General features: G+C 38.4%; 3 protein-coding genes across 11 annotated transcripts; all 3 read left to right on the top strand.

The window, feature by feature from the left end:
* Positions 1–8,081: 8,081 nt before the first annotated feature.
* LOC309437563 (uncharacterized protein) lies at positions 8,082–28,945 on the top strand (the record flags this gene model as incomplete). The annotated part of the gene is made up of 7 exons (XM_082048106.1): positions 8,082–8,120; positions 8,473–8,679; positions 11,096–11,332; positions 12,873–12,962; positions 13,635–13,712; positions 15,476–15,571; positions 28,793–28,945. The coding sequence occupies 7 exons, from the start codon at positions 8,082–8,084 to the stop codon at positions 28,943–28,945; spliced, it is 900 nt and encodes a 299-aa protein (XP_081904232.1).
* A 7,388-nt stretch (positions 28,946–36,333) lies between these two features.
* Positions 36,334–144,584, top strand: MLIP (muscular LMNA interacting protein). 9 transcript variants are annotated; one of them, XM_082047451.1, is made up of 16 exons: positions 36,393–36,472; positions 70,870–70,926; positions 81,015–81,173; positions 83,154–83,522; positions 88,630–90,255; positions 95,707–95,778; positions 104,735–104,800; positions 104,883–104,966; positions 105,061–105,120; positions 106,387–106,431; positions 109,227–109,271; positions 117,709–117,834; positions 122,786–122,974; positions 135,120–135,173; positions 142,133–142,167; positions 144,244–144,584. In XM_082047451.1, the coding sequence occupies exons 1-15, from the start codon at positions 36,410–36,412 to the stop codon at positions 142,157–142,159; spliced, it is 3,042 nt and encodes a 1,013-aa protein (XP_081903577.1). In that variant the 5' UTR covers positions 36,393–36,409; the 3' UTR covers positions 142,160–142,167; positions 144,244–144,584. The 9 variants fall into 9 exon arrangements, 8 of the variants coding, with proteins under 8 accessions (XP_081903578.1, XP_081903581.1, XP_081903577.1 ...); XM_082047452.1 differs by lacking the exon at positions 70,870–70,926 and having other exon boundaries at positions 36,334–36,472; XM_082047458.1 differs by lacking the exon at positions 88,630–90,255.
* A 7,578-nt stretch (positions 144,585–152,162) lies between these two features.
* TINAG (tubulointerstitial nephritis antigen) lies at positions 152,163–199,626 on the top strand (the record flags this gene model as incomplete). The annotated part of the gene is made up of 11 exons (XM_082048713.1): positions 152,163–152,532; positions 157,091–157,154; positions 158,170–158,259; positions 159,741–159,855; positions 166,358–166,481; positions 168,752–168,902; positions 176,651–176,831; positions 177,301–177,346; positions 182,059–182,164; positions 196,994–197,039; positions 199,455–199,626. The coding sequence occupies 11 exons, from the start codon at positions 152,163–152,165 to the stop codon at positions 199,569–199,571; spliced, it is 1,410 nt and encodes a 469-aa protein (XP_081904839.1). The 3' UTR covers positions 199,572–199,626.
* Between the last annotated feature and the right edge of the window lie 51,202 nt (positions 199,627–250,828).

Genomic DNA, 250,828 nt, shown 5'->3' with positions numbered 1-250,828 from the left:
TAGTAACTGTGATAATTGATAATTTTTGTAAGTTATTATTTTAAATTTTGATCTGGAGCTTTTACAAAAGGCACTGCTTGCTTTTTGGTGTTGAAAAAGTAGGTCTTTTAAACCATCTGCAAATATGCAGATCAAACCTGGCAAAATGCACTAATTCTTATGATTTCTTCTCGTCCCAAAGATTCTTCTTTTAAGCTTCAAGGCATGACCTCTTTGCAGAAGATGCTTCAAGGTTGATAGGTGTTGAGTTAGTTCAGGGGTAGTGCAATTGCCTTCTTCCCAAGGCAGAGTTCTCTACGTTGTTCTTGGTAAGCTACTGTTAAAATAAGACAGTAAAGAAAATGAGGTTTTGGTACAGCTGACTCCGACCTTGGGTAGAAATTTCTTTTTCAAGTAGTTAACTGAAACTGACACAACAAAGTTTAAAAATGTAGGAAACTCTGTACCCAGAGTCAAAGTAAACCTCAGCAAGCCCATTTGACATGAAAATGAGTTCCTAAAAAAGACAGACCAAAGCCAGAGGCAGCAAGACTTTGTGCTCTGTGATGACAGTTTTTCATCTGGAGGCTGCGGTTTGTTTTGTTCTTAGCATCTGTTAAGGAGATCTCCAACAGCAAGATGAAATGAACATGTAAAGCCTGGATTTGGGCCTTTCCTAATGTGTGACCAGATGAAAATAATTAGCTGCCCATGTTCACCTGCTGCCTCCTGCTGAAGTCAAAACACAACGTGAATCTTGTTACAGCTCTGCTATAGGTGCTTTGTCACAGCGTAGTTGCTTTTTGTACTCTAGCAGGCTTGTGGAGATGGTGCTGCAGCCCAAAAACTAGCCAAAGACAGGTACTACTTGCTGCATCGGCTTTAACCTGAATGAACTGGTCAGCAATCGATTTAGGTTTTATTATTTCAACAGTGGAAGAAATATTTGTTTTGGTATGTTTGGCTAGAAAGAAATGGGTGCTTCAGGTTTGTTACCTTCATTTGGGACAGTTTGACGTTCCTACACCCTAGGGTGGTTGGTATCATCTCCTTGTGGTCATCTCAACCAAAGACAGGTGGTATGAATTGCTTATTGAAGGTGTTTGCCTCCATTCATTTGTAAAAGAAAATAAACTGAGCTCAGAATAGAATCCATCAGTTGCTTGAAGAGATCTTGAAGGAGCTGAAGTCCATCATCAGACCATCCAGCTACCATCCCCAAATGAGTATTGGTGTTCCTCACCTTTCACTGCCATCTGTCTTCATTTGGTGAATCTGTGTGATGAAAGTCTGGATTTTTGCTATGTTTTTTCAGCAGGTATCTGGGGAGCTCTGAAAGAGGAGGTGTATTTTTCAGTCTTCTACTTTAACACCACATAGCACAGTATTGGTTAATGTCTTTGTTTATGCTCTTTGGATGAGGCAATTTGAGATTCTGCTCTGCTGCCAGTGGTTCAGTGGAATATACAATTTAGTGTGGGATGTTTGAATCTGGCAGTAAGTACATTTTTCCAGGTTTGTAAAAACTTGAGGTATGACAATAGCTGCTGGTAGTGTGGAATAATAGCAGTTGGGGTGTCACTTGTTTTCCGGGCTGAAAAGATGCTTGGATACCCCTGTGAAAAAAAGTGAGAAGTGGCTACCCCTTCTCTCTCCCCCCCCAAATCCTAAACGTCCAGTTCACAGCACCTTTGTTGTGAAAGACTGACTTGTGTGTCATTCCAGCCGGTCAAACCTCCAGCAGCCTAGACGCCAGTAGTCCCTCTGACCTCTCTAATGGTCTGTATGTGTGGTGTTTTATAGAGTGGTTTAGGTACACTTGTCTTCCCAACAATGTCTTTAGGGGTTCAGGCAATTTTAACTATTTTATAGCTAGGGAAAGCTGATGTTTGTTATGCTGAAGTAGTACATGTTCTCAAAAGCATGAGCCCTCCCATCCCAGTCTTTCTTAGGCTCTTTTTTCTTGCTGATGCTTTGAGGAGCCTGAACGGTGACTATAATTTTGTAAGCATGACTTTTCTTTTTTTGTCTTCCACTTTTTTTCAGTTACTTTGTCAGTCTTTTGGGGGTTGAGTGTAAAGCAAATTGAAAACATTGTCATACTTGCATGCTGCTGTATTAGCTAAACAGGTAATCGGGGAAAACGAATTGACCATAGTAGTGCAGTGGATTTAATATTAACCTGTCAGTTACTGCATGTGAGTTCTCGTTACTGGAAGTCACAATTCCATAGTCTTACAAGAACAGGGAAAACAAGAAAGAGCACTCTCTTGCTACCATTTTTAGAGTAGCAACCATTTTTTCCATCACCTCTGTGTTGCTCCAGGCTTTTTCCACAGCTACCATGTAATTTATGTGTTGAGATTATTCTTCTGGCTTGCATTCCATATTTTTGATAATCAGCATAATGAGGGAAAGCACTGGAAACTTGTATGCCACTGTCCTTTCCAGCGAATGGCTTGTTTGTACCCAGGACAAGCTGATCAGCCTGCTTCTTGTCTGATACTAGTGCTTTCCTAGTGCTGGGTGAACCATTTTTTAGTTGATTAGCTACTTAACAGGTTTCACTACCTGCTGCTCATGAATTCAGCTTCTGAAAGGAGATAATGACAACAGGAATTTAATTTTTTAAAGTTTATTCTTTAGGATGCCAGTTGATCCTGTCCTGGTTCACTGTAAATGTCTACCTCCCACTGAGACTGAAGCATACTATTTATCAGAAATGTCTCAACCTTTTGTTAATGGAGAATTCACTGCTGTTCTTTGCCTTGACTCTGGAAAATAAAATTACTTTAGTTTTTCAATTTGATAGGAGTGTTTCCCACCTTCATTTTCCATCAAACACACAAATGTGTTTCCATGCTCAAGTGTGATATCGAGGAAGATGACAATGACAAAAGCGGACCGGTCTTGGCTGTCAATAAATGTTTTGGGTCTTCCTTCCTCCTGAACCAGTTGTCAGATTTTCAGAGGGACAGGGTCTTCCTCTTTCATTCTGAAGTCAGGAATATAAAGGGTATTCAACCAGCTTAATGAAAAACGTGAGTGGAAAAGCGGGTACCTGGTTTGAGGACAGCTTTGTGAGCTGCTTTGGAGGAGCCATCTTCTTTGCTGGTAGATGTTGGAGACATTATGTGTTCTGTCACCTCTCATGTGCTTCTCGTGGCAGCAGGATGGCCAGTTGTGGGTTCTGCCAGAGCAGAGGGCTTTGAGGAGCTCGGTGCTTGTTGCTGGACTATGCCTTGTACTAACTTCAGGAGCAAGAGTTCATGGCAGTCTGGTTTTGAATTTGTGACTTGCTCAGGGTACATCTCTTAATGCTGTTGTTAGTCTATTAACACTGAGATCTTAAGAAGTAGCTTATTTTTATACAGGAGAAGTCACCTCCTGAAAAGTACAGCATCGGTATCATTCGTGAGAAGAACTCTGTGGCTTCTCAGTGGTGTTTTCGAAGAAGGGATTTAGCAAATCTCCCTTGGTGTTAATACAGGAAAGTGGACACCTGATGTCCAGTAACCTTTGACACTATTTCTCTTCATGCTCATCTGTTGCTGGCAAATGTTGTCTTGACTGAAATCTCTGGATGTGCAGCTGCAGGCACAGTGACAGTCATACCCAGCACGTTCGCTATGCTTACTGCAGTAGACAAGTACTGACTATGGTGACGTTCCTCAGAATCCATGGATGCTCGCACAGCTTGCAAATACCACCAGAGCAGCTTGAATTTCAGTTTGTAAGCATCCCCAGAGTGATACAAAGGCAGGACTTAACTCTTTAAAGTTAGTTTTGTGTCGGACTAAAGCTATGTTCTTTTGGTCCTGAAGCAAACTTGAGCAAATTATGGGACTATGCTACTCATGTAAGCAGTGTGATTTTCTGATCTCTCCCAAGAACTTGATAGCTTTACCCAAACCCAAAATAAATTGGCTTCATTAAACCATTTTGAAGTAGCTCATAAGAGATAGGACTATCCTGTATTTCTGGAAGATTAAACAGGGAACTACGTGATTATAAACATTGAGTGAATTTCTCCGTAGCTGTTCGATGACATCATGGACTCCACTAAGCGACTTAAAACCAAAACAAAACCTAAACTATATAACAAAAAGTGATTGTTTGAATATTGCTGATGATTTTTTATTTTTTTTTTCCCCCATGCAAAACAGGTGAAAACTGCAAGTCTGAAGAGCATTTACATAGTAGATATTTTTAGGATAACCTATAGCTTTTTTTTCTTTTTTTTTTCTTTTTTTTTTTTAAATGGTGTCTTCAGGAAATTAACAAAACCTTAATACTTCAACATCCAAGTCTAAAATTAAGTTATGTATTTACTGCTAGCAAAGTCTCTGTGGAAGGTTTGCTTCAATGATCTGTTCAGGCAGCTTTTATGTTGCCTCTTCTACAGTGAAAGCATATTCAAGGATGCCTTTGTTTCGGCAGCGTTTCGTTTAGCTTTCATTCTTATTTCATGAGAATGACACAAAGCTCTTTTAGAGACAGCCTGTTGTACTTTAAAACAGGAATGATTCTGAAATAGTTTTCAATTAGTAGAATATGTTATGTATAGTTGTACTTAAAAGGAAAAGAGTGTTTAGGAAATACATCTTTAAACACCTTTTTTTTCCCCCCCATATTTACTAATTAAGCTATTTAAGCAAATTTTTCTTTTAAATAGAAAAATAGGTGAGAATGTGTGTTTTGGGGTTACGAGTTGAATTGTAGTTGCAGGTGTATTACCATGGAAATATTCCAGGTGACTGCAAGCACTGGCTTCTAGGTGCTGATGGTGACCAGGTTGTTGCTATAAGCAGGGTGTTGTGTTATCATTGTGTAGTTTCAGTATGATACTTCAGAAATGTGGGTGGTTTTCGTGTCTAGGTTTTTAATGTTAGGGTATTTTGGATTCTTTTCCATTTGCGAGAATGATTTAGGGTGATACATAGCATCTGTGTACCTTTGTTGCCTAGAGGAAATTCATTCTCTAGAGGATTTATTAGTGAGATCTTATCGGAATAGACACCTTGTACTTCAGGAGAACAATTTGTCCTCTTAACATACAGGGGTATGATACAGAGAAGTATTTATGTTCTGAAGAGACTGCCTTTGAAGACATGAAAAACAGGTTGAAAGGAAGTAAAAAGGAAGCCCACCTGACTTGCTGGTGAAATATTGGAGGAAAATGATCTGTTAGCAATCAGATAAGATCATTACTAATGAAGGGAGTTGAAGAATATATTTCCATTGAACATAACAACCGCTGAGGCTGATAAATAGGTTTTCCCTCCAAACACTTAATCTGCATTTACAAAACATCAGTGTTACATAGTCCAAGTACCCACGAAGCCTAAAATCTGAACTGAATTTGCCTTCTACCTTTGTCGATTCCAAATGTTTTTAAGAGAATGTAAATCTGTGTGCTTTACTCTGTATTTGCTACTAATGACTTTGACCTTTTAAATCTTTTTGGGTCTTAGCTTCCACATGTATAAAACATAAGAAGAAATTTCCTACCATACTTGGGTAGTAAGGAGATCAATTGTTTCCTCTCAGATTCTGTAAGGAGAACTGATTTTTTTCTCTCTTAATATTAGTATATTTGCCAGTAGCTTCTTTTGTTTCAAAGCACGATCCTATAAATAAAGACAGCTTTATTTTTGGAGTACAAATCTACTATCTGTTAGCTGAACTGTAGTGATTTCCACCTTAAGGGGTGATGGAAGCTTATTGCCTATCTAATGCAATTTTCATTAATACCTCAGAGTAAGGAACAGGTTTCATTTTGGGAAGGGAAAACAAAGTCCAGGAAAAAAAACCCAAACAACAGATTGAGTAGTTGCTTTGCATGAAAGCATAGCAAACAGAGCTGTACTTTGCATCTTTTCCTTGTAGCAAACTGTGCATGTGACTGGCCTCACCGAAAACTCACAGCGTTGTATGGCACCTTGACTACTCTTGACTCTGTCCAAAAAGATGCCAATAGCCTGGCATGGCAACAGCCTGGTAGTCGGTGGGTCCAGCAACAGCATCCCTGGCATTCTCTTTTCCTCACCTTACGTTGCTACTGAGCTCTGGATTAAAAGTCCACTATCTTCTTATTTCCATCCCCGCCCTCCCCCCGCCCCTTTTCCTTCATGAAAAAGGACTGAGTTGTAAAAAAATGAGAATTAAGATTTGTTTTCAAAGTGGTGTTAGCCTGTACTCACAGCAGCACCATTCATTTGCTTTGTTTCTCCATTTTGTTTCAGAGAAGCATAATCCACAGGGTGTTTTGTTTACAACAGGTCTGTGCAGATGTAGGCTAAAGGGCACTTCCGGCTGTTCCATTCAATCTTTTGCCACCGATACAACCAAAACATATTTTGACATGAGGAAAAGCATCCTGCTGTAGGGGAAAACAAGCAGAGAGCAGGAGTGGGCAGGAGGATGCACAATCTACTGATGGACATCAGCTCGCTCCTTGCATCAACAACAGGCTCCCACAGCAGTTGAATGTATGCCTAGGATAATGAAGTGATTGTCAGCATACCCTTAATTCAAAGTCAGTATCTATTTTCTTGAGAGAATAGCCTTTTACTGATCTTACAAAATTTGACAGGCTGAGTTTGAGAAGCTGTTGTTTAGAATAAGCAATAGGGGTCAAACAAGGATGAGAGGTTCCCTTGGAAGAAATTAAATGCTGCACTGTACCTGTGTGTTTATTTTTAGAGTGAAATTGCTTTATGACTTCCTAATGAGCTTAACAATTGACAAGGATTTAACTGTCTCTGGAAATACCCTGAACACTGAGACATGTCCCATTAGCTTTTCTGAAATAAACCAGACAAAACAGTAGCAAAAAAAATCAGCCAGTGTGCTATTTACCTATCTGATTAGAATTGCTATCCGCCTAGTTAATATTCATAGGGAAGAAAGCTTCTGTTTAAGGGTACCCTATGTGTCCTTATTGAAGGTAAATGTAAAGAAATGCCAGGAGATATCCTGCCTTATGTTTTGAATTGTCAGGAGGAGCGGAGCCGCTACCATGTCATGGTTGGTTGTGCTGCTCTCAGATTCAATTCACTGATGAACAATCAGCTTGAGTGTGCTAGGCAATGTGCTTTAGAATAACCAGAAATATGAGCCATTTATCAGTGAACAGTGGTATTGCTGAGTGTCAGTGCAGTTTAAAATGTGGTTTTAACAGCAAATTTCCTATAGAGGCCAGTCACGCCTTTTATGTACAATGCAAATAATCCTTGTTTGGGGCTATGATATTTTCAACACTGACAGAAATATCTATAAGCTTTTCCAATGAGATGCTGAGATATTGTCCTTACCCATTTCGTAGTCTTTTCAGTCATCCTAAAACCAAAAGCAAATGAAGAATCCCAAGAGAAGCTCCTTCAGCAGATGAAGATTAATCAGTATGTCCAGCATTGACAGCCTTGTCCTTTCTCCTTTTCTTTCTCAACCTTAGATCTAAAAGAGGTGGTGACAACAGGGCTACTGATAACTGCAAGAAATCTATGTTCATGTGAACATCAGCCATTCTTCATTAAAAAGGAAAAATGGGAGTTAAAATAATTCTCAAATCTGAGTCAAATACCGTTTTAAGCATTGTGAAAGTCACTGTGTGCTGCTGATTGCCTCGCCGTAATATTGTTGATAATTTTTTTCATTAATTTGTGTTCTCCATCTATTTGCCTTGTTGGAGCACATGCATTAATATATCTATTGATATGGTGTCAGGCTGCTTTCTGTCGTTAGATTTGTGTCACCATAATGAAATTGAGAGACAATATTAAAATAAAGCTTAAATGAAAGATGAAGGTTACTTTGAAAAATGACTTCTGAAGTTCAGTGAAATTAAGGTATATGGGCAACCTTGACACCACTTGTCATTTTATGAACTGATGTGTCTGAAGAAGAGAGGTGGTGGATTTTGGATGTAAATGACTAACGGACATCTTGGAAAAGCTGGACTATAATCACTTTGAAAATCAGCAAACCTTAAAACATCAGTTTAATGTTGTACTTTCTATTGGGACCATTGAACAAACAGAACATTTTATTTAAAGAATAGTGAAAAAAGGAGGGGGACTTGATAGATTTTGTAACGCAGGATGCGAGATGATACAGTCACTAAAGATTTAAGTACTCTTGTTTGTTTTCTTAATAGTACAGGATCTAAAATAATTGAAGACTGATGTTGATAATTTAATTCTTTCTGATGCTGGAAGTGGGATTGTTTCCATGATCGTGTAAGTCCCTGAAGGCTTCCACTGTTGCAGCATCTGTTGCTTGCTCTTTGTGACATGAGTATTGCCCATTAACTGGCCAAGTGCCTCTCTAGGTTTTTACCTTGAGAGGTAGCTTTAAAGGGGAAATGCAATATTTACAAGGTACTAAAATAACTTGTAGAACTTGCCAGACAATTTCCACAAGTACATACATCTATTACTTGCTCAAAATGCATTCATTGCCTATTTTTTTTTTTTGTCATTTTCCTCTCAGGACTCTATTAAGTGGCTTCCCAAGTCTCCTAAACTGTACAGTGGCCATAACTGGAGCTCCCAGGGCTCTCGCTGGGCCTCATTGAAAGGAAAGGAAAGTTTTCGTGGTGGTAACCTGTACAAATTCAGCTCTGCTAATGGAAAATGGAGGGAAGGAAGAATCAGTCCTGAGCAAGAAGCGGAGGAGCTGGAGGATCCTGATGAGGATGTAGGTAGTCTCCTTGAAGTGAGGAGAGACAATGTTGTGTGTCCGTCAAGAAACAACCATCTGCTCACAGTGCTGTTATCCTGCTGAGCACTTTGGGTAGCGGGAGGCTGCACTACCTGTGCTTTCAGGTCCTCACTTGTGCAGAGGGTACAGAACCGTGTTCAATATTTTATTCCTTTACTTTGTTTGCAATTAAACAGTCCATCCAAGAGTACTTTCTTTGCAATTAAACTGCCCCAAGAGTACAGTACAACTTGCAGGTTGAGTGACCTGCCCAATGAAGAGATACATATGTTTTTTATTTTACTCCTACTTATATCCTTAGTTACCAACATCTCTGCAACTCTTTCAGGGAGGCAGATTGTTAGCAGCGATTGAAGCTCAGTGTCTCCCGAGTACTGGCTGGTAGAAAAGTGAGGTTGCAGTGCTGCTCCACTGTATGTTTAGTTTGAGTTGTACTCTTCCAGGTGCTGACATCCAGGAAACTCTGCACACTGTGGTTTCTCTAGCCTGAACCTACCAGCTGTCTGTCACCTGTGAGGCAGCTTGACTGTTTTCTCAGTCATACCCTGGAAACAGGAGGTTGTGATTGCATCTCACAGCCTGTCCCTTTCAGGGCATTGCTTACTAGTCTTTCCTCCAGATGTTTGCTGGGAGTTGAGGGAGGAACTGGGGTTCCTGCTCCTCTGCCAGGACCTCCTCTTCCTCCTTCTCCCTTGACTGCTGCTGGTGTGGCCCATCCTTCAACCCTTGCTCCTGGCCTTTCTCCCTGGCACCTATGGCACCCCAGCACTGCTGAGGGGTCCAGGTTACTCAACACAGGGCTGTCAAAGAGGAATCTCCCATATGAGAAAAAAAAAAAAAAAAGATAATGGAAGTTTTATGTGAGTTAAAGCTAAACAAATTCCCTTTTAAGTGCAAATAGGAGGCAATCATGTCTTGCTTGCTCTCCCTGGCATTGACAATGCTTCCTTCTATCCCAACCATAAAGAGATTTTGGGAAAGCTCCAATATAGATTGAAAAATAGTGTTGAGTGAGGTTTCTGCACAGCTGTTCATGGTAATGCCACTGTCTTTTATTTTTGGTATTAAACTTGCAACCTTAGGAAGACATTTGTGGGACTTATTTTCAAAGATGTTGGCCATTGTTTGCTGCATCATTTTAGTGCCAATAGAAGACACAAGGATTATGGTAATACGAACATCTGAATAAACCTTAACCGTCAAATTAAGGAGGAAATTTCAGATAAATATGAGTAAAGCATCCATAAAATCTGAACAGAATTTGGAGATCTTTGCTGAATTCCATTTAACCACCTTGCTAAGCAAAACTGATAACTGGAAAATTTAATTGTGTTTTGCCGTCAAACTTGTCTGAAGCTTTAATTGTTTGGTGGATGTGTTTTAATTGTGTATTTCTCTTTTCAAGCTGTTGTGGTTTAGCTAAGCATAGGGTGACATTATCAGTTCCTTGCTACATCTCAGGATAGGTACAGTCTAGCGTCATGTGTCAAGGCATTCCTTGGGGTGCCTCACTTCTGAGTCTCCACTTCCAGTGGACCCCTAAGTCACTGGGTTGTTAGCAAGTTTGCAAGTCCCCACTCACTGCTGTTTGCAACTAAGTAAAGTCAATTCAATTATTTTTTTCAGTAAGACATTTAAACAAAATCTTCTCTTAGAGCCATACATGCAATGTGGGGGCTTGCCTTCCCTCTCACACCTGTGCTCCCAAATATAGAAGGTGAGCAGGAGGCTGCCCAAAATGTCTTGTTCCCATGCCTCATCCTTTTCATAGGCATTGCAGGATTTAGTTGGGTATATATGAGTTATATGTATTTGGGTGGGCCAAGAGATCTGGATAAAGGTTGTATGAATCACAGAATCACAGAATGGTTGGGGTTGGAAGGGACTTCTGGAGATCACCTAGTCCGACCCACCTGCTAAAGCAGGTTCATGCAGAGCAGATTGCACAGGAATGTGTCCAGGTGGGTCTTGAATGTCTCCAGAGAAGGAGACTCCACCACCCCTCTGGGCAGCCTGTTCCAGTGCTCTGGCACTCTCAAAGTAAAAATGTTTTTCCTCATATTCAGATGGAACCTTCTATGCTTCAGTCTGTGCCTGTTGCCCCTCATCTTATCCTTTGGGCCCCCTGAAAGGAGTCTGGCCTGTCCTCTCCCTTTTCCCATAATTTCTACCTCTATGTTTAAGGAAAACCAGCCCAGAGAAATAACAGTGAAAAAAAGATACTTCTGTACATTTGCTTCAAAGTTGCAGTTTTGTCTTCAATGAGACAAATCCTAATGTACAGCAATGTGACAGAGAGGAACAAACCCCATTTACCATGAGTAGTGTCTGGGTATCAGATAGGTATTCGCCTTGCTGTCATCGTGTTTACCTTTTTCTCTTTAACCTCTAGGAACCAATTTCCAAGTTTTCTGGCAGCCTTTTTGATACCAATGATAGCATAAGAGATCAAAGGAATACCAGAACATCTCTTCAAGAAAAGCACAAGTCAGCAATGAAAGGGAAGGCTCTTCCAGGGACTAACACCAAGGCACAGCCCCCTGTCTCGGCAGCAGGCGGCCTCCCTGGTGAAAGCGGCCGGTTCCCGGAGGAATCGCGAGCAGCAGACGTGCCGCAGCCCCCGCTGAAGGTACCAAACTGCTGGGGGGCTGGACTCACTGATGGGAGGTGGTCTGTGTGTCTGTGAGGAAGTCTGTGTATCCATGGGGAAGTCTGCTTCTTGTGCAAGGCAATTTATGAAAGATGCAAAGAAGGGGGAATATTGCATGATAGATGTTGTGAGACCTACTGTTCACAGAGTATAAGCTGAGGTTTGTCCTTACTCCCACTGGCTTATATGGAAGAAGAATTTTCCATTAAAAAAAAAAAAAAAAAAAAATCTTTGTAGCCATTTGATACTGTCTCATTTTGTATATCCAGCTTTGGACTATCTTAAGATTAAGCCAAGGGTGTGTGCAGGTGGGCACTCAGCTAAGCCTTCACTTAGTCTGTGGTTAAGAAGCACTGGTGTGGCCTTACCCTCATGGTGTGAGAAACCCACTGTCCTATGAACAGGGATGGGAATGTTCAGATGGAAATTTATCAGTGAGAACTGCAAGATTTGGGCTGAGTTTTATAGAGAAAGCTGTATTCTGAACTCAGAATGTATCCCATCCTGGCCTGCTTTGGAATCTCAGATGAGAATGTTAAATGAGCAAGAGTAACTGAATAATTTTGTTAAATTTCGTAATGCAGCTGTGTTGAAATATTCTGAATTATAAGATATAATGAGTTATTCAAGCCTGAATTGTCTTAGAGCCTTGAAGCAAATCAATGTAAATAAGAGCATTTTGCTATTGTGATAAGATGAAATGCAATTTGCATTCAGATTCAACTACACTGTGGCAAGGTGTTCCTTAAATTTAATATTTAAGGAACACCTTGCCACAGTGTAGTTGAATCTGAATGGGCTTGTTTTTTTAGCAGTTAGAAAATTGTTATTTATTACCAAGCATATTATATACTAAAGAAAAAACAAAACAAAAACCAAAACATGAACTGTGGGGAATAATTCTTAAATGTAAGCTGTCTTTGGAGCTTGAAACTTTTTTTATTTGGCCTTTGCGAATTATGTAGATTCAAAAAATTATTTAAGATTCTGAGCAGTTGTACTAAATTCTTTCCAATAGTAGCAGGAGGAGAATAAACTAGATAGGTAACAATTTTTGCTACTTTTATGAAGCTTCCTGATACTTCAGCTTTTAAGCCAGTGGTTAGAGTACTGTCAAATCTTTTGATGAAGTAACACATACAGACAGAAAGCCTGTTTAAAGAAAAAAAAATTACTGTAATATTGCTCAGTTCAGTTGTCCTTTCTCAGAAGAGTTGAGAGTAAGCAAATCAAATGATGAAGCTCCAAAGCAAAGATTTTTCATAAGCTCATTAAAAAAGTTTTACTTCTCACTGCTTCTATGTACTGCTGAAATAATGCATTCCTGATGTTTTTGAAGAGGATAGACTAGTCTTGCATGCAGCTGTATTGAAGCATAGCACCACTTTAGTCTGGGCTGAGCTCTATAGGGGCATATCTGCTGGTGTTCAGAGTGGGAAGTAGATTTTCATTGCTCATGTAATTAATAGGGAATGTTTTTGATTAATCAGGCCACTTATCCATTATAATTCTTTTCCAGATAACCATTACTGTGTGCAGTCAAATGGGCAGTCTTGGTATTAGCATTGCTGGTGGAAAGGGCTCATCTCCATGTAAAGACAATGATGAGGTGCATTTCATTACTCAAAATTTATCTAGTAATTGTTAGAGAGACACTAATGAACAGATCTTTGAGGCTATTGTGTTTTGTTGTTTTCTTTCTGAGTTTGTCCTCAATGTTACATCACTGTCTTAGTAGTACATCTAACAAGGGGAAACATGGGTAACATATTTCCCAAAGTAAAAGCCAGCAGTAGATTTTGATGGAGAAGCTCCTGGAGGGGTGATTTTGGACAGATGTAAACTCAAAGTAAACCAATGATTTTCCAAAGACAGGCTCATGGCTGAAACACCATTGTCTAGTTTCTACTTTCGGCTTTAATTTGGGGTCACTCCCCTGGCAATCCACATGCCCCTCCCATACCATTTACTCATTCCCAGGAGCTAACTTGTTTTAAGAAAAGTATTTCTCACACCTTCTCACTTAATTATAATTTAAATAAATCTTCGTTTCCCAGTCTGTCTCCCATGGCACAGTGTAAACAAGGAATTACTTTTGTTCCTTGTATATGTCAGCCATGGATGCTTTCTTTTATTCTTGCTAATGTGCTAAGACACTTAGTTCTTATTTTAATAGAGGCAGCAGAACAAAAAGTCTTGAAAATCAATTACTTCCCTTTTTACATCTAAGAACAATGGAATAAACTGTGTCAGGTGTGAAACTTGTCTTTTGTGTTACCAGGGAATCATGATTACGCGGCTGCCGAAGGATGGTCCAGCAGACTTGGCTGGGGTACAAGCAGGAGACAGAGCAACAGAGGTAGATGAGTTGTTTGTTGATGTAGAAGGTGTTTTCTTGTTGTTATGTTTAAATCAAATCACTCAGAGTTGGGGACTTTGAGATCTAGATCTAGGCTTGCCTTAGCTTTTTAGATACTTCCCAAACTATGTTATAGAGAAATTATAATGATATTAAATTGCTGTATCCCTTTTTATTTTATTCTAGTTTTCAGATCTTTATGTTCAAAGTACTTAATAAAATATTATTCACTTAAATGGCTGATTTGTAAAGGAAAATAATGGTATTACTCAGCAATTTTGTAAGCACAAATGGAGTTGTACTTGGTCCAAGAAGCTTCGTTATGACATTGTGTTAGATTTACTAGATGAGTTTATTGCAGTTGCAAAGAAATACAAACTAGATGAGCTTGTTTCTCCAAGGTATTTTGTGGTTGGCAGAGAACAGCTCTAAGTAATTCCCCTGATGGAGGCTTCCAGTACCAAGTAACAAATGTGCCTCATGGGATGCACCATCCTAAGCCTTGTCTTTCTTAGCAGAAGCCACTCTATTGAACTTTAGAGGTTCCCAAGAGCAGCAGTGATCACATAATTCTGTGATATATATTTTTGACCTGCTGTTTGGTTTCCACCTGCTGCGAAAGGCAGAGTTGGAGGAGAATCTCTACAAAATTACTTTGAGGTGAAACCGGTTCATATTTTTTTTCATTTCCTGTTCTCTGAAGTTGTTGTTTATACTTGCCTAAATTAATGTTTTTTACTTCAGCATGCTCCTTCTGAATTAAGGTAGGATAGAGCAAGCAATATTTTATGTCTGTTAAATTGCCAGGAATAAGGATATAACCTATATTAGCCAAAGACCAATTAATGATAAATTACTCTACTAATTTTGTAAACTTATGCTATAGACAATCCACAATCCACATCTAGAAATTGGTTTAACATTTTAAAAAAGTTAATTACAGATGAAATTTTACTTTTTACTTTTTACATTTTACGTTTTACATTTTATTTTTTATCTTTTATGAAAGGATCATCCTTATCTAATTTTTGTATTTTAATGGAAGTGAGAGAATTTAAATAATTCTTTAGATATTTCACATAATCAGATCATCAGGGGGAAAAAAATCAGGATTTTTAGTTGCTGTACCTTTAACTTTTGACCAGAATTCCTAGTAAAGTCAGTATCTTAAAAATCAACCAGTTTATTCAGGTTCCTCCATGAAGCTACAATTCATTGTTATTTTGGGGGCTATTTGAAATATACTAACTACTAATGTTTGATCATTTAATGAATAGTGAAACAAATAAAGAGAAGAAATTTCTGTTCCATACTGTTCCATCCTGCTGTTATCTTATAGGTAGTTATACTTTTCCTGTCTACCACAAGATGGCAGAATCATTCATCTATTTAAAGAATGTAGGGAAAAAATCTCTGCTTTTTGTATGAGTGGGAAACGAAAAGGAATTAATGTATTCAGATGTGCTATAGGAATCCCGATGTTTTGACCACAGGACTAATCTGTGTGCAAATAAGCGGCCTTTTCTCTTGATATGATGTTACAAATTCCTATTCTTGAGCTGACCATTTCAACAGTTCAGATATACGTGTCCATCAAAAATGGGGAATGGCAAGCATTGCAATTCTATTTGCTTTTGTTGTGCAACCATATGTAACAATAGAGCCAGGCATTTGTATACTAACCTGAGAGGGAGGGAATTGCTCTTCTTAAACAGCATTCAGAATGAAAATAAGTGTTTCTGCTGCTTTTTTTTTTTTTAAAGGCATCCCTCGTTTCAGAACCTGAAGCCCTTGATGCTTGTCCTACTGAAGCTTCATCCAAGGGCAGCCCCTTCCCGACAGTAAACCACATCATAACAGTAAGTTAGATGGCCTCAGTGAGTAACAAGTCATGCCTAACTAAGTACTTTATGTTGTCTGTCATTAATGTTAGTAAAGATACTAAAGACTGGTAGAAAACTTGTGAGTAGCTGAGTAAAAGGAGAACATGTGTCAAAGATGAGTGACCCCACCATGCATTTAATTGAATGTCACTGCAGCCAGGATGTGTCTTCTGGAGGAGGAGCTCATCTTCTGAATAAGCACCCAGGTAGCAGACCAGAGCTTTTGAAGCACTCTGGTTTGGGGGTTTTAAGGACAGTGTCCATTCCCTCCAGCTTAAGTGTTTATTCTGTTATCTGGAATTCCTCTCTAGTTAAAGGAAGGAGCAGCATTTCCATGGTGCCTCTTTTAGGAGGAAGAGCTTGAGCTGCTACCTGGAGGAAACCATTTTTATCTTTTGACTGGGGGGAAACTTGCATGACAGACTAACACTATATGCCTGTATTTTAAGGTGACTGATATCAGATGAGATTAAGCCTTACCACACATGTCATGGAAGAAAGTGGCTGAGCCCACAATGTGGCTTTTAGAAATCTGATTCACTTTTGTGAACTTCTGTAAAAGAATTCAGCTCTCTGGAGACCTAGCCCAGTCATAGTCATCTGCCTGCACACCTGAAATTGTGGCTTTACTAGGAAGATACAATAAGATCAAGATATCTGACTCATTAAGGTCAAAATGTGTTCTACTTGTATTATACCTGAAGTACCAGGAAGCAACAAATGTTTCTCCTACAGCAAATGCAGAGGAATGCTTTGTTTGATTCCTCTCCTTCCAGCCTTTTTTATCCTTTTCCAGGAATATAACTCATAACCCAGCAAATGGCAAAAAATGAAAGTTTATTACATAAAAGACTATAATCAAAGGTTACATTCAATTTTTATTAACCATTTACATTTTTTTAATATTGTGATTTGTTAGTTGACTGAAAAATAAGCAAACAGACCATGCAAATGTGGTTTCCTCTGATTTCCTCTGTGGATTACTGTTTAAGATGGGTTGAGCTTAAGCTGCAGCTTTTGTCTATGAGATGGACTAATAAAGGTTTTCTCTCCTGTGCAGTTGCTTAAAGAAACTTATTTTGAGGCCTCACATTTTCCAGCTGAAAGCACTTTCATAGCTGGTGGTTTGTTTTGTTTAGTTTAGTTTTTTTTCCAGCTCTAATTTATAGTTGTTTCTTACGGTCTCAACCCTCATTGCAGGAAGCACAAGGCTTCCTGTTAGAGGAATCACTGTTGAAAGGCTTGATTCACACATTGCTAGTGGCCTGGATCTGTTGCAGTAGTATCTGCAATAATCAAGAGGCAATAATCATTATTTTATGTTCTACACCTCTCAGAAAATAATGCCTCCCTCTAAAGTTCTTCAGCTGTGAGGAAAGGAGGAGGCAGATTAGACCAGCTACTCAGCTTAGAGCTTGGTGCACGGAAGGATTTGATGGGCTGATGATATTCCCAGTGTCAAGAGTAGCTAATGTGCAAGTTCTTTCATGAAGAAACATTTGTATTTCTCTGTGTGTGTTTTTGTTGTGTGTGTTTGTTTGTTTTTATTTTGTTTGTTTTCAATCAAAATATTTTTGCTGTAGCAAATTAACCTAGAGCAACATTCATCAGTCTTGGGGATCATGGGCTTTTGAGGAATATCCTGCTGACTCAGGAACTGGTCAGTGTTGCATCTGCTCTCACTCTGACTTTACTCTGGTGAAGTTCCTCTTATTCTTCAGTAATTCTTACCTGGAAAATATTTTCAGCCTGGCTTCTTATGGAGGATGCACTTTGCAAGTTAAGATAAGCAGATGGCAGTAGGACCTTAGTGCGGAATCTTCTTTGTTAGGAATCTAGGAATGTTTGTTTCCTTCATATTTCTGACTAGATTTCAAGAGGACATGTGTGCATCTACATCAAGGGAGGGGAAAAAGAGAAGTGTGGTGGCAAAGGAGCCAAAGGCTCCTTTGATTCTTCCTGCAAAAGATGAATTCTGTGCTGGGTGGTGCCCACCTTCCGTCTCGCTCTCTTCCATGTCATCCCTGCTTCCTGCCCTCCAGCAGACACTCTGTCTTAATCTATTTATTTTTATTTAATTTCAATAAACATGCTCTTTGCAGATGCCATGTGTGATACTATTTGTCTTTTACTTGCTAGCCACAGCCCTCTAGCCATCTCTTGCCATTGCCCATCCCATCTCCAAGTATCATGCTCTGACATTACAAAGGGTGATGCTGCTGCCAGATTCAGATTTCCTCTCTGTTCTCATGGTGGCTCTGACTTATTAGAAAAGGCTCATTTGAATTGTTAACTCATCCAGCCAAACTCAATTGCAAAGCCTTTGTGCCAGCTTTAAGATTTCCTGACAGTGTGAATGATCAGTAATTAATTGGACAAACAATGAAAAGGTCTTTCACTCTGAGTCATTTATTTGCAAAGGAAAAATGAGAATTGCCCATGGTTTTAATTATGATTGAGTATTTTTTGAAATGTAGAGGCCCCAGTACTTTAATTACAATTAGATCCTTTTTTTACATACTGTATTTTATAGACGTTCCTCAGTTATGCTAATCACACCTCAAAAATATGGAATCTGTTTATTTTACTTTGTTTAATATGTCTATATCAAAGTGAAAATATTTTAATTGAACTTAAACCAAGTATTTGGATTTTGAAACACTAATCTTAAAATAATAGTATCTATGTAAAGGTGTGTATCAAAATATAATGGATTAGGACCACAACTGATATCGCTATCTACATGCAGACTGTGTGTAAAATATTGTATGTCTAACTACAGGGGAAAAAAAAAAATCAGTGACACAAACATTGCCAATAGTTTCATATTATGACTTTAACAGAAGGAACTTAAATTCTGGAGTCTTTATTTCCAGTTGTTTGTTTTTCTGTCTTCTGCCCTCCTTCCTTATTTCCTACTCATCCTCTCAAACATAGGACCAGCTCTGCACAATCTTTCTCCATCAAAAATATTTTCATTTAAGTTCTGACTTAAATTGCCAGTGGATTTTGTCTGACTGAATGTAGAATGTTGACAGGTTTAAGCATCAGTTCGTGACGTGTATCATCATGTCATCCTCTTTGATCCATTTTTAGGGCCTATCAGCCTCTTAAGGATATTATATACTTTGTAATTAATTTTGAATCCCTTAAATATTTTAATATATTATTTCACTTCAAATCTTATCATATTCTTTACTTGCATGCTTTTGGCCTGGGAATTTCCTCAATTAAATTTTTTAAAATATAATTCACCAGGTATACAAGTGTCGCTTTTATATCAAGGAATATCAATGAAGTCTAAAGGAAGAATTACCAATTAAAAGTGATTGTGTAAAATAAACTTAGAGTACTGAAAAAATCGGAAGAACTTCAAGCTAAAAAAGTTTTGGTTGCTCTGTTAAAAATGTGGAGATGCCAAATGTTCCTAAATATAGTGAGAAAACAGACACCTTCGGTGTACTAGAACCTGTAATGTATGGCAAAGTGAATCGCTTCTGTGCCTGCAGAAAGTGAGTGAGCATATACTGTGCTCCTAGAATGTGTAGGTTGCTGTTTTTCTGCCTTTCTCCCATGTTGTTTAGATGTAAGTGATGAGAAACCTTATGTAGATGAGAAACCTTATGTAGATGAGAACCATAGATCCATCTTCTTAATTTCCAGCTGATGTAGGCTTTTCAGGAAAGTCTTGATGCACTTACACCAGTTACAAATCTTCATAAATCTAAGTATCAAACTCTTTCTTTATTCATCTGAGCAGGTCAGTTCTAGCCATGTCAGAAAATTGTAATAATACAACTTAATAATACATCTTTCTTGTTTCTTTAGTCATTATCATAGTTTCTCAATTTTAAAAGCAAAACCAGTAGAATACTCAGGTCAGAGAAGCACTATAAAGGACGACAACTAAACCAGGATTCAGAACATCCCTATCATCAACATCAAAGAGAGATTTCTTCTGAAACTCATTTCAAACAACAACGACCTTGCTCACAGACAGTGTTTGATTGACCTGTGCCTATGATACCATATGACCTATTATTTCAGTCTTCAGGCTTTTTATGAAGAACTGCTTTATGACTTCTCCAAAACATTTTCATGGCTCTTAGTCTTGTCAGGTAAGGGTATTGTTATTTTTATGTAACTTTTTTATTCTGAAAAAGTAAGTTAGTTTTAGTAGTCAGGAGTCTGACTCCTCATGGCCTTGCATCTTGTGCAGGTTTACACACGCTTGCAAAGAAAGCCACACACAGCTTTGCTGGCTTAGCTAACCCTGCACTGATCGTGTGAGCTTCAGTGGAGTGTAAGAACCCATCTGCCACGTGATCTCCATCTTCATTTCATCTGCTGGTTTGATTCCACTTTTATCTAAGTAACTTGTTATTTCTGAGTCTGGATGAAAGATAAAAGGTGTAGTTGTTAGGCAGCTTATTTTGTGAATTTGGGAGTAAGTTCCTGCTCCAAACAAATGCTTCTGTTTGCACAGTATATCTTTTTTCTTCTCTTCCTTTTAAGTAGTTTACACAGAGGACTCAGTCAGAATTGACTCACTTCAAACTTTACATTCTTGGATTCTGTAGAACTTGTAGTAATGCTAAATGGGAAAAACCTTTTAAAAAAGAAAAGTCATTAATTGATCTTTTCAAGATACCATAGTCAAATACCTCAAAGTTAAAGAAACAAAATATCTACAAAGTAAACCCATATTGTAGTTTAACCCAGCAGGCAGATAAACACTACACAGCTGTTTTCTCACGCCTTCTCTCCCCCACAGTGGGATGGGGGAGAGAATTGGAAAAAAAGTAAAACTCATGACTTGAGATAAAAACAGTTTAATAGGACTGCAAAAGAGACAATGATAAAATATACAGAACAAGAGATACGCCTGCTGACTGATTGCCACCCCCCCTTCCAAGCAGTGGTTACCTCCCACCCCAGCCAGCTCCCCAAGTTTATATACTGAAAATGACATCATATGGTATGGAATATCCCCTTGGCCATTTTGGGTCAGCTGACCTGACTGTGCCCCCTCCCAGTTTCTTATGCGTCTCCAGCCTCCTCATTGAAAAGACCTTGACTTGGTATAAATATTGATTAGCAACAACCAAAACATCAGTGTATTATCAACAAAATACAGCACCCTACTATCTACTAGGAAGCAAATTACCTCTAGCCGAGCCAAAAACAGGACAACCCGTCATATGGTAGACAATACAAGCACTGCAGACAATATAAGCAAAAAATACATACAAGAGACAAACTCAAGCAAGGCACCTGGAACCATGCTGTAGGACATAGAATACTATTTGGGAATAAAAGAGGATAAATATTTGAACAACCATACAAATGATCGGCAACATCTGCCCTTGTGAACAGTGTCCTCATGGACACTGTAGGAATTCAGCAGGGGAGGAGGCTGTACTGAATTCCTACAGGCGTTTCAGTACGACCGCTGCCTTTCAAGGGCGTGATGAACTTTCTCCAAAATCAAAAGATTGGTAACTTGGGCTGTGGTAGCACTGCTTATGGAGGCAGTACCTTTGAAGTCTCCTGATGTGATCAAAGCAATGCATTTTCTTCAATGTTTTTATAGCATCAGGCCATAAATGATTACACTGAAAGCACTTAAATGAAAATCTGTGTATCCGGTTCCAGTGTCAGGGAAGTCACTATCCAGTGATACATTAGAAGATGACAGAATGGAGCAAGGAGAATTTTCATAAGCATTTTGAATCATATAAAAGCCTCTTGTGTCTGAGGGCACTGAAGATATGACACGATGGACACTGACCTTTCATTTTTGTCTGCTACAAAATATGGTTTGACTGAACTCCACCTTCCTTGCCTTGTGCATTACTCTTGGGAGGCACTGAACTGCCAGATAAGAACAGAAAGGAGTTTCTCTCTAAATGTGACAAGCCCAGATGTGATATATACTACACACTGGGAGACAGACAAAACATTCAAGGCATTCTTTTGCTATCCCAATAACAAGTGGAGAAAATAGCCAGCTTTAAACATGGCCTCTAAAAGATATCGATGTCTAGAGAATTCCCACAGAGGAAATTTTAGGGGAAAGTACCTGGAGTGGCACTTGTCTGGTGCGTAGAACCTCCAGTAAATCATGCTGAGCTGAATTAGATTTTGGAGCAGATGACCAGGCACAATGTGGGAAGAACAATGAGCTTGGGGAAGAGGGACAGGCTAGTAGGGTAGCTCCCACCACCCTTGTGGTCACCAGGCTGCTGCACACAAAACTGATGTAGCACATTCACAAACACAATGCCAAAGCTTGGGTGCATGTTTGGCAGTGCTGGAGAGCAGTGTGGCTGCTCCAAGCGTAAGGATGAACTGAATTACGTGCTCCTCTCTCCCAGCCCTGAGCAGCAACAGGGGCTGGCAAAAGCTGGCTGCTCCCGGAGTGCAGAAGCCAGGGCCACTCCGCTTTCCTTGTGCAGAGGTCTTCTGCTGCCCAGCATAACAAGGTGCTGCATCCATGCCTGACCATAGATTTAGCTTCCCAAGCATGCAGGAGAGGTCTATACCTCTCTCTCCACCTGACCTCACAAACTCTAGAGTCTGGCTGCAGGTCTTGAAGGTGGTGAAATAGCACTGTAACACATGGGGGAAAGTGATGCAGCCAGGGATTTGTGGGGTGGGTGCCCCATAAAACACGTGCAAGTGAAAATCTTCCTGATAACACCTGATATATAGGGAAGCTGTGTTGAATGCTCAAATGGAGTTGGCAAATTTGTCCAGTTATGTACATGTGGCTGTGTGTTAGGTGATTGCCCCCTGCCCTAGCTGCCTCCCCCTCCCCTGGCTGCCTTGTCCACTTCTGCTTGGTGGTGAGATTTCTTGTGGGTAGTAAATTTGTAAGAAATTAATTAGATCTCTTTCTCCCATTTTAACTTGTATTTCCTGTATGTTTTATTTTGAGGAGAAGGTTGCTTTTATCTGTTGTCTCTGTCTTCAGGAGCAAAGCATCACATCACTTCAATTAAAAAAGCCAACAGATGCCAGCTTTGTCTGATCAGCCTGTTCTCTGCTGTTCTTCTTGGGTACATTTTGGCATTTCTTTTTAAAACTACTATTTAAAAATCCAGCTGTGTAATGTTTTTTTAGACGTGACTAAATGCCCTTCTTCACTCCAAATTTGATGTATAGAATCATAGTCATAGAACCGTTTGTGTTGGAAAGCACCTTTAAAGGTCATCTAGTCCAATCACCTGCAATGAGCAGAGACATCTTCAACTAGATCAGGTTAGACAAATTTAGACAGTTTCTTTTATGAACAGAGTCATTATCAAATGCAGCCTTTTGCATGTAGCAAAAACGTGTTTTCATTGTTTAGTAAGAAGCCTGGATTTCCCATTAAGTCTAAAATAATATTGCCATCACTAGTGATGACAAAAAAGGTACAATTAAGTATAAAATCAGAAAATTATTCATGAGGTTTACACAAACCCCTACAAATGCTCTCAGATGGGTAGGATTTTTTCCTCTCTTTCCACCAGCTGTAAGGTACCAGCCTTAGGTATCAGTGAAGATCAGCTTTGAAGTCAAATTTCAAAAATATGTACTATTTATGGATATGGAGTTGAAATAGCCACACTTCCCTATTACAGGTATTTTCTAGCTGGGGAATGTTTTCTTTAGAAGGTGATCCGTTTGAACTATGGTTAAAAGTATGTCTGTTTTTCTTTCAAAAGGCCCATCCAAATCCTTTTCCTCTGCCCCTGTTCTTTCAGACTTGGGCCTTTCATGTGTCTTATTGCTGTCTGATGTGTAGCCTCTTGCCCCAGCTCCTGGCCTTGCTCTCAGCCGTGCTGTCACTGCTGGTTACACCTTTCATGTGAAGCTCATGCTGTAGGCTTGACTCTCACCTTGGGAGCTTCCTCCTTCTGCTGAGATTGGAGTACAGACCTGGGCGGGGGGGGGGGAAGGAAGGAAAAAAGATGATGGGGTTTGTTTTGTTTGGTTTTGGTTTTGAAAAGGTTATAAAAAGACATAATGAACTGTTCTTTGTGTACTGTTCTGTAACCTTTTGAACAACCATTTTTATTAGAAGAATAAAATGAAAGCACACATGTACAGCTGGAAGTTAAAAATTATTGGATGTTAACCTGTTGGCAGGACATCTCATTTATCATGCTTTCAGAAGATGCTTTCAACTGGAGCATCATAGCTGGTTGTGGGTTTGTTCCTATCCTGTTGCAATATGAAAGAATTTTTGCAGCCAACACCACAGCTGAATTTCCCCAGGTTATTCAGGCTGGTTTGTTTTACTACTTCTTGCAGGGAACTAGGGAGTCTTATGTCTGTGCTTCAGCTGAAGGACTCCAACTTTCAATGAAGGGTGGTAATGCCATTAAATGATAGTGTCTGAAATAATTTGATTTTCAGATGATTTAAAGGAAAATGAAATTTTTTAGTGAGTCTTTTTAGTGTCTGCAGCGTTAGGTGTTTATGTTGAAAAAGTATAAGGAAGACACAAACAGAGTGGTGAAAGAAATTCCCATAGTGAACGCACTGGTTTCGATACTGAACATATCCTTTGTTTTGCTTTGTTTGCTTTTTAGGCGCTCAAAATATAATTTCAGGGAAAAAAAGGAAAATAGTAACATGTTTCAAAGGATTAATCATACATTTTTCAGAAAAAAATATTCTACATATTTTGATGGTTTGGGGTTGACTGGTACTTCAGGTATTATTTTAATAATGAGTGCATGATGATGGAAAGTGAGTAGGAGGACTTTGTGATTTCAACAGAAATATTTTAAACAAGTTCAGACGCTATTCATTAAAAAGTAGTGGAGTAAAACAATGGAACAGGGCAGGATCCTGGATAGTCTGTCCTCCTACACCAGTATCAACTTCTTCTTTTGAATTACTAGCAGAAGATGGAAATTCCACACCTTCCCACATGCTTTAGGCAAGTGACTCTTGAGCTCAGCTACCTGTACTGGAAAGGTTTATTTTGTTTCCATCCTAAATGGCTCTCTCTTGCCCTGTCTGTAATGGCAAGTGGAAATAATTTGCTTCCTATTTTCTGTGACTTTTTTTTTGAACCTGAAATCCATTCTCCTGTCTTCCTTTGGTTGTCATGTACCAAGAAATGTACATTCAAATATGAACATTAAAGAAAAGCTCCAAGAGCAAAGCTTCCCTATTTAACAGAGTGAAGCTGCAGTCAATGAATATAAGCATGGAAATCTGAAAGCAAGAGTAGAAACCCCTGAGATTCTGGGAAGAGAAGCATGGGATTTGAGTAACGGGTTGAACACAAGATAATGCAAGTTTAGAGTTGTTGAGTTTTATTACCTTTGTTGTTATTGTTTTGTTTGTTTGTTTGTTTGTTAAAAAAAACAAACCTGGAAGAGGAAAGGAAGCTGATAAAGCTTAGTTTGTGATTTTCCTGGGAGCAGAGTGAATGTGAAGGCAGTGATGGAGAGTGCTGGGTTTCTCGGGGATAGTTCAGTGAGAATGGAAAGGCCACTGCGGTTAGAACTATGATGTGTGTTTCTTACATACTTTATTTTTTTTTCTTTTTTAGGAGATTAATTGGTAACTGTTGGTGCTAGGAGAGAGAAAGCAGAGGCCTGACTCTCTTTTCACTGAGTTAGATCTTGTACAAATGCGTATTCTACTACTTAATTTGGTTTGCTCTCAATCTACAGTTGTGTAGGTGGCATAATTCACAACCAAGACTCATTTTGTCATTGTTAGCTATGATTGAGCTGTGAAGAAATTAGGGTTCCTCCACATCCCGTTGGGGTGGCAGGCGCGGGGCAGGACAATAGGCCACAGAGGAAGGAGCAGCAGTGGGTTTGTGGGCAGCAGCAGTGGGAGTTCACATGGGGTTTCAGAGGTAGAGTGGGCAGCAAGATGGGCTGAAAGCAGAGGGACAGTGGACATGGCTGTGCTTGGACCAGAATATTTTGTTTGTTAGAGAAACTCAGCTGCAGATCTCCAAAACAGCCTGAGTGGGTGTATGTGCAAGCTTTCATCCTCCTGGAGAGAATGCAGAGGGACCAGAGCTGCAGATCCGAGCTGATGCTCCACTCCCTGACTAAGGAAGTGGAGCACCTCCCTTATGAGGAAAGGCTGAAGGAGCTGGGTCTCTTTAGCTTGGAAAAGAGGAGACTGAGGGGTGATCTCATTAATGTTTATAAATATATAAAGGGTGAGTGTCACGAGGATAGAACCAGGCCCTTCTCAGTGGCAACCAATGATAAGACAAGGGGCAATGGGTATAAACTGGAACACAGGAGGTTCCATTTAAATTTGAGAAGAAACTTCTTCACATTGAGGTTGATGGAGCACTGGAACAGACTGCCCAGGGGGGTTGTGGAGTCTCCTACTCTGGAGACATTCGAAACCCGCCTGGACACCTTCCTGTGTAACCTCATCTAGGTGTTCCTGCTCCGGCAGGGGGATTGGACTAGATGATCTTTTGAGGTCCCTTCCAATCCCTGACATTCTGTGATTCTGTGAGCCCGACCTCCTCCCAGGTTTCCAGCCTTCACAGCGGTGAGACACTGTTCAGCCTTCGCTGTAGAAAGTTGGTTGGTCATTTGGTGCTGGTTCCTTTTTATCTGCAGTAGCATGAAAGGTTAGATGAAAGGCTTCCCCCAGCACTATTTATTTAATGGAAGTGGTTGATAAAATTACTGTAGAAATGTTGGACAAACAAGAACCAGTGAGCAGACAGTCGTCCAACAGGGAGCCTCAGCAGGGGTGTTGGTAGGAGCATCGTGCTGCCGGCAGGGACGGGGTGTCCTCTGCAGACTCTGCCATGGCTCAGGTGCCGGAGGTGTGCAAGCTGTCAGAGCATGGGCGTAGGAAAGAGTGTGTCATCAAGGATATGAGATGAGATTTTGGAAAAGTTGTGAAAGCCTAATTACAGCTTGCAGTGTATTGCACATAGGGAGAAACACAAAAGAATATTTGTATCAGAACTGAACGTCCTGTGGGATTCGTTCCTCTAGCAATATTGTTACAATCTCAGATGTATATTTCTTTAAGATGTAGAGAATTAATTAAAAAAGAAAAAAAAAAAAAGGAGGACTTTTTTTTGAAGCTAATTAAAATGAATAATGGTCTCTAAAACAAGTATTTCAAGGCGCCTAAAAAAAATGTTTCCAAAGGACCTTTGTGCCTTTATTAGTTTCAATTTTTAGGGTCATGCCTCACCAACAGCTTGATTTTTATTTATTTTTTTTTTTTCTATTTTCCATTTCATCACTTAAATTCAATTTGTGATTGTAAGACTTAGTCCCATCATTATATTTGAAAGATAGTATGCAAGAAAGACAGTATGCAAGAATCCAGCTCGAGAAGTAATGAAATGTTCGAAGAAAAGCTTTTTTAGATAGTTGAATTTGACTCTTTCCAAGTGGGGTCACTGGGAAGTAGAAACCATGATGATAAAGAGTGTTTCAGTAAGTGACATTTAAAATTGCTAAGAGCTATTCTTCAAAAGATAAAAAAAAAAACCCACCGGTGACTCTTTCTGCATACTCGCTAGTGCAATGGATGCCTGGTCTTGGAGAAATGTGTACATGTCAGGTTTTGAGTGACACAGAATGCAAGGAACGGTCTTCCCTGAGCTTTGAACAAACAGCTCAGTGTAACGCAAAGCCTGGTCATGGATATTTCTACAGGTAACTTCAGAGAGGGCACAGACCTCCGCACTAGTCTTTGAGGTGGCAGAATTTCAATATATGACCCAGTGCACCACCTGGATTTATAGGATGTGCATTTGCTGTAGTACAAAGCATCTGACTGCTGGTTGTTGTTAAGAAAGAAACCCCTTTTAACAAAGCACAGAGCCAAGAGAAACATCCAGTGCGTGAAAATTTATAAATGCTGGCAGGTGTGCATGGCAGAAGCAAAGTTTCCCAGGAGCTGTGAGCTTGGCCAGAGATTAGGATCTATATAGATTGTTTAAGGCTTCCAGAAATGAGTCCTTCTTAGTCTAAGCAAGAGCTTATCATGGGTGAGATTCGTCTCTAGATTGACACCTGCAGTTTGGTATCTGCGGGTAGTGTGCCTGCTCGTGAGCTGGGGGGGTGTCAGGCCCCCCAATAGTCAGAGGAGTCAGAGCTACTGCAGTTTGTGGAACCTGGGGAATAATTAATTTTAATTCACTGCAGGAACCTGCTGGCTGTCTAGCTGAACAGCCACGAAGCATCTATGTGTTTGTATAATTTCCTAAATCAAATCATGTACAGCAAGGAAATAATATATACATGATTGAATTGTGTGGTGTCAACATTAAACACTCTTATAAAGTGCGAAGAAATGCAACAAAGTAGCTGATAAATAAGAAATACTACCTTTCTTGAAAATTTTCAGACTACTGGTAGGATAGATATTTTATTCATTGCACGTTATTATATTACCTGCTTGTTAGATATACTGACTTATATCTGTTTTCATTAAATGTTAATCTTTATTGAAAATTAGTAAAAAGCAGGATGACTTTGTGCATGAGAGTTATATTTGTAATAATCCACTCATTGAAACAAACCATTACTGATTTACTACTTGCCTAGACATAAAGAACGTGACATTCTTCTCTTTTCTTGGTTACAGCATTTAAATTAATTTTAAAACATTACAACATAGTTCTAAAAGAACACAAAGTTTTGGGCCAAAAAATTGTTATGAATCAACTCCATATATGCATATTTATTAACTAATGAATTTACACATTGACATTTTGTCTTAATGTTTCCCTTAAATACATTTTGTCAGTAAAAAAAGCCCAAATACGCAATCTTTCAAAGATCAATAATTTATATGCTTTATGGTCCTTAATTAATCATTGCTCTTGTGTGCATGAATTTAATGAATAATGAAGTTAAAAGTAGATGTATATTTTTCATATTTATTTGTCATTACTTTTAAAAGATCTTATATATATATACATATATTTTTTTTTTCTCCTACAGATTTTTTTTTTAATTATTAGCTAATGAGACAATTAAGCAATTTATCTCAATTTTACTTTAATTATCAATGCAATTTTCAGCATAGAACAGTTCACCTGTCAGGAAGTCCAGCAGTGTTACATCTCTCCCACGTTTTTCTTATCACCTGCTACCCCCATACCTTTAAAGAATCCCCTTTAGACACTTCCCTGCTCCTGATCTGACTCTTTTCTCTGCAATCTTTTGCACCTTGCTGAAGATACCTCGGATAATCCTCACACGCCCATCCACTTCTGATGAAGATACCGACCAGTTGCCCCCAGACCCAGATGACTTTGAGCCCGAGGAGCCCAACAGCGCAGAAGGTCATGGCTATTCGGACTGTTTGAACAGTGCTTTTTATCCTCCCTAATAAAGTACTTTTCAGGAAAGAGTTCACTGTGGTTTTCTTTCCCCTTGTCGATTACATTTAATGCAGTACTGGAACCGCTATGCCTTCATTGTAGGGAAAACCGTGACATGGAGGATGGATTTGAGCTGGGAGAGCAGAACCCGTGTTTGTATTTCTTTGCCTTGAACTTTCCTTTGGCCAGAACTTGTGCACTTGAAACAAAATGCGCTGGGTGAGGTTACGTGAATGTCACCATGTGTTTCAATAGCCACTTGTAAGGGTGTCCTACAGCACTTAAATGCAATGATGAAAAGAGCAGGTAATTTTTTTTCAGAAGGTACTTCACCCATTTGGAAACACACTGAAAACAATGGTATAGTTTGGTGTTTGTTTGTTTGTTTGTTTTTAAATCTTATGTCTGTGTTTTGTCTGTATAGCTCACCCTTTTGTCTACCCCCAGGTTCCTTTGAACTGTCCCTCTTAATGTTGTTTTCTATGAGAATAAAAAATCCTTTTCTGTCTTTTAAACAGTGCTGGTTTTTTTTCCCCTGCAAAGAAACCTTATTTCCATTGGAATTCTGTAAATCATTCTAGCATAATAAAGAATTGTTTCTCCAGGTATATCGGTAATGCAAACATATATCAAATTTGAAAAGGACCTGTAATTTACATTTTATTAGATCTAAATGTAGGAGGCGTCTTATGTGACTATGCACCTGAAAGTGAACTGAGAAGCAATTTCTTACACTTGAAGAACTGTCTGAGAATCTTTTATTTCTTCTCCTAGTTTGCATATAATCAAAATGCCTTAAATTTACCTTACTGCAATATGCCAGTGTTTAGTGTGTATATATATCTGTGTCTATCTTTCTATATATATGAGGTAAGCATTTAGGAGTAAATGTTCTTGTATAACAGTGTTCAATCCTTTAATTCTCTTCACTGCTCTTCAGGTTTCTAATGCATTTTGAGATGCTTAAGAAGAAAGAACCTTTTGGGATTGGTCTTTATTTGGGGTTTCACAGTGTTCCCTTAACTGGGAGGTGGGGTCTGGCCCTGCTAGACTGGGATGTCATGACTTTTTTTTTTTCATGTGCATAAAGCAGGTATTGATCCTTTTTTTTTAATTATTATGTGTATACTGTTTATTTTCCTGTAAATGTAATATAGCACAACTCAGTGACCTGGTAAACCCTCGTCTTTTATTCACATTCTGAAAGATTTCTCAGGTGATCATTCGTATATGACTTGAATGAATGCCAGTAACTGGCTTTTCAGGAAGTAGAAAGTTCCCAGGAGAGTATGGCTGTCACAGAATTAGAACAATATCTCCTACCATTAAAAGGGATATTTTATTTTGAAAAAATAGGTTTGCAAGAACACTATGATATTGAGATTTCTCTTGACTCTCAACTGCATCCACTATGGCTTTTTCATTATCTTGTACATCAGCATTTTAATTGAAGGTAATTTATCAGCAATAGGAATATTTAATTAATTTTCATTCGTTTGCAAAATGAACATTACTTTAGAATCTGCTATGGCTTTAGTAATAAAGACTGTATTATGTGCATAAACATTCCAATTTGAATTAGCTTAAATGATGTCAATAAATGAAGTTATGTTTAAACATATTTGCTTCCCATCCCTTCCTCCAAAATAAACAGGGTTCTTCCACCATGACTTAATGTTTGATCAATGCATATTGCAAAAATATCATCAAGCCCAGAACCCATAAACTCTTTATCAATCCAACTAGTAATGTATGTTTATTATTGCTTTACTATGTCTTACTAGACTGCAGAAAAAGTAAACTCATTCTGCTGTTCTAAACCAGCCCTGGGATGCAGAACAAGTAGTAGTTGAGAGTTAATGAAATAAAGTAGGATAGGACAAGGGGTAATGGGTACAAACTGGAACACAAAAAGTTCCACTTAAATTTTAGAAGAAACTTCTTCTCAGTGAGGGTGACAGAGCACTGGAACAGGCTGCCCAGGGAGGTTGTGGAGTCTCCTACTCTGGAGACATTCAAGACCTGCCATGGACACATTCCTGTGTAACCTCATCTAGGTGTTCCTGCTCCAGCAGGGGGATTGGACTAGATGATCTTCCGAGGTCCCTTCCAATCCTTTACATTCTGTGATTCTGCTGAGAACTCTCTATTTCATTCTTTTTCCTTCTCATGCACAGGAGTGTGTTTTTGATCTTTCATTAGATCCTGGAAGTCAAAATGTTTGCTATCAAAATTACATGCTTTTAACCAAATACTGTCAGCATTCAGATAAATTTTAAACACTTGGATCTTTTTCTGTCCTTTTCAAATGAATTTGTTTTCAAGGCAATTGCAATGTAGAGAATTTTGCGGTGGGTAAAAACTTATGGTGGTAACAGTCTCTATGGAAACAACTGAACACACGTGAACCCAAATAGTTTTATAGATGGACATGTAACTTTACAAAATACATGAATAAAAGCTTCCGCTACACATTTATTCAGGATTCACTTAAGCAAAAATATGCTGGGGCAGGCAATGACTTTTCAATTTTTGATCTGCAAAAGAGGGGCAGAGGTGGAGGTCAGATGCTGGAGTCCTTATCATCACTGAGTAATGTCTCTTCTGAGGTTTGGTGTTTGATAAGAGTGGGCAGAGGCAGAAGGTGGAGGCGGCACAATGGGTGTTGGTCTATTGCTGACAGCTCATATCCTGCTGGCCTGGGAGGTGCCTGGAAGGAGCTCGCTGTGAAGTTGTCGCTTGTTTCCCATGGGGAACTGGCTCCTCCTGGTTCCCAGCTGCCATATCAGTTAAAAGATAGCTTAGGAAGTATTTAACACTATCCTAATGTATTTTGTTAGCCACGACCCATTGTTGCCACGTCCATTGTGGATGAGGGCAAGGCAAAGAGTACCTCTGAATGTAGGAGGGAAGATTATTTTTTTGTGATGCATCTATTGAAATACATTTTACAGCCTGGGATAATTTGTTTTGCTGGGACACAGCAGTAATATTCAGGGAGATCATGTGTATGTAGCTGAAAAAATGAATATCCAACAAAAGAGAACTCAGTTGTTCCACTGTGGTCCCTGTTCCTGGAGGACAGCACATGTAGGACCTTGCCAGCACAAGGATAGTCCCCTTTAACACAACTGGCCTAAAAGACCCATGAAGAGAAGAAAGAACTTGTAGAATGAATTTATTGTAATGTTGAAATAATCTTCATAGTTTTTATCCTCAAATGTATTTGAACTTTGGAGAAAAATGGTCAAGGAGCCTCCTGCCCGCTGTACATGGCATGTAGGGCTCTGCTTCCTCGCATGCAAAGCAGAGAGTTGCGGTGCCTGTGATGTTTTCTTCTTTTTCCACGCCCTCACCTCCTGCTCCGGAGTGTTTGCAGAGCCGGTGGGGTGGACCGGGGAGCGACAGCAGCAGCTGCTGCCGCAGGAATGTGGACCCACCTCTCCTAAGGATCAGCTTCCCGCCCGCGGCTCCCTCGGTGTGGAAGGTAAGCCTGGTACGTGTGCAGCCCCAGTGGCTCTGGCGTGCTTTTAGTTTCTGCGAGGAACATGCCATGAAATACCAGCTAGAAATGCTGCCGAGGCCCTGACGTGAGCAGGCATGTGCATGTGACTTTGGGTGGACACGCTGGAGTAGTGCAGGGACACTTGCTGGTGTGGCTGCTGGGGCTGAGAGAGGGATGGGCTCCAGAAATAATCCAGAGAGCTTAACTTGTGGCTACAACTAGTGAGGGAGCCCACTGAGTTTTGTGTTTTGTTTTCTTTTAACTTTTTGACTTAAGTGTGTGACAGAAACTCTCTCAAAATCAGATGTGATTTCTGTATTAGCCTTAGTTATTTTTACCGGTATATGTGACTTCAATAGGTGGCTTTTAGCTGAGTATAGTATGATTGAGTGCATCAGGGTCAGAATTAAGCACTCAACAGTTGGAAGTATTATGATTTGATGCTGCACAAATAAAAGCTACTGGCTTAATAAAGTAGTGGTGTGGATCTGTTATGTGTGATACAGGCAGCCCTTGGCTACAGCTGTGTCAGGCTGAAAATGAAAATGTGCAAAGTAAAAGAATTGCAGTAGCCATATGAGTGAAAACACAGCTGAGTGTGACAGACGAGATTTATGATACTCACTTCCTTTCTTCTCCAAGAACAGCAGATCAAGTGAGCACAGAAAATATATCTGCTTGAATAATTTGTTTATATAATACTACTATTTTGGATATTCAACGCTAGCTTCTTACAAAAAAAAAATAATATACAACCCCCTCAACATCTTCATTTCTTGGCATCTTGTTACCTTCTGCTCTGAGAAGAAAAACAGGTGTCAAGAGACCAGTGACTGTAATACAAAGAAGTAATTGAAAATAGCACAGTAATTTAGGCAATGTCTGTAACATGCTTGTTACTTAGCACCTGTCTACTATGTCTTCCCTTGCAAAGTAGACCAGGAAATATACAGTTATTAGCAGTGTTTTAGAAAGTCCTCACAGTAAAATATCCATTATTTCTATGTCAGAGTCAGAAATGTACTCCCATAATTATACAAAACCAAACTCTTATATGGTTAGGATCATGGTCATTTGTCAGGTCTAGTGTTAAAATATGATGTAAGCGAGGTGTGGTAGATAACAAGGTGATGTCAGCCTTTCTACACTGTCTCCACAGTCTTTATTTGTTAGCATTCAGGCTACGGAAGAGCCCTGCATCTGATGTTTCTTGTGCTCCCTGTTTTCAACACAATGGCATGAAGTTTGGTGTCATATTAAGTTTCAAGTTTCATTCTTACCTTTTTGCTGCCATTCCCATCTTCAATGCAGTCTGTTCCAACTCCCTAGTACTTGGACAGTCAGGAGTATGACACATCCAGAATATGAGTTTCAGTTCACAAGAAATGTAGCAATTAGGCCTTCCCCTATGCTAGTATTTTAATTTTCACCATTTTTTTTTTTTTTCCTTCTTATGGAATCCCGTGTTCAGTCTTTAGCAGCTACACAGTGAATGGAAAAGGTGTTAACATTTTTTCTTGTGAGTGCTATTAGACACCTTTACAAGAATAATGGTGGAAAACCTGCTTGTAAACAGGATCTTATATTGGAGTTATTATGATTAAAGTCAATTCATAGTCACTTCTTTGTGTCTTTTTGTGGTGATCACCTTTGACATTCACATAGGTGAGCTAATGCTTGAAAACAGTATCTGGAAGTAGGGAGTACGAACATGATTGAAGGTTTAAGTTTTAGGGTAGTTAGTAAGAGTGCTAAGTTACACATAGGGTAAACTCCAGTCTACCAATGCTGCTGTAGTCTGTATGGACTTACATGTGTCGTGGGTGCTGTGTTGCTGGTTCATTTCACCAGTGACAGCTGCTTTGTTTCTGCCACAGGTGCCCATTCTCCAGCTTGAGGAGGGAGCAACTCCCCTGAGAGCTGCCATTTGGGACCCTGCTGGGAGCCGGGGTGTCCCTGTCACTGATGGGACAGGGCTGGGGAGCGCACCCAGCACATGCATCTGAACATGCCCACCTGAGATGCTCTAGTCCTTGTTAGTGATTTAAAACCATTGCAAATTGACAGGTTAATGGGTGCAGAGGCGTTTCAGGTTTTTCACTTGTGCCACAGGAATGGTCGGTAATGTAAGCAGCAGCGTAATGTAAGCTGCTGTTTGAATCCCACTGAAGTTGTCTTTTGAGGACATTAAATGATACAAAGGCATTATGCAAGTCCCTTGCCACAGGAATAAGTTTCAGCCTCACAAAAAAGGTTTTGAAGATATGAACTCTTTAATACTGTTTCCATTCCTGCTGAACAGCAGAGAACTACAGCTTTCCTCTGGGTATTATTAATATGTTGCTTATTCTTGTTCCTTTCATCCCAGCATTTCCAGGAGATGCAGCAAGGTGTATTTTTACTCTTATGACATCAAGCTCATATTTATTCCCTGTACTACGGCAGCTCTTGTAGATTTGACTGGTTCTTAGTGTTTGCCTTGCCACACTCACTTGTTTACTGGCTGCCTTACACTTCTGAAAAGGACGGTAAAAGAGAGACTAAAGAAAAATAATTGTCCCTGGAGTCACTTTTTCTTTTCTGAAGAATGTTTCAGAACAGGAACACTCTAAAGCTTTTTTTCATCAGCTATTCGTATCTAGACTGTATAGACTGTTATGTGACTTCTTCGACTGACTTTTCTTCCTACCTGGGGCTCTAAATGTCATGTAGGTATAGCATCTGTCAAGAAACAAGCAGAGTAGAAAGGAGTATGCCTAGTTTTGGCTGTCATTTCCACAAAGAGAATTGAAAAATGATAGATGAAGAAGGCTTTTATAGTTATTTATTTCTCTATCTATTTATTTATTTTAAACGAGTCTTCTTTCACCAGTGTATTGAGAGGAAGAGAAGGAAAAGATGTTTTTGTTTTCTTTACTAGGGATTTAGTGAGATGCTTAAGCTGCCATCTTTACAAAGGGCTACGCTTTTCTTAATGAACCACACGTTGACCAGAGAGCGTATTCTCGTAGCAAACATTTCATGTGTCATTCTATGTTGTTGTGCTTCCCCTTCCCTTGCTGATATATGCAGAACCAGACTTGTGTGTGAATCGCCCGAGACAACATGAGCCCAGTTGGCGTGGCAACCGGAGGGTGTGTTATAAACCTTGGCATCCACAGCAGAGCCGCCGAGAGGTTCCCCCCGCACTGCAGTTTCTAATCTTGGCCTCCTGACTTTATCACTGTGAATCAGAGCCAAGTTATTATTCTACAGTCAACTCAAACAGACTTCACAACCACCGTCTGTATGGGTATTAGCTCCATTTTAGCTGCTCACTGGTAATTTCTTGTATCTAGGGGTGCTCATAGTGCCTGCTGAACATTTTGCAGTTCTTTCTGCATTTTGAAAATCCAAGATATCATGTCCTGATATTAAAAAAGGAGAGTACACTCTGCATGAGCGTATTTTAGGATAGCTCTGTTCCAAACACTCAATGGGGAAAGGTCAATAGTCATACTAAAGCAGCATTTTAAAATACTGTTCTGTACGCCTTTTGTCTCTACATAGCAACATATGGTGCCAGCTAATCATATTTGTCATTTCACTTGCTTAATTATCTCTGTGAATGCAAGTTAGTGCTACTGAGACATAACTATTAATTTTCGTGGACTTTTTCACTACGAGCTTTTGGCGTAGAGGGGGCAAGGCAGGAGTGAATGGGGCTGGTAACCAAAATCCCTCATAAACAATTTGCTGTGATGCCAAACCAAAATTTATTGTTATCGGAGGCAGCTGCTTGCCCTCTCTCCACACTTCTATTTGTGGATTTTCAACGGCTATAAATGGAAACATGCGCTGACCAGAAATCACCACAGTGCTGCCTGATACTTCTCTATCCTGACTCCAAAAGTACGGGAGTATTGAACATGTAGCCAGGTTAAATCACTTCTGCTCAGGATATTAGGGTGGTTTTTTCCCCTGAGAAATGGAGTTAGGAAAACATGAGAGACAAGTCACAGGAAAAGAAGATTTAGAGGAAAAGCAAACGGTAAGATATGTTGAGAAATGTTCATATTCTTTTTTTTTTTTTGATTTAGTGATAAGAAGAAAAGTCAAATAATCTGTTGAACTTCAGAGGAGTGTTTCCTGTCTTCCTTTAAACACTGACCTTGAAGATTAGAACTTCATTCATGTATGTTAAATTAATTATGATGGTACATTTCTGTTGAAATCACGGAAGTCTGTGAATGCATTTTGTGTGCATGTGAATTGCAAAAACTGAAATCTAGTTCAACATTGATTTGTTATCATAACCCAGACTGATAGCTATTAGTTGGTGGTTTTCTTGGGTTTTTCCTGAAGGAGTATTTCACATCTTTGCACATTATTTTCCATAACTTTAGATCAGTAAATGGCAGAAGAAATTGTTTTCCTGTGTCTAGAGCTTACTGAAGAGAGGTGTGACCAAAACAAAATATTAACAGAAATTGAAAACAGTCAAAACACAGCTTATTCCTAATTAACGCAGGCTTGAAATGCAGTTTGTAATTTGCCTTGCATTAACAAGGTTATTTTCTTGAAATCACAAAAAAGGAAGTTTATTTTTGGCTTTGCAAATCTGTGAAGAAATGTGGTCATCACTTTTGTTAAACAAACTAGCACTGAATGTTTTATCACTTATCTTAAATAGTGGTGGTGTTCCATTGGTTTGGTTTCATGGTGGGCCAGCATTTACTCTTATTTAATTATGTTTGCTCCTGCTAGCCTCAGTGAAGTGAGACTTAACAAGCTTGAATGTTACTTACTAGTTTTAAACACAACACAACTTCACTGAGGCAAGGTGCATTGGCTGGGAAACATGGGAAGTGCTGAAACAAAGTAGTGACCTGGTCTTAAAGTATCTTTTTTTTTTTTTTTTTTAAATGAAAAGGAGTATTTGTCTAAAGAGTAATAGGCAAAAGAACATTGCTAAGCCTTCATTGTGAAGTTATAATATCAATATTATCTAATGTTTTACTTGTTTATTTTCTTATTAGTGAATTAATACTTTAGACAGTTACCTAATTTTGAATTTGTGGTTGAAAAATAAAATATACAGAAAACTCTTCAAAATCAAAAGCAATTATAAAATCAACAAATGCTTTAGGAAAGCTTTCAAAGGAAACCTTTGAAATTTTGTTCTAGCTCATGTGTGGAGAAAATATGTAATCAGACAGTATGATTATCTAATTGCAGACTGCATCTTGATGCACAAAGAATTGAACAGACATCCTCAAGTGAGCCTTTTCCAAAATGCAGACAGCTTCATGTTGAACCCTAATGATTTTCTGATGTCTTTCTCTGTGTGTGCCATTTATTAATTTTAAGAATAGCAAACTGGTGCAAACAGGGACCCCACGATGGCAGCCACATTAACGCCCACACCAGGTCAGCCGCTGTTTGGTGGATTCAAAACCAAACCCTCTGAATGTGTTGAGCTGTGAGAGCCCCCTCAGCAGCAGCAGGTCACATACCTGCGGGTGCCCAGCGAAGGGGCCGGGACAGTTTCAGGGAGCTGTGCTGACAGGAGGAATGCCCTGGCCCCCACCTGCCCTCCAGCCCCGTGCCTGGCCCCGGCCCCTCCAGCCGAGCCTGAGCCTCCTCTCTATCCACCACTCCCTCTCTTTGCCTGTTTAGTCTCAATGCCTTTCTTTCCCATTGCTAGATGGATTTCCCTTTGCCTCCACATTTTTTTCCTGGTTTTCTGTCTCCTGGGCTTTTATTGACTCTGCCCTTTTCTCTTTGTTGCATGCAGGTCAGGTCAATATTCAAACACTGCATGGGGGCAGTGTCAATCCGTGGTACAGATACCTTTTGTACATGTTATTGTGGATGCCTGTTCACATATTTAACTTCAGTATAGCAAATACACAAACTATTTAATATTATAGGCACCATGAGGCATCCATTTTCAAAATTATAGCCTATAAAATGGATTATAATTTATATAACTGGATGATACTTTATTTTTTTAATGTATATTTCATAGGGGCGTAGGATAACTCAGGTGCAAAGGCAGCTCAAGAGGTCTCTATCCCAACCTCCTGCTGAAAACAACTATGGAGTCAGACCAGGCTTCTTGGGGCTTTATCCAGTCGGGTATTGAAAACCCCCAAGGACAGAAACTGCACAACCTCCTCCACTGCTGGGCTGTCCTCAAGGGGAAAAACTTTCTCCTCTGATTAAGTCAAAATCTCTCATGTTTCAGTTTTGTCTGTTTCTTTTTCCTCTGCCATGCATTGCTGTAAAAAGCCTTGGCTCCAGCTCCTCAATAACCTCCCACAGGGACAAGGGCTGCTATTAGGTCCCCCAGGAGCCATCTCTTCTCCAGGCTGAACCAGCCCAGCTCCCTCAGTCTCTGGTCATAGAGCAAGTGCTCCAGACCTGACCATCTTAGTGTTCTCCACTGAACTTGCTTCAATCTTTCAAAATCTTCTATCAGATGGCCCAAAACTGGATCTAGTGAGTGCTAAGCAGAGGAGGAGAATTCCTTCATTTACTCCACTGTTTGTGCTCCTGTTAGCACAGCACAGGGTGCAGTTGGCCATCCCTGCTCCAAGGCTCTCTACTGGCTCAGGCTCACCTCGCTGCACACCAGGACCCCCAGCGTCTCCTCAGCAGAGCTGCCCCCAGGCAGTCAGGCCTGGATCACTGACAGGAGCCCTCCCTTCCCAGGCCCATAGTGCTCCTGTTAGCACATTCCTTCAGCCTGCCATCACCCCTCTGAATGGCAGCCCTGCCCTCGGGAAGGACTCTTCCCTGCAGTTCATTATCTGCAAACCTGGTGAGTGTCCTGCATCACCTCCTATCCATCACTGATGAAGCTGTTCTACAGGACAGGTCTCAGGACACAGACCTGCAGCTCTCCACTTGTTACTGTCCTCCACGAAGAGTACAAAGCATTAACCATGAATGTCTGAGTCCAATTGTACAACCTGCTTTTTAGCTATCTACTTGTCCACCATCCAGGCTGTCACATCCTAGCATGGATATGAAAATATTGTGGGAGACAATGTTGGAGGCAAGTCAGGGTAAATGACATCCCCTCATTCACAAATCCAGTCACTTTATCATAGAAGGCAATCAGCTTGGTCAGGTATGATTTCCCCTTGGTAAATCCAAGTGCTGTTCCCAACCACCTTCTTCCCACAGGCAGGTATGGGTTAACTCTTGCCATCCCTGCCTTGATCCTCATTCACTGCTGGTTGCTTTCCTTCTTCCTTACCCCTACTGCTAAGTGCAGAGCTCTGGGAGACTGTGTTGATGAAGGCTGAGGCAAATATATCAGTGAGTCACCCCAGTCTTATCCATACCTGCTTCCACCTCCTGTGCTGCCTTTTTGCACCACAGCTCAGTCACAAAGTCCCTGCTTGGACATGCTGGTGTCCTCATAAGTTGGCTTGCCTTCCTGAGTATCAGCATGGACAGTCTTGCATATGCAAGAGGTTGTTTTTATAGACATGATGGTTTTCCCACACTCTTCTGTTTCCAAGTTGCCTTCCTACTTAACAGGTCCTGAATAAGCTGAAGTCATCTCTCCTAAAGCCCCGGGTCTGTGCTCTGGTACTTGCCTTCCTCAGTCCCCAACAAGATCTTCATCTTCACTGTTTCACAGTTGCTACAGCCAAGCCTGCCACTGAGTACCACGTCCCCAGCCAACTTCTTCCTTGATTCTGAATAACAGATCCAGCTGTGCATGACACCAGTTGGGCTGTCCCTTGCCTGTATTCTCTGAATTGCTTGTCCTGCCATTTTGTTCTCCAGCAAGTGTCAGGGAAGCTAAAGTCATCTGTAGAAAACAGGGTTCCTGATCCAGATACTTTCTTGGGTTGTTTAAAGTTGTTGTGAGGGGGGTTGCCCACTTCTTAACCCCAGTTATGCTGTCTGCAGCCCAGTCCCACCACGATGTCACCCTCCCTGACCTCTCCTCTCATCCTGACCCACAAGTGCTCATCCAGCCGTATCGTTCAACCTGTAGAAGAACTCCCTACATCCAAGTTGCCACTTCACACAGAAATCCTCTCCTCCTTATCTTCCCTGTCTTTCTGAAGAGCCTGTGTCCATCCATTGCAGCACTATAGCCACATGAGCTATCATCTCATCACATCTCAGTTATTTCTACAATGTCATAGTTCTATGACATATATATATTCATGTGTTTAAGATAAATCTTGGTCTTGTATATTTTTTTACAAATATTTCTACATATTTTCAAAAGAACAAAGTTTATATCATTCTGAAAATATTCTGATCACAGTGTGTTAATTAAATAGAGACCAGTTCATGCTCAACGTATGACCTCTGCAGATGACAACCTCACAGACAATTTTATTAAGTGGTGTTGTACCTTTAAATTTGCTGCTTACTGTGGATAAGATAAATAACAGAAAAATCTCTACCACTTCAGGCTATTTCACTTAATATTTGTGAAAGTATCCTTGTCCTCACTTCCTGGAGGAAGACTCCTCGGCAGCCTCATCCTGAAGAGAGTCTTTGTGTGGAGGTGGTTGTGGAAATGGAAGATAATGGAGGGCCCACTTTGTGATGGGAAAATAGAATGACTCACTATAAAATAGATTGGACTAAGCAGATGGACTCAATTTTCCTTTTCATAGTTTTGATTTTTAGCATAGCTCAGAATGACAGAGTAATTCTAGAGTTTCCCTTTCGAAACGACGTCTCAGCTCAAAATAGTCTGTTTACATTCTGAAATCCTCCTCCATTAACGTGGATTGCCTCTGTTATTTGAAATTATTTTAATTATATTTCATACTTTTCTGTTTCTTATTTGATTTCTTCTCTCCCCATGAAAATATAGCACATGAAGTAGTGCATTTAAAATAATGTTTATGTTGTTATGTTTAACAGGGAACACTCAATCTTCATTCTTTAGTTTGCATTATAAGGGTGTTTTTTTTCACTTTCTTGTTACATTAAGTAGTGATAGAGAAAAGAACAGTCATACAGAGAAAATAAATTAAACTAAATGAATATATGGATCAGAAAGAATGCCATGCACTGCTTGAAATGGCATTAATTTTCAGATGAGAGGATGTACTCTGTAAGAAATGGCCGCAGGACTTCATTCAGAGAATCAGCATTTACTTTTCCCAAACAATATGTTGAGCTCATGCAGAGCTCATGCAGAGTGCAACAGTTTGGATCAAGCCTATCCAAGTGAAACAACGATTAATCTTTGTACACTGGTAACAACAGAAAGAGTCCTGTCAAGATCACGTCCTCTCTGCAGGAAGCATGGGAAGTCTCCTCGGAGAAGACAGCCCATTTCCTGAAGTTTGCCACCTAAAGGAGCCCAAACAAGATGGAAGGTGGTAGTAAATATGGTCATGAGAGGAACCTGCTTGCAGGTTTAGTTGTTGATTTAACTGCGTGTTAAACTTGGCAAGAACCGAGTATGGGACAGGAAGGGTTGTTTGAAGAGCAGAAGGGGAGGAGAGACTGGTGGAGGCTGGTGGGAGTGGGCATGACAGCAGGAGCAGTGTGCAGTCACCCACACATGGGGATCTCTTCTACCAGGTCATCTTCGCTCTTGTGCTGGTAAGGGTCAGGGGCAGAGACAGTGGCATTGCCCCTGGGCTCAGGCTGCCCGCTCTTTGCTGGGAACAGAACCCCATCCATGGCCGGTGCTCTCTCGTGCTACCTCCAGATAGGTACCAGGCTCTCAGAGCAGGTGCTGCCAGCTGCCCAACATGGCTGCAGTGCTCGGAGCGGCCAGCTGAGCAAGCAGGGGTGGCTGCAGTACCGGCTGGAGAGGCACGGTAAAAGCTCTTAGCATCAAGCAGCTGGGAAAGAAGAGGAGCAGCAGAGGAAAGAGCAAGTGTTTCTTTGTGCAGATGCAGGGAGTTAAATGCCTGGACAGCAGGATCATCTTCGGCAACAGCAGAAATCTCTACAGTTGACTAACTTCAGAATAGCTGCTCCTGCCTACAGCATGAGAGAGGAGCTGTGCTTACACCTGTATGACACACCAACCTGTGAGCCTCTTCTGGTGTCCACAAGCAAAGGCCCTTCCAGATTCATGGGTGGGTGGGGGAAGTGAGCCTGAAAAGGTTGAGATGGGAAGGATGTGCTTGCTGGTCAAATCAGGCAACTAGTTTTGGTGTCTGTGAGAGGGCAGATCGATAGATTACTTGTGCATCTGGTATCTCATGTTCATGTACGATTCAGGGTCTGCATGTATGCATCTAGCCAGGACAGCAGTGTAAGATCACAGAACTGCACCACTGAGGTCAGCCGAGCATCTTCTCTTTCTTTGGAGAGAGAAAGCGATAATTACTGTGGGTGAGGAAGACAGAGATTCAGATGTGAAATACAGCAATACAGCCCAGGGCACAGAACATACAGGTGCTTCAGCAGGTTATGCTCTGTGAGGAAGCCAGTGGCAAGTATAGAGAGGACTGCCAGATACAAAACCCTCCTCCTCTTTTGTCTGTTCTCTCCCCTAAAAGAGGACAGGCTGGTGGCTGTTGATTTATGTGGTTTAGACAAGAGGGTAAAGGTGAGAGGAAAAATGAGAAATTTTGTTTAAATCCTCTTTCTCAGCCAGTTCACAGTAACTTTTCTACTTCTGTCTCCTTTAAAAACTCACCTACCCAGAAAAGAAACTCCTAAAAATATATTGCTTGCCTGAGTCCATTCCTCACTTTGATAATTCAGTACTGAAATATGAGCATCATACTCATTTCCAGCATAACATATGAAACTAAATAAACACACATTACTATATAGCCAGAGAAGGTTTTGTGTGTATATGCATTTAAATGATTCCTGTTCATCTAAGAAGAGTGCTTTATTTCTTGCTTTAGAGGTTGTTTGTGACCTCTGAGAGCTTCTGTCACTGAGCTGAACTCAGCTGGGTGAGTTGTCTACCCTGTCCCAAATTATAGCAACCTCAACTAAAAGGGCTGGTCATGGGACACACTTTCAAATATCCCTGAGCTTTGAAGATCAGGACTGAGGCTTCACAGTGGCTCCAGGATGAGGATGATAAGACCCTAGCATGGAGGCAATCGCGTCTCACTGTGCAGGTGTCAGATGGCCAAGACAGCATCCCAGCTAGAGGATCAGTATTTCCTCTTGCATACCAAGAGATGAGGTATTCCTGCCGAGCTCTGTGGAGGCATGGATTACTCCAGCAAGTGATCACAGAGGAGGAAGGAGTAAACTTGGAGGCTGCAAGTAGCAGCATATATTTACCACTGTTGATGTGACATTCAACAGGACCAAAGCAAGTGGGAAGCACTGAATCCTGGTCTGCCCTACTTTCTAATTCTGTCACGTAGCCCTGGCCTTACTTGTGTTTCTGCTACCTTTTCTTTTACCTCATGCCAGTCCCACAGAGGCACTGCTGGAACACTTGAGGTAGGCTTTGTTTGCATCAGTGGAAAAGAGTTATCTTGGAGAGATGTCATCAGCACATTTTTGGCTGGGGGGTTATATGAAACATTACCATGCAATCTCATGCACGGATTCAGAAGGGGAGGGCAGCAGATTCCTGCAAAGACTTTTTTGTGTTGATAAGAGAGGCTTTTTAGGAACAAGTAACAATTGCATATTTTAAGAGAGGCTTTTTAAGAACAAGTAACAATTGCATATTTTAACTTTTTGGAGTGAGGAAAGATGAGAGTCTCTGTAACAGCTGGATCAACTGCTGCAATGAAGTCATGCAGGGCAATTCAAATTATTGCATTCTGGGGGCAATAGGCAGCAAAGATAGGAGTATTAGCATGGAGAGACAGCCCCTGCTGATGAATTAAAACAGTTTTGGGGAATGTTTCTAGACATTGGAACTCTCTTGAATTCAGTTAAATCAAAAGATTTGTTTGTGGTATGGTATTAGTTTAGTATTTGCCTGAATGGTATCCACATGTAGCTTGAGAGTTAGAATGGGCCAGAGATAATTTCCACAAATAAGTCTGGATATAGAGACCATTATTAAGAAAAATCATGACTTTTTTCAAAAGATATCCGTCAGGAATGTGGGAATGAGTTATGGACGATACTTGGGCAGATGTTCACTCTCCATTGCTTCTGCTAACACTGAAATTCAGGATGGACATGAGGAAAAGTTCCTTCATTAGAAGAGCAGTGGGCAGTGGTACAACCAGGGTATTTGTGGAGTATCTACCCCAGAAAGTTTTGAAGACTCAACTGTGCAAAGCCATGGCTGACTTGACTTCGCTTTGGCAGTAGTCTTTATTTGAGCTGGATGCTGGAGTGGTTGACCTCTGGGGGTCTCTTCCAAACAACATTTCTTTCATTCTTTGATTTTGAAGCTGCGTGACTACATTTGTCAGGAAACGTGCCAACAACTTCTTCCATCTGCAAGAGACCTTTAGCACATTTAACATGGATATGCAATGAGACTGTGTTCATTGTTAAAACCTCCTCGTTCATGCATTTTAAACCCACTGCTTTCAATTCACTGTCCTTTGAATTCTGAAAGCACTCAATAATACGGCAGTGACATTAAATCTGTTACTTTGATATGAATTCTTGGGAACAGAGCTACTTGACAATGAACAGAATAAAAGGAAATGAGTGATTAATGAAATGCAGAAAGAAGGTGGACCTTAACTGAGCTAGACTTTCAGGGCAACAGGTAGACAAGTAATTACATGCTTCCATGTTTGCTTTGTATCAACTATGAAATGCATAACATTTCAGTATGTTTTGCCCATGTTGCCCTCCCTTGGATACACCAATATAATCTCTTTAAAGGCTGGTAATTAGTGATTGCTTCTCAAAATAATTTTCCTAAATGTGTTTTAGACACTGAGTCTAAACACCTTAAACACTAACTTACCCAGAAAGAACAAAGTCTTCCAAAGTAAAATGATTGAAATATAAGAGCATCTGGTTCTGTGCTTCTTTGAAATAATACCAGTTTTCAGAAGAACAGTGTTTTCTCTGTGCATATTTGAAGGACACCCATTTTTCAGCTTGGTTTACATTGGCACAAAGGTCTTTGAGACAGAAGACTGTCTAGGGCAGGCAGACAGAAGTGTCCTAGCTTCTCAACTTGCTGGATTGCATACTAAATGCTGTAGTAACCACCCTGCAGCTTTCCCTGGCTTTTGAAGGGTCACATGCCATGCCAGTCCAGTCCAAGTGGAGAGAGACCAGGGAGCATATTCTGGTGTGCCAAGTCAGGGGAGTTACCAAAGTGCAGCCTTCAAATGCCATCACAGCACATGCAGTACTGCACAACTGGATCTGCAGGCCAATGTCTGTTCAGAGGAAGGCGGCTTTCCACAATGGTTCTGTATTTTCACAATAAATATTTGTTCCCATCTGATTTTTTAATGTTTATCATGAAATAGAGAACTGAACTATCATCACATGTCTAGTCCAGCACCAAAAACTGCATCTTATGTTTTGGCAGCGGTCATCCTGTTCATCAGCTCTATTTGATGATGTTGTTTTAAGACAAGATTGAATGTGATGGTCATACAGAAAACCTTTCTGCATTAAATACTTCATTGTTGAAAGTTAACTGGTGGCTTTTTCCAAAGGACTGATGATGACATGTAGTACATACTGTAAAATACTTTCTGATGGCATTTTTACTATATTCATCCCTACCTGGTCAGCTTAAAAGGATTAATTCAATATAGATTGAACTAATGAAGATTCATTCTTGTGAAAAAAGGACAAAAGCAGATTTGCTGAATTTAGGTGAAAAATTAATTTTGCTCAACAGGTTTTAGTTTGTTCAGGGTTCTGAAAAGTGGAAAGCAGCAGGCTGAAGATTTGCATCTCCTGAATTGTACACAAATGAATGTATTCATACTCCAGAGCTGACGTATTTACAGAAACAAACAAACCAACCCCACAATTTCACATTTGTCTCTATGAGATGGAATCCTTAGCATTCTGTCTTTGCTCTTTCATTATTCTTATCTTGATCATGAAGAAAGCTTAGAAATCAAGCATGGAAAAATTATATGGATTTTTAACTGCTATGTTTTAAATTATGTGAAATAAATCAATTGGATTCACCTGAACTACTTAAAATTGAAGAATGTGGAAACAGCCATCAAAACTGTTTTCCCTGTTGAATAGATTTAAAATTGTTTTCACGGTGGTTCCATACATCTCATAAAAAGTTTTTGACAGCACATTTATCACCATTTTACTATTTCTTACAAATGTAGCTATTGGTGATTATTTTATATAACAAACATGCTAGAAAAATCATTAGGTTTTCAGCCTCAAGCAAGAACTGTCTCAATATCCTTAATCAGTAAACGCACCTTGAAATACATCCAGATCAAAAGCCAGACATCAGCTGAACTAAGTGATAATCAAACAAAGAGATGGTAATTCTTAGCAAAGTTCCTGAGCCAAAACCGTGCTCTCTTTTTCGATCTGAGACAACAATAGCAGAATGCAAAGTATTCATATTTGAAATCCCAGCAGAGAAAAGGACATGATTTTTCTCTCTCTCTGTTTTCTTTAGCAGATAATATTTTCACTCATGTCATGAAACTGATCTCAGTTGAAAATACAGCAGCTTTAATTATTTTATTTACAATCTATTAGTGAACCGACACTGATATTTGTACATACAAAAAAAAGAAATCCCAAGAAACTGTCAGTGGTTTATTTCTCAGGAGAGGAGTAGCTAAACCTAACAAGAAAGCTGTGTGTGTTTTTGGTTGTCATTTTTGTTTTAGTAAGAAGGTATCCTACTAAATATAGGCTGAGGTGCTTCAAGGTTGCTGACCTTGCCAATGACTTGTGGTGACACAAGGCTGCATCATGTGATGGGTTGCCTGGGGTTTTCAGGAGCTCCAGTATCTATGGCTTCTAAGAATCTTCATCTGAAGAAATGTACTTTAAATTTCACAAATTAGGATTATCTGAGCAAATTTAATTTTCCCTTTGTTTTACTCGTGTTATGACATAAATGTCAATAACAGGTTTATGGGCTACTTCTTCCTTCTCAAATAGTGATCATGCTTAGGAATCACCACCACCAACTATGTTGAGATGTGATGTGATCAGAACAAAAGAGCAGTTGCCCTCAGTGATCTTATAAGTAAAACACAGTGAAATAGAACCTAATATTTCATCCTTCTGTTTCCAATTGAGCATTTTTGCATTTTTCAGAATGTGCTTCCTGACATACGCAGAAAATATAAGTCAAATGGTTGAGATGTCCAAAGAAAAGGAAACTTGACATTTTTCACCCTCCCACACAATGGCAGTTGGAGGGACGAGTTCAGAAAATGGTTCTTCACACTGCAAAGTGCTCTCAGAAATTACCCACTGGCAGGAAGGGGTGTGGGCAGCACTCTCAAGACTACTAGGGACAAATTCAAGCTGTTTCTTAAAAACAGCCAATTCAAAACTTGTGGATATTGGTTGTTTTTTAGGAGTAGAAATGATCAGACCATTGGACTTCCTGGGAACACTGTATAACTGTGAAGCGCTTAAGCAGTGCAGATGAAAAAGTCTGAAAATAAATTTCATTACACTCTCTGCAGTGTAAGGTTTGTGAGGAGTGTGAGGCCAGGCATTAGAATATCAGGATGTTCTTTGACACATGTTGATGTTGATTTTCAGAATATACGATGCCGTAACAATTAATGTTACATACTTCTCAAAATTCAGAATTTATTCTAATTTGAAATGTTGACCTTTGTGTTCTGAAAACATATATTTTCTGATTTTATGCATAACTTTCTTGATAGGAAATGCTTTTAAAGAGTGTGTTACTTATATAGTCTTATTTTTGTTGTATATTGTAGATGACTTCTAAAACATTATTTGTCTATGAAATGGTATATTATAATGTTAAAATTAATGTTCCTGAGTTATGTTTTTATTACTGTTTCTCATACAAAATCTTAAAAATTTAGATGAACCCTCATTAGTGGTACAGGAGAAGGTTTAAATATTTCAGTTGTCTTCCTTCAGACTTCTTAAACAATAACGACTTGTTCCAATAGTTGAAACTATTGAATGGTGAGTCAGATACTACTTAGGATTCAAAATGGTTGTTTTGGAAACCAATGGAGACTCTTTATTTTAGCATAAATATTGACAATCTTTGTGTCATCATTAGCATTACTAATATTGTAATTTTACATTATTTATGTTGCAGTTTTATTCATGCACATTCTTGTCTCCAGAACACTCTGCACATGCTTATTGTACACCAAATTATTTATGTGAATTCTTTGTAAATGTCTTTCAAGTCAAGTTCAGATATTTATTTTAAGCTGCTATTGAGTACATGGAAAAGCACTATTTCATGTGATCTTGAAATGATCTTCAAAATACTGTAAACAGCTCATTTTTTCCCCCCTCTAATTCATGATCAAACTTCCCAACATTTATTATATTATTGAATTCAGTAAATAGTTCTGTAATTAAATGTGCATAATTTTAGATGTGTAGATTTTATAAGCAGAAAGTTATTGCCATAAATTACAATTTATGTATGGTTTTGTGCCGGAAAAGTAGGTACATTTAAAAGTAATTTTGATTAATTTTTAAGGGTGTAATTATGTCATAAGTTTAACTTTTTTTAAAATTTGCTTTTATTTCAAAGGAATTAATATATTTGACTTAGAGAAAAATAATCAGAAAGTGCATTTATGCCTGTAAGCTGTGTGTTGAGATCAGTTATTTAGAAAATGACTAGCTTGGTGTTACATGGCACAGCGAGTACCCAGGGTATTTGGAGCTATTCACCCAGAAAGAAATTGAAAGCTACTTTTCAACATTTAAAAATAGACACAGAATAACCATTTATTTCTCAGTGAACGTTATTCGCAACAGCCTGTTACTTTTTGAATTTGTTTCATTATATTCTCACCCATTTAGTTTATGTTTTTGTCCATTAACCTGATGTCTCATCCCGCTCCGCCCTCCTCCAGCTGAGCAGCGATGCTGCACCGTCCGAAACGTCTCTGCTGCCTGGGTGTGCTCCACAGGGCCAGGTTTCGTAATGAGGTGTCCCTGCTTCTCCTGGGAGTTTCATGCTGCCTGGCAGGAGATGTGGGTCTGTGATACCCGAAGAATAAATCATGGGCTGGCTTTGGGCATGAGACGAGCACCTCAATGTGGAACTGAGCCAAGGCAGCAGCACCTTTGGACAAGCAGCAGTGGTTGCATATGTTCCTAAGGGCATTTTAGTCCCCAAATTTAGGCGCATGTGGGTTTGCAGGTGCTGAACAGGGCTGGACAATGAAAGAAGGAGGAATAGTAGTTGAAAGGTTGAACCTGGGAGCACTTTTGGGGCGTAACTGCTGTTTTGAATTGCTAAATTGGTTTTGATGGGAGCTACAGAACTTAGTTGTTTCCTGAAGTAACGGGACTTAGCTAAATTGTTTTATTCCTTCCCTGCGTGGGCCAGTGAAATCAGTGTTGCAAGGAAAAGTACTGGTGAAGTAAAAAGTGAGGTGAGTCTCGGGGTGGGGGGTCTTTGCAGTCAGCAATGCTGCACAAAATGTGAAAATCAGAGTGTTAGTGGCTGAATTATTCTGGTTGAAGTTCCACGCTGTGGGATGTATACACCACAAAGGTTTTAGTACTGCACTGCAGGTTACAGACAGAGCTGTAATGCACACATTAGACAAGGCTTCACAAGAAAGCTGGTGGTAAGAAAGGAGAGGCAGGGAGTCCTAAAGACCACTGTGAGAAGGTGGAGAAAAGAGTGATAGGAAACAAAAATGAAAGAAAAGAAAAAAAGAGAATTAATACTGGAAAATTAAGTAAAAACACTAAAAGAGAAAAAAGATGGTAGGAGTGAGAAACAAAGAACCGTGAAGAAAAAAAGTTCAAGAAACATAGGAATAGAGGAAGAGAACAAAAAATAGGGGATGTGATAGGCTGAATATTCTCCAGGCTTATTCTTTGTGGTAGCTGGCATGTGTAAAGTAATGGCTGCATTTTATTGATTAATCTAATACTTCATCATTTGCACCTAATATTAAGTTTCTTCACACTTTTGCTGAATAATTTCATATGATTCACAGATTAATTGCCAGAACACCTGTAAGTAGTTTGTAAGTGTGACTTAAAAGGAGAAACTCCTTCTGTCAATGTGCTTATAACAACCTTTCACATTGATGAAGTGATTCTCCCAACACCTGTTAATTCCCCACTAGACACTTACAAGCCTCTTCCAAGAAAAAGTTTAATTGTGCTTTTTCACATACTGCAGGATAAGGAATTTCAACAAAGAGACCAGACTTTCCTGCTGTTGGATTTGTTTGCTGGCTTCATTAGCTCAGCTTTCCACGTGGGCTGATACTGATACTAGGGACAACTTTTTCTATCTGTGCAAACAAGTTTTGCCATTGACTCCCATACCGGCGCCTAACTGAACTGTAAACAAGATTTCCTTCCTTTCCCTCTGGCATTTCTATATAAAACACTTGACTGCTCTTGTAACTCAGTCTTAACCAAATGATGTTGATCTATATGAATAGATGTAGGTAGGTATAAAGAATACTTTTATATCCCAGGATGGCTGTATAGCTAGGAGATATATTGTTACTCAGGAAACCAGGAGTGATACTTCCCATCATATCTTCAAGTGAGAATGCTTCAGCTCTTTGCTTGATTTATTTTGCTATTATTATTTCCATGGTTAAGATCTCTGCAGCATCCACAGACAATCCTCCTTTGCTGCTGTTCTTTCAGTGCTGAGCTTGGCCTCTCACTCATCAGCACTAGGCAATATGTCATGTTTTTCTGTAACCTCTTGTTCTCCTGTGCCTTCTGAAGTGTTTACAGGATTTGTGTCACTCTGGCTCACTGCACGCCAGGCGTGAGGAGCCACTGTGCCCCAGCCTGACGGGAGCTTTGGGCATAATAACTATTGTCCTTTCACAGCTTGGCAGTGCTTTTCAGTCCCATGGTTGGGTCTTTGTTGAGTCTAGAGATAACCTCACTTTTTCCAGCATTAAGAAGCCTGGAGTACTATCAGAAAACATAAATGAGATTGTGTGGTTGTCCTGGTTGTTTCTGGGGTTATGCTTTGGTTCCTTTATTTTCCTTTCGGTTGTTTTCTGTCACTCACAGCACACTGACTGGCACACTCACAACAAACTGACTGGCATTAGTCTTTCATTTCTGACATGTTATTTATTTTTTCGGCATCTGGTTACCAGCCCCAATTCCTGTCTGATAAATATTCGGGGCTAAGACTTTGTGCAGATCTATGTATGCACTTCATTAGAAACACTCCACTGATTTTGTTTGGATTGCTTCTGTGATTTAAGCTCCACAGGGATCAGAATTTGCAGTTGAAAAATTTAATAACTCCATGGCAATGACTGTTGTAAGCACTGTGTGACTGGCTGCTGATACAGAGATGAATGTAAGCCCTTACTGTATTTGCTATTAGAAAAAGCACTCACACTGTTATTTGCTAGTGCTCAGCTCCATTTGGCTCCTTTTCTATACATGCAGCCAGTTTTGGTTATATACCATTGTATTTTTATTAAAGAAAAACAACAACAAAACCCAAGACACTGAAACTTCAAATGTTTTTCTAAAGGTTACCAACACTACACATAGGTTTACCCCATCCATCTGGCTTGCATGCTGAAAGGCTCTGCCCCTGGTGCTCTCTGTTGTTCTGGGCTTGCTATACAGGTTTGCCTGCAGTGAACACAGGCAAAAATTGGGGAAAAAAATGAAAAAGGAAACTTTTTTTTTTTAATGGATTTTCTTCTAAATTGTTGTGACTCTTTCCTGGTTTTAGCAGCATTTGAACATTCCTGTTTGGGGGAGTACCTAGTTTTGAAATAATTAATTTACAGTGATTGTACTGGAAGATAAAAGTAATTAATTTCTCTCTGGATTTGTGTGGGTTGACTGGAATGGTAGTTACTCAGTGCAAAATAAGATTCTTGTGCTTACTTGTTGTTGTTTTGTTTGTTTGTTTGTTTGTTTGTTTTCCTGTAGAGTTTATTTAAAAGGGCTCAAAAGATATTGTCTTAGCTTAATATGGCAATTTTTCTTCCTTAACATACTTTTCTCAGTCATCTAGAGGAGTATTTTATGTGAACATTATGTGTCCATTTCAGTTTCAGAGTTCAGATTTGGTTAGGCATAGCAACAGTCATTGCAGAAATACAGTAGTTAAGTTGATGGCTAATTTAAAAGAAAAGGACATTAGGGGCATGGGACATGAAAAAAAAAAAAAAAAGCAGAAAAGAATATGCCATACATGAGATATTTCTTATCACAAACAGGTCAGAGCTTATGTGCTGTTTTGTGTTGCAATGACAGCTCACCACTGAGCTCCAGATTATTATTGGGAAATCCCCATGTGTCTGATTCTTCAGAAAAATAATTGCAGGGGTTTTAAGAGAAGGTTTTATGTAATGGTTCGGTATTTCACTGCCCTGAAATGAAGAGACGGGGACAACGCTGTAGAAAGAAGCATTATAAAAAGCAGCCTTATCTCTTACTGTTTGTGTTCTCCTTTAACAAGATGGAGGTAAAAATTCAATTAACAGCATTAGTCTGAGTCTAAGATTTGAGTTCCCCAGAAAAACACTTCCCAGTCAAGGTCTGCTGCTATTCTTAGCCGTTTTTCAACCTTGCCCAAAAGGATGGAAGATGAGACTACTGCTGATGAGTCATACTGATGACAAACAGAATGGATAATGTCAAGTAGGTGTTTGGCTCCTACACTAACTGTCCTCATCAGTAAATATCTGTACTGAAATAACGTATCAGGAATAGAGAATTGGACCAAGCACAAACATTTCAAAGTAGGCTTGTAGAAAGAGGTTGGGTGAGGGTTTGTATTTTGTGTTTGTGCTTTGAGTGTGTTTCTGGGTGTAAAACTGAGGCTTCACCTGCATTCCGCAATCCTATGAAAAAGGCAGGGTTATAATATTCCTTGCTTGGCTCACTGCCATAAGAGAAGTGTTGGCAATATTAGGTCAGAAAATAAGAATGGACATACTAACTTAATTGGACATCCACCTAGGCCAGTATCCTGTCCATGACTGTTGCTTATACTTAAGGAAAAAAAGCATGGGGAAAAGGATAGATATTCCTGTGCCTTCCTATTCCTTCTGGCCTTAGTTTAAATGGATGGATCTGTTCACTGTGGATATATTTTTTTTTTTTGTTTTTCAACTGATTTTATTTTTGGCATCTGGAAGTTCCTGAGGCAGGGAGTTTAATAGTGTAAATACGTTATATGAAACCCTCCCCGTTTTGACTGTAGAATAAATTCATGTGGCATACCATGGCCATTTCTGTCTTATACCAAGAATCCAAGGCATTCTAGTGAAAACTGACCTTTATATGTATCTGATTTTTTACACAGTTTTGCAGTAGGCATAGCCTCACTCCTGGTACCACTGGCTCATGTTTACAGAGAATCTTGTGCACAAATGGTTCAATGAAAATTGCTTAGAGAGAATTCATATTCCGCCTTTAAGATATCTGTATTATATATCTGAGTGAGAAACTCATCTGAGTTTCTTTTACAGTCAGTTTAAAAAACCCTAACACAGGAATTGCAGTACATGATGAATCTTATCCGTATTAGACATTTTACTTGCTGTTGTCCCTCGGACACCCTTTGGGCAGGTGGCAACTAGATGCCTTGCGTACTAGCTAAAATGCTTCTGCAGCAGCGAAAGAAATGGCAAGGAAATTTCATCCAATTAAATACTCTTAAAACTAGATTTTTTTTTTCTTAATACCTGACATCGTGGTCTTGTTTTTTTTCATGGGTTGATGTGTTTCTTTAGGACTGTAAAGAGGGTTCACAGCACAGTGTCTCTTAGAAGGTCACCCAGAACTTTCTGATTAATGCTATCTTGTTTATGTCTGGCAACTAGCAAAAGGGAGGAAAATAGAGCAGGAAAAAAGCAAGGCAAGGTGAAAAACACACTTTGCTCCTCTAACTAAAGCAAGGTGTCAGGTAAATGTTATCTTCACATGCACATGATCATGTGCAGTGGGTTGGAGAATAAGGGATGATCCCAGCAGGGTGAGACAGAGAGGAATGTTCATCTCTGGACGTGGGAGATAGTGAGGCTCAGCTTGCAAACACTGTGGTGTCGTGCCTTTGGCTGAGAGCTTGCCATCCCAAATCCATTCCAAAAATCTGATCTCCCTGATGGCTGCAGAATCTGTCGATGTCGTACTGCACATTGGCACAAACATACTGCCTTGCGATTGATGTTGCCCTTTTGATGTCAAATCTTTCCTGATCCTGATGCCAAATCCATAGTGTTTGATTCCACTAGGTAATTGGAAATTATATTTTGATTTTAATTATTTTCCAGTGAACAGATAGGAGAGGGAAATTGATCCAAGGACATAAACCATCCTAGATTGAGCCAATAAGTAAGCATTCAAGAACCTCTGGCATTTGACTTACCCTGGTTTTGCAATTTATGTAACTAACAGCAAATGACATTTAGTTTCTGGTAGTGCTTTCTGGCATTCCTGTGCTATGCTTTCTTCAAAACAAACAAAAAAGACATTCATGCTCATTTCTTGGTTGTTCTGCCATTTAAGCATTCCTTCCCACAGAAATTTCAGGTTGCCAGAGTGAGATTTCAATGCAGAAATTGTGAAGAAACTATCAGAGTGCTATTTTAAGTTTATTTAAGACCTGCTCTATGAACTTTGGATGCAGAAAACAAGCTCTAAGTGTTTGAGACCCACGGGAGATTTCAATATTCTACTTGCTAGCCTTTAGGAATAGCCAAAGAGATGAGAGTGGGTAGGCCCTAAGTTACAATCCTTTTTCTTCTACTAATTTAGAGTCTCATCTTACTTTAATCACCCAATCTTCATTCCCTAAAATCTGAAATTTAGAAATTATTATTTTAGTTAACATGGCCAATTGACAGGTTGTGATTCATCTCTCCCGAGTTTAGACAGCTGCATTTACATCTGAACAGGTTGTCATCTGAACAGACTCCTGTTGTGGTCAGTGGATGGAAATAAGGACTTCTTGGGCATTTTTTTCTGATGTAGTTCAGAAATGAATAGTTCACTAAGAAGTGCCTGTTCTCTCTTCTTTTACCATAATGGTACCTTGAACAAGCTCAAATGTATATGTGGTAAGTACTTACATTTCCTTAACTATCTGTACAGGAAACTGCAATTTAAGTCTGGAGAAATTTTGGCTTTTCAGATTATAGCAATGCCATTTTATTGCCTTTCAAATTTTTTCATGCGTCACTCAGAGTTATCTTTGGTGTAGAATAAAGGTATCAGCTGACACACCAAAATTTTAGATGGGAAGTTCAAGATATAGACAAGTGAAAATGCAGAGAAAAGGTAGACTGAAATCTGGGCAAAGTCCCAAGAAATAGCTAGTGACATTCCTACTCCTGTGAAAAGTGTTAGACTATTTTAAGAGCCACCCTTTTCGATTGATAGCACAGGGAAGTTCCGTCTGAAATAGGACTTTCAGCATGTTAATATGTCAGTGGCATTTATTTTCTTACACGCTTTTCCTTCTTGTTTTCCAAAGTCATTCTTTCACACAACCTGGTTAAATATTCAACTACATTCTGAATATTCTTTCCGGTATATTTGGCAAGCTAACAAGGCTCTGCTCGTGTTTCTCACTTGCACAATAAAGGATAAAATGGTTAGGAAAGCATTCAATTTGTAGTGTTAATTATGTTATTTTAAGTACTGCAGTTTCTGGGCTGTAATAACCATAACCCCTTCCTGGTAAGGAACATCACCATCTGGACAAAACTACTGCAGTGGGATTGACCCACACAGTTTGTGTTATATTCTCCTTTATTTTCTTATTAAAGAGAGCAGTCCTGGAAGGTTACTCTCTTTGCTACATTTGTGAATTCAAGTAGGTCTCTATGATTTAGTAATTAAAAGTCAGGAAAGAAAAAAAGTGGAGGGATATGACATGTCTTGAGAGAGGGCAATCACACCTTCAGAACAGAAAATGAATGCATGATAAAAGGAATATAGAAATATGGAGAAAAGGTCTTTATACTAATGGGGTGAATTACATATACTTTTAATAGATGCGTTTCTTCTGGTAGTAATTAGTTAGAAGGAGATTCAAAGTACTTAAATAGTATGTACTCACAGATAAGACCAGTCAGTCCATCTTCCTTCAAAGAATCAATGAAAGCTTCACTTGGGTTGCGGAGAACTTTTCTACTCTTTTTTCATGAAAGTGAGGGACAGAAATATTTGGAAATGTCCCATTCTCATTGCTTGAATTTTGCTTAACTCTATAGTGTGTATACTCCAATGGTTATGAATTGAAGGAGTAGAATCGTGCAGGACCTCTGTATAATTTATTGTAAGAATTTAATGGAATTACAGCAACAGAATATCCAGTTGATTGTTCTAATGCAGTTTTCAATTTCTGTTAGAAAATCAAAATGGAGAAAAAATCAGTTCTAGAAAAAAGTGCCTTGCAACATAGAATCTTTACGGAAAGAGTAGCTTTTATCCTTTAAACAAGAATAACTTCACAGAGGACACTGTCTATATAAACGAAGAAGGGCATTCCTTTGTAGGAAGGGAGAGAAACTGGATTACACTTCACCTGATAGACCTTATTAATGCACATAGCCACGCTGTGCTGCATCACCAAGTGATGTACTCTACAAACCTGAAGCCTCCCCTGCAAGAAAAAATCAAGCATATTATATGCTGAAATGTGACTTGCCTAAGGCCACATAGTGACAGAGACAGGAATGAAATCCATGAGATTTGTCAAAGATATCAACCATGGTACCTCTAGCAGGGGAATGCATTTAGTAGCCACATAACTTAACCAGACTCCCTGCCTTATTGCACCTGGACTAGGATTAATCTGATTTCCTTAATGATTTATACTTATTGGGATAAAAGCAGGTGTCATTGGCAGTACTTTTTTTTTTTTTTTGGTACTGTTTCACACAGAAGGAACTTAATTCTTCAGGGGAAAAAAGTCTATATTACTTGAGGAAAGGCAAAAAGCTGGACAGTTGCACTAATGAGAAAAGCACATCCCCTGGATCCGAGGAGTCAGGCTGGGGGGAGCTGTGCCTGCAGGCACCAGGGGGTCGGGAGGGGATCTGCTGCTTCTCCCAGCCACTTTGCTTGCTGGATTGCAGGCTCTGCAAATCAAGCTTGCTCAACTGAGCGACTGCCCGAAATTAAGTAGTATGAAGTGGAAATATATATGGATATATAAAACTATTAGCCTTGGTTTGCCTTGGTCAGAACTTATTAAAAAAAAAAAAATCAGTTTTACTGGAAGCTCATGGGGAGTTTTTCCAGGCTCTCTAGAAAATTCTATACGTCCACTTGACCCCAAATGTGCATGAGATGATAAATCTGTCTGCCTTCTCCTTTCCATGCACCCCCTACCCTGCCTTTGTAAAAACAAATTCGTATTCATTTAATTCACAGACCCAAAGGGAAGTCTTGGAAAGACATCTTCATTTTTGTCTGCCTTCCCAATATGATCCTTCTGAACACAATGGCTTAGCATGATGCATGCTGCTGGCAAACAGTAGGGACAGATGGGACAAAAGTTCCAAAGCTTTCCTAGTGTCAGTGGAAAGCAGCTATGTGCCCTGCAGGGCTGGTGGAGGTGTTAATGGGGTATGTGACTTCCCAGAGTGCTGAAGGGCTTCCCAGCATGGTCTTTCCCAAGCAGAGCCTGTGCAATCAAATCCTTGTCTTTGGTGATTAATTCAATTTAACATTACAAGAGTGGAGACCATAGCCATGTAAGGAGAAAGAAAAAAAAAAAAAAAAAGGAGAGGACACAAAGCACAGCAGTGAGTCCATAGCTATATCAGTTTTGACATTAAAGCCAAGCTGCAAGTGAATAACAGTCCCATGGCAGCTGCCCATACAGTCCTTGATGGCTGTGTTTGAGAACTACTTCTTTAGACAGGCACATATACTAATGAACTTGGCCATTGTCTTTTGACAGGAGATTCGTAGGCATGCAAAATCTCCTGGCAGTGCTTTCAGAGACAGATAGCTAAAAATGACGCCGAGTGCTGTTGAACAGCCTGCGCTGGCTGAGCAGCCTTTCTGCTGCTTGCTATGACAGCTCTGTCCACAGCACAATTCACAGCAAATAGCTGGGTTTCGGTAGGCACATACAGGCGCTTATCTCAAGTTTTCTACCTGACAAGGGGCACTGAGCATCTCTAGAGCCCATCGCATACCAGTGGACAGGAGTGCTTGGTACTGTCATTTCAGAGCACCCGATGTCCACTGACTGCCTTGCTGTCAGGGTTGGGCTGCTCTTCTCCCCAACTCTGAAACTCTGTTCTGAAGATCCCATAAACCTTAGGATAATGTATCAGCAATGTCCTGGTAATACTATGGCATGTAGATTGGTTTTAGTCTGTTTAGTCTAAACCAAATGTGGTCTCTTCCTATTCATTTTCCAGATCTATACCATATTTTTTTATTTAGAGATGGCAAAAGTCAAAAAAGTAAATGGTTTTTACTAGCCATACTTGCAAGCTGACTTACTGCAGTGCAGGGAGTGCTCTCCTACTCTGGGACCTGAGCTGAAAAGCCTTTTACATCCAGAATAATATTCAGACAGAATATTAATGTCTCAGTCAAAATTCTGAAAGAGTCCATTTTCAGTTTCCTTCAAGTCATGGGCAGCTTATCAACATAAAAGCATTCAGGGTGTTTTCATACTAAAATTTCCCAAGCACATCAATTTCAGCTTCAATGACTTTGTTTTACAGGATACTCTGAGTATTTTGCTGCCTGTGTCAAACTGTAGCCCCATCACGAATATGGAAAGTAGGAGTTATTTTGACAAGTTATCTGATATGTTTGATCAGATCTTACAGGTTTTTATCAAACCTCACAGAACAGAGATTCACAGCTGGCCATTTCTGTTTAGTGCAAAGGGAAAGGAAAAGTAATTTGTTCCTTTTAGAAGACATCCTGCTGGGGTGGGTTTGGTGGGTGGGGGGCCTCCAGCATCCTGGAAACCCAGTCATAGAATAATTTGTTTAAATCAACCTTAAGATGCACCCCAAATCTCAAATTTCACCCTTAGTTAAGGATGTGTCCTAACCATCGGCAGACAAAAAGGAATCATAAGTGCTGAATATTTTCTGAATGGAAAGCAGCTGCAGTAGAAAAGGGAAGGAGCATGACCTGTTGCTTGAATGACCCCTAGCCTAGTGGTTGGGGAATATGTGGGTTTATATTTCTTCAGGTGGACTTTATTCAGAAAGCTTGTTTTAAAAGGAAAAACAATTGCCTTTATTACACCCCTGCCTTAATTTTTAGTACTGTGACCGTCTCTATATTGCCAGCCTTGTACCTGGTGGAACAGAAGGAATATTTGAGCATTGCAAATGCTCACTGAATCAAACAAGTTATAAATAACTTATGAAGGATATTAATTAGATGCTGAACGAGATTTAAGAAGGTATTTAGAAATGCAGCATAAGCTAAAGGAAAATATTGTAAAAAAGAAATAATAGTCCTTACAACAGAGTCATGAACATTTGAGATAGGAAATACCTTTCTGAACCCTACCTACTTTCTTGTGTTACTAAAAACTTGATCTCTCAAGTTTGGGCCTGAATCAATTTAACACTGAACTTGCATTACTGTCCTGGAGGATTAGTTCATAGAGTGATAAATGCCACTGGGAAATGTTTCCCGATACTCAGCTGAAATATTTTCCTGCTCTGTTTTTTTTCCCCACTGCCCATGTGACGTGGACCAGTGAAGCCACAGCGAGATACAGGGAATAGTGCCAGTTCGCATTGGCTGAAGAAGCAGCCAGCCCACAGTCCCTTTATATGCCCTCAGATGAGTTTTACCTCTTTCACTAATTTCTTCTCAGACACTTCAGATTTTTATGCCTTCCTGAAGTCATAGGAATCACTCTGTCCAGCTGCACATTTTTAGCTCTTTATAAACTTTGCTCCATCATTATTCTACTGTTTTCTCCTCAGAAAAGTTGTGTCAGGTTTATTTTTTTCTTACTACTGTCAAGATTTCTAGACAGCTTTAAAAAAAAAAGGGGACTTGTGATATTTTATAAGGTTCTAAATTGCTGCTCTGCAGCAGAAAATTCTACAGGAATGGTGCAATATTGTATATAGTGTTTTATATGAGAGTATATATCAACACATAGCATTGAAGACAAAAAGGCTGAAGTTGCCTACTAGCTGATCACTAACTTAGCTTAAAGGTGATCACTAGTTTAACACGGACCTGTTTTTCTTTTGCAATTATTCATCCCAGAGGAGTTTATATGGTGATTTTGAGGTTTGAAAGTAATTTGCTGCTTTCTTTCGGTATCGTGTTTGATGTATATTTCAGAATTTGCCTACAAATCATGGGGACTGGATCAAAGGCACAGTATCATTAGCATTTCCTTTCTCAGTGTCATGTCATTTGTCAGTTTTGAGGTTATTTGGTTTAATTTCAAGTTTTATTGCATTACAGTACTTATTACATGGATCAAGTATGTTTTCTGGAAATGCTTTTAGAGACTTAAGGTTCAACAAGGTTCAGTAATATTTATACGTATTTACATATGTAGAAACATGAAATTGATTCTGTTTGGAGATAAAGGATAGACAGATCCCTGAGGCTGTTGCCTTTATACCCTTAGTATATCACTAGGAATGAACTCGGCTTGCTGTCATCAAGAAACTTCACTTCCATGACAGGCAGAGAAATGTAATTGCTTTTGCAGTATTGCATACAGTAAGCTCCAGGACTCTTAGCATATTTTATTACAGTTGCAATTGACTGATGGGGATTAACTCTTTTGCTAATAACTGTAAATGTAAAACCTGGTCTTAGATGGCACTTAGTACAAAGACTACTGATGTAATTTATTCATACAAATGTAGTTATTTTTTTAGTGGTTAAGCAGCCATTTTAAAATCTGACAAATTAGCACATTACTTCTAGCCATTCATAATACTTATGGTGCACTTCCAGCCACCGCAAGACATGCTGCACCCGATTTTGGATGGCATAGGGAAAATGTCATGCAAGTTGACTGCATTTAAACTCTTCAAAACATTAACTTCTTGAGGTAATAATATTGTAAATACCTTTATCAGTGATTCTTCAAATTTTTTAACATCTATCACATGTTTTACTTAAGGAAATGGATATTCATGCCAAAAAAAAAAAAAGGTTGTTGTTCTGGAGTCTCATGTAAAGGATAAACTATAGTGTATATTGTACATCTAGTTCTGAGTGTTGCACAGTAATAATGTCTATAATCTCTAGCCTTATTTACAGTGTAGTCTTTTGTGTGATGATTTGGGAGGATCTTGCCCAGGATTTGACTAGGTTTCCATTAGAAGATCCTGCTGCAGTAATTTTGTAGCTAAAGGAATATTAGCATGTAAAGAGAGAGAAATCATATGACAGAACACAATCCAAGTCCACCGTACACTTTGTTTTCTCATTAGAAAAAACAAGAACAACAGATCTCTGATTGACCTTTCATAAACATTTTTCTTAAAGTATTTTTGATAATATTTGAGGACATGTTCTTTCTTCATTGAAATGCATAGTGAAAATCCCAGAGGCACCTCTAGTCCTAGCATTTCTATTCCACCTTTCCCTGGCTCTGGGCTCATGCACTGATTTAAGCAGATACATCACTATGTGTCACCCTTCCATCTGGGTGACACACAAACATGACATGAGTATCCACTACCACCACTGTAGGCAATGTTCACCAGAGCTTGTTTAAGTAGAGATGAGATACCAAGGAGTACTTCCAAGTTGTTGTTAGAGATTCAGAGGCTAGTCTTTCTGGTACTTGAACACAGAAAAGTTACTGTTATTCATATTATGAAGGCTGCCACAGCTGGAAAACAGTAGTTAGGCTAGAATGATGGTACCAAAGGCTTTTTTTGTCTCCTTTATTGACAGTGAAAAATGCAATGTGTCTCTTGCATACTTGTGTCTCTTGCTGGAGTTCTTTAACTCTTATAAAAACTTCACTGGGAGCAAATCTGTAAAATGATTTCAAGGTCTTGTGTAGCCTCAGTATCTCAGCTTTCTACAGCAGAGCATGTTGATTAGTGTTTTCTAGAAAGATTTGACATAAGTTATGTTGATGTTGGCAGAGAGAGGTGGGTAGCATATGTACTGCATTATCACTATATGTTGTAGCTGTTGACAGTGTCAGAAGCAAGCTGATGTTAACACATCTTGATAAGTGATACTGCTATTACCAGTGTCACTTTAATCATCATCTACTCAAAACATTGACCTAGGACTCTGATTTGATATTATAATGTATTTGGCATGTATTAACATACATATCACATTGACTTCTGCATTACATATTCTTTGACAGGAGTATGATTATTGTATATTTATTCAGTTCACTTGCCTTTAACTGCCTTTAACATCTCCTTCAGAAGAAAATAAGCTTTTTTTTTTTTTTTTTTTTTAATGATAGAGGTAGCATATATTGGTTTGGCTATAAAATGCCTTGTACGTAACATTTTCTTATGAAAGGCTGTCACACAATTCATTTCATTGCCAGCAATTCAAGATGTTGTTAACAGATTCAATGTCATTCAAGGATATTTTCTCTTTCAAAGAGTACAAACCCATTTTGGATGTTTCCATCAAGACTAAATGTCTCCGAAACATATATTTTCTGTTGAAAATGGAATTACAGTATTGTTTATGTAATTACTGATTCATCTTTAAAATCTGCTAATTGATTGCTAAATTGCAATTAATTAGAGGATGGTAACTTCTGAACATGAATGTCCAGTGTTAAAATAGTAGGCTGATTTAACAGGGACATTCTGGAAAAAACCACACTGCAAACTGCATGACTCCCCAAAAGACAGGAATTTGTGGAGAACGTAACTGGCACAGACTCTGAATGGATGGTGGGAACCTGAGCTGTGTTTGGTTTGCATAAGGCCGTGATGACTTACAACTCTAGATCTCACTGGAATTCATTTGGCCATAGATTTTTATCTTATTTTCACCATGTGGCTACTATGGAAGGTTAAAGTAAGTGTGGGGTTTTCCCTAGAGCATAAATTACCTGGGAGCACAAGAAATTTGAACAGGAAAGTTCTGTGAGAAGTAAGAGGTGCTTGCTGGGACTTGTGAGTCATTCAGAGTGGAACTGCAATGGCTCTTAGTGCAACATTTTCATCCCCAGGTGCTTTGGGGTCTCTTGCATGATCCCTCTACGCCTTTTGGGACCCTGTTTAAAGGAAAGGATGCAAGCACCTCCCATCATGCTTTGCACCAGCTAGATGGGAGCCAATTTGGTGGGGAGAATGAGTCATTTGGTCAGCACAGAGCTGTGCTGTGCTTATAAAATCAAGTGAAATTATGCAAATAGCTTGAGCTTTGTGTGGCTGCTGACCCAGACTGGCTCAGGTCTCCTGAGCTCAAGACCCTAAGCAAGGGTCATTTGGGTCTGTTGGCAGTAGTCACCCAAGAAAATTATCACTCCAGTATCATGATCGGGAGCTGCCTTGTTGAGCCATCAGGAAAAGCCAGCTGTAGAGAAGAGCCTAAACCGTGGCCCTGTAAGTACCTAATGCTGGGCCATGGGGAAGCAGGTCGCCTTGTTCAACATTCTCAGCTGTGACACTTTCCAAATTTAGGCCTCTAAACTAGATATCAGTTTCTTATGAGAACGAGACTATAAAAACCACCATACTGGATGAAGCAGAATCCTGTCTTCTCCGGTGTCCTGTCTCAGGCCATGGCTGATAGCTGACAGCTAGAGAAAAGCAACAAGGGGGCAAGCATTGTGAAGTGAAGTCAGATCTCTGAATTTGCTGCAGAATTACAATACCTTATCATTAGGCACAGAGTATGTCAGTGAATTTCTCCTAATGAAAGTATGTCATGTTCTTTAAATAGATGAATACTCACTGGGGCAGAGTGAGGGACCTAAATTGTCTTTTTCACTCCCGTGATCAGCTGGTCCTTAGCTGCTTCTGCATTGCCCTAATATTAATTATTTACCTGCATATTTTTGTGGAATTTCTTTGTATTTTTAAAAGAAACCACCTGTGCTACTGCATACTAAATTTGTTTTCATTAGTATTGTGACATTCTTTTTTCCTAAATGTTCTCATTATGAGCTTTTTTTTCCTTAAATGATTCATTTTTCCTCAGAAAATTTTAAGAACCTTTTAATGGCTCTTAAAATATTTTTCACTCTGAACAGGATTTAGTTGACTGCTGGAAAATATTTTACATTTGATGGTAAGAAAAAACAGCAAACTAACATTTGGTGGCTTTTTTTTTGCACCCTCTTTTGCTGCCACATGAGTAAACTGCATCCTCCTCAGAAATGTGCCTTTATTTTATTTTAGATTTCATTTTTCAATAATCTTATTGTTATTTTATAATGAAAAAAATGGATGCCTGTGCGTTGAACCAGCACTCATTAGGCTCCCAGAAAGTGTGCGTTTGACAACTTGGTTAGCACACATTGTGTGGGTGCTGCAAAAGTGTGAACTCCATTTGAATAGAGAAGAAACATGAAGCCTATCCAGGGGGCTTATCTTGCCAATCAATTGCTATGAGAAACACAGTGTACAAAACTTCTTACCCAGACTATACTTTCTAGGCATGTATTTCTATACTAGTGTTTTAAAGTGGTGACAAGCAGAAAAAAAAAAAAAAAATTACAAAAACCCAAACCTAAATATATTTAAAGTGAAGCAGAATTCAATGATGCTGACTAAGAAATCTTGCAAAGAGTTTTTTGTCATGTTTCAGGCTTGTTTTACCAGATATGAGATGTCACATGATTGCAAGTGTTTTACCAACACATTCAAACAAGTTATCCCTTCTTAGCAGAGACACCTTCTCTTGCTGCTCAGGGAAGAAGTAATGGTAGGCTACTTGAATAAACCCATTTTCTTCAGTCATTTTTTATTTGGCAGCTACAGATGTCCAACAGCCCATAGATGTCTGGTTCACTATCTGTACCTCAGCTGACAGATAATAACCTTTTAAAATAGACTCACAATCACGTGCATGTGCTTCACAAGAGATAAGCTGAGTTTGGATGAGAAAAGCAACTTCTGAAGTATGCCACTTAAGTAATTATCAGGGCTGAAATGAGCTGATCATTTAGAATTTGATCTTTTGAAGAGAAACAGCAAAACTCTTGTGGGACTGTGTCCTTAATTAGTCTTCATGGAATGAAGTATATTTTTGAGTAGGCAGGTGCAAATGTATCACAGCACATTTTATTTTTGTTTTTACATGATCTCAAAAACTTCAGAAAAAGTGGCTTCAAATCTAAATTTTCCCCAGGTAACCATTAAAAACTGTAGAGCTTCATGTGAGCAAGGACTAATTGTACATTGTCTGCTGGCATAGCTATTTGCAAAAACAAATCCCAAATTCTTGACACTTCACCTCCACCCACATAGCATTCTCCTGTCTTTCTTTTTACACACACTCATGCTCTCTCTCTCTTACACTTTCTACAGAAAACATGCCAAAAAATTCTTAATCCTGAATGCTCCACTGAATGTCTGATGTTCTAGTAAACCACAGGGAAAGTATAATAAATAAGAAATAATTTGTGCCTCGTATAGCAGACAAGGAGCTCTGAAGCAGACGTGGTTTTGTTTTTGTTGCAGAAATCCTGTGCATTTTTGCTGTTGAATTCTGACGGAACAACTATGGGCCCGTGCAGCCTTAAATCTTCCGTTTATTTATCATTAGTAAGAAGCCAAACAAAAATACTTGGCAATTACTTTATATCTATCTATGACCACGTACATTCCTCAAATGCATTGCTTTGGAAGAAGAATAAAGGCTGATGACAACCCCTCAGTCCAGACCCTTCATCCACTTCCTTCTGGCTTGTTGGTGAACTTCGGGTCCTGCTGTGGAGCTCAGCTCCTCCCTGGTGAAAGGCAGGTGCTGGGAGTGCTGTAGAACAAAAGATGTCCTCTCAAAGTTGCCTAGAGCTCCTTTCTCACTCCTCAAATCCTTCACCCAAGGCCTTAACTTCAGGATTTTTGTGCTGATTTCTTCCCTGACCTTGGGAGGTCGTATTACCATTCATTCTGAGATTTCACTCAATGACTGAGTTTGACATTTCTGGCTAGGAGAAAACATTATCTGAAGGGAAATTTCAAACTTTGGCAGTTTGTTTTCTGATGCTAATGGAGAAAGACATCTTTCAAAACTTATGCTATAAAACACATCTGAGAAAGAGACATCTGAAAACAGCATGGTAGCTGAGGCATTCGTCTACACTCTAGGAAACCTGGAATGACTTTCCATCTTGTCCTTCAAAGAGAGGCAGATTCAAAAGCCGTTCTGCCTCTCCGTGCTGGTGTTTCCACCAGTCAGTCCATCCAGGAGTCAGGGAACCTTCCAGATGAAAAATGAGTAAAGGCAAATATGTTCTATTGAACCGATTTTGTTCAAACAAACTGACTTTTTTTTTTGTGTTGGAGAAAATACTTAAATGAAAAATTCCTAGTCCACTTCAGAACAGCAAAGGAGATGAGATTTCCTATGTATAATGGCAATATAGAGTCAACCAAGGCAATGCTACAGACAACAATCACAGCATTTGACCAACTCTACTAAAATTAAAGGCAACCTTTTAAATGAATGAAATTTTACCAACTACTAGTATATTTGGTAATTTCCTACAAGGATATTTTCTGGGAAGTGGAGAAAAAGTAATTGCTTGGTACAAGTAGGCTTTTGAGTCACTTCCAAAAATAACTTTTTTTTCATTTCCTCAACTTGCAAACTTTTTTCCCTGTGCCAATTTATGGCTAGTTAACAAATAAGACCTAACAGGCATGGCAGATGCAAAATCAGAGGCCGGAGCTGTAAGACATGTACTACATGAGGCAACTGCTTTTTTTTTGGTAAAATGCATGTCATTTATGACCTTTTCTTTAAAAGTTAGAGAATGAGAATTTCCGAGAAGAGAGCTGATCCTGCAGGCACATCCCTCTTGCGCCTCCCTTGAGTGCCTGCCCTCTCCCACTGGCCTGTAGTCTCTGCTGTAATCAAAACCTCAGCTGGATAATGTTGGCAAGACTTAGCTCCTAATCACTTATTTTCCTGAGGAAACAGTCATTGTCAGTAGGAACAGAAAATCTAACACCATTAAAAAAGACAGAACTTGACAGAAATAGTACAGCAATGCCCTTTTCTTGAAAACTAAATTAAGACAATTTTAAAATAACCCAAAATTTTAGTAGGAAATGTGCATAAATGCAATGACATTCGATTGCCAATACATTGCTGTTAAGGTGTTCTTAATACATGACTTACAGTATTAGGGTTTTAAATTTTTTTGTTTTTTAGTTCAAGACTAGGTATGCTTCTGTATTATGTAAACCTGTGAAGCTGTCCAGAAGACATTGATTATGAAGCTTTCTGATTGCATGATTCCCTGTGCATACAGATGTTAGAGGTTTATAAAAAATGCTTGTGATTTCATAATATTGTTCACAGGACTTACATAATCTCTGGGATAAACAATCCTAGCAGGAGTTATTTGCTGAAACACAAAAAGGAGTTTTATTAAGTTCAAATCTGTTTGTTATTTGTAAATCTCCTACCTCGTGAAAACATTGGATGAAGAAGTAATACGTGAGTTACAGGGTCTTTCCTATTGAATTTAAATTAAAGATATATATTTGATGTCTGTTTGAATGATCTCTGCTAGTGGAAATTAAACTTTGACTAATGTCTCAAAACAACAAAACTGATAACCAAAACCCTTCAAGTTTTTAAACTTTTGTGTTAGTGTCCTAATTTATATAATTTGAATTGCCATCTTCATTTCCACCTGAAGTATGTTTTTCAGGACATGGATGAAAAATAGAAAGCAATCTCTGTTGGTAGCAAATTGTGGATATATAATTTTATTTTCTGGAGTTTTGAAGTTAACTCTGACTCAAAGTTGAGTGTCTTTTTGAAATAATATACATTGTTACAAATGGGAGCATGCCGATAAATGGTACTGCTTTGTTACTAGTAATGACAGAAATAATATTTAATTAGCATCCAAATGTATTTCTTCCCTTTTCAAAGCTAAGGCCAAGTTCAGAAATCATCCATTTTCAATCAGTTTTCAAAATTCGACTTATTGCAAGTAACGGTCTAAAGAATGGTCTGAAGTGATTAAAAAAAATCAGCATTTCTTCTGAAGCTTTGCAGGACTCTCCTCAATCCAGACATTTTAAAACATTTCAGTAAGCAAGAAACATTCTCCCTGAATCTGGCAGCTCTGCTCTTAGGGGGCTGCAGAGTCATCTGCCACTGAGGCAAAAGGAGCAAAAGTCCCTTTGAAAGGCTACAGAATTTTGGAGGATAAAACTTACAATTTGAAAGCGTGCATCTTTAGTGAATTAAAAACCCTTGACCTAAAAAGACTCTTAACATAATCAAAATGCTAAACTGCTGGACAGGAGGAGAGAAAAAATACCTCCGATGTTGTGTATGTTAGTTGGTAACCAGTTCTCCCTTGTGGTGAAGGTAGTATAAGGATCTATATGGAATATATTGGAATTACTGTAAGTGTCAGCTTTGATTATGTCAAATTTATTTTGGGGTATACAGGAAATATGGGCCTTTAAATATTTTAAGGTAATAAAAATGTTTATAAAATCTCTGCAATTTTAGTTCTGTCAGTAAACTAAATCAACTCCTTCTTTAATCTGTGACTTACTCCAGTTGCTGAGAATGAAGATGCAACATAAAAGTGCAAACATGCAGGAATCAAGTACTGAATCTACATTCATTGCTGCTACATGCAAAAGTATTTTCCATTGCATTATCACCTGTACTCTTATATTGGAAACTTCTGAAGAAAATCTTGGTAGGAAGTAGATGAAGATGTACAGATTTTTGTTCAAAGTATCTATAGAAGTAGTGTTATTTATGCATTTTCAGCTGAAAGTCTGAAGTATTCTTTATAACATTGACAGGGTTCCACTCGGATTTGGAAGGGTCTTCTTCAGAGGCCTGACATTCACGGCGTACTTGGTCTAGAAGCCAAATCTAAATTTACTGTGTTTATTTACTTTTCTAGAAGTCTGCTTCAGATGTTGTAAACTCTGTTTGCCCTAACTTAAAGGTAGATTTCAAACTGGAAATGGAGAGGAGAATGACTGAGAGAAACCCAGATGATAAAAGATTAGTAAGGACAACATAAAAAGAGGAAGGAAAGAATCACTCGTCAGTAGATATGTTAATTGACACTGAAATAGCAGACCAGGAGCATAGGACTAGAAGGAAGGAAAACCTGATTTTGAAAGTAACCAACAAAATTTATATCTCTGTAGTGGCAGGACTATGACCTGCATGGCAAAACCAGAACTTGACTTAGGTAAATATGGCAATTTGAATGGGATAGTCATAGTTCTGAAGAGCTGCTTGGCTGGCTTAAATGGTAGCTTTGATAAATGCCACATGTCATCCTTAGGTACAGAAACCGGAGAGCTGATAGTTGCCCTAAGATAAGGCTGGCACATATTATTATAATTATGTCTGTTACCTTCACCAAAACTCATCAAATAATGTCACGTGGATGTAGAATATCTGGGAATATATGGCAATGAAAGTTGCAGTCACCCATGGACTGTCAGAACATTTTAGTATAGACAAGGTTATAGGCACTTACTCAGGGCTGCACAGAAAGCCTAAGGCAAAGTATAGATTGCAATTTGCAGGCAGCCCAGATTTGTTGGTTAAAGAAATTATGCTTGTTCTTGGTACAAAATGTACAGTCTGCTGTGGTGGAAAATCTGCTCCTATTCTTTCTCCTACACTCTAAAATATCTGAGGAATGGTACATAACTGTATTTAGCTGAATGATTATGCCAGAGTACAAAACTCAAAATGTTTTGTGTTTTTTTTTTTTTAATGAGAAAAAGTCAAGTTTGTAAAATGACAATTCTTCACACAAACGCTTTTGTTGGAAAAAATAAAATGACATAATTGGAACAAATGTAGCTATTCTCCAAATAGATAAAATTGCATGAAAATGACCCTGGTGCTGTTAACAATATGGTATTCTTGACATCTGGGAAAGCTCAAGCTGAATGTTTAAAGACAGCTGCTTTTTAATGGTTAGCACAGAGAAGAAAACAAGATCCTAACTTTATCATCCTGCCCTCCTGTGAACATGCAGAAGAAGCCAACAGCCCTTCAGCTTTACCTTTTTGTTTGTTAGTATCTGAGTGCCAGAATAATTACTCTTTGTAGCCAGCATTCTTCTGAGCCCACACAGACCTACTCAGAAAATAGCTTGTTAAAAGGACCTCTGAAAATCCTTGCTGAGATGGGGAAAATATGACCTCTTCTTCTGTTTTATTATGAACATTTCTTCACTGTTTTTTGTTTATCTCCCAACTGTGCTCTACATGCTACGGACAGCAGCCTGGGGAAAGAGACATCCCAATTATCAACCCACTGAGTTTTATTAGCAGAGGACAGGTAAGAATGCTTGTAGATGGGATCGTATTGATTATTTGTTAAATCCCTTGTGCAGATGACTGTAAAGGGTGGTGCAGCTCCTGATGGGAAATCCATTCTTTGTTGTACAGGATGAAATAATCCATTTCTCAATGATTAAATACCAAATGCTTCCTCCTATGGTTGGATAAAAAGCTGAAAATTTAGTGCCTGATATTTCCAAAATACTCTTTGTGTCCCTAAGGTACTGACAAGAAAATTCTGTTCTTTTCCTTAAGAGAAGGAGCTGAGGGATTGGGGTAGCTGGTCTTATAAGACTTTCACTGCTGTCTGCTGGAATGACAGCAGAAAAAAATGATAGCAGATAAACTGGAAGTCCTCAGTCTGGTCATAAAAGAGTGGATAAAGACTAAAGTTCTAATTTGCACTTCATGAAACCCATTAAAGCATATATATATATATATATATAAATACCTTTTTATGATTCTTCAAAGAACTGACAAATCCAGATGTCAGATGGCTTTTTGGATCTTGAAAATTGTATTTGAGAGTATGTAATCATCAATTTGTGGGATACCTCTAAAATGTGAAAGATGTGCAATTATCTGTCATTGATATGTGGGTGCCAGGTGCATAGTGTTTGAAAATTTAAGCTGTACAGCTCTGTGTGTTTGTTCATATCCTTTGGATCCCTGCTTCAAAAATATAGCTCCTTAGCAAGACATATGCCCAGATACAAGATGTAACATTTTGGAAATAGAGGTGTCTATTGAAAATGTTATGCTCAGACATTTGAAAGAAATAAAACCAAAAGCTTTATAATAATAATGGAAGAGTCTGAACACATGAAACAACTTGGTAGAATCTGTGCTGCCAAGAACAAATCACATCAACCTTTTCTTCCTCCTGTCAGATCAATTATTTTAAAATGAAAAGTTGCTTCTCAATTAATCCAAATGTCCAAAATTTTTTAACATTCACATTTTAGAGTTTTCAAAATCTTTTTTTTTTTTAAACTAACTTGATAAGTTATAAAAAAAAATAAGCATACATTTAATATTGTTTAGCTGACAACAGACAGAAGTAATAAAAGATGGAAATGAGAGGAAAAGGAAACTTTTAGGGAACCAGAAAAGCTCAAAATGAATGAGGAGACAGCTGCCAGTGGAGAGTATATGCATATGGTACCTACAGGATGTGTGTGAATAAGAACATCTTTGCTTTTTGGTGTTTCAGTGAAAGCAGATGAAAACAGATGTTTGTATCTTGGGGCAGCAGGTAATGACGGAAGCTGTTAACCCGGGACAGCAAGAACAGGCACATTCAAGTCACCCAGAGACAGCTGAATTCTCTGGTTAGGGAGAGACCTCCTGGTGTTTGAAACAGTCTTGTGTCTTCTCCTGGAAAGTGGTGCTTTACTTTGCTGAAAATGAGAAAGAATTTGAGGCTGAATCTGTGGTCCTTGAGGTTTGAAGAGAGTTTTTTTAGAGCAAGCGCTACAATACCAGGTGACTGTGATATAAAGGGTCATGGTTGTTAATTTCTTGCTGTCATATTTGGATGATAGGGTTGTTCGCACTCTGTGTTGAAGTGTTTGATATAGAGTTATACTGGGGCAAACACAGAGACACCACCAGTGCTGTTGTGTACACCGAAATACTGCTGAAGCACTCTTGCTAACAGGAGGTTCGCAGTGAAACACTGAGACCCCTGACATTCAGCACATCCTCCTCAGAGTCCACGAGGGATTCCACACACAACTATTACCCTGGAGCCATTTTAAAACATAACTCAGCTGCTAAAGTGAGGCTGTACCAGTCCTCCTTCAGTTGTGTGAAAACAATACAGGAAGGAGGTTCTTCAAAAATGAGCAGAAAAATTGCACAAGTGGGAAATACTCAATCTCATCTGCTGTGTCCAAATCACTACCAAGCCTCCAGAGTGTGGTGAAAGACCAGATACCTTGTGCAACTTATGCGGGCTAGAGAAAAACACACAGAGACACACAAAAATTTGCAGTTAATCTAATTGAAGTATTAGCAGTCTAATCACAGAGTTATAATGTTGTTATTTCCCTTTTCCCTGAAAGAGGGCCAAGTCAGAAGAGGCACTCATCACAAACAATATTTATGAGAACACTTTTTATTATCCAAGCTATCATCATTAATAGAATAAGGCTGTTCTTATTAACAGTGGAAAACTATTCACACGGTGCATCTGATTACTCATGCAGGTCTTTCGTACACTCATGAACTAACTCACAGGTACCCAGCTGGAGCCACATCTGGGAGGACAACCCTTTGTGCAGAAACAGAAAGTTCTACTGTCGTGCCTTTGACTTCTAGGCGAGTGATCAGAAAGTTATGTTAGTGACCTCATGTTTCTTTGGATGTATAATCCCACAGTCTTTGCCCATGTATAGCAGCTACAGCCTTCTTGGATGGGGTTCAGCTTGTTCACTGCTGATCCCAGTGTGTCCTGGTGGCCTTGGGCAGATTGGGCTGACTTTTGGTATTCTGAATAATTTCTTGTGTATTCAACTGGACTGCTAATCTCCTGAGTTTATCAGTTTATCAGGACTTTAATGCACTACCTCTCATACTTACCCTCTCTTCAAGCTCCTGTGTTTTTTTAGCACCTCTTCCATTGTACTGTTGACACAAATGCACACTAATTCACATGTACATGGGGCTTATATGATGATTACTAGTCCAGCTACAGTGATACTCACACTTAAAGTCCAAATAGTCCAATTATTACAGCTCATTCTCAATAATTATACCGTTTATTTTTTTCTATGCGTTGTTACAAAAACTGCCGGCATCTTCAGTTGTTTGGAGGGAGGTGTATGATGTTAATGGTGGGGCTTACTTCCCCTTCACTTTTAGCCCACTTAAAGTTCTTTTGCTACATTTGCTAAAAGTTCACTTGTTCTTTTTTAATGGGCGAGCAAATTCTATGTTATATCCAAATTCTATGGTGTTTGATGTGTTTTACCTGTGCTGGATACTGATTCTATGCTTCTTCTGTTATCCTTAATACCAGGACCAAGGTTGCATTCCTGTAGTGAGTAATAACTGATTCTTAATTGTTTGTCCTTGTAGCTTTAGGCCTCCTATCCTATACTTCCAATTTCAAGGCTTCTGCTCTTACCTTATACTTGTACTTTTGGAGACATTTATTAAGATTCCCTAGTTTTATTCAACAGCCTTCAAGTTATGGTTTCCTGATAACATGACATATGTTTTATTAGCACATATATATCATTTTTCTGGACTCACTCAATAGTTAGTTCACTGTACAAAAGCATCCATTAGAAGATGCATGGAGGGGTACATACAGACACAGATGTGACGATGGGCACCATCTGCTACCAAACTGTATTGCTTGCAACACTATCACTGGTATGTTACCAAACTTGCTTTGCAGTGCATCTTTGAAAGGAGAACTCCTTTGAAAGGAAAACTGCTGATCTGTGGTGGCAGCACCGCCTGGGCTTGATGCCCCTGTGGTGGTGAGGGCAGGACTGGCAGTGCCCAGCGTTGTGATGGGGGTATCACAGCTCCATGGAGAGGGAGCTGGTCTGGCCAAAATCCCTCTGGCCCTCAACCACTCGGACACCCCAAGAAACCAAAGGACAAGCGGCAGATGTGTGCTGCTATAAAATTGAAGCTTCTTGTTAGCTTCCTCCCTAAGACCAGTCTCTCAGCTCTGACATGTAAGCAGGGATTTATTTCTATTCCCAGTGCCTGATTTGAAAATTACATCTGCTTACTGATAGGTGCAGCTTTTGGGAAAAGAAAATAAGGGGAATTATGTCATACACCTTAATGAGAGTGTGCTCCAAGACTGCTGTAAAGACAACAGCAGCATTCTGGAACTCTGTTGCAGGGCTAACATTACAAGAAATTTTTACAGGAAAAAAGAATAATTTAATTTAGGTTAACTTTCAATTTCTTACTGAATAACTGAGATGGAGTTATTCAAATAAGGACTGGAAAGTTTGGGTCTGTTGTGTCTTTCTGTTGTTATACTAATGTGACTAAGCAAGCTGCAGCCTTTTTGTTTGGTGGAAGTATCACGGCATTGTATAAGCATATATTATGTGTGAATGTCTCTGTATATACACTAGTATGGATACTTTACATATGAACTCATAAGTCCTATGACCTTGTAAGGACCTAAGCTTAGGTGAAGGTATTTTTACGTATCTAAAGACACTGGACTTGGTCTGTAGTCTCCCATTTCCCAGGGAGTCTTCAGATTGCTAATGTATTTGATAAGCTGTCTGTGTGTATGCTAGTCAGCAACAGTTTTTTAAAAAAAATTTCTTTTCCAGTCAGCTTTCAAACTATTTCAGTCTACTTTCGCCAGTCCTTGACTGCCTTCTGTGCAAGACCAGATGACAAGCCTGGCCATGCTACAAAAAACCTGTGCAAAATCAGAGGCAATATTTCTGAGGCATTTCTGATTGATCCAAGCAATATAATGAATGCCTGACAGACAGAAGTGGTGATTGTCTGGAGGCAGCATAGCTGTAGGACTGCCTACCTGGAGGTTTGTGCATGACCGATGGGCTAGAGCAGCTTGGGATGTTTTTAGCTTAGAAGATGTTGCTTCCTAGGAGGTTTAGGAGACTGGAGCAAATAAGGGCTTTAAGGATGTCAGTGATCCTAAAATATTATTTAAAGACCCAGGTTATTTTAGGGTGTTATGGCTATTTATGGCTATTTAGTAAAACTACATATAATTAGATCAATTAAATGTAACTGGCAAGGTATTTTACTCCTCCTTTATGGAGGACGAAATTAAATCATCTTTACTTACTTTTCACCATGCTTAGCTGCATATGTGTAGACCAGTATGAAAGGGTTGTTACAGTTGAATAAAGCCTGGGTTGAAGAGCTAATTAAAATTATTGTTGAAAAGAAACACTTCAACTGAATGAGCTCTTTCATTTTGAGTAATAGACTACAATTTTATACAATTATTCATTTGCTCTTTCAAGTGTTTTACCCAGGTTAATTTTCAAAAGATATTGGTCTGCATGTGCATTTTTGTGTGTGCTGCTGTACTGAAAGAAGCAAAAGTGATTTTCTGAAGGTGATGCAATGGACACATCACAGAGCCAGGGAAATGGCTTGGGGAAGTTTCTGGACCACTGCTGTCAGTGGGAATTTTGGCATGAACTTCAGCTACTCTGTAATTTCATGCTAGACTTTTCAAGTAGATTTAGGTTTTTCCCCTGAAGTTTCACAGATAAAAAATTGGTATTCAGATGATCATCTGCTGGTGTTTGTAAAAGGTTTTAGATAAGACAGTGCTCATATTACACAATCATCAGCTAATCCATATTAGATTACTGTGCTTGCTATGAGAAGGCAGGATATTAATATATCCTGGTGATTCCTACATCTTATTCACTGATTATTTTGTCCATAGTAGAGTAGCCTTTTTCTCTGTCTTGAGGAGGAGAAAATGCCTCTTCTGTGGGTTCAGTTTGCGTTGAATGGAGAAGGAGTTCAGGGAGAAGTTACACAACCCAGGCCGTGTTTTTGGATAGCCCCTCTGCCTGGGTTAGTGGTTTTAGCTGTGCTCTGTGTGCCAGAGCTATATTTATCATGCAGGAATTGTGGGCATGTGAACCTGTGCTCTGACCTAAACATGTCAGTCAACATGTTTCTATCTCGTGATGTACACGCTTGTTATTTTGCTATTATTTATTCATTCATATATTTTGTTTTCTGTCCTTTATCTAAATAAATAAACAGTCTCAAAAGAAAGTATTTGATACTTCAGGAGTGTGGTTTTCTCAGGGTGTCGTTTTATTAACAAAATTACTTACATTAGCAAATCAGGGGAAGAAGTGGTAACGTGAACCAGCATATTCAATTTCACTTTAGCAATCTGTATTCCAGAAGGAGATCCTGGGAAGCAATCACCAACAATGGGACCTCAATTTAAATTACAAAATAGGCAGTATGCTGAATGCATATAGAGCATGTGAGAGATTAAATAGAAGTGTTCATTTGTCTTCATAAGGTAACTGAGACAATAAAAACGTGCTCTACAAGTAAGGACTGTAGGAGCTGTGGTAATGAAAACAATAATTAATATAATTTAAGTTACTGTCCCCAGGGCAGTTGTAAATTGATGGTATTATGCAATAAATGTGTTTGTAAATTGATGGCATAGGAAGTTGTGGAAGTCATCCAGCATAAATTTCTCCTTTTGAAGCTATTCGGCAATGCATTGTGCAAAAGCCTATAGCCCCCAATGGATATTCAAAGGTTATTTATATTAAACTCTATAATTTATGTTCTTCAAATAACTAAGTAACATGAAAGGATGCAATTAAAAACAATCAATTATTTCATTGTGCATAAAGCTGATTACATAATACAAACCAGAATTCATTAGTATTAACTGGAATAGATGTCACATATGGTATTTTTCTGCCACTGTAACTCTATTGATTCAAATGAATTACAGCAGCAGGGAATGTATGACATTGAATTCCTTCTGCTGTTACCATTGGGTGTCAAGAAAAGATGGTAATCTGCAAGAAAGTTTCATATATATATATATTTATATATTTGAATTTTAAGGTTATTTCTCTGTTACTTACCTCTATATGTCATACATTAATAGATGTAATTTAATGCTGGAAGTCCACCCTGTTAATTTCTTTCCGTTCTTCAAGGATAGAAACATCAGTCAGAGCATGTAGTAAATGAGATGAGTACATGAAAAAAGGTGCAAAAATGCTTTCCCTACCTTAAAAAAAAAAGTATGTAACGGTTCCTTCTGTTTCATGTTGTCCAATTAAAATTTAAATTTTAAAATGTCAAAATCTTTTAACCAAGATTTTGTAATCTGTAAAATGAAAACAACCGCTTAAAAGGTATTTTGAAACAAGAGGTTTTTTATCTTTTGTTTTCCCCAGTGGAAACATTCAGATTTTCTGACTATTCTTGTGAAATTTGCTCATTGTCTAGGTTCTTGTGGTGCAGCCCGGATTACATGACCAGATTTATCTGCTAGAAGTTCCCATTTAACACTTGCTATGAGTGAATCTAGGTGGGGCATATTTCTCCACACTGTCCCATGCAGTATCTGAAAACTTACAACTTTCTGAAATCCATCAATTTTCTTTGCTGGTTTATACTTTCTAAACTCCAGGGAAAATAAAATATACTAGGGCAATGTAAAAAATGCCGTGCTTTAATGGTATCTTCCACTTCAAAAAATATTCTAGCTTGCATACCTTTATATGTGTTTTCCAGTCCTAGTTTCAGCTTGCAAGCATTTTTGATAGTTATTTCCACAATGTTTTTAGGCTAAATGCAGCAAGTTTTTCTTTTCTTTAATTTTTCCACCAAAAGAATAAAACTGGAAGTGCAGGATGAGACATGGTACAGAATCAGGTGCTGGCAAGATCTCCTCATTGCTATGCAACTGTCTGGAACCTCATAACATGTTTTTTTTGTTTACATTACCTCATTACAAATATGCAGATAAAATACTGGAAGTTTAGCAATACCAGCACATTTGACTGGAATTTTCTGTTAACCTGTGTGTGTGGGGGGGCTTGTTGTTTGCACTCTTTTTCTTTCTCTTCCTTTTTCTTTTGTAAGGAATATTTTGTGCTGTGACACAAAAATATTCACTGATACAAAACAACTGATGTCAAGTGTCAAACAAGCATGACAGGCGGGTGAGGTAGAGGGGGAAAATGTTATTAAAGACAACCAAGGTAGCCAGAGTCACAAATTGCGTTTCCTAATGAGAGAGAGATGGTGAAAGCACAGCTGCAGACCTGCAGGAAAGCAACTGGTTCCAGTGGAGACCTAGGTGCTATGTGAGACTCTAATGGACAGTGTCAGCTGTACAGAAATCACTAATGCCTATAAGATGGGTGGTCCTGCCTGTGTGCAGGTGATCCTGTGTCTTGAAGAGCACCTTTGGGCACAGCAGGTGCTCAGGTGGAGGCTGCAGCCCTGGCTGTGTTGTAGGGACTGGCGGCTGCTTGCTAATGACTATGTCCTTGAGTACTGATGTTACTCTGCTGACCTGTACCAGGAGCAAGGACTATGTGCTTAATATGCCAGCTGTTGATATTTTAAAATTGTGTTGCTGCTTTATAAAAAGTGGTGAGCAGACTCAGGTACCTCAGCTGCTGAGAGAACGGCAGAGCTGTGTTCTTTCTCCCACACACAAAATAACATCCCGGGCTCTCAGCATGGTGGGACAGTTTGCAGCCAGCCTTTTGCGACTGATTCAGACATTGCGTGCCTGGGTGCTTGGCCACTTGTGTGAAGAGGAAGGGGTGAAAGTGGAAGACCACCTTGTCCCTGCATCTTTGCAGTACACACCTCTAACTGGGTGGCAGGCCTGAAGTGTCACATAACCTACTCATGTGAGTTTGTGAATATAAGGGCCTGATTTCAGAACTGAGATGGCTGCCATTTATTCAGATTTTTCACTTTCAAACATCAAACCACATCCTTCTTGCAGAATTAGAGGTGGGTACATGGAAATGTGTTCTGGGTGTGTCTGAGAAAGCAGTGTTCTCCTAAACTGTAGAGAAAAGAGCAGTTGGCGGTATTTGTATAAATAACCTGCCTCTGTTTTGCTCAAGCCCTTCAGGAAACAGCTGTCAGTGGAAGTAACTAATATTTGCTTACATTTTTAAAAAACTGGGAATCTGCATCTATAATTTTTAGTGTTCTAACCACGAGAAGACCAAGTCACGTGAATATATTCCATAATCCCACTCTGTTCCATAATTGCTGTTTACTTATGGATGCGAATTACAGAGAAGCATAACGAGACTCATAGCTCTCCAAGTTGTTTCACTTTAAACAAGTAAGCCAAAGAAGAGTCCAAGCAATGTTCCTGTTTTTCTCTGTGATTCAATAAATTTCAAGGTTCTGTGTATTAGAGTTCATTGAAAACACAGTTAACTGACATAAGCTTTAAAACAGATGATAAAACAAGGGGAAATCTATACATTCCATAGTTTTGAATCAGAAAGATGGATTTTCTACAATGAGTAGCAGGAAAGTAAGGATATCGTGTTGAGCCGTTTGGGATGTGGTTCTCCCTGTTTATCTTGCCAAGGCCTTTGGAGTTTGTTGCCCTGATAGTTGGCAAAGCAACTGAGAGTTTCACCATGGTGTGGACTTCTTTTTCCTGTCCACTATATCCTGTGAAGGGGATGGAAGTGACAGGAGACCACTGTCATAAAATTGAACATCTAGGTGAGATTGCTTTCTCTTATTGTCTCCCGTGCTTTCAGGCCCTACATACACAGTCCTAGCAAGAATACAATGTGGGGAGGGAGAAATGAGAAGACAGACACAGAATTAGTGGATATATGTGGCTGAATGGTTCAAAGAATCAGAATTCCTCCCAGATGTTTTTCAGAATCATCTGCATTTGCATTAGACAGTGTAAACATGTTTTTCTTTCTTTTTGCAGAGCAGAGGTTATTCAAATCTAAGTTGTTTAGCAAATACTCTAGGGCAGGGGTGTCAAACTCACTTTCACCAGGGGCCACATCAGCCTCATGGTGACATAGGAGTAGTTACATTTATACAGTCCCAAAATTACATTCTACTCCTACATTTATACATTTATACAGTCATGAAATTACATTCGGCCCTTTGAAGGCAACTGCGAGGCTGATGTGGCCTCAGTGAAAATGAGTTTGACACCTCTGCTCTAGGGGATATGTTATGTCCAAATACAGCACTACAATTACATTGTTGTTCTACTAAAGCGGCGTTAAAGATAAAAGCAGCCTTGTCATGAATTGAATATGGTTTTCTGTTTCTGGTATGGAACATGGAAAGAACAACAAATTTTACCCTGTCTGCCATGCCATGCCATTAGAATATATAAGATGATGACAGGTATAATCAAGGCAATATTTTGAATCTTAAAGAAAACCTTAATATACAATGGCCTGTTAAAAAAAACTATGACCAGTATAGTTAATAATTGACTTGTAAGTTATGCAGATGAAGTAATTAAAGTTATTTAAACTCTGACAAAAATAGTGTTTATTTGGACAAAAAAAGTTGAACTAATTGTGTGTTTTGCAGGTCACTTCTCAAGAATCTGGAACAAAACCATTGACCTTCACGTTTGTACCATCCATTGGAAGACTTCCAACTCATTTTGAGGTTCTAGATATCTCCAAGTTCCTTGTGACAGTTCCAGAGGAGCCAAAGGATTTGAGCAATCAAGGAATTCCAAATAAGGTAGATTTTTTTTTTGTGCTAATTTTCCTCTCTTCCAAAAGACACAGTAAACTTTGTCCTGAGCATCACTGAACTGAAGCTCTTTCCCTTGAACTGTTTCTTGGCTTGTACTTCATTTTAATTACCAAGCCTATGGGAGATGCAGAATTGCCGTGCAAGAGAAGGCTGATATCTGCTCAGCAGCCTATTTTGCCTTTGGCAGAGTTTATATTGGAAGAAAATCCTTGCCCATCTCAATGTTGTCCTCTGTCAGTCATGCAAGGGCTATGTTCTTGGCAGACCAGGGAAGATTCCTTCCTGATCTTCATGGGAGCAAGGGTGGTGTATGAGGAGTGTTATCCTATGGGTGTCAACCAAGAGGTGGTCACTGGGTCCTGGTTTCAGCAAATGCCAGTGCTGTGGCTTCCAGCAAAGGTGCCAATCCCTTTCATAGCTGTGTAGTAATGCATCAAAGTGAAAGCTTGCTTTTTGTTTTTGAAATCTTGTTCCAACATCAGCAGCACAACATTCCTGGTTCTCCTGCCTTTATCCAGCCCACAGTGCTTGTCATTCCTTTCCTGCCTCACAACGCCAAACAGTCTCTTATCCTATTCCATGCTGCTTGAGAGGAAACTGGAGTCCTCAGGTTAATATTAATACTTGTGATGAATCTACTGTTGTGTAACAGCTCCTTCCCTGGGAGATTGGTGGGGCTGCAGTTCTTGGTGCTAATAAACTTTTCTGAGGAGTTCAGAGTCCTCTGATCTGAACATCTTTCAGCATTTGCGGTGGCCTAAAAAAAGGGGCTGGTCTGGGCAGAGAACAGACATGTTTGACTATTATCCTCAGGGTGTTTAACTCATGAGTTACATTTCCAGCCACTCAGCATTAGTTTTGCTGTAACTAGTGACCTGAGTAAGGCAGAATCAGGCATTCCTGACCTCTGTCTCCCTGTTTTTCAATACAGGCAGAGAAAACTTTCCTGGCAGGTGATGCAGTACTGAGGCCTTCACAGCACTGATTATCCCCTTTTCTAAAGTGTCTAGAGCCTGAACAATATTTTAAAAAACCCAACAACATCAGATAATGAAAATAACGTCTCCAAACTCATTCTGGTGGTATCCCCCTTTATGGTTCAATATTTTTTAAATAACTGAACTCCAGGGACTCATAGAGCTGCCACTGGAAATTTGCCATTGTTACATTCCTGAAGTGGTATTAAAAAATTAGCCCAATGTACAGGCTTTCTCTTGCAGTAGACAATAGTTCTATTATTTTACCTGATTCCAGTTTCAAGAGAAGTGTGATTTACCTTTGCAATTTCAATATTGAATGATTTGGTGATACTCATGTTGTATGCTCAGCTTGTAATACTCGTGCTCTCATCTGAAGTGTGTTTGAGAAGTTACATACTGGAAGTGGAAATTGCAGAAAATACGAAGAACAATTGTGGTCTGTGCTGAGAAGCTTGAATATACAGTAAAGTTCTCTGACCTCAGATTCTTTGTCTGCTGTCTTCAGAGAATGGTCTGGCTTAAAGGCCTTTGTTTCTTCATTAATATGTATAGGTTTTGTCCCAGATTTGTCTGTCAAACTCCTTTGAGGAGCATTGTCTGCTCCCATGGATCCTGTGGTCGGGATGTCTTCCCATCGCGTCTGGCATAGTCTGGTCTGACAGCTCATTCGGCTTGACTGCACCCTTCTTTTCAGTTCCCGTGCCAGCCTCGGGCTCTGGCCATCGTTGTGCTGAGAGTCCCCTGTTGCTCTGTGAGTCGCTGGGGACAGCAGCCCCCACAGTGTCAGCTGGGGGGCTGGAAGCGAGGGTCTCCCTGAGAGCTGGTTTCTGCTGGGTGCTCATGCCCGTGCCCGAATTCTTCATTCACCCTCTGTGCTTTTGGTAGCGCAGTCCCAGCCACTGCTGCAAACCAAAAGTACTTTGCATTTTGGGAAACACAAATAAAATGCAGCTAATTGAGATATTTTCTCTTGTATCTTTTGCAGCCTAGTGCAGTCTCTCATGAGCTGGCTGTAAGCAGCGGGGCCAGACAAGACTGTGTGTCCGCCGTTCATACAGACAGTACCCGAACGATTTTCCAGTCCCCAGGGTGTAACGTGAGTAAAGGAGAAATGCAGGAGAATGACCTTTTCAAAGCTGAGTTTATCCTGATTACGGACTCCGGTGATGAAGATGAAGTAGCTGCTGTCTCGAACAACATCCATCGGCCTTCCAATGGCTACGGTCCCATCAGCGCTCAGCTGCTGGCCACGTCCCACGTGTCGCCAGGCACTGGGGCAGGGAAACCTCCTGGCGATGGGCATGTTTCAGGTGCTGCATCTTCTCTCAGCACTGCTGATCAACAGAAACATCAGGTAACCTGCTCTTTAAGCTCTAGAGCTAACCTTTGCTTTCTCAGGTTTTCAGTACGTGGACACCGAGTCAGTTTATAAAGAAGTTTGGCCAATTTATTCTCTAATTAGCATTTTCTGTTGGAGATTCCTGTAATGTTTAGACTCCAAGGAATTGTCTCAGCCCTCTGACTTGATGCATCTCCCTGCGGCTCTGGTGTATAAATGAGGCAGGTAATGCAGGTCAATTGTCCTACTTTTAAGAGCAGGTCATCATGACAGCAAGTTAATCAGAAGGTGTTAGATTCCTAGCTAGTCTAAATTGGCTAAGGTCATTTAAATCAATGGAGCCTGTGGATCATTTGAATTACGAGCATCAGGCTTCCCAGGCCTTTATTTTTCTCAACACCTACTGCAGCCCTTTATGCTAGAGAAAAAGCTGTAAAAATCTTATTATTGTGATGGTTAATTAGCACTGACTTTGTACAGATGTAAAGAACTAATGAAGTTGAAAGGTCCGTTTTATATTGATCTTTATAGGGCACATTTATTGATTTATTGAAATTTTAAACTGCCAAGGGGAGAGTTCAAAAAAAGGTCTTTGAAATGTTTCATTTTCAAAAGGCATTTATCCAATTTACTGCAAAAAGTGTTAATATCTCTCATTTTGGAAAGAGCACTCATAGTTTTCAAGGATGTATATGCATTGGAAAACTCTACCTTTAGTAAAACAATAACATCCTTCTCACATGGAGTAAATTCAGACATTTCCTTTGACCTCATCAAGGTTTCCATCAGTTGAAAATGCCTTTCTTCATTGACAGTTTTAAAAAAGGTGATCATGACTACTTCATCTCTTGAAATGAATAGGACTTCCTATCTTGTGTTGAAATACTTATGCTACTCAGTTTTTCATCAAATTCAGTGTCAATTTTTGTTTGAGGAAATTGTTTATGAGAAATCCAATCTGGTTTGGAGTTCGCAGCATTATGAAATACTCATTCCTTCCAAGAAACTCGCAGTGAATTTGGAGGGAATACTACCTGAGGAAGGTATAAAGGCATAGGGGAAGCAGCTTGTAAAAGAATAATCATCCTAGGGAAATACAAACTTACTTCAGCAATGTCCAGTATGCAGTTTCTGCCAGGCTTATTTGGATGCTTTATTGAAAAGCTAATACAAAAATTGGGTGGATTTTTTGTAGCACTATGCAGAAAAATTAATATGGTGTATCTTTCCTAAGCTTTTGATGACATGACGAGTAAACAGATTTGCCTGGTAAAGTTATAGAAAATACAGATTGGACAGAACAAGAAATTCAAGCCTAAATTTACTAGCTATTCTCTTGAATCTGAAGATAGTATGTATTATGGGTAATGCATATCTCACCATTATTCAGTTTTTCAATACTGAAATATCTAAATATCTCTAGCTGTCCTTAGCTTTTACTGAGTCGCTTTTCACTGTTGCTTTCATTCTTGTCTTTTCTTGGGAATCACTCTTTCTGTCTTACTATCCAATGAAGTATCATCTGTTCAGAAATAAAGGAATATTACAAAATTATTAGGTAGATGCATTAGTAATCTGTTGGTAGATTTCCTGTGTACAAACCATTCCATTTAGGAGCTACCTTGTATATTCTAGGATTATAACAGCAGTATCATGTCCCACTTAAGAGTTATTACATATTACATTATGTTAATTTAAAAACATAATTAGACTATGGGTTTCCTGCCAGAGATGAGAAAAACAAGAACCAACACTGGGGAGAGTTATGTTGTACAGAGGGTCACTCTAACTCAACCAGAGCGCTCCTACAGTTTCACTCATTTCTGACTTTAAATGAAAGAAGAAAAAAGAAAAGCATTGATAAAATGGAAGATTCTATTGTTCTTTGAGGCATAAAGATCCTGAGTAATGTTGGAAAATGCTATGCCATATTCAAAGTCAGAAAAACAAATCAATTTTAAAAATCCCAACAGTCTTTCTGGTTATATTTGGAAATTTTGATGATAGTTTACTGTTTACATATTGTGCTGCTGTTTTTTTTTTTGTTTTTTTTTTTTTTTTTTTTTTTTTTCTTTTTCTTTAGAGTGAAAGAAAGTCTACTTATGAAAGAGAACGGCAGACTGTTTCCTGCTGTCAGGAGTCCATCCTTGGGCTGAGGGGGGATGCGTCTGCTCTCTTGAATGCCAGGACATTAACTCAGCTTGGAGAAACTTCTTGACTCACTGTGGTGGATCAATAGCCAGAAGGCTTTTTTAGCTAGTCAGAGTCACTTGGCATTCCCCTGTCCAGTGCATGTCGTCTGGTTTGGCTTTTCCCAACAAGTCAGTCAAGAGTCCTTACAAACTCCTGCCATTGCCAGGAAGAATTCACCTTCATTGTTGGGAGAAACCAGACTGTTCTGAATGACATCTATATCAATTTGGTCTCAGCTTGCAGGCTGATTTACTGTGCTGTCTCCAGAGATTTTGTCAGATTTTCAACAGTCTCCAGTGTTTCTTTCTGGCTTTCGGGCTTTTAGGTTGCAGGCTGTGGTAGGGAATTTTTTTTTTCCTATCTATCTCTCTGGCTTTGTTGACTCTCACCAAGGGCAATCAAGGAGGTATCTGTGAACTGCCCACAACTACTTGAATGGCAGTTGCAAAGATGATAGACCCAAACTCCTCTCTGCAGTGGCAGGTGAGATGCAAACTGAAGTGTGGGTGGTCCTAGCTGGACATCTGGAGAAGCTTCCTCACTGGGAGGTGGTGTAGCACTGACACAGGCTGCCGGGGGGCGGAGGGGCTGCCTCTATGAGGGACTTCAGAGACTTGGTGAGACACAGCTGCAGCTGACCTGACCCACTGGTGAGGGCCCTACTTTGTGTTAGAGGCTGGACTAGATGACCTCGAGAAGTCACTTCCAAGTAACTTTTATGTTATTACCTGATTCTCTAAATAAGAGAGTAATAACCTATAGATGTAGTAACAGAAGACTTGAATAATGGCTCAATTAGCTCAACATGTAAAAGTTCAGTGGTGTTCAAACTGGAAGAAGACTACAAAAAAATGTCTTTATCATATTTGCAGAACCATATTTATCATCCGCTACCATAAACATTTTCCTAGCTGCTTATAACTATTTCTTATTAAGTTTTAACTAATTAAAAGTCATTACGCATTCTGCTCTTTGATTACAGACTTTCATATTAGTTCCTAATTTTCTTTTAATCTGTTGGCTTTATAAGGGAAATTTATCTATTCTATTTTGAAATATAAAGTTTCGTTTCCCATTTGTTTTTGTTGGTAGTTGATCAGCTTCCGTAACTCATTATGAAGTTCATGAAACTGCTCCAAATTATCAGATGTGTTACCATGCTGGTTTTTAACTTAGTAAATAATTTTCTATTTGGTTACATATTTAATAATAATTTTTCATCATGCTTAAATATTAGTAAATTATTCTCAATTTCTATTACTTTTTGTATTCTTAATTAGCAGCTTTTTCAATGAGAGTAATACATTTTTAATCCATTAGAATATACGTAACAATGCTATCATGGACATTCATTTTTATATTCTAATAACTGCATTGTATATGTCCACTGGCTTTCCACTCCGAAATGAGACACCTTAACAAACACATAAAATAAGGGGAAGTTATTGTAGTTGTAAAGGTATTCTGATGGTTGGTGTTTATTTCTATAAATCAAGGTATTGCCTTGGCTTTTCTGGAGGTATCTTATACAGTAAGTATCTTCAGTTTACCAGGCCTGCTACTTATTTGGAATCATTTAGCTGGAAGAGCTCACTTGTTTTAATTTACACAGGATAATAGGGTTCTGCTGTGCATATTTTGCCCATGTTTAGCATTTTAGGTATAGTTTCACCTTTCAAAGCCTGGAAGTCTGGCTCTTCTCTCACAGCTTCTTCCAGCACGTGCACTCACTTGAAAATTGTGTGTTTTGTACTTATTTTTGTTTTGTGATGAATCAATATTGTATGATATAATAATAATTCCTCTCTTTTTATGGGGAAGATATTTGTATTAAGAAGAATTCATAAGCTGAATCAAATCCATGTGCAAGTCATGTCTGTAGAAACTGGACATTGTAATTGTCTTTTATAGAATTGCATAATCTTTTGAGGGTATCAGACAATAGACGAATAGGTGTTCGTATATTTATATGAAGTTTGTAGGGATTAGAGTCAATTTCCCTGCTTTCAAATTGCTCAGTCAAAAGTTAGGTGATAATTTGTAGCCTTTTGATTTTACAGTTGACTTAGCTCACTATTTCATACTGATATGTTTTATTCATATTGCATATACCCCAGTTTTTAATTTCAGCATTACAATATCTTGGTAGATATTGAGAGAATTTCTTTCTTTAGAAGCATAAAACTGTATAAGAGGTTGATCATATACTTGTACGCTCTAATTAGTTTTGACAAATCCTAATTAGAATAGACCAAAGGAAAAAAACGCTCTTGAAAGAGCTCATTACCGTATTATTAGTGTACTGTAAGACTGTGGAGAAAGGGATAAGAACTCTTAAATGCCTGCAAACTGTCAAACGCACTGCTCTGTGAATGACAAGAAAAGTTCAAAACAAACTGGATGTCTGATTTAAGCAGTTCTGAGCAAATTTCTTGTTCTGATATCATAGTGCTGCAGAAGGTGTTGTTTACTGAATGAGAAAAAGAGTACTTGACTTGAATCTCATTTACAGAAAGGCTACTTTCCACTGAACTGGTAAAGTGAGATGGGACAATATTGCCATTTTCTCACTTTCCGTTGTGGTTATACAATGCGAATGGCATCACATGATTCTGGACACCGATGGCACAACTGTCTTGGGTTTTCCATAAGATGAAAAACACAGTAGCCTTGAACCTTGTTTATGTCAACAAAACTGAGGTCTTTATAAAAATAAAGTAACATATAACTTGTCTGCACACAGTCACCTCCCCTGAGAACATCATCCATCAGGCTGTATCCCTGAATTTAAGACAGTCCTGTGCTTTCAACTCACAGAGCAGTACTAATGGAAACACTATGTGCATGACCACAGGACTGAAATGTGGGGTGCTTAACAGTTCCACATGTTCCACCTGTATTAACATTTCTGTTTTTCTTTTTTCTCCAGTTAATTTCTACTCTTTCCATCTCTGATCATCTTTCCTCTAAACCACCTGCTGTACACTTAATTTCTCCAACTAATCAGAAAATAGCGTGTGGTGCCGTGGTTAACCTGAATCAAGCCTCTTCGCTGGAAGACTCCTGTAACAACTGGCAGTCAGCAACTGGGTTTTCTAAGCAAGAATCATCTCTCTGCTTTCAGTCTGCTTCCTGTAGTTCACCTTCCTCTGTGACTAAAATATCCTCTTCTGCATCAAGCAGTTGTTACTCCGCTCCCCAACTGTATGATAAGCTACGAACACCAAGTCCCTACACCCCTGGCTGTGTTTGCAAAACGGGAGACTTCACATCCTCTGTTCCAGCAAAGAGCCCAAGTCTTTCCCCTGATCCTCCATATTCAGCTGGAACACAAGGATCTTCAGCTCAGCCTTTATCTTCCAGTTCCTCCAAAAGATTGAATGCTTTATCTCCTGTCCCTGTACATATCATAACACATTCATTATCTCCTAGCCCTAAACCTTTGTCTCCACCCTCTCTTTACGGCTCCTCTTCAACCATATGTAGTATAAATGAGCCTTGCACAAAAATGTCATCTAGAGGAAATTTAGCAAAGTCAGATGTCAGATCCCCTCTGCCAACCAGACTGACCCTCTTAACTGCTATTTTGAGATCAGGCTCTTCTCAGCGGAGACCGCTTTCCCCTGCTTCTTGTCCCACGTTTTCTCCTAGCTCGCTTGATTCTTCTACACTTGCAATAGATCAAAAGTCCAAAACAACTCCCCCAACCCCCAAGGAATCTGTTTCAAGCCCCCCTATAAGGCCAGATTCTCCCAACAGAGAGGAATATTGGCTTTCAGGCTGGGCTCAGCAGCTGCCTCTACCCACCAAGCCTCAGCTCACTCCTAGGGCAAGGTCCCTTTCTCCTAAAAAGCACCTTCCAGTTGGGACACTTTCTCCAGAATACCAAAGTCCTCTGACATCCCCCATCTCCTCCCATAGAAAATCAGTTGCTTCTACAGGTTTACCGCCTACTCTGCCTCCTCCTTGTGCCCCAGCACCCTCCGCCCTTGCACACCCTACCTCTCCGTCTCCAGGAGGCCTGCGGGATGCTGCCTCCAGGTCCCGGGCACCTCAGAAGTCTCAGAGAGTACACACTTACTCACCCATCTTTACCTGCCGGTCATATCCTTTGCTTTCTTCTACCAGTCTTAGTGGCATAGTCTCACCCACCCTAGAAAAATGTCCACCTCCTTCCCCAAGTCTTTTGCATTCAGCTTCTAGATCTAAATCAGATTCATCAGAAACATCTGTTCAGGACATGAGTACCCCTTCTCCTACCCCTTCAAGTGTTTTAAAGCAGTGGTCTCTCTCACGGCCTCATTCTACTCCACCAGTTCCACAAACTGGTAATATTAATTCCCAGTCACTGCAGCTTAATTCTTCATTGGTGCATACAAATCATAGGTCTAATTCCTCCTCTCCAAGACCTGTGCAATCTGCCACCTCACTGGTATTAAAGTGCAGATCTCCTGTCTCAGACAACTCACCAGGCACACTGCCATCAAGACCCAGAGAGCTGACTTCACCACAGTCTTTTTCCCTGCCTTCTGACCGTGAAAACTTCAAACCCAAGGTACTCCTGGTGCATGCTTATTTTCTAATAGTTCTTTGTCCATGTAGGAAAAACCACATCTGTGTTGCACAATGCTAGTAAAATAAATGAGCTGTGGAAAAATTGTTTAAAAAGGAACTGGTTTTGTATTGATAGTGAAGATAGCAAAGACTAAGTCCTACCATATAAAATTGCTAGCAATGACTTCTATATTGTGGAGAAGATGCTGTAGGAGTCCTTTAGCATAAAAATAAAATACTGTATTCATGAATTGGAGGAGATACTACTAAGTGTGTGTTTGTGGACATAGGCTCTGATATACATTTGGTGCACTTATTTTTGAAGCTCACCTAAAACACTGCTGTGTCAAAAATAAACCATAAAACATGTTCTATACACCCCATGCTAATGTAAATTCATATCTATTCCTACTGAAAGTAACAGAAGTATGGTGATCTTAGGTGTGGGGCTGAGCAAGAAACAGCTTAATCTGATTGATGTGAACTGGCTGTTTCAGTGACAACTGATTCCCAAGCACCCCATCTCACCTGCCCCCCCTGCTCCCTAGGAGGCTGTACCCACCCCAGCTGCTCCATCCTGCTCCAGGACCAGCCCAGAGGCTCAGCCTGAGCTTTGGGGCCAAGAGCCAGAGATGGACAGTAAGGACAGTCTTCTGCTTCTTCCATTTCTTTGGTAATTCTCTCATCTTCTTGTGCTAGGCAGAGGGCAAGGGTAAAAAAACAAAACAAAACAAAGACACAAAACAACAACAACAACAATAACCAAAACAAAAAAACCAAGCAAGCTTCCCACAGCATGAGCTACTGCAAATATGAAAGTCACGCTCGATACATCAGCCACACTCCTGCTGTTTGTCATCTGCCCAAAGGCAGGGGAGTTCCAGTAATGTGAGAATAAGCAATGGCAGTGATTGCTGCAGGAGGGCTTGGGAACCAGTCACACTTTATACCTCAATCTCAAGAATGGGTAAAAGAAGGAAGGGAAACCTGATCAAAAAACATGCAGCAAGCAGGTGAAAACAAAAGGAACTGCTGTTTAAAAAGGAAGAGGTAGTGGCAGAAGACATCAGAGCTGCAGAGCAATTTCCAGGATTTTTGTCTTACAGCTGCACTCTTTGCTTCCTATCTGCCTTCTCTTGCTGGTATCTGAGCTCTGTCCATCACAGAAAAGCTATTGTGGTTTATTGATTTATTTGTTCACAGCACAAAATTACAGCCTGGTCTGCCGGATCAAGTTGTGTCAGATGCATTCCTAATAGCTTGGCCGTGGCAATGGTGACTTGAACTGCTTGGAAAATGTTAATTGAAAATGAGAGGTTTAAATCAGCGCAAAGTAACAATTGTCATGAATGGTTCTTTTAAAAACCAAACAGCCCAAGAGGAATCATTGTGCCAAGCACAGCTACACAGTGTTGTTACACCCTGTCAGTATTACTTAATGAAACAAAAAGCTAAATGAAATTGTAGAAATTCCAAGAAAAAACCTCCAAGACAGACCTGGAAGGCATGACTGAGCCTGCAGATTGCAAAGCAGTTGCAGTTTCTGATAGTCAGTGCAATGAGCACTGTGAGAGTCTCTGACAGTAAGGAAACTCTCTGCTTGTGACACAAAGCTATTGCCTGGGTTTATATTTGCAGAGATTATTGCACTCTTCTGTCTTCCCTACTGTCACTTTTTCTGCTAATTCTGATTTATCATGTGATAAGGTGTCACTTTTGAAACTGCCACATCACCTCATTGAAACTGGGAGAATGTCCACTAGTTTAACAGACTTGGACTGTTAGTCTGGTGCAACTTTTAATCATACAGACAAAGCTGGCTCCGCTGGGGATGTGGAAGACCTGAAATCTCTAAATCACATGCAGCTGGGTGTTCAATGCAGGAAAGGTCTTTTGTAGTTTTAAAATGTGAAGCTGAGGCTTCATTTACAGTTAACAATAGTGTGCTTTTAATATTCCCCTTTCCTCCTGCTCTAATTTATTTCCGTGCCTAGTTTATAGTATAGCTCAACAAACTTCGCTGATCTGTTAATGATGCTCTCTGATAGCACTTCAGCCTCAAATCTCAAGATATTTCCAGAGAAAAAAGGAAAACATTGAGGAGAGACGTCAGCATCCTAAGCAGTATTTAGGTCTCTTTAATACCAATCCACTCAACTTCAGAACTGGACAAAAAGCAGGTTGCTCCATCTGATGGCTGTAGATGCATGATAAAATTTTTGCATGTATGAATTTGCTACATGAATATCAAGGGAAAAGTGCCTGACTTTGGCACGTGTAATTTTGCAAACTTAATGTTGCTTGAAGCAATGTTAAGACACAGATTAAACCTATTAAACCAGACTTTTGACATTAGATGTACTTCTCAATATTCACATCAAACTGTTTCATCAGCATGATACCAAAGCAATTATGCAACAAGGCTTCTTTAATAGGCAGCTTTTAGATATCTATGTCTATGCATGCACCAATTCATGCAAATTAAAGAATAACTTATGAACTTATCTAACTGTTTGCATTTGTATTACATATATAATTGCATATACTTTCCCATGCTTTATACATTTACCCTTATGTTGCCAAAGATTTAAAAATATTACTGTTTTGCAAAGTGAATATAAACATAAATCCACAGATTAGTGTGAATTGTGAACCGTGGATGACTTCAGGAAATAAAAAAATCCTCTTTTATCCACTTTAATAATGTCCTATTAGACCTAATATAGCAAAATGAACAGGAGGATGGAGACAGATAAAATTGCTGATTCTGCAGGACCAGATTAGAATATAAACTTCTGGTTGTTTGAAAACTCTTTGCAGTGGTTTCATGGGATGTTATTTCTACATATTCTTTGATTTTTCCTATTTAAATACATGTAGATCTACCCAAAACAGCTGGGGAACAAACTAACTGTAGGAACATGGAGCTGTGAACAGCTGCAAAACCTAACACAAAGCAGGAAAGATTACTCACCAGGAGCTCTGCACTACCATGGTTAGTTGCTGACTTGAAGCCTTTATAGGTATGTGTCTAGCACACTTTGCAAGGCCCTGTGAGTCCCCTAAGTGATTATTTGAGCAAGAAAAGTAGGAAATTTTCCCTAAAACTCTCCAGGCTGATATTTGCCCAAGCTTTGATACTAGAGTTAGTTTGTTTCTGGCTGGACCATGGTGTAGGCCAGCAGACCTGACTGTCCATGGCTGTTTAAAAATATTGCTAGATTCCTATAAACCAGATTATTAAACGTATTTAGGCATTAACGAATGCATTTAACTAATGGGAACTGACATGTCAAGAAACATATTCATACAGATGAGAAAATGAACTAAAGACTTTCCATCCATCTCAGACACCATGACAATAGAACATTGCTCACAGGTCCTACAGTAACTAGAAGTAATAAACCACATGAAAGCAGTATAGAAACCTTTACATTTTTAACAGTCTATTTAGTTCATATAACACTATAACTTTAAAGTAGTCAAAGTGTTTTTATCATATATGGTGCATATCTCATCATACGTAAAAGCCTGTGGGCTAGTGAAGACCTTGCTTTTCATGTACATGTTTAATAATATAATTTTATTGATTAAATATCAATTATTAAAAAAAAACAAACCAAGGATAAATTTTGTGGATATCCCAATGTTAATATGTGAAATATTGGTCTTCCACTTTACTTCAGTACATAGTATTTTATGTCTTATCCACATATAGATTTTGTATATACAGAAATATATATATGACACACAGATTTATAGTGGAGTGTTGCTGTCTTAAGTGTTCAAAGTGCAAGATTCAACTCACATGACTTTTGAAATTTGAAAGTTAGATATCCAAGCATAACTTAGGCCATTCTATTATAGTTAATGGAGATAATATGGTGTATTTACAGGATGATTTTATTTTATTGTTCTAGATGCTGATTTGGGGATGAGATGAATTATCCTGTAGAAATGCCAATAAGTATAAATGGCATTAGTTTTGAAGCACCTAAATGGAGACATCCAAGTTAGAATCACCCATCTCATATAAATTACTAACACCTCCCCCCCCCAAAAAAAACGGGGGCAGTTCTAGCATTTGCACTCACCTGCTTTCTTTGTCAGATCGTTCATTCAATATGATTGTTGTGATTTTTGTCTTCTTGAATGTCTGTCAGTCTCTAAGTTCTAAAAAATAAATATGACTAAAGTCAAAAGCAAAGGTAATACATATAGAAAGGAATAAAAGTTGATGTCCTACAATATTTCAAGAGAGGTGCAAGAATACTATAAACTTCTCTTATCTGAATTTAAATTTTGTCCCCTCTGCTGCCATTGAGGCTTTTATTAGATTTAAAGAAAAGAACAACCCAAAGTACAGCATGCTGCACAGCCTCTTATCTCAGTCACCAGTATTCACTGTTACAGACAACAGTACATTAAAAAACCTGAAGTGATTAACACATAACTATTTCTGAGTGACTATCACAAAAATATTCAATAAAAACTTTAAAACCCTAGTTTTGTATGAATTTATGATTTTTAATTAGAATGTTGCTGATAAGGGATCTATGTAGTAAATCCTCATTTAATTGTCAAAAAGGAAAATATTCCAGAAGTCATGTGATTAAGAATAAGTACAGAGGAATCTCATCAGTAATTCAAAAATTACTGAATTCAACTTCCATAATTGCAAAGAAAATGTAGAAAGTATGGTTTCTAAAGTCTTAAAAATAGCTGGGCAAGCTAATACAGTTTAAGATATAAATTGTTTAAAAATAATAATTTTAAAGGCTAATCTTAGAATTTTTGTGGTTTTTAATGGTTTAGATTGTCAGTTCTGTATGCTTGGTTAGAATGTGAAAGTTCCAACACTCGTTTTCAAATATTTGTTTGGGTGGTAGAGTTATTTATTCAGGAGATGAAAAATTGTGGCATGACTTAAATGATCTTACACTTACACAAGTAATTCAGCATTTAAGGATTCTAACCAGTCTCATTAAAGCCAGTCACAGAAATCCTTCTGACTTCGTGCTCCAGGGTCACACCACACAGCAGAAGTTGTTGAGGTGCATGTACTGGCAGAAGTAGCTGTGCATTATCATACCAAATCACAACCTAACTTGGAAAAAAACTCGCAACTTCTCCTGACATTCATTTAAGGATAGTAGTCATCAGAAAGTGGTCAAAAACACTTCAGAAGTTATAAGCTGGTATAGGTAATTCACTTCGTCCTACTTCATTCCTAAAAGCAAAAGATGTAGATTGCAGTCCTTTAAAATCTTAACAGGAAAAGATTAAGAAATAGCTTTCCTAGCCAGAATGTAAGCATTGTATTGTTGCAACGTGTCTGCAAGACAATTGGAATCATCTCTCATTCTGTCGTACCTTTCCCCTCTCTTCCCCCTCTCTCCTTCTTCCTCTTCTACCCTGTTTACTTTTCCTGCTTTCTGGTTTACCCTTTTAGCAGTACAAGATCAAGACAAGCTACAAGGCATTTGCAGCAATCCCTACAAACACATTACTTATGGAACAGAAGGTTAGTGTTTGCTCAAAGATGTGGGAATTGCATTATGTATTTGAGACCATTCAACTTTACGTACATATTCTAACATTTCTGTGGGGCATATCGCAGAATGCAAACTCTGGGAACTAACTGCTCAGGATTACAATTACAACCATTTTTCACGGTCAACTACTTTCCACTGAAGATCGAAACTTTTGCTAATCTGAATTTCTACACACACACACCAAAAAAAAAACAAAACACCAAACTGTAAAAAAAAGAGACAATGAGTCCTTAAAAGTCCTAAAGGAACTGCCATTTATGGCAACATCTCAAAGTCTGTTTGTTATTGGAAAGTTTCTGGAGCACTGCTATTCTGGGACCTACCAATCAGTAGGTCTTGGTCAGCTAGTGATTATTCAAGGGTTATGCTTATACTAGTAAATTTAACATCCCAAGATATGCCAATTTGACCAGTTGTATTGTTAAACTGTGGGAATGGTTCTGGACATTGCACTGGCCTCTGTTAACTACCATTCTCCCAAACAACTTCCCTAAGCACTTCAACAATCAATCAGCATGGGCCAAGGGTCTGTTCCCAGTAGGTAGTTTGGACTAACAATCCTTTTCTGTAGGTCACGATGATAGATCCAAAGAGCAGGCTGAGAGAGTTGGGGTTGTTCAGCCTGGAAAAGAGAAGGTTTCAGTGACTCCTCATAGCAGCCTTTCAGTACCTAAGTGGGCCTAAAAGAATTCTGGAGAGGGACTGTTTACAAGGGCATGTAATGATAGGAAAAGTGGTAATGGCTTTAAACGGAAGGAGGGTACATTTAGATTAGACACAAGGAAGAAATTCTTCCCCATTAGGGTGTTGAGGCTGCCCAGAGAAGCTGTGGATGCCCCATCCCTGGAAGTCTTCAAGGTCAGGTTGGATGGGGCTTTGAGCAACCTGGATAAGTGGAAGGTGTCCCTGACCATGGCAGGGGGGTTGGAACTAGGTGATCTTCAAGATTCCTTCCAAACCAAACCATCCTCTGATTCTATGAATGGTCTTTGTTGACTTTATTTACTACCAAAGACAGCCAACAAATTCAGATATATTTAGATAATGCATCTTTGAAAGTCAATTGAAAGTTTGGATTTTGCATAAAGGGTTCAAAATACCCACCGCTGTCCATTTTTAATTTTTTTTTTTTTTTCCCAAACTGGTTTTAGACAAAAGAATAGCCAACTAAGTTTAACAAAACTTTCCTATGATGAGTAATGAGCTAAGTGTCTTACGTGTTTAAAGGCATGCTTAATCACTCTGACATCCATTTTATAGCTTTATGAGAAAAATCTTTCTGTGGACCCCGTTCAGGAACTTAGCCTCAGATTAATTTCTGTAAGATTAAGCATTTCTAACCGCTCATTTAAATATGTATTCACATACACAGCTCAGTTGATTTCATTAGGAGTTTGAAGAGCCTGAAGACGGTGGAGAGGGTATAAGAATTTTGAAGATAGTTTTCCCCTCAAAATATTACTGATTGTGATGTAGTAGTTGCCAGTTAACTGTTATAAATAAGATTTTTTTTTTTTTTCAAAAAAGGGACATTCTTTTCTTTCCCAATGTTCTTTTAAACTTGGATAATTTTTAAATTAGTGATGTAAAACCTGATCCTCCTCTTCCTTAGATTTTGAATGCACTAATAAAGGCTAAGTGTGCAATAGCATGCAGTGTGATTCAACAGAAATGACTCTGTAGAAGAAAACAGCGGATGCAGGGGATACTACACCCGCATGGAATGTATTCTGAGAGAGTTTTGTTTGGTCAGAGTGTCTATTAGTGTCTGGAAACATTTGGTGAACTCCTGAAGTGCTGCTTCAGGTCTAACAATCTAAAAATCATGCAGTTTGTGCTCTCTAAGACTGCACTACTCTGCAAACCAAGCTAGGAAGGTGACTTTGAGCAGGGTGTTAATTTTGAAAGTGCACTCTTGATGTGAACTAGTGGGTTAATGTCAGCCATCTGACCACATGTTTTCAGAAGAAAGGGGAGTCCTTTTAATGGTCTCACTGCTGTACTCTGGGACATTAACTCGCAAGCCATGTGCTACTTGTCTACAATACATAAAACTGAACCGTATAATCTAATGTCAGTATTTGTAGAGAAAGTATCTCAAAAGATAGGGAATTTTATTGAAAATGCTGGCCTTGGTGTATTCTTCAGTAGTGCAAGCAGCCATGTAAAACTAATAAGAAACCAATTTTAGGTTACAGGATCTGCCTTCAGGAGAGGCTTTTGACTAATTTACTTTGAAAACTCCATGTTTCAGTATGGCCTGACTACACGCTTTCTCTCAGCTTGGGATTTATGGACAATAAATTGATCCATATTGATCCATAACAGCAGCTAGATATAGTGCTCATAAGCAAGTCCTGTTTTGTTAGGTGATGTGCATTTGGAGTCTGTATCTTCAAGAAGCATGAAGGAGTCACATGGTAAACTCAGGTCCCATTGTACCAGTCCCTAATATCCAGATATTCCCCTGAAAATATGGGGGATGGAACCCGGAAGGAACTCATGACACATTGTACCTTAATTGTACCGTAATTGTGTTGCTCCTGTTTTATGGAATGCATCTTATGCAATGGATTAAAAAGACATGAAGGACAATAAGATTTAAGTACATGCATGATATTTTATTGAGATTGAGATAATTATTATGTGGAGAAGAAGTTTTCAAGCATCTTTTTTTAACAAGGAAGGAAGGAAGGCAGGTAATATCTGCAAGGCACAGATATTACTGGGCTGTATGCATGATTAGGAAAGCATTGTCTGCCTAAAGTACTAAAAAGTGTTTTGCTATGTGATTGAACTGGAAAAGTACATTCTCAGAAGTCAGCTTTTTCCACTGTGTGAGTAATTATATTACTTAATTTGAGTGGTCATGAGAAATAAGATTAGTCAGAACTGTGATGTGGGTGATCCTAGTGACAATTCACATGCAGTATTAATTAGATCCCATGAGAGAAAACTGGCTTAGATGTGTCATGTAATCTAGAATGTTTTGTTTGCCTCTTAATTGTCTCCTTGTGTCTAACTTTCTCAAGTAATTTTTTTCTTTTACATGAGTGTAGATGCTTTAATATCAGGTGCTACTTTTCAGCTTCTCCTTATGAAACCACTAAGCTATCATCATCTTAATGTTTTTTCTAGAACATGTTCTTGTCCTCCAGCATGCTTTCTCAAAGTGAGTTGTTCAAATCTGTGCTCATTAGGAGAGAATAAAAGGCTTATTGAGTATATGTATGTATACTTTGACAACCCCAGAAGTGGCTTAATCTCATCAATCTCATAACTGGCATGCTTTCCATCTGTTCGAGTTTGTGTGAACCTGATGTTCCTCGCATTGCCTGTGCTCTATTCAGAAAAAAAACAAGACAAGATATCTCTCAGATGATTGGGCTGTAAATTCCTTCACAACCAGAAAAGCAAAATCTTGTTTTTAAGGGACTTGTTCTCAGCATGATCAGGCTCTGTCAGGGAGCAGCAAGAGTGGGCTGCTCCCAGGGATGGTGAACCAAAAGCTGGGGTGACAGCAAGGCTGGCAGACAATGTCCTCACCAGCAAGGGTACAACTCCACAGTTCCTAAGTAAGGAGGGCAGAGATGGTGATAATGAGATGATGGTAACCATGGTCAGTCAGCAGTCTCATCACAGCCACATAGATTCATAGCGATGAGGTAGGTCCACAGACTGTGATAATGAGCTCTGCTCAGCAGATGATAGGATCCACCGTCTAGAAGAGGAAGCTGGACAAGTTTAATGTAGGCATAAGGCAAAAGTTTAACAGAAAGGATTAATTAACCATTAGAATAAATTTCCAGAGACTAAAATGGCTCTTTATCATAGAAATTGAAAAATCGAGACAGGACTCTTTTCCGGCACTTCATAAAGTAATTCCAGGCAGTTCTGTGGTTTAAAGAAAAGGTCACACTAGGTGCTCACTGTGGTTCCTTCTGGCCTTATTAACGTTGAATCAGTGAGTCATCCCTCTACTGACATTCACTGTTTTATTGCTTCTCCAGTTACATATAAGTGATTACAGTCTATTTCAAAATTCCATTCCTAATCAGGTAGTATTTAAAAAGTAATGCATCTATTATTTAGAGATTTTATTTATAAAATATCTGTAAAAATCTATTTCACTCAAAACAGATAGTGATGAAGAGTTTATTTCAGGGGGCTACAGAAAAATTCTTCTCTTTAAGTAGGCAGTCTCTTAAACAAGATCCTACTTCATCTTCAGAATTATATCAGATTTGAGTTGTAACATCTCGGAACTGCAAACCAAAATTGTATTATCTGAACAAATCAGTGAACCTTGGTTTACAGCGAGGACTATGCAGAGGAACTTAGGTTTGCTGTATTTGTCCAGATACACATCCCCTCTGCATGCTGACTGTCATGACCGTCCCTTATCTGGGCATCATTTTGATGGAAAAGAAACCTGGGCATAGAGACTTGGGGTGAGGAGAAGGGAGAAGGTGGTGCTGCAAATATTCTGCTCAGACTTCCCCCAATTTGGACTGTGGTGAAACCAGGATGATGGGGTGTGCCACAAAGTACACCTGATTCAGAGTTGAGTCTTATCCCACACCAAGTCTTCAGAAAGCACTAGGCTATGGTGCGAATGAAAGCACTGTTGACTTATCTAGCTTGTATTTATCAACTAATTACAAGCACAAAACTATAATTTCAATTTTAAATAAATGTTGGAAAAAATCTCCTGTCTTAAAGAATAAATACTTTGTCTCTATATGACTGTTTTTCATGTTTTCTCTTGTCAAAGTGCTGTTTGACTAACTTCAAGAGAGTCTAAAACAGTCTTTCCAGATGATGTTGCACTTCTAGAAAAAGTTCAAAGACCTAGTAATTGCATCTCATCATCACCTACTCAGTGGACTTCCAGTAGTGTAGTATTCTCCACATACAAAAGGAAAATCAGAGTGTTTTGACTCTTTTTTTTTTTTTTTCATGAAGAGAAAGAGATGCAGCTGAGTAAATATGACAGTGATCTACTACATTGGAGACCCAGTTTTAATTTCTTGCCTTGAGGGAACTCTTATCTATTGTGTTATTAAAATCTTTTGGTATTGATCATGGCAAACACACTTTGAAGTCCCTCACTGAAATCACACAGAAGGAACCTGAAAGATGATTTTCCCCAGTCTCAGATGGCAGACCTAACTGTTGGACAATTGGCTATTATCAAGCATATTAGGAGCATTTCTGACAACACTTTGTAGTGAATATTTTCATTTAAAAACATGTATTTTTCCCCAAGTTCTTCTGATGTGCACCTACTGAGTGAATTTCTTGCACCGAGACTACGTGTTTGTGTCAAAATACTTCTCAAGTCTAGAGATCAATACCTTGTGGTAAGAAAGAAAGGACATCATCTGTGCAATCATAGAGTGATAAAGGACCTAGTTCATCTGTAATAATAACCAAGCGTGCCAATGTAGGAGCAGGATACAAGCTCCCTCCTTCTTTCAAAGGCCTTGCAGTTTTTAATATTAATAAAGAGGAAAGGTAGTCAGGTCATTTCAGTATCATCTCCCAGGATCTTCAAGGAATATATTAAAGAAACTCATAGTATACAAAGTTCTGTTATACAGAGGGATATTTTTTTTTTTTTTTGCATATGCTGATGGCTTAGAAAAATATATTGATGGGGAAAATATACAAGACAAATAAGAAGAAACTTCTTGGCTTTTACTCAGCACAGGGTCTTCAGAACACAGTAAGAAGGAAGCTGTGTCAGATTCAGGCTGCAATATTCATGTTTTCTCCCTCTATTGATGTGCTTCATTGGTGGGTGAAACAATGTTCTATATTTCCTGTATGTTGCCAAGACCTTTGATTCTTCTAACAAAATATTGGAGGTACTGTTTGGACCATTTATCAGTATCCTTTCAGCTCTGATACAGCTTTAGCAATCAGCCTGAGGGAAAAAGGAGGGAAGGATCATAGTCATCACTGACGTTAATGGCATATATGCATCACACCCTCAAAGGTGCATTTTGTAAGGAAAAAATTAGTGGTTTAGCAACTGGTTATTTCATCTGGACATTTAAATTCCATCACAAATACATTTTCACTCTCTAAATTGCACTCTTTTGAATAAAAGGTCCCCATTGTTTTTCATATCTATTAAAAATTTTTGAATGCCTAAATATGAATGTTCCACTTTTGATGTAAGACTGTCAGCATAGGAAGTGAAGCTTGAATGCTGTTGATAGCGCTAATCAGAAACACTGTAGATAACACTAATGCTTTAAATTAATCATAACATTATTGCATGGTAACTTCAGTAATGAGTTCAAAAAGCTAGTCATACTTTTTAATCTCACATTTTTCTCTATGCTAAAAAATAAGCTTTGCTGGAAAAAAGATTCGGTTGTATTTTCAAAAGTTAACAACACACTTAACAGAAACTATTCATAGAGGTGACAGGGATGCCTAAGTGTAGTTCTCTTTGTTTTTCTCTTTCTTTGGAGGACTTGGACTGTTAAAATAAAATTATTAAAAAAAAAAAAAAAAAAGGAGAGAGAGAGAGCAACAATGAAAGAAATTACATGGATCACTCTGAAGATTAAAATTTTCCTTCTCCAAAGGTTCGAAAAGGGAAAAGAATGCTGCAGCTTTCTCTAGTATGGTTCCTGCACAATGTCAGTATCCCAGAGGGACTACAGAGCACATAGGTCTTAATGCTGTGCTTACTTGAATTCTGTAGTCAATGAAGGCTACAAAATGCAAAGATAGTTGAGTTCCCAATTTCTACTGAAACTGATAGATGTTTAATACTTAAATTATCCAGAGTCTTGGTTCTGAACAGACACTTGCAGATGTGGTTGTAGTTCTTCTAGAAAGATTCCTTGGTAGCTTTTGGGTAGTTGTTTCTTGATTGCATTCACCCTCTCCCACTGCTCTGGTGAAGTGAATATGAAATAGAAATGTGTTTTTTCTTAACAACAACTTTATTATGTTCATTACCCTACTGATTTCTTGGGGGTTTTGAGAAACTTAGCAATCTCTCTGTTCTGAATCTGTGACTGATTAAAACCTATTGTTTTTCCTAGCTTGAATTAAGACTCATTATCTCTGTATACCAGGCTGCTTTGGCATTCCTGGCCCCCACAGATACTGGAATGACTCTTCTACTTCATTTTATCACTTCATTTTATGTATACTGGGAGGATGTAATCTTGAAGTTGAACTAGGGCCACAGTACTCCAGTGTAGTGCTGAGCCCTCTTTTGCTCAGCCCTCCCCTCCTACAGGATGGTCTGTTGATCTCAGAATTTAGCTGTGTAACACTGATGAAATAGGAGAAATGAGAAAGCCTATATATCTTCCATCTTTTGTCTTGGGATAAGATTGCATTAATTTCTGTATACCAGAAATAATAATTCCTTTATTTTTTCCTTTTGAACTACAACTACTTCAAGGTCAACAGGTATGTCTGACACTAGAGGGGAGGGAAGAAATGTGTTTGGAAAGAAGCTGCTCTTAATTTTTGCTTACTGTGCTACCTGACAGAATACGTGGTGTTCCATAAACGTGCTTCTGTGCAGGATCATTTGTGGATGGTATTAAAATAATATTAAAAATTAATTGTCATGAACTTTTCAGTTATGTCTACAGAGATATATGCTGCCAGTAGCTGGGCAACAAGAGAAAAAAACCTGTACTCAGCAAATTAAACTAATAAATAATTGCTTAAGGATGTGCTTATTTTCTTTGTTTTAAAGATTCTGCCGTTTTTTGTCCCAGCTCCACATATGTCTTCTATTACTGATCTCTGTCTCACTGGGATAAGTCCATTCCCACAGAATCCTGCATGCATGAAAAAGTGCTTTACTGTCATACTCTATTTTGTTTGTTTATTTGTTTTTGGTTTTGTGTGTTTCGTTGTTGTTGGTTTTTTTTTTTCCTCCTCTTATTATCATTTATTTTTTGGAATAACTAGCAAAAGGAAACATCAGAAAAAACATAATGTGTCACATAAAAAATCCACAAACCCTGTGGGTGCCTCCCCCGTAGTCCAGCTTCACACATCAGCAGGCTTCCAGAGTAAATTTTGGTCTCAGCACTGAGACCAATTTGAAAATTGCCTCAAAGCAAAAGGGGTGATGGCAGTGAGAGTGTGCCTCACAGACTGGACAAAGATGAAAAGGGAACTGAGCGCTGGAGGTTGACTTTTGAGAGCGTTTTGTGAGTTTCCTCATAGAGCAGAAGGATCGGCCAACTGATTACCACTATTCTTAAACCTGCTCCAAGTACGAGTGTAGGAAAGTAGGAGGTATAGCCAAACACAAGAAGCTTGTTTTGGAGAGATTGCATGCCTGTTTAGACGAGCTGTGTTTTCATGTGGTTTCATATATGTTTAGTGCATATTTCATGTTATACAATTCTGACTTAGGGCTAAGGTCCAAAAATGGTGAGCACTGTTTTTGTTGCAATGTGGAATCACCGTCCTCTTTAAACAAGAGGCACTTTTAAAGAAAACAACTACTGGAGGAAAAAGAAGTGCCTCCAACATGCTTGGACCCCCTCCTTGTCTGCTGGCTCACAGTTAGTGTTTTTGCCCTGATGGTACCTGGCTGGCAGCCCCTGATGCCTCCATGGCACACAGCCATATCCAGTGCTAAGTCGGGGGCATTGCTGAAGGAGAAGACAATTTAAACTGGTAGTTTCTGATCTCTAAAAGTAGAGACAGTTCACCTAGCTGCCTCTCTGCAACCCCTTTCCCTCCAATTCAGAATCAGAAGATGGTAACCTGAAGAACCTTACTAGGCTTGTAATTCCTTCTTTTTCCATTCTGACATGGTGAAATGAAAAGTGACACATTTGGAAACATAGGATTGCAAAAAATGTATGTTTGCTTAATTTTTAAAATTTTCAACTCAGTATCACACTGAAATTTTTTGAATTGCAGGCCTTAGAAGAGCCAATGAACACTGCTAGTGTGACTGAAGGCACTGCTTTGGACACCCATTCAGAGGTAATACTGTTATATCTCTTTCAAATCTCTATTTGAAATCAAAAAGCAAAGGCTAATGGAATGATATCTCCTTGTTTTTCAGATGTGCTCCCCTGCCCAGCTCAGACAACAAACAGAAGAGCTGTGTGCTGTCATTGATCAAGTGCTGCAGGACCCATTGACTATGGTAACCCATCAGTATGTGGGATTGATTTTTATCTTCCTTTCTTTTTGTCTCTAGTCGTTAATAAGTCTGTTCTCTGTTCAAAATAATTTTCCAGCGCCGATGCGAATCTTCACCAAGTTTTCTGCAGATGAGCACGGAGTCAGATGTTGGCAAGGTAGGTGGAAAAGCCCACTCACACACCAAGGGTTCTTTCCAGGTAGACATTAAGTCAAGCAAAATCACAGTAGAGGCTATGGTAACAGAAAGCTGCAGCTGAGAGATGCAGTGTCAGTAGCAATGCCTGGTAGTTTAAAAGACATGGAAGGACAGAACTGTAGTTCTGGAGTTATATTACAAAAGAAAAGGCTTCAGAGGCTAGGATCCACAAGGAAGAAATCTGACATATCTTGCCTTCCATATTGCACAGTCTCTGGCCATCTCCCAGTTTTTGTCCCATCTATGTGTCCTTACTACAGTGGAGGCAATATTTCTAGCTTCAATGATTGGAAACATATTTCAGATTTTTTTTTTTCTTGTTCATTATTGGTTTTCAAATAACAGGATAATTGAATAAATAAGTAGACTTATTTAGTCTAGTTTAGTGCTGATTTCCTTCTAACCCTAGGCTCTCACAGGAGGGGGATGTCTGCCACATCCATTTGCCCTGGATGACTCAGAAACAGATAGTAAGAGGCATGGATAACTTTCTATACTGGAGTTAAACTTCTGTTTTCCCTAAGTTATAATGATGTGCCTTCTCGGTTTGTTCACAAGGTGGACTAGCCAAGGGAAGAGCGTCCTGTACTCAGTTTGCTACAGGTAATTTAAGTTGCTTGTAGTAGCTATAGGAAAGTCAAAATGGCAGAAATCCAACTGGAAATGGGAGGAAAAGGATATTTGGCAAAGGAACACATCAAAAAGTCAATACATTCAAAATATCCTGCACAATATCCAGCCTACCATGCAAAAATAGGGCACAGAACCAGTATTCCTGAGCAGCTAAAGGCTGTGAGCACCTCAGAATGAGAGAGCAAAGTGGTTAAAATAGGGTAAAAGAGAATCATAGTCAGATGAAGGCAATTTCTTGCAAATGTGAGCACAGAATCATTTCAGGTTATTTTGTGAGCAAATGAAACTTAAATTTCATGGGGCAACCACACCTATGGCTATCTAATAATAAGCATTTTGTTATGAGAGTTCTGAATGCCATCCTCAATAGAAGTGGGAACAATGATTTTGAGCAGTAAAAAATGAAATAATATTTTCCACAATGAATAAAACTTTAATATACCTTATTCTTGTGTATCACACGAATCTTTCTGGAAATCTGAAGTTTTATTGAATTTGAGCAGTTGACAACTTGTCACAATGATTCAGATCTCTTTGAGTTATTCCATAGAGTAACTATTTGCTCTTAACATATCTATTTATTTTGTACAAGGTGTCAACAACACTGCAGAGAGCAGCTGGACGTGAAACCAGATATGTAAGTACTTTTATAACTAATCTACATTTTGCATGAAGAAATGTCTAATTGGTCTGCTTTTGCTAGAATACTGGGTGAGTCTGCACAGGCACCTACTCATGACTTAAGAAGTTGACTAGTACAGAGAAACGAGTATGTTAAAGAACTGCTAATTGAGAACTGGGATGTCTTTCCCCTGCTGTAAATCCACCATGGCCAGAATCTCTTCAGTTCAGTGTCTACTGATAGTTTTGCCTGTGTGAATGTGATGTTAAAATTAATTAATTCACATATTTCTTTGTTGTTGTTTGCTTTGAACATGGGGCAGGAGCTCGGCTATTTGGCAAACAGATTGTTAGAGGTGCTGAAGGGTCCATTTGGTTGTATTCAGTCTGCACTGTAGGGGATTTGCTTTGCTAGAAGTCCTTCAGTTCTTACCTATCCATCAGAATTTGGGGTTGACCCAAACTTTTCTTTCCAAGGTGTAGAGCTGGCTGAAAACCCTTAGATGAATAGAAACTGTTTTGTCACATATATGCATGTGCCAACATAAAAAGAAAATCTCTGTGTTGAATAATCTGTTCAATTATTGAAACATTAAACCAAATTAACATTAGAATTCTTACTAGCACACACAGTTACTGCAGGTTCCATATTTAACTTACAACTCATCTAGTTGTGTGGTGAGAAATCTCTGCTTACTATTCATCATTCAGCATTTCTATTGAACCTCAAATCAAAGCAGTGCTGGCAAAGCAATAGAGGACTTCCAGTTTCATGCCAACAGAATGCTTAAATGATCAATTCAATTTCGCTTTTTGAATGTGGAGACATGCAGATTTTATTGCATACTGTAATTTTTACTTGACAGATTGTGCTGGCTCATACTAATTAGAAAGGATATTGGAAGAGAGCTTTTTAATGAAACAGAAGAGTGTGTTTCAGAGGCAGTCTGTGAGTATAGAATATATCTAATATCACCCCAGTGCAGATCTCTAGCTCCTAGGATTATGACTGTCAAATACCATAAATTCAGAAATGCAACTTATACACATATGGATACAGTTAGGTTTTCTTTACTGGCATAGAAAATCATCCTTCTAAATCCTTCCCTACCAGTCTCTCCTGGAACTTTCTGGATAAATGAAACAAATAAATATTTAAAAATACGTTTGTGAATAGACATGAAACTGAGAAGTGAAAAAATGAGGGAATGTGAAGCAACTAAAAATGCACACAGACATGCACTAATAAGTAGTGCTTTTCTTCATCTATAGTCTGCTGTGCTTATACACATTTCAGGTAACCCCTTTGAAATGAGATTTACTCTTCAATTGCATCACTGAAGTGAGAAAATTTAATTCCAGCAGTTTGTATCTGTAGATCATTCTGAAGTGCCTTGGTGTCTCTAAGCTCAACATGAGGCTGGTCATCACACTTGCTTCGAAGCATAAAAGAGAGCTCCTAGTATAAAAGTAACCACTAGTGAAACCTCTAGTTTACTCTGCCAGTGGCACACAATGTACTTCTTGTAGATTTAGTGCTAAACTACAGCTGTCGCTGTGTGGGTGGGAAGGTTTCCTCCACCAGAGGCTGTGTTCAGAGATGTGAGTGCTCTCAGTGAGGAGCACAGTCCTCCACCATGACTCATGTTGATGTTCTCACCACTGATAGAGGAGCAGAACCAACAGGTCCAGGAAGTCATTAAACATCTCTGTTTAACACTTGGGAGAACACATCTGGAGTCCTGTCATCAAACCTCTGCAAGGTCTTTGCCATGGAAGGATAAGGGAAGAGTATGGTCTTCCATCTCCAAATGTGCTGAAAATTGTTTTTTTTGCTTGAAACTGTAAGAAGAAATAGTCGAGTCAATGAAAATCCAAGTGTAGTGGTCTTTCTACAGAGGGTGCAGGCTGTAACGGCAGTCTTGTACTATAGCTATAACATCTATCCATTGTATCTAGTACCCTTTTTACCACCATACAGAAGAATATTCACATTTTAGAGTCTCAAGGCCTGCAAATCACATCTATTATACATCAAGGAAGGTTATGTTATTTGTACAGAATCAGTGTGTTATCCAGAGGAAGTCTTACAGAGTTTGAAGTAGCTGATAACCAGAAATCCTGGACTTTGCCACAGTGTGGGCAAAAAAAACGTGTGGCTTGTCATTATTTCACATAGAAACACAAATACTTTACATTTAGCACATTTACCCTTGATTTTGAAAACAAGGCTGCTGCTGTTTAGTGTATACTCAGAAAAAATGTAATACTTGAGTAGGATTGTTCTGGTTTTCATAATGTGGAGTCAGAAGGATGAGAAGCTTGGACTAATCCCTCCGTAGAATTGTTAGTGTTAATAACATTGATGCTGCAAATTAACTGACACAAGCAGATTTAGAAATGTCAGGATTTCAATATCAGATCAAGATGTAAATTGAAATGTTGTTGCACTTAGAAAAAAGTATCCCTCAACCTTTAACAACAGGCATTCATATTTAATTATACCTAGAGACAAAATGGAAAAGACAATCTTTTAATTTACCAATTGGGCATCACTACATCAGTGGTAAAAACTTCTGTAGTTAAGCATACTACTGTCCATATATTTTTTCCTTCTCCTAAAACAGGCCTCAGAAAAATACAAGTGAAATGTCAAATGCGAATGCATTATTTTGTCATTCAGGAACCATTAACAGTGAAACAGTGAAACATCATCAGTAAAAAACCTTATCCTTTTGGATTTTTCTTCTGTCATGACTATAATAACAATGATGTTGTATGTAATACTGTATATATTTATGTTTTTTGCAGGCCAACCTTTACAAATCAGCACCTATGATGACAGAGAGTCAGCTGGTAGGTAATGCACAGCTGTGTTATGCTGCTTTTCAAAATTTGCATAAGCACAAAATCTACAGTAATCATTATTTACTTTATTAGACTCTGAAGGAAGTTTCAGTCAACATCCTCCTACGAAGCTGTATTGCTTCTACAGAGCTACATTGCTTCCTTCTGTACTGAATATACACCTGGTTTAAGTAACTGTAAATTGTGACACTCCTTGTAAATGCATGGACCAAATGACAAACTAGAGTCTTGCTGAATCTTGATATGTATGACAACTAGAGAGTCTATTGCTGGTTCTTGGACCATTTCAATTTCTACAATTTTATTTATATCAAAAAATGTTCTGGCATCTATTTTCTTCTTACACACTGGTTTAAATCAAAGATGGCTTAACAAGCAAAAAACAAGGGTAAAAAGCAAATAAAGAAAGGGAGATTTTGCGCTAGATGTTCATTTTAGCTCTGACCACAATTAAATGCTGTTGAAGTCAAACTTTCTGAAGAAGAGTCAGGAGAGAGGTCATGGAGCCTGTCCAGGTGTCAGTGACCACTGGTGAATACTTAGGGAAAAAATGAGGCGTGGATGAGAGTTCTCCCCCACTGTATTTCATCTAATGGAACTTCAGGGACTTCTTGAATCAATTTCTAATGTTTAGTAATCTTTTGCCACTTCCTTTTTCATTATTTTTTCCAGTTGCTTATTGAATCTTGTTATACTTTGGTCTCTATAACATTCTGTAGCAACAGAGTTTATTTTCAAATAATACATTGTGTGAAATAGTACTTTATTTCCTTGTTTTAAGCCTAATGCTTGACCTCAGTTCTTGTACTGAAACAGTAAATAATTTTTCTTTCTTCACTTTCTAAATAATACTAAAGATTTCCTGGATATTAACTGTAATACCCTATCAGTCCACTCTTTTTCATACAGAAAAGTCAAAATTGCTTAGTCAGTCTTTGAGAATTATGGATATTGTCCCATATATTTCCGTAACCTTGTTGCCGTTTACTATATCTTTTTTAGGTTTTTGGTTTTGAGATTAGGAGACTAAAACCACAAACTGCTCTTGTCTAGCTCTGAACACAGCACTTCCTATTTACATGATGATGTGATAAGGTTCTTTATTGATATTTCTATTCCTTTCTTAGCAATTCCTAGTAGTTTATTTAGTTCTTGTCTTGAGCAGTAAGCCAATGTTTGTAAATAATGGTGTGCAATAAATCCAAGATACATTTCCTGAGTAGTGAGAGCTAGTGTCTGAGCTAACTTGTTCAACAGTGAATGAATAAACCTAGGATGCAGTTTAGTTTTTCTCTGTGAAATTTATCAATGTTGAATTTATTTAAGTCTCAACTGCCTTTTTATAATTCATTCACTCAGTGTCCTAAGATCTATCTGCAACTCTTTGCACTGATATTTTGTTTTTACTACCCTGAATGACTCAGTATTACCAGCCAACTTCATCACTTTACTAGCCACTTTTTTCTAGTTGATGAAAATACATAATCTGAAGCCCAGATTCAAGAGCACACCTCTGAGGAACTCTGTGACTTCCTCCACTGTGAAATTTGAACATTCATTCCAACCTTTTCCTTCCTATCTTTTAACTGGTCCGTAAGAAATATTCGCTTTTACTCTGCAGCAGTTTCATTTCCTTAGTAGACCCTGCTGAAAGACCTTCACCAAAGGTCTTTGGAAATCCATGTGCAGCAGGGCTGCATGTCCACTGAACTTTATAATCTGTGATGCAACCTCATTTTGTTATCCCTGGTCATGCATTTAGGGAGCTGGTGGGAAGAAAAAACCCAAACACTGAGCCTCACGTAAGATGGTCTGTTTATTCGTACTTGGTTTCATCTAATGAGTGCTGCTAGGTGCCAAAAGATTCTCATATTGCTAGTTTAAACATAACCTTCATCTGCTGTTTCAGTCAGCTTTCTTGCATCCTTGACTCTTAAATAACTGTACAAGATTTATCAGGCCCTTTCAAAAGCCATTCGCTATTATTTGTCTGTATATATACTAATTATGTTCTTTAGTATATCTTTTCCTACTACTTTGCACAGTTTGAAATGTGACACATGATGATTTGTGATTCCTGGTGCCCTTTAGGATCCTGTAGTAAAACCTGCCCCATAGTTGGTCACTTCTCATTCTTCTGGTGCTGATCATGTCTGAAGGAGTAAATTAAATACCACATTTCATAGTGTGTCAATTTCACGCTGGAATTGGTTTATACTTTTATTTACTCCTTGCACTTCATCTGCTTATTTTATTGTTTTGTTCTCAAACCTGTCTTGTTAACACTGAACTCGAGAAAGTTCCTCCAGATTGTTCCTTTGCTGAACTTAGAACTGCCCTCAGTCTTCCTGTAAGTAAAGCTGAAGTGAGGAATTAATTTTCAGCCCTGTTCTCTTCATGCATCTTTTTCATGTCTTCAATATATCCACCAGTTTCATAGACTTCTAGTTGTAAGGGGATTTAGCAAGTTTATTTTTCTCGAAGTTTTCCTTGGCCTAATACATGACATTTTTATATTGTGGGCTAGATTTTTTTTCCACTATATGATATTTGAATAGAAATTTGTGTCTTTGGAGACTTTTCTTCCTTATTTCTTTTTCTTTTTTTTTTTTTTTTCCATTTCTTTGCACTGTTCTTTGAACATCACAGAATTTATTGATCTCTTAAATCCTTTTTATAAGCTGATGCACAGCTTTTCTGAAATGTTACTGTCTTAAGAAGTATTTGGGTCACTTATAACCATTTCATCCTTCTGGTAGCTCCTTTGATTTTTTTCCTCTTTTTTTATAGCTACTTTAATTATTTAACTATCTATTTTATTTCACTTGTTTCAAGTTACATTCACAACAGTGGAATTCTTCTGCATGTTTTTTTTCCTACAGCAAGACTGTCTCTGAGCACACTGTGATCTCTATTCATGAATAATTCTTCAGTAGTAACCTTTTGACTTAGCAATTTTGCAGGATTTATGATTCAGCTAATTACTTTTTCTCTTGTGGCATCTCTGACTAACTACACGAGACTGATTATTTATGGTGACCAGATATGTTGTCTCTTTGTCTATACCTCTCAACTATGTGACTTTTATCCAATGGACAGGTGAAGCATTGGGCATGCCACTGTGACTCTCATCAACAGATTTTTTTACTCTTTCAAAAGATGACTATGAATGACTCGTGATAACAAAGTGCAAAGCCATACCCAGCACACCAATACCACACACGATGTTGCCATTATCATTAACGATAAGCAAATAAGACAAAATTCACATGGGACCGGTGTTGCTTAACTTGGTAGCATTTTCCTAAGTTCATTTGGTTCACACATTTTGATATTGCAGCAGTAATTCATGGTTTTCAGGTGGAAGGATTTATCAAAAGGTAATAAGAAAAGAGTGGGAAGGGACTCATAGATTAGAACAAATACATAATGATGATTCTGTATTTTGTGAGCAAGTTTAAATGATAGTAACAGAAACAACACAGTGCAGTTTGTTGTGTGAAAAAGATTGTGGATAGGAGTTGTAGGGACTCAAGGCTAGACAGAAGATGAGTTCAAGCATTTGAAGAAAGAAAAGCATTAGAAAAAAATAGATAACAATCCTCATGGTCTGGGCCAGGAGTTGAAACTGGAGTGTTCTAATTAATATTTAGACGTATTTTTGCGGCTTTTTTGTTCTAGAATATTTTTGTTGTGACTTGGCAGCTTGAAGTATTTTTTTTCTCTGATTCATTAATTTTGAAGCAAACATATTACTGAGGTTCCTGTATTTCCCATGTTTAATGCTGTTGAGCCCAAGGCTCTATGAAATAAATTAAACCATGTTTGAGAATATGACACCTCAAGAATTACGGCGTGATTGATTTAAAGTCAAATAGTAGTAAATTCAGCATTTTTTAAGACCCATTTCAGGTCAGAATGGCATAAAATATAGCAGTTGTCAGGTCAAATGCAAAATCAGGGGTTATGGGTACATCTCTCCACCTAAAATGATTTCATGGTCTTTGAGTACTAATGAATGGCTTCTGGAAGGCAGTCCTTGCCATGGCTCTATGCCCATAATTTCTCAAGCACCAAATTGCAGTGCTGCTGAGGAAAATGTGAGTGAAGGAAACTTAAATGCGCTGAAAGAGTTGCCTAAAGAAACAGAAGGATGGAGAGAGGGAAGCAGAAAGGAGTGCCAGTGCTAAGGGCTTGGTCTTACTCCCCTCCCTGTCACCAGCCTGGGCAGCAAGCTGTGCCTGGGCAAACGTACTCCCTTTTCTGCTCCCAAACTTGTAACCTTGCTCTTCTGCTGGCCCCAGAGCAGCATCAGAGGTGAGTGCCTCCTCCACGCTGCTCTCACTGTGGGTCTGTCCCTTTTATGCAGCTGTTGTGAAAAGGACTAAATACATTCATTTGAGTCTTGGCTTAGTTTAGCACAGAGCCAGTGGAAATCATAATACAGCATAGTATCAGACATGTGATTGAAAATTCAGATCTTTCCTGAAATGCGAATATTTCAGCATGAACAAAAGACAATTTGAATTTCAAACAGGTGACCGTTATTGTTCTCTGTGCTCTGGTGCAAGACCTGCTGCTGCTTCAGCACGGAGATGGAGAACATAATCATCTTTCCTTTCTGGGCTTTTCAGCGAGTTCAGTGATTTACTGTTTAGCTGGAGGAAGAGGAAATCCTTTTAACCACAGTTATATGCCTTCACACATTCAAATGTATGAAAGAAGAACTTCATTGTAGACTGATACACTGCCTGGAATGCTTTATTGTGTTTTTCCAAATGTAAGGCCTCTATAAGGGAAAATAAACTAATATGTTCAGTAACACATTTCCCTTTGTGAAGACTAATTTGTGGCAGAAAATAAATAGAAGGGGAATATTTTAGGGTGATTCACAGTTCAACTAGACAAATGCTCTATGCTTGTATTATTAGGGCAACAGCATCTTTTTGCTGACAGTGGAAGCTGTACTGCTTCTTCACGACAAGGGAGCCAGTTCCTCACTATCTGAAAGCAGGTGCTTTCTACCATTTGGAGACTCTTTAAGTGATTCTGGCTTCTCAGTGCTGACAGAAGGTGACTGCATTGGCTGGGCTGGGCTGTGTTGCAAACTTGCCCCATCTGCCTCAGGATCCCTTTCCCCAAAACTGATGAGTTTATTGGAAAGGACCAGGAATGGTTCCTCTCTATGAGGGAATTCTTTAGTTACTCCATTTGAAGCAGAAGTCTTCAAAGACCGCATGAGACTGTTTGTACTGAAAAGTTGGATATAAAGGCTATGCAGGCAAAAAACTCAGTGCTTGCTGTTCGTCAAGTGAGGTCTGATGGACTCAGAGCAGAAAGGAAAGAAAGAAGGCAGCTAACTCTTCTATCCCAAGGCTAGCTCTCCTGTTTTGTTGTATATTTTTATCTAATCATGTCATATTTTTGTTAGTCATTTGTCTGATTATCTCAGAGGCAGGCTGCTTAGAAACAGCATGGCATCAATAACATATTGAAAAAGCCAAGTCTTTGTTAAACATTCAGAGGTAACTTTCTGGCTTACGGGACAGCTGTTCAGGTATCCAGAATGACTTAATGTCTGTGTAGTGATACAGAGCACTGCAAAGAGTGGTTGCCGTCATTGCTAGGTATCAGATAAAGGTCTGGCCATACATAGTTTGGGGATCTCTGAATACTCTGGATAAGAGGAAGTGACAGTGACTTGGATAGGAGAAAAAATGGACTCAGAGGATTTTAGGCCTCTGTTGAGAGGAACAGGATTGCAACTGGGAGCTAGCTCATCAGTTTCAGCAAGATCTCAGGGACAACCAGTATCATAGTAACAGTTCAGTCTTCTGACTTTTGAGGCAAATATCATGCAAGCCTCATTTCCATAAAGCCAAAACACCTTCTGCCACTGAAGAAGAGTGGCCATGTCCATACCATCTATTGAGAGGCACCCTGGCCCAGCCTATTCTCCTATTTCTGATTGTGTGCTTGCCAAAACCATGCCAGGGAGCATCCTGACACTGAATCCATACAATTGATTGTGAGTCAGCTCTGGAGCTTGTGTCTTGACCCCGTATAATTTGCTAATAGGGCCGTAGCTATATGATGATAACCCATGGCTACCATAACATTTTTCAGTGCTATTGTGGGAAAATGAACACTTTCCTTGGGAAAACTAAGTCTTAGCTCATTTCTCAGCAGTGTCAGTTGTGCCACCTGCTATCAAAGGAAGAGTTCAAGTTTTTAGTTTTGGATCAAAGATTTTATATTGCTTGTCAGGGAGCTAATAAAGTATTTCAAATTCTGGTTGCTGGCTGATATCTGCCATTCTATTAGCAGAGTCAGACATAAACATATGACTCAGTTAGCACTTGAGTGCATGATGTTTAGAAAAAGCTTCCTTAAAAGCATTTCCACAGTGTGCTTTTGAAAGAGTCTTCTTACATAATGTGAATAGCATATCCTTGATGATTTCAGGTACCTCAATGGCCTTTTAATAGCATGGTTACATGGTATGGAGGAGTGTTAGAAGGCCACAGGTCCTTTATTTGCATAATGATGACTTGATAACAACTGCGGTTTTATTTTTGTATTTACCTTACTGTTGAAAGCCAGGAGTCTTTCACTTTTACAAACTCTTCTCAGAAATCTCATAGAGGAAGATAAGTATTTTATGGTGGATCCTAAATGAAATAATCATGAACTATGGACTATAAATTTACTAAATGAACACTGCATCTTTCACTAAGTTGACCTTTGTAATGAAAAAGTTTTTACTGCAACTTAGCAGTTATTACTCTTTAAAAAAAAATAATATCACCTCATGGCTGATTTTGTGCTTTCAGTTGAATATATTTTTTCTTATTTGATGAGGCAGATGAACAGGCCCTGACCTATAGAAAGGAGGGAGGGGATAAAACACAAAGCTAAGGGAAGATGTTTTGCTGCCTTGGCCTTGCTCTTCCCAGGCGCCTTGTGCTCCTTCCCTGCCTCTGCCACCTCCACCTCAGCCCCTAGGCACTGCTCTGTCCTTTCCTGGGACAGAGGCAGAAGCACAAGCCATGGGAATATCTCCTGCCTCCTGCACCCTCCCCTCTGATGGCCACCCATTTTGCCCTGTCCTTGCTGGATGCTTGCTGATTTTATTTTTAGTTGACGTGAAAATGTAAACGGCAATCTCAGCTGCATCATTTTAAGCTTGCTTTCGCAGTAAGCTGCTCTGTTTTTTCCAGAAAGACTGCTTAAGTGTACTGCTCTTGTAAATAGGCAGCACAGTGTTATTAAATGTACACAGTCTAAATCTTATAAATAAATCTAGTGGTGAATCAAGTTTATTCTCTGCATTTTTATACCCTGCTGGGTACTGAGGCTGGTGAGCTGTGACAGCAGCTACTTCTCAGTCCCGGCCGGGCAAGCTGCCCCTCTGGGCTGCACCGGCAGGAGCAGCTCAGCAGCAGTGCTGTTGTTGTCTGTACCAGTTGTGACGATGACTGCCCATTTGCTGTGGGGTAACTGTAACAGGAAAGAATATAATTGACTTATTTCAAAGTTTGAATCCAATCGCAGACCCCTCCAGGTCTTCAGTGCTTACCCAATTCCAATGAGGATGTACACTTTTCTTCTTCCTTTGCTTACTGAATAAGTTGTCTATTTTAAAATTATCTTCCAGCCTCCGTTTAGAGTTCATCCCATAATCCATCATGTCAGACTTTACTATAAGAATTCTGAAAATCACAGATCTGCTAAACTGACCAATTAATAGTCAATTATTTGGTTGGCTGGTAGCTAACCAAGACATTTTTTCTTGATTAAATAATCCAATTTGTCTGAAATGGGAGGTATCACACATCCATGACGATTAAATTATCCAAAACTGTACTTTACCAAGTGAACCCTTAAAGACACTGTCAAAATCCAACATGTAATCACTGGCATTTTTCCCCAGAAGTACTTTCCTCTAATGTGTTGTTGCCTGGGTCCAAGTTAACAGCATCACAAGTTGCCTTTCCTTGTTTCACAGTTAGTGTTTTGAGGATCCCAGGAAGGATTTTGCAGTGTGAAAGCAGACATGTGCCTGTGCCTAAAGTGTGACTTTGTGTTCTTATCAAGATGCAGCTGAACAGCTAGCAAAGGTAGCCAGCAAATCCCACAAACCATAGTCTGACACGCCAGCATCTATTTTTGTGTTAGTAACAAATAAATGTCAGTGATGAGGTTCTGTCCTTAAAAGCAGCTCTTACCATTTTTGTCCACAATCTTTATTAAAAGTAGGCCAGGCAGCATGAACAATCTTGGTGGTGAAGCGTTATTAATAATTAAAAAAAAAATCTAGTCAGTGTAGCCCCACTGGAATTGACTTGTCTAATAAATATTCTGTGCATTATAAAGTATTTTATTTCTCTTTCATCTCTTTCTCCTGGGTGTGCTATGGGTTAAGACAAAACCTGGTGTAATTCGTCCTGTGCTGGTGAAAGCGAAGAGTGCACAGCAAAAGGAGGAGTCTTACCAACCCAATCCTTTTAAAAAGTACCTTGAAGAAATCAGTGATCAAGATACTGAGCAGGTGAGTAGCTCTCACTCTAAAGGATTTTTTAGCCTCAGCTAGATGGTCAGCTGAGTTTTCTACAGGGGCATGTTTTTTGGTGATCTAAAAATCTGTAAGTTGAGGAGGGGACCTTTTAATGATGTATGTAGGAAACACTGTCCAAAAGAAAGTAGAAATCCTGTGCTCTCCTGTCAAGCAGGTGTCTGCATCAGATCTACTAGAAAGTGCTTCCTCCATTTGGGGTCCAGACCTGAATCCTCTCTAAAAAGAAATCAGGACTGCAAGGACAGGGCAAAGTTCATTCTTCCCTCCCAAAGGGAGACTGCAGAGGACTACAGTGATTTTCCCTGTCAGTCCTCAGTGTGTAGCTCCCCCAGGTCTGTATTCAGGTGCCTCCACAGCTTGAGGGGACAGCTCTTCTGCCACATGGGAGGGGCATTAATGGGCAGCCCATGGGGCACCCAAAGTGCTGTCTTCTCCCAAAGAACTCTGCATAAAGCCACAGGATCACTTTGAAAAAAATACAACTTGAGCTTTGCAGGCTTGTGTGGGGCATTATCTCAAACCCCAGATAAATGGTTCTGCCAGACTCTGTTTGCGTGCATTATTGTGAATTAAACCTTAACTGGGATACGTAATCTGAGTACCCCTGTAGGAGCTTATTATTAACCTATCCAGTATGCTTGGAATCTTCCAGCTGGAGGGTAGTAAAATGAAGCTAATAGTCCTCATGTCAGACGTGATGTGAATAAAATACCTTACTAATTGGATTTCTTTTACTTCTGTGCCCCTCTCAAATTAGAGAGAGACTTTAGCAATGGCAGTCCTCTCTTTTTCTTTTTTTAACTGTTTTTTTTTTTTTTTTAAGATTTTCATTTTAGTTCTTTCCGTTCTTCCCCATATCTCTAACTTGCTCTAGGGCAAAGCCAGTGTTTCTTAAGAGCACTACAGAATTACAAACAGAGGAAGATTTATTTGTAGTATTAGTGGATTTCAGCAACACATATGGGTGGCATCAGAAGTTTTCTCATTCTCTAGGTTTCTACAGAATGTACAGTTCCTGTAAAACGTAAGAAAAAAATGAATAAAAGTGATAATTTACATTTTGTCTCTGAACTTTTGAGGTTGACTGTGAATATTTTACTTCAGAGACCACAAGTGAGTTCATAATGAGTTTTTCATGCTATAACTTCCTGACAACCTTCTGATGCCAAGGCACTGTGCTGCCATTTGCCTGGGATGAAAGATGAGGAGAACTGACTTTGAGCTGCTGCTACAGAGTTTCTGGTCAAGGTCACCTCAGCGGGGCCTCTCTGCAAAGGCAGGGGCAGCTCATACCTCCCTTTCAACAGGTCTGGGCACTGATTCTGCTGGCTGTAGTTTTGCTAATGAAGGAATGATGCAATCATCAAACTTTGTATTTTTTTTGGCAAATACAAACGTGGGGTTATTGCCATACTTTGAAGCTTTCTGACATTCCAAGATAATTGTAAAAACCCGTCAACTTACACATTATATATTACTTATGTTCCTACCTTATATATTACTTATGGTGCATATTAGTGAAGGACTGAGGACATAAGTCCATGAATAAATGTGGTTGTCATAATCGAAGCCAAAACTATTTAATATAAAAGCTATGTATTAAACTAAACAAACAGTAAACTGAATTTGATAGACGGAAAAGTTAATTTCACAATGAGTGTGCTCAGTTTTGCTTCATTTATTTAAAGATCAATGTCATATTCTTTAAAGTACTAAAGTACTAAAACTAACCTAAGAAATACCAGAGGTTGCTGTAAAATACTTGTTATTTTGGGAGATCTCTATTAGGACATCTTTGTTCTGAAGAAGGGAGTACTTTGACCTGTAGTTGGATGGATTCACTGACTTAAATTGGTTTTGTTTGCGTGAGGAATGGCTATCTGATTCTAGTGGTGGTCTAATACAACAATTGATAGCACGATAATAGCCATATCTGTGGAAAACAGCAAACTGCTGAACATGCCAGCGTATGCTTATGATTTCAGCGCTTGCCTCTTAAAGTAGGTTATGGGACTGATGAAGTCCCTTGTGAGTGGAGGAGACTTGAGTGACCACGTGAGGATGTTCACAATCTTACAGCATCTGTGAAACTCTCCTGAGGGGTTTTAGTGCCTGTAAATGAGTTGCAGCGCTGCCTGTGGAACCGGGCTCACTGATCAGACAACAGCTTGAAAATTGCAGTGGTTGTCCCTACCACAGGGTTGTTAATCTATAAGGACACTCATCCTCCCTCTTCACCCTCTCTCAGTAGTTAGCATTTTTGGCTGCACAGCAGTTGGCTTCCAAAGAGTGGGAGGTGTTCCCACAAATATTACCCCTAAATCAGGTAAACTGGCTGCTTTCATGGGATATGAGAGCTGTGAATTAAAACTAAGAGACTAGCAGCTAGGCTTTCTGCAGAAGAGCTGGTGTTAGTCCACTTGTCCTCAAATAAGAACTTAGTAGGCATCTACTGTGGCTGAAGGGCAGAACTGCTTATAGCGTTGCTGATTTTCCCTGGTTTTCTTTGGAGATTTTCCAAGTCCTGCTGGGAGGTTCAGCTCTTACGTTTCTCTCCCTCCTTCTGCATTTTCCTTTCTTTCTAATACCATTGCCAACAACATCCTCCCTGGGTAATGCTGCTGCTCCTCCTTTACTCAGCCCATCTTGAAAGGACAGACCTTTTCAGACTGCATCTTCAAGCCCGGTACAGAGTAAATGAGGTTCAAGGTGGCATCAGCTTTATTAATGTCTCTCTTTTGATTTTTCTTAGACTTCTGCAGTACCTCCCCTCCCTGCCAAACCGCCCACTGTGACACTGGGCACTCATGACTATGTGGGTGACATTCAGTTTGAGACATAATGATGTAGCCAGCCATAACTGCTGACCTTCAAGCTCATGTCCTTGTGTTGAGCACACATATTTATTTATTTATTTTTTTTCACAACAGAGAGTAGTTTGTTTGTTTTTTGCTTCATTAAAGTAATGTCCCCTTGTGGAAAAGGCTGTTTTAACAGGCAGCTGTTGTCATGCACATAGTTCAAAGAAATATTTTTAATTATTAATTTATATATCTTATTGCACTGCGTGTGTTGAATTATAGTGTTGGAAGTGAGAAAATAATAATATATTGTTTTACTTTGAATGAACTTTCAAGTTGGCAATCTTGAAATGATATGTCATTATTTTCCTAGGCCAAGAGACAAAAAGAGATTCCTAAATTAGTAAAGATCATCTGAAAATTATGTAGCTCAGCTCACGTCTAGGTCTCTTTTATCTGTGTTTTAAGTATGCTGTATGTAGATTGACATTGTTTTGCCAATAAAATTTACAAAACAAGGAAAAATCCTGTTTTATTATTTTGGCATTTTCTTAGATTAGTTTATGCTGCCCTTTTTTCGGCTATTCAGTGGATAACTCCCCATCAAACACTTGTTACAGACAGTCTGTAGTATTTCTGAGGTTCCAGTCTGACAGAATTAAGCTTCCCACATTTTTAGATAGCCTTACTGGAGAAGGAAATTTCCCCATCATAAGAAAGATTGTTTTTCCTTTCCTAGTACAGTTCAGTAAAGTTTCAGGAATTTTGCAACTTCTATTTGTTCAAAAGAGCACCACAAAATATACTGAAAGTATAACATACGTAACTCATGGGTAGTGCTGATGTGATGGCTTCATGAAAATTTTCTATTAAAACTGGGGAAATGGAACTGTTTTAGGGAAAAAGTGGGGCATTTTTTACACAGTAATAAGAAAACAACTCATAATGAAGTTGGAGAATTCACGTGTTTACAAATAGTTATTAACAAGTATGTACATAGACTCCTTTGTCATGAAAAAAAATAAACCACTTTGGACAATGGAAGAACAAGATAAGGATAAACTATAGAGATATTAGTTATACTTGGCATGAAGCTGTGAGTCCACTTTGCCCAGGTTTATCAGGAATAGAGGTAGGGATGGTGCCTTGGAGGAGGAGCGGAAGGAGGCAAGGTCAGTGTGAAGCGGCTGTTGCCTGGTCCCTTTGCAGCTGCTCTCACCACTGCCAGGCTCTGATCTGCTCCTTTGCTCATGCTCACCCTTTTGGTGAGCAGGACATTAATTTCTGTTGGAACTAATCGCAGCTCTTGTCACAAATTTTCTCGGTCTTGAGCTCAAAGACATAGCACGCAGGGGAGTTTCTGGTCTAGACTCAGCCAGCCAAGAGGGTGAGAATTCAGAGTGTATGGTGTTTACAGCCCTGGCAAAACTCAAGCACAAGTTTTTTGGCAAAAGCTGGGTGTGCCTCCTTGACTCTAGCCTAAGTATTTTATTTTATTTTATTTTATTTTATTTTATTTTATTTTATTTTATTTTATTTTATTAAGATTTTTTCCTTTAGGTGCAAAAAGCACATATGCGATTTGTTGTTGTTGTTGGATTTTTGTTTGTTTGTTTGTTTGTTTGTTTGTGGTTAACTAGAAGCACTATTAGCTGCTGACAGTTTGCAGTAGTGAAATATATTGTGTGTTCACCTTCACTGGTTTAACTCTTAGAGGCTTGTTAGAGTCTTGTTAAAAAGCCTGAAGTGGTCCTACTAGTGCATAGATAAGGCAGACTTTCTTTTGTATCTCTCAGACACTATAAAATGTGGCCATTTCATCCTAGCACAAGATCCTTCTGGGCTTTTCTGTCATGAGAGCATGAGTTGAGCTGCAGGAGGGAGATGCTCTGGAACCCAGTGCATCCTACACCAGGTGTTTGTGTGCATACTGTCATGCTGATGAAAGTGCTTAGTGTAAAGCAATTGTCTTGGCATGAAGGTAGGGTATCTCTCCTAGTTAACTGTCAAGCCCTTTGAAATGTAAAAAAAGGTGTAAGACACCACTTTGCTTTCTGTCCAAAGCTGCTTTTTCTCGTGCATTAATCTCTTTCTGTTTGCCTTTTTTTTTTTTTTTCCCATAGGAGACTGGTCTCCCACACCCTCTGTATCCAACTAAACTGATCCCTCCAACTAAGTCCCCTTTGCGTCCTTCGTCCGTCTCTCTCACTGACTGTCTAAACCCTGGACCTTTCAGCCACTTGTCTTCCATCGCGTGTGATTTTCACGAGAATCCTTATAGCCCTTACAGCCACAACTCTTTGTACAATAAGGTGAGCATCGAGTGTGGTGTGATTCAAGAGCTTTCTCAGGCTTTAATCCTTTTAACTCTAGGCTGAATTCAGCTGAGTCATTAGGATTCAGTGCCAGCAGGTGCTCTGGGAGATGCATCTTAGACAAGACCATATCTCCAACGTCCATGGAGATATTGCTTTTCCTTCCCTTGGCATAGGTCATGTCAGGGCTTGCTACCTCCAGACCAGCTAGGACAGGGGTCACATCTGTCTTCATTCAAACCATTTGTTCTCTAAGGGTGGAATTATCTATTTTATCCCTCATTCTCAGATTACTTCTAACATTTACCCAAACTAAAGTAATGGGCTATTTCTTTTTTCTTGGGAACTGAGGGAAGGGAGATTAACATGAAATATAGGCTTTTCCAGAGACATTTGTCATGCTGGCAAGCAGTTGTCTCTTGCCAAAGCAAAGGGAATAATTGCACCCTTGCTGACATCGGTGTCCTTTTTGAAATGACAGTGAAGAAGTTAGACAAAATCTCTGTAGTCAAATGTCTGGGGGTGACAGGGCTGGTAACGAGCTTTGTTGAGGTGAAAATGGGGCACTAGGTCTTCATTACTGTTTTTGAAGAGTAGCCAGCACAAGGTATCTACTACACCTCAAGAGAGCCCCTTTCTGCTGTTAAAAAAGCATCAGTTGTGGAAGTCCATAGAAGATGCTGTTTGAAACACTTAGATGCATCCCTCACATGTCCTCTTTTTCTAACACAGAATTTGGCTGCAAATGCTCAAACCTTGATGCCAGGAGAGATAATCCCACTCTGAGATGTACAGTGTGCTTGATTTGGGATGCAAGAGGTTAAAACATGGGCATCAGGTGCTGTTTCTTTAGGGTCTGTCACAGTTTCCTCATGAGGGGAAGCACCAGGGTGAAATATGCATTACTAGTTTCAGGCACATTGGGAACCAAGACTGCTCGGGAGAGAAGCATCATCTCTGCAGATGTTGGTCAGCTGTCAGACTCTGAAGAAATGCCTGGAATCACCTTTATCTCCCTATCTAGAAACATAATTTAGCTTAACAGACAATGACAACAGTGTCAATATTGTCTGAAGTTGGCCCTTCTGTCCTGTAGGATTTATAGAATTTACTATTTTACTCACTTATTAGGATGGACTAACTAACTAAAACTAAACCCTGCCTTCCATTCTGTCTTTTAGTACCTTTTCATACCTGCTAGACAGGGTTTTGTTCTGTTTCAGTTTTTACTAAATCAAGCTGACACATTTATTTAGGCAGCAATGATTTTTTCAAGTATTTTTCGACAGGTTTCCTGGTTCATTGCAGGACATTCACATGAACAAACAAACAGTTTATATGACCACCTAAGTCAGTTTTTATACTGAAATGGGTGCATGCTGTTGCTAATGAAAACACTGCTAGAAACTAAGAAATTTGTATAAGAAAATGAATAAGGCAGGGAAAAGTTGTCTGAAGATAATGTTTTGGTATATCATATTAGCTGTTTTCTCAAAAAGGGATATTCGTGCTAAATAATCTGAAATAGGGAAATTTTGCTGCCATTCTGACTTCCCATAGCACTGTGCACCCAAAACTCTCCTGAATGCAGAGGCCGTAGGACAGCCCAGCCTGAGTATTTGCATTCCGCTCATACGGTGTTGATTATGAGGCCTCTTCATCCACAATTCTATATCTCAAAGAACTTTTGTCATTCCAAGCAACATTTGTGAGCTTTGCAAACTGATAAATGCAGCCACACCTCTCTGACATTAACAGTTTTTTTCCTGTAAAATGTAAATATGAGAGCTACATCATCACTGAGGGTTCGAATAGATGACCTTTAAATGTCCCTTCCAACCCAAACTATTCTGTACTTCTATGATTCTATCTCTTTGATTTCTTCCATTTCCCTGTATAACATAAATTTGCTCTCTTACTTGGGTCATTTTTTCCTGTTCCCCGTTAGGAAATGTGTTTCACTTTTTTTTTTTTTTTCTGTAAGCACATCTGTAAATAACTTTTATTTTATTTTTAATTTTTTAATGTATTATGTATATTTTATATATTCTTATTATCACATTGAACTCCAACTCTGTATTTAAGTCTACAACATTCCAGGGCTGAGCATCATCATCCGTAGCCCAGAATTCACTGAAGAGTGCTATATTCTATATCAAAGAAAAGCTCAGAGGTTCATTTGGTTTTACTTCAAATCCTTCTGCAGCAGCATTTTGAATGATTTTGTCATCAGGGAGCTAATTGGGAGAGCTACATTTTAGATGAGGCCCTGGTATGACCTACTGTGACAATTTAAGCAAAAATTGTTCACACATTTGGGCTTTTAACTGACTTCCCGCTGCCATCCCTCTCATCATGTAGGTGAAACAGGCTGCTGACTTTGGTCAAGACCACATACAATGATAACGCTTCTTGTTTCTCCAAATGTATTCCTTAATTTAGTTAATGCAGCAAGTTCTCTCTTCCATCCCATAAGATTATGGTGAAAATACATGGGAATCTATGATTTCAACCATGATTACTACAAAAAATCCAATAATTAGATCTTCTGAAGCAAGATAGATGAGAATGATAAAGATTTTTGAGACAAATATATTTTTTGGAGAATTTTCAGTGTAACTCAGTTTATCATTGATTGGTTCCTAGTGTTTAAAATAGTTTTAATTATTTACTTATTTACAATAATTTTAAAGTCTCAACCAATTAAGATAAGGTTAACTTATACAGAATGAGACAAACTCAATTGTCAGAGATAGGTAAGATTTTTAAGCATTACTGGTAGTGCTAGTAAATACCTTTATAAAATGCATTGTACTTCTGAACTGATGTCACTCTCTAGGTAGGTGTGTCCTAGTACTTTTGGAAACAGAATAATCAGATGTCAGTACTGCCCTAGTTTAATACAAACAGGGTTTTATTTACACAAGAATTAAATATTCACCAATTCAAAAATTTTTTTTAGTGTTTCTATTTTGGTCTATAATATTTACATTTTTTGATAACCAAAGGAATATTAATTTAGATCTTATTCACATGATCAATATTTAATGATTGAGTCAAAATATGTTGATAAAAACCCTGATGATATTTGCTTATTATTTCTTGCAATAACCCTGTCTTCTGTGCCACCCAACTATAGTGTGAGTTACTCATGTCTTTCAAAAGAATTTATTTAACTCATTGTCATAAATAATTAAAGGAACAAAAAGCACAGTTCAGTAGACACAGCACCAGCTGTTGAAATTTCATACCATTAGACCTGTTCTGTAAGCAAAATCCTGACATAATGAGAATTTATTTCCATTCTCTACTTAACCTGGACTGTCATCTCCGTAAATTCCCTGCAGTTTCCCCTCTCCACTCATGAGGATAAGGGACAATATGCACCATGACTTGCTTGCCGTGTCTCCAGCCATCCAGTAAACACATGGCCAGTGTTCTCGCGGTCACTCTATACATGTATGTTACATTTCTAACTGTAACTTGTATTTTGCTTCATCTTCCACTAGAGGGCAAAACTCACTGGCATAAATTCTTACAGTCATCTGAAATATGTTGTGAATACACTATGGAGAATGGACAGGATGTGCCAGTGAATGGATTTGCTACTCTTCACTTGCACTTTCATTAAAACATTACCTTAAACCACTGTTCCCTCACAAGTGGGAAATGGAATACGGGAAAAAACAGAATGATCACTTGTGTCTTATATTAGGGAGGTCTGATTCGATGAGCTCCTAAAAACAGTATCATTTAATTTGTTGGCTTAGGGCATAATAAACTAGCAGCTGTCTCTATCTGAAATGCTTTACAGAAAGGACACTGTGGTGTTGTTTAGACAGACTGGAGCCAGTGCCAGGTTGGTTTCGATTGAAGCTCCACCAAGCACCCGAATCATCTTAGCTGATGGAATTGCACAGATGAAGCTGAAAGATAGACCTAGCAGATCTTGTAGATTATGATGAAATCTGTATTTCACAAGGTGGTTTTAGCTTTGATGGGAAGAAGCAGTGGGAACAAAGGTATTGTGTCTGTCCTCCTGGAAGAGGAGCAGAGAAGGCTCTCTTCTCTTATCTGTGCACAGGCTACTTCTGAAATAAAAATGCCACCCACTCAAGTGAGCTGATTCTGTTCTTATTGGCCTTGTCATCTCCCTTGTTGTCTCTTTCCTCACACTGTCCCCCACACACCAGGGGCTGCTGCCCTTATTTACACACCCTGGTCTTGAACAATTATGTGAGTCAAATTTTTTTATTATAAAAAAAGTTCCTTTTCATTTTGTTTGGAATGAAATAGCTCAGAAAAATGGACTTGAGCACAACCATTGCAGCATTGGGGAGTCTGAGGTAACATTCAGCTCTGTGGTTAACTCCAAAGCATGCTTCTGCAGGGAATCCCTCCAGCCTTTAACTGAGGATTGTGTAGAATGGAAGAGTACAACACTGCACCTGGAATAATGTGTCCAGTTCTGGTTTCTGGAATTAAAAAAAAAAAAGCAGACAGATTGCAGAGGGTCCAAAGAAAGGCTATGGAAATAATCAAAGGGCTGGAGAACCTGCTCTATGAGGAAAGACTGAAGCAATTATGTCTTTTCTCCCTGGAGAAGAGAAGGCTCAGGGAAGACCTCATTACAGTATTCCTGTACTTAAAGGGTGGCTACAAAGAGGATGGAGACTCTTCACAGGGAGCCACATGGAGAAGACAAGGAACAATGGATACAACTTGCAATGGGAATGGCTTCATCTTGTTATATGAAAGCATTTTTTTACAGTGAGAACAATCAATCACTGAAACAGCTTCCCCAGGGATGTGGTAGAGTCCCCATCACTGGAGGTTTTAAAGATGTGTTAGGACAGGGCACTAGATAACCTCATCTAAGCTCCCTTTCCCATGAAAGGTTGGACCCTTCCAAACTGGGCTATTCTATGATTCAGATGGAAAGACAATCAATGTAAATATCTGTGTGAGCAGGGAGCATTACATTCTGGGAAACCGTCTGTCATTTTGAAGGAGAAAGGAATGACCTGCCCAGGTGAATAAGCGGGTGTAGCTCCCACAGCTGGGGACCACCTCTCAGTCCCTATTGATGTTCCAACTCCCTTTTCTTTCTGTCAGCAAGGGCTGAGCACACAATTCATGTACATCCCTGTGAAAATCTCCCTTTCAGTTAAATATTTAGCAGCAAAGCCTTGAAAATGGATTAGAGAGCACTGGCTTTTTGAAAGAGGTATGACAAATGTTAAAAAATTACCATTTCTCTACCTGGACCTAAATGAAGTTTTCTTGAAATCAGTAAATATTGTCATATTGGAAGTGTCAGCCTTCTGTAATCACTTGCAGGTCTGCAGGCTCATAGCAGAATATTTAAAGGGAATCTTTATTATTTTTTAAATTAAATCAGTGGTGTTTACCTCATTGGAGTTTCATTAATAGTAGCATAGTAAGAATTGACGTTCTGCAAGTACGGCAGCCTTTCAAGGTTGCCATGGAAAAGCACTTTTCTTGCAGACATCATCCCAGCTGCTTTTATTTCTAGAGGAGAGTTTTCTTTTTTCCTTTGAACTTCAATATTTAAATACTGTACTTATGCAGGTATATTGTGGTTGATCAACTTTCTGTTATCTGTGATCCAGAACAATTGCTTTAGTGTAGAAAAAGAAATCAAAGGCGAACAAGCCAGTTCATTAGTGTTGTGCTACAAATTGGACCTCATTGTTGAGGAAATATTAATGCTTAACATTGTTGCGTCTCCTTTGTATATTCTTTTATTGCATTGCTTGGGCTTAGTGAGCTATTTTAATCATATCATATTTAGATGACATTTCTATTATTTTGGACTTGGTTTGATCTTAACTGCAGAAAATGCCTCTAGAGATCTCGCTCAGCTTGTCTTTAAAGAACGGTATTTATTCGAAAGCACTTTAGAAGGATCATAGCTTGGTAATCAATTGCTCTCTTCAAAACCATCAAACTAACAACAGAACATGAAGGTAGCTTAGGTTCAATAGGAGACACAGCAGCATGCACTTAACGTAGAGACATCTTAAGTCTGTCAGTGTCTGGAAAGAACTTCGCTACCCACTCCTGCAGAGACAGCTCTTCCAAAGGGAAAAAGAGAATTGATTACTGTGTCACTCTTTTTGGCCTGGGTACTTAGGCAATTTTGATCGCCTTGCTGTTTTTATTTCCACTAGGAGAAGTTTTTGTTGGTAGTATCCTGGTACTTTTTTGGCATAGTTCTGTTCATTTAGAAAACAATCACACAAAATGTTGCTTTCTTGAACATGGTAGATCAAACCCCAGCAGGTACTTTCCATACTTAGAAAACAAAGTGTGGTTGCTAGTAAATGGTGTGCTGAGAAGTGTCCAGGTTTCTGCTTGGAACATACTTACAGCCCTTTCTGTTGCTTTCTGCCTTCTCATTTATACAGGCTGCCTCTGCTGGGATAGCTTAAACCAGTCCCAAGCACCAGAAAGTGCTTTAAAATGCTTCATCTTCATTCTTAGAAGTCTCTACATAACATAAAACTTCAGTTCAATCTTATGCCTGGCTTTCTAGGATGATTGTGTCTAGTTTTCTGCGTAGTGGATTTCAGGCAGACATTTTAAATACATAAAACAATATCAAATATCATAGAAATTCTGGTCCTAGCTAACAATCCATTTCTGAAATGTCTTTATCTTAGCCTTTTGTATCTTCAGATTAATATGTGAGCACACATCTTAGGAGAACAATGAAAGGAAACTCAACAGCACAAATGTTACAACACTCCTAATATCTGTTTCTAATGTCTCAGTTGGTTTGTGAAGGGGATTCTGTGATGTGGCCCATGGTGATGGGGGCAAGCTTGCCATAGCTCGGAGGCTGCTTCTGCTCCTAGGATCCTGATCTATGACTGCATTTGGACTGGATACAACTCCATTTCTAGGGGAATTTGAAACCATAGAAAATGGGAATATTAAAAAATAACCTCTATTAATGATTTGGCAAATGGGAACTGCAACTTGGGGACATGCCATTGCTTGTAAGATAGCAATAAAAACAAAAGACAAAATTACAAAGAATCGAAGCCACACAGAGGTAAAGGTTGTTATTAACAGCAAAATTAGAAATATACTATTGAGGAAATATATCAAACAAGACTGGGTGGGCATGTAACCTATGTGAGAAACAAAAATGATGCTTGTAGGCTTTTTATTGAAGACAGTGAGAAAACACAGTTTGAAGGAAAAAAAGTCCTAATTGATGGAAACTATCCCCAAACACCCAGAGCTATCTAGTCAGTATTTACCTGTGTTACAGAGATTTATGAATTTCAAGGCATTAGTGTGTTTCTTCCTTTTAGCAAAGTGCTCTGAACTTTGATGTAGAGGTCAGATATGAAAAGACATAAATTATGGTATCAGCTTTTTATTTTTCTTAATTAAACAATGGCTATCATTTTAGTAGTTACAGGACAGGCAGACTATGTTCTTAATACAAATTTTCGGATAGTAGGTGACAGATATACGTGTATACTTTTGAAAATTCAGTCAAAGTTTGTCATTTGGATTTAAATCAGTTAAGTTCAAAGATCTCTGTTGCATGAGAAGCTTGCTCAGAAAACAGGGCTAATTCAGTTTTGCAGCTAATCTGTGAATAAAATATGTAAAGGGAAGGTGACCTCTTAATATTAACTGTGTTTCATTTCACACTGTCACCAGGAAAGCAGTTAAAATTCTTTGGCTGTTGTAAGTCAATGAGCAATGTGTCCCTTCCTGGGGCAGGAAAGCATCGTCTCTTCTAAGCAATGACTCACTTTCTGTGAGTCCATAAATAGTTCACAGACAATATGCTGAGGGAAATTTCAAACACTTATGTTGTTGGAAATTCTGTTGTTGTTTGTTTTTTTTTTTTTTCCCAATACATATGAAAATTTGGAAACATTTAAATACTCCAGAAATTAATATGCATCATTTGGGTTATACGAACTAACTCAAAGCAGATAGTTCTAATCCATATGATTAGAAAATGTTTGTGTCCTCTCCTGCCTTACTCTTTGCATGTGTTGGTCATGGTTCTCATGCCTTAAGTCCTTGTTATGGGCCTCATACCCTCACTGGCCATCAGCTCCCATAATCACCTATAGTGAAATTAGCCCTGCGAGGAACCACAAAGGTTGATCAGCCCACATCAGAAAACAGAGGCTCTTATCATGATTGCCACAAGGTGCACTGATAGCAAAATATGTTTTAATATTAGGTGGAAGTGGTCCAAAATGAAACATCCAGGTCAGAAAACACAATATTCCAGTTACAGACAGGATTTCTTATGGTTAAACGCTTCATTTTGATTTTCTAAATGACTAGTGAGAGTTTGCAAGAGACATCAAAATGTTTTTCAAAAAGCTTCATTTTTCAGTTGCTTGTATTTTTCCATTGAAAAATCATTTTGGCAGAAAATTCACAGCCAGTTCCATCGTAGATTAGCCCCACATGAGAAGCTGAATTTGGCCTGGGAAAAGGCAGCCCAAGGAAAATTGCACTGCTGGGCTTGCGTGCATATCCCTCCAGCTCCACTTAGAGATAAGGAATTCCTGCTGCAACACCCTGTAACTCCTCCAGCCTCTGGTATTCAGTTACAAATCTTCCAGTCTCACCCCACCCTGGTGCCCTCCAGGCCTGTGTCCTGTGAGAACCTGTCAGGGAACCGTGTCTGCGTGCAACTTGTTCCTCTTGTGCAGGTACTTATCAGTATCTGGAGAGAGTTTTGAAATCTTCAAGTTAAAAATGCACAGGTACAGTAGTGTATAATGATGATTTGCAAGTAAGTCAGGATGTTCTGTTGCATATGTGGCTGAAAGTACATTATAAATCTTTGTTGTGCTTGCCATTTCTACTTTGCATTTATTTTTATAGACAGGTGAAAGGTGCAAAAGAATTGGGTGCTTAACTGAGTGAATCTTTGAAATGGATTTTATACTATGTCATTTCAGAGAGACTATAGACATCGTAATTGTAAATTGTCCCTTTACATTATATATTTTCTCTCCCCTTAGTTAATGTAGTCCTTGCTCTGCTGATGTGAGTGTTTTGGCATTTATTGGTAACCTAGATTTAGTGTTCTGGTATTCAGAAAAAGTGGTTATCTATAAAATTGTTTTATCTAAAAGTTTGCTTGTTATACATGTATAAACAAACATATTTTAGTTTTTGAGAAATCAGTAATTTTCCCTACTCTGAAGCAATGACTCTGTTTCGTAGGAGTACCTAGTTTATTTTCAAAGTGGTTTAAAGACTTAATGGAGTAGTTTGAAAAAATAGTGTGGACTTGAATGTTCTCTGGTTACTATAGTTGAAACATTCTTATTTCTTGTGTGCATTATCTCTCACTGGTTCCAAAGAGTTCTAAACCTGTGTCTCAGTTCGCAAAGGTTGCAGACTCCCTACAGAATGACTTAGATTTATGAAAAGGTATTGCCTTGAGAACACCTTAGAAAGCTTTATAAGGCAGCTGTGATTCATAGCATAATAAAGATAAACTGACCTTTTAAAGGCAAATATGTCTTGCTGATTACAGAGCTAAATGAACAAAGGTCTAATCAAGATGTTATATAACCACCTCTTTTCTAAGCCTTGACTGAGTGTGTAAGAGGTTATTTGGCCAGGCATATAATTTCCCTTTGAACTTATATGCTGCAAACACTTGTATTATCAGGACATTTTACTCTTCTCAGTACAATTTTTGCAGCCACAAACGCAGATTTGCTTAGTTCTCTCCTTTTGTCTTAGAAATAATACAGAAAATGTCACGTTATCAGAAAACTAAGTGATGTCTGGAAAAATTAAAGAACTATCCATTAACCTTGTAAGAGTAATGCAGAATTTTGTAACTGGTGAAGGAAATAAGAATAGAAATTAAAAATGCAATATTGTCATCTTCCACCATCAACAGAGATGAACACACCCTGTGAGGGTCTTTCACTTGTGCTCAGGGCTGTAAGCTATACTATATATGATTCAGGTATAAGGCTGAGTTTAATCAGGCAGGCTATCTGTCCTGTTAAGTGTCCTCCAAACACTCTGGACTGACCACCATGCAGAGGAGACAACAGTGGAGATTGTTTTATATCTTGGCTCTTTAGTTTGAAAATAACAGAAGATGTTACAAAAATAAAGGAAGCAAATATATTTCTTGGGCAAAAATAGATCATTGCTTTTGTCAGGTCTAAGGAGGGACTTGAGACCTTGTACTCAAGGAACAAGGTGAGGCAGAATCATGACTCAGAGAGGCATTTCAGGTTAGCATGGTAGGCAATACCAGCAAGAAAGGCCAGGATGAGATAACACAAAAAAAAGTGCATTTTTTCATTGATTGGCTCTCTGTGCAATTTGAGAGAAAGAGCTGTTGCATTCTTGAATCACTACCTGACTAGGGAGCTTTTCTTTCTTGCAAGCAGTGGACAATTCTTCCCAGAGAGCTTAACTGCACATCAGAAAGCAAACAGAAAATGATAATTACTTTTCTCTTTTCTTTGTGATTCACCCTTCTTATTTTGCCCGGAATACAAAGAAGTCATATCTTGGTGAGGCAACAGGTAACTCAACTCTAGGGTTTATTTCAATGAAATAAGCTTGCCAACATACCACAGGTGTTGCTAGAACTTTGTACCTGTGTACCAAAAAAGATTGCCTCCCCCTCAGTAGCTGCAAGATGCTGGGATTGGAAATAGATTTTCTGTCTCTGACGTAGGCTTTTGGACTCCTCCTGTGTCTGTTGTGAGGAGCTGTGCTGCAGCAGCAGGGTGGTGTCAGGTCTGGGGCTGCCTTGGCAGCAGCACTGGCTGAAATCCAGAGCCAGGTGTGTGGCAGAGAGAGGGATGTGGCCACTGAGAAGATCTGGGCTCCTCACCCTTTCCTTACCCTTCCTTTGCCTGAAGTTAGCCCCTTGTCTAAATTCACTGAGTAAATAAATACACGTATTGCCTAAAGTTATTCACTTGCCTTTTCATTTTTTTTTTTGGAAAAAAAATTAAATTCAAAACTCACCTGGACACGTTTCTGTGTGATCTACTCCAGGTGAACCTGCTTTAGCAGGTGGGTTGGATTAGATGATCTCCAGAGGTCCCTCCCAACCCCAACCATTCTGTGATATCCTTCTTTCTTTATATGGCTAGTTTAGCTGATCAGTCTTGCTTCTCAAAAAGCACCGTTCCAAAATTAATTTTCTTAGGGCAAGAGCAATATTTTTTTTTAAGCAACAGGTTATTTGTTAAATTACTGTTTGATGTAAATGCCAAAGCAAAGTGATACCTTCGATGCATTGAAAATAGCAGGCTTCTTCCAACCTTGTTTTTGTACAATCCTAAAATACCCAAACCCCAAAACTTTCAGCAGCCTTCACTCTAAAGAGAATGTCTCCATGTCACTGTATAGGAAAACCTCACAAGTTTATGATTTAAGACTGCTTTTATAAACTGAAACTCATCTATTTACCTGTATTCTAATTATAATCTTATTGAAATTGGTATGGTTCTTCACTTGAGTCACATCCATCGAACTTCAGATGCAAGTTATATAATACTTAAAACACTGAAAAATGCCTGAGATCTGAAACTGCTTTCTGCACATACTAATTCCTGTTATACAGCATTTTTTATTTAAATGCTTGTATGATGAATGTCTATGAAATTTAAGATCAAGGAGAGGTCTTTTGGAGAAGATTTAAGAAGACAGATATTCAAAGTGACAGAAAAACTGCTGTAATTTTAAATAACTTGATGTGCATTGTCTCATACTAAATGTGTTATAAGGCAGGGACCCTTGCTGTGATTTTTACTTGAGATGCCTCTTTCAAACTGGAAAGTTATTTGTCCATTCCTCACCCTTCTAATTATGGTAATATGATATAACAGACAACAGACCATACCTTGAAATAGATTTTCTTACAGACAAAGAGTATTAAGAGAGAGCCTGCTCAACAGGGAGCCTGTTGAACACATGGGGTTTCTCCTTGCCTTGCTATCCTTTGCATGCTTGAGGGTATTGGCTTACACTATTAAACTTTAATGATATTTTATACAGAAATAGAACTGATAACTGATTTCTCTTTCCTGTTTTTAATCTCATGCTCTCTACAACCTGTGACATCCTGGCTCGCTAGCCCAGTCATCCCATAGTGCCTATTCCAGAAAATGAAACACTCAGCTCGAAACAGGTAATCAGTTGTCATTTGATGGGTCTAAGCATTTGCATGCTAGCTTTATATTTTATTTATGTAGCTTGTGTAGAGTTGATGAGAAAAAATGTGCTGAACTCCCAAATCTGTTTTTGTCCAGTGCACAGACTAGATAAGCATTAATTATTCTCAATGATTAATGACAAAAAAAAAAAAAAGATTGTTTTACAGTCTCTGTTGCTCGTGAGAATTTCGAGTAACACTATAATTTCAGGTTCCTGATGTGTGCTGTTGGGATGTTAGCAAGTGAGATTTGTTAAATTATACAGTTAGGCCCATTTGAATCATACATTCTACAATTTGCTCTCATTGCTATAGCTTCCTTTTTAAATAACAGATACAAAAACTACCAGAAGCATTTAGGATAATTAGTTATTGAGAATTTCATAATGGACTGTCAAGAAGATATAATACAACACACAGTGCGAATTTGCCCAGCATCAAAATACAGTGCCAGTTTTATTTGACTTCAAAGGCCATAAATCTTCTTGAAGTCTAAATTCAGTCGCCAATTCCCTACAACTTTTACATATCTAAACTGTAAGACCAAAGTGGTTACCACCCTAGATAATTAACTCAATGAGAGCCAGTGTAATCTGCTACACATCACTAGTTTTCTCTTGAGAAAGAACATATCAAACTTAAAAAGGTTCTGCCAACACAGGCAAATCTTTTGTCCAACAAGGTCATGAACATGAAGCTGAATTACAGCCTCAATGTTGAAATAAACATATGTAATTCAATGAACTATGATATTCTTTACTGCAGGCTTTGGAATGTAATAGAACATCTTTAATTAAACATCATTTTTAACATAACTTACCACCAATAATAGCAATATGAGTACATTTATGACACAAGAATTAGTTTTTGCTACTGAGACCTCTTTTGGTTACCAGACACATGCACACAATTAATTCACTAGTTTTTTATGAGTTGAACAATTTAAACAGAAATGATAATTACATTCTAGAAACAGGCAATTTTAAATTTATTATTTAAAAATTATATTATAGTCTTGTTAAAAGCCACAAAGTGAGCATTTAAATAAATGAAATGGATGTTTGCCAATAATTGCTACCAAAGGAGTAACTGTCTTGTTGTTTTGAAAAATATTGAGGGAGTTTTGAGGTAAGTGCCTTTGCATGTTGGAAGCAGAGGGTTTGCCTGAATTCTGAGTTTGTTGACAGAGCTTGTTAACATATCCTTCCAATTTATCTTGGTTTCCACAGAAAAAAAAAGGTTTTAAAAAAAAGAGAAAATAATTTAAAAAACAAAGTAGACATCTCACTTTTTGGCTGGATTAAGAGACTGCTGTTCTGCACCAGGAATACATGAGACATGAACATAGCCTTTTATTCTCATGCACATTCCCAGCCTTCCTGTGCACAGGGCCAGAGACTTAGAGATACTTCCTAGCTCTTTTTATTTGAATCTTCATCATGGCCTTCCTGTCCCAGTTAAGGGTCAGCTGTCCCAGCTGTGTCCCCTCCCAACCTCTTGTGCACTTGGCACAGGATGAGAAGCTGAAAAGTCCTTGACTACTTACCAACAACTAAAACTTCTGTGTATTATCAACATTATTCTAATTCTAAATCCAAATGTTACAGCACTATATCAGCTATTACAAAGAAAATTAACTCTATCCCAGCCAAAACCCAGACACTCTACCTCCCAGGAGCCATGTCTTTGTTTTCTCAAAAGCAGTTGTTATGGTTTCTGCTGAGGATCTGTCCAAAGGAAGCCCCAAGATGCCCTCACAAAATGAAGTCAGACAACCAACACCTTGCTGAGCTTCTCAGATAGGTTGTTTTTTTCCATCTCATCTGTAAAGTTTCTGAAATATTATTGAAGTAAAGGTATTTCATTATTGGGTGGTGAGACAGACTGAATAGTTCTGAGGATAAATTTGTTATTGAGATGAAACAGATTTGCACTACATCAGGCATTCTAAAATGTGTATGTATGTACACATGTTTATATATGTGTATATGTATTTGTGCACATGTGTGTATATAAATGCAGCATCTGATAATGCAACTGTTTTTCCTGTATTTGCAAATGAGTTAGCAGAAAGCAAACAGCTAGTTTCACATCTCTCATCCTTTGTCTTTACAATTAGTTGAGGGAGAGCTTTGCAGATCTAATGGAAAGAGAGATCTTTTCGAAGAAAACTCTTTTAAGAAACAAGGCACGTAATTTAACATGCATTGTTAAGATTAGTATAGAAAGTGAAACATCTCATGCTGACATAGTAAAGTCAGGCTGCAATGACTGAGATATCCTTGAAAACATGAGATTGTAAGCATGTTCCAGATTGATGACAATGACAACAGAAGTGCAAAATTCCTTTGATTAAAGGCCAGCTTAGTCTGCGCCAAGGCAGGTAAAATATATAGCACTGTCTTCTAAAAGTTTCTTTATATATAAACAAACACTTTTAACCTAATTTCTATCAATCAGTTCATTAAAATCTTAAATGCACTCCAACAGTTGGAACATTTATACCATGACCTGTAGAATAAAGATCTCTGATGAAAGTGTGGTTGCATTTATAAAGAACAAAGACAATCACTTGGAAAGAAGAGGATTTATGTGGGCTGTTATCAGTACTCTTTGTATTTCCATTGATTAACTTCTTATTAGGTGATGATCATTCTCCACTTACAATAATGTTAGCTGAGGCAAATAGTCAGCTTCAAAATAAAAACAATGTCAGACACTGTTTGGTAAAGCTGAGCAAGCTGAGTATTTGTTCCAGTTCCCTAGGGCTTGTCACAAAATTGACCATGACTAGACAGGTGGGCACTAGTCCACACAGTGGGAAGAGCTGGGTCAGGCTCCCCACAAGCTAGTCAGGAAATAATGTCAAGAGATTTTGTGAGAACACATTTTGTGTTCTCTCTCTTGTAAAACCTCCCTTCTTGTAAAACCTAAGCAAAAGAAATACCAGTAATTTTTAAGACTGACTGTCTTCCTTTGAAGTAAATCTAGTGTCTGCCCCCGTTATGGTACGTGAATAACATTATGATCCTTCTCAGAACAGTATTGAGTCAGATTATTTAGTGAGAACATGGGGCATATGTCCCAAGAGGACATTGCAAGTAGGTGCTAAAAGTGCTAAAACTCATTACCCTTATTCGTATGTGACTTGCAAAATCCCAGGTCTATTATACATTTATTTTAGTTTCTTATCATCTTTTGCTGCAGCTGTTACTCTGTCTTATCTGTTTGTTATTCCTGAAAGATCTGCAATAATTATTTGAGATAATAATAGTATCTGTCAACAGTCATAAAAAGACCTCATCAGAAAAAGATGATTCCATTGACTTCAGTGGTGACAGAATTTCAGTGACCATCTTTTGTGCAAATTTTTGTGAATTTTAGTAAAAAAAGCCTCCCCCCCCCCTTTTTTTTTTCCCTCCTGGGGAAGCAATTGATCTGCCCTGCTCTACTTTAAACAACTTTAAGAGAAAAAGTTATTGAAATTTTAAATTCTGTGAAAATGGCAATGAGGTCTAAAGTTCTGTTGTACATTGCTCTTAATCTTTATTTACTTCAGGAGAGTTCCTGTTCAGAAGTCAACATTAGAATTAATCATTGAAGGATTCTACATATGAGAAAATGCATTCATTTTCGGAAAGAGTCCTTGTACTAAAGAGTTTATGTAAGAGGTTTTACATTAGACCAAAGCTCCAACCCGAATGGCAATATCAGACCCAAGTGGTGTTCTTACAATCAACAATACTGACATTGTACCCTGGATTTACAACAAAAATCCCAGAGAGCAAAATTCCCCCACCAGGTGGCTTGACATCATGATCACTATGAGGATGAGACGGATGAGCATGGGCTGTGCCCTTCCCAGGCTCTGGTGAGGAGTTATGAGGGCAGGGTGCAGGCTGTCCTCTCCTCCAGCTTATCCTGACAGCCTGGGGGAGACTGATGGTGGTGGTTAGGTGTTCTGGAATGAATCAGCTCTCACCTACCTTTTCAACAGGTAAAGATCCTTGTCAAAGTGAGAACAGGGGTGTGGTAGATACCAGATGAAACTAGAGGGAACTGTATTGGCAGTCACTTTTACACAAATGTCAACTCCTTCATTCAAGCACCTTTACCTTCCCTTTGGTGCTGGGACTGGTCCTTCCCTGCGTGCAGATATACTGAGGCGAAAGACTGTGTTGCTTCTTGTGCTTTCCTTGGAGCCACAAACATGGGATCTCCACCCATCATGTTACAGACACACTGTTTTTACTTTCAGTCTTGCATAAAATTACAGCCCTGTGCTGCAGACAGCAGTGAGCTGGTGTACACTGGTAAGGTAGAGCATCGGTGCCAGTTCTGTAGCTGGCTAGGCTGCAGAGCATGTGTGTGTTAAAGTCTGACACCATCAGCATCTCTTCTGGTCCCCCACCTGGGATGCAGGGTCAGTGGTCTTTGCAGCACCGCTGATTTGCAGAGATTATGAATTATCTAATGAACTAGGTGGCCTAAAAAACACTGCACAGACTGAGCTTAAGCATAGTGATTAAGGTAGCAAATAATAAGGCAAAGAGCAACAGCAATACATATAAGAGAAGCTCTCAGCTGATGCAAATTAGAAAATCCTTGAGGTCACTTACCTCCAAAATGAGAACTCTTCTGTCTTCACCCGTGATCTTCCAAAATACTTTGGAACAAAATGAGCAATACCTCTCTGAAGCGATAGTCTCACCACCCATAAAGATTTTGACCGAGCCAAGGACTGCAGCAATAGGCTCTCTCCATATCTTCAGAACAGTTCGTTTAACTGAAAATTTAATTGCCCTGCAAATGAGCACTAAAAGTAAGAATAACTACTGCTTTTACTAAAGGAAATTTCATGGAATAGATGTGACAAATTTTTTAATGTCCTCAATGGACGGGCCACTAAAAGGAAACAAACTGTTGTCTTCTTATATTTATAAATAGAAAAGTAGGTTCAAAAAATGCACATTTGCAAATTCTCAAACAAAACCTTTAAATATCAGCAGACACACTTTCTATTCGCTTTATACTTTAACAATGCTTTAAAATTTATTGGTTTTGTACTTTATATGTAAAACAGGAAACTGATACTTGCAACAGGTATTCGAGCAATACTTTTTGCCAGATTCAACTGTATCTCCTTGTTTTAAGTAAAAAACCTTCAGTTATAGACTACTGATGTGAAAAGGCATATTAGATCACCATGCATTAACAAGGAAGAAGCATTTTATGAATTTATAGGATTTTATTTCTAGTGTGATTGCCATGAAAAGAATTACTGTAAATGTATTATTTATATGGTAAATTTACATTAAAAAGACTGAAAGGGTAGTAATATAAATATGATAGAAAGTATGAAGTATCTGTATGTCATTTAAAGGGTTATTTCAATCTAATTCTATTTGGCTTTAGGAAAAAGCTGGTTTATTTGGTCCCCTTTAGATAATGGCAGGCGTTCTCTATAATAATTTTAGAGGAAAAGAGCTTGTCCTGAATAGATAGTCAGAACACAGTTGAAGTTTTGGAGTCTGAAGAGGGATGCTTTTTTTTTTTTTTTTTTTTTTTAAATTCAATACTTAAATAGTGCATAAGTAATTAGAATCAAAGAATCAGATAAAAATAGCCATAGTGTTTGGCCACTCTTATGATAAATATATCTTTCCTTATGGCTAGTTAAAACTTCCCTACTTGTTGCCTCCTTTCCTTTCACCACACAAATCTCAGCTCTCTATAAACCCTGCTTAAACAGCTTGAGAGAGAGAATAGGTATGCCTTAACCTACTCTTCATGTTAAACAAGCCCTGTAGCCTCCCTTTATACGTCATACGCCTTTTCCAGTAGTCAAGGAACCCCTGCAAGCATCCTGATGGTCCTCCATTAAGTTTCTTCTGGTTGCTTGACAACTCTTTCCTATTGGGAGGGCTCAAAAATGGAAACTATGTTCTAGATGCAGAATCAGTAGTGCCCAGCAGAGGGGAATAATAACTTCCCTCAACCTGCTGGCTATGGTCTGATTAATGCAACCGTGTATGAGGTTACCCTTCATCACAACAAGGGTGGACTGACATTCAGTTTGACGCCAGCCAGACCTCAGGTCCTTCTCTGCAGAGCTGCTACCCAGCCAGGCAGTCACTGGCCCGCACTGTTGTGTGAGGTTGCTCACTTCTTCACCAGCCTTGTCCCTTGCCAGATGCATGATTTCGTATTTGTCTTTGTTCACAAAGCTCCTGTTGGCCCATTCCTCCAGTCTGGCAAAGTCCTCAAGAATGAGAGCTGTACCCTCAGCGTATCAGTCTCTCTTTCCCCTCCAAGTTAGTAACATCCACAGACTTCCTGGACAGGTCAGGTCCCTGATGGAGATGTCAAATAGCATTCACTTTAGCATCCTCTGAAGGGCCACCCAGAACAGAGACTTTGAACTGTTGACTACTAACTTTTCAGAGCAGTGGTCCAGGCAGTTATTTATGCGCTCTCTAGACCACCCACTTCCTCAGTTACGGTACCAGGTTACTGTAAGAGACTGTGTCGAAATCCTTGCTAAAGTGGAGGAAAACAACATCCATGCCATGTGAATGCAAGGTTGGTCACATGCTCTGTCCTCCCAGGATGTGGTCCAAAAAAGAAGTGGAAACCCAACATGAGTCTGAAATGTCCTCTAACATGCATTTGACCAAGGTGATGTTTTGTCTGTTGAAATTTGCTGTGCACACTATAGTTCCTCAAAGACATCAATGCATGAAAAATCGTCCCAGGTTCAGTATCTTTGTTATAAATTAACAATGCAGGAAAATTATGTTTTTAATAGACAAGGAGCTGTAAGAAGTTGTCCACCAGTCTGTAGAACTGTGCCTGCTTAATATACTGCAGTTTATATTGTCCTCTCCACTTTCTTTTCATCTTATATTTCCTTTTTTTTTTTTTTTTCCCTACAGGTTGCCAATGAAAGAGGTTCTGTTTAGATATGATGGTGAGTATTACTATTTTTCTGACTTGATTACAGTCACACTTAGAATATGTAACTACTTCTTTAGTGTAATTGTAACATATTTTCATGGTTTTGCTTAAAAAGATGAATTAGCTATACAATTTAGTGTTTGGATAATAAGCTGGCTATATTTGGTGAATGATTTCCTCTTAATAAGTACAAATACAGAACAATTCCACTTCTTAGCATCACAGAATAAAATCACAACTGAATTAATTTTAAGAGAGATGAAATTAAACAGTTGGAAGAAATTGAGGTGTAGTCTGGAATTAGATTGTGAAGTAATGTAATTGAAGTAAGATTAATTTTATTTTATATTTGAGTGCATAACCATGTAGTGCCATTATAATTAATTGTTTGCTAAACAACGCTGTATTGCAAATAATTTGCTATGCTTGAGAGCAGATATAATGTAGTACTTAACAAGGGAGGTCAACAAATAGGTGAAAGAGAAAAGCCTGAAATGTTCGAGGCCCTTTTTTTTGTCTGTTTCAGTCTTCACAAATAAGGTTAATTATTACTAAAAGTTTATTTCAGTTATTATTAAGAATTTGAGAGTAGAATCATGGAGACAATAGGAAAAGAACAACTGAAGGAATACTGAAGTAAATTGGAGTATTCAGGATGGCACAGCCTAATGAAACTTACTCTTAAACCAATCAAAGCAATTTCTCAAATATTAGTGATTAGTAGGATGAGTAAGTTCCCAGAAAACTGGAGAAAGGCAAACACAACGTATCTAATGAGACTGCAAAGAAAAATCTAAAGAATCACAGAAAAGTCAGCCCTAGCATTTCCGAGACACTGGAACAAAGTATTAAACCACCTCTTTGTAGGCATCTGGAGAACAGTAAGGAGATAAGATGACTTGCACAGAGACATGTCAGAAATAAATCCTATCAAGTTGATCTCATTTCTTTCTTTGACAGCAAAACAGATATAGAGGATGCATCTGATACAGCATATTGTCAACACAATCCCACTTTTCATTCATAAGCGAGCAAAGCAGACACAGACTAAATTAAATTCACATAAGGGAGATGTGAAACTGATTGGAAAGCGGGACTCAGAGAATAATCATTTGCTGCTGAAGTGGGAAAACATCTCACACAGGCTTCCACAATGCTGCCTTCTAGCTCTAACAGTATAAAACATTATCGTCAATTACTTGTTCAATCACATGGGCAGCAAGCTTGCCAAATTTACAGATAATGCCCATTTGGGAGAACTTGCAAGCAACTCAGAAGGCAGGATTAGAAGTCAAAAAATGTCACTTATGTTAGATAGCTTGAAATCAAGATGATAAAATTAACTGAAGACAAATACAACAAAATATGAAAAGCATATAGATAAAAGGAATGACAATAATACTGCAGGAGAGAATTTGAGGATTATAAGGAACCACAAACTCAATCTGAGTTAGAGGCAACGCTCTTAAGAAAAATGCCACTCACAGGAGATGTTGAAGGGGTGGTTTATAATATGAAAGAGGTAGTTACTCATGTCTGTTCAGTGTTAGTGAAGAATCAGTTGCACAGTATGTGGAAGACAAATGGGAGCTTTAGAAAAGATGTAGAGGCTTCAGCATCCTCACACAGAACAAAAGAAATAAGGATAGAGCAGAGGCACAGCAGTTGGTATCTCTGCAAATGGGCTGTTATAAAGTAATATTAGTGACTCTTCCATCCTTCCTGAGGGTAGGAAAAAAAAGAAATGGACCTAAATTTCAGAAAGAGAGATTCAATTTAGAATTTGGATGGTTTCAGCTATGTGGAAATTTAAGAACTGAGTTTATCTCAGGCTGCTGCAAAGATGGGCAAGTATCTCACAGGGTAAGTTTGGTCTGCCAGCTGTCATCTTCTCCCACAGTGACAGCACTAACAAGGTCGCTGAACATTTCTTCAAGCCTTTTTTTCTGTGAAACTATGAGTTAGGTTTGTTAGTCAGATCACCAGGTCACATAAATTAGGAAAACTAAGTGACCCATGTGCGTGTTATACAGTTTTCTAATCTGTATTTTTGACTACTAGTATTCATGTGAAAACTCTTCTTTTCCAGCCCCGATTAGGATCAAGAGATAAAACCATAGAGTATTTTGAGGCCTGTTTCGATAATAAGAAAGGAATCAACGGCACAAGTATTATTTAAAGCACCATTCAAAATAAAATTGCTTCCAGTATGCTAATTGCAAAGCGGTTATAATAATCAAATATTCTTTCAAGAGACAATCTTATGTACTAGCATAATTAACCCCAGAGACACACACGTGAAGGTGCCATATTGAAGTATGATTTCTTGAAGTGCTTGCTGGTTTAAAAGATGCCTTAAATAACACAGCATATTTTCTTTAGGAATAATATAAATGTTGAAAATAAATAAAGCCATATTTTTGTTGCGAAGTGTTTGCTGTGATTCTTGTTTTTTACTCCTGTAAATTTAGTTTCATGTATTTCAAATAGCTGAGAATGAATGGCATCATCTTTGGGAAATGAATGCTCCCATGATCTTAACCTTGCTCACATTTTGCCGCTATCTAGACACGTTTTGTGAAGCACTCCAGGAGTTATCCATGTTTGTGTCAGCACCCACAGCAATTGGCAGGCACAGTGATTCTTTCATGCCACGCAGTATTCGTAGCCCTTTTGGCCAGGCAGTGTCTGTGCCAGCTGATGAGAGCAGCAGAATGACCAGCTGCACTCCTGCTGCACGTAGGAGAGTCACCACTTTCCTCTCCAGCTTCTGCCGCTCATTATTTGACCCTGTGCTACTCCCACAGACTGAATGTTGCCTGAGCCTGGATCTTAAAAAAATTGCTTTCAAGGTGTGTTATAAATGTCTATGGAAGATTGTTGTCTATGCTTGCATCAGTCAACCACCTTCTCTTTGACCTCTTGATCCTTTAAATCTCCCCACAGATATGTGCATGTCCAGAACCTTTGCATAACAGCCCTGTCCTGGTGTGCAGGAACATTTTACGTCCTCACATATTGCTCTGAGTTGTGGTTAAGACTAAAATTTTAATGAGACATGCTGCTGCTTTCATTAAAATTAATGTGATGAACTAATTTAGATTTTTTTTTCATCAATTAAAACATTAAAATTCAAATCAATTTAAATGGAATAGTCCTTACGCTACTCAGCCTCTTGCCCTATAGGACCTGGTATAATTTAAATCCAGCCTGCATTTAAACTGTTGGCCTGTGAAACTGTTAAAACAGAAGTAAAGCAATCACTGAGTCTTTCTATATAGGTCAAATATACATTCTTCCTACAGGAGTACACACATCCTTAAAAATGTCATGAACAGACTGATAGATAGATAAGCTTTGGTTTCGTATTAGTTTCTTTTCTCAATAGAAAAATAGTCGAATGTAAGTATGTACATCTTGTGGACAGCATACCCATTAACCAAATGTCCAAAAAAATATTGAGAAAAGCATTTCAGTGAGTTTAAGAGAGAGTTCCTAGGAACAGAAATCCATACATGAAGGTAAATATAATAAAAATTATTTTTAAACTAAAATATATATATATGTAAATTCATACATATACACATTTATAACTATAAATATAAATACTGTACAAGATGTAATAGGTTTACCCACCAAGGACCTAATAGAATTTATTGTTTTCAATCAGGCACTGAAGCAGGCAAAATTTGTATTTAGGATCACTATGATCTGTGTGATTCTAAAAGCCTGCCCATCATTTCAAAGCACTTGCTTTGCTATGAAGTTGTTCCAAACTCAACTTTTCCTCTTGAATTTCATTTTTGTAAAGCCCAAATCCTGTCTAGCATGTCTAGCCAAAAGAATTATTCACATGATATGTTTTAGCTTTAAATTAGCCCAGGTGATAGACTGAAGCCCATAGGTGGACGCAACCCAAGAGAAAAACTACTGGGATTATAGGAAGAGCAAAAAGAGGAATCTTTTCATTGATCTCTGGGTCTGTTTCTTCATCTGTGCATACTTTAAAAATCAGTTTCCCTATCAGTTCAAACAGCTTCTATCTATGAATGAAAAATGAGAGTACATTGGTAATTGCAGTCTAGGAACTCTATCCTGAGAAACCAATGGAAAGAAGTATTAAGAGGAAAAAAAATCTTTTAAAGAGAGATTATATAGTGCTAAACTCAACACAAAAAATTTCTTGCTTTTTCAGTATCACTATAAAATTAATGGATGCTGTTTATGCAATTGTGTAATAAGTTAGGCCAAATTCTGATGCCTTTAACCTGCTTTTATTCATTATTTTTCTGGTAAAATACACCTCTCCATCAGGATTACAATGACTGCCTATGCTTTGTGAAGGCTTATGGTCCCCTTTTTTCCCCCATCCTCCAGGCTAACACAAAGTCTGATACACAGTGTGTTCCCCATTCTATGCATGCTGCTGTTGTTTCTGTTGTTGCTATGTGCTACAAAGCAAGCTGGCAAAAAAAGACTTATTAAAGCTGGCCCAGGTGGTCAGAAAGGAGATTTGCCCGGCACAAGGGCTGTACCTGGGCACTGGCATAGAACAGGCCATGGGAAGGAGCATCAGAATTCATTACCTGAGGATACTGGGTTGCTGCATCAGGCTAAGGTCAGCCCTTGGTCCAAGGGTTCAGCTGTCTGGGATCCAAAGCCTGGTTTGGTGTGGCACCGTGTTATGTTCTTGACTCAGTTTTAATAAGAAAACAGCTTAAATATCGAGAAGTTCACAACCTAAAGCTATGCAAAATGAGAACAGTGAAAGCATAGACAGAAAGATTTTATTAAAAGGGTAACAATAGCAGCTCAAAGAGACAAAATGAAAAAAATCTGTGCCCCAAGGTATAAAAAAAACCCTTAAAAGCAGAGAATCAGAAAGTGGCAGCTCAGCAACACTGAGGAGCAGCCTGTTATGAGAATCAAGAAGCCCAGTCCTCCCCCAGCTGAGCGATGCTTTCCTGCCCCACAGGGTCACTGGCTGTCTTACCAGGCTTGGTGAGCAATTCAATAGTGGATCTCTAGTGTGTGCATTAGCCAAGGCGAAATTGTTTCATATGAATAAATTGCATGTATCATTCTTGCAGCATCTCTTTGTACATTATAAAAGATGTCTGAACAAAAATGAGCTGGTGATTTCTGTGTAAGACTGCTCTCACTTATGCAAAGAGTAGTACCTGGCCATGCACAGGGCAATCTTAGGCTATGTCTACACCAGCCAAGTCATACACCCCAAAGCAAAAGGCACAGAGTAGCTTACAACTTAAGGGAAGAGCCTGCTGCAAGCTGACTTCTCTAGAAGTGGTCTGGTGACACTCACATTGTGATAACACCAAACTTAATATGTATCCAAAGTGCTTCTGAGCTTGCTTTGTGGTAAGACTAATGGTAGGCATGTGGACAACCTGTTCAGGCTTCTAGTATTGGTTTGGGAGGCTACTTCTGCCTCTTCCATTGTCAGTTTACACACGGTCAAGAGAAGAGTTTGTACTTGGGGTGCCAGCATTGGCTGGTGGGATCAGATAGTGCCACACTGTTGGGAAAAATACTGGTAGGTACACATCTGCCATGCAACACCAACACACCATCTTCTGAGAGCTCATATTGACAGCAAAATACAGTATATTCCCCTTCTCCTTCACCTCCAACTGGTTGGTGAGGTTTGAGATTGGTAATCTCACTGCAAGCATCGCTTCTCTGAACTATGCATAGCCATGTGCAGGCTGACCTGTCCGTAATGAAGGTGGTATGTGGCTCATTATATGACGGGGCTACTGTCAAGATTTCCATGCCTGGTGGTGTCTCCTGACAGGTTTGTATCCGGATGTAAGCCACAATGATTGCTGTTACCTGTTCTGCAAGCCCTAGTGAAGTACTGTTTAGGAGGGCACTTGCAGCTGTGTGGCTGCATGCACATGTGCTGGGTCATGCACAGGTCCTCCCAGTCTTCATGTGTACTTTCTTGTCTGAGTCCAAGGTGGGCTGACCTCAAGGCGATGCTGGAGTATGGCTGACAAAAAGAAGAATGAGATGGCATCTGCTGCCTTGAGGGTGACCTAGAAATGCAGCTGGGGTGGGATGCATGCATGATGTGTTACTGTGGTGGGAAGAGTGAAAAAGTTACGAGGCAGTAGCAACCTCTTAGTACCATGTAACACCCACAAAGTCATCTTTTACTTGTGATGGTTGTTGACTCTGAGTACTTGACCACTTGTGTGTGTAAATCTGTGTGTGTGAGGAATAGGGTTTTTTTTGGCATGGGCAACTGGGGTCAGTTTCTCTTCCTCTACCTCTGACTGTGACCCTAAGTCTGTTGTTTTAAATATCTGAGGAACTGAGTGCATTGGTCTCAGAGGTCGTGTCACATTGTGACAGTACTCTATTAGATATTTGCCAAAATTTGTCACCTAAGCCACCACTGTTGTGAGTTACATGTAACCTGGATTAACATCAGAAGAATTAAGACAGGCAGCCCTGAAATGTTTGAATTAAAAGTGGCACTGCTTGATACTGTGCCAACAACCCACAGTGAGCTTCCAGGCTGTTGCCAAACAGGGTGAAAGCAACTCCATTCCTGCGCCTGCTCCAAACGTATGGAGACCAAAGTGACAGTGAGAAAATCACTTTAACACATAGCTTTACACTGCATAAACACATCTAGGAGCTAGTCACTCACAGTCTGGGAAGGTGAATGCTGTCCTGTATTTAGTGCGTGGAAGAGAGAAGACATTGTGGGATCATGCTTTTGATGAAGTGAATTTGCTTTATAAAATTTAACTGCTTTGCAGACATTAATAATAGAGCAGTAAGTATAAACAACTGCAGCCATTGCAAACCAGTGATGTATTTTGTGCAAGGAGTCATCAGTTAAGTTTCCATTTAAATTCAAAGCAAGGGATGGCTTGTATCATTGCAGAGTTTAGCCTGAAGATAAGCAATTACAGAGCCTCTCTGATGCACTGAGTTACATCTACTGGCAAATGACTGAACTGAGGTCTGGTGTCCTGGTTTCTTCATAAACTGACCAAGAATCACTTTGTTTTCCTGGCACAAGATAGCCGTACTATAATTTTTGCTCTGGGTCTGCGCACAAAGCTTCACCCCAGCCCACTTGCAGCAGCCAGGAGAAGGAAAGGTGCCACAGTCTTGTGATGCGGTGAGCTCTGCCATCCGTCCTGGGAGTGACCTTCAGCACCCTGAGCCTCACCAGCCAGTGCTATTGCCTGTACTCTGAAGGTGATTAGAAATGACATTTTATGGTTTCTAATAAGCTCATTCAGACAAATCAGGGAGACCTTTGAAAGAAAGGCTTTGGAATAATCCTGCTCCAGCTTTAAAGAAATTATTGGACATTTTTCACTGTTTTTTTATCTGTTACTCCAAGTGTTCAGTGATCTTAATACATGAATTCCTGCCAAATGTGTGAAGTTTTTTGAAGCTCCAGAGTAGACACCAGGTAGAGCTGAAACAGTTACAAGTCAGATATATTTGTACTTAATTGTGAAGAACAGAACTAAGACTTGGACCCTAACTGAAAATCTTAGCAGAGCTATTGTGCTTGGAATAGGTTAATCTTCAATAGAGGAAAAGGATCACATCTAACTGTTAATAAGTAGTTAAAGGTAAGCCAACACATGCTTTTGTACAGTGAACACAAAGCTATTTTTGCTTACAAAGGAAACTACTGAAATAAAAATATTTCCTGAACCACAACGGAATAGATTTGTGGGGTTTTTTTAAGGTTTGAACATACGCCAACAAATGGGAATTGGATTTTATCAAGTACCAGCGGTTTCTTATATCACAAAACAAAGCTGTTTATAAGCACTAGTTACATATTCACATCCCTTTAAAAGAAATCTCATTCCTGTGTAGACTAGCTAATGTCATTTGTAAGCAAATCCCTTGCCTCTGGGTTATCATCAGCAAGATTTTAAAGTTGAAAATTAAAAACAAAAAAACCAAACCCCCAAAACCCATCAACAACCAAAAAACCACAAACCAACAAACAAACAAAAGGAACAACTGAAAAAAAACCAAAAGCCAACAAAATAAATGAAACCAGAGTTCTGTAATTTAAGACACAGATTTGCCTGTTCACTTAAACTGATTGGCCGATAATATTTATCACATAAGGTAGCTTTTTTTTTCCTTTTAAACTTTAAAAAATTATTTCCAAAAATAAAGAAAATTTTCATTTTGCTAATGTTAGTGCAAATCAGGAGTCATTCTCTTGGAACTGATGGAGCCATATAGACATAAGGAAAAGAACTGGATCATCATTTCCAATGAGCACTTGACTTGAGTTTCCATGAACATGTCTTTTCTCATTTTCCATGTGTTATATTTGGTGCGTTATAGCAGTCAGTGTCAGAATTAACATTGTCCAGATTTTTGTCTCATTAGCAAAACTTAATTAAGAAAGCCCAGAGCAAATCTGAAGGCTAAGATTTATGTCCTATTATGTCTTGCATAGTGATTGCATGTTGCTGACCTTGGCCTTTCTATTAACTTCCACACAGAAGCCTGCTTGCAACAGGGCAAAATAAAAATCCTGTGGTCTGATGCATTTTTCCCTCATCCACAACTCTTTAGCTGTGGTGGGGACGGTGTGTGAGGCAGGTCTGATAAAAGCACCACTGTCAAGAAATTGTATTAAAAACTTGAGCACTTGGATTACAAGCCCATATATATAAACACACACACGTATTCTTTCTTAATGTCTCTGCCATTCATGGCAATGCATCCAAACCAGCTGTGCTGCCAGCTGTGCTTTCAAAAGTAGATGCCTTTTCATGCTACCACATCCTGCAGTGCTGAACAGCCCAGCTGAAGTCACAAAGGGAAAGATTCCCTTCATTCCCTAGGAAACTGTCTGCCAATAATTTCTCCAGGTTCCACTCATTTACTACAAAATGGAGATAGAGAGATGACCGGTTTTTAGCTCTGCTTGTTCAGCTTTGGAGACTTAAATTATCTTGTAACAGTTCAGATTTCAAACTATGACTTTTTTTTTATTTTTTATTTACCATCATGTGCTACCTCTGCTAGGAATTTCAAAGTTCTTTACTGCTTTTTTTTTTTTTTTTTTTTTCTGAATCTTTTAAGTTTTGGCAACAATACCACGCATTTTTCTTTAGGTCTGCTGTTGAAAAAACTGGAGATCATAGATTATAGATAAAGGCCAATAGACTTGTCTTTTTGATATCTACTCTGGGTTTTTTTGTGGTTTTATTAATACTGCCATTTCCTTTTTAAAATTGGAATGTGCACTCATCAGTGGGTATGTATTATGCTATTTACAGAGATTGCAAGTTCATTTTGACTAAAGAAATAAAGACCTTAAAACAAAATCTTCGAGCAGTAGTTTACATTGAGTATCACCTGACTTTTTTTTTTTTTTAAAATATGCCCGCAATAAAACTGTGCAAATTAAGCATATAAAGCTCAGCTAGGTCACTGGAAGCAAGATTGAAATGGGGGATGCAGGATAAGTTTACTGTAGTGATATAGCCTTGCACATCGGGAGAGAAAATGTAGATGAAATGCAATCCGAGTGTTATATAGTATAGAGAACATTAGTTACAGGTAAATGAAGCCCAAAAGAAAGAGACCTTCCTTTGAGATCATGTGCTCACTCCTCATGTTGTTTTGGTTTAGTTAAAGGTATAGAACTAAAATATCGGACCATGTATATTCTGTATATTCTGCAATGTTTCCTATAAACTTTCTCACTTGCAAAATAAGGCACCCAAAGTTTCATAATGATGAATACATAGTTGTGGGTCTTTCCAGTATCTCTGTATCTTAGGCAAATAAATCAGTTTACAACATGTCTGACTAATAATTAACACATACAGAGTCTTCCTAGAAAACCATAGTCCACAGCTTTCTGTTCAGATTTCTTTCTGAATACTAACTGAAGATATTACATCTGCATTACATGGATATTTACCAATAAAGTGAAGCATAGAAAGACTTAAAAAGGCTGAGAGAGGCAGAATAATGTGTCTCAAAAGTCAGATATTTCTCTTGTGTTGCATCGCAAGTGAAGTTTGGATGGTAAAGCAGCTTGACTCCAGAAGAAATTTCTCCCAAGGACTTTACTCTGTTGAAGATGGTGGTTCTGCAAAGTCGAACAGGCTAAAAAGGAGCTTGTATCCGGGAAGGTCCTGCAGGCTACGAGGCTGCTGCACAGGAAGGGATGATGACTGCAGCTTTAACATCGTCTCCAGATCAGCTATTTGTTACTGTGATCAGTTCTGTGCCTCAGGTTCTCCTGGTCCTGTGGATTGTTGTCCTGACTACTGGGAAGTTTGTGACAACACCAATGAGCCCATCAGATCAAGTGAGCCTTGGCCACCTGCACCATCAGGTAGGTATAGAGAAAATGCTCAGCTGGCATTAGTGCATCATCATAAAAATATACTTAGAAGTAAAATTACTGATTAAGCTTTAGAGTGTATACATCCTAAAAATATGACTAAAGGTGTAGTGGAAAAAGATACTGAGCTTGCAACTGGAGTGAAAATTACACTTGCTTTTATTTTTTTGTCTCTAGGGACATATTTTTAGAATTGGCTAGACCATATTTCTGTCGGACTGAACCCCTGTTTTACCTGAAACTTACCAGAGATAACCTCATAGGGTCAAAATTGATGTAATCTCATCAATTTCAATGGAGTTTTGCAAGTCAACATGAGATGAACAGCAAGATCTTTTCTTTTCTTTTTTTTTTTTTTTAAATACATCAGTACAAAAGCATAATCAATAAAACTGTGGGTTCTCCTGAATGATACTTCTCTGAGGTATTCTGCAATGGTTTTGATCCAGCACAGCTTTCCTGTGAGACACCATTTTTCCTGCAACAGCTCAAGTGCAGGAGTAGGTGAACAGATGTTGTTAGAACAAGGATCTCTGGCATATTTTTATTTCTCACTGGTTCATAGTGGAAGTTCCTCCAGGAATACTCTAAATTCCGTCTAATTTGTTTTAGAAATAGAGATTAAAAAAAAAAAGTTATCTACAACCCTCTAGTCCTCCCTGGGTTACTGCATGGGCCAAATCTCTGCTGGTGATAAAACTTTACAATTGTGGGCTTTAAGACTATGTAATTTCTTACTATTGGTAGACCAAATCTGTCTGAAAATGTGGAGACTGTACTAAAGTTTCAAAAGCCTAGAATCAACAGGAATAGCATTAGAACATTTAAAATTAACTGTTCCTTTGCAATAACCCTGCTGCTTGCATTCCAGCACTCAGACCACAAGCTCTTCAAGAAGTTGAGCTCTTAAGCCAGGCATGCAGCCAAAATCTGATAAGTAGGAGTGACAGAAATGCTGTAAACCCAATTTGATTCTCCAAAGTGTTTCTAATCATCTAGAAGAATGTTCTATGATTTATGTAAATAAAGACATTTGTTTCATATTTATTTGTTGCAGTCATGCATAGTATTTCCAACAGATTGGGGGGCTGTTGTCGTAAGCTCTATATAAACATTTAACAGCGTTTTGGCTTCAGAGCTGACAGCCTGCCAGTCTAGTTCAGCAAAATCTTTAATGGAAATGAATCATTACAAAACCTACAGCAGTTTGCCATGTGGGCACTGCTGCAGGTCTGCCTCTAAAGAGTAAAAGTGTAACAGAGGGTTTAGATAAGGGAATAAGTCAGTGGTAATATTTTTTACTGCCTTCTGTAATCCAAATTTTGCAGTTGTATTCACTCTTTTGTAACTCCTGGACTGTACATGCCTGCCAGAGGTAGCAATTATATTTACTCTATTCAAACACCTTTAATCATCCTATCGGTTATCTTATATCTTTTTCTTTTTTTCTTTTTATATCTCATCTCAAAATAATCTCCTGTTTTTCTGATCCTTAAAGTGATTCCCTAATAGAAAGTCTACAGGTTTTAAAAATCTGTTTATTGAATATTTTTATATAAATAATTTAAAGGGTAAAAGAAGAATAATAAAGCAGCCAAAATATAACAGGAAACAGACAATCAAACTGTCAACCCCCCCAAACCCCCAAAAATACAACAAAAAACCACAAACAAAACCAAAACCAACAAAACACAAACCGAAAATGCTCAAAAGGAACATTTAGAACTGAAATGTCTGAGGAACACAAATTGGAAGGAAAAAATGGAGGAAAAAAAAAGGACTGAATGCTTGAAGAGTAAGCACTAGGAAGCAATTTTAGAAATTATATACTAGCTGACTTTTAGTAACTGAGACTACACTTCTGCCTTTGGCTAAAGGCTAAGCACTAGAAGACCATATACGTTAAAGTACTTTTCACCTGGAAGATTCTGGTCCTCAGGCTGCCTGTAGGTTTGCTCTCAGCATTTCCTGAGTCATACTTCTTTAAATAAACCAATAATCAGAAGTGCTTTACATGAGCTGGAATGAAAAGCAATAAAACTGCTCAGCATTTTATTCCTAGATCTCCGTCTCTTCACTGACTTGGTGCACAGCAGCAGTAAGCTACGCTGTGAGTTCTTCCATGGGTGTGTACCACGCTGAGGGCTGGTCTTGATTTAACTATGTGGAACTACTTTGACTTTCTTTATGAACCCAGCATTCAGTATGTTTCAGTAGCTTTCCTGCGTAGTTTCGGAAGAAACTGTGCACGTAAAGTATCAAACAGAAGTTCTGGATTTTTCATTTTTTTTAAATTTTTGTTATGAGACAAACTGATAGAGTTTTATTTACTGACTGTACTTCTCATTTAATTTATTGTTTTGCTTCAACTGCTCTGATGGTACAAAAAGCCCTGTCAGAGTCAACACACTGTATGTCACCCTGGTGGTGGTATAAAAGTGACATTCAGAGAGTTTCCTAATGTTTTTTATACTACACGGTCATGATCTGGCCTACAAATGAGTAAAACTGGAGACATTTCACTGACAAAAGTACTTACATCAATATTGTGGGCAAAGGAAGTACAGGCTATAAGAATATAGGAATGCCGGACTGGGAAGGAAGTCCTGATTTATCAAATCTGCTTCCTTCTGATCATGATTTTTGCATCATATAATCCCATTCTAAAGTCATCAGGCTGCATCTTCAAATTAATACATTTCTGACTTAATAGATTAATATTCTATCCCAATACCTTCACAGCCAGTCAGTCTAGCTGTGTTCTGATGCAAGCAGTGTCTTTTTGCTTAGACATCTCTGCTTTCTGCCGCTGATCCCTTGAGCACATTTACAGGCAGCGATCTTGGACTTCTAAGTCTTGATTTTTCTAGACTACAGAAACTGTGTATTTTTAATCTTGAATTCCCTAAGCATACATTATTAAAAATCTTCTCCTGTACTTGTCTGGGTTTGCATTTTTTCTTGGGCAAGGGCGGTGAGGCCTGACAGCAGAGCTCCAGTGATACTCTGTCCTGTCACTCAGATGTTGCATCGGTTTCCTCAATCTATTTGAAATATCTTGCTTGATGCCTCCTTTCAGCTACTGTCTGATGCTGACTTCATGGCAGGCTGTGACAAACAAAGATGGGTATTCTATGAAAAACCATAGAATTGTAGAATAGTTTGAGTTGGAAGGGACTTTAAAAGATTATCTGGGCCAACTCCTCTGCAAAGAGCAGGGACATCTTCAACTAGACGAGGCTGCTCAGAGCACCGTCCAGCCTGGACTCGAATGTTTCCAGGGATGGGGAACCTACCACCTCTCTGGGAAACCTGTGCCAGTGTTTCACCACCCTCATTGTAAAAAATTTCTTTTTTATGTCTAGCCTGAATCCCTCTTCTTTTGGTTTAAAATCATTACTCCCTGTACTATCACAACAGGACCTGCTAAATGTCTGTTTCCATCTTTCTTATAGGCCCCTCTTAGGTACTGAAAGACCACAATAAGGTCTCCCTGGAGCCTTCTCTTCTCCAGGTTGAACCACTCCAAATCTCTCAGTCTGTCCTCATAGCAGAGGTGTTCTAGCCCTCTGAACATTTTGGTGACCTCCTCTGGACTCTCTCCAACAGGTCCATGTCTTTCCTGTACTGAGGGTTCCAGAGCTGGATGCAGGTGGGGTCTCACCAAAGCAGAGCAGAGCAGAGGGGAAGAATCACCTCCTCTGACCTGCTGGACATGCTTCTTTTGGGGCTGCAAGTGCACATGGTTGGCTCATGTCCAATCTTTCATTCACCAGTACCCCCAAGTCCTTCTCCACAGGGCTGCTCTCAGTCCCTGCATCCTCCAGCCTGTATTGATACTTGGGATTGCCCTGACCCAGGTGCAGGACCTTGCACTTGGCCTGTTGGACCTTGTGATGTTCATGTGGGCCCTCTTCTCGAGCTTGTCCAGATCTTTCAAGTGCACTGAAGAGTCAGTGTATATGGAAGGTCTTAGAACACACACACACAATGTCATTTTTCAGGAAGTGGTATCAAAGAAAAAATTTAGGAGGCTTATATTTGTTTGGAAAAGTCATCACTCAGTTGAGGTTTTATACTGGGCTTTAGAGAGTATGTGAAACTATTAAACTATTTAACAAGAAAAATAATATGTTACAAAAGTTTGGGAATAGTTCTTAGTTTTTTTAATTCTATAACTAGGAAAACATATTTCTATTTTAATTGCTGACTAGAAAATTCTTATTAGAAACATGTTCTTTTTAAGTTTATTGCTGGAAAATAAATATATTTGAAGAATTATTTTTATTTACATGTAAGATATTAAATTTTCAGTGAGTGTTTTCAATGTGTTACTCTTTTGTTTACTATAAATGATAATGTACCTGGCAAAAAATTAAAATATGTCAAACTGCTTTCATTACTTGGAAGAGACTTTAAATAATTGTTGCTGACTTTCAACTATTTGTGTGTACTGCATACAAACAATTAATTCCATAATAGAGAGAGTTTTGAGTTAATTCACTTCAAATATGATTTTTTTTCATATATCTTTATGTTATGTTGGCAGGTTGTTATAAAGATGGCCGGTATTACGGAGAAGGAACAATAATTAAAGACAACTGCAATTCCTGGTAATGTTTCAGAGAACAGCAAATTATATTTTATTTAGCATATGTCATGAAACAGGAATTAAGGTAGTGAGCATCCTTAAATTCTTATTAAAAATGTAATCAAATCAAAATAGCTGGAAGACTAGCGCTGCATCAAGGTATTGTAGAAATAGACTACAGCTGACTTAAAAGAATGGCAAGAGGTCCACAAGCTTTCTAATTAAGACATGAAAATGAGAATACTAAAGTATCTTCCTCATGGCCTAATTCTGTTCCTGCTCAGTCAATCTGCTCACTCTGACCCGAGTAGAAATGGTTTCAGCTTCGACCTGGGCATTGACCTGGTCAGTAAAGTTTAGGGGATTATTTTAAAATGTCTTCCTCTGTTTCTTTTGCATGAGTGATGAGCACTTCCATTATTTCAGAAGGGAAGAATATACATATATATGTATATATGTATGTAGATTGATGTAGGAAAGCGATGAGCACCCCTTTCCTTGCCTTGGGATAGGAGGAGAAGGAGTGGGCAGGGGACCTCTGCAGCCAGCCTGGCAGTCGGCTGCCTGAGCCACCTCCCACTTTGCATCTCCAATCCCAGCCCTGCAACTCCAGCCCCAGGCCAGCTTGGTGGACTCCAGCAGCACCCAAACAGAGCTGGGGCCTCCACTGACCTGACTTTGGCCCATTGTCCTTGGAGCAAGGATTCCTCAAAGCCTCTGATTTACAAGACAGACATTACCTTTTTTTTTTTTTTTTTTTTTTTTTTATCTATTTCCCCTCATTTGGTCTCAGGAAGAAAGATAGAAGCAAAATTTTTCAAATATGACCTTTACCACAAGCTGTAAATCTTCCCACCTTGTTCTGGTCAGGATTCATTAGGTCGTGAAACAGTGAGAAGTACCATGGTATTTTCATAAATATTATATGATGTTGATGTTGTTTATGCTTTTTTCCCTCCATCTTCCTTCTGCTGTCAAAATTCATATTTTCCCTTTGACAATTTGTTTTCTGCTCAGTGTTATTCTTGCTGTTTCAGTAAATGCTTCCAAAGTCTCTGGAAGTGTTCAAAAGAAGTATGCCTAGTTCGTCAAGACTTAATTCAGCGCATAAATTCTGGAGATTACGGGTGAGAACACTTTTATTTTAAGGTTTTGTTGTAAACCACTGTATTGCATGTATGTGCAAATTATAAGTTATGCAGTTCTCCATGTCCCTTCCTTTTCCAATTACATCAACATCTGAGAAGCTTTCCTTAATCTCTGGCAGATTATTGAGTTTTAAATGGAAAGATACCAAAAGTCTCATGCTGGTAAGAGTTGACATTGTAAATATCTATTTAAAACATTCTCCAAATTTAGTACATTTTTTTTTTCTCACAAAATGCTATTTAGGTCATCTTCCCCTATCCTTCACTTTACTTACTACTTGGGATATATATTTAAAGTCATTTTTCTCTCAAGAGCATCATTCCCTATAACAGGGTTCTAGGTAGCCTTGGAAAAGAGGATGGGCCAAATGAGGACCAAGAGGGGGCCTGCCGGCTGTTTACAGACAGAGGTACAGGGTTGTCTCCCTGGGAGATGAGGTGCTAAATTCACCAATGAATCCTACCCAGGTTTCAAGCTGTGACTCAGTGCTGAAACATTTTGTACTTCATGGGAGACATTCAAACCAACTGAGTTAGGATAGACAATTAAGTCAGGTACCTGGAGGCCTTCACCTGTTTCATGTCAGTGGTAAGCAGTAAGGTTTGCCATGGGTTAGTTAAACCCACCTGAGATATGACTTTTGCAGATGTTTGAGCTCTTCACTGACTGGAGGCAGACCAAGAGCAATCAAGTTCCTTATTATTCAGGCAGCATGAATCCCACCTCCTTGTTTCTCATACACAGACAAGGAAGAAATGGGGAAAGAGAATGTTTTTTCCCCGTGGCTCAGAGTTTCAGTGTGTTCCAAGTGTGTATAGCTGCAAGGTATTTTTTTCTGTTGCACATACAGTGTACAACAGAGTTAATACTACAATCTGGGTCTAGTCTACCTGAGAGTAGGGAGAGACTAATTAACGAGCCACCGGGAGCCCTTTCTCTCAGCCTGGCTCTTGGTGTAAAACTCAGGCAGAAGGTGTCAGCTGAGCTTTCTGCTGGGTTCAACAGTGTCTCACTGCTGGTGCGCCAGAGCTTCAAGACAATGTAATCCACTACATGAAGCTGTTAGTTCTCTATGGGCATCTGGTCTGAAGCATAATGTGAACATAACTTTCAGACCACAGGAACTGTTATAAGCAAACATCTTGTTTCCTAGTGCTTCTCTGAAGCATTACATGTGTGTCTCCTGCAGGCCTACACAACACTGACCTCAAATTGCCACTTTTCTCATACTGCTGTGTTGCTCTGTCCTGTGCTCATTCACAGTGGAAGAGTCCATAATAAATATTGTCTTATGCATATTAAATGCAAGGTTTTGAATTGCAATTTGAAAGATTTATTTCTGGATGTTGTTATTAGTGGTGCTTTTATAAAGGAGCAAGGTATTAATGTGAGCAATATCTCTAACCTGGGTTTTGGTGTGTGTTTGGTTTTTTGGGTTTTTTTCCTGTCTGTGAGGAAGATGGAAAGCTGACAACTACAGCCAGTTCTGGGGAATGACAGTGGAAGAAGGTTTCAAAAAGCGCCTGGGCACATTCCCTCCATCTCATTCCTTGCTGAATATGAGAGAATCTCCTGTAAGTGTCGTGTATAACTTAATTTTTTTTCATTACTTTATCACATGGAAAAATAAATATGAACAATTACAAGACTATGATTTAACACTAAATGCTTCTGTGTTGTGTAAGAAGCTTCCAGAATAGTTCTTCAAGTCATAGAGAGTGTGGTCCTATTTGACAGAAATCAAACAAGGAGGAGCAAAAGCAAATGCTAACTATTGGGAAGCTGTGCACCAATATTAACATTTCAGTACTGCCTTGTAGATCACTGGTGTTTGAAATCCTTGCTTCTTTAGGACGTTTCCCTATGATCTTCTTCACTTGCTAATCATTGCACACATAGTTGCAACCATTAAAGAAAAAAAAAACCAAACCAACCAAAACTTGGCATAGTTCATTAAGGCTGACGGCTGTCACTAAACAGCAACCCTTGAAAGAAAGTCTGAAAGCCTGTAGGATCAAACAATGTAAAGACACATTAGGAGGCTGGGATTTTGGCTAAATGGAAATAAAAATAATGGGAAGCATGGGAAAATGAGGCGATTCATAACTATCAGCTTTCTAAACCTCTTAGCCTTGACCATTTTCATGGTAGCTAAATTATTAATAAATTTCCTATCACATATTCATGCTCAAATTAGTTCTGTAGCAAAGTGAATATACTTTAAGTTATGTAGGTAGGTTAAGCAATTAAAGAAGAAACACATAGTAATTGAATCCAGAGTAGATTTTCCAATGCTATGGATCAGTTAGCTTCTTTCTTAGAAGACCTACAATTGTGGAAATCATAGACTGGAAAACCTAACTAACTCACCATAATGAAATTAGAAAACTTGTAGGAATAAGTAGATAGATCCAAGGTTTGCAAATGACATTAAATATAACAGGTTTTTGTCTTTGCCTTTATATAGCTCAGGTAAATGATGCCATTTGATTATCTATTTAAAGTCCATTATTGATGCTTGTTGTTTAAGTGTGTGCTGGGAGGGTTTCCACATCATGAAAGGACTTGTGGGGAGTGTAGTGCAGAGCTACCCCTTGAGAGGGAATTTGGGCGAGAGAGGAAGGATGATGTGTCTCTTCAACAATTTTAACAACCCTAACCCTTTTGCCTGAGGCAGACTGTTCTTTTGTCCCACAGAAGGTTATCTACCTACAGTGGCTCAGATTGGCCGCCTTGCTCAAAATTACACTATGGAGTATTGTCAGAGTAAGAAACTGAAAGAAATCAAGCTTTGAAGTCATGCCTTGGGTGATTTGCTAGACTTAGACTACTGTGCAGCCAAAGGGTTAATCTCAGTTGAAGATGGAAAGTCAAAGTAAGAAAACGACATAAAAGATTTTCATTAATATCTAGTGGACATCTGCCACAGGTTGCCAGTGAACTGCACTGAGGGTCAAGAGAGTTGGGAGTGAGCTGCTGTTGCTGTTGTTGGCTTTATCCTTGAGAAAATACAGTGTGATGATCATATAGCATAAGCAAAAAATGGATACTATGTACCCAGCTCACAGATTGACATCTATGTTACTAGGTATCTAGTTAGGTGAGACAGATTCAACCTAGGAAAATGAGAAAAGGATGGATATAAGAAATTCTTTATGATGTTTCCTTTCTCGTAGCCAGTTTGGGGTAGTTGGTCACTCAGCGGTCTTGCAGTATGTCCAGCCTATTGAATTGGTGTTACTAAGTTTCCTGCAGCTGCTTTGCTGCACTTCTTATGGCCTTTGTTCCACTGACACGTTACTCAGTCATCCTTTCTCTATCCACTGTCTTTTTACAAAATCTGTGAGCTACAACCCAACTAATTTTGGCAGTGTCATGCACCCCAGGAGCTTCAATGCATTCTTCTCCAGAAATCCAGCTTTGCACATTCATGCATTTATCCCTTAGGAAGTCTTAGAGCTTGTTGGAAGCACAGGCTTTGCACAGGAGACTAAATAGTCTTTCTCTCTACTTACAAAAGCTAAAAATATAAAATAATATCTGTATGACTTTCTCAGCTTCTGGAGAATTCTTCAAGCTCACAGAAAATTGCTCCGAATTGTACATAAGCCTGTCTCCTACCTATGGCTTCTCTTCAGAAATATTAGAACTTTCTTGCTCCTAAGCCAGTGGTTTCAGTCTTGGCTAGTCTTGATGTAAAATGTTTTTCTCTGAAGTTTCCTGTGAAGCTCCAAATCTCCCTGATTCTACCACCTTCTATAGTTTTCTAGAACATCATCTCTTTACAATCCTTGTTCTGCCTCAGGGAACTTCTCTTCTGCCACATTTTAACACTTCACAAAAACATTTTAAAAAAAGTTTTTTTTTCACTCATAGCCAGCTCCATATTTATAATCACTGAACAATCCAGCAATTTCATAGCACTGATTGGGATCACCAGGGGTACATGGACAGATTCTTCCAATTGGCAAACCAACAGTAGCCATGGAGTTAACTTCCAGGCACTTTTTAGACAAGTGTCTTACCAGATTTTAAGAGACACTTGTCTGTGCTTCAGCTTACATGAATAATGTTCTGTCACCGATATCCTGTGAAGCATACTAACACATTTACAAAGTCCAAAGTGATGAAAAACAAGTGAAAATTCACAACAGTGTTTCCATGAAGCTTCATCTGTAACTAGGTGGCAGCTCAGAAGAGAGTAAAAAGATATGACTGATGAAATTCAGAAATAATGACTTTCTAATATTTTTCAGAGACATTCTCCAAACCTTAATGGCTTGAACTTTAAGTGACTTTGTTGAGTAATAATTCACCTTCAGGCCAAAGTACTGGTTACATACTCTGGATAAATTGGCACTAATTAAATATTCATTCATTCTCTGGGATTATTGCTGTCTTTCCCATTTTGCAGGTGAGAAAACTGCAAGTCATTAACCCAAAGTAATAAATTTAGTTGATAAAAATGCTACAACTAGTGTTCAGGAATTTTTTGCTCTATGAATCTTTGGCTCTATCTTGTGCTGACCTGATTAAAAACTGGTATCTTTGCTAGTCTGTAAAAAAACCCCAAAACATCCACCTTTTTTTTTTTTGTTTCTTTAATACTTTAAATAAAAAGTGTTTCTTCAGCGTGCTACTTGATCTTCTGTTTAGGGAACAGATGACAGTTTCTGGTACCTAAGGGCCTGTCGTTCTGATTATTTTCTACTGTACTTTTGGGATGCTTGAGAAAACCATTTTTGTGTAGAAGGAATTCTTTACTCAATTGCATAAAAAAAAAGATTCAAGAACGTAAAGCCCTTCTGTGTTAGTCACTTTACAGCTACAGTGGAGTCTTAGATCTCAGTGGTGTTGAAATGTTTGGTTGGGGACCACAGTCTTTTTAGTTGTTTGTCTGACTGACATATCCAACAACAAACATGGATTCATAACATTAATTCAAATACAGTGTGACAGAGCTACATTTCATCTCAGGGAAAACATAAGCTTCTTCAAGTTGTTCATAGAGCTTTTAAAAGGTCTGCTATTATTAAAAGTCTATACCTGCTCAGTAAGGTGTTGTTTATGTCTGGGAAAGGTAGTTTGGTATATTAGAATACCTAAAAGACAATTATATGGAACAAGAACGTAATCCGAACTGAGGACCCTCTACTCCAGAGGAGTATGGCAAGACTGAACGCAGACCGACAACTAAAACTACCTAAGAAGACATTTTGAAATGTTTACCCACTGCAGGAAACAGTGTCATCATTCTTTGAAGTCCTGTATAGCACAAAAATAACCACCATGCCTTTAAAACACATTGTGATAGACGTTTGGTGGTCTGGAAAGAGGTGCATTGCAATGGTTGGGTCTGCATCTGCTGGCAACAAGGTGCTCAGGTGTCATCTGACAAGAAAATAGAATACATAGTTATGTGGTACCATTTTGGATTAAGTATCAAAGAACTTGTAAAGACAATGTGAAGGTATACGAAGTACACCAGCTCTTGCCTTATAGTTCACATGTCTAATATGTGTAATGGTTCCTCTGGCATACGTCTTTTCCTAGTAAAAAAGCTCAGCAGTTGTGTATCTCCCCTTGCAAACTGAAGGGCATGCATGCCCATTTTGACTGTACAAAGCAAGTGATATCCAGAACTTTTCTCCTACATAAAAAAAAATATTGCTTTCCCTCAGGAAAACTATTTGCAAATTCATTAATCTTCGTCCTTTTTTCTCTGATGGGCTAACTGTACTCAAGTACTCAAGTGAGTGTTCTTTCATAACCTCTTAGCCTCCTGCTTTGGCCAGACTACTAACTTCACTGCAGAGAATACACAGAAAGGTTTAAAAATAGTTTGTCAGTAATTTTTTCTGATTTCATTGTGCTGTCTGATGGTGGTCTGATGGAGAAAGAATTTCCTAGACTTACTATTTGTCACAGAACAGCAATGTTTCTCAATATCAGGGTAGCAATTTCCTGATCAAAAATCTAATGTTTCTGGCTACAGGTCAATCCTGCATTTTTAAATGACAAGACTGAGGGTTAATGAGGGATTTGCTCTGGGATTTACAATATGAAGCTATTAAATATATTGGCAGTAGTTTAGGAATATGTAAAATTACACATTGGCTCAGACCAAAGCTCTATTTAAAATCTTGTTTTTCTCAACTGCCTCATTTCATATAATTGTAGAGAATCATAGAATACCAGGTTGAAATGGACCTTAAGGATCATCTGGCCCAACCTTTTCTCATTTTTAACATTGTAAGGGGACATAAGTATGCCAAATAATATTTGCCAAATTTTGGTTATTTACTCATTGATCAATTTAGAATGTAAAAGAAACACTATTTGTATAGGCCAGTATGATTCATCTTCAAAGCAAATCTTGTGCATACTCATTGAAAATGAACATAATGATAATTTGGCAACATGTTCTTTACCTTAGCTGTTGCTTTCTGTGCATCATTTGAGGTTGCAAGTCCTGTGTATCTTGTGTACCTTTTTAAAAGTAGATTTTTGAAAGGAATTAAAATATTGAGATTAATATTTTATCAAGTTTTAAAAGATTACTGGCATGTTATGGGTGGAGGTCAAATTTTCAAGAGCACTTAAGTGATTTAACAACTTGCAGTATACTTTAAAAATGGCTAGTGGTGTTTAGAACTCACATCTTGCATCTAAACTAGTGAACCTAGAAGCGCTTGATAGTAACTGGGTCTGGGCATATGCACAGACTGTATCAATATGTCTGTTGGGTGTGAATCCCAGTCTAATATCAGACAAAGACCTGAGGTACAAGCTTTTTTTTCCCCTTACCCACTCTTAGAAACCCTGGGTTTTCTGTGGGAATGAAATCCAGGCATACAAGCTGGATGGGGGCACTGCTGTTTCCCAGCATATGCAACAAAGTGATGTGGATACTGCCCAAGTGGTAAGCTTTGGTTCCCCAAAGAGTCCAGAAATAGTCTGAAAGAACTTGGTTCAAATGTTTAAATCCTCTTAGGAAAAGTTATGTAGTCTCATAAGTCACATAAACAATTTAGAAAAATGGTGCAGCAAGGACACTCAGAATTAGGAAACTAAGTTGAAATAGAATAAAGGATTTTGAACAGGATAGAAGGCATTGACCTTCAGGGCATGAGCCTGCTTATAAGAAAGAAGCATCATGGACTGCTTTACTTAGGAGCAGATTATCATATTTTGTGTATTGTATTTTCCTCTGGAACACATGTTAACAACAATTGTTTGAGACAACCTGATAAGACTGTATGGACTAATATTGTAATTCTGTATGGCCATTCCTGTTTCCCTGTGTAGCATAAGCAATCATTCCATAAAGTTCAACAGTGAAAAAAAAATTGGGTCAATGTTTTTGCTATGTTGAACACAGAGTAATTGTACCAGATGGTTCTTGCATATGGGGATATTTGTGCAAAGCTTGGGGGACATAAATTAAGGCTGAGAGATGAATATGCCAAAAAAGGCTGTCCCAGTGGCTTTACTGATCAGACCATGAATTCTCATCAGCTCAACATCAGATTGCAAAGCAGAAGAAAAATCACTGATTTTCATTCTGGAATGAGAACAAGTGCTGGAAATTGAAAAACCTCTGTAAAAAACAAATCAATGATATATTGTACTGATGCCTACCCTGGGGTAACTAAAATTTCCTATCTGGTAGTTAACAGGTATTTAACTTCCTAACAGGTAGTTAACTTTACTGCTATTTATAGCAGAAGGCTTTTCTTGCAAAAAACGACAGTTGGGTCTTTATTCACGTGTTTCATGGGGAAATGTTATTTGAGACAAGAATCAGAGAGAAACTGGACAAGTTATTCAGGCTGGCAGCTGTGGAGCTCAGCTTTCCTGCTCGGCTGGTGGAGTGCGAGAAACCCCTGGCTCTCAAAAGGTCTACAGAACCCAGTCACAGGTTAACAGCAATAGAGATGTTCGCGGAACCACAGCTACCAATGTTTATGGTTTTCTCAATTTTAAAAATTAAGAATTTTTAAAACAAAATTAGGGTAAGATTTAAGGAAATATTAGAAAACGGAACATATATAGATCTCCTACATTTTGTTTTAGGGAAGCTCACTTCCAGAAGAAAAATTTCCTGTGTTTTTTGCAGCCACTTATGCGTGGCCTGAGTGGATTCATGATCCTTTGGATCAACGAAACTGTGGAGCATCCTGGGCTTTTTCAACCGCAAGTAATTTTTTTTTTTTTCATCTTTAAATTGTCATTATATGTTAGGTGTCTGATGAAAATTTGTAGTGACTAGTAATGAAGGAATTTCAGCTTGCTCTTCACTTTTTATCAGCAAATCGGAACATTTGAAATTACTGTAACTTTCCCTCCAAGTTGTTCCAAAAACTTCAAAAGTCAATCTGAGCTGTAGAGCTTTGTTTCCTTTTCTTGTGTAACACAGAGAGGTTTTTGATGACAGGAAGTAGAGAATGAATTGCCTAATGCACTTTATCATGACTGGTAGAGTAACTTTTAAAAAGTCTGCATCCCTTAGTTGCACAAGTACATGCTTGACTTGAAACTTAAAACGAGAAGGCTTTATGTTTTATCTATATATTTATATATTTGCATAATACATTTGCCATTGTCCAGCCCTTGTTATTGAAGTAAATTAAGTATAACTTTTTAAATAATTTTATGAGAAGAAAACCCTGAAACTCTTCAGATATTTGTGGAAGAAACTATTTTCAAATTCTGTAAGCAATGAAATTTCAGTAATGCAATTCAAACTCACGCTACAACCTCTGCTTTTATGAAAAATGGACACAAATGTTCATGTCACTTTCTCCAAAGAAGCTACACTGATTTTTCTTACACTGCAATAAATCTCAATACATATTGGGATATATATAGAGAAGAAAACTATGCAATCAACCTTTATGACTTGTTCCAGCCAGTGAGTCCTCACAGGTTCAGGTTTCTGCAACTGCCACTTTAAATCACAGCAGTAAGAGGAGGAATTAGGTCAGGTAGTCCCAGCTCCCTGCCAAAGCCAGACTGAACACACTCTCTTACCAATATATCTTGTCCAGTGTAATTTTAAAAGAGAAAACAAGACAGCTTCTAACAGCTCTCTTGACAGATTACTGCAGATATGAACAAAGGTTACTGACATAATTTCCAGATATTCAGTCTAAATTTTCCCTTTGATAAGTGAATCTTCTGATTTTCATTCATGTAATTATTTTCAATGCTAAATATTATGAGATATCTTCCCATGCTTTTTAGGTGCATTAACAGTTTCAGTCTGAATTTTCAGTCCTTCTTTGTAAGATTAATTGTTGCTCAATGAATAGGCAAGCACTGCTATATCATTTCTTCTTATCATGAATAATTCCTATAAGTATTCCAAAACTCTTAAGTGAAAAACTTTTACACCTATGAAAATAAATTATCGTGTGACACCTCACAAAAGCACAAAACACGGCCATTGTCAACCGCCAGTAGCAGATTGACTCTTCTGAAGTCTTGTCCAAACTTCACTGAAATCAGTGTTGATTTTGATGGGGCTTTAGATTTCGACAGTTTGTGGGGGTTTGTTGTTGTTGTTGTTTGGGGTTTCTTTGTTGTTTGTTTTGTTTTGTTTTGTTTTATTATTATTTTTAGGCTCAAAAATGAAGTGCTAATTTAAGCACAGGTTAACAACTAGGACTGGGAATTAGTTGTTTCACTGTGATTTAAAGAAGTGGTTTAAATTTCACCTACAACTCAGTTAACCTAGTCTCCCTTTAAATCAGTGTATAAATGTATTAGTACTCAGAATTATGACTATCTGATTGAGTTCAGATATCTAAGGTGTCTGTCTCTGAAGAATAATTTCCTGAAATAAGGGAAGTCCAATGAATCCCACATTTACACAGTAATGTGAACAATTCTGAATATTATTTCCAGTAAAATCAATACATACTTTCAAGTTTGATGTTTCTTCTTCATAGGACTTTTTATTTTTATTTTATTTTATTTTTTTTGGTTGTTTTGTTTTGTTTGTTTGTTTGGTTTGGCTTTGTTGTTTTGTTTGTTTTGTTTTTTTTTTTCTTCAAATAAAGGAAGGAAAGGTAGAAAATAACGAAAAGAGATTTGGAGATTCAACTCTAGAGAGGTGGGAAAGTATTTGCATTGCTTGCTGAAGTTAACCAGATATAAATATGCATTTACAAACATGGCAAAGACTATCAGACTAAATTATGTAAACACCTCATCTGATGATTAGATATGTGGGACTTTATGATAACCAGTAAGTCTATGGATATAAAATATTACAGCAAAGTTGCCCATGGTGCTTTGTAGTTTTGCAATCCTCCCTCTCTAAAGTGTGTACAGAATATTTATGTACTTTTTTTTGTAAAGAAATCTGCACAGACAGAAAATACTGATGTATTTCAGTCACAATAATCAGCCTGAAGTTGTGAGTAATTATTTCTTTCTGATAACAGAAAATTTCTTTCCAAACAGGTGTTGCGGCAGACAGAATAGCTATTCATTCTGAGGGTCAGATCACAGACAACCTTTCTGTTCAGAATTTGATCTCTTGTGATACCAGGAATCAACATGGATGTAATGGTGGAAATATTGATAGTGCTTGGAGATACCTGAAAACACATGGGTAAGTATTTTATCTGTCTGTTCAGATTATTTTAAATTGAACAAATTGCTTAAGTTACAATGTGGCTTGTGTTACAATGATGATTTCTGACTTTTCAAAAAGAGGCATTTAGCTCTGTATTATTTCATCAAGACTATCCCTGTCTCTCATGTACACCTTCTTTAAATCACCTTCGTGAAGCCCAGAAACTATAAAGCTTTCCCAAAGAAATAATTGTAGACTATTTTGAATGAGAGCTCTTGGTAAGAAAACTCTGCAACCACCGAGCTCCCATTTAAACCTTGTTAAATCTAGATGTTGGCATTATCTGTAACACAACTGAGGAAATATTAGTATTTCTAACAGCAAAACAAACAAGAAAGGTTTTTTTTGTGTCAAACACCATGAGTGGACTCAAAAATTCTAAGGTTATTGGGATAAAGGCTCTTCACATTTAACAACTGTGGGTAAGCAGCCAGTTGCATGAGATAACATTTTGAATATTCAAAATGGTCAAACATCTTTCTATAAAACAAATTCTAGTGATCCCATCCCAAGATTGTTCCAGAATGCAATATGCTAACAAGGACTACACCTGTAGATCCTTCTTCCTTCAAGTCAAACTAAGCAAAGTTAACATGAGCAGCTACAAGTTTTTTAAATGACACATAATAATTCATAGAATCACAGATGATTTAAGTTGGAATGAACTTCTAAAGGTTACCTAGTCCAATGCCCTGCTCAAAGCATAACTAACTCTGAAATTAGATCAGGCTGCTCAGGCCATGCCCCTGATGATGTTTTGGTTATCTCCAAGGACAGAGGTTCTGTGCAACCTTTCTTGCAGCAGGTGTCTTTGACAATTCTTGTGGTCAAACTTCTTTTTTTCTTCTTATATCTAAACAGCAATTTTCCTTGGTACAATTTGTGACTGGTACCTTTCAGCTTTTCACCATGTATCTCCAAGAAGAGTCTTGTTCTGTTTCTTCTATGACCTCTCCTTATGTAGTTGAAGACAGTAATCAGAACCCCTTTTAGCCTTCTCTTCTCTGGGCTGAACAAATCCAGCTGCCTCAGTCCCTCCTTTCATATAATATACTTTAGCCCCCCTAAGTGCCTTCCACAGGACTTACTCAGTTTGTCAGTGTCTTTACTGGTGATCACATAACTGAGCACAGCACTCCAGTTGTAACCTCACAAGTGACAGAGGAAATAATAACTTTTCACAATGTCTTGGCAATGTTCTTGCTAACACAACCCAGCATAGATTGTCCACCTTTGCTGAGAGGGCCCTTTGCTGATGTACATTCAACTTTCTGCTCCTCGGGACCCCCGGTTCTTCTCCATGAAACTGCTTTCTACATAGGCAGTTTCCTGCCAGTACTGCTGCTCAGAGGCAGGATTTGGCTTCTGCCTTTACTGAATTTCTTGATGTTTCTGTCAGCTCATTTCTCCAACATTACTCTGAATGGCCACCCTGCATACTAACCATTCCACACCAATGTGGCATCCTCCACAAATTTACTGAGAGTGCCTTATGTCCCACTGACCAGATTGTTAATAGAGATGCAAAACAGTGTTGCTGCAGCAGCACTGACTCCCGAGGAATGCTGCTAGTAAACAGACACCAGTCACTTTGATCTGTTGACCTTTCAGTGTGCCAGCTCAGTTCAGTTACTGACCTTGTAAGTGACTTATTCAGTCCGATATCTCTCCAACTGAGCTACAAGACTACAGCAGACCATGCTCAAAATGTTGCTGAAGTCAAGATAAATGATACCCACTACTTTTCTTATTCTCCATGAAGCCAATCATCTCATCACAGTCAGATCACCTCATAAGGGAGAGACATAATTTGGTATGATAAATCTGTCTTGCCTGTTCCCAGTCAACTACTTCAACTTCATGGCTTCCAGGAGGATTCGCAATAACCAGATTTTATACACTGAATAAATAAATTCCACTTTTTCTCACATTACAAGAAATACTTTTTTACTTCCTATTCCATACCAAAATCTATTTCCTCTCTCACTTTCCTACACTCTCATCCCTTACTTTGTCTTTGATATACTTGATACTGATAGACAGATCTCAAGTATGCTGTAACAAATTTTGATTTCAGTTTAAAAAAACAACAAAGAAACCAATCATGGAAAGAGCAAAAGTATGTCAGTTGTGACGCATCAGCCTGGGGATCCAACTGAAGATTAAAGTGCTGTCATTCACATGGACACAGTATATAAATTGATCATTCTGCTTTCTTCAAGTGTACCAAACTGTTTCTGATCTGACAAGGATTTTGTGTTGTTATGGGGGAGTTTACATCGAGTGTTCTTTTGTGTTTCTGTCTCAGGGTTTAAACACTGACTTAGTTTTGATCTAAGTTTTGAGTGGGAGACTTGTTAGATCAGTGATTACAGTGGAGAGTGACGGATTCCACCTCAGAACCTCATGTGGGTGAAAGCAAAGGCTTCATTCATGAAGAAATGAAAGTTTTAGCTTAACATTTTAAGCAAGACTTTTCTGTAAGTAGAAGAACAGCCCCCTTTTGATCAGTAGCTCATGCTCTTAAGAGAGTAAGTTCAACACTTTCTCACTGGACTGTTTGCTTGCCCACCATGTTAAGGATAGAAGCACAAGAACTTTCAGTGTAGATGAGAGATACATTTTAATAAGTATTATATCTACAACAGTTGGAGCAAGTTATTGTTAGAGGAAAAGCTCTAAAGGACACAGCAACAGGACAACCTCCTAGTCTTCTGTTCCCTCTGACTGCTATTCCTGTACAGGCATAACCACCATGATTCTATAATAAGATTCTTCCTATAGCAGAAAGCTGTGTTATTTATTTATTTATTTATTTATTTATTTATTTATTTATTTAACCTGAAGCAGTGTGGCTAGTGACACAGAGTGTTCTGCAAAGACATTTTAAATACACAAGAGTTAGCTTATTTCTACAAGGAAAGCAAGGCAGGCTGAAGCTGTGTGACGCACTTGGTTATCCGCCCAGCTGTACCCACACAGGAGCTCGTGCTGGTATATATATGTAGCAGTGAGAAGATTGCTCCCTGCCTGACCACAGAGTGCGAGTGTGAAAGTGGTGTGAAAGACCAAGCTTTCTGGCTGATGGAAGCCTGGAAGCAAACAGAGAGGGCACCTCAGCTCACCAGAGCACACCTGTGAACCGTCTTTTCGCCTCCAAAGTCTGAAGTACTTACATTATTGCTCACTCATCTGAGCCGCCCCATGGTATTCACCAGCTTCTTGCAGCTATCTGAGCAAACAATCTGCAGGATAGTTGTGAGAACCATCACAAAATTTTGGAACTGATAATACAATCATTTTTATAGCTGAAACCTCATAACCAATAACCCTTTACCTTTGACAATGAAAAAATGGAAATTTATAGCGTAAAGTGTTTTTTTGAATAAAACCTGTTAAATAGTGCCTGTTTCCTCACAATTTCAGGTGACTTTTGTGAGTCAGTATATTGCAATCATTTTTTCTCATTATCTCCATACCCTGCAATAAGGAAAAAGCACATTGATTTTCTGTATGAGATTGTAAATTTGCACAGCAGGTGTACAATACCCCTTTAAAACTTCTGGTTTTCTGATTTCTGAAGTGTGGTTATCTCAGGTTTTTGATAGATTTTCAGGAAAATTGAGTGCTAGTTTAATCTATCCCCAGTTAAGCCAATTGAAGACTTCCATAAAGCTCAATGAGGTTAAGATAGTGCTGAGAACTGACTTTTCAGAATCACTGAGCACCCAATTAACAGTGAACTCTGCTATAAGTGGAGCTGAATTGCTGCTGGACTCTCACTCTCTGTCCTCCTCCTTTAATTAAAGAATAAATCTATATTCTATTTCTAATTATTATTAAATTTAGACATTTCAGTTACAAGCCATAATTTGGGAGGAATCAATGTAGTATGAAAACATCTATGTTATCTGCTAAAGGAAATTAAAAGCTTATAGTCTTTAAGAACGAGAAAGAAACGTTTCATTTTCAAGTAGTAAAAAGGCTACACACTCGAATGCAAATACTACTTCTAATCAGGGCTTGGTCTGATTCATACCTTGGGCTCTCAGTAGTTGCAGGGTTTGAGAAGGTTATTATTAGTTTTGGCCAACTTGTTAATAACATAATATAATGTTTTAGGTTATGTTCTCATCTCACAATTCAAACATACAAATACAGTAAAAACACAACATTTTTCATTAGATTGAACACATAAACATGACTTCAGATGGATTCTACCAAGAATGTATGAACACACTGCAGACTTTTGCTACTTCTCTCTGGATGCTGCTTGCTCTTAGTAGTATTTATGTAGATGTGTGTGTATACATACACATAAACATATTAACATTTATCTCTGCTTTTCTTCACTGACTCTTCTGGCAAGGTCTTCTCCTTGAAAAGCGTTCAGTGTTTACTCTTGTGCTGATGCTTCAGCATGTACAAACTCTGTTTCAGCAAAGACCTGTCAAATTATGTTAATCATGACTGCAGAAAATATGGTTAGTGAAAAGACTCAAAAGTGACTGTTAGCTGAGAATGAGTTCTTATGTCTGGATTGCACACAGCGTTGTTGGGTGCTTCATCTCTATGCCATATAAGACCCATCCATGCAGAACCTATGACACTCCAGTGCAACAATCCAACTGAAAGAAGAGGGGGAAAAATTCCTAGCGCAGGGATGAATTTCTCCTCTGTTGTCTCTGAAGTGTTTCTAAGTACACCTGAGGTCTCATACCATTCCTTAAACTGGGTTGCAACAACCCACTCCTGCTCTGCTTATGCCAGATCACACTCTGAGGATTCTGTTTGCTCAGCTTACCTGCCTTTTGGAATCTGGCCATCAGTGGTGACTATAACAATTATGTATATAGAGACAGATATAAAACAAAGATTTCCTGCTATGCAGCAATAGAAACAAAACATAAGAAATTTTAAAATGAGTAATAAAACCTCATATGTGTTTAACCTAAATACTTACCATTCCCTATTGGAAATCTTGGAATTCAGAATACCTTCAGATATTCAGAAAGGATTAAAGGGGTTGCTGGTGAGTAGATGGAAGACCTAACCAATAACAGCCTAACAACTTCAGATGAACAATCTCTTCATGTAGGTGGAATTACTGCTTTTTGCAGCTCTTGGATGTGTTGGTCGAGTATGGGCAGAAAGAACTTCCTAAGCAAAAAGATGTTCAGCTCAGGGTCAATTTTTTCTACCACCAGATGCTAATGGGAAAGCACCATGTCTTATCCAAAGTAGCTGAAACATATAGGTGCTCATATTTTAAAAATCCTAACAACTAAATATAAACAGGCAAACATAATTATCCTCCATGTTGGGTAGAAATACAGTTTTCAGTTCTTTAGATTCAGTAAGTTCAGTATAATTGGCAAGTTACTTAAGTGCATATCCTCTTTATAGGACTACCAATTTTAAAATATTCTTCTTCAGTGAACTATTTAATAATGCTCTTTAAAAGCATTATTTATTATTTATTATTTATTATTTAAAAGCCTCTGACAGGCCTCAATGGCATTATCACAGAGATATGTAAATTGTTTTGGAAACACGTATCAGTATAATGTAGAAAACTAGGAGGCAGAGTCCCTTTATTTGAGTATTTCAGGTTCTTAGTAAGTGCCTTTTAAGTATATGTTTTGTTTGCTTCACTTTATTGAAGTAAAAAGGATGTTCAGTAAGTTAAACAGTCAAAATGGCTGAACAATTCAGGATAAGCTACTTGAAAGAAACAAACTTACTGTATGAAGAAGCAGTTCATTTGATGTCTTGTCAGGGTGAAGAATTAAAACCACTCCTTACCTTTCCTGGAAAATACTTCTTATTTTCATTGCCTTTCTCCATACTTGAATTCAACGAGGACTCTCAACCTGTGCTTCAAAGCTCCTTTGATTTAGCACTCTAGAGATTTTCAAATCCAAAATTAGCATGAGTTTAAGTCTCAGGAGAATTATCACAGCTCCTCTACAATCACTGGACTGACATCAGTGTTAAATGACTTCGGGTCTTTGAAGCCTGTAACTGAGAAAGTGTTGGACAGATGATGTTTTCTTTGTTATTCAAAGATTTGTCTTTGTTTAATTTAAAATAATAAACACAATTCACGCATTTACTGTTGCATGTTTCCCTCATAAACTGATTTTGGGGGTTTTGAAATCTTTGTTAGAACAGAAACTGTCCAGTGATTACTGGACGTAATATTTTTAAATTGTCATCTTTATAGAACATAGAATTTCATTTAAAAATTTTAAAGTAAGTCATATTTCATTAATGTAAACTCTAAAACCTTGAAATTGAAAGCTTTAATGCAAATTTATGAGTGGTAGGAAAAATTTAATTGGTGTATGAGTAAGCAAAAGCTCTCTTAACATTTAGAAAATGTTTTGAGGTAGATGCTTTCCTAAGAAATAGCCACAGTGTTTTCAGGTGTTGTAGAGACCAGGCATGTACTCCTGTGATATTATGGCACAATCTGCCATTTTGTTTCCTTGAGATGCTCATTGCTGCCCATAAGCAGCAACTGCCTCAGCTTCCTTTTATTTGGAAGTACACCGTCTGAGTTCAGCCTACTTGGACTTCGAGTTTAACCCTATCAAGAGCAATGTGATGGGAAAATGAAGACAACAGTTAAAGCAAATACTTACCCATACTCATGTCAACTTCATAAGCATAAACGCCTGAACATTACCGCAAAATAGCAAAATCATAAAATTACAAGAAGTCTCACCTCTCTGATCCTTACCCAACCTCACCTTTTCAATATCATGTATTTTGTCAGTACTTCAACTTGGGCAAAGTCTTTCCTGCCAACTTCACTAATGATAATTCATTTTTTTCCTGGTGACTCCAGATGGACGAACCCTGTCACCAGGCCCTGTCCAAATGCTTTCCCTAGTACTGCTTTATGGTTGGATTGTTCATTAACTTACAAAAGCTCTGAGCTTAACATTTTTCAAAACTTGAACTTCACTCCCATGTATTTCAAGTAGTAGAGGTTCTGTTCTCTTTTAAGGAGGTATACTCCCTACGAATTAAGGTATTGTATTAATCACTGAGGGTTATGCCTGTCTTGGGAAGAACAACTGCATTTCATCATATTCCAATAGGAGACTAATTATTTTTACCCAAATCTTTACAAAATGAATATAGAATTTTTTTAAATCTCAACAAATTTTCACAAAAATGTGAGAAAATGTTCTCTATTAATTCAGGAAAATAGAAGTTCAGGGACTTTTTAGCTAAAAGAAATAAAAAGACCTGCAGCTTTTCACCAGCATTCCTATAGAAAATGTAGATAAAACTGGAAAATGGTTCATTTCACTTCAAAATTCTCTGATGCAATTATTTCCATTTCACAAGCCATTTTTGATAAATAGATCCTGTTGACAACATTGGTAATTTATTGATCTCATTCAGTGTGAACATTCACGCATTGTTAATGAGATGAATGTACTAGGTGACAAGTGCTGAAACACATTTTCCAGTAGTCCAGAGAACTACTGCCACTGCAACTTAATCATAAACTTCACGCGTAAGAATTGAAGCAAACACCTTCCAGTTGAAGGTATGAGACATTCACACTTTTGAAGACTGAGGAACTCTATAAGTTTACTTGAAATCCAACAGTTGTAAAATAGTTAAACCTTGAGATAAAACTGCAAAAATAAAAAATATTTAAGTAATTTTTTTTGTTTTGTTTTGTTTTTTTCATATCTGAACAGGGTTGTATCTTATGCTTGTTATCCATCATTTTGGAAAAAACAGCTGGAGCCATCAGGTGAAAATCACTGTTATGTGTCAAGTGAATATGGAAAAAACTATACAAATGGGCCATGTCCCAATGCTTTAGAAAAATCGAATAGGTTATACCGGTGTGCCTCTCACTACAGGGTCTCCTCAAAAGTAAGTTCATGCTGTTCACCCATCATCTCACCCATTTTTCTCCTTTGAGACTTGAAAATTATCTGGCATGTAGAAATATGTTCACTTTACTTGAAGACTAAAGGTATGAATTTTCCTTTATATTGTCCTTATGTTTTCAGAAGAATTTGAATTCTTTATTGCTTCTCAGTTTTACGTCACCTCTTTAAAGGTGCTGCTTTGTGGTCCTGCAGACATTAGAGATAGAAAAGAAAGTATGCAGTCATAACTGTGCATCCGTGCTTCTTAAACATGTTTCTGAAAGTTTTGTCCGTTAGGTAAACCAGATATTCTCTAGTAGAAATACAAGTAGAATAGTACATTTATACCATATATATATATATATATATATTTATACAATGATAAATTAGTATGAGTTTTAATTTTATTTAATATAATGTATTATCTATCTTCCCTTACTCTCTCTGCTGCTGCTCTCACCTCCCCTCAGGAAACCAATATAATGAAGGAAATAATGGACAAAGGACCAGTACAAGGTATGGTAAATTTGGAAGATGACAATATGCATAATTTACAATGCCTTTTATCAAAATATTAGAAAACACAAATTGCATTCCACAGTGAACAAGCCAGACATATGCACTGTCTGCATATGCACTTCATCTAGGGGCATTTGATGGGCAAGCAGTGCCTCTAAAGGCAGCTCTCCTGCATCAAGAGTCCCGAATGAGTAGAATGACCTTGAGCTGGATTTATTGAAAATTTGCACAAAATCTGTGTGCTGGAAATTTGCCTTTTTTCCATGACAAGTTCTTTGCTCATTGATGAAATAGCAATTTGGGGCTGTGCAGGAGGAGTTAATTGTTAGCAAACCTCTTCTCTCTAGGGCTGGGATTGATTCTCCCACTGGCTGAGGCCAAACCACCAAGCCTGCTGTCCTCTCAAGGCAACGCTGCTGCTCATGGGCCCTCCAGCAAATCATTGAGTGCTGGTTTACTCCCAGAATTTCCCCTTTCATAGTCTGAAGGCTCTTGTTAGTTGTAGAGGGGTACTTCTGCATTTCAGCTGTCCACAGTTATATAATGAATTATCATAACCTCCAATTTATTATTGAAATGGTCTTGATTATAAGATTTAATTCATTCCTGTGCATCACAGAGTTGAAATTACTTCTTAAAGCTCTTTATGTAGGCAGTTGCAATTAATCTGAAGCTCAGACTTAACAAGATCAATACTATTAATCTTTTTTCTTCTGCCAAAGTTTGTTTACTCAAGGAAAATACCATTTCCCATGCTGCATTTGATCTAGAAGTGATTACAGTATTTTCCATAGGTTTTAAGAAAATGAAAAAATTGGGATCCTCAAGATAAAATTTCAAGCTGCTCTCTAAAGTTGTGTTCGTAATCCATGTATACACAGTTTGCTCAATTAATCTGTCAGTACAAAATCTTCCACATAAAATAATCTATATTCAGCCATTTATTAGGTTTTAGTCACTCAAAAAGTCATACAAGTTTTTGAAATGTCAATGCTTTTTTCAGAGAAAGTGTCTGTATCAAATTAAGGTCATGTTGTATGTGGAAAATCAAGGTCTGAAGAACAGTGTATAACTGAGACAGTATATTACTGAGTGATCGATATACTTTCCATTTTTTCTTTTTGCTATAATGAGATTTTAAAATGAGGCACATTTAATAATTTGCCACTGATTTGTTCTTCTATCTTCTTGTACTACAAATGCAATCAGGGCATAATTCTAATTTTAAAACTATATAATACTTTTTTTTTTCCAAACATCCTACAATTGATCATCAGCTCCTAAAAGAGATTTTTTTCATTATTCATTCACTTGCCATTCCTCAAGAATTTACAAAGTGCTTATGGTCTGTCTCATCTAATACACTAAATGATGTTTAATAGCTGGAAAACATTCAAGATCCTTTCAAGATCATGATGCAGAAAGTAATTCTGTTTGTGCATTTGGGCTTTTGTACGTATTCCAAATTAAGAGAATAAAAATATTTTTAACAATTGTGAAACAGATAAGAATTTAATGAAAAGCTTCCTGTCATACAGCTTTGAAGTTCGAATGACTATTCCTCTCTGACATGTGTCATTTTTTTATATAGTACAGAAGCTGAGCAGTTAGCTCTTTCAGATGCAAATGATGAAACATTACTTTTTTAAAAAAAATTCATTTTCAGATAAACATAGTGAAGTTTCATTAATGCTTTGAAGACATTCAAATGCATATTTTATTTTTTTTTTTTTTAAATGGACTTTAGGAAGTACTCAGGTAGTTATAGCACTGATGTAGAAAAATAACCGTCTCTGTCACATTAGTCAGTCTCAACCAGAAGAAAAGCTAACACACTGTCAGCAATACAAAAAGCTTTGACTCTACAAAACTTATCATTTCAGCTATCATGATCTTGGAAAAAAATGAGTATTTAATTTGATGACACAAGGAACATCTGGAAAAAGCACTAGGCTATATCAATGTACAGTACTACACTTAATTCCTTTGTGGCAACTACTCTCAGTTTTTTGTATCTTTGTATGTCCACAAATTCTTATATAAGAATTTTATACAGAGGAGAGAATGATGGAATGAATCTTCTAATCTTCTACATTTATATGAATAGATCTGACAGCTCAGCATGGCTGAAGTAGTTCATGTATGAGCTACAGTCAACCTTAAGAAAAGTGATACCTCTTCTGATTAATTAATAATTAATCCATTCATTTTAGAAAATGCAAAGTCTCTTCTATGTTGGAGGGAACACAGTTTACTGGTGGCATGTGATCATTTCATCCTGTCCAAGTCATGGTCCATATCAGGACAAAGTCACTGAATAAATAAAAATATCTCAGTGCTTGACTTTGAATGATCATGTCTCTTTTCACTCTACATTTCATGTACCCAGCCCACTTAACTCCAAACACTATACTATTATTTTACTCCTGATTGCAGGGTGTATATATATATATATAGATATATACATATACATAAGTATATATATTTACATATATATATATATACACATACATATATATAAATGCACAGTAAATGTAGACATAATAGGCAATCATGAATAAAATTCTCTCATGTAAAGTTATTCGGGAAACATCCTTCAAAATTTTCTATTTCATTTCAGTGGAAATATTTTAGGTATGATGTTTCTTCACAGAGTAAAGAACATGTGTTTTATTAAGAGTTGTTCATAAAGAATAAATTGTTTTCTGAAACCGAACATAGAGACCTTGATTTCAAAGAACTATGTGATTTAGAATGAGACTACCTTCTCCTATCTCAGCCCAATGATAGATGAGAACCTGTAACATCAAACCTTCCATGGGAGAAGATAATTTTGCAGTCTTGGCACTCGCCCCTTTTTCTTTGCCTCCCTTTGGCCAAGGCATCAAAACAAGATCCAGGGAAACCTCTACAGTAATTTTTTGAATGACTCATCCCCTTCACTTCTCCTCTGACACTCTCACCTGGACTAAGGATGGTGTGGTCTTCTTCCCCCTTTCTGTTCCTTTGTACCACTTTAAAATTCTCCCTCCACAGCCTCCTCTGCATCTCAGAAACCTCAGCAGCTGATATTTTACACAATGGTACAGGGACATACCCAGGACTTGAGCTCCTGGCTCCATGCACGGGAGACCCGGGGCAGAGAGCAGGGAGACCTTTGCAAAGAGCTCTAATGGGGTCCTGAACTTGCAGCTAGAAACCCCAAACAAAGTTTGTGCTATTTTCCACTTGAACTGTTGCTGTGAGCTCTGGTTCTGCAGGCAGCTTGGCAGAAGCTGCAATAGTATTCATTGAAAGCATTTAACTTTTTTTCTGATTTTAATTGATATAGCTTTCCCTGAGACTTGCCACCTGGGTAACATCATGGCTGCTTATTCCCCATGTGTTGCTATCTGCATACATTTTTTTTATGTGAGAAACCTCATTAGCAAAGTATGTTTTTAGCCATGATTCCTGGGCAAATAGGCTCATTTGGTAATGTTTGGAGCTGTTCTCTTTAATTTCCTAAAATTTGTGAATGTTTTCTCTATTCAGCCAAGTATGATAGAGGTCAAGAGGTTATAAAGATAGTTAATTTCCTTCAAGTTTATGAAAACATTCAGGTAGGAAAAATAAATTTGAAAATATGCCAGACAGAAAAGACTGCAGCATGAGCTCACCTTGCTGGATACTGCAGATCTACACCAGGCATATATGTTATAAATGCTCCAGCCACATTAAAATCAGAGAAACTTGTACTTTATGAGACTCCCAACATGCAAGAGTTTAGGAAACTAATTCTTGTGTTCCAAGCTGTGTGGCAGTGTAAGACTGTTAAAATCATAAGCTAAAAATAAGTTTGAGTTAAGCTTGTATTTAATGCTTCTGATTCATTGGAATATAAATCTAATGTAGATCTGGAAAATACTTTAATTGCTTTGGATCTGGTGTCCCACCATATAGCAAAGGAAATGGTACTAAGGTAGCAGAACAAATGTAGAAAAGAAACACAAAACATTTTATTTAAAAAACAAGTGAATGATGTTCTCAGGAAATCATGAAGAGACATAAAATAAAAATTGTCATCTTCATTCTCTTGCACAAAATTTCCAGTTCATCAGCCCTTTGGCCTTACATTTTCATGGACACAAAGTTTTTTTTCCCCACCTTTAGTTGGAAGTCAGGATGAACATATGCACAGAAAATCTAGTTTTCTGTAAGGAGATTGTGGTGTACTTAATTAATTCTGTCTGAGTTTCAGAAAAAGGCACACGCATCACTCCACCATACCCCACAGGATATATCTTGTCTGTTAAATGCTTTTCTTTAAAACACAGATGGCTGACAGAAACTGAGGATTTTATCCATTAACTTTAAGATTTATTTTATCAAGTTGAATTTCACTGGAATTGAGAAAAATTATGTAAACTTATGCGAGACAATATTTCTTCTTACTTTTTAAAAGAAGTCCATTACAGGGAGTTTCCATGACAGGGAAACCCAATTAACTTGACAAGAGACTTCAGAGAGAACTCTGTTGGAATATTTCCCTTGGTTCACTCATAGCAGGGAACTTCTGAGCAATTAGTGAATTTAGTGTAATTAGAAAGTACACTTATGCACACACACAGTCCAACACACAACAAAAATCTCACTGGTAAAACACAAAGAGCAAACAAAAATAGAAGCAATATTTGTTGACCATCCTGATTTTCACTATTGTTTTTTAGCTATAATGAAAGTGTATGAAGACTTTTTCCTTTACAAAGAGGGAATCTACAGACACTCACAGAAAGCAGGATCTAAATGGAAAACTCATTCAGTCAAACTCCTTGGGTGAGTGAAACATATTCTTTTACCCTTTTCCTCTGCCAGTCATGAGTACAATAAAATGTTAATGACCGGTTTGGAACACAAAGATTTCACTGTCAGAGGTGCAACACTGTTAACGCCCAACATAAGATTGTTGTTGTTTCATTTTCTTGTGTCTGAGAGCACTGGAAAGAGGTATAGACCCATGGTCTTTTAATCTACTCTAACATTTGCTCTAAAACTTCGAATATACTGGTTTATAGAATAAAATGTTTTGCTGAGTATTTACAAATATTCCATGTACACATCGAGTACATGATTTCATCCAAACATGCCACCAACCAGAATGCAAAAGGAAACACTGAAAATTTTCAGTGATGTCGTGGTGTAACCTCAGCCAGCAACCAGGATCGCACAGCTGCTCACTCGCTTCCCACTCCAAGTGGGATGAAGGACAGAACTGGAAAACCAAACAAACCAAAAAACCCCAAAATCAAAACAAAAACTCACAGGTTGAGATAAAAAGAGTTTAATAGGACAGAAAAGGAAGAGAAAATTAATAATAATAATAATAATAATAATAATAATAATAATAATAATAATAATAAATACAAAACAAGTGATGCACAGTGCAATTGTTCACCATCCACATCACCAATAACCCATTTGTTTCCAAGCAGCCTTATTTGCCCCCGGCCAACTGCAGTTTATGTACTAAGCATGACATATGGTAAGGAAGAGCCTTGGGTCAGCTGTCCTGGCTTTGCTCCCTTCGAGCTTCTTGTGCACCTGGCAGAGCATGGGAAGCTGAAAAGTCCTTGACTGCCTGGCAACAACCAAAACTTCATTGTATTTTCAACATTATTCTCATACTAAATCCAAAACTCAGCTACTAGAAAGAAAATTAACACTATGCCAGCCAAAACCAGGACAGGTGGCCTCCTAGGTAACAAGCACAGCTCATGGGCATAGGAGTCTGGGCTCTCTGCACCCCAAACAGAAATCAGCTGCTGGGATGCTGCTGATTTTTTTTGGCAAGCACAAGGAATACACACCCAGGACTGAAACTGCTGCAGAAGAATGTATATAATACACTAATGGATTTCCCCTCAAATGTAGAACAGTGTCACTATATTAAGATGACAAGTATCTTACAATGCATACACTCAAATTACAGAACATGCCAAGGGACTTTATTCTTTGACATGGAGGGACTTTGTAGGGATAAATTTATTAAATCACTGAGGGAGTAGTTATACAGAAAAATGACTGGAGAGTCTCAAACAGATGTTTTATGAGTCACCTAGAATACCAATAGATGATTCAGGTCTGTGCTAGGAAGATTGCTGAGAGTATCTTCAACATGTAGTTCAAGAAGATAAAGTAATGACATAAAGTGCATTTTGTGTTCGTGATCTTAGTGAAGATATCCTTGTAAAGGACATGGAAATGCTTATGGCTGTGGATACCATTGGCTAAGAACTACAAGAGTATGCCTGATAGTGCACAGCAGTGAAGAGAAGCAGGAGGCTTATGCAAGATCATCCTTGACCCTATACTGTTGCAAAAGTACTGACTCAGACTAGCAGAGTAAAACCTCCTGAAATATGCTCATTAGTGAATGTTGTGAAGCAATGAAAGAGAGAAACAGGAATGTTGCATGGAAAAATGGAGGACTGAATTAGGAAAAGATGTTTATGTAGGACAGCCGGTGTGTATGGGTTTATGTCTATGTGCTTAAAATATATCTGATGGGCCATGAGAAACCAGTAAAATTATACAGGGAATTCTGCAGTGCGATTTGAATACCCCAGTTCAGGGATGAGCTGCTGTAAGGCTGTGAATGCAGGTAATGGGAGGGCTATGAAACATGCTTGGTGCATGACAGATGTTCCCTAGATGTGCTGCCTCAAATACATGCTGAATAATGTACAGAGGTGAGTGATTAAGCCAGAATGGCACAGGAGGATGAAGTGGTGACTGAGGAGGGAGAAAGGAGAAGGGTTATTAATATGCTGAAGTAGATGCTGATTTATATGGGAACTGATAGGCTGTGCAAGGAAAAGAAAGCAGCCCTTAGGCAAGGGACCACTCAAGAGCAGAAAACTGAGTGCCCTGCAGAGTATTGTGTTGAATGGTCAGTGCAAAACACTGAGTAGGAGAAAAGCCAAGTGGTCTGATATAATGGAGAAGGACATGAGAAGTGAAGGTAAAATAAAAAATGTATGTTGAAGAAACCTCAGCCTGGTTCAAAGTTTAGAAGTGGGAAACACATTTACTTACTGACTTTCATTGAACACTGCTGAAGTATCCAATGGATCCAAGAGTATAAAGAATTACCTATACTTTTATGTCTAATGCATGTGTTCTGACCTCCAAGGTTATGCTATACAAAAATATTTACAGAGTTGTTTAACTGTAAAAAATAAATCAAAGTGTGACAAGTTGAAGGCTGTTTGAGCCAAGGGCTAGGTGTTCTTGAGTTTCTAGCAGTGATAAATCCAGACATAAAACTGTGATTCTGCACCAGGAAGTATAAAACACACTCTTTTATATAGATTTTAATGTCTTCAGGATTAAGCTATCACTTTTTCATAAAATTCATTAGTTTGAATTAATTTTGCAAATGTAAAATATGTGGCTATTTTCCACTCACATATAGCTTGGGTGTTTTTGTTTTGTTTTGGTTTGCTTTTTTTGTTTGTTTTTTAAGCAAAGGATAATGCAAGCTCCTTGACCTAAATAAAAAAACTCATGAGAATCTCAATAAAGTTGGATTTCAAATTAAAATATTGATGATTATTTGCATTCTACTTAACTGAAATTGTTCCTGGAGAGAGAAGAGAGAGAAAAGCATCAGAGACATGCTCACACATAAGTAAAAAATGCAGCTTTATGTGGATTGATGTTTATTGTAATCTGATTTTTTATTTACAACCTCTTCTGTAAAAGAGATTCAATATTTGTAAAAGGAAACCATAATAATGAATGACTACATTGATTTGATATTTGTAATCTCTTAGAAACATTATTGAGGATGCCTTAAGTTGCCTGTGAATTGTACAACATACAAGGTGCTGGAGTCCTAAAATGGAAATAAATTTTGGTTAAACTTTCAACAACTATTTGTACAAAACCAGAAACACACATATAAACTGCCTAATTGATCACTGGATCCTAAGGAACGTTCTGCAACTTGAAATTGCTAGTTATTTTCTGTCATTTGAAGTGTTATTTATAAAATCAGCTCAGATAGGTCTGTCTCCAGTGAGGTACTGTGTGACCCCAGGCTTAAGAAGAGAATGTGAAATGACAGAGCAGCATGGAAGCAGGAGAGGAGAATGTGGAACCACCAGGCAGAGGGCGTTGTGGGTACCAGACGGGGTTTGATCACAATATGGTTTGATCACAATATAGTTTGATCACAGTATGGACAGTATAACGGATCTTTCAGCTATCTGAAGGCAGGACAGACTGGCCCCCCTGACATTTAGAGTATGATCTCTCAAGCAGTTTCTGTGCCTTGTATTCCAGAGACAGGGAGGTATGCAGAAAAAGTAGCCAAGACCAGGATTCATAATAGCTAAGTTCTGATGTGTAAAAGTTAGATTTCTATGTCTCTGCTAGGTAGCCATGCTTCTCGTTATGTTCTGTGGCTATTCATCTGCTTTATCCTAGGCATCCACCTCAAGGTGAGTTGAATCACTTTGTTGGATCTATTTCTCTTTGCTGACTGTAAAAGATAACACTGGGATAACATCAGACTTACATAACTAACATTAAAACGTCTAGGTTAGACTAGATGAATCCCACTTGTAATGGTACCATAAAGTAGCTTAAACAACAAAATGACTGTCTAGCTGGTACATAATATTTACGGTAAGACAGTATCTTTAGAATGTCTTGCACATGTATATTTGTGTATATGTACACACACACATGGATTTATGTGTACATACACTTACAATTACAACTCATAACGATACCAGAATGAAAGCGAGCTAAAGGGGCACAATGAAACCGCCAATGGAAAGTGGGACTAAGGAAGAGAAGTGGTCAAACTTTGGTAATTTTCACTTTTTCAGCTGCACTCTATTATTTTAAGAAGACTAATGACGGAAAACTGACATGCGAAACTGTCATCTTTATCTCAACTTCTCTTAATAATAAAAGCAGACTGAATTCACATCAAAGATGTACTTGGTAGCAGATTTCTCTGTCAGATCTATATATTTAAGCTACAGCTGCTGAACAAACCTGTCAAGTCTATTCTATAGCAGATTCTCTGTAGAAGTGATGCACCTTTTTTTAAACTTATTTTTCTTATACTCCTCTGGCTTTCTTAGTTCCACCTAGGAAAAGATGACAGATGAGAAATGTAGTTTCCACAGGAAAAGAAAACATGAGGATTATTTCTTGATGGTGTAAAGATGCTGAAGTCTGTTCAGCATAGAGAAAGTACATTGGCTTTAATAGCTATGGTTCTGGCTCAAGAATCTCTCTTTTCGAAGTCAGGCATAGTGAAGTAAAGTACTCGTCATTGATGTTTGCAGACTCTTCCGATAAATCTTCTCTCAGAGTCTTTCCTCTGCATCACTTCGGCTACAATATCTGACCCACACCCTCACTCAAAACTCTGTATCTGCTGATCCTCTGACACTGAAAAATTCAGAAAGGCCCTAAAAGCCCACGTCTTTAGCTATAATCAGATCTATGGACTGCCACTTTAAGGCTTGGAGGGGACAAGAATAATTTTATTAAAAGCCTTAGATACTGTTTAATGAACAAGATAGTTTTTCAGGTGTTCAGAAGGTGCTCAGAATGCCAAAGGACTTTCACACAATGACATTGAGAGATGTACATTAACTGGAAGTGCATTTCCCCTCTATTTTTATCAGTGATTCACTGGAAGCTTTACATTCAATAGTTCAGTACATTAAATAACATTGAAACATCTCTGCCCTGAAAAAAAAATTATTGTATGTTTCTTAATGCAAAAAAGCCATATTAATAGAGACAAAATTGACATGTGAGGCAAAAACATGTGTTTTATTGTAATGTTGAGGGGATAGCCAGGCAGAACAACAGCACTCTAAGATGTAATATACAACTAAATGACTACTTGTGCAAAGTCCAAAGGTTAAAAAAATGACACCGGTGATTTCTGTTACTGACATCTCAGGTTTTGGCTTTGAAGACACTGTTTTTCTCTTCCTTTTTGTCTTCAATTGTCCTCACTCAAGCCTAGACTCAGAATAATAACAAAGTAGCATCTTAAACCATGAAAAGTCATGACATAAATTATTTTCTTCCTGACTAAAGAAGCCTTGGATTGAGTTCCCTTTTTCTTTCACGGGGAAAAAATCTACCTCATTGTTGTCAGACAATCAACATCAGGTATTACAGTTTTAAAATTAAACAGCAACACCCCAAAATATTTTACAGCAAAGAAAAATACATCAGAAGATCACAAGGAAAAGATACACAGAGTATGATGATTCATGCAGTTAAAATCATGAGACCATCTCCCACATAATTCATTACAGTAGAGTTTATTCACTGATAATCTGACTCATCTCTCATGCTCAAAAGTACGGGCAAAACTGTAGTTTCAGATTCTAGCAACCATTTTCTAAGTTTGGCTCACACTAGGCAGTGACTCCAACATTCTTATTAATAAAAGATAAGAAAAGACAAGAACTAAACATTTGTCTAATTGAGCAGATGAAAGTCCTGGTCTTCAAAAAGTACTAGTATTTTGTGTTACAACACCAAGAATAGGGCATAACCTGTGATATCTATACGGTTTTTGTCTGGTAGCACTATGACAGTTAAACAACCAAGTCCAGGGAAGAAAGTGAGATGAAAAGTTTTAGATCACATGTATTTCTGTCCCACTATCTTTCTGTCTGGAGAAGAAGGTATTTTGAGTGTTTTATGAAAGCAGAACTTAGGTATTAAAATAAACCAGGTCAAGATGAAAGGTACTGAATAATCTTTGTATCCTGTTGCTGTGTATATAGGAAGACAGTATTTTTGCCCAAGACATTTCATAGTTTGTTTGGCCAGTGTGGTGACAGCAAATTTGCAATGCTTACATAGAAAACATAGTATTAGAGAGACAAATTAGTCCAGTTTGTTAGCACTGTTTGTGGTCAGCACTTAGGTGGAATGAATTATCTTCAGGAGGTATCCCTCTCTCTTGATAGCTGGGAGTGTTTTTTTTCGTAATTCAAATATCTCAGTTCCTGAAAGCTGAATTGGATGAATTTGGACTTCATCAAATCTTGTTTGATCACCAGCATTTTTTTTTCAAAGATGGAAAGGGTCAGAAATCTCTCATGAAATGTCTAACTATGAAAACCCCATGGTTTATGTGCCCTGGCAGCCAAGAGCTCAAACCACATCGTAGGGTCCATCAAACACAGCATAACCAGCCAGCCAGAAGAGCTGATTATCCTGCTTTATTATCCTACTGTATTCAGCATTGGTGTGGCCTCACCTTGAGCACTGTGTGCAGTTCTGAGTCCCACAATTTAAGAAGGATGTGAAGGTCCTTGAATGCGTCCACAAAGCAACAAAGCTGGAAAAAGGGCTGGAAGGAATGTCCTGTGGGGAGTGGTTGAGGACTTTGGGCCAGCCTGGAGAAGAGGAGACTAAGGGGCAACCTGATTGCTCTCTGGAGCTTCCCGAGGAAAGGAAGTGGAGAGGGAGGTGCCAATCTCTTCTCCCTAGTATCCTGTGGCAGGACGTGTGGGAATGCTTCAGAGCTGCACCAGGGAAGCTTTAGACTGGACATTAGGAAGCATTTCTTTACCAAGAGGGGGTCCCAGAGAGGTGTTGGTGCCCCAAGCCTGTCAGTGTTTAAGACAGGGGATTTGGACAATGCCTTTAACAACACTCTTTAGGTTTCGGTCAGCCCTGAACTGGTCACACAGTTGAACTAGATGAGCACCGTAGGTCCCTTCCAGCTGAAATATTCTATTCTGAGTTTATGTTGTGGTTGTGTTGGTTGACTCATTTGACTTGAAGATCCTTGTGAATGCAGAAGCTAAGTGAAATGAACATATTTGAAAAATTGGAAAGATGTTGCAGAATGCTGATTCCTAGAGCCCTGATGTTCAGTAAACAGTTTAATTCCTCAGTTAACACAGAGCACTGACTTCTACTAACATCAACAGATCTGCAGGAATTAATACCTTGAGATGTGAGATCTATCATTCTTCTTTACTCTTAAGACCTTATTCCTTTTTAGTTGACACCTCCAGCATTAAGGAGTTAGATTGTGTAATATTATGTAGCACAATCTTCAGATATCTTTTCTATGTTTGTTTTTAACAGCATTTTACCTATAAAGCTGAATGTAAGCATGCTAGAATCTAGTTTCTGTTCTCTTACAAAACACCTAAGTTTTGAAGCCACTGCTGATAACCTTTTTTGTTGTGTTAGATTGTATTTCTAGCTTTTTTACTGGTTTATTCAATGATATTTAATTATCAATGACTATTTTTTTTCTGAACATTTTCTTTATACTTCTCTTGTGAAGGCCACCTCCACTATAGTTGATACAGTTTCTTGAAAAAGAAACTAGGAAATGTTCAAACAAAACCAATTTCCATTCTATGGAAGAGTACTGAAACAGTCTCCATGTTCTAGTTCTTTAACTGTCAGGCAATGTTGTGCATTCAAGGGCCTGCTTCAGCAGAATTAATATCAAGGGGAAGTCATTACTGAAAAGGACAGGCAAATTGCCTCTGCTATATAAAACTGGACAAAAAATTATGAAAATTCTTTTATGGAAGCACACAAGTACTCATCCTTTTATCTAAAAGTGTGCCAGAATTCTCCTTGCAGAGTCACTTGGAGCTGGTTCGCCTTGAGTAAATGGAAATACCTTGCTTACTTTTTCTCCTGAAGGGGACTGAATGCAGTTTAGTGAAATTACTTCTTTTTATTCAAGGTTATTTTTGATTGGAGACCATGAGGGTTTCTTTTGGAAAAGCTAAGCAGTGTATTTCTCAAAAATATTTTTATTAGATGGAAAAAAAAACCCAACCTCTTTTAAAAGTAATTTTCATTAATTGATAGGCAGACATTTTCATTAATGATTCCTTTAAATTAATTCTTTTTTTTTTTCCTAATAAAAATGGAAATTTTGGAAAGGGTAAGGTTGAAAACTTTTCCTAAAAATACCAAAGGTGGAGACATTAATTGTCTGAAGCTTTGTAAAAATAACCCTAATAGATTTCCTGTCTCTGTGAGTAATGAGGTCCAGCATCTGTTTGATTTTGAAATGTCATTCATTTGGAGTAAATATCAGGTTGGAATAATCACAAAAGCAAGAGACAAAAAAGTGTTATTAGATTATTTTGGTCATCTTCCAGAAAATGTAATATTGTTCTGTAATGGATGTTGTCCAAGAATGTGTCAAGTCACTTTTAAGTCTCTGTCGTTTCCACTTGGGAACTAATTCCGCTGGGATTAAATTCATTGCTAGGATAATTTTTCTCGATGTTTTCTTTCCTGGACCTCTTTCCCCTATTCTATCTATAGACTAAATATACAGCACTTAATTTTCTCTTTCTGCCTGGTGTTTGAGGCCTACACACATCTACATTGATAGTGTTTATGCATTTCGACATATTCTTTTCTCAATTCATCACACAAATACTTGATATTGTTGCTTTTTTATTCCTAGCAGTAATTTACCAGATTTAGTGTAGTGTTCCAATCATGCACTGTATAACTCTTTAATCAAAACATGCATGGCTTTGCCTGCTTTTTATCACATCTCTTTAGGTTTTCTTTCTAATGTTTTACCATACTTAAAGCAGACTCCGTGTCTAAAAGCAGACTCCATGTCTAATTTCCCACTAACTATCACGTCTATTATCTTCCAAGGCCTTGCCTTCCCTGGAAACACTGGAAATCTCTGATTACCTTCAACAAGGTCAATATGTCTTTGGTCAGGAATACATAGTTTGGGTAGGTCTACTTTAGGAAAAATTGGTAATGACTACATTGACTGCATGACCTACAATTTCTCAGGAACAAGAAACATCAGAGAAAATAAAAAAAAACTGTAAGGGGAGATACAATATTGACTGTATTAAAGAATTTATGTCAGCTAACAACTCTGAAAGTGTTGTAGTAATTTTATGAAGTTGTTACAATCATTTATTAATTCCCATTGATTTTAACTTATGATCAAAATATTTATACCTCTCATATTCATGAATAGATTCCCATTTCTTTAAAGTTTACTTTCTGAAAGCAGATAATGGCAACAGGATTTGCTCCCCTATGAAATCATTTGCACTTAAAGTGTCCAGCACAAATGGGTTATGTTCCATGATTAAGACTCCAAGGCACAGCTGTTTTACATGAAAAAATAACTGGTGTCATTTTCCTTTCCAATCTTTTGGTCCCTAAACCAGCTCTTGCTCCAAGACATAAGGGAACATAAAACACATTCCAGATTAATTTAACAACCTTTTTAGCACAATACATTCCTGGTTTAATCTTGTTCAACCAAACTGTACAATCTATGATTTTGTGCTATATTGTGAAAAAATTATATATATCAGAACTGTAATTTCCATGTTGTTTATTATGATAACTTTACCCTATTTTCTAAAGTCTTTGATTTTCTCCCTGATGGTTTAAGATGGACAGAATCCAAGTTTTTCAGCCTGTAATGTCTTCATTCTCCTAATAATTTATTCTGAAATCATGTGTTACAGTTGTGTTGTTCTGGAAGCGAATACATTCTATTGTCTGCTGATTCCCATTCTAACACTTTATTCACTGTATATTTCCTAATAATTTTCAGTCTTCTCCTTTGCACATCTTATGTTTCAGTAGGCAAATAATAATATCAGGATTCAATCTGAAATTCAGGCACGAGTGATGTGCTTGATTTCCCCATTCTTATCACAGAGATGGTGATCTAGTCAACAAAGTCAGTGGAGACTGGAGGGCAACTCATGGATCCATTAGATGCCCTCACACAAATATTTTGTTCTACCAGAAGTGTGAAGAACTTATCATTTACCAGCATCTGCAAAAGGACGTGGATGTCTCATAGGCCCACTGTCACATCTGCCAGAAACACGCGGATGTCTGAGGCACCCTAAGGCATATCAAGTAGCCCCAGACACCTGCATTTAGGCAAGTGAATGGATCCAAATATACTGTGCTACTGTGGGACACATACATTTAAATATCTTAATCCTGAACTAAATCCCACAGTGTTTTACTCTCAGGAAAAAAAAAAAAACAAATTCTAATTCCAGTTCTGACATTAACATTTGCATTAAGGATAATTATGCCAATGTACTGCTTAAATCTCAGAAGAGACCAGCAAAACACTGTATTACCTACGTTTTTAAAAATATTGTAAAGGAACCATTACATATTCTATCATATTCTATTTTTCCACAGTATATACTCAAAGCAAAAATGTGCACTGATTAATAATATGCTTGTACTATTGGTGCCTTTCATAATCTGTACAGATCTTTCACTTTCCTGTGACAGAAGTGGGTGGTATGGGTTTCAAATTTAAACCACAATGGCTTAATTAGCTGCTTCAGGATTATACTTCTAGTTACTCAATTTTATTTTAATTTTGATTTAGAAGAGTTTGAGGGACCAGTCAACACTTTCTCTGAGTTGCTACTCTCCAGGGATAATGATCTGGAATACTATCAGTTTCCACTGTGGCTATTAATAATATACCAGGTTACTTTTCACTTCCATAGTGTCTTCCATTAGGGCTCCTTTTTAATTTATTAGTGAATAAGCTTTTGCAACTAATGACTATTTTAAAATATGAAATAAATAAAGAAGTCAAATTGCAAAGATTACCCAGATTCAGAAAGAGATATTTGTACAGAGTCCTGTCTATGCAGAAAAGCATACAGGACGTGAACTCTTAAGAAACAAGACAGTTCTGAATTGTTGAAATAAGATGCCATTGAGTTTCCATTCAGCATAGTGGATTTCTAAGAGTTTTAGAAGGTTAACATTTTCCCTGAATTTATTTTTAGATTACTAAATATTATCTGACCATTTTAACAAATTCCTCTCAGCCTTTGTTCATATTTCAAGGAGTAGTACTTATAGCATCAAGTAAAACAACAATTAAAATTAAAGCTGAATTTAATAGTATTTATTTATATTGTATATTTCTTTATCACTCAGAAAATTCACCCTCAGATGCGTGGCTTAGCAACAGAAAGGACATTTAGAGATTTGTTTTTTTCTGAGGAATCTAAAAAGTTAAGCTTGAAGAGGAAACTGCTTGGACGCTGTAACGCATTTCATAGGTGTAACAGAATGATACACTGCAGAATGAATTTATTCCATCAGGAAGGCTGAAATCATGAAAACTACTGAAGTATAACTTTATAGGCAGGAAAAGGGGAAAAAAAGAGAAATGGCAAAGATAAAATGAAATACGCTGAGAAATCTATTTTAGAAAATTGAGATATCTATTTTAGAAAATATGTCCTCCTTTTCTAAAGACATTACTGCAGAAATACTTTCCACTTAGGAGTTTTTTGAAATAATTGCTTCCTCTATAGAAGGTATATTAGTATGAATGAGCCAAGAAATCCCCAGAAATGTTCTTGTTGGAGCTGGCATGCATTCCCAGAGGCAAGATGTCAAATCAAACTGGCATGTGGCTACAAACACTACATCATTGTGTTTCCATCACAGCTGAGTACTTTTTGAGACTGAGAAAAGAATGTTAGCCTGGGAGAAATGGGAATCGGTGAATCTCAGCCAGTCTTTTGAATACGCCTGAACAAACTGTGCCAAGTTTTAGGAAAGGCTTGGTAAACAGGCCACAGTTTCTGCCAGTAAAGGCCAGCATCTATGGAGATGACACTCCACCTGCCTTTTTTGCTAAGTCCTGCTCCTGATTCATGCACTAACCCTAAGACTGGTTTTGATCAGTAAACAGTAAATCAACCTTATTGTCTGCCCTGTCATTAAAAGAATTGGGAAAATCACTTACACCATCAAAATCTATTAGCATACTGAGTTATTTAGCTGTTACACAAAATCTATACATTGAATATAAAATGTAATAATTCATAGAACTGTAGACTAACTGAGGCTGGAAGTTGTTTGGTTCAACTCTCTGTGACTTAAACTGGCAGGGCCATCTTAGATCAAGTCATTTGTATAATTGAATACTTTAGATTAGAAGGAAACTCTGAAGGTCCTCTAATTTAATTGCCCAGCTCGAAGCATAACCACCTTCATAGTTAAGGTTCATGGGGTTTCTCAGGTGGTGTTTTGGATATTTCTGAGGACACATATTCCACAACCTCTAACTTGAGCAGTGCCTTACCACTCTTGTTGTACAACACCTTTTTTCCCTATGTCCAACTGCAATTTGCCTTGCTGAAAACTGTGACTGTCATCTTCTGACTGTCAGCTGTGCATGTATCAGGAAAGTCTTCTGTATCATCTCTATAGCCTCCCTTTTTAAAACAGAAGACAACAAATAGATCTCTGGGGAGCCACCTCTCTTGAGAGCTCAACAAGGCCATCTGGCTCAGCCTCTCCTTGTACGTCGCGTACTCCAGACCTCAAACATCTCAGTGGACTCCTGCAGGTCTTGTTTCAGCCTGTTAATGCCTTTCCTGTATGGGGAAGCCCAAAACTGGGCACAGGGCTCTGGATGCAGAATGACAGGTCCTGAATAAAGGGGATTAGTTGCTTTTCTTGACCTGCTGCCTGCACTTTTGTATACTTCAATTTAATGTATTTTAATTTAGAGTATTTGGATGAATGCCTGTGGGCATGGATTACTGAGTAAACAGCTCTTCTTTCTAAACTGTAAGATAAAATGCATATGTCAAGTACCTCTTTTTGTATCTGGAATAAAACCTAGGAAATTAAATTGGTGGATATGTTATAGTTAAGGATAAAAAAGGATCCTTTTCCATTCTAGTTCCTAACTTTTCTTCCATTTAGAAACATTTCTGAGAATCAATATGTATCAGTGTATGAAACTGGAATTTGACTTTTTTTTTTTTTTTCCCCATGAAAATAACATATGTTAGAAAAAGAATTAATCACAGAAATATGAGTCTGCAGGAACTGGTCATCATCCTGCTCAAACAAGGGGGAGAGAGAATGTGTAGTAATGAATGTAGGAATACATGAATATAAATTAAAGGCATTTTTCATCTGTCTTTAAGACTGATGTAAATATTGGACTTTCACACTGCAGCTGATATATTTTTTTACTAAAATGGTAACGAGGAAAGAAGTAAATCTGAATCTGATGTGAAATCAGATAGCCTACTATATACATATATATATATTTCAATTATGATCATGAGACACTGTATCTGAAAAAATATTTGGCAAAGAAATGGCAAAGATTATTAATAACCACTGAATTTTCACTTGGTAATTCAAAGAAAAAGCATCATGGAGCCTTTTTAAAAAACAACAGTTACATTCAATGGTCATTATGACCAACATTGCTTTTATGATTCCTTGCATTTAATAAGCAGTAGCTATAATCTGTGCTTGCAGCTGAAATACAGACTTCACCTCTCTGCTAGTCACCACTTTGTCTTGCTTTTTTAACTTTGGCGGGACAAGCAGGTATTTCACACACATTAGAGTTTGCTGTTAACCAAAGAGAGCTGATGTCACCATGGCTGTTCAAATTTTTTTACAGACATAGCACAAAATTTCCCTATTCACACTGTGGGCTTTCTCATATTTTTGCTGTTTATCTTTCAAAGTGAACAGAGCACTGCAAATACAGATCGAACATGTGGTGTTGTATCATACAACAACATACACGGATACACCTATAAACACCCTGTCAATGGCATTTTGTAAATGCTAGGATTAACTTTTTATACTGTGGAGAAACCTGTAAAAATTCACATATTTGGTTTTCTGTTTATTTGTGCTCTTTTATTGGCACCCAGGCATCTGTGAATAGCAACTAGACAAGCATTCATTGTATAAATGCAAAACAGGACAGAGCTCTTTAAGCAATCAATGGACATACCATATATACCTAGCTACCTAAGTAATGTGTGCAGTGCAGCTTTTGCTCATTGAACTACATCCAGATGATTGCCTTGAACCACTTGTGCTCGTATATATTCAAAGTGAAGATTAACAACTCAGAGCACTGTGCAGTTCAGCTGCAACTACACAATTATGAAAGTCTTATCACCTGGCAAGCGGGGGCAATCTCTTGTGTGGTTTCATGGATATTGCCACAACATCCAGCATGTCCTCAAAGATGTCAAAGAAACATCAGGTAAGTTTATAGATCATCCTCCACACTGTGCACTAAAACAGATTAGGTTGTCAGAAATTTAATTTGAGCTGAGAAAAGCTGGGAACGTTTTCAGTTCCAACTCACCAGCTATTTTGGTAAAGGTGTTGGATGAGATCTTTAACAAAAACGTTCCTAGGGATCTTCAGCTCAGCTGAAGAAATGTGTTCACATTAATTTCAATACTCCTACACAGTTCAGTTCAGTTCATCTGGCAAGCTCTCTAGAGGAGATATTCTGTAAAGGAAAACAGGTTTTTACAATGACAAACTAAAATGACACTTGTGTTAAAATTTTGTAATCTCTAATGGCAATTTGGCTTATGGCTAGCAGGATACTTATCTTCATTTTAATCATTAGCAAAGTTTGTTATTTAAACTTGGAGACATCCGTCAGTCAGGCTTTGGTCTGGCCCTGGTATTAGAACAACTAAGACAAGCTTGCTTTTTTTTTTTTCTTTGTTTAAAGCTACAAAATGTGAACATAGGCATCAGATGTCTCACTAGTACCATCTCTTGCAACAGGTGGGGAGCACTAGCTGACAAAAATGGACAGAAACAGAAGTTCTGGGTAAGTGAATCATTAGCAATGTGTTTTGAGGCAGAAGGAAAAATCTGGGAAAGTAATGGAACAGCTTGTCCTTGGTGCCATCTCAAGGCGTATCAAGGATAAGAGGGTTATTAGGGGCAGTCAGCATGGCTTTACCAAGGGTAGGTCATGCTTGACCAACCTCATAGCCTTTTATGAGAATGTAACAAGGTGGATGGATGATGGCAGAGCGGTGGATGTGGTCTACCTTGACTTCAGTAAAGCCTTTGACACAGTCTCCCACAGCATCCTCACAGCTAAGTTGAGGAGGTGTGGTCTAGACAACAGAGTAGTGAGGTGGGTTGCAAACTGGCTTAGGGAGAGAAGCCAGAGAGTGGTAGTCAATGGTGCGGAGTCTAGTTGGAGGCCAGTATCTAGTGGAGTGCCTCAGGGGTCAGTGCTGGGGCCAATATTATTCAATATATTCATTAACAATTTGGACGAGGGAATTGAGTGTACTATCAGCAAGTTTGCTGATGACACCAAGCTGGGAGGAGTGTCTGACACGCCGGAGGGCTGTGCTGCCATCCAGCGGGACCTGGACAGGCTGGAGAGTTGGGCGGGGAATAACCTAATGAAATTTAACAAGGGCAAGTGTAGAGTCCTGCACCTGGGCAGGAACAACCCCAGGTTCCAGTATAGGTTGGGAGATTACATATTAGAGAGCAGTGTAGGGGAAAGGGACCTGGGGGTCCTGGTGGACAACAGGATGACCATGAGCCAGCACTGTGCCCTTGTGGCCAGGAAGGCCAATGGCAACCTGGGGTGTATTAGAAGGGGGGTGGTTAGTAGATCGAGAGAGGTCCTCCTTCCCCTCTACTCCACCCTGGTGAGACCACATCTGGAATATTGTGTCCAGTTTTGGGCCCCTCAGTTCAAGAAGGACAGGGAACTGCTGGAGAGGGTCCAGCGTAGGGCAACCAAGATGATTAAGGGAGTGGAGCACCTCCCTTATGAAGAAAGGCTGAGGGAGCTGGGTCTCTTTAGTTTGGAGAAGAGGAGACTAAGGGGGGACCTTATTAATGTTTATAAATATATAAAGGGTGAGTGCCATGGGGATGGAGACAGGCTCTTCTCGGTGGCAAACAATGATAGGACAAGGGGTAATGGGATCAAGCTGGAACACAAGAGGTTCCACTTAAATTTGAGAAAAAACTTCTTCTCAGTAAGGGTGACAGAGCACTGGAACAGGCTGCCCAGGGAAGTGGTGGAGTCTCCTTCTCTGGAGACATTCAAAACCCGCCTGGACATGTTCCTGTGCGACCTCACCTAGGTGTTCCTGCTCCAGCAGGGGGATTGGACTAGATGATCTTTTGAGGTCCCTTCCAATCCCAAACATACTGTGATACTGTGTGATACTGTGATCTCTGCTAAACAAATTATGTCAGAATAACTTCTTTCTTTTCATTCACTCTGTGTCTATTTTTTGACTTCACCTTAAATTCTCCTCTATAATTCTGTCCCCTTTCTGGCAACTTTTATAATGCTAGCCCTTGAACTACAGCATCATCTACCTTAATTTCAAAGCCTGTTTCATCCCATCTCCCACCTCTATCAGGTTTTGTCACTACATTGTCTTTTCTGTCTCAAATCTTATTCAGATTCTCAACTGTTACTCACATTTCCCATGAAGACTCAGTTCTTTTGATGCCTGAAAATAAGACTCAGTAAAAGTAATCAATATTCTCCATTAAAGCATTTGGAAAAGAAAAGCTATCTGTTTAAACTGTGTTGGCAAATGCTATCCAGCTATCAGAAAAAAAAAATAACAAAAACATTGGCTTTCAGCCATTGATAAGAAGTTAGATTTTATCACTTTGATTATGATTAACAGCTCATCTCATTATTCCTGTGTTCAGCAGAAGGTAATTTGGAGTTTATATAGCTGATGACAGGGCTTATGGTAGGTAGTTTCACTGACATCTGGGGCAAAACTTCTACTGACTTCATTAGAAACTAAATTGCTCAATATGTCAATAGCTACCTGAATGAAATCTAATTTATTAAAAGTCAGCTTTTTCATATCTTGTGTCTCTTTTTAACAGATTAGTTGTAATTGGAATTTTGACCGTTGTTGTTTCAATGACTACTTTCTCCAGTCATTAGTTGAATTATCTAATGATTTCTGCTTCCTTTTATCAAACTGCCTTGTAGAAATAGTATTCCATTTTTATTAACCCTGATTTTGGTACTGAAAGTTTGATCAAAACAAAAAGGAAGAAATTATTAGAAATCAGAAAAAGATGCATTATAGTTCTTAGTGCATCAAATCTGAGAAACTCTGTTTCTTAAAAAGGAAACTAACACAAAAGATTCATTTTGCATTTTACAAGCTGCATTTTTAAATACTAATTTAAAATGAAATTTTATATTTTTTTCCTCTTTGTTTTTCTTTAGATTGCTGCAAATTCCTGGGGAAAATCTTGGGGAGAAAATGGCTATTTTAGGATTCTACGTGGACAAAATGAGTGTGATATTGAGAAGCTAATTTTAGCTACTTCAGGACAGCCATAGTCTTCTACTCTAATTTTCTTGTACCATATGCTGCTTTATGTATCTGTTCTTTCCATTGTTGTATATTGAGTCTTTCTAGAGATATAAAAATGTATTCTCTGTAAGCTACCTATCTCTCTGTTATGGCTCATTAGGACTTCCTGACTCGAACACACCACAGCCACCACAACACTCTCCGATCCCAGCTGGAGCAAACACTCCTTTGTACTAATAACAAGTTGTACCCAGGACAAATGAAAACCTTCGTGTCTCACAGAGCAGCAAGTTCCCTCCTCTGTTATTTACATCTCACCACTATTTTGTTGTGTAACTAATGGTTGATTCAACAGTACCTGAAATAAATGGAATTACTTTATTAGCATTAATCTCTTTATAATACATACTCTAGTCACAAATCACTTTAGAAATATTATATGCTCTTCCACACAAAATTGCCTCAGACAGCTCATGGTCATACTGGATAAAAGATTCCAAAGAAATGTAAGTAGAATTCTGATCCTGTTAGAGAATAATTATTTCCTAGCCTAGGTTAGATAAGTTGTATCTACATATCATTATCTCTTCCAGGAAATTAATTTTTTACTAGTAGATAGCACAAAGTCACATTTAGAATAATACAAACATTACTTGCAGTGAAACTGCAAATTCCTATTCCCACAACCACAATTAAAATGTCCAATTTTAATAATTTGTTTAATTAAAAAAAAAAAAAAAGAAAAACAAATTTCTCCTCAATAAAGTTTAGACTAGACTGATTCCTGAACTGCTTGCCTTCTACTTGCTGTTTGATCTGGGAACAGGTGTGTGCTACCATTTCCAAAAGCCTGTTTCTATTGTCCAATGGAGAAAGACAGAAAAGACATTTTGTTGTTTGCCTCCACTGATGTATCTGTAGCCCAGGCATGATTCCTAGTGATGGCCAGCAGGATTGTTAGTGCAGATGAGATGCCCAGAGCTCCTTTCACTCCTACTGCTCCCAAAGATGCTTCTGTCTGAAGAAAAAGCCTACTGGCACGAAAGCCCTCCCATCAGAAGCTATGCTCCCTGGGTTAGGGAGCAATTAGGCAATCTGGACATCCATAAATCCATGGGTCTGGATGGGCGAGTGCTGAGGGAGCTGGCTGAGGTCATTGCTAGACCACTCTTCATCATCTTTGCCAAGTCTTGGGAAACGGGAGAGGTGCCTGAGGACTGAAGGAAAGCAAATGTCACTCCAGTTTTCAAAAAGGGCAAGAAGGAGGACCCGGGTAACTATAGACCAGTCAGCCTCACCCCCATCGCTGGGAAACTGATGGAATGACTTATCCTTGGTGCCATCTCAAGGCATATTAGGGATAAGGGGGTCATTAGGGGCAGTCAACATGGCTTCACCAAGGAGAAGTCATGCTAGACCAACCTCATAGCCTTTTATGAGGACATAACAAGGTGGATAGGTGATGGCAGGGTAGTGGACGTGGTCTACCTTGATTTCAGCAAAGCATTTGACACAGTCTCCCACAGCATCCTCACTGAGGGAGTGCGGTCTGGACAATCAGGTAGTGAGGTGGACTGCGAACTGGCTGAAGAAAAGAAGCCAGAGATTCGTGGTCAATGGGGCGGAGTCCAGTTGGAGGCCTGTATCTAGTGCAGTGCCTCAAGGGTCAGTACTGGGGCCGGTGTTATTCAATATATTCATCAATGATTTGGATGAGGGAATAGAGTGTACTATCAGCAAGTTTGCTGATGACACCAAGCTGGGAGGAGTGGCTGACACGCCAGAAGGCTGTGCTGCCATCCAGCGAGACCTGGACAGGGTGCAGAGTTGGCAGGGAAAAATTTAATGAAATATAACAAGGGCAAGTGTAGAGTCCTGCACCTGGGCAGGAATAACCCCAGGTTCCAGTATAAATTGGGGAATGACCTATTAGAGAGCAGCACAGGGGAAAAGGACCTGGGGGTCCTGGTGGACTGCAGGATGACCATGAGCTAGCACTGTGCCCTTGTGGGCAGGAAGGCCAATGGCATCCTGGGGTGTATCAGAAGGGGGATGATTAGTGGGTCGAGAGAGGTTCTCCTTCCCTTCTACTCTACCCTGGTGAGACCACATCTGGAATATTGTGTCCAGTTCTGGGCCCCTCAGTTCAAGAACAACAGGGAACTGCTGGAGAGAGTCCAGCGTAGGGCAACAAAGATGATTAAGGGAGTGGAACAGCTCCCTTATGAGGAAAGGCTGAGGGAGCTGAGTCTCTCTGGTTTGGAGGAGACTGAGGGGTGACCTTATTAATGTTTACAAATATACAAAGGGTGAGTGTCACAAGGATGGAGCCAGGCTCTTCTTAGTGACAACCAATGGTAGGACAAGGGGTAATGGGTTCAAACTGGAACACAAGAGGTTCCACTTAAATTTGAGAAGAACCTTCTCAGTAAGGGTAACAGAACACTGGAACAGGCTGCCCAGGGGGGTTGTAGAGTCTCCTACTCTGGAGACATTCAAAACCTACCTGGACACATTCCTATGTATCCTCATCTAAGTGTTCCTGCTCTGGCAGGGGGATTGGACTAGACAATATTTTGTGGTCCCTTCCAATCCCTAACGTTCTGTGATTCTGTGATATAAGAAGAAATTAACTATTTTTTACTTTTAGTTTCAATGAATCCAAACAGGATTCCAACAAGAATCATCAGTCATAAAATTATCTGTGAAAGAAACAACCTTCACATGTTAAATAGATGGGGGGAAAAGCTTCCATGAAATTCCAGTGGACAAAGAATTTCCAGTGACACCTTCAGTGTCTTTAACAGATTATGCTTCACTCTTTCTTGAAAGTTAGGAATTGGCTTCTCATATCATCAGCAAAGGAGTAATAACTTTTAATTCAATAACTTTGTGTGTTGGTGGAATACAACAGATGTCCTTGCCACCAAAATAATGCCTCTCAAACTAAACTTATGTTGCATCGCTACTGAAAGAGCTATTATTAAAACATCAGTGTCATGCTGCTGCAAAATAAGCTATTCTGTGGCCACTAGTGTCATATAGTAAACTGAATTTAGACACAAAAACCTTTATCACTTGAAATTTATAGCAAATTGTAACACAAGCAATTTTAGAAGGACTAAGTGCTCTGAGAGAAGTAGTAACTTTTTTAAACTGAGTGAGCTAAACCAGTATTTGCGAGGAAAATGAGCCACCTACACAGCTACTTCCCAGCCTCTTGGTATGTATTGATTCCATAAACTTCAAGATTTCAAAATAATAGAATTTAGGTCTGAAGTGAATGAACCTGCAAAAACATACCCAGTTAACTCTGGGGTTTTTTTTGTTTCATTTAACTTCAAGATGGTTTGTACTTGTGCCAGTAGCTGTTTCTACTCCTGATTTGCTTGTGAGATCTTTCCAGGATCTGGCTTATCATGTTAGACATCTTCAGTGATGAGAAAGCTCAAAACTAGTCTCCTATATCTTTACTTGATCAAATGGTCATCTTGGCTTGAACAAAACACCATATGCAAGTGAAATAAATCCAACCATTTCAAAGAAATTTAATGCTTTAGAAAATGATAATGCTTTACCCACCTTCTAGGGTTAGTCTTTGGTGCTCTCAGTGATGTATCTGCTCAGCACCCTCAGTATCATAATGCTTCTGTCTGTGGAAATGCCACAGTACCCAGAATTTAAGAGGCAGGCAAATGTGTCTGCACCTGGAAGCCAATTTCCCCTTTGAAAACCATCTTGATGCTGAGGCAGCTATTCTGCTGCCATTCAGGGTACAAGCAAAGGACCTCCTGCCAGTGCAGGTCTTCTCACGGTGATCAAGGGACAGTGGGACCTGGAAGCCACCAGTGGCTCTGTCTCATGCAGACTATTTGGAGACAGATTTTGAATGTGAGAAGGGCTCTGGGCTCCTCTAGTCCACTATTTGGTGACACTATGGGGAGACTTTCTCTACATTAGAATGCCACCTCTCTCATTTCCCTCCTTTTTTTTTTGCCTCTCCATCACTAATGTTCAGCCATGCCTGCTAGCTTGGACTAAAAGTGTCATCTAGCCTGGAGATTTTCCCTGTGTGAATAGAAAGGAACAATATGCGGCTCAGGTTAAGTCAATAGAGAACTCATCGGCTTCAAATCACTAGTAAGACCAATGGTCTGTGGGAACCGCAGAAAGGGAAGGCACTGCAGTAATAGTGTTTGTGTTTGTGACGCAGTGTAACTTTCCTTTTCTATAAAAACAAGAAGGCAATATTTTATGGTGAGCAAAATATAAATCACCACTCAGACTACACGTTACAATATTTCTTGTTAACAACATGCTATGTGGACTTTTCATTACTTGTTAATCTAACTGTGAAACTTCTAAAACTGAGTAAGGAAATACCTAGAAGAATATATGTTGTGGAACCTGCTACCTGACGATATTCATAAGTAATGGAAAAGTACTTGTATAAATTCCTATATATTTAGGAACAATTTCTTATAGAATTCTGAACAGAAATACCTATGAACTCTGGGAGACTTTGAATCTTCCCAAAATTAACTGAGCAGAACAGTGTCCTTTTGCAAATGATATTGATCATCCTTCAGAGCTTTCCCACAATCAGATCCTAAATGTTACTGACAGTATCTAATACATGAACAGTGTTAATGTTCTTTGAGATGGCTTTAAGTGGAAATTCATTTTCAAATTAAAATTACTAACAAGACAATAAAGGAATTCAGCTATTTTCACACTACTGCCACCTTTTTTTTCCATCCTATTGTCATAGAAACATCATCCATCTGCTAAATGATAGTAAATCACATCTTGAAGATTGGCTTCCTATGCCAGAGAAAGCACTATCAAGCCTGGTTAATATTCTATGAGTGAACAATTTTGTTTGCATACAAGTGCCCATCAGGCATTGAATTCCTGAAGGGAATTGCTCTGCTGAGGGGTCTGAGTCACTGCAGACACTGAGTCCCAGGGAGCTGTCTCCACACCTGGCTCCAGTCGGATTTTGGTGTGGCTGAGAGGCACAGAAAGCTCCTTTCCCACCTCATTAGCAACTGCACCACACAACTTGGCAAGACCAGGTTTCCCCAGCTTGGGGGGTTTGTTCATTATCAGTAGGAAGTGTGAAAATCACATGTGCTATAATAGGGATTTTCATTTCATGTTTCTCTTTCAGACTCATGTATGATTAAAATGCTTTTACAGAGCCACACAGAGCATTAAAGCACAGTATGTGCATACTGCTGTTAAAATTAATGGAGAAAAGAGAAGCAGTTGAACCTGTCACCTAATGAGCACAATTGCTTGAGAACAAAAAGATTAAGGCAGCCAGGCTGCAAAATGAGGTTGGAGCACAGGGAAAGGTTTTGACAGTGTGGCATTTAAATACTTCAAATTATGAGTGAAGTAGGGCATGTGGACATCCTCCTGAATGCTATCTGCAGAGAACTGAGAGGCCCCTGTGTCAGCACTGTTGTTCCTACCCTGCCTTTATCTGGTGGATGTAATATGTGGCTTGGATTTTACCTGTCTGCTGTTTACAGCCTATACTTTTCCTCTACAAGACTGTGGCTAGGCAGAAAAAGAAAAATGTTTTTAGGGTCGTTGCTTTGTCCTTGATGCTGGGGGTGAACTCCTTCTAGGAGAACTTCCCCTGGGCATGCTGAGCTTAGGGAGGCTTCTGGGTTTCAAACAAATGTCATATTACAGGGGAATGCAACCTAAAGCCAGCATAAAGGGAGATCCAAGAGATGTAAGGGACTTGTGTCTGGAGCAGGGACTGGACAAGACCTGAGCGGTATGACAAGGGGACTATTTTTCTCGAATTCCAGGGAACAAGGAAAGTTGCTAGACTGAGAGTAAGGCTGAAGAAAAGGAGCTACACTTCTAGTTACCAGAGATAGAGGGAGATTCGCTTGTAAATCCTTTCAGCTTTGTGTTTTACTGGAGATGTGGCAGGATCTTGCACCGCGGCATTTGACGCTGCGCTTACTATTTGGTAACCATTTCCCATGTGAACAACTGTCTTACATCTTTGCACCCATTTCTCACTGCAAGAGTGAAGCTGTTTGCACGATGGAGACTGTGTCTTTGCCCAAGTGAGTAACATTGCTTATTCTGAAGCACTTATGTCCCTTCAGCTGAGATATACTCATATCCAGTTACCAAGTTTATATCCAGACAGATTCAATGTGGTGACTCCATGCTGCTTGAATTTTCTTGGTCTTTTACTCCTGGTCCCAAGTGCTGTTCAGCAGTCCCTTAGAGCCAAGGAAGTTGGCAGATGCCAGTGAGTGAGGTCTCTATAGCATGAACCTCTGCTCTCTATGGCAGCAACTTGTTTTTAGGGCATATTAAAGACAGAATTAATGCAATGAAAGGAGTCAAATTTTGCTTTTCTTTGGAATAGTGTTGGTGTAAAATACACATACGGTATTACATCAGTGACTGTTATTATTTCATCTATAACAACTCACTGCTGTGTCTGGAAATCTTGGTCATGGAGCAGCACCACACAAAGGTGTTCCCAGAGAAGGCAGCTGAAGGAGAAGCCTGAGGCAGAAGGTAAGACTCTGCTCACCACTGAAAACCTCAACACTTTAAAGTTTTTGGGAGCACATGAAGCCATGGACTGCCTCAGGCTGTGTATGAAATAATTTAGGGTTATCTGGAGGTTTCACTCAGCTGTGCCAACAGTAACAGTCGCATAAACACATAGATAGGAACTCATGAATTTAAACTATTCCCTTAATCTAAGCATAACCACATTTCCATTGCAAAACTCTGAACAATATCCCCTTTACTTTTTCTCTGCATAAAAAAAAAAAGAAGCATAAAAGCACAGATTTAGTACATTACATTTATCAAATCATGTTATATTGCACAATATTTTATCAAACTAATTGTACTTTTGTCTTAGAAAGAAAATTCAGCAAGTTTTGCTAAGTTTCAGCTTATTTAAAAAAAAAAAAAAAAAATAACCCCCCCCCAAAAAAAACTAACACGGTGATACAGATTTTTCAGTAAGTTTAGGCCAAGCTTTGAGAAAGTCCAAACCAAGAGTATGTTTCTCTTGGAAGCTGCATTAAACATCATTAAACATCACCTTGTATTAGTTTTACTCCACCCAGCCTGGCTTGGAACTCACGCCCATTTCACCCTGATTTCCTTGTTGGAAAACTATACAAAACCAGAATGAACTATGACAGGAGAGTAACACAGCTTGCATTGGAGGAAGGCATCAGGAATAAAAAAAATACGTGTTCGATGACCAGTGAATAGATCCTGAAAAGTTTCATACAACACTGCTGTAGACAAAAATACTAAAGAACCATGGGGTAAGCTGCCCTAGTGGCATTTTAAAGGTAAATAATCACATAACAATTCACCCAATAAAAAAGGCCAGACCAAGGGGGAAAAAAAATACAACTAATCACTTTTCTTCCAAACCTTGAAAAATTAATTATCCCATTAAGCAAGAAAACTTCCTACTTTTGAGTGAAGTTTGCATGAGCAGATGGCATTTCACTAATTGGATAGTTTTAATGTGGATTTTCACTCACCGTTTTGATGCTTCTCTGCCTCCTCATGGTGTGTTATCTCTTAATGTGTTTGCATTTCTGCATTAGCTTTGTCATTATTGACAGGTTCATGTTTTGGACAGTGAAGTTGATACTTAAATAAAGTTGTAGGAAAGCCATCTGTACACCCTTGAAATACTCTGTTCCCTTAAGTTTCTCTGGTGTTCCAGAAAGGCTGCTGGAATTTACCTCAGGAGAGCAGGAGATCAAGAAATTTAACATAATTCCTGGGTACTGAATTTTTTAATGGACAGACCACACAACTGACAATAGCAGAGAGAGAAAGAATATAAATGGGGGTAACAGCAGTTTTGATGTCACCTATCAGTCTGATTCTGTTGCACTCTTCTTTCAGCCTGGGTCTCTGCCAGCTTCCCTCCATGCATGGCAGGGCACATTCAGTCCTTGCTCACTCAATATACAGCTCCATTAGCAGAGGCTTTTCTCTAGCAAAGAGTCACCCTAAAAACAAGGTAAACTATCAGTCATTGGAAGATACTGGGCACAATTAAGTAAAGATGTTAAGAAAAGCCTTTGGTTTAAGCCTGAAAGTCCATGCTGATTTTGGGAAAGTGAGGTGCTTAAATAGTTCAGATAGATGCCCCAGAACAGTATTATGCATGTGTGGCTTTTAAGGCTACTTATAGTTTCCTCTGCTGAGATACTCTAAGTTTTCACAAGGGTTAGCGCAGCTCCAGGAAGAGCTAAAAGCTGTTTGGGATGTGTGTGCAGCAGAGAACAAACAGGGATCATGCTAACAGACATGACAATAGCTACAGTACATGTGTGCAGCTGTGAACACATGGGTCTCTGTGTCTGGATAAATACACTGAGATTTTTTTCTCCATAGCTCTGTATGTGGGCTGGAGTTGTCCTGAAGCAGAGCTAAATCCCATTGGCAGGTGATTCAGGTGGTCCAGGTGTTTTTGGTGGATAAATCTCAGGGAAGAGAATAATGTTTTCATTCTAAAGGCAAGTTGCTCAGTTAGTCTCAAGACCATGAAGGTATCTGTGGACAAAAGGTGAATTTGCTTTGCTGAGAACACTGACTAAACAAGATCAAACTGCATAATCACTTCTTCCTGTATCTTTTTTTCTCTCTTTGGGATCAGCTGTTCAGGACCAGGTGCTGCTTCCTGGGACTGGCTGCTTAGTATGGATGAAGTTCGTGAGGAATTGCATTGAGTATATTTTATTTTATATTCTATTTCTAATTTATATATATATATTTACTAGTAGTGTGTTAGTATTCTGTTATTTTATTAAACTGTGTCTATCTCAACCCAAGTTTATCCCTTTCCTTTCAATCTGCTCTGCTATTTGGAGAGTGGGGAGGGGGGATGAGTGAGCGGTTATCGTGGTTGTATTGCTAGCTTGAGTTAAACCAAGCACCAGGTTTTAATGAGACCAATGTCCTGACTGCAGACTTAGCTGAACTGGGAAAAGGCACTGCCTTTTTATTTATTTGAAAGTCTCTCTCTTTCTTCAAACTCTTGGAACACTTTTGGTCAGTGCTGCTCAGTGCTCATGTCGCTCTGACGGGATTCAGTTGTGTGGCCCGTGGCAGCATTCAGGATGTCATCATGCTATGGCTTTAGAGCAGTACCAGCCTGGCCAATAGTAGTTGTCTTTACTCAGAGGGGTCAAACTCTGTGTCAGAATGAGGTGTAACCATCTGTGTAGGCCTGTGTACATCTACACTTGTGAAAGCTGTTTCAAGGGGAATGCTGTAAAGATGTGTGTGTTTATAGGATCAAGGAAGTTAATGCCTTTATTTATGCCTTTTTTGGGGCGGGAGAGGAAATCTTTCCTTCACCTTTACATTTTCTTTCCAATACAGCAGAGTACAGGAAATTTCCATATGTATGTAAAATTTTTCAAGTATGATGTAACTCCTCAGAAAACACAGTACCACTATTACAGTATGGCACAAGAAATGCCAAATTTTTACTGCTGAAAAATAAAAATGTTCCTGAACCTTCACTGGGCAAATGTCCTTTGGTGTCTGCTTAACCTTTCAGTTTTGCTATCAGTGGTTATTTGTATGTAAGAGATCTACGATCTTTGCGTAAGGTCATTATTGAATGTGTTTCTTACTGGTAGCAGGCTAAAAAATATTGTAGAGAGTACTACTTTTGCCCATGGAAAAAAGCCTGAAGACCAGGATGCATTGCCTATTAAATTAGTTTTAAAGATATCTTCTATTCCCAAATAAATTTTGTCACACTGAAGTCCATGCTGTTTTTTCTCCTTCTTTAAGTAGGCTTCTCTGGGTGTACGTAAGCCTCTCCCAGACTGACCTGCCCACCTTTAATCCCCTCTCTGCTCCCAGCATTAGGTAACTGACAGAATTGGCAGAGATTAAGAAGAACTTTGGACCATTCAAAGAGTGAGGTAAACACGTAATCAGTGGTTTCTTTCATTTATTTTGGTTTCCAGGGGTATCACTCACCCAAACAGAGTAGGATGAAGCACTGTCTTTGCTCAGGGCCGAGACAGGAGGACCTGGCCCTGGCTGGGCTGTACCTTTGGAGGTGTAAATGCTGGGCCCCCATTTCATGTATTTTGTGCCAACCTCAGCTCCAGGTCTTATGTGTTAAAGCAGCTTCTGGAGTTTGAGGGTTAGTGTATCTGGCAGTGTAGAAAAAGGTAACAGACACAGAAATGCTCTGTGAGTTATTGATTGTCTGTTTTTCACAATGCTGTTTCTATTGCTGCTGTATTCAGCAACAAACTTAGCCACCATTGATGCACTCAATACCAAACATGCGGGTAAGGCTTTTGGAAATGCTTAAAAAAACTGCAAGTCAAGTTCTGTAGATGCAGAAGGAAGTTGGATGAATTATTTCTGGGTGCTTATGAAAAGCCTGCTTGTGGGTATTAGAAAACTGATTTGTGTTCAAAACACTCCACTATTTCCAGACATAATATGACTTAAAATAGCATCTTAATGGAGTCTAGGTAGAACTTAAAATCAATATTTCATTCCTCTTAAAGACAGCCTTTGCTTTCTAAAAGACACAAAAAATAGAGCCTACCTGCCTGATAAGGTCATGCAGTCCTTCATCCACTAGAACTACCGCAGGACGTCACTCTTTTTCCTTACTTCACACTTCGTTTACTTTGCGCTTCACACTGTGTTTTCTTTTGATATAAACAAATTGATACACAATATCAAGCTTATAATTAAGAGCCTGATTTAAGCTTCAAGGTACACAATTTTGTGTATGAATTTATATACAGGTTCTCGTATTCATGTCAGAAAATTCCATAAGGTTGTCCCAAGGTCAGTTAGGTGAGTTCATCTCTCAAATCTCTTGTGATACACCTGAACAAAAACATCTTCTACTGCAGACATCAGGTAATTACATGTTGTGTGTTCACATGTGGAGGAGTATGTAGGACTGGTTAAAATGAGGGACAATAATGGAAATGTGACCAGTGCTTTGAACAGTATTGTGCAGTGCAACACATAGAGGCATTTGTACAACACTTTGGGGGTTATTTATCATCCTTGTTTACCAGCTGCACACAGAGCACACTCCTTCTGTTTATTCTCACTTTCCTGGGCACAGCTAACTGGTATGTCTTGGATTCCTCCACTTCTTTACTATCACCATCCAGCTTACTTCTTAAAACCAAGATTGTGTCTGCTTTTACAAATTCTTGTCCCCAGAAGGACTCAGATTGATTTCAACACACATGTAGAAATAGTATACTATAGTGTACTATACTTCATGCTTTGTGAGGCTGGGAGAGAAAACAAATGTGTGTGCTGAATCCACAGCTATTCATTAGGTCATGTTTGAGATCTAAGAGGCTAGAAGCATTCATTATATGAGCCTGAAGCAAAAATATGTTTTTTAAGGTTATAACCATTCAGAAATAATATCTTCACACAGGATCTCCTTTTCCAGGTGAAATGAAACCTCCCACAATATAAATTGTATGGAATAAATTAAAAATAAAGAGTAATGTTTTCTGAGCCTACTGTAGCACTTTGTTATTTTTGCAATTTCTTATTTTAAACCCACACATGCAATTCCCACAATGGTAACAGGACACAGGGATTTAACTTCATTTTTCTTTTTCTCTTTTTAACAGAAAGCTCCTTATCATAGAGAGTCCTTCAAAAGGGCTAATATAGGCTTATTGAATATCAGCAAACATTGTAATGCAATGAAGTAATGCCAAAAACTACTTATTGCTACATTTCCATTCTCTTTAGGCTCCACAGAGGCCCAGGCATTAGATTTCAAGCTGGGATTTCTATTTTTAGAAAGGCAATAATTTTCATTCGCAGTTCAGCCAGGCTGGCTGTAATTCTGTCTGAACTGAATGGAACTGAAAGAATGGCGTCACCTCATTCATTAGTTTCTTTAGATGTGTATCCTTTAAAATGTCACTGCTTTGTGGGGCTTTATTTAGCTTGACTGTAGATTGAACTCAATCTAGCTGTAACAGGAAAACAATAGTCAATGTCATATTTCAAAGTAAAAGCAGCATTGACCCATTGCATTCTTTAAGAGAAGTGTCTTGCTAAATCCTATGGTTAAATTATTGTCAGACCTCAAAGAATCTTGAGATTGATGTAAATCATAAATAAATTAAAAAGAGGGGTTTTCTGCCAGTTTCAAGGATTTTTCTTTTACATACAGACCACATATATCAAACTCCTTCACTGTAGTTATGTGAGCTTTACAATCCCTTTACAAAGAGTAAATTTAATGTGTGCATTTATTATATGTGTATTTATTTGTTAGATTCAGTAAAGATAGTATTCTGAACATTAGTGAATTTGGTGTATTCATTAGGAAATATCGTAGTATGCTGTGGCAATTTGAAGTTCACAGTTGTCAATAGTTATTGGTATTTCCACTTGTTGTAGTACTAAAAGATTGAATAAACAGGAATTCATTTTTTATGTCCTTTCCTGTTTTCAGTGGTGTCACATCACTCTTTCTCCCAGACCAATTAAAAGTGACACATCAGTATTAGGAACTCTTACGTGCTTGTACTTAGCAGAAGGCTTCTGACTTGAATAGAAAAGGTCTTTTTTAATCACCATGATCATATCTGGTTCACAGTTTCCTATAAAAATATATTAATCACATAGAGCTGGGAGTTTCATTCCCTTCTCATTGCAATAAAATTATTGCATGACAACTGGCAAAATGAGTTACATTTCAGTTTAGAAGCTAAATATATAGTCCAGTTATCAACCCAAAAATCTTGGAGTTCATTTGTCACATTGAGGAAGTTTCTGCATTTTTCTGCACTTTGGTTTCCTATATATAAAAATAAATTATTTTTCTTCTACCTCATGGTGCACAAATTCATCCCTAGTTACAATCCTTGCTCACAGTAACAGTCCTGGTTTATCTGACATCAGTATTACAGGTCTGAATGATTCTGCTACCATCCAACTAAGCATAATTTTTCTCACTACTCTCACTTTAAACAATGTAAGAAAAAAATATTCTAACCTGTATAAATTCAACAGCTCTGACGTCTAGTAAAGAGAGAAAGAGAGATGTTTCTTGTTTAATATATATTTTAGTAATAAAAATTTGAAACTTGAGTTTTGTCTTACATCAAGCTGTTACAATTCATACTTATGAAATATTCAACAGAATTCATGAAACAGGGGATTGCCAAAAGCTGCTAAGCAACTGATTAAGAAGTATATCCTTTAACTTTCAAAATGTCTTGTTAAGAACATAAATCAAAAGTCCTCAACCATGAGAACATGTTTCATGAGAACAGCTGGATTGATTCAGACAGATTGTGTCTCTGATAATGGTAATGTGCCTGGGAGGAATATTTAGAGATATGTCTATTTTTATGTATATATACTTTTGAGAATTTATTAACTGATATTTTCAGATGTAGATTTGACTATCTAAGTATTCAATAATCCCAAGTGGATTTCTTAATTCTGACTGATTAAATGCATCTAATTACCAAATGTCAATTATATAACCTTCAGAATATCTTGGAGATATTTAAAATTATTAATGAATTTATCTTCATAAGGTACTGAAATATGTATGTCTTTTAAAATGGAGGAAAAAGTGAATAAAAGTGGCTCATGTCCTGTCATGCAGAAGTTTGGTAGAAAATGGATGGTTCTGCTGTATTGATATAGAAGAGTACACTCAGTAGAACACCCTGGAATTGATTTGGCAACTAGAAGGAGAATAAGCCTTATCATGGATCTTTGAGCTTTACCATTATTAGTGTTGTGTTTTCTTAAATAGCCCTTACTTCTCTAAAACACCTTTCTCCTGTTGCCAATTTTCACCCTTGTTTTCTAAAGAGGGAGTTCAACACTTTCCTTAATAACTTATTACAGCTGCAGCATGATTCAAGGGTAGATGACTGACAGGGATTTTAGTAAAATGCATAGGAACCTAATCCAGGCACAGGCAGAACTTATTTATCTCCCTGTTAGGGTTGAAGCACCCCTTATTGCAGAAGAGATAAGCCACACTGGGGCAGAAGCATTGAAAATACCTCAAGATCTTTAACTGAACACTTGCTGGACCTCACATATCCTTTAACAAGAAGGAATTAAGCAAAAAAAAAAAAAAATCAAAGAAATCAAAAGTCCTTAATTCAGTTGCTCACAAGCAGTGCATCTGCACAAAGAATTTTGCAGGTTTCTGAAGAAAGAGCATATGGCTGAGACACAGCTCACTGAGGTGCTACCTGGCATGTTGGCATTTGCATTTAAATAATGAATCATAGTGCAGTAATTCTGTGGACAGAAGCCTGTTGCTGGGTTAAGCCCAATCAGCTGCCTTGTTCATTCTCATTGTACTGTTTCAATCACTTCTCATCCTACCAGGCAGGCATTTGCAGAAAAATCCCAGAGTTATTTTAGTAAACTGAACAAAGTTATGTTCAGTAGAGTTCTCTCAAATGTCATTTGCTTTTTCAAGTCATGTACAGCTTCAGTCACAGTGTCCCTTTTGAAAGCTCTGTTAAACCATTTCCATATAGTTACTCTTCTTGTTTTCTTTTTTTTTTCCCCAGCATCCTTAGTTCAGCATTCACCATGTAGCTGCCCATGACTCTCTGTGAAGAAAGTCCAAATGTGGAGTGCACCACTGAACTGAACTGCTGATTGTACTGTGAGCAATGGCATTTATTAAAATTAATTCCTGTATTACAATCATTAATGTAATGAGGCAGAGGACTCCTCTTTCACACAGCACCCTGTTGCAAAGAGCTCCTAGAGCTAACCTGAGCATCCTGGCATACCTTTGCTAACCTGAAGAATACTACTGGGTAATGTGAGAACATTCTTATTTTAATAATCTCAAAATCAATGTACTGCAAGACAGTTCATGGCAAGTACAAAGGCTATCATTGCAAAAATTAAATACACGCAGCTGCCCGGAGTGTGTGGGAGACATTTGCCCTTCTTTCCTCCCCTCAGCTGGTGGCTCCTGTTGCAGGGACAGGGAGAAGGTTGTCTCTGCACACTCTGAAGCTGTGCTCTGTGTGCCTAACCAGGCTGGGCAGCCTTGCTCTGCCCACCTCCCAAAAGAGCAAAGGGCTGTTGTCCTCCTTGTCCTCTGAGAGGTGCCTCAACAGCCAGCAACGTGACCAAACACTGTCCTGGTCTTGGCCAGAGGGCTGGGGATTGGACACCCCTACTTGTATTAAAAGCACAACAAGAGCAAACCTTTGCTCTCTCTGATCTTAAATTGGGGAATATGACTTTGATGCAGATGTTATTCCTCCCCTTTCCAGTAATAAATGATATAAAAGATAAGTGAATTAATGAGGGCCTCTTTTTTTTCTTCTTTCCCCTACTACAAAGTAACAACTACATTTTTAGTTTAGAAAGAATGTATTTGTCAATGATTTTTAAAAATAAGTATTTCTAAATGTAACTGTAACATAAAATTAATAAAAGAAGAAAATACGTTAATGAGAGTTCATTCTCTACATACCCTGTTTCTTATGCTTCTTCCCAAGGCACCTGTACAGAAGGCTCCCTGGCAGAAAGAAGATGCTACTTTAGGCAATCTGCCAGGTCCATTAAGGACATTAAAAACCAGCATATGGGATAGTTAAGTGATCTTCCATTATATAGTTCCTGCGGCTAAGAGAAAAACAAACATTCATGTGAAGCTCCGTTTTTTTGTTGTTGTTGTTGTTGTTTTTTGTTTTGTTTTGGTTTTTGGTTGTTGTTGTTTTGATTTTTTCCTTTTTTTTTTTTTTTTTTTCCTAATAACTATTGAGGCTGTGTTATTCTTTTGAATAAAATGTGAATTGGAAAACTTCATTAGCTTGGATTATACCATTTCCTGCAGAATGAAACATAAGTCAAATTATGTCAGTGAATAATAGTCTAAAGGTTTTGAACAAAGATGGAACATTATTCTTCTTAATTTAAAAAGAAAATGCATGAAGTTCTTTGTTGTTGTAATGAAATTGCCATCAGGACAAACACATTAGAGGTACAGAAACAGAGTTCACATTCACAAAGCAGTAGCTGCCAGCATGCAATTAAGATAAGAAAATAATATGTTTCAAGCTGAGTGTCCATACTTCCTCATGATCCTTTAGGCACACAGAACTTACAGCTCATCCCAGCCTACACACAATTCCAGTAAATAAACCAAAATATGATGTCAAAATGAGGGAATCATAGATGGTCTTAGCCCAGTGCAGGAACAAATTAGAATGGGACTGATAGGAACAGACAATATTACTTTAAACCTCAAGGATGTTTAATTAAAGTAAAAGACTTTCTGAGAACATTTGTGTTGACAGTATGATTGGTTAGTCACACAGTACAAGCACTATGTTGTACTGCACGAGAAATGTTATCAAGCTTTCAGAAGTACAAGCTGGTCTGAGCTAAAAAAGACAGAACTAGTTATCCAATGTAGCCTAGTGGTATTAACTTTTGCACTTTTTTTTTTTTTTCTTTTTTTTTTTTAATAGAATTTTGCTCAGAATGATGGAAAATAACCTGGGAATCAGAAAGTCCATCTAATTTTTCCTCCTCCATTTGAGGCAAGACTGGCTGTATCTAAACTATTCCTGACAGAACCTGAGTCAGATCCTGCAGCAGAAGACGTTCCATATTATGCCTAAGCAATCTACTCCAATAATTACTTGTCTTTCCAATCAGAGGTTTTTCTGCCTGCCTGATGTACACCTCCATTGCTGCAATTCTCATCCATACTACTTGTCTCATTCACAGTAGACATGAAAAAACTTTATTCCCTTATTGGCATTTTAGCAGCTTTTTAAGCTCATAATCATTTTCCCCCACAGTTTTCTTTTCTCTTACAAACCAAATCACATTTTCATCTTTCCACATTTATTGTCTCTCTGATAATTCCTATGGGCTCATCTTTTTGATGTGTAACATTCACAGTGGAAAACAGCGACCCTGAGGAGGCCATATCAGTACTGAGTAGAGCAGAATGATTACTTCCTGTCATCCACTTTAAACAAACCCATTTTTATCTTTCAGTATTTCAGTATTAACACTATTTAATTAGGATTGATTTGTAAACAAGCATTACCCAAATTCTCATTTGCACTGATACTACTTGCCATTGATTGTTTCATGTAACTGGTTTTTGATTGTCCCTGTTTTCTGTCTAGGGCTGGTATTCTTCATTTTTTTGTTTTTTGACAGTTTTCCCCATTTGTCAAGATGTTTCATCTTCCTCTTCCTCTTAGAGTAAGCTTATGGCCCCTCACCACTTCTTGCACATTTAATGCATAGTCTTTTGTTGAGGTCTCTAATGAAAATATTTAAGATTATGGAACCTACAAAACTGTCATATAGTACTTAATTCATCCTTTAACCTTTAACCTCTTGAATTTTTTTTCTCCAATTGCCTATCCCTTTTTTGTGGTAAGCTAATCATGAGTGTAATTTTGGAGGAAGTCAAGTGAATTACCTGTCGGACAGGGTCAGAAGTCCTATATAATTCAAAATGTCTCCTTTTACCTAACTCCCATGTTCGCTGTGTCACAGAAATTGAATGGGTTCAACAGGTTTTCTTTTTGACAACCCCATGCTGACTATTGCTTATCATTTCTGTATCTTTTAGATGATAAGTAGACCTTTTCAGGGTTTTTTTTCTCTAATGTTTCTTTAAGAATTGAAGTTACATTGATTTCAGCAGCTTTTAGGCCTACCCTGTTGTTTGGTCTCTTTTATATTCTAGTAAAGACACTGCATGCTGTTATGATTACTGTCTCCCACAATGCCACTTTTCAGAAGTTGTTCAGGACTGAAGAAGCCGCTATTCTTCAGATGCTGTCTTAATTTCTTGGATCTAAAGATGTTTAGCCACGTCCTATTTGCCTGTTGTATATTATCCTTTTTCTTCAGTGGATCAGGTGTTAGAAACCTGCCATTAACATGGAAGCCCATCCCTCAGGTGACTGTGCTAACACTTTTTTTCTTTTTGTTCTTTTCTAGAAGCTTCTTCCACCTGATCTTGCTGTTTTAGAGGTCAGCAATAGACCATACCAGACAGCATTACTATTGGATTTTTTCTTTTTGTCATTGTCTGGAGGTCTAAGGACTCTAATTATCATTATATTTTTGACTCAGGGCAAGTGCATATATACACCCTTGATATACAAAATTTTACCTCTTCTTTCTATTCCTTAATAAGCAGCATTATTATTCATCAGCACTTATGTTATCGAAATGATCCTATGATAGCTTTGTTGCTGCAATAATTTTGATGAAATAAACACATTTTTGTTTCTATTTGTTTGCTTCCATAGTTCTTTTTTTTCATTGTTGGCGCATCTAAAATGTTCAGCAGATTGACCTGTTTTCTTTCCTTGCTGTACTTCATCAGATTTTCAGGAGTTTATCCAGGTGACTTGCCTCTGAATTTGACATGAGCTGCAATCAGTCCTCATTCTCTCTCTTCTCATTTAGTGAGAAAATCCAGGCATGAGACCTTTTCTTCTCCCTTCTGTGTGAGAGAGTCTTAATTCCTATGGAACAGTTTCCCTCTTGAGACACTGGTGTATGACGAAGGAAAAAACCAAAAACCATTCCAAGTGGCCACTATCTCTGCAGCTGTTTTTATGGCTCTCTCCCTACGTGGCTGTTGTGCTGGGATGGAAGATCCTCACACACAGATCCTTGGCTCCCTTTCCCTCATGCTGAGAGCCTGTTGTCGCCTCTGCTCAGGTCTCATCCATGCCACAATGTGGCAGTCAGAGTGAGCCTTGGTAATTCTTCATACTGTAACAGGTCTGAGCTCCTAGCAGGGAGCACCTGGATGTATCCATCCATTAAAGGGAGACTAGCCAACCATTACCATTATTTGCGTTTTGCACAGTAGCCATAAATCTCTTTGGGGGGCAAATGACTTTTCCTTCTTGTCCATCACTGTAAGTAATCTTTCTTTGGTGGTGTGGTATGGATGCTGGATGGGAAGCAGCTTCTTTTTCCTAATATTGTGGCATCTTTTCCTACCTAGACAGTTCTCCGTCCAGTAGAGAATTGTATGTGCATTATGTTGATTAACTCCTAGTCTTTGTTGAAACTCATTAACCTAATTCAATCATCCAGGCTCTCCCACTTAAAATCATAGATTCATTTAGTTTGGAAAAGTCCAACTTTTAACCTAGCACTTTCAAGCCTACAAATAAACCATGTCCTTAAGCACCACATCTACGTGTCTTTTAAACACCTCCAGGAGTGGGGACTCAACCACTTCCCTGGGCAGCCTGTTCCAATGCCTGACAACCCTTTCTGTGAAGAAATTTTTCCTAATATCCAATCTAAACCTTCCCTGGTGCAACTTGAGGCCATTTCTTCTGGTCCTATCACTTGTTACCTGGGAGAAGAAATGAACACCCTCCACGCTACAACCTCTTTTCAGATCATTGTACACAGTAATGAGGTCTCCCCTCAACGTCCTTTTCTCCAGGCTAAACAGTCCCAGTTACCTCAGCTGCTTCTCACAAGACTTGTGCTCCAGACCCTTCACCAGCTTCGTTGCCCTTCTTTGGACTTGATTAGTCTGACAAGAGACACTTTTCATACCAGGTGATGTTTGTGACATTTTTTCTTGGCAGGAAGGTGGAAGACACGTTGTGTAGAAACCTGGACCAGGGTACAGTCTGAGGATTTTCACTGTCGGACAGAAGGCATTTTGACAATACAGCAGTACCCAGCCGATTTGCTTCTTCCTCCTGAAACCTTTGCAAATTTGAATGATTGTTTCAAATGTTATTGTTGTAGGATTAGTACATGGAAGGATTTAAAAGCATGTTCTTGAAACTACTGAAAAGGAATTGAGGACAGCCTAGATCAGCATTCAGATGGAAACATTTAACATCATGAGTCACACTGTAATGTATTACGGTCAAAGCTCGGGGGGGAGAAATTTTTTTAGTTCTCAGGAAACTATGAATCCAGATCCATCAATGTGGTTAAATTATTTTTTTACATATTCAAATTATGAGAATAACCAACAAATCTTTAATAACAGCAAAAGACAGCCATTAGCCATGAGTTTCTATCAACTAGAAAACTGATCTTATCAATTATAACTTTATGGCATAAGAGAGGACACTTCTTTATGTACAATCCCATTAGTCTGTTTTGTTTCAGACTGTAAAAAGCCCTATTGTCTTAATTTGCACTAGAAACAAATACAATTTGCTTTAATTTTGTTTTCTGAAGGTTGTTTTAGTCTCTACACTTACGGGAAAAACCTTTAAGACTTCTCCAACATTTTAAATGATGCAAACAATAGCATTTCATATTGGAGGGCTGATAAATGCTTCTTTATTACAACAACACAGATTACTGCATTGAAGTAAAACAGTCAATATTGCTTTTGAGAACAAAATAATGAAAAAAAAGAATAACAGACCGTGGTCTGGGCATATTCAATTCCTCGTTGTAAAATATGAGTATATTACACACAGCAGGTATAGTTATAATTCTTAATTTAGTAACTGATTTAACACAGAATGTAGTCAAGGGGAATGTATAGTAGAATTAAAAAGAGCTAGCTGTAACTGATGAAGAATATAATGTAAAAATTCACTGATATTATAGCATGCAGAAAATATGCTTCATTATTGGAAACAGAGGTCACTGCAGTAATAATTTCAAGCTAACATATGCCTGAAAACCTCTGAGGTCTGTCATGCTTTCAGTGATGCCAAGGTCAAAGATAAGGGCTATGCTCAGCAGGCATACATCAAAAGTAGAAATTAATGTAACCACTTATTGCAGTGGTTTCTGAATAACTACCACCATCACTGGGATATAGGTCAAAACAATTATCATTTTAACCCCTCAAATAGCTGTTATGTTACTAAGTATGTCTTAGATATCTAAAAGCCAGACTCAAAAGTGTACTTAGGGCTTAAAGGAAAAAGACACAAGGAATACAAATCAGTGAATTAGTGGTTAGAGCTCTTAGATGGTAAGGCTGATGGTAAGACCTGCACACAGGTCACACTCCCATAGTTATTACTATTTCTTGTTTCTCATCCACTATTAATGTGAAATATATCACAGAGAGAGGATTAGGGTCCTTTCCTCCTGCTCCCTCTCCCTGGTGTCTTTGACATCCACTTTTAACTGAAAGCTCTCCTGGACAGGGTCTGCAGCTGGGAGCAGAGATGTCTGACTGCAGTAACTTCTGAAGACTCACCGTATGCTCACCCAATGCTCTCACTCCTCTTCATCAACAAGATGGATGAAATATGCACATCTTCCTATAAAAAGCGTACACGCTTCCGCTCCAGGAGGGTCAGGTAGCTAGAAGTTAGGTATTAAAAAATGTTTGTACCTGAATCCTGATTTAAATAGGAAGGGAAATATATCAGTACAGAAGCCGATCAAGCACTGCATGTAGCAGGAAAGCATTGGCTTGTTATAAGCTCTGAAGGTAACATCTCAATTTTACATGTAATGTTAGTCAGAAAACCATTAGGGGAAAAGGCTGAATTGTGATTAAAAATCACTGAATGATAAGCAATTTAATTTGGTTTTCAGAAATCAATAAAAAGACCTCTAACTAACTGCAGGACTTTGACACAAGCCTTTACAATGGTTATAAACTGTGACAAATACTTTGTGTCTTCCTAAGGTGCAGAGGCACAAAAGGAGTTTTCTCGGACAGCACAGAGAACAAAAGAAGCAGCAGTAACATATACAAGGGACCAGGGCCAATAGAGGATTTCAGTTGAAACTGAATTAGGCTCCAAAACTGATCCTGAAAATGTCTTATTCAGCTGCTACTGGACACTGAAGGTACCTGGATTAAGATAGACATTTTGATTTCAACAGTCAAACCAAACTGCTGAACTCTTTAACCAACCACAAAAAGGTCTGTTTCTGGTTACTCGTGGTACCACCTGTGCTGACAGGATTGAGGGGTTGTGTGCTCAGATCCCACACCTTATCCTGCTCTGGAGCTGTAGAGAAGGGGCTCTCCACCATGGCTCACCAGGTCATCAGTCTCTGAGCTGCTGCCAGAGCACCCCCCAACCCGTTGCACACATGCATAGGACTGGGATTCACATGCAAGTGGGTGGTATCTCCACCCGAGGAGGTGAATTGGCCTGGCCTTCAGAGAAAGGTGTGACTTTCTGTCCTAACAGTTCAGACAGTCATTCAAGAAACAAGCAGTACCATAAGCCAGTCCCCAATCCCACAATTTTACATATCTTATCTGGTGACTTTTACAGTCACTGGCCAGTAGAATAGTTTCAAGTTGAGAGAGGAGTGTAGCATCCATCTTCTGCTAAAGTCTGATGACAAAAGAAATGAAAAATAGTGGCTTGTTTCCTTTTTAGTGTGTAGAATATAAATGTCCTGCATAATTTTTAAGTTCTAAGTATATACAGTCTAAGTAAGTATGTTAGAGTGGGTTCTTCTTTTTTTTTTCCTTCTTGTTTATTTTTTTTTTTTTGAGAGAGAGACATTTATCTTAGCATGAGAATTCTGCACCTGAGTGCAGGAAAACAGCTTCCTTATTTGACTTAACCAAGTCAAAGCCCTTTGGGCTTTTGCTTTCTCTTTTTCATTCAGCTTGTCTTCTGTCTGGAGGTATATTTTCCCATTCACCAAAAAGAGAGCTTATGTCCCAGTTTAGCATTCTATACCAAACACCTAAAGAATAATTCAAAAACATCTGTCATTTTTAGGGTCTGGCAGAAAATACTTCTAAATTGCTAAGAGCAGTTGATTATCTGGTTGCTATTTTTGTTGTCCAAAAATCTCAAACTCTCAGCCCTTTCTGAGAAATGTTTTCTATTTTTTATTGCATCTTTAATGACCTTTTTTTCTAAGAAGTCTGAAGAGATTATATTGCACCGAAAAATAATTGCTTAATTTTCTGTGCTAAGACGTGTCTCTCAAGCAGTAAATAATAACACAGAACCAAACATCATCTGATGACCTATTGCCAGAAGCACAGGAGCCTAAAAATCTGGATGGTATTCACTAGGCTGCTGTGTGACCTTCAAAAGATGTTGGGAATCTTGCATGTATAACTTTTCACCTGCAGAGCAGGAACAACTCTGTCATGACATGATTGCAGAAAGCTGGAGGACAGGCATTTTCAAGGGTTGTTATTTCCATGTTGTCCCCTGTTGAGGGCAGAGCAAAGAGTCCATCTGAACCTCCACTGGCACCAGCTCTGAGTGAGGAGAAGGGACCTTGTTGCCTCTTCAGGGTTTCTTGGATTCTGCAAGGAACAATGGGAGAATGCTTTGTGAAGCATATTACTGTCTTGGCCCTCAAGGGAGGTTAGAAAAACCTGTTTTATAGCTGTGAACTTCCATTCCTTTCTATAGTATAAGGAAAACAGTATTTCAGAGGCACAGTATGTAGCTAAGTTTAATAAAGCTGGTGCGGTGTTTATTACATATGTCTGTGGTTCAAGAGACTGTCAAAAGTAACGTGACTGGAATGGAACAGAGTGGGGTGAGAGCATGGGATGAGTGACAGAGCCACAGAGAAATATAATTTAACAAAATTGACAGAGGAATAGAGACCAACCTGCTGAGCTCAGGGACCTGCTGGCAGCTTGCTTACCTCATACTGAATGCTGCTCATTTCTTAATCAGTCAAGACGTAACTCCCCAGACTGTATTTGGGAAATTGAAGGAAGAAATACTGAAAAAATATTTCTCTGGATTCATTCCAATGCTCAATTTTGACATCTGTTTACTACTGTCATATGCAACTTTATTTGTCAGCACAACAACAGAGCACTGGCTTCAGGCTCAGTGTATTCCTCGATAGGCTTACAAACTGAAAAGGGAAATTGCAAAAGAGAGTGGAAATAGGGAGTCACTCACAGGACTGGCCAAGCAGCAATTTTTCTGTAAGCAAAGAGGCAATGCAGCATTAATGGTCCCCCTGTTAGCATGTTCCAGCACGGCATTTTACAGTGTGATGCCAGTGACGCCGCCGATTTTAGGAATATGGTTGCACTGGCCAAGTCTCATGTGCTGAGCATGCAGCCAACACTGCTGGCTCCTGTTAGGCTTAGGTTTGCACTTCCTACATCTGAAGAATAAAGCTGCACTTTTTTTTCTGTCTCTGAAACCCTATACACATTTCACTGCCTCTGCAGTGGAGTTTAGCACACAAAGGGTACTGAAAAAGATACAAGAAAGCTTCCTAACAGCAACCCAGCATGAAAGTGGCTCCTGTTTGTGTTCAAAGTTACTGGGAGAAAATGAAGTGATCCATCAGTCATAGGACATAAAGCAATGAATGAGGAATGGAAATTACATTCATTTCAAGATAAAATTAGACCTCTGGATAATTTTGTTTCACCTCTAATTCATTTAAAACTTTGATTAACCAGGTCTGGCTTTTCAGAATTATATCTGCTTTGTGACTTATTTCATTTGCTTTGTGACTTATTTATGCTTATTGCTGGGAAGACGAGTCGATGTGGTCTTTTAAGTCCAGGTCTTTACACACACCGACAAAATAAATGCTTATGTAGATTTCAGCCAATCAACTCCCACACTGGCAAATTCTGATTACTTCACCTTGATATTCTCTGTGAGCCTATTGACTGCTATATCTCACAAATGGAAGAGATATATCTAATGAAAACATAAATACCATCACCCTGTGTCTCAGTGCTCTTCCTCTCCAAAAAGAAATGACTGAAGTCTCTTCATTGAAAGGATATAAAGGTTTTAGGTAGAATCTCAGTTGCATTGAAGGCAATGTCAAAACTTCAACCGAGTTCAGTCAGGTCAGGATTTCAGTGCTTGGCTTTATAAAGCTGATGAATAAGAGGATGTGGGGTATCTATATATAAAGTGATCACAAATCACAGAATGTGAATCATGCACTGTGTGAATTGGACTTTCATAATACAAGAAATAGGGTCATCCTGGGAAACAGAGTTGCAAATCTAACGCTGATAAATGGGAACTGTTTTTATCCCATGCGTAGTTACTTCTGGAACACTGTGCCATAATTTTCACATCTCTGAGTGAAGGGATTAGACAGTCAGCATTAGCTAATGAATAAAATTGGGCTTGAATTACAAGGAATGAGCATGGAGATATGTAGTAGGAAACAAGCATTCAATAAAAGAAGATCAAAACAAAAATAGACGAGCTTTGGCAAAATGTTTAACTGTAATCACACAATTCTGAAAGCCAAGGAAGTGACAACTATTGCAATACTTTCTCATAAAGCATTCTTTTTTTCCATTTTAGCTGAAGGAAGAAAATTACACAATGCAGAAGAGATTCCATAGGTTTTGTTGAAAATAAATGTGAACAAAGAGATGATGCTGTGAAATTAGTCCGCACATGATATGCCCCAGCAATAGACACAAGGGTGTAACACTGAGTAACCTGATGTTTCCCAACATGGACAGGAACTGCACTCTGTGCTCTGTCACTTACTGTCCCATCTTTGCAGTGTGGAAGGAGCTTAAAGAGACAACAAATTTACTTGAGGCAAGCAAAAAGTAAAACACTTAAATACAAAGTTGGAAACAAAGCTAGAAAGAAAGAACAAGACAGGAGCAGGGGGTTAGAGTAGGTGACCAGAGGTGCCTTCTGACCCGAATTGTGTTATGATCCTATGAAAACATGAGCTGCAAACTCAAACTACACCACACCTCAGCCTCCTATTCTCACTGTGGTAAGGGATTTCTCTGATGCCTTTCCTGGTTGTGAGGCCCCAGCTTGACTGTGCTGCTCCTTACATTACATCTACAAAACATCCTTATTGATCAGCTAACTAGGAGATACCTGTACTGTTGTCGCCATTTAGGTATCTGGAACTTGTGGAAACTTTAATGGATTTCTCTTCAGTTTATCTGAAAATTAGTGAGAGTTTCCTCTCCTTAATGCGGATTCTTCTACCCCAATAAATGTTTTTCCCCTAGGAAATCAACTGAGTTGAAATTACAAACCCACAGTTTCAATATTTTGCAAATTATGTGTCTGAGAGGTATGTTTTTTTCTTCACGGTGGTCTTTATGTCTGCTGGCTTTTACAGAGACAGTTAATGGCACATTAATTAATCTCAATTATTTAAAGGACATCCCATCACAATATGTTATTGGTCTCCAGATCAGTAATATGTTAATAAATTCACCCTGTTAAAAGCCACAGCAAGTTGGAAAAACAATCAAACAATTAGAAAAAAAAAAAGGGAAAAAAACCCACAATTTTTTCATTAAAAAAATAACATTTTTTTAAAACTTGAAACTGCTCTCATTTTTTCAAGCACTCTAATTCAGAAAAGATTGCTGAGGACTCACAATAGTGTGTCATCACCTAAATCAATGATTACAGTTACTGAATATTAACTCACAAACAATTTTCTCTCTCCATTATTGCTGGCTTTGCTTCTCTCTGTCGGAGGAAGAAATAAAGATGATGACTCTATCTTTCTTTTGCTTGCATTTAACAACTGAGATGTTTGTCCAAATTGGATGGTCTAATGCTTTTTCCTGCCATGTCTCATTCTACAAAGCAAGCACGAGCACTGGGATTTTATCTAAAGACCTTGGACTAGACCCTGAAGCCCACTGAGTCTGTAACAGCAGGTTTATTATAGAACTGATTCAGCTTTGATTTAGTTCAGAATGTCTGGCTTTTAATTGTACAGAAATCCATAAGCCAGGAGGGGAGTGAAAAGAATTGTTCTGACTCATCTGAAGACTTAGTTAGCAGAGACTTTTTTGGGATCTTTTCCACATGAAATTAACCTTGCAAATGTGAATTGATATAACCTACTTGCTAAAGGAAAAGCAGTAGCACCTGAGATATCCTTTTGCAGTACTTGATTTTGCAGAGTGAGAACTAAGTATCTTTTTTTTTATACCTCTCTCCAACACCTTACATCACTTCTGCAAAGCTACTCACTTTTGATAAAATGTCAAATATTGAGCATGATTTTAGCAAAATCTGTATCAACTGAATGTTTGCGCATTTTTTTTTACCTTAATGAAATTTAGTTCTAAACAAAGGTTTTATTCTTTTTGTATTTTGGATACAGTTGGTCCTTGGAAGAGTGACACTGTTGCTGTTGTGATGACAGGTAGAAAAGCATTCTTATCATACCAGATAAGCACTGTCCTTGAAACTACAAAGGTCTTTTCTCTCAGTAACATTGTTAGGGAAAAATAATGAAAAAAATAATTTGGACAAGTGAAAGTGAAGGCAGGACAAATCTTAATAGGTCTATGTCTGAAAATTCAGGGCTACCATCCCCCTCTTTTAACCCTGGAAGCACCTCATCAAATTATAAACAACACCTCCACTGCAAATAGTTCAGGACTGTTGTATGCCTATTAGTAACTGCCTCAGTTGATTAGTCCATAACTGTATCACTGTATACAATAGCTTCCTGCAATAGCAATTGCAAACTAAAAGCCATTACAAGTTTTATTTTAAAAATTATTTTAGCTGAGATATCAAAGTTGTAAATTCACTGAGAGAAAAAGAAAGTACAAGCAGTTAAGGTAAATAAAGCAAAACTAAACTTTCTCATCACCATTTACATTAGGTCTTCATCTGAAATCACACACAAAATATCTTTTGCATTCACAAGTTGCATATGTGTTAATAAACACTCAAATGCCTATAGTCTCCTTTATTTCTGTCTAGGGTACAGAGGGTACATTTATTTTTGGAGAGAAAAGACACCTTGAAATTATTTCCTCTAATCTGATGTCTTCTAGCTCATTTATCACGATGTTATCTGATGATATTTGTGTCACTACCAATGAGACAGCGGTTTTTAACTGAGATACTAAAAGGTCTTTGACATTCATGCAGCTGTGGGTTTGAAAAAACAAGTACCCTATCTGTTTGAAGCTGTACAAGTCTCTAGGGAACAGGTGCAGTGCCTGTCTTTGTTCCAAGCCTCCTCGGCATTCCTCCTTGTTGTAGCCTGGTGTTATTTCACGCTGTACAAAGCTAAATGTACATGATGATCTGTTAATTTGTCTCTACTTGAGTACGTTGTCACATGTGGTATTAAACAAGAAAACAGACAGACATCTGTGTTCTGTTTTGGACCCTCAACATAGGAAGGACGTTGAGGTACTAGAGAGAGTGCAGAGGAGGGCGACGAAGCTGGTGAGGGGCCTGGAGCACAAGTCTGATGAGAAGCGGCTGAGTCTGGGGCTGTTTAGCCTGGAGAAAAGGAGTCTGAGGGGAGACATTATCACTGTCTACAACTACCTGAAAGGAGGTTATGGTGTGGAGGGTGTTGGTCTCTTCTCCCAAGTAGTAAGTGATAGGACAAGAGGAAATGGCCTCAAGTTGTGCCAGAGGAGGTTTAGATCAGATGTTAGAAAAAAATTATTCACGGAAGGGGTTGACAGGCATTGGAACGGGCTGTCCAGGGAAGCAGTGGAGTCACCATCCCTGGAGGTGTTTAAAAGACATTTTAGACGAGGTTCTTAGGGACATGGTTTAGTGCTAGAATTAGGTTAGGTTATGGTTGGACTCGATTATCCTGAGGGTCTCTTCCAACCGAAATAATTCTCTTTCTATATCCTTCAGACTGCCTTTCCTTCTGCCGTAACCACCTTTTTTCCACCTGTGCTTTCTAAAAGGAAACAGAAGGGCCCCAATGTAACAGTAAATAACAATATAAGTGGGATGGTGGCCATACTCTGTTTCATTTAGTATCCAGCTTTTAAACTTTCATGCATTTTCAGCTGCATGCACCAGAATTATCTTACAGGATTTTACTCACATAGAGCTATCTTTTTAGATTGTCTTTCCCTACTGGTGCTTTCATACTTCTGATAACTATTATTGTATCAGTTCCCAAGGCAGAGTCAGTGAGTTCCTCTCAAACTGAATGTGCTCTGCTTCCTTTTTTATGATTCTATTCATTTGCTTTTATCTTTTTTCTATGTATTAGTTCCACTGAACCTTGGTCTCTTTTGTCTTGCTTTGATGACTTTATAGCTCTCAATTTGTTTCCTTTTAATTTTGCAGCACAAAATGAGGTGAGATACTGTCATCAGCTGTAGCTATGGTCATTGAACAGATTTCTGATATGATTGCACTCATTCAGTATATACTTTTTAAAAAGTTATAATGTTATTTATTGAATAAGTAAATATAAAGAATAACTTTCTGTAATATTAAATTGTATCACCACAGAGCCTGAAATGAATGGAAAGTGTGCAGATTTCATGGGACTCTGAATGAAACCATTAATCTTAATTTTATCACATCTAATCACTTAATCCTCTTCCGCAAATAATGAAACTTCATTCTCTGAGTGACTGTACCCTCTGAACTGATACAAAATGTTTTTGATGTTGTTCTGGGGGTTTTGTTTGTTTGCTTGCTATTTTAGCCATTTTCACAGGAAAAAGTGAGCCACAATTTGAGCATATATTAAGGGCTCTTTTTGTTTTTACATAAATCTAATATCTGAATGTGGAGACAACTGCCACTCACTGAGGGGGCTCAAATATCCTTGAAACTTGGAAAGAGTGTTACCTTTTGTTTTTTCTAGGTAGAAAAGGTTAGCAGTGTACATTTTTTTAACATTTATGACATGCTTTTAATCATACTGTAACTCATATCATTAGATATATAACACTGTCATCTTCATTTTTTTCTCTGACATAATCATTGGATTAATTTTTCATGGAAGTCACTGTTTTCACATTTGAGGTGAAAAGTTATTAATAACAAAGCCTTCATAGGCTGGCTGAAGGTGTCTAAAATTATAAATACCATTTTCAATTGTAATCCATGTTGAACAGTAGAACTGAATCAAATATTGCTTCAGGCTCTGGAAAAAGCTGGAAACTTCATTTTCAGACTCCTGTTTTGCTGTATGTTTCTGCCAGCTAGGATCTAGAGGTAGAATATATTGCCTCTTCGAACTTGATCTTTTAACTCTTAGGGACCAGTTCATGCAAGAATTGAAGCTTGCTTCCTAAATTACCTACATCAGATGTTTGTAAACTACATTGCACATTTGAGCATGATATTCTGCAGACTTCACTGATTTATATAAAATGTCCAAAGTTAAAATAAGTATCTTAAAGATAAATATTTGCCTCATCAGAAACCTGAATTTTTGGGGTTGGCTACTACTAATCTGAGTTCTCTGTTCTATTTTTCTCTTCTATATTCCTACTTTCCAAGACTCTTTCTCATTGCATCTGTTCTATTCAGTTATGTGTGGAAAGCAACTCCAGTTCTACAAAAATCCCTTTCTTAAATGGACTTTCAAGGCTCTCCATTCTTATCAGTGAGTACATTCGAGTATAATCTGGTAGAGGTTTAAGCAATGCAATAAGCACAGGTAAATAATTGATTTCTAAGGATATGCCAGTCATTGCTGCTTTAACAGAATGAATCTGCTCTCTCTTTCCCTTCCAGTTGCCCTTTTCCTTATGTACTTTGAATTTCAGATTTTTATACATTTAAAGACCAAATTATGCCTTGACACACACCTTGTACATCCCTGGGCCATAAGTTCATATAGTACAACACATTTACAACTTTTTCCCTGACTCACTGAAGAAGGATGACAAACAGTCACTATTTAAAGGTGCAATCTTGCATTTCGTGCATTAAAAAAAATAAACCTCCAAAAACCGAAGTATTACAATGTGTAGACAATTTGCCACTGTTATTTGGCTCATCCATCAGGGAGCATTTAACTGAAAGGCAGCAGTGCTGACTGACATTGTATCTCTGCCAAAGAGCACAGAACTGCAGGAATCAGAGGCAACCTATCCTGAACGAAGATTACACAGCAGCGTAAAAATTCACCTTCCCATCTGCAGAAGCAGAAGGAAGGTCAAAGTAATCCATGTTTTTAGTTCCTGTTTGTTTTCAATTGTGTGAAGGCTGCAAGATAAGATAGTTTCTGAAATTCCCATGGCAGACTGGTAAGCATAATAGAAAATCAAAACACCAAACAGGGGATTCAGTGGGAAAAAAAAGGGGCTGCAAACACCAGCTTTACATTTGGAACAAAGCTGAGCATGATCAGACATCTGGTGGAATTATTCACGCCTGGCAATACTCATCCATTAGGTGTGCAGAGCACATGAAAGAGAGGTGGGAGCGTGTATGCAGAAGAATGAAACCGCTCCTGAATAGCACACTGGGCAGTGATTGCAGGTTGCATTGCCCAAGCACATATTAGAGACAAATGCCCATATTTTGAAAACAGGACAGATTTTCAACTAGGTGCAAATTTTAAGGACTGAAATATTTTTGTGTTCTTATGACTAACAGCAAGGGCTACACAATTAATATACCACTGGGATATTTTAATTATTTCCTCTGAAACAACTTACTAATTTTTGAAAGCCTTTCTTACAGTTTCTAGGCAAAATGAAACAACCATCATGTGCTGAAAGTCATTCTTACATGTGTTGTGCTGCTTAGGCAAGTGTGGTGTCTCATTAAGACTTAGCATTTTAACATTTTAGTGTTAATGTGCAAAGAAGGGTGCAATTATCACTTTTAAAACTTTTTTCACTGTTCCTAAGAGTATACCTTTTCTATATTTTTACTTATTTATTGCAAATCCAAGATTTGCCATTTAACTAAAATTAATTAAAATTAAAGCTAATTAGTCTACATTTTAGTATGTATGTCTATAGGACACTTTTTAAGCATTGTATTATACTGACAAACTTCTAGTCCCTCTGATTTCTGCCAAATATGTATCTGCCATCAAGTATCTTGATATAGAACCAACAGCTTTATACCCTCTTTCAGAGCCCTAGAGAAGAGGTTTGTCTCAGAAGAGTAAGCTAATAATGAATATATGAGAAGCAAAGATATTTCAGTTTTTCAGGAAAATAGATGCTGCCTTGTAAGTCTGATTTCATAGCTGTACACTTTTCTTAAAAAGAATAATATGCTGATGTTCTGTGGCTTTACAAGATGTGCTTGGTAAGTACCTGTGCAGGATTAACAAATGTGATACATAGTCTAAATGTGCAAATACTTGGGATTTCTATTATCCTTTATACATCAGCAAAAGACTAGAAGGGAAGAGGACAAAAGTAGAAGCAGAGAAGAGAAGAAAAGAAAACCCAAGAAGAAAGATGCTTTTGCTTCTGGAGCAATCCAAAGATAATGTTACAAGGAAAGTGAGAGTATTATTATTTTTATGATCTGTCTCACATATCATACTTTCTACAATTTAAGAAACAACCTGGAGGTGAGAAAAGAAAAATATTAGATAAAGATGTAACAAAAACCAGGACGGGTTATAGAACAGTCTTATACAATAAGCACATTGTGTTGGAGATGGATAACAATAAAAGAATAAGGTTACAAGCAGAAAAGAAGATTTATATCAGATTCTTAAATAGTCCCAGACCTATCAAATATTCATTGATGACTAGTTGACTGGAAATCCTACAAACTATTTTATCTTTATTGGTTCAGTCGCACAGTACAGGAAAGCCAATATCTGTGCACAAAGGCAGCTTCTGTGTATTGCTCCTCTTTGTGCTCCTGGGTCTGCAATAAGCCACTGCCTTTTACAATAATATATAAAAGAAAACCCAGACCCTTAAGTTTATCTGGTTGCTCTACAGAAAGATATATGTCAAACCAAAGCATGAATGTGAGTTGAGTTTATTTTCCAGTTAGTTTACTTATAAAACCTGACAAGAATGGGAAGATAAACTGTAATTCTTTCAGAGGATGAAATGACAGACAAAACCAAATTTGCACAGAATATGACAATAAATTAAAATAAAAATAAACTGAAAGCAAGCATAAAAAGCATATAATATTTTTAATGTCATAATACTAGAAAAAACCTGTAGGTCATTCCAGTGACTGGGACCTCACATTTTTCAATATAACTGGATTATTTATTTGAGATGTCAACCTGACTGATGATCTGTACACAACCTCGTAGTAAAATTTTCATTAAACCTTTTGTCATCCATTCAGTCATTCTTCAGAAAGGTATATTGATTTCATTTTTCTTTTGTAAATTAAATTGTACTTAGAGGAATGCTTTGAGATAAAAAATGTTTATTGTTTTATTGTACAGAATGCCATTTTTAAGTAGGGTTATCCTTTCAAAATCACTTCAATTTTTTTCTGTTATGTTCTTTTATTTGTCTCTTTTCTCATGACAGTACTGAGTAGCACATCAATCAGCAATAATTCACCATAATATAAAAATATTGCTAGGCTTTATTATGTCTGAAACTTTAAAGGGCAGCTGATACTACCGATCAAAACTACTGATGTCTCCTGTGTCTTCTGTGATAAAAGATACTGTGGTTCTTCAAACACAAAAGCAGATAAACTCAAAATACACTAATTATGTGAACAGCAACTTTCAGTACCTTTTGTTGGGAGATATTTTTTATTTGTATAGTGAAACCAGTCCAGCATCTATCTCACTTCCTTCAGGATAACTGAAGTACTCATGCCATGTAGCATTAAAAGCCTGAGTTATGAGTCTCTCTTCTATCAAAATAGTTTACGGACAGAGACGCATAACTTTAGATAGTCAGCAAAAGCAAAAGCTTGAAATTCTCTAAAATGCTCTTGACTTACTGCTCACTGAAAAGAGATCTTAAGACAACCAGGTTGTCAATTTAGAGACCTAAACTGAAATACTTAATGTAGGCGGTGTAAATACTATGTTCAGGCAGTACTTACAAAAATATAAATTAGGAAATAAAAATGAATAGTATAGTTTAGCAGTTATAAGGATATATTGAGTTATATTGCTGCTGCTACAATGTGCCACAATGTAATGAAATTTAAGGTTATAGGAGATGTCATATTATACAGCAATACATACTTACATGCCATGAAATATTGCAATAATAATTCATATAAAGATGATAAATATTGAAAAATAAATGTACATTCTTCTCACGCATAATTTATGGAGTTTGTTTTTGTTTTCCTGAAATGAAATATCTTTGAAACTTTTCTTTGTGAAAAGCTTTTGTGAGCGGGTTAGCCTTGGCTAATAGCCAAATACCCAGCCAGCAGCGCTCTCTCTCCCCCTCCTCAAGGGGGCGGGGTGAAACAGAACAAGAAATCTTAGGTCAAGGTAAAGACAGGGAGATTGCTCACCCGTTGTTGTCACAGGAAAAACAGACTCCAAATGGTGAAAATTAAACTAATCTATTGCCAATTTAAATAGATTTGGGTAGTGAAAATGAGAAGACAAACATTCAAACACCTTTCCCCTCAGCTGTGCCCTGTGGTGGTTTGTTGGAGCTGCTGGAACCAGCTGTGTCCGGCACGGGACAGCCCCGGCCTCTCCACACAGAGACCCCCCACAGTCCCCAGAGCCTGGGCACCTGCACCGCTTATACCTCTCTAGAATGAAAACAGATTTTGTACATTTAATAGTGTCAGAAAAGTGAAAAAGTTTAGCAAGATTTCAGAAGTACCCATATTGGCAATGATATTAAAAAGAACATGATGTCCAGTCATATCAACCATAGATAGCCCAAGCAGGACTCAGACTGAAATATTCCTCTCTGGCACATCATCTAAATGCCAGGAGATGTTTAATAAGGACAGTGCAGGTGAGTTCTGGAGTAGGTTCATATTTTGTTGCTGTTTAAGAGTAGTGCACTTAAATACCTGGTATTGCTGGTCAGAAAGTATATTCTCCAGATTCAAATTGGCTGGGGGCAGCTTTTTAAAATCCTTTCAGCACCAAAAATCTCTGATTTAAATCTATTTTATGGCTTTTGATGATTCACAGGTACAATACGCATTCAGATGTACTCCTAGGCATAGCTGATCATTTACAATGCTTTCTCAGGCAAAGGCCACGTCCTCTTAAAGAGTAGTAACTGTCACTACTTTTTCAAAAGTATTAATTTCATGTTTAATATTTTGAGTAGGTTGTCCTGCTTCTCCAGATCTCGTTTTAGGCTAGTGGTTAGAGACATCCATATAAATGTTGGTGGGAGGAGTCAGAGAGTAGATGTTAAACAGGCTCACACCTTGGTTATTTTGATCTGGCACCATGAACAGAATCTTTACACTCCATTTTCAGTTTTGGATATATTCAGTGGCTTTCTCTGCTAGCTGTTACTCAGTAGACGTGATCTTGAATCATGGAGGCTTGGAGAAAACATGGGAGCATTTCAGAAAAGTAGTGGAAGTATTTATATGTTCTCAGTGTTGCACACTGTTGGGAGGCTTTTTGACAGGTACTTTTATTATTTTGTCAGGAAATTTATTTATTTATTTATTTATTTTTGGCATAGCTATCAATGGCTCGAGACGTGTGCTTTTCACATTTTCTAAATAACCAAAATTAGTTTATTACCTTTGCTACACTCTGTTCTTTGTACCACAAGACTGATATGTATTGACTTGTAATTTTGGAAAAGAAAATTCATTCCCTGTCAAGAATCTCAAATACGTGCTTTGTAATGTCTAACATGAAAGGGAATTTCTTTTTAACATATTTGAAAAACAGAAACCTTACATTAGGGTATTATTAGATTAAATGGCTGCTATTGTGTGGGAAAGCAATATTGGTCAATACCTAGCAGGATCTTAGACATTTACAAATATATCTTATGCTATCATAGCCTCACAGAGTGAACTTCGCCATGTCTTTATATGTTTTGTGTCTCAGCTTGTCCATTTGCAAAGCATTGCCTTTTTTAAGCCTTTGTAACTACGAAAATTATCCCCAGATAAATTCTGAGTGCTTCTGGCACACTGACAAGTCCATTGGCATAAACATTTCTCAGGACTCATATTCACTAGTTTTTTTCTACAAATAATATCTTAATACATACAACGGCTACAATGTTATTCTGAATACCAAAGACTACTGCAAAAAAAACAGTCTTCAAAAGAAAATGAGTGGTGTGGATGCAAGCTTAACAATTTGGTATCTATCATCACATTTCTCAAGATACTCGTTATTACTGTTTGCACCACCTCTTCCCTGCAGGTCTGTCCCACTACCATTCCTGGTCTCAGCTGCCTGCTAGGTCACCTCTTGGATACTTTGCATGCTACTTGGGGGATGGAAAGGAAATATTTCTTACTACCAGACCACACGACACATAGCGCAACAGAACTTAAGTGTGATGGGAGCCCCTAAGCACTAATGAAATGTTAGTAATTAGGTATACTGACTAATTTTTAGTGCCTCTGGTTCAAAAATCATTGTTTCCATTTTTATCTTCCAAGTAGCTCTTAACTTTCCTATATTCAGGATTACATTTTTCCACAGAGCTTACTAAAACTCAAGCAGTTGTCTTACTATCTATCAAGCATTCCTCTCTTGTTCATGTCTGCAAATGCTCCATTTGTAAAAGCCACACAAAGCAGAGGTACATAGTGACTCATCTCAGTTTGTGTTGTATTTTTTCCCCTCCACTGTTGGCCATTTTTTCCCAGCTGCACATATCTCATGTTTTAGATGAGGGGTCTTTGAGGGGTCTCAACACCAGAGAAGGAGCAGCCGTGCTTGCCAGGACCCCGTGCAAGGTCTCTTGCAGGACTGAATACTTGTAATGCCAAAGCCTCAGGAAAACAGCTCCTGTTAGACTGTGAGACAGACAGGGCGCAGCAAAGACTTTGAAGATGATAAGACGCACCAGTGGTAAGTTAAGTGTTTGGCGGGACTGACAAGTGCGCACATTACAGAGGAATTTTGATAAGTTCATAGGGGAAGATAAGAAGACAACAATTAGGCTTTTCCCTCTACATGGAAGTGTGTGACTAAGAGCTATCATATGCAGCAGAGTGAAATATGATGTAATTGTAATAGCTCCATTTTTCTTCCATGTTCAGTATTGCGAGCAGTGTGGAAAAAACTGTACTGAACACTAGTATTGCTTTTTCAGTACAGCATGTTGCAAAAAAGAAATCCACAGAATATTATATTACCATATAAACCATGTTTGAAATTTCCAATCTTAAAGATAAAACTTAAGGTAATAGTACAAATATTGCTTTAAAAAAATGAATTATTTATAAAGAGGTTTTACAATTTTAGCTTTAACTAGAGTTTGTTCAACAAAGCTCAGACTAGACTCTTACATGTCTATGGATAAGCTGTAATGCCCAGATATTTTGTGTTTAATTTATATTAGCACAATTTAAAACTTGTTTCATTTATAACATTCAGAAGTGTTAATGAATGGAACAATCACAACAAAGCTCACATTACACAACAATTTAAATTCAATAGTGGAGTCAAGCAATCTCTTCTTGAGGTATTGTTTTATGATCTTTCTATTAATAAATCACTGCCTTCTGCAAAGTCCAAGTTTTCAGAGATCATAAATGTTCTAAAAATGAGGAAACCAGGACATTTTTTTTTATTTATTTTTGGTGAATCTCCATGGGCCTTAATCGCTTTTTGGCATTGCGACATCTTTTGGAGGAATAACTGTGTTTACACAAACTGCATTTTACCTGCAGAACCTTACATACTGAACAATTCTAAGTGCATCCAGAGTTAAGTGTACTATACAAGTGTGTAAATGCAATGACATTCCAACACTAGGATTAAATAACTAAGAACCCAGGTACTCAAATTAGCATTTTTGCTCTAGACATTACATGAACTGCAACCACTACTATTTGTTTTGGCTACTGGTGTCTATTCTTAAAATGTTTCCTGCTTCTGTTCTGTGAGACCTTGTTTCAATTTGTCTTCTATGTGCATCTTTTTACTCACCTCCCTGTCATACATATTTAAATAACATGAAGGGAAAGATAAAATTACTGAAGCAGCAGGAACAATTTCAGGAATGTAGATAAAATGGACTTCGTTCACTATAGTGTGACAGAGTGTTTCTGAGTGTGAATAGTTAGGTTTTCCCATTTGCAAGTTTTAAATAATCACATTGTTATAGCAAAGAATTGCCAGGAGAAGGAAGAAAGGAGGCAAAGCTCTGCTGGAAAGCTGCAGAACATGGGGTGTACCAAGCATCATTCAGAGCAATACAACAGAGGTAATAGAGAGAAGTAAAAGGTGGGGTTTTGGCACATATTTGCCATCCTTTTTGAAGTGTCTGTGGCCAGCAGTGTCTGGAGCCTGCAGTGAGAGGGGCTGGAGAAGCCATAGCAGAGACACAACACAGGCTTCAGCCTGGCTGATGCTAAACCTGCTCAGCTCTCTCTGCAGACCTGATCGTTCAGCCAAAAGACAGAGGTTTATAAGGGACTGAATTATATTTTATACCTCATGGAAAAGGACAGCACATCATATTTCACATACTGTCTGCTGTGTCATCTAGCAGTAAAATGACAGGTGCTTACATTGTAAAATGCCCATTTGAAAAGAGACAGGACTGGTATCAGTCACAATAGGCAATCTTTTCCATTCTTCAAGCACACAATGCACATACAAACACTATAGAGACAGGCCGATTCTAACTGAAGCTTTTTTCCATTTAGTTTCATCTGCTACCCATGCAATCATTTTTTTAACATCCTTCCAAAGGTACAAATCTCTCTACAAGATAAAAGACCAGCTGAATATTGATTTTGTTTTTCTGCAAGATGGAATTTGTTGTCCTCTTTTTAACACGAACACAAAACAACAGCTAACTTGTCCTTGCCCTGTACTTCCATTTTGAACAGTTACTTGACACCTGTGTATCAAGATACATAATCCCTTGTCTCATCTACAACATCCCAGTCATCCAGAAAACTGAAAAGTTAGATTTAAAAATAGCAGATATTGTTTTGGGGCAGCATAAGGCAATTAAATGACAGTGTCCCACTGAATTGAATTCCTGAAGTATGTCAATTTCTTCTGTAGTTCTAATGGTTCTTTACATTCATTGAAATGCCTCAGCAAAAAAATAGCTATGTTTTCAATTTTGTTTTTAACATGAAACTTAATATATTAAAAGCCAGTAATGCAAAAGATCGTATATAAAAGGTCATGAGTGTCCACGTTTCACCTGTCTTTTGGAAATACAACTGAGATAATTTTGATCTGAAGATACGAAACAATACATAGGCAAGACTGCTTTCAAAATCTCAAATTAATTAGAACATTGTCCACCTTTTGTCCTCAAAACAATCAATTAACCACCAGACTTCATGATACATATTAAACATGGTGGTCAGAATACAGATCAGAATCTTTTAGCAAAACTTATTAGTTGTGTGCTTTGAAAGCAGAGTCTTGTGATAGAGTGTTTCAGTCCACGTTTAAATATACAATAAGCACAGGAGTCTTGAATACTGATGATCAGAGTATTGATTAAAATTTTTTGCAAGATTTATTTATTACTGAGAGAAAGTTCCCTCAACATGTCACAAGTCCTCGCTGGAAACTTTATAGACTTTAATAATTTTATTGTAAACATCTTTTAAGCAAATACATCTAGCAATTTAGGTGCTTCTATGGCCGCATCACTACAACAAATGATCATATTGTCGTGGTTATATGTCTATCCCTATCACACTCCTTTGAGATAGAGAAACCACATACCCTTTTACCAACAAGGCTGAGTGCTTTAAAATAAGATGGGCCAAATCCAAAAAAGATTTTCACTAATTAAAGTAGAAGTTAAAAATATTATAGGAAACAAAATTCCTATAAAATTGTGCTTCAGAATAATAACTCATGAGCTGCTTAACTTAGAACATTTTTTACATGAAAGTGAAGGAAATTCTCAAGCATTCATAATTGTATTCATGCCCAGATCGTGTCTGGCTTAAGAAAACTATCTCATTAGACTCTATAAACTTAATGGCACTGTGCCTAAATTCCCAAGGGACCAAATTCACCCAGCATACTCACAGAATCTGCACACTTGCCTCCCAGTACAACCAATCTTGCTCTCTGCAGACCATGATGCTGCACCTGTGACAAGAGACAGGCAATGTCAGTGTGATCAAGAAAGGGACTTGGACTTTGTCTCTTACACTGCCAACAAGTGGTCTCACACCTGGGTACATCTGAACAGGATGAAGGTTTTCCAGTTAAAGTGACAGTGCAGTACTTAGAAAAAAAAAAATAAAATAAGGAATCATTTAGCAGCACTTAACTAGAAGTGAAAGACAAGTGAAGACACAGACAAGTTGGACTGAATTTCATGTTTATTATATTTTGCATGGACTTATGGCCACGTAATTTAAAGAGCTATAAACTGGCATTGACTTTAAATTTAGATAACTAGGCTACATACTCTGGTGTGGTATAGGTACTGCAGCCAGTATATACTGGACAATTCTGCTGAAGCTAATGCTGAAGATACCCATCCATCTGTCCATCTTACTTGTGACAAAAATTGCAATGTGTCATTTTTTTAATCCCTGTAGCTGATATAACCTTTAGTTTTCCTTAGTTTTGCATGATTTAACTTAACAATTTAACATAACAGAGTGGTTTTAAACTTACCTGGCAGAGACAGAGCCACTTAGGTAGCATAGGGCTGATTGATAGCACAATCTCATGAGTTACAAATCCTGTCTCTGAGGTAGAGAAGCAGCTGGCTCACTGCGAAGTCTCCACCATTATACTGCAATTGCAATGAGTCAGATTAAACAAACAAGAAAACACAGAGCAAAATCAAGCAAAACCCCATTTTGTACCAGAATTTAATGTGCTAATAGGTCACTGAAAGCCAAGACTGAACACTTAATTATTTAGATACAAAACAAGGAGCTCAAGATGTGTCAATTAACATCAAATGTCAGGGATTTTCTGGATTTTGCAATGCTAAAAAGAATGTTCCTCTCAGCATTGCTCAGGGAACATACTGCCTTGCACAAAATTACCTTAAAGGTGACCTTACAAGAACATTAAATCAAAAGCTAAAATACACCTGACATAATTGGGAAGATTTTTTTTAAAAAACAAAGAGTAGTGTTCTCTTGTTTTTCTCTCTCCAAAACAAAGTAGAGGCTGACCTTGACAATTACAGCCTGCAGAAACACTTCTGAAATTGAGAGCAGCTGGAAGCAATGCAGTACAGATATGAAATGTAGAAAGACATGTTTTTCTCCACACACAGCGTTGTTTGTGTCATGCATTTCTTAGTTTTTTTTCAAATCACTCATAACCTGCAATACAGCAAGCGGATGGAACCACTGACACCTTGTCTTTCCACCTCAAAGCAATGCCTGTGAAAAGAAATCCAGTTTAAGAAGAAAAGGAAATGGAAAGGAGATGCAGAGGCAGGTTTGCAAAGTCCTTTCAGCTGAAAGCTGAACAGTTATATGTGCTTAATTAACCTTTTTAAAAGGGATTTGGGGAATTTTTAAAAAATGCCTTCATAAAAGATGAAAGTATTATATTCCATTTCTCTATGTAAAATTTTTCAATGTTCCATTCTTTTAAGTTGATTGCCTCTTCTACTTTCAAAGTCAGCAAGAAGTTTTAAAATGTATATCTCTACCAAAATGTACTGCAGAGCAATGACTGTATTCATGCTCAGCTGTGGCTGTGATCTGAAAACTGGTGATATTTGTGCTACAAGACACATCAGCTTTCTGAGAAATGAACTAAGCACTCAGAACTTTTACTGGCTCACTGATTCTTGCTGAATTACCATGGGAAATTACTGGAATAAAGATTTCCTGGGGGTTATGGTTCAAAAAATGTGCAGCCAAATTTCTCTCAGGTACAGAATGACTCCAAAAACTGTTCAGATTATTTGTTTTACTTTTTTTTTTTTTTTCTTGCTGATGATAGATAAATCCTTGGAGTGAAGTGGGTGAGTGAGTGGAACAGAACATGCATTCAAAGTGGTACACCCGAAGTGGTCCTGTCCCATCTGCCTCACCATCGTTTTACCTCTGAAGCATACAGATTTGTAATTTATGTTCAAGGTGGAGCATCTCAGTGCTAAATGAGTGGGATTTTAGTAAACATCATAACAGATGTATCTATTCTCACAGTCATAGCTGTCATTCATAGGTGACTGCCAGCAGTCTTCTGTTAGCTGGAGGAGCCTATCATGGTCTTGCGTTCAAATGAAATCAATTAGCTGTTAATATGCATTCAGTTTGCAAGCTTTCATATCATGATTCATACCATTAATGTTAATGAAACCTGCCTTGTCAAAGCAATTTTGATGGCAGACACTCAGCTGCCATTCCACTCTTCCCATAACACTCATGCAGTTTGTCACACCATGAACATGGTGACCTCAGGTATCATGAAGTTAATTGAATTATGTACAAAGAAATCTAGATTGTAAGCAGGAATGTTACAGCTTCAGGCTGTAATTCCATATGCCTTAATCAGCTGAAATTCCCATGAACTCAGTCACAGGGCTCAGACACGGAGTCAGGTCTTGATGCTGGTTTTGCTGTATTAGCAACCATGTGAAATGTCTGAATCTCCATCCAGTTGTTTCTGTTTCATTGACTTATATCACTTTTCTTTAATGATAAAGCTGGAGGTAGGTGTTTCTTAATGTGTGTTTTATAGGCTTACTTTTGTGGTCAATTAAGTCCAGAGCTGAAGGGGATAACGAGGTCTGTGAACATGCCCATCCATTTTATTACCAAAACTTCAATTCAGAGTGTCCTCTGAGTGGCTGCTTAATCTTATGGATGCTTCATCTTGTACTGATGTCCCACTGGTGTTTCACTCTGAGCTGCTACTGGGCAAACACAGACCGGCTATTTCTTTGCAATGTGAGCATAAGCTTCCAGTGCATTGAATACAAGTGGTCTTCACAGTCCATAAAATAATCTTAAATTTTTGGGGTTGAGTCTTTATAATATTAGAAAGAAGAAAATTCTTGCCTGCTCTTCAATAGTATATAAATGAATGATGCCATTATTAAAGTTCATTCCTCTTTAGTAACATGCAGCACATTTCTTCATAGAACATGCATTAATCAAAAAGGGTATTTAATGACAAACAAGGAGTTTAAAGAGTTCAAAAGGCTTATTGTATATGCTATCTCAAAATCCAGCCACTTTATGTTTTTTGATGCAAAAAAAAAAAAAAACCAAAACAAAAAAACCACCAACAAAACCCCAACCACCACCAACAAAAAAGCACAAAAACAACAAAACTGCAAAAAACAACAAGTTTCACAAGTAAAATTAATTCTTACATTAACCTTTATGGTAGGGGAATAGAAGGAAACATCTCTTTCCCTATAACATTCTGATCTGTAATGCCACAAGGCAAAATGTTAAAAATAATGGCAGATAATTGTTATACATCAAGGTGAAATCTGGAGAATAGAAGGAGCTGGTTCACTAAAAAACAGTTCACCTAGTAGACTAAGACTTTCACTGCAGGGGAGAGAAGGAAAGACAAGACATGAGAGCTGTAGCTTCAAAAAGAGATGTGTTTCTTCGGTTGAAAACTAATGCAAAAACTGTACCTATACAGCAGGAAAGGAACATAGGCAAACAACATAAACTATTATTCAGGCAGTCATTTCAATTAAAAAGATTTAGTCTTAAAGATTAGTAGCAGGAAGTTAGTGTAATAAAATCAGAAAATTCTCTATGGCAAAAAAATAGGCTAATTTGGTACATGAGTGAATAAGAAAGGAAGGACAGTAGGTGGCAATAAAGGCAGGGTGAACAAAGGGGCTCAGATACAAGCCTGACTTGGATCTCTTCTACAAGAAAAAGTCACGATTTAACAGGATGGGAAGATCTTCCTGGCTGTGATAGAGTGGCTGATGCCAGGTCACTTTGAAGCGTCAAGGTCACCACAGTGTTTTCTACACCTTGCACATAATGTAACCATGTGGAAAGTACTTGTGGAAAACACTTTTGGTAAATCACTACAAAGCCTAAAGATGACCACCATCCTGAGAAAAGACAAGCGCACACCGCACAAACAGAGGTCCCTGATAGCTGATCTCCTGGAAAAGTCAGTCAACTGGATCATTAATTTTGTGACAGTCACATCTGAAAAGTCAAAATGTCCATGGGGAGCAGAAGCACAAACCTACTCAAAAGCATCATCATTGCCTTCAAATACAAAGAAAGCGAAAGATTAACATTTGTCAGAAGCAAGCAAACAATCTGCAAATCCACGACAAAACTGCTTTTTATTGGGGAGAACAGTTTTATTGCATCCATTCCTGCCTCCATGACCCTCACATGGGGCAGTAGTCATTATCATAGCAAACAGTATGTTTTCAAAGAATGAAGTTTTAGTCATTCTGAAATTGCTATGTGTTTTCATAGAAGCATGCAGTTAATTTTGTTTATGTGGGAACTTGAAATACTACTCATGCATAAGCATGGGTTACAATAGATTCACAGGCTTGCATGAAGTGTAAAGGTATACAATATTTATTTTTAAAATAAAAAAAATGGACTAAAACCAAAGTTAAATTTAGTGTAAAAAATAAAGTAGTTCAATTTACAAAGAATTACAGATACAAAGGGAACGAATACTCTGTGTGCTGCACTAGGCTTTGTTCAGATGTAAGCAAGAACTCTCGCTTAAAAAGCTTCAGATGGCTGTACCAATACCACCAATCTCAACAGGTTCATTTTGTTTTAAACCCAGTCTGTGAGAATAGCATAGTTTTATAGAATTACTGTCTATTCCTTAACATAACTGTGATTCTTAACAGTGAACATGTTTTTATTTGTTCCCTGTTATAGAAATCTTAAGCGGTAAAAATATTTGTATATGGAATTCGAAGCCGCATTCTTGAGCTCTGTGTGAAGAAACTTTGTTAGTTCTGCCCGATTATAGACAAGAACTACATTGAATGACTCAGACTAATTGTGCACCTACAATTATATGAACAAACGTGGTGTTGCAGATGATGGCTTTAACAGATGCTGAGCAGGAAGGTTTAGCTCTCCTGATTAGAAGATATGCAAAGCATTAATTGTATTTTTCTTTTAACATGCCTGAACAGCACTACATAGCTTTATTTTAGCTATTAGTTACTGGACAGGAATATAGGAAGAGATATTGTAGAAAGCTTGTGTTGGAACTAGAGATTATAAGATTAGTTGAACATGTATATATTTAATATCTCAGTAAAATTCATTATATTACTTGTGCCAAGTATGCCTGTGGGATAAGTGAATAGTTCAGATTAGGTGGGGACAAGTGGCAGGTAGAGTGAATCAGAAGCATATGGAAAAGTCCTCAAGTATCTGAAATTTCCCATTTCAGGAAGAACTATTCAATGGTATGTATAGAATTCACATATCTGCTTGCTAGTCAGTTTTGAGAAACCACATTTAAGCATCTGTGTAACATGTTTCCAGTCAAGAAAGCTTCTATTGGTGTCCACAATCTAACCCTAAAGGAAAGCAGGTTAGAAGTAATCAGAAATTGAGAGCTGCTGGGGAAGAAGAACACCTCCAGGAGTCCTGCACCTCAAGTAGATGCCTGGAGACATCAAAGGTTATCTAAGAGAAAGGGATCAAAGCAGCCAGGAAGGATTCCTGTGGGCTTAAATGGTATCTTAGATTTCTTCATTTTAGTATTTCCCTTGCACATGTTACTGTCGAAAAGAGTTACCTCAAGTAAACAATTCTCTGTTTTACTATTTGGCCTGTTGAATGACAAGAAAGATGATAAATACCTGTAAGAAAAAACATCTGGGTGTGAAAGCTGGAGCTCTCAGATCACAGCTTTCCTATGGGTACAAACAAACAACCATTTTCAGGGGCCAGTGGGCGTTACAATAGAAAACAATTAAGATATTAGAAACTTTTTAATATTTAATTTAATCTTGTCCTTTGGCTAAAATTATTCTCATTACTGTTACTCTCCTTTGGTCTTTCTGCCTTCCTACCCTTCTACCTTCTAAATAAATGAGCTCTGTTATCCCATATGCAATTATTATAAACTATTAGAAAAGGACAAGAGTACTTAAAAATAATGACCTAATGTTTTATACTTGTTAAGTGGTCATTAAACTTGTTCATCTGCTCAAACAGCAACTAAGTGGCAATAGAAGGACAAGAAAATAATAATAAAAAAGAATTACTGAGTCCTCAGAAATCTGTGAAGGAGCACTGATCCATACTATACCATTAAAGATTTGTGAAGAATCCAAGTAAATTAACTTAATGATGAATGAGAAAATGCCAGGATGTAATTACTTATAACCAAATTGCATGGGAAATCTCATGTAATTTTTGAGAAAAACACCAGTGTTACCACTCACTTACTTAATTTCCATTATGTGAATATATATAGAAAAAAAAAAGTGTAAGGTCATTCAAGAGCAGTAGGTTAGAAGCTAACATAATTATGATAAACTTAACAAATCTCATTAAAAATATGCATCCTAAAAGCTTTTAATCACTATGCATCACATCTATTACCAGCTACTAGCAGCAATCTAAGTATGGTGATATTTTACAAACTGATCAGGTAGGCATGTAACAAGGGAAACTGGCTCTGTGAATAATTCAACATTGTCAAATACCAGCTGACTGCAAAACTGAAAACAGATTTGTGGGTGAGTATTACTGTTCACAAACCAGCACCTAAGGGGAGGCATTTTAGAAGCTTGTACAGCTACAAATAACTGTTCAAACATTCATGTCAGGGTTCAAAGAGAAGTTGATAAGTGAGAGACTTCTGAGCTTCAGGAGTGCCTGGTGTGGGCTATACTTTGTACTGTGAAAGAAGACTGTGAAATAAAAAAAAAACAGCATAAACACGAAGAATTCACATTATTAGGCCAGGCTTTATGCTCAGGTTCACACATCCAGTGCAGCAGTGAAAACACACTTTTTGAGCTCACCAGGACACCTACCCGGCCTGAGGCAGCTACTATTTCTTGGATAGTATCTCCTGGTTATACTACATATATAAAAATATATATATTTAAAATAATTTCGCTATAATGTTGGTTCTGGCTTTGGTACAGATGGAAGGCAGGTGATGTCTAGGAAAACAATAACAGACTTTACTTGTGATTGATTAGAGTCTGGTATCAATTCTGTGGATCAGATAAGTGAATCAGAAGCAGAATATGTGAATTAAACTCTGGTAACTATCTGCAATCTATGAGATGCGGCCGCAAGATATCTTGAAGAACTTCATTTTAAGCTTTTGGAGAGAGAGTATTGAAACCATGCTAGGCACTGATACTGGCTTACGCCATTGCAAAATAAGTACCTTGATGAAATTTTGTCCCAGCTACTGTTGGAAAAAATATGACCACAGTTTCTGGGGATTTGAAATAAATTATATATTACTAAAACTTCTCCTTGTTTATTTTACTTCCTTAGACAAGGTATAGTTGTTTTTGTTTTTTTTTTCTCACATGCATCACTATTTTGCTTCCTCTAACATGATGGATAACATTCCTTTCAACATATATTACAGAATGAATGGAAGAATTGATATTGGCAGGAGCTTAACCTTTAACAGTAGTACTACATCTATCTCATTAATACAATGAAATCTCCATAACATAGCTTGTGGAACCTATCTCGCCTGGACTTTTTCCATCCCCTTTTTTCTACAAATAGAAGGAAACAAGCAAGGAAACATACTTGAAATGATAAAGTTTTGGTTGGAACTGGTGGTTAGAGCACAAATCCTTTTTTTGAGGGCTTGATAGCAGTATGATTACTGATCAGTAGCAATCCCTTCAGGGAAAAGGCTTCAGACACATGTCCCATCTCCAGAGTCTTTGGGTATATCTACTGTATTTTGAGGGGAGATGAAAGCGGAGGGAACCTGCATCGATCTTGCTCATAGTTAATGCAGCAGACCTTGGGTGAACAAGCTCTGCAGAGGTTTTGCAAAGGCAAGTTTCTTGTCAAACACAGATCTCACAGTTTTGCACGGCAGATGGCAGATGGAAAGAACCTGAAGAATAGGATAAAATGGGATGGGACTATGTGTGTATTGTCAGGGTTTCAGTGCATCTCGTTCACATGAGAACAGGCACGCAGCCCAGTGGCACCCCTTAGGTAGGTTTTGGGCCTTTGCTGGTGTTGCATTTCCCCTCATGCCATGGAGTAGTTTAGGCTCTGCCAGGGCACTGTGAACAGATCCATCATGTCTGCAGCATCTCATCCCCCTACAGTCCTCTCTGGAAATGACAGAGCTTTCATCTTTGTCTTTCTGGTCCTGTGCTCAGCCTTGTGCTGAACTGCTCCCACAGCTGGGTGACAAACTGCTGCCTTCTTGCTCTCACATGCCATCTGTCCCAGGCATGGTGATACTCCTGGTGCTCCCCACCTGGTCCTCAGGGCCTCCCTGGCTCCTGTGCTGGCTCCAGCCTCCCCCAGCACTCCTGGCACTGGGACTGAGGGATCCACACCTGAAGCCACCACACCTTCCTCTTTCATGTCCCTTTCACTGCCTTCTGAACATCCCTTGGGACTATCAGTATAGAGAACCGTCCTTCAGAATAGAATAGAGTAGAAGAGAATGTGTACGTATATACAGACATATATACATATGCATATATATATACACACTCACAAATATATATATACACACACCCATATGTATATTAATTATTAAAGAGCCTTAAGGCAGGGGCAGTGGGAGCAGCCATTCGTTTGCAAAAGAATATAAAACTATGATTGGTCTGCTGTTAGGCCCATCAGTCCATGCTACAGTTTCCCATAAGAGTCAAATTGAGATATGTCATAGTTTAATTGCAAGGTGACAATAAACTGTGGCAGGTGCTCTCTGTTAATCCGCTCCATCCTCTACCCTCTCTGCATAGGAAAAAGTCCTTGCTAAGGGAAGGTGATAGGAAGGAAAAAGGGAGAGAGACTTCAAATTGGAAAGGTCCTAAAATGCTTTACTAATGCTACTAATGAATAGATAAAATAATACAAAATATAAAAAACCCGATCTTGAATATCCTAGGGTAGCAGCTTTGCGCCTCCCTCAGCTCCAGCAGCTGCAGGGCAGGCACCTGGAAGTCCTGGGTGGGACTTCACAGCAAACCAGGAACTGGATTCCAGGATGCAGAGCCTCAGGCCTCAGCTTGCAGGGATGACCAGCAGGGTCCTCTTCAGACGCTGGCCATGGTCGAAGAGAGAGAAACCCTCGTGATCTCCCTCTTTCATAGGGTGTATGAGGTGTATGGGATGGAATGCTCAGTTAGTCAGTTTTAGTCACCTGTTCTGTTTGCCCCTCCTTGCAAACACACCCCTCTCATGACAGAATGTGTGAAATTTTATCAGAATTCTTGGCTGTCATAGCAATAAATCTACACATGAGCTTCTTCAGCATTCCATTGGTCACTCTTATAAGTCTGGAGAGCCGTGTCCGAAAAACAAGCAGTTATTTAGGAGGTACTTAGAAGAACTTAGCTGAAAGGAAAATTCACTAAAAGACAACTGGTCTTGTTTTTAACAAAACCAGGACAGGATATGAGGCCACCTATTTGTACACAAAATACAAGTGAGGAAGCCAGAGGAGATACAGTGCACAACTCTCTAGCTTTGTTGTTAACTAGGATAGGAACCAGCACAAAGCAAAGTTAATTTCCTTATTTCAAAGTTGTTTTCATGTAGGAAGTCATGGGGAATAAACACATCTATGTTTAATCTTTCTGCTAGGAAACCCACAGAGTACCTGGTGCTTTGCCAAAAATGTGTGTGACAGTTTCTTTACTGAGATCCCATTTTTCACATTTCACTTTCCAAACTCCCCTCATGCATGGGACTGAAACAGAAAGGAGGTTATGTGCACAAACATGCAACTGCTTTTGAACACAGAATCACAGAATCAGGAAATCATAGAATGATGTGGACTGGAAGGGACCTTAAAGAATCATGAAATGGTGTGCGTTGGAAGGGACCTTGAAGATCACAGTTCCCACCCCTCTGCCATGGGCAGGGACACCTTCCACTAGACCAGGTTGCTCAAAGCCCCATCCAACCTGGCCTTGAACACTTCCAGGGATGGGCCATCTACAGCTCCTCTGGGCAGCCTGTTCCAGTGCCTCACCAACCTCATGGGGAAGAATTTCTTCTTTATATCTAATCTAATCCAGCCTCTTTCAGTTTAAAGCCATTACTCCTTGTCCTATCACTATATACCCTTGTAAAAAGTCCCTCTCCAGCTTCCTCGTAGGTCCCTTTAAGGCTGCTGTAAGGTGTCCCTGGAGCCTTCTCTTCTCCAGTCTTTCTTGAGTGCCATTTAAAAAGGTTTCTCCTTGGTGCCTGCTTTGTTCCAGCAGTATGGGTGTGTGTACAAATAACAGTTTGTATTCCTTAACAACTTCCTGAATTAGAATAGGACTTGTGGTCCATCACAGCAGAAAGAACAGCAGGGAAATACTTTGACCCGGCAGGCACAATCATGCCATTTTTTGACTAGTAAAGTGGGTGCTTGTGTCGCAAGTGATGGTTTTCACTTATGTCCTTTTGGTTGCTATAATCACTATCAGCTTTTCTGCTGTGCTTTAGAAAGGTGGTCCATCTGCTGCATTCTCTCTTGACAGCTCTAATCTCTCAAAGGGACAAAATGCAGGTAAGAAAAACAGAGTTAGGTGACTTAACTGCTTCTGAGCCGAGATTCAGGCAAGCCTTTAAAAAATGGATTCTCCTTTTCTTTCTCCTTATTTTCCTTCACTAACCTTGACTTCACATAGCTTCAGGAAGAAGACAGATCTATAGCTCTTGCTGCTTTTTTATCTCTAAGTGGTCAGGCATCCACTGAAAGTACGTGGAAACTTGTCTGTTTATTCCTACAGGAATCAATAAGAGTACCCTTCTGCAACACTGCAGCCAATGAGCCTGAAATTCCTATTCTTTTGTAGGTATATAGAATTGGTAAAATTTACATATGATACTTAGCTAGAAAGAATTCAGAGTTTTCGTATTTTGCATCTGTCTCTTCTGCTCTTGCACTCATCATACTTGTCAAATAAATAATATGCTGTGGATTTGGTCTCAAGAACAATGTCAAAATGTGCTATACACACAGAAAAAGCAAACTACTCAGAAAGTATAGGTTTTATGAATAAAGCTAATTATGGATAACTATTGTAGATTATCAATTAATAGGTTAACTGCCAGATTTGAAAATTAATATAATTGTCATTGCTATCTTTTATTGTTTTCTCCAGCAAGTGCGTAGAGAAACTCGGAGGTCCTCACTTGTCCCAAGACATTTTTCTGTTTGAAGGGAATGATGTGGCTGAAGGGGGTGCGTGGATATCCGTGAGATGTACAGAACTCTGGAAGTTCCAAAACAATGTCAGGTTTTAAAAATGAGAGAAAATTTTAACATTTCAGCAGTCTAACTACTTCATATGCAGTGAGAGAGGTGGTTGTTTGCATATTATAAG

This window comes from Streptopelia decaocto (assembly GCF_964273445.1).
Source record: "Streptopelia decaocto genome assembly, chromosome: 3".
NCBI classification, from domain to species: domain Eukaryota; kingdom Metazoa; phylum Chordata; class Aves; order Columbiformes; family Columbidae; genus Streptopelia; species Streptopelia decaocto.
The sequence above is the reverse complement of the archived record's forward strand: the minus strand, read 5'-3'. Positions and strand labels throughout refer to the sequence as shown.

Coding starts and splice junctions, on each gene's coding strand:
- MLIP (XM_082047451.1), top strand. CDS start 36,410: ATGGAGTTAGGAAAACATGAGAGACAAGTCACAGGAAAAGAAGATTTA. Junction 109,272..117,708: donor TGATGACAGAGAGTCAGCTG/GTAGGTAATGCA, acceptor CTATGGGTTAAG/ACAAAACCTGGTGTAATTCG. Junction 135,174..142,132: donor AAACACTCAGCTCGAAACAG/GTAATCAGTTGT, acceptor TTTTCCCTACAG/GTTGCCAATGAAAGAGGTTC.